This window comes from Larimichthys crocea, chromosome XII (assembly GCF_000972845.2).
Source record: "Larimichthys crocea isolate SSNF chromosome XII, L_crocea_2.0, whole genome shotgun sequence".
NCBI classification, from domain to species: domain Eukaryota; kingdom Metazoa; phylum Chordata; class Actinopteri; family Sciaenidae; genus Larimichthys; species Larimichthys crocea.
The window spans coordinates 15,086,393-15,322,027 of NC_040022.1; the positions used below are offsets into that span (position 1 = coordinate 15,086,393).

Consider the following 235,635-nt stretch of genomic DNA (forward strand, 5'->3'; position numbering starts at 1 on the left):
CAAGTGTGGATGAGTCACTCTGGACTTGGAGGGAACAGTGAAGAAAAGACCTCACATATCCACAGACTGAAATAGACTAAATGCTCTGCGTCTGCCTCTCTCATTGCACACTGAGTGGGAGGACACAGCAGACACACAGAGGTGCTCTCAGCTTCTACACATTCATCCAACATCTTCTCTTAATTTTCAGCCTATACATTCACACATTGGAGCCTGTGAATGAGTGATGTGCGTGCATGCATTCCATGTCCACGATTGTTTCTGCCAGGCTTTGTGTTCCTTTCCTGGATAAGCAAAGCACAAGATGCACAAAGGCTGGATACAAAACTGAATTTTTCCTCGGATCTGTCTGCTGCGTCTTTTCTGTTCACAAGAGGACAGGCTGACCACGCTGACCAAGAGAGAAGAGGTTATCCATATGTAAAATATTCTGAATGTAGTCTTTATACTAATACATACATTTTGGGATTATAAGATTTTTTACCAGTATAAATGACCTCTACCTCAAATCATGCAGATCAATATGAAACGTTACTGATACTTTAAAATCACAGCTATAAATCTCAGTCCTAGAAAGCTTTTTGAAAGTATTTAAAATATATGTCATTAGATGAACTGGGAGCCAGAACTCCAGCTGAGGTTCTCTGAGACCTTCTGGGAGGGGGCTATGGGGGCTGTTGAGTCGACATCCAGCTGTGCTAGACTTTCATTAATACAATTTAAAGTTTTTCACAGGTTTCACTATTGCAAGGAAAAACTCTCAAAGCTCTATCCAGACAAATTCGATGAGAAATGTAGTAGATACTTGCAGACTCCATGCAACCTCAACCATATGTTTTGGGCATGCCCCAAATTATCTAACTTCTGGCAACTATTTTTTAAAACAATGTCAGAAATTCTAGGCATAAATCTAAGTCCGACCCCACATATCGCTATCTTCGGTAAGCCCCCAGACGACCTCCGTACCACAGCCACTCAAAATAATGTTATTGACTTTGCTTCCCTTATTGCTCGTAAGAGCATTCTTTTGCTGTGGAAGGCTCTTCAACCACTGTCAATCAAAGTCTGGTTACATGATATTTTAAGTCTTCTGAAACTGGAGAAGATCAAATTCTCACTCAGAGACTCATCAGATAGGTTTTACACTCACTGGAAACCACTGCTTAACTATTTAGATGGTCTGCCAGCTCGGGAAGTTTCTCTGTGACAATACAGTGTATGGCAATGTATGAACTCGATTTGACACCTGTTAAAATAAACTTGCAGACCTCTGAGGCCTCTTTGTGAAGAATTAAAAGTTGAGTAATCACATCTTGGGGCAAGGTCTTTTTGGGGCCAAGATTTTAAAGCAAGACTAGCAAGCAAGACTGTACATTACTCAAATTGATGTAATGTGTTCACTTCTTATTTTACTTTTGTGATAAAACCACAGAAATGTTGAATGTTGTGGGGTGGTCGGTAGCGTAGTGGGTTGTGCAGGCGCCCCGTGTATAGAGGCTACAGTTCTCGCTGCAGCCGGCCCCGGTTCAAATCCCGCATCGGATGACCCTTTGCTGCGTGTCATTCCTGTCTCTCTTCAGCTGTCCTATCAATGAAAGGTCCAAAAAATATACTTAAAAAAAAAAAAGAAATGTTATCTGTGACACATTAAAACTAGCTGTAACAGGAGCATAAATAAAGTCAATTTATTAAGTCATTTTATTAAAGAAACAGTAACATTTATCAAACGTTTGCAAACTTTTGCTACTTGTCACACTATTCCACATCAGCCTGTAAGATACCTGAACACAGCAAAAGACATTTATTACTGATAGCGTGTTGGCCAGGTGTTACTAGTTACCTGGCTCAGTTGCCAAGATTGTTAACAATAAACTTTCATTGTTTCCTGTAAATGAAATGTCACCGGGGCAGATTTTATTCTCAGCTGCAGCTTGAACACACAACAGAGGTATCAAGAAGATATTTCCGACGAGCAGACAGAAATATCCCTCTGGCTTTGTTCGGCTTGCCTCACAGACAGGGAGGCTTCTCTCACTGGAGCCACCAGGAGCTCAGACAAAAGCTGCCTTTGTCTTTTAATTTGTCAATCATCTAAGAATAAAGTTGGCATCACAGGTATGGCCAGCTGAGTTATTTCTGTGCCCCTCTCTGTTTGATATTGTTAGTATGTTAATTTCATTTGTATGCATCTCTGTTTGTCCTGTTGGCACATATGAACTTTGTTTGATATATCTATGGAAACTGTATCAGGGTATTACTCTAAATCACTCTGTTGTTCCTAGGCATGACAAGAACTCTTCAGCAAACCAATACGGATATCCTCTGTGGTCCCGCATGACCAGCATTGCATTGTACTTACATGGAGATGTTTTTAGGACAGATTCGTCTCCACAAGATGACTAAATATATTGAAAAGGATTTGCTAACAAAGAAAAGTGTCCCATCAGCCAGTGGGAGACAAGGTTGATCCAAACATGTATCTCAAGGCAGCCTGCAGTGAAATCCCTGTGCCCAGGCAGAGAGGGGGACCGAGGCTGGAGCGTTGCCCCAGTTCCATCCAGCAGAGGCTGGGGACAGGAATCAGAGTGTACCCCTCAAGCCCCACCAGCTGCCTTCCAGGAGGCTTTGAACCAAGCAGACCTCGAGGACAGCAGAGTTTGGAGGAGCTTCTACATGTACACAGCCATTTGTTTCAGGCGTCCGTCCAACATAGTTCCAGCATGGTCTACAGGTAGGATAGAGTTGTGCATGCACTTAAATACATTTAGTCCATTCATACCATGCAGCATTATTGCATGCACTGTACTTAATAGGAGATTTATAGCACACACATTTTAGATGTGGAATGAATGGCAACTTTTTTTTTTATATGCTCAGGGGTAAACATGAATTTAGTCTAAGCCAAATCAGGGTAACAGCAGCTTGTTTTTCAATAAATTTTGATTTGTGTAATTTATAGACCGCTGGAAGTAAGGATTAAAGTTTAACTCTGCTCAGCCTCCCTGTCCTGTTAAATACCTAATGCTTTCATCATCTCTTGATAAGGGAGAGTCCTAGAAGCACCAGCGTTAATTCCTCTCTGCAATTAGGCTTGACGTTTAAGGCACATGCCATCATAACACATACAGCTATGTCTTCAGTGGCTCTGGCAGGTTTCAGTTTGTGTCTGAGGATTTGAATAAGTAATGAAGCGTAGGGCTAACGTTTGATTGTCACAGCAAAGCAGAAAGAGAGTGGGCTGTCAGCAGTAATGATCTGTTGAATAGAGCCAAATCTTTTGGAATTTCTGTGTGTTGTTTTGGAAATGTTTGGACAATTGGTGTATTAAATCATTTGTCACAGTCCAATGACATTGTTCCTCTCTGGGTTAACAATATATTGCATATGATACCAAATCATAATGTGACATGAAGAATATTAACCAAATTTCTACATTTTTACCATTTCACTCCACATTTCAAGACACTTTAAGCCTCATTAAGCTAATGGTTATCCTTTGTATATACAGTCGTTCATCAGCATAGCAAATAAAACAGTTAAACTGTGATGCCCCAAATGTAATTTTATCAAAGCGTTTTACTGTGAACTGAATCTTTTCCCCAGCGTGTTTAAGATGAGCTGTTACCCTAGGCAAGTTCTGTTTTAGTAACGCAATACAGAAAGGTTAAAACACAAGTTAGTTTGAAAGCCATTTAACGTGTTTTTCTTTATTTGTTTGGATCCATATTAGCTGTGTCCTTAAGCACAGCTAGTCTTCCTGGGGTCTCAATCAATACTGAATCCATGAGTGCTTCACCGTTTGAAACAAGCAGCTCTGCATCCACTTCCTTCTGTCATTCAATATCCACACTACGAGACCATATGCCTGCTGGGCAGACACATAAGGTCAGTAGGCATCTGCAGGGTTTGTCACAATAAGGATGTCAGCTTTCATCAGGGTCACTATATTCAGTGGTTTTAAAAAAAATGAGATGAAGTCATGACAGAAGCTGGCCTGATAATGACGCTGATGGCGATTATAGGAAATGTCATCATGGCAGCAGAAAAAATGATCATGATGCAGTGATGACGTCATAATAAGTGGATGACAAAATTGATGGTTTTGGTGCTGATGATGAAGCACAGACTTGGTGTTGATGATGATGACCTTGCATTTTCATCTGAGTCCCTCTCATAATATCCCTCTCTTGCTGGCTCGGAGTAAAAATTTGTAGCACCTAATAAGTGTAACCATTTTGTCTACGCAGAGTCAGTAGCACAACCAATTCTTCTTCTGTGGTGTTGTACGCGCAGTGCATCACAATGATTTGTGCTCACAGGTCTAATCTGCAGCACAGGGGGAAAAAACACTGTGGACTGTGGAGTGAGGTAGGGTGTCATGTTGAACGATTATTTAGAAAGGAGAGATGGGAGAGGCGGGGGTTGAGAGCAAGGTGATAAGAGACAGACAGAAAATGTGAGCAAAAAGGGGAATGCAGAGCGAAATAGCACAGAGGATGAAATTAACAGGCAGCGAGTGGGGTGAGAGTGGGACTGCTGCAGCAGTGACGTCACAGACAGCTTGGAAAGGTTTTCCCCATCATTATCTCTCATTTTCTCAACAGGAGGCTAGTGCAGATAAGGAAAACTATCTATTAGACATTGAACATGAGGGTAAAATGTGCAACACAAAAATCTTTTATAGGTCTGTAATTATTTGACATGGAATCTCATGTTGCTGAGAGCTTTATTTAGATGGCAGTGGCTATTATGTTCTCTGTGTAAATAGATGCAGTATTTTGGAGGAACAAAAGGCAGTACTATCAAGCGACGCAACCACACCTGGGAAATCCAGGGTTAGGTTAGAGATGTCCTGAGTGTCGTGTCATGGTCGCTCATCCCTTTCAACATGTGCACACTCACCATATGGAGGTTTGCGTCTAAGTTTCATAACTCTATATTAGGGTCCTCACTGGAGCAATTAAAGCAGAGCGATTTGCCTCAAGGTAACAACGTTATCGCCCATTGGGGATTCCAGCCGAGAATGTAAGATCTAGTTGACGCTTTTGACTGACATACTTTTAAATGGGATCGACGGGGAGGAAGTTGTAGCCTTGGAGGTGGTGGTGACATTTAGAGGGATGTTTGCAACTTTTGTCCAACAGCGCAGTTACCTCTCTCCAGAGCATCAGAGAACAACATGATCAAGCCAAAACAGGCTTTGCCGGCAGGCAATAAGGCCATAGGATGAGTGATGCAGAAATAGCATCACAGTAGAGCTTAAATTAAAAGATTTTCTAAAAGGTTGTATGATTTTAAGGTGGACTTAAGCTGTTGTTCGATGAGGCAGTCCTGCAGGGGCTGTAAAAACAGTTGTATAGTTGTATGATGTCTTCTGTGGTTCTGGAGGGAAATTTCCAAAGTATGCAAAAATAACTCCAATGATGTCATTTGGGTTATTTTTGCATACTTTGGAAATTTCAGCTTAGACTTTGAGACCTCAAATCCCTACCAGAAATCCTTTATAACTCAGAGCAGGAGTTTACCAGGCAAGGAGGGCCAAATAAATGACTCTTCATAGTACGTTTTTGAATCTTGACTAATGCTTGGGACTACAAGTGAGAGTACCTCAGCCTATGTTGTGTTGATACATTAGATTTCATGACACTACGTGTATTTATTTTTATATATAGAAATCTGACCAACCATTCGGACCATTCTCACCCTGCAACTGCTCCTACTGACCCAGAAGCAAACCTTGGCATCAAAAAATGTGGAGGGCACCGCTGAACTGATCTTTACAAGTGCCTGCTGTTATCAAACACAATCACATGGATATAAATAAAACTGCATTGGCCTCGAGGTTTGGGGGTGTACAATGAACCATGAAATCCTGCATTGTCACATTACTGCTCAGTGGGGGAGGAAAGATAAGATGCTACGCTGCCTGAATGCTGGTTTATGGCTTTATTTCACTGTTCCGCTTACAGTAACATCTGCTGTGAGATGTCAGCAGCAGTCTCTGTTGGCTCCTCTTTGAGACCTTAACGAACTACAGCATGTTATTTCTCACAGTGCAGTGCAAAACATGAATCGCTGTTATTCTATTTATACACGGGTCAAGGATCGGAAGTTTGTGCTTATTACGTGATTGTAAAGGTTACTGCAGCGTAAAGAGGGCATGCACTGTAATGGAAGACAACAGAAAGAGGGTGCAGCAAATAAAGTGAAGAGTGCCTGTGGCATTCACATGTAGGTTACTGTTATCAAGCATCATATGTCACCATAACACCCTGCCTGAGGTGGATTTCTTTAAGTAAATGAACACACACATCCCTTGACTTCCATTCAGAATATACATCTATCTCTCTTCCTCTCTCTCTTTCTCTCTCTCTCTCTCTCTGAGTGTGTGTGGCGCCATAGTGGAAAACACTGCAGTTCTTTCAGCCAGTCAGTCAGTCAGAGCCAGTAGCCTATACACACTGTCTCTCTGCCTCATTCAGCGCCTGGCTCACTCTCTCTACGCTCAACACTCGCTTGCTTTTCGCCTCCTCACTGCATCTGTCCTCTTCTCCCTGAAGAGAGGTACCATGCATCCTCCCTTCTCCTCCTCTTCCTCCTCCTCCTCCTCCTCCTCCTCTCCGCTTGTCTGTTACCATTCCAGGGTCCCTTTATCAAACAGAGCATTCTTGCTGCAAAGCCGAGGACCATAAAAGCTGTTCTACCGTGCTTGAGGACTTTGGAGACGGGACAAGGCTGTTTGCCAGGTCTGAGGACAGCTGCTGAGGACACTGCTGATGCTTCTGTTGGGATGCGGATCTTCGCGGGACCTCTGCTTGCTGTGTAACACCACTTGATTCCTCCCAAAGTTGCAGGAGGACACACTTCAATCAAGAATTTGGTCCTGCTTCGTTCTTGTTTCTCAGAGAACGCTGACAACAGTGTGTGTAAGAACACTTCTTTCTGTGAAGATTTTGCTGTGAGTGTGTGTGATGTGAAGTGAGAGCAAATGCAGCTGTTCATGAGAAAAGATTTCTGATTGTAAAGTATTTGCTTTTCTGTGAAAGCGTGTCCCTATTTTCAAGATGTGTGATAGGAGTGAGAGGATTTCTGTGATTATGTGTGCGTATGTGTGTCCAGTGTCGAAAGCACAGTGTGGTGGTGCAGTGTTACTCTTCTCACTCCAGGTGTTTGACTAAAAGGCTTAGCCGTGGTTGGAGGGTGAGAAAGACTCCCCAGACACCCACGACACCTGGCTGCCCGACAAAACCTCCCAGACAAGCTAAAGAGAAACACATGAAAGAGGCATTAGAAATAGACTTTGTAATCAGAAAAGGACAGAAATAAGCAAGATACCAAATTTGAGTTGGGAATGTAAAAGTGCACAATACTTTATAAGTGGGGAAGATGAAACAGGACAGACACAGAAACAGAAAAACAAGATAGAAAAAGAAGACAGCAGGATTGCTCTTGCATATTGCTACGTCGAAACAGCTTAGAGATGTGCCCAGAAGACGTTAAACTTGAGAAAACTGGACGGAAAATGAAAATGCAAAGAGATTTCACTGTTTTTTTTTCTCCAGTCAGTCTTCTTTTTGGTTTAGCGGAACATTTGGCTTTTCTCTGCACACCTTTAACCCTCACCCCCTCTAACAACAACACTCCTGCTCTCAAGTGCTCTTCAGGTGGGCGACTCTTTCAGCGACTCATTCAGTACCTCTTTTCCTTCACCCTTCACCCTCCATCTTCATCCTTTCTTATACTTTCAGGTGGAGCCAGACTGGCACAGGATCAACATCTCAGCTCCTTACACACACTGACCAGGACTGCACCACTGTTATGTCTGATTTTGACATAACATCACATTGACATTCTACTCCTGAAGAAAACTGAACAATTTTATGCGCCGATCATTCCTGTCTGTGTTTTCCATATGAGATTCAGCAGCACCAGGCAGAACTGGCCTGGACCACTGACTTTCAACTCCACATAAGAACAACAAGGACAAAATTCAAAAGTTCCTCAGTGAGAAAAAAAACTGTTAAGCACTTTAAGGACACAAACAAAGCCTTGTTCGTCTTGGAGCAGCTCTAGACAACCATGCAGGTGTCCTTTGCATGTACGGACCACGGGCTGAAGGCCCCGCGTAACGGTGAGCACAGCAAGCAGAACGCCACCAGCCCCAACACAGCCAGCCAGGCCCGTGCCCGCTTCCGCACCGTGGCCCTGATAGCTCGCAGCCTGGGCTCCTTCACCCATCGCTACCACCACAACCTCAAGGAGTCCACTGCCAAGCTCACTGGCATGAAGTACCGGTACGTAGACTAATGGTGGAGACTGTGTGAGGAAGTAGAGTGAGGAAGTAAGGTGGACGTGTTCCTCTGCTCACTGTATGCTGTGAAAACCTGCCACAAGTCTGAATTTGAGTGAAAGAAAATGAATAAATGCATATGAATGACAAAGATAATATTGGAGAGAGATAAGAAGAGAGACAAATTAAAAGAGCCCAGATGGAAACAATGACAATATATGAGCAGTGGCAGGTGATGAGTGGGATTATGTGTTTGTGCAAAGATACAATGCAGACATTATTACAGATTTATTGGCAACTCTACGTCATTTTCCCACAATTAATTGTGGGAAAATGACGTAGAGTTGCCAATAAATCTTTGCCAATCTTTGCCAAATCTTTTGCCAATAATTGCTTGCAAGTGCAATTTGAAGACCAGTTTCCAAAAAAACAGTTTCATTTCACTTATCTATAATTATTTACTCACTGGAAATGCTCATTATTTTATCACAAAATGAAATGATAAGCAAATATTTAAAAAAAACACCAGTCTTTGTGACAGGTATTTCCAGGTAATACAATGAAGTATAATAACAATGCAAGTCACATCACATGGTTTGATGTAGAACCGTCAACACGTACAAAAAAAGCTCAATGAAGCGGACCTCTTAGGGAGGGGAGCACAGTGATGCTGCGGGTAAAATATGTATACCATTAAGTACGGTATGGAAAAATTTTACTTAACACTGATTTTTTTCAGGACACGATCAATCAGAAAAAAAAAAACAGGTTAAATGTAAGCAGAAAAATGTAAGTTGAAGTTAAATTGAAATAATATTACCAATGAAAAAAGGTAATGAAATATATAACTGAGATTATAGTGAAGTGCACTCCACATAACTAAATAAATGACACGATACATTTTGTGCATCTACAGCACAACACCTCACTCTATCAAAGCTGAGTTTGATCTTTAAGATCTCTTGTTCAGTACCACCAGCGTCAGTCTAAGACTCTGACCGAGCCGCATGCAGCTCTCAATAAGTGGCTGCGACCATACAGTACGTTCTGGAAAGTGTGACGAGCAGAGCTGTGCAGTAGAGCTCTCCATGTGTGTCTGTGTGGGAGTTGTAACAAGGCTGGGCCAAGTAAACAATGCTCTCTTATCTCAGTGAGTGGGCTCTTAACCCAGACCACAGGAGCAAAATAGTAGCTTTCACCTCACACTGTTAACTTACTGGAGAGGGTGACATCATCGCTTACAGTATCAGGATCAAGAGAGACACAGGGAGTGAGGCTGAGAGAAAGAGGGGATTGATGGGAAGGGATGGAGTTAGGAAGAAAAAAACGAAAGAAAGAACAAAAATAAAAAAGAATTAGAGATCGAGAGAGAGAGAAGAAATTGGGGCACGAAGGTCAGTTCACAAAAAAGAGGCAATTAGTAGAATCTCAGCAGATTGGATGAGGAGCAGCTAAATGTGATAAGTGTCTGCTTGTCACACAATCTCATCTTGTTTCCATAACAACATTGAAATGGCCAACTTCAATCTGTTCCCAGCGCCAAACAAGCGGGGTGACTCCATTGCGCTTACTGGTTCAGCATTTACAAAAGATTCTTTTTCTATTAACGGAGAAAATTTTGAAAAATCAATTGCATTTTTTCAGCCTCATAGTTCCACCTTTGTCTATTTACTTCTTTCAAATTTAGAGTCACAGTTTCCCTGTGTGTTTATGCTTCTGCTTTCCTTAGTGAGGAACTGATCCAGAAATGTTGCAGTACCGATGCAGGAGTGATGCATGGTGCATGGCTTCTTAAATATGTCTATTGTTTATTTTGGTTTGCAACACAAGGATTTGCTCATCCTTGTAGATCCCTCTAAAAACAGGTGGAGGATATTAGCTGTAAAGCTTCCTCCAAGCCGACAGCAAATCCCCTATTTTTACCACAGAGACGCAAATATTGGATGAAAAATCTCATCTGTGACATCCACTATCTGCTCCCTCCCTGTCTGATGCTCCTTGTTCCTCTTCAGTACTGAATTCCTCTCTCCCTCTTTTTCCAAACCTCCATGTGTGATTGGGTAAAGTAGATACTTGTGTTGCTCTGGGCGATATCTGACAGGGAATCACTTCCTCTTGAGGTGAAGCAAAGTCTGCGGCTACAACAAGAACACAGAAGTTTTCTGCGTGCGATAACAAATGAGAATGTCTTTTCACAAAGACGAAAGCGTGTGTGTGTGTGTGTTCGTGGGCGTATGCATTGGCCCAGTGCATGACATACATGAGTGCATGTATGTATGTTAAATGTGTGTGGTGTTTAAGTTCCACAGTGGGAACATCTGAAGGCGTAGCATGTTGAAGCAGAAGATGTAGTGTGCAGTGCGAGCAAGCGAGTGAGCGAGCATAAACTAATAATACCAAGATATGCAGCATTTTGGTTGTCATGGTGATCCAAATATAGTATAGCTCTACTTGTGGTGTCCCCTAGTTGCCACCTTCCAAGCCTGTTTGACCTATAATAATGATAATAATACACAAACCCACAAACTGCAGACACACACAGGCCAAAATATTTAATGTAACAAAACCTGTAGTTGTTGTTGGCTTCATAAGTTGTGCTGCCTATTTTTAGATCCTGGTAGGGAGCCTCTGTTCACCTGCACTGAAGTTCATAATGGTCATTAGGCAGCAGAAGGCTTTTTGACAGTCCAGGAGGTTTGGGGAAGATTGCGCATGGTTGGTTCGGAGCTCTGCTGTAGCTGGGCATGCAAAAAAAAAGAAAAAAAAAAATCCCTTCTGTTAGTTCCTTCAGATGCAGCTTATCAGTGGCCTGCAGAGCGAGAGAGACACTCTCTGCTGTGTATACATCTGTGTGTCGACAGCATGAGGAATGCATAATGCTGTCATATTAAGTGTTTTTCTGTGCTGAGCCAGAAAATGTGGTTAATCTCAAGGTAGTCCAGACATACACACAGTTGAGATGAATGAAAGTTTTGGAGGAAACTGTTGGGCTTTCCGTCCCATTTGCTGGGTTGAAGCAGCCCCCAGAGCAAATGTCATTCTTGCATTCATGGATGACTCCGCTGTGCCTCTGGCTTGATCCTTTTAATTAAAAATCTTTTTTTCTCTCTTTTGAGTCCCTCGATTTAATAACCCAATGGGTTATCAGTCCTTACAGCAAACATATAATGGTGTAAGTGAGTTTTGCTTAACACTTATCATTTCTCCTAATTCACCTAAATAATTAAAAGGATTTCTTCTGCTCAGATTCTCAGAAGTTTGAAAATTAAAAATGACTGATGACATACAGCATATGATTGTCAGCTCAGCTCGGTCATGGACAATTACAGCAGTTTGGTGGGGAATAACGCTGCAGATTATGCATGAATTATGCATGCATTGCATGACTAGAGCCCATCATGCTGCTTATGTTGTTGTTTGGTAGTGTGCATCCAGCACTCTGAGTTGCTGTTTTGTTTCTTCTTTCTTCATCACCCTTCAATAAGACAGATGTATGTTATGTTCCAACATCACTTACTGCACTGCTGTGTAGTTCTAATAATATGAGCCAGGGTGTAGGGGTAACTGCAGGGCAGAACATCAAATAATCAGATAATCATTACCTATGAAATCTGAGCCTTTAAGGAAGTGTACCAATATTTTCTTTTACTGTAATCAAACCATAGAATCATAGTTGTTATCTATGTGTAAGATGTCCTAAGCAACAATTTCAAAAATGTTCATTAGAATAATCTCTATAATGATTGACAGGGGGAAGTTCTTCAATGCAACACCTGAAAAGATACCGTGACATACTTTCCATCAGTACTGTATGAAGATTTTCCGGTTATCACGATATGATTGCTAAGCTCTCTTTGAAATCGTTCTGAATCAACCACTTCAGATCTGCCCACATGTTTTTCAATACAGGATCAACCCACAGGCCACTAGCTTCAATCATGTGTCCCTGCCTAAAATACTGTTATTGTGTGAGCTCTTTACCCATCAGTCACTTTGGGTTTTCTCACATAATGTTTAAATTACATTTTGGAGAAAGAAATGTCCAAACTTTTTGAATAGCCCTCCACGGTGAAGTAAAAATAATAGTGTGTAGATGCAAAAGACTGCCTGTGTGGGTCTGTGCTGCATAAAACATGAAAAAAAAGTAGAAACAATGTGGACTTGCACTGCCCTGCGGAAAAAACAAAGCAGAAAGTTGTGTCCAGACTCCACACGCACACACACACACACCTACGCACACACACACCCGATACAGACATGCACATTGTGCAGGGCCCTGTAGGGAGCCTGCTGTCATTTCCTATTTTCTATTCTTTGTCATATAGAATGCTGTATCTGTAGAGGCTGTTTGATCTGCTTAGACTTGGGGCTTGGACTTGCAACTCTGCAAGCCTCAGTCTTGTTGCCAGTGTCTCTTGGTTTCTGTCTCTCTTTCTTGCTTCATACCGCTCTCGCTCCCTCTCCTCTCCATCTTTTTCCCTTCTTCTGTCATTGGTGAAGATTCAGCTTCAGCTTCGTCACTGATCCTCCCACCCCCCCACCCCCCCAGCAACTCTGCCGGAGCTTGTCTTTCATTCTTAATCTTTTTTTCCCTCAAAGTGTTTGATTTAACTTCCCTACTTCCCACCTACACAGGCCTTGGCTTTGATATAGTTAGAAGATGACCCGCCTTTCTCCCCTGCATTGAATTATTTTGATACCAACAGTATGGTTGGCATCAGGAGAATGATGGGAACCGAGAGGTGGGTGTTATCTAATCCCTCCACCTATGAAGGTTGGCTTGTGTGGGTTTGCTTAGTCTACAATAATCCCCAGCGAGTGAGGAGTTTCATCTGTTTACTCGCAACCTTGACAAAAGTGTGAGCTGACAAATATTGATTTGAGAAATCCAATATCAGGAAACAAGTCATAGGAGATTCCCTGGTGTGACTGCAGACAATATAACCATGTAAGTGCTTTTGAGGGAAAAACAACAACATCCTCCCACAAGCAAAGGGTCATTCATCTTAAGATTTAAGCACAATAAATCAGCCAGATGTTTATTTTATATTTTTATTGCAAATGGGGATCCACTAATAATAGGACGGGATACATGCAGTAGCAGCTCGCAGGATGTTCATAAGTGGTGACAGGTTTGTGTGAGGGGGCGTCTTCAAATGACTCATTTGTCATTTTTCTTCAAGGCTTCTTTTGGGCACCATCCAAGCATGAGGGACGAGACACACTCACTGGCTTGCAAAATGTTTATATGCAAGTTTGTATAGGCAAGTTGTCTTCCTCCGTGTGTTTAGTTTACCATTTACAAGATAATATATAAGACGCTTGTGTCTCTGCATCCAAGCAGCCCCATTTTTCTACACACAAGCACCCATTTTCTCTTAATACAAAGTTATTAAAGGTATTTCCTTTGTTGTAAATGACATGCTGTAATTCCCTGAATCATTAGCTTCCTTTGCAATGTGCCTCTGCTGGCTCCCACTTCCGAGACCTGGACAGATCTATTATTGCACTATAGCAGGCTGTGTGGTTAATAATCAGGTATGGCCGATGCTGCTGCTTCCTGGCTCTCCAGAAAACACTGGGGACAGGAATACAGCAGCGGGGTGGCATCTGTGCCTGCGGAACTCAAGCTTTGTTTTCCTCCCATCATTAAGACAGACTGTATGCATTTAAAGCACTGCAAATTTAGTACTTGGAAAATCTCCAAAAAAAACCAAGTTAGCAGTTTTCGAGGGACAGCCAGCTTTATTTGGAAACGGAAGTGCCTGCAAGCTTGTTTATTGTGGAGATAATGTGCATGAATGAGCCACTCCAAACGTAGCAGTAGTATTGATGAAGACCCAAGCCAAGCGTATATATAATTTACAGCAAGAAAGGGCGCAATGAACATTAATCATCATCAATGCGGGTTGTCCTCAGTAACCCCCGACCGAACACACACGGATTCAGTCAGTATCGCACTTCTAACCTACAGTACAGCCCTTCCCCCACACTTTCATGGATCAGAGCTCCCACTCTATAATACATCAGAGAGACGGAGGATACAATATCAAACTCCTCCACCATATCAAAGACAAGAACGCATCCCACGATTTGTGACTGCAGAGAGATCTGTCTTCTGCTTTTCTCCTGTTGCTTTATTATCAATGCTTTAATTATGCAATACGTCAAAGAATCCATACATTTATCAAATCACTCAAAGTGTTTGTAGCTATGTAAACACTTCCATTTCTATGTTTTCCTCCTTTATCTTGCTGCCTGCGCCTAACTGACGCGATGACTGATGCGTCCCCATGTTGAACACCTAATTGATTTGGCTGAGGGCACAGTTATATAGCACGGGCTCAAATTAATCTGCCTTTGTCTTGACGGGGCACAGGCTATTAGTTGTCAGACGCGAGAAAACGACTGCTGGCATTTCTTTTACGGCCTCATTTGTTGTAATAAATACATGCCTGCATAGTAGACCATAATTTGAGGTTGTTTCTATGCCAAGAAACACATATTTGGATATGTCCTCTCAAGATTGAAAGGTGTTTGTGATAGTGGCTTTGTGTGTGCATGTGGCCTTGACGTTTCTGTCAAACAAATATGTCTCAATTTCACAGCGTTTGCTCCGAATCATTTCCTTCTATCAGATGACAGTGGCTGCCTTTGCAGGGGCTGTCAATCCCCTTGTGGCAGTTTTCTTTCTCTCGCTGCGGGAAGACACCTGTGGTGGCTGCATGGAGAACAATCTGCTCTTTGAGTTTCCCTCTCAGCTGGACTTAATGTGACACAGATTGTAAAAACGGAGGACTGAGACTCTGAGTTGAGGGTGGCAAGAACTCTGATGTCTTAGTTTATCTTCCATGGTGTTAATGAGAGTTGAACGTGTTGTATTACATTGCCACATCAGGCAGCTGGATCTAAATGAACTGTTATCGAGGCGCTATATATCAGGAGGTGCACCGCTGCTCAGTTAATAAGTAGAGGGATGAATTAAGGAAGCAGAGAAAGAAAGAGTGTATGCATCAGGAGCTTCAGAAATACTGATGTGATACATTCTCTGTGCTTGAGAGTGAGCATGGTTGTCTGCATCTTGTGGGGGAGACAATAACGGGAAAAAAGCCTGAGGACTGAAGTGCGTAAGAGTATAGGAAGAGGTAACTGAGTGAGGAATGACAGGGGACGAAGGGCAACACTTATTATAAGCAGATATCAAACTTCCCACTGCTGCAGGTTTTGAGTAGCATATTTTTCAGGGTCCATAGAGGCCCTTCGTCTTTTTCTCTTCTCAGAGAAGGCGGAATAAATCAAACCGTCCTTCCCACTGTAATCTCTCAATTCTGACTCATGATTGCAGGTGTGATAAAGGTGACCTTCATTTGCAGTGATCTCCCTCTCGATCAAACATGAGAAACTACCAGCTGCTGTTATTATTAAACCCTGCATACTGCAATTACAATAGATTTTTTTTTTGCCATATTTACAAGCTCCACAGTAACAAAACTGCTGCATGTTATTTCGTTTCATTCTCTTGAGTGTAAAAACAATATGATCTTTGAACACTTTTCTTTGCCAGAGTGGCACACAGGAGCCTCATATGTTCAATCATATTTGACTGATGACATCTTGAGCCTAAACAACACTGGTTTTGTTAATCATAATCTGTTTTTCTTCATAGGAACCTGGGGAAATCTGGGTTGCGTGTCTCCTGTCTCGGGCTCGGTGAGTACATTTAATTAGCAACAGAGGCAAATGCCTCATGATTTTATAAGCATCCGAGTACAAAGTCAACTCATCTGTGCAAGAGCCACAAAAAAAGCCAAGCAGAAGGGGATAACAATTATATTATATTATTACACCCTATTCTATACCTCATGCATCTTTCATACATATGGGGAGTCATGAGAGCTGTTTGCTGAGTGTTAATACTTTCCCTGTTAATATTTAATCAATAGCACTGGTTTCAGCAAACAAGTTGCTCAGTTATCACACATATCCAATGCACATCAGAGTGTGAACACGTTCATTCATCTTGATAGAGCTGATTCATTTATTAAATCTTGTGTGTGTGTGTGTGTGTGTGTGTGTGTGTGTGTGTGTGTGTGTGTGTGTGTGTGTGTGTGTGTGTGTGTGTGTGAGCCTAAATGCATGCTGGCCATATCTTTTTATGTGCATGTGTATATGTACTGTGCTGCAGCATGTGTGTGCCAAGACACTTGAAGGGGGTGTGTCTCTGAAGACAAAATAACTTGATAAAGCAAAAGAATGAGGTAGTGCTGCCCAGCAGATACTGAAGCATATCTAATAATGGAAAATCTGTGAATGATTTGTTAATCATCTTTGTAGTGATTTTGCCACAGCACATTCAGCAGCAGGGATGAATAACATCCTTCAACTTAAAGGAATTCTTTTTACGCATTGTATTTTGCAAGCTACAGCCGCGCAGTTGTGCCCTTGAGCAAACATTGATTCCTCGTGCTGGTTTTCAGTAAAGGAGAGAAAACAAGAAGAGGATTTCATTATGGGAATCAAGACAGGCTATTTTAGCATTTTAATCTGTGTGGGTTTGTGTGTTTTATCATCTTAACTGCATAATCCAATTTTAAAGTAATAGTTCAACATATTTTTCTTTCAGAATACTCTTATTTGCTTTCTTAAAACTTACAGTATAGCACTTAAGGATTAAGTAGTAAGTAATTTAGTCAAATCCTCCTACTAGCACATTTAAAGCTCACTAATTACCATATTATATCTTATTTGTTTAATTTGTTTAATGTTTTATGTGTCATTTCCTAGTTGGGTGCAGTAGTTACTTACTGGAAGGTAACTCCAGATATATCTTTCCACCTCTCTATATACAGACTACACAAACATAAGCACACTTTGTAACTGTAGTAGGTTTGTTTGCTACAGAAAGAGCTAGCTGTTTCCAGTTCTACATATTACCACTTGACACTGGTATCAATCTTTCCATGTAACTCTTGACAAGAAAGCGAAAGAGCACATTTCCCCAAATGTCAAACTATTCCCCACAAATTGTGTAGAAGATAATAATTCTGAAGTAAATCAATTTTAATTGACCATTGCCGGCTCAGAAAACTCACCAATGTATTCCCACTTCTGGTGCAGTTGGCTACAGATTTACCACCAGCTTCTGCATTATTTCTTATTAGCAGGAGACGACAACAAGCAGCATGTGACAGAATCAGGCAACAGAAGATTGGCAGAAAAATATGAAAGTTTAAACAAAAAAATCTACTCAGCCTGTACTGACACAAAGGCTTGCAACTGCTTCTTTCTATTTAAAGTTGAATAATTCAGTATATCATTGCAGACTGTGCATGTACGCGTATGCATATGTGTGTATTCACTTGTGTGTGGCAACTGTACCTTACATGACCTGAGATTAAATCTGACATCTGATACAGGTTTCTTTTAGCTTTTGACAGATGACAGGTGCTGTCTGTCTATCTGCACAAAGTCAATTGTGGCTAGAAGAAGAGAATGAGGAAAAGAAAGTTGATCCGCAGGGTGCATCTGATCTTAAAAAGAAATTAGACAAAGAAATTAGATAAAGAATAAAAACATGAACTTGAACCTAAGCTTCTGTAATCAGAGAGCTGCAGGGTGAAGCCACTCTCATGTGTTTAATACAGTGATTCCTGTCCTCCATAGAGAGTGTCAAGGAAATAAAATATCAATCAAAACTGGTGAATTTAACATTTGTTTCTATGTGGGTTTCTGTGTTTGATTTCCTCTACTGTATACTCACATTTTTAAGATTTGGCTGCAGATAATAATTTGAAAGATTTTTTTTTTTTACTTGACCACTGCCAGGTTCAAAAAATATCAGACTGAGCCAACACTGATCTGCTGCTACACTTCTGGTGCAATTGGCTACAGATTTAACATCAGCTTCTGCATTATTTCTTATTCGTGGGAGATGACAAAACGCAGCATGTGATTAAAACAGGCAACAGAAGATTGGCAGAAAAATATGAAAGTTCAAACAGCCTATGCTGTTTGAAGGAAGAACACAGGCCGGAACAGCTCCTAGCTACTGTATATACGCAAGAATATTATACATCAGTTCAGTATGTGAATATTCACTTATTCTATTGTCTTAGTGTATTTGACAGAAACAGAAACAAAACTGTAATGTGGCTCGTTTTCATCTGTTTAACATGTGCCAGAAGCACATAACATTTTAAAAATGAAACAAAACTCATACTTTAATGGCATGTTTATACAGTTTGGATGATTGATTATAGCATTCATTGTTTTGGGAGTCAAAATCAGATATTAATTCACCCTAACTTTTTGAATATGTATATAATATGTAATAATGTCAATCGAAACACTTACTTGGACTCAGACACAACTGGTAGCTTTTGCCCCAGTATCAATATATCACAGCTGTTTTAGGGTCATTACTAGATTTCTGTTGTCTTTTTATCCACTTTTTAATGTCTCTTATATTAAGTTTTGAAGCAGCTGTTTGGTACAAACATCATAGTTTACTATCATTAGCATATAAGATAGATTTTTAAATTGGGACTGTCTAAATAAAAAGTGTTCCCAGTATAGATCCCTGTGGGACACAAAAATCTTAACACTTTGTGTTCTGACATTTAAATATGAATCTATACATTTGAAAGATTCTAGCGGACCAAAAGGAAACAGTTTGTTATTAATTATAATTGTTACACAGCACAGAGACAGGACTAAATTGCTGCACTCAGGACACAGGTACAAGAAGTAAACAGTCTTTAATGGCAGGCAAAGGTTCGGTACACGAGAATCCAATCAGAAAATCAGGCAAACAATCCAAAAGGTCTGAGGCAAAGGCAGGGTCAAAAACAGGCAAGATCCAAAAACCAGTAACCATAAAGACACTAGGAAAAACGTTGGAGAGTAGGACACGACAGACACGAACAATCTGGTACAGGGGGAAGAGAACAAAGGGTTTAAATACACAGGGTGATGAGGAGATCAGACACAGGTTTGGGTAATTAGGGGTGGGACAATTTATTTCACATGACCTGAGAAATATTTTATCCTTTGTAACATGAATATTTATTGATAGCTTCAAAAGCTATTACTAATAAAGCTTCTTTTAGCACCTGCATTGACCGATGACACTGTACGACAAATGATTGTGATAAAGGCCTGTGCAGTATGCCGGCTGTGCTAACACAATTTTACTCACTGAACACACAAAGCTGCTATGTGTAGAATTTTAAAATGTCCATTGATGGTACTTGGGCTAGTTTCTCCATACAAAATAGTGCTGGATATAGCAGGTTTAAACACAAGAAACTGCAAAGCAGTGGATCTTTCCTCTTTCAACTTATCAACACTCAACCATGACATTTGGCTGTGATTGCTTAAGGAAGGGGCATTTGTCACATGTCTATGCCAAAATGTCAAAGTATCAATTAATGTTTGACTAAAATGTCTAGCGAGTGTGGGTTTATAAGCAAATGTTGAAACTTTGATTTTTGCGTTTTCTTCAACAGGCACATGGGTAACATTTGGAGGTCAGATCTCTGATGAGGTAAGATATTATGTTAAATCTATTATTCAGCTGTCACAGCTCACGAGTAGATATTGGCTTTGATTATTTTACCCAGTGAGCAGTTGTAAAAGTTTACAGCACCCAATCTGTAGCCCCCATGGGAGCAATTTATTGCAACTGGATATAAAATAGTCTGAGTGTGAGCAGACCACAGCAATCAGTTCAATATCAAAGTCCCTGTTGGCTCTACCAAGGCCAGGCGGTCAGGTCTTATTCCACCCTGTCACAAGTTATTAAGTGGAAGACCTTTTTGAGTGCCTTGATCCAACCTTGAAGGGTAATAACACCAGATCGGGTGCAGCTACATCACTGTCTAATGACAACTGGGACTAACGCACAAACAGAGACACAAACAACCTCACCAGTACAAAACAGGAGCCGAGAATAAAATCAAGCCACAATTGGCATTCCCATGTATGGCTCTAAATAAACTGCAGACACAGGAACTAGGTCAAAACAGTCTGGGAAATATATTGAGCAGTAAGCAAACTTATTTAACAAGCAGCCTGTACATATTTCCTGGTGGTGTGTATTTGAGCTGCAAACAGATTTATTCCCTTTGAGTTTCTAAGGGGAAATTCCCAGCCCATTCTTTCTGAAGTGTAATTTGAACAGTATTTATAGTAGTGTACTGTATTACACAGCACTGCAGCCGATGAGAGGAAACCTTTTTTTATGTCTGTGTCAGGTGGCAGAGCAGCTGATGACTATCGCCTATGAGAGCGGGGTCAACCTGTTCGACACGGCTGAAGTCTACTCCGGGGGGAAGTGAGTGGATGTCTCCCATTGTTATCTATCACACATCCAGAGAGCACTTTTCTACCCTTGTCAGCTGTTTTACATGTAGGACACAAGGTGTTAGCAAGATTTAGCCCCACACAGAAACTAGAAGAAAAAAAGAAAGCTGTGACTCCAAAGTGATTTACATAATCTTATTCATCACTGGAGGCTCCCTGTAATGTTCACAGCTCAATCGAACTTTATAGGCCTGGACATTGTCTCAGTGAATAATGCGGGAGACGCTGTAGCTGTATGGGGATGAATATTAATTTCAAGGTTGCTGGTGAAATTCAGGCATACAGTGCAAGAGGCCTTTCCTTTATCTTGTGCTCCTTTTGATGGTATTCATGCTGTAGATGTGTGGCAGATAACAGTCTTTCTTACACGCTCTTAGAGAAATGGCAGCCTGAGATATAATCTCATCATCTCCTTGTGTATTTTTTTCTTTTCAGAGCAGAGATAATCCTGGGAAACATCATCAAGAAAAAGTGCTGGAGGTAAATTACACCTTCTTGAGATTCTAAATGTGTTTCATGAATATAACACATACTCTACATGGCCATAAGTGTACAGGCAAACAAGATATGTACACATACAGTATGTTAGCATCATATTCCAAAGAGGCCTCCACTCTTCTGGGACTGCTGCAAGGTTTTACTTCTCTTCAGCTACGAGAGCATTACTAAGCTCAGGCACTAATGTTGGGCGATAAACGGCTGGCTCCCAGTTGGCGTTCCAATTAATCCAAAAGGTGTCAGACAAGGTTGAGGTCAGGACTCTCAGCAAGTCTGTTAAGTTCGCAGGAAAGGAAATTGGTACCACAAACGTGCAAGCACGTTGTGTTACTTACATTTCTTCTCCCAGGCATTGCACGTTAATTGAAGAGGTTGTGCAGTGGTGCAAGAAGGTTCCTGGTTCGAACCTTAGCTCAGCTTTCTTTGTGTGGTTTGCACGTTCTCCCTGTGTCTACGTTATTATTCATGCTTCCTCCCACTGTCCATAAGACATTAATTTGGTGACTCTAAATTTTCCTGTAGGTGTGAGTGTGAATGGTTGTTTTCCTCTATGTGCCCTGTGATAAGCTGAGTCCAGACTTGTCCACGGTGTACCCCGCCTCTCGTCCAAAGCCAGCTGGGATAGGCTCCAGCCCCACCGTGACCCTGATGAGGATAAGCGGTTACAGAAAATGGATGGATGGATGGAATTGAGGGGGCCATCTTGCCTATCTTAGCAAGCTTGGAAGTTTATAAATAAGAGCTAATTAACTGACATCTTCTTACCTATCCATAAAATCAATTAATTATCTTAAATTTTAAACTTGTAAAAACATAAACTTTAATTTTTTATATATGGCTGTGGTTGACACGTGTTGGTGAGTGTGAGCTTGTATCTGCACCAGTCAGTTTCATACATCTGCTGCATACTGCATGTACTGCCACACTGCAGTGATAAGACTCAGTTATGTTTTTCGCCCTTTTAAACAACTCATGCCAGCTCTCTGCCTGTCATTACCTCAACTCTGGATCTGTGTGAATTATTGATCATTCAAGCATGGATTTTATAGTGAGGGAGCTATCTTGTCAGAGTCCAGAGAGAAAAAAAAAAAGTCTCGCTATTATGTTTAAAAAAGCAGAACAGCCCATCTGTCACTTTACACCGCAGGACAGAAGGTCACTGGAGGGCATCATCATTATAAACAAAAGTATAATAGACACACTGCCCGCACACACATCTTTTTGAGAACAACTTTAAAGCACTTTTTTTAAAATGGCCCTTTGATGTGTCTGTCTGTCGTCCCTCAGGAGATCCAGCCTGGTGATCACCACAAAGCTCTACTGGGGTGGAAAGTAAGTCTGTGTGCTTGTTATTGTGTGTGTGTGTGTCCTTTCCCTCCTCAGATGTTTGGGCCATCTCACCAACAACAGGCTACACATTAAAACATTTGCTTCCAGCTACAAAGCGTGATATGGGATCAAACATTTTGGAAAACCTACAGGCGCACAGATATGGAGGACACACAAAAAAATGACAACACGGCCATGTTCTCATGCCCTGCTTGCTTCCCTTCATACTCTTCCTCAGCCTTCTCACCAAACTGCCAAGAGTCATAGCTTCTTTTTTCTGTCATGCTGAAGTATCCTGCTCTCAATCTGCATTAGTCACATTCCCTCTGTTTATCAAGTCTTCAGGCTTGTACTGAGGGAAGAAGCTTCATAAGTACATCCATCATCTTCTTCTGGTTCCCATTTTAAGCATCTGATGTAGATCAGTAGAGTAGGGCCCAGATGCGATTGTGTAAATTTAATTTAAGCTCATCCTCTCAGACTATCATCAAAGTACCAAATCAGTCTCCACGGCGGATGTATTTAGAGAACAACTACTTAACCCCCTGCTGAGCGAGCTGTAAGTGTGCCTGAGGTGCCTGTCAAGAATCATCATCCAAACATACACTAGATATTTGCACACTTTACTCTCCATTGCGCTTCCTTACCATTTTTGCGCTAAAAGGTAAGAATATGTGACGATATGGAGAAGGGACAGCATGTTTCTGTTTGTGTTCATTATCATAACCCTGAGCAGACTGGAACACCACAGGATGGAGGGAGGCAGAAAAATAATGTGTGAAATGAAGCAAGGACAAGACACATAGCAGACAGTGAACAATCACTGGAGCAGAAAGAAAACAAAGGAATGAAATGTAAAAGAATAATGCATGCACGGGAAAAATCTGAAAGTGACACAGGTGACGCTACTGACAAATCACTAAAGCACAGTAAGCACCATTTTTTTTTACTCTCACCACTCTTATATGTATAATTTGCAGATGAATCGGCAGCTGTTTTCAGCACCAGCTGCACACAGCATGCTCAGCACTACATGTCAGACAGACAATGTTACCAACAAACCGGTAGAGCAACAAAACCGTAAATGAGCCAGATATTTCCCTCAGGAGATGATGGAGACCAAAACAGATGTAAAAAAAAGAGTGAATAAAAGACAGGCAGCCCTTAAACACTCCAGATGAATGTTAATGTTGGTCTGTACTGACATGATGTGTAACTGCCTCCAAGTAGATAGACACCCAATGAATCTAGGTAAAAGCAAATGTAAAAATGCCACAGAGTCCTGCATTCAAAGCCATATAGTAAAAGCACAGAAGTATTAGCTACAAAATGTACACATGCACCAAAAGCAATGAATGGCTCCTTAAACTACAGATACATTCATCTAAAGAAGGTATTTTTATGTTGGAGATGGTCTAGGATGGCGTATCAAACTGTTACTATTCCAGAAATATTGACAGTTTTATGTAGTGAAGTGTTATGAAGTGTAGTGAAGTGGGAGCGATATGTTTTATTATCTTAATTAATAGCATGTATGCAATGTAATACTGATTTCTCTCTAAACAACAGTGAAGTTGAACTATTGAAAAATTGAAAAAGGGATTAATCAAGTCATAATCAAGTGCTTTATATATAAATTACAGCGCTGCATTTTGAAGCTCTGTATTCATTCAGTCCAGTTTCTGCCGAAATATATTTTCATCTGCAAATCACCAAAGCCGTGCTAACTGGGAAGTCACTGGCAAATCATTGCAGTGACAAGTCTTGCCCACTGCACAGACACGCTGCACAGTTTGTTCTATAGCTGCAGGCAGACTGCACAGCGTCGAGTGGGTGTATTTCTATTCAGTGATTTGTAGGTAGTTTGTTATGGACGCTCTTGTTAGGCATGTTTAATGATCTGCTTCGATGCATTACAGCTGTGTTGAATGCACATCAGTATGTGTGTTTATATGTGTGCTGACATCCATGATATGTCTCCCTCTTGTTGCAGAGCAGAGACGGAAAGAGGCCTCAACAGAAAACACATCATTGAAGGTAACAAGTCGATTTCCTCTCCTCTGCTTTGTCCTTCATGTCACCCCATCACTCGGAGCCCCGCTGCACTCCTGTAATCTCCCTCTTTTATCTCTTTCCTCCCACATCTTTCTTGCTTCATCTGTTTTCTCTCTGCTCTTTGATTTTTCTCACCATGTGCAGCCAGCTGGATTTGAAAGTTGTATTAGCCACTGGTACATCAAACCTTGACAGATGTCTTTTGTCTTTTCTGTTGTAATACATGTGTCTTTTCAGGAAACTGCACTTTCAAATATCCTTATACACTCTTTTCCTTTCTTCTTTTGGCTTTGTACAATCTTACAATGACGTACCTTTTCAGTGTCATTGGCTCAATCTATCCCGATTCCCAAACAACTCTGCATCCGGTCCGCAGCGCACTGCACCTCCAGCAGTGACTCAGCTCTCTCCCACGTTATTAACATTCACCGCAGCCTCTGTAACTTCACCCCCAAACAATAGAAGGGGAATACACTTAGAAAGGGCTGGAGGAAAAGGGCAAAGTGGGAGAGTGTGGAAGGAAATGAGGCACTGCCAATTATCTAAAGGCAGTTTGGCTGTCCAGATGATAGGTAGCATCCATGAGAGAAAGATGCAGTGTCCCTGTCTCAACTGGTGTGGCACATGTCACCACAATCTAATTAACTGGCTGAGTCAAACATCTGCTGACACCATCATGCTTAGTACTGGTTTACAGCCCATATCACGGACCCATCATTTGATTGGTTAAGTGACATTTACTGGGTATGATGGTGTCAAAACTTAATGATCAAAAGCACTGATGAATGTTGTGTTGACAGTCATTCTAGCAACCAGCATGTGTTTTAGCCTTTTCCCCACATCACAGAGAAATTCCTTCTTCACTTTCATCATTTCAAAGAGACTTTCGTGGAACACAATTAAAAATGCATTATTCATGGAAGACGCCATTGGAATAGCTTTGTTGTTCAACATCTTTTCTTAGTCCCAAAAATAGACTTTGCAGCCGCTAAACTCCGGCTTATCCATGAGACAGCGCAAACTGCTCATGATGACGGTGCAGGCTGCGATTAGGATCCATATAAGGGGTGTCTTTGGGATTGCGGGAGTATAGATGACAGAGGAAGGAATAAGTGGTTGGAACTATGGTGGGGAGAGCACAACGCTCAGCTGGGATTAGCGGCTGATGATGAAGCCTCTGGCACTAATCTGCCTTGCACCCTCACACATTCTCAAGAGCGCAAGAGTGTCTTTTGCCTTGTCTCTCAATTACTCTGCTGCCCTCCTTTGTGACTGTGTTCGTGTTTCATCTTTCATCTGGTCTTCTCCTTGTGTGAATGAGGGCTGATCTGCTCACAATACTTTTTTGTCATCTCGTATCCTTTCCTCAGTGTTCCGTATTTCGTCTTTGATTTGAGTTGGTTGGTACACAGCTGCTGAGCTTTTTCCACGTGGATCATCTTACAACAATAAAGTGGTGTCAACTAAGCTTGACAGTGATTAAAACTGGAAATCTGCCCTCTGTTTGATCCTTTGCTTTGTCTGGATAAAGAAAGGGATACAAAAAGTACAAAATGGCACTTTCCATTTCATACTTTGTGTTTAAAAGGTTCAACCACATTAAAAAAAACAAGACTATGTAACTTCTGCTAAGTGGGATAGTGTTAAATGCTAAACAAGAAGTTTAGCATCTACTCAAAATGCCAAGCTGTACAGTAACATGTGGTATAAGGGTGGCAAAGAAGCATAAAGTCATAACACTGACTCAAAACTGTTAGCTAACATAGACACGATAAGATACTGGTCATACCAGACCACAACAATAACTGTAACAGTAAAACCTGAATGTATTTAAGTGAGAAATGTTTTATTGTTTTAAAGTAACAATAAATTATCGATCCATCTTCTATAACCGCTTAATCCTATCAGAGTTGCGGGGGGCTGCATGAGAGGCAGGGCCTGGACAAGTCGCCATTTCATCACAGGCTAAGACATAGAAAGAAACAACCATTCTTGCCAACATTTACACCTACAGGCAATTTAGAGTCGCTAATTAACCTGTTAACCTTCATGTCTTTGGAATGTCTTACTACCCAGAGAGAATCACGGACACGGAGAGACAATGCGCCTCAGGCTCACGGTGCAAACCACTGCACTGTGCTGCCCACAATAAATTATAGATTACTTTCTTAAAGGATAGCTAGTCTTGCTTTAATTGAAACAGAGATAGACTAAGTTTTGTACAGAGGAGTCAATTATTTTAGTTGTTTGAATCTCAGCAGTTTTTAATTTATGGTAATAACATGTCATATCAGGAAACACACAGGTGTAAATATTTCACATAAAAACTGGATGAATTTAAATTGGGCATTCAGTTCCTGCTATTAAACTCGCTGCGTCGTGACTTATTGGGACATTTTAATGAAAAGCCTTAATTAATGTCATTATTTACACCTGTGCTACAACAAGTCAAAATGTCTGTCGTGAAAAAGGTACTGCTTTGTCTTAATGAACCATGTCTTCCAGCTTAGTAACTGCTTTCCCTTTGCTCATCATAAAGCCATTAAGAATTCTGTAATTAAACTTTACTACTTCAGAAACAAGCACTCAGTCAGTCAATTATTAAATTAAGTTATTAGAAAGAGCACATTAGTTTCCAGCTGACATTAGAGTAGTATCTGAGGGGACAGAGGCTGTATTTGCTTTGAAAACAATGTAGCATTTTGCTGTTTAAAAACTGGGACTTGTAGTTTCATAACCACAACCCATACACCAGGCTGAATATGACAACCAAGGTGCAAGCTGGATCAAAAGATGTGTCTCAGCTGGCAGGCCTTGAGTCACATGTGGTCAGCTGTCACTTTGCTACGTTTATGAATATTTTGACCCCTGGATCCAGTTCACCCTATTTTTCCTTTTCCTTATTCCATGGTTAAAGTATGAAAAGGAGAAGGAGTGCCTCTTCTTTCTACGTTAATGCTCTCTAATGCAGCAGGCAGTTGTTTTCAGTGGAAAATCTCCAGAAACATACATTACAGCATCTACCCAAATGAATTGCAGAGATGGTTACCAGCTGATTGGTGAACATACTGGAGCATTTAGCGGCTACATAGACAGATATTTTTCTCAGGAGTTGCCAGAGTCAAAGGTAGAGATTTAAAAAAAAATAGAACAGTGTTCATTTATATTTGCTGGATGTGTAAATAGGCAACAGTTTTCTAAAAAGTTCACCATGTTGTGTTGGGTTTTCTAGCTTGTATCTCTTCTCCCAACTGTCCAAAATTTGTGATTGCAGGCTTAAGCATGCTGCAGTTGATCTGATTTTAGTGTGAAGTCATTATTGTAGTTCACCTCCAGGACAGTGTTAAATAAATAGCAAGGAGGGAGTCACATGCACACAGTGATTATCACTCTTCCCTTGCAGATCCAGGCCAGCATGTACATGTCCAAAGGTATCAAGGGACAAGATTTTGTACTTGCTAGTATATCTGAATGATACTATAATAAGTCTCCTTGGTCCACTGGTATTAGTAGAGGTGTTTATGAGTTTACTCAGGGCTTATCTGACTATGTTGAGTTTTTATTCCAAGTGTGTTAAACCATCCTCTTGGAAATTTGAAATATTTATTTATTTACGCTATGGACGTCAACCACACTACTTAGTTACGTAATGTACATCTTTCTAAACCTCTTCTTCTCTTCTCATCTAAGGTTTGAAGGGCTCCCTCCAGAGGATGCAACTTGAGTATGTGGATGTGGTTTTTGCCAACCGGCCAGACAGCAACACTCCCATGGAGGGTGAGTGACCCTCGGGTAGGGGGGTGCTGGACGCCTGGGGCAAGGACAATGCATGTTGTTCTGTAACATGAGAAGGTGAGAAATACTGACAAGGCCGTTGCCCTCACCGGACCGACGACCTTTGCGTTGGACTAAAGGGGTTTGTCTTTGTGGCCGCGCGTGCGTGTGTGTCTCCCTAAGACACAAACACACACACAAACACACACACACACACACACACACATATTTCAAGTAATCTGACAATCTTGCCTCATCACTTGTCCTCTATTTTAGTCTACAAAATCTAACTCCCTTCTTTCACTCTGTCTCTGTGGGATCCACAGGGTCTCTGAGCTGCACCCGCTCCCAGCCCTCCCTGTTCTTCAGAAGCAGGATTATCTGCTCCCACCCCTCCCTCCCCCCCAGGGGGAAAGCTGGTGTATTTTTGGGCTGGTCTCACTAGATACAAACCTTACTGTGCGCTCTATTCCTTCAACACTCTAGTGTTGCCTTTCCCACACATCTACCTTATGTCACCATTTCTTTTTTTTTCTTTTGCATGCTTCCAGTTTCTTCCTGCTTCACTTCTCTCTTGTAATGGCCCCCACAGATACTTGGGCCCCTCTTCTATCCTATGAGCCGACATCCACAGATGTTACAGTGTTTGGCCAAAAGGTTGTAAGAAGTCTAACTGGGCACACTAAAATATTTTCCAGTCTGTCCCCTTTGCCCCCCTCCCCCATGCTTCCTTCCCTGTGAGCAAGCAGACTGTGGGGGACCAATCTGTCATACTTATCATTCCCGGGACATTGTTGTCACTAGTAGTACTGATGATTGACAAGCAGACCCTGGGGTCTGTCAAACCTTCTTGTAACCCATCTCTGCAAATAAAATCACTTCACTATTGACAACTCATGCAGAGAAATCTAATCTGATTGATAGAATGATTGATTGACAGTCTGACAGGATGATAAAAAATGAAAAAGAGAGAGTCGAACAGACAAATATAAAGATAGATAAATTGGATTGTGTTTTGCTTTCAACAGCTTTGAAACCAAGTCACACCCATTAATCAGTGTAGAACATTGTGCATGTTTCCTTCATCCTTCATTACAGTGAAGCAAAGCTACTGCCATAAATCAATGCATAGATTCAGGAAGGAAGGCGCTCATACGGAAGAAAAGTGAGACTTCTATATCTCTGTGGGGATTTACACATCCACATGTTCCTCATACTTAAAACAGGATTGACAGCATTGATGCAGTACCTTAGAAAAGAATGCTAACAGGTGCACAGGTGTGTTCGCATGCATTTGTGTTTAATTTGTGCTTGTATTTTTGTTACCATGACTTTAACTGCTTTAGACTTTGTGTGAGACAACATGTGATGTCATGGCTGCTGTTTTCCTTCTCCCATCCACTCATGCGTACAGGTTTTCCTCCGAGGTGTTAAAGTCCATAGACAGTTTCATCACAAATGTTGCCAGATAGCGTAGTTCGTAAAGTACTAACATTTTAGCAAATATGATGAGACGATGCCTCAAGGAGAAGCATCTGTGCTACTGCGAACTCATTGTTTTAACAGGCGTACCAAAGCCTGCAGAGTAAACTGCCCGATTCTTGGCACAGTCTTGCCATCCAGCATCATTTTTTTAAGTGACAAAGCAATATGCAGTAAATTGAATCCATTTAATCAAGTGAATATGGAAATCCCCCGGACAGAGTAAAAGTAAAGAATAGGACACAGAGGCCAAGGAAAAAGAGCAGACATGGAATCAATAAATAGATTTTATTACAATCCCTCCAGCCAGGAATTTTTCACTGGAGAGCAAATTAAATGGTACTGTGACAGCATACTGAACACATACCCAAATCCATCCTCTCAGGACATTTCTTCAAGTGTCAAGATATTACCTCTGTATTAAAATGCTCAGCAATATAAGAGAAGCATGCAGGATGATCACACCGACTCAGTATCTCTGTACTTTCTTTCTTTTGGCTGCACATTCGGAACCTTTCCCATAATCATACAAGGCCTTCATCAGCCATTGAAAATCTCCTGTGGTGTGACATATTGAGCACTGCCCTGAGCGTATGCGTGAGGAGAATAACATTAGTTTCAGAATTAGAGTACCACCTCTTTGTAAAGCAACTCTCACAAAGACAGCTAAACATCCACATATTGTAGACACCTGCCCAGACAAATATGGACATCAGTGTGTGCTGTATGCTTTCTTTCACACTCCTCGCTGTGCTCTGCAGAAGGCCACCATGGTACCTGCTGACTAGAGTTGACCAAATGTTCCTGACTCAGTGGCATGTTGCTGCTGTCTCAAGGACAGGCTGGTATTGGCTAGCAGCCAGGCAGTTTGCAAATATGCAAGACACCTTATGCATTCAAGACACAAAGAGGATACTACCCACATTTCAGGAATTTGCTTAACTCAAGTGATAAATTCCAAACAATACATATCAGTCAGAAAATATATTACTATAATATATTTATGTTTCAACATCTTCAGCAAAGCACAAGATTTTCATGTGTGTATGGAATAAATTGTGAATTAAAGGAATAGTTTGACATTTTGGAAAATAGGCACTGTCATTCTTGCTAATAGTTAAATAAGAATATTGACACACACATATAACATTAATTACTGAGCTTTAGAGGTGCTGGTATACAGATTTTTTACCTTTAGAAAGAGGCAGACTGTTGCTGTTTGCCAGCCTTTGTGCTAACTGCAGATAGCTGCTGGCTGTACTGTAACTACATGTTTAATGTACAGAGTGGTAGCAATCTTCTCATCTAAATTGTACACCAATTTCTGTGCGGATGTGCCCACACTTTCACCCACTTCATCCTCCTTGAAAAACTGCAGTGGGCTTTTATGTGAGTGGGGTGTTGATGGTGTGCGCTGGATATCTCACCTGAGCACTACCCTCAGTGTGGCCTCTGCCGTTGGAATTTATGACTCACTGCGGCCTCGCGGAAAGTAACTTTATGTAAAGAGGGGCATGTCGGTATGCATGGATGTTGCTGTGAATCAACTTGTCATCTCGCCTCGCCTGGCATTGATGTGGATTCACAAACTATTATGAATCGTGTGTTGCTCCAAGGCTCCTACTTGGTTCACAGTTTTCCCTTCTGTCCTTACATCCTTCCAAATCGCTCCGACCTTCCCTTTTGGAGCAGATGTACTGTTATTCCTCTACCCTCGCATCTGCTTCACCCACATGCACACTTGCTCTCTGTCTCTCACTGAGCTACATTTTGGTCCAGAGTAAGAACTATTGATGAAAAGGAATCACTCTTTTTTAATCACCCTCCACTGTGGTCTCATCTCTTCATCCTCATTATGAGTCTTCCCACTTTTATCTCCAGAATTTGCGTTGCACTAATGTAGCAGAAGTTTCATTAATATATTTTAAGTGCTAATACAGACAAAAGAAATCATATATGTTTTTATTACTTTTACTCTTCTGCAGTAATTAGCACTTACAGCAGACACACATATTGGAAATTGTCTTGATTTAAAAACTCCTTTGAGAAGTTTTATTAAATAATACAACTAAAATAAAAAAATATATATTTTACTTATTCACTATTCCACCCACCATTACTTCCTTGCTGCATCCTCTGGCACAAATACACAAACCACTAAGGGCCACTGTGGCTGACTTCAGCCCATACAGTTGAAATTTGCTGTGATTTGTTCAACCACACAAGAAACATTCTGCCAAGGTTAGCTAAGTCTTTCCATTTAACCCCCTGCAGCGTTTTGCCACATTAAATTGTATTACCCTAGCAGAGGATGTCTGCTTACACATGAGTTTAAAAGCAGGCGAGCCTTTCTCACAAGCAGGATGAATACATTTTAAGCTTTATCTTTGTTTTTACTGTCAGTAAGGGGCCTGTTTAACCAAAGGCTTTTTCAAATTTCTTCTAGTCGCCTTTAAACTTTGTTCAAGTCAAGAGAATTTTATTATTCTCTGATGAAAAATGACATCTGAATCTAGTTCTCTTGTAATGAAAATAACATAAACTATGTTGTAAATTAACCTTAATGTAATGTAAAAAAGGTCTTTGTGCAGGTTATATAAAAGTTGCAATTGTGGCGCCATCCACTGTTTGATTATTGACAATGTACGTGTCTGCTCTTTAATATTTTATGTTTATAGAGATAGTAAGAGCGATGACACATGTCATCAACCAGGGGATGTCCATGTACTGGGGGACGTCCCGATGGTCCGCAATGGAGATTATGGTGAGTGGTGATGGAAAAAGCTTTTGTGCATCTTATAACGAGCAACCAAAATAAACCTTCATATGACAAATAGTTCCTAACTAACTGAGCTTTATTTAGGACAGAGCAGTATATTGATATTAATTACTTTATGTCTCTCCCTGTAATCATATGGTGGGTTCTGTTTTTAATATAAGAAAACACATTTAGAAAGAAATTTGCTGTCTAATTCACCTCTACGAAGCGATTACAAAGTCATATCATCTTCCAGAATGATTTCAGAAAATGGCAAAAATGCACTGAAATGTGACAGTTCCTGTTTAGCTGATAGATATTAAAGCACATGTATAATGACATTTTCTGTTGACTTCAATGTCTATTTTGCTATCAGCACTCCATCAGTACTGTAGAAGGGGGAAATGAATGAATACTGTATGTTGAAACACTATCATATACAAAAGAAAATCTTTAAACAGAAAGGTCACTGTTTGCACATGTTTCTTCATATCATGAACCTTTCTCTCCTTTATTTTTATTCCCTCTTCACGTTCCATTAGGAAGCATACTCTGTGGCCAGACAGTTTAATTTAATTCCACCGGTGTGTGAGCAGGCAGAGTATCACTTCTTCCAGAGGGACAAAGTGGAAACTCAGCTGCCAGAGCTCTACCATAAAATAGGTGAGTTTACAGTAAGTTTCTCCTCAAGTTAAGCTTTTTAAAAATAGTTTAAGGGCTGTATCCTGTTTACTCATTGGTCTGTGATATCTCAGGGGTGGGAGTGGTGTCTTGGTCCCCGTTGGCCTGTGGAATCATCACTGGGAAGTACGAGAATGGCGTCCCAGAATCCTCCAGGGCCTCAATGAAGGTCTGTATGTCTATATGTTTCAGTCTTTTACTCTTATCCAGTGGCAGACACATGCAGTGTGCAGAAAGGTGTGATGCATTTTTGGGAATATGGTTTAGTCATGGTTAGGGAGGGTAATCATTCATCATGTTCCAATCCAAGAGGGCAACAGCACTTTCATTGCCCTCATGCATTTCAACCATGGGCAATGAAGAGGTGATGGCCTCTGAGTCCACAAGTGCTCATACTCAACAACAACAACAATTAACAAAATTAAAACATAATCTGGTTCAAGTTCTTTCCGCCTGATTTTGAGTAATAATTCTAATTCTTTCTGTCTTACTGCACACCCAGCCATACCAGTGGTTGAGGGAGAAAATAATGAGCGAGGATGGGAGGAAACAGCAAGCCAAGCTGAAGGAACTGGCTCATATCGCGGAAAAGCTCGGATGTACTTTGCCGCAGCTAGCCATAGGTAAGGGAAACACAAGACCCACAACTTCAAATCCTGTGAGAGCAACAATACACACAATGTATCTCTGCATACTGTCTGATTTCTTGATATCACAAATAAAAACTCCTCTTATCCCCAATCTTTAGCCTGGTGCCTGAGGAACGAGGGAGTGAGTTCAGTGCTGCTGGGCTCCTCCAATCCAAGCCAGCTAACAGAGAACCTGGGAGCCATTCAGGTACAAGGTCCATCTTCTAAGTCAGGCTTAGAAGATGGATAATGAATGAATAATTATTTCAGTATTTGGTCGATTGATTACATGCTCTTTCTTTCGTTTTGTGCATCACAGGTAATTCCAAAGATGACAGCAGGCATTGCCACAGAAGTGGATCATTTACTAGGAAACCGTCCTCACAGTAAAAAGGACTACCACCATTAGGATGGAGCCTGTTTTAGTGAACTATGCTTGAAAAGCTTATCAAAGCTCACTTCTCACAGCCATGGCACCATAAGTGCGTGCCCAACTTTGCTTGTGTGCGCGTATGACTGTATGTTTGACTGTGCTCTGCTTGGCTCCTCGTTTGTATGAAGATCAACCAGTACTCATTACTGTAAAGTGAGCTACTTGACAAAAACATGCATGTCACAGCTATAGCAGTCAGCCACTGGACAGAACAACAGTTAGAAGATGCAGGGAGATGATTCCTGGAGTGAAATTCTTCTCCGCTCCAACAAAACTGTGCAGAAACTGCCGAATCACAAATTTAAAGAAGCAAAAGATTTGATTATGGAGAAATAATTTACTGCACAATCAAGCTCAAGCTGATTGACACTAGCATGAGCCAGTTAGTGAACAATGTCCACAAAGTATCACATAAGCTCATGGAAGTGCAGTAAACATATGACAGATATATCTTACCTTAGATGTTTGTGATGTAAAAAAATCTATATATATATATGCCAACACTTCCCATTGCAGCTAGAGCTCATGTTGACCTGTCAACGTGATGAATCGTTTCAATACTGGATGAACTGAAATTCTGCTTGCTAATACCAAGAGAGCTAAGTGAAACTAAAATGCATTTCCCAACATCTGTACTGACTGTTATATATTTCCATTATTAAGCAGCTATGTCAGAATGAGCTTTTTATTTCTTTTTTCTTTTTCTTTTTCACTTATGCAAAAGTACAGCATAGTGTACTTTCCTACTACACCCCTCCAACCTCTTGGACTATGCCAGACTTTCTGTCAGTAACAATAATACGTCTGATTCATTTAATTTCAGTCTGTGTTGTGGCTAAAATGTTCGTCTAGTTGAAGTTGGGAAGATGATGATCCTCCTCGTGGAATTAAAAACAAAGCCATGTAGCTAATGAAGAGACTTACTAAATAAATAAATGAATAAATAAAACCATATGGATCCCTGCAGTCATTGCACCTGGACCACACTAACTCTTACCCAACTTCGCCCAGATGCCAGTTTTTACATAATTGGATGATCTCTGTTATGTTCTGTCTGTTCAAACATATATTCCAGTGTTGTTCTTTAGATTTGTACATACAAATAAAGAGCTTATAATTCTCATGTGATATGTTTTAAAGACCTACAGCAATTTTCTATATAACGTTATGGATGCCTAAAGTTTTACCTAAATGCCTAATATTTTGCCACTTATGAATTAAAATAACAAAGCTTGAGTAGACTTATTGTTTGCTGAGTTACATTGTAAACTGCAGTAAAAAAAAAAAAAAAAAAAGACAAAAAACCTGTGACTTGGAAAAACTCTGGGGTAGTTAATGCTGTTTGCTGTTAAGGTTCATCTGTGTCTTCCTGTTTTCTAATAAAATACTGTGTGAATTTGTAAAAGTATAAACGCCTCTGAGACATTTTCCTCTTGTAACGAGTTGTATTTTGCTTTGTGACAACGGTTTCCATGGAAGCAGCAAAGGCGGGCGTTTCCAGGGAATTGGCCAATGAGCTGCTCTTGTTTAGAAGCGTGACTTTTGATTGGCTTCGCGGGACTGTAGCTCGAAGCCCGCGGTTTACAAAAAGAAAACTCTCACTGCGCACACAGTGAAATAGCAGCATTAAAACCTTATTTTTCTCCCTACCTAAGATGCTAGAATCGTGCCAGTGGTGTCGGCGAAACTGTCAACATTAACTCGGAATAAAGTCGTCCAATATTGCTGAGGCAAACCTACTATTTCAGAAGCGAAACGGCACGGGAGCGTTTTGTTGTTTGTAGCATCGACGTTAGCAAATGGCTAGTTAGCAACGGAGGTAACGTTACCTTGTCAACTGGCGTCAACTGAAACTGTTGTTGCCCGTCCAGCTAGGAAACAAAAGCCGAGCACGTCCTTTCTACGACTTGAGGTGAGTGCTGTGTCAAGACCTGATATTAATAAATGTTATCGATCAAATATTCGCATCTTAGCTTAAACTGCAGCTGGCTAACTTACCAGGATAAACTATTGTTTGGGTTCAATCCCAGCTGGATCACCAACAACAATGTCCACCAAGGCTCGTTTCGGCGTGAGCCAAAGCAGCAGGAGTAAAGGAGACACTATTTGTGTGGTGCCCGACCTGTCCTCCGATCTCCTGGAGGATGACTTCGACCTGAATAAGTCCTATCCGTGTACTCAGAGACCGCTGTACAAGAAGAGCATCTTTGCACTGCAGCGTCGTTATTATCCAGGTTCCCTGACAGGTGAGGGTAACAGGTTTGCTTGTAATTTTGACTCGAGATTAGATGATTCAACACAATTCATCCGTGAGCAAAGTTTAGATTTACATTTGTTTTTGTGGTCAAGAGTAACTATTTAAAGATGTGTTCTTAATATAAACATAATTGTTAGTTGCAGCCCTGATTTATGGAGGATTGTGGATGATTCTTTTAAAAATACCTGTCCTCAATTGTTGCATACAGGTGGACATTGGGATGTTTGCAGTTCTGTCGCAGCAAGAAACTGCCAGATCTCTAGCTTGCATCCTGCCTCCCAAGTTTCTGCTGGGTCCTTGCCGCACCTGCCCACCTTGTCAGAGACGGAGGAAAGCCTGTTCAGTCAGGTGATCTCTGGAGATTTCGGCCTGTCGGGATCTCCGTCTGCCCTCAACCCAAACAAAGTCATTTTTACCGTCGACCATAAAACCAGAGAGGTATTGTATGTACACTTAATGCGAGCGCTGGAGGCTGAGCGGGATTGGTGAAACAGTACTGTGACTACAGCACACCCCGTTTATGTGTTTTCATTTTTCAGATTTTGTCAGCAAACAAACAGGCATGTAAACTGTTTGAGTGCACCGCCAATGAGCTGATTGGAAAAAAGCTGACCTGTATCTTGAAGAAAACCAGTCAGGTCCTGGAAAAAGCACTGGAAGAAGATTTTCTACTTGTGGATGGAACTGTAGCAGTCGTCTCTGGGAAAGTGGTATGAAACATGCTGAATTAAATACTTCAAAATGAGAAAAAAAACTAAGTATTGAATTCTTAAATTTTCCTCAAAACGTGATTAAACCAAACTTGTGTTCACTCAAATGTCTTTTGCTTAGTTTTGTTTGTTTAACATGCTGCTTTTTCTGTAGGTGGATGTTGTGACATTATCTGGAGAGGTGCCAGTGTCAGTGTGTACATACAGACAGTCACAAAATGAAGAACACTGGCTTGTCATGATGGAAAATGTGGAAAGGGTATCAGCCTTCCTGTCCTTTTCACAAGATGTAAGTGCATCATTGTTTGCATTATTAGGAGCCCTTAATGTGATATTTCTTTCTTTCTTTTTTCTTGTCAAATGTTTAATGAGACTTTCCTGTTTTTAAAAAAATGTTGTCACGACTCAGAGTTGTTATTATTCTAATAATGCTGCTGGGTAAGCTGTTACCATTTTCTAATCCATTAAAATCATTTTTAAATTCCACTTTTTATGTCATTTGTAGGGTGTCGTCCTAACCTGTGACTTGGCATTTGCCCGTCTCCATGGATACCACCACCCTGACGAGTTAAAAGGAGTGTCTGTTAAGGAGCTAATCCCTTCTTTACAAATCCCTCTCCGCAGTAATGCATTGCCAAAAGTAAGCATTCTTTACAACCAAAACTGTCTCACTCTGCTTAGGAAAGAATCCTTTTCTTAAGCTTTGCTTTCAGGTTTACGTTCACCGCTCTGCTTCTTAGACAGTTCAGAAACACAGAAAATAAATTATATCCCACAACATTCTAAGCTCAGGAATTTCTGTAAAGCTATCATCTTTGATTTTGCTTTTCCTTCGTTCTTTCAGATGCTGAGGGTTCAGAGAGTATGTGGTAAAAGTAGAAGTGGTGCATCAGTCCCGCTGTGTATCAAACTTCAGGGAGCAGTGGTATGTGGCAGGCCCCAACACCAAAACAATGGGACCGGTTGCACCTGCCCAACAGAGAGTCTTGAAAGATCAGAAGCACAGGACAAGCAGCCATGCTCTCCTCCCACCTTCTCTGTGTGCAAATCTGTTGGCTCAAACTCTGAACATTGTGAGCAACCTCATGGAAAAAAGCCATCCTCTGGTAAAGTCTTAATTTGTTTTTTTTAAAAGACAAGTCAGGGACATAATGCTTAGTCAGAGAGGTTAAAACACAGAATACACAGAAGCTAAGCAAAGATAATGTAAACCCCTGATGGAAAAGTAATGGAATCTTGAAGAAACTGGCAAGCACTGATTACAAAAAAGTTGTTTTTTTAATTTAAATTACAGTTATCAAAGTTATAAAAGGTATTTAATGTTAACAGAAGTGGCCCCAAATCACGCCAACATGTGCCCAAAACAAAAGATCTGTCAACAAAGGACAAGAAGTCAAAATGAAACCAACAAACAGGAATATAAAAGACAAAAACAGGATTGTCACTGTCCAACAAAAAAACATGTATCTTTAAATTTGGTCCCTTTTTTTCAGATAAACTGAATAATTAACATGTTCCTTAATGGGTTGACAAAAATTCTTGTTAATCCAAATGAACAATTTAAAAGCTGCATTGTTACAACGCATGACAGTTTGGAGATGCGTGGTGCTTGTGGCCCATTCTTCATTCTTCTTTTGATCACCATCAATTTCCACAAAGTAGTTATAGTCAATAAAAAAAAAAGTCACACCGGATCAATCAGAAACCACAATATAAGTCTAACTAATCATACATGATACTTGCAATGGTCGTTTAGCAACTTTTAGTTAATGTCCTTTTTTCATGAAGTGTTTTCATGTCTACCACATCTGCAGTGTGTGTTAGTTAAATCCTCAAAACAATCTGATATTTGCTTGTTTAATAAATCCAATATTCAAAATAGTCACTATAGATTAAAACTATATACTAAGTGCACCCTAAAACAATGTTATTTATCATATTATAATCTAGTAGACTTGCTGTAGCTATTTGCACATCTTCAACTTGTGTCTCAACTCTTACAGAAGTCAAAGTGGACAGCATTGTCCTCTCCCCCACCCCTGAACTGGAATACTCTGGAACAGTTTGGGTGTTTGCTCCCCTCAGTGGTCTCCTCCTGCTCCACCCTGATGGCTCAATCTACAGCATCCACAACCACCTGGCCCTCAGCCTGTTTGGCTACAACAAGGACGAGCTGCTGAGAAAGGTTAGCCAACATGACCAGCTAAACAAGGCTGTTTGGATTGATGACCTTGCCAACTCTCACTTCTGTCACTGCCGCTTTGTCATCAACAGAGTGTCACTTTTCTGATGCCCGGTTTCTATGGATGGATGTCTGACTCAGACAGAAAAAACGTCTCTTTCTCTGATTCTCAAGCAGAGGCTAGTAAAAGTGCAGCCTCATCCGAAATGTCAAGAAAATCTGGTGAGCGTTTGTGTGTTTGTGATGATGAGGGCAAGATGGTAGCTTTTCCGCAGCCCACTTGCTGTGATTAATCTGAAGCCAGTGGTTTTCAAACTGTGATGTGAGCGAGTTGAAAGGCAGGTACCGAGGGAGAGGAGAAAATACTGTGTGAGGTTAAAGAGACAGCTGCATACCAGTGTTCTAAAAGCAACAGGAAGTTTCGAGGTCATAATCCACATATTTTTAGTTTCAGTGTGACTTACAGAAAATAGATGCTCCTTATAACTTGCCTGACAATCATCATGTTTTCAGTCTTTCTTCTGAATCAAAGCTATCCAGGGATAGTTGTCTGTATCTATTAAATTGTACATTGCAAGCACTGAGCTGCTAATTTGTCATAATTGTAATGGTGCTTATTTGTCTAAATGTAAATAAATACAAGCTAAAAAAAATGACAGGGATCAAGTTGTAGCCCTGCTAGAAGCTAACTCACTGGCAACTTCATGTAAACAGGATGTATCAACATACATCCTGTTTACAACCCCTGAAAGTATAGTAGACAAATTTAAGCATGGCACTTACACCAAATACCTGGGGCGGTGTTTAGCTCAGTTGGTAGAGCAGCTGCCCCGTGTGCAAAGGCTCAGTCCTTGCTGTGGAAGCCCAGGGTTCAAATCTGACCTGTGGCTCTTTCCCGCATGTCTCTCCCCACATTCCTGTCACTCTTCAGCTGTCTCTATCAGAACTAAAAAAAGGCCAAAGAAATAATCTTTAAAATACCACTAAGCATTTTGTTTGTTTTTTGCCATCATGTGCACCTTGCAACGTTCTATCACGCCAGTGCTGCTACTCCGTTCTTGTACTCTGAATTCATTCCTGTTGTGTACATCCTCTGTGATGTAATCATTTTCATTATCCTAGATCCTTCATCACTGGTGGCTGGTGACATGGCCACGGTGCATCACGCCGCCCTTGGAAGAACCTCCACAGGTAGAGGCAGGATCTTCACTGGAACCAGCACCAGGCTGGAGAAACAGGGCAGCGCTCTGTCTACCCTTTCTCCTCCTGCCGTTACCTCCACGCGTGTGGTTATGTAAGTAGCTATTCCTAACTCTTGTTGTCATAAAGCACCAGAATGTTTTATACTCAATAACACAATTCCATCTTAATTTAAAGGATTATAAACATCTTAAATATGACTGCGTTATGTTTACATAGAAATTTAGACCCCATCAGACATAAAATTAAAAAAGTTGATCTGTGTTTTGTATTTTTACAAATAAAGAACAGACAAAAGCCTCTTGCAGGTGCCTAAAGGCAGCATGTATATTTAATGTGTCTGACTAAATCTGAAAACACAACTTTACCTGAGGTGTATCTAACCAGCGAATTCTGGTTCAGTGTTTCTTAACGTTAACAGATCAAATAATGCTGACTGTGATTCTGGAGGATGAAGATTTCAATATTTTATGCCTCTCTCTTTTGCCATCTGTTGGACAAATTATGTCACAACATGCTTTGTCAGAAAATAGATATAGATTAACAAGATTTGTGTTCCCACCTAAAAATACTTGATGGTCATGGACCAAATCTGTAGAGAAGTATTTAGATGGTATTGTTGTAGAGTTATACTTTCCTCATTTCAGTCATTTAGTGCAATACCAAGAGAAATTAATATTCCCATCATATAATACTCTAGTGTTTGTGCATTTTTCTGAGTGATGCTACTACTATTACAAGTATATACATTTATTGTTGGTTATTATTATTTATTTATAATAAGATTGACTACACTATAAAGTTTTTTATGGGCCTATTACAGCTAAACGTATAAGAGCTACGGCTCCAGACAAGAACATCATAAATTTTAGTTCTATGGGAAACACTGTCAGCTATAAAAATGCACTCCTGCAACTTCATATCACCTTTTACACTTATGCTTGTACAATGTCATACACATTCATATTCATACACTGAGGTTGCCATACAGGATGTCAACTGATTGATGGTAAAGCACTCTTATCTAAATGATAAGCAGTTCATCAGTGCACATTCGAGGGACTCGCTCAGATTCAGGTACCAACACACAACACACCTTCTAGTTAGAGGTTTAGTCGTTCATGTGTGTGTACTGTATGTCTATAATCAGAATTGTGCATTTGTGTGTAATTTAGTGATTTATGCAGTGTGCTAATGAGATACTCAACAAGTGGAGCTTTAAAGAAGAAGTGATAAGCTCCAACTCACACCACCCTGTTAACGTAGAATCTGTAAAATGCTTGAGCAGTTTCTTAAGATGTATATACATTATTTTTTTATTGTCAGTATTAATCACTTACATATTTTTCACCAAATAAATAATACCAGATTTTTATAGATTTCCACCCCCCCCCCCCCACCCCCCCACGAATTTTTGCCTTGTAAATTATGATCATTACATTCTTGGCATTACAATACTTGGATTAAAATGCATCCATTCTTTCCTCAGGGGCGATGACACTACAGAGCTGATGACAGAGGCAGCCCGGGTTGCTCTCTCCCACAGCCAGCTAGACAGTGCAGATACCACTCAGGCACTCCTCAGGACATTTGCTTGGGTGGAACCTCCAGATGAAGACACCTTCTGCCTGGTTTCCACTGGCTCACCCCACCATAACCAAGAGCAGCAGCTCACCAGTAGGGTTCATGAAAATGATCAACCTGCCATAAAGATTGTCCCAAGTATGATGCATCAGAGCTTATGAAGTTTGGGGTTTTTGTTTAAAAGAAAATATTTGCAGTTCTTCAGTATTTTTTTTTTTTTTTTGTCTTTTTAGAAACTCACGCTCAGAATGGAAATGCTGTTGACATGGTGGGTGGAACCTCCCCAGATGTAGGCAAAGACCGCCGCTCATGTGCCTCTGTCCTCCAAGATTCCAGCTTTGAAGTCATTTCACTGGAGAGCAGGTAAGCATAGCAGTTGCAATTCAATTAATTCACAGCAGCACCAAAATATACACTTGGATTTAACCTTATTTTCATGCAATCCCCAAATCTGATATCTGTTAATCTCATAATTGAAGACATTAAAATTGTTTCATTATCTATTTTATTTCTTCACTTCAAATAGTTTAGGCTGACTGCCTGTGGGGTGACGTTTCATTGAAATTAACTTTTCACTTGCATCATTTACAGGAAAATAATTGTGTCATGCAGCCTTAATTTTCAATGACATGCCAGGTTGAGATTGGACAGAGAAATGTTCATGTTTCTCCACCTCTTTTTTGTTAAAAAGATACCGTTTGGATGTGTTTTTTCTGAAAAGATTTGCCAGATTTGTTGTTTTGTGTCACTGGTTTAATGAAACTCAATTTCCCAGGTCTTCCTCTGGCTTCTGTGAAAAGTTTGCTGGCCATGGTGCTTCTGATCCAGGCCAGATGGAGGACTCTCGCTCAGCACACATAGTGGACTCAGCCAGCTGTTTCCTGGACCTTAACAGCAATGGTGATTTGGTGACCCGGGCCCTGGCTGACCTAGATCTGAGCGGCAGTATAGAGCTGCTCAGCGGCGGAGGGTACAACGATGATAACCAACACTCCATGACATCCTGCGATACAGCTGAGCTTCTCCGTACACCCTCCCCATGCGTGGTAGGGTCTGACCTGGAAGCAGAGCCTGTTGGTGCTGGGAATACTGGTGCAGAGGCGAGAGATGGCACAAGTGAAGAGCAAGAAGAAAAACAACAGGGTGAGCAGAATCAGTGGGCAGCTATCTCTTCAATTCATAAAGACAAGAGCCAAGAGTCCTGCGTGAACGGTGGGATTCAGTCAATGACGGACATTCCTGCCACATCCACTCCGAAAAAACAGAAGGTGAATGGACACATGCTGTCCTCAGGCGGTACAGAAATACTGGAGGGGCGATATGAAGGAAGTGGGTACCACAGAGATGGCACCAGAGTAGGTTGGTACCTCTACAACTATTAATGTAGAAAAAAGAAAATCAACAGGTGGTGTTACATAAAGCAAACAGACTTTAACCTGTACCTTATTTCCTCTCAAGACGTGCAGTGTGACGTGTGCAGAACTAACCTCCCTGATGGAAGCTCCATGTTCTGCGTGTGGATAAGTAGGCCTGGACAACACGGGACACTGATGCAAACAGATCGATCGCTGCACAACCAATCAGAAACTAGTCTAGGAGAGGTCAGTGGCAGTAAAGAGCCTCGTATGGCACGTAATAGTTCAATCTGAAAATATAAAAAGTGGTGTTCCGCTGTTCATCTCCTCATTCTTGAACCCTTTTACTCCTTTTCAGAGGATTGGTGAAGCCAGTCATGGGGAGGCATTACGCTCCACCATGGACCTGGAGCACTCTCGAGCCTGTGATGGGCAGTTTGAAGAGGAGTACCAGCCTCTTAAAGCTGTGGGTAAAGGAGCCTTTGGTTTTGTCTGGAAGGCAATAAGGCGCACTGACGGACAAGAAGTAAGAAAATCTTTTCATTTATGCAGAAAAGCTACACATGCACATGTGTGGTATGCAGCCATGAGATTTGCCGGGGCTGTATGATTGGTGTGACCTGTATTTCTTTTTTAATTTGCAGGTGGTAGTGAAGTTCATTAGCAAGGCCAGGATAGTGAGTGACTGTTGGATAGATGACCCTATGCTGGGACGAGTCAGCCAGGAGATTGCTATACTGACACGAGTACAGCACCACAACATTGTCAAGGTAACTGGGTTATTGTAACAAAAAAAAAACTTAATTTATTATGCTAAATTATTTTTTTACTCATCCTCTATATGTGTGTTTGCCACAAGGTGCTGGAGGTGTTTGAGAATGGGAGTTACTTCCAGATGGTGATGGAGAAACATGGAGATGGCTTGGACCTTTTTGAATTTATAGACATGCAGCCAAGGCTGGACGAGCCTTTGGCCAGCTACATCTTTAGACAGGTATATACATCGCCAAGAAAATACTTGTGACAGGAGAAAGGAGTGTGAAGTGTTCGTTTGTTAAACTGGAGCTGCTTTCTCTTCCCAGCTGGTGGCCGCTGTCTTCTATTTGAGGACGAAGAGCATCCTTCACAGGGACATAAAAGACGAGAACATCATCATTGACAAATGTTTCCACATTCGACTGATAGACTTTGGCTCTGCTGCCATGATGGCTCCCAACAAGCTCTTTTACAATTTCTGTGGCACACTGGAGTACTGCTCCCCGGAGGTGCTTCAGGGAAATCCGTACGTACATACTACCTGAGAATGACAGATGATATTTGTTCCTTTTCATATAACAACACATTTTAGAATGGTTACCCTTTATGCTTTAGGTCAAAGGATCCTTGTTTTCACACAGCTCGTTTAGAGCATTAGACCTGAAGTCTGAATCCATGCCATGTTTTCATTGTTGTCGTGTATATGCATATTTTATATAGTTTGTCTTCTTGTTGGGGTTCTGTTGTAGCTATGAAGGTCCAGAGCTGGAGATGTGGTCTCTTGGTGTGTTGCTCTACACTTTGCTATTCAGTGAGAACCCTTTCTGCGGTGTGGAGGAGATTCTCAACGCCAAACTAAAGCCCCCGTTCTCCCTCTCACCAGGTATGCTGTAAATATGTAGTATGGATTGAAACATGGAAATTCAGTTTCCAAAAAAACATTTTTATTTTTTTACAAGTCAGAGCTGAAAATGAAAATGTCTTAATGTGCACTCAGAGCTGCATGGTGTGCTGTGTGGACTGTTGCACCCTGATCCCGCTCAGAGAACGACTCTGGACCAGCTGCTGCTAGAGTCCTGGATCAGTCAGCCCATTTCCCTGGCAGAGTACAGCTGGACAGAGGTGGTCCCCGCAACTCAAAACTACTGTGAGTACTCTTTAACACTAGACTTCAGATATAAGGTGCCAACTGTAATTTAGTATAATTTTCTTCTTTTTATTTATTTATTTGCAATTACCTTGACATCCAAAAGATGGTGAGAAATTGTCCATAAATTTCCCACATCACATTAACCAGCTGCTAACCCGGCTAAAGTACTTTTACTAACTGGCCTTCAGAAGCCCACATGGTTAAACTTTAAAGTAGCAAGAAACAGCACCTGGCTATGTTAGTTTTGTTTCATTTTCAAAATACGCCTAATCATTATTGTGTATATTTTGTAAAGCCATCCTTTTCTTTGTGCAGAAGTTAACACAGATAATCTGTAATCTATAGAGCTCAGTTCCTTCTCTTCTCTTAACAGGTTCACCGCAGTACCAGGAGTCCAGTCCTAAAGTGTATCTCGGGCAGGGCTTGTTCCCAGATCAGTGTGATGACACGCTTCCTGATGATGATGAGGAAGAAGGAGATGAGGATGACAGGTTGTCAATGCAGGCCCTGGAAACAGAGCTTCAGAAGTATCTCCACGAAGATTAAAGACTGAATTTAAAGGGAGTGGAGCCCGACCATCCGTCCAACATTTAGTCTGCAGCAGTGCAAAGAAGAAAAAAAGGGAAGCTTGGTCGTCATCAAACACTACTTCGTTTAGAGACGAAAGACAAGGGTTGTGTGTACACAGTTTGCCACCAAGTGTAATGAATATATCATTGACAAGCTGTTTGTTGTTGGTCAAAATGTGCTTGTTGACATATTATGGGTTCCTGGGTGCAACACAGGAAAGCAAAGGCATCATCAAGTACCAACAGTTTTTGCTTTTATTTAATCTATCTTTTATTTATTCTTTGGATTTAGGGACAAATTTGAACATTACAAATCACAGTGATGTTTCATGATCCAGCTTTGCTGCAAAAAACACACGTGATCACTTCCTCAGAAATCACACAAAGAACTTTGATTGAAGTCGAAGGGAGTCGAATAAATGTCGTTTTTATGTTTGTGATTTTAATATGTAATGTTTTAATTAAAAAATGTAAGTGTATTTACAATATTTTATCTATTTATTTTCATACATTAATAAATATTTTACCACAAACACTTCCTTTTTTATGCAAACATTGTAAATTTGTTTGAATTGTATCTTCTTTATGTAGCCAGTGAACACAAATCATTAAATGGCAGCGCAATTCAATTTCTTTTGTCATTGCAGTTTCATCGAATCATCACAGTGGACTGAGATTCTAACTAAAAGCAAAACGTGGAGTTAAAATGCTTCTACAACCAATCATTAATATTCTACTATGTGAATTACAGATATAGTCACATATACTGTAGATGAGATTAATTTATATAAGGAGAATAAGATTTTAGGTTTAAAAGAAAGCAACAAGAAGCAAAAAAGACTCATTTTAGACAAATTATCAGGATTTGTCATAGTAATTTGCTCACAAATCCTAAAATGTGACTTCTTTCTTCTCTGGTAAAATTTTAAGTAATGATCAGTATCCGTCTAAAGAGAAAACATTTAAATCTCGGATTCATACTCTTGCTGTGCGCCCTCTCACTCAGCACATAGCGGAACCCTTGTCCTGGGTTGAAGTTAAAACACGGAGGTATATTCATGACGGAGAAGCATGGGTACCCGGGTTGCTGCACGTCAGGTGAATCAAAATGCTGTAAACATGCTGACTGTGACATTTCTTCAGATTAATATGAATGAATACTTTGTGAAACGTTTAATTTAACGAGCCGCGTACTTTAAACGTGTCGTAGAAACGACAAACTTCCGCTGTAACCTCCATGTTTGCTAACAGGCTAATGACAGCGTAACAACACGAATGAAAGCATGCACGTAATCGTTTCTTTCAGCTTCTCAGGTGGACCGTGAGAAAAGCCTCCTCCTCCTCCTCTGCGTTCAGATCCCTCTTCCAGCCTCGGTACATCAGGTGCAGCTTGTTGTGTTCCTCCACCAGCCAGAGCCCTCTGCAGTCAGCCCAACGCAGCCATGAACTCAGTCCTCCGCCTGGAGAGCCAGCCACAGAGCTGTCCCTCCACTCTTTGCTTGATATGGGATTCACAGACACCCAGGCACAGCAGATGTATGACACCCTGTCCAAAGTCACGCAAAGAAGTGCAGCCAAACATGCTCTGTCGACTCTCACAGCTCTGCTTGTCTTGGGCCTCAATCCTTCCACTGTGTTGAAACTGCTGGAGAAATGTCCTGAACTTTATACTGTCAAGGAATCGCAGCTTCAGCAGCGCATAGGCAACCTGCGGAAACTAGGTTTGGGCGAAGGTGAGATCATGATTGCTTCAGGTGGAAGTGTTAATGAGTTGCTCTGCATGATAATCAAACTAGCATTTTTTTTCCTTCAGGTAGTCTTCAGAGACTGGTGGCCTATTACCCTCCGCTCCTGACTGTGCCTGTGAAGACGGTAAAACATGTGGTGGTGTTCCTCAGAGAGAAGTGCCTGTTCACCATCCAGCAGGTCACAGACATCCTCAGAGATAGTCCGGCTATAGTAGTGGAAAACTTGGATCATCTGGAATACAAATTTCAGGTCAGCGTGTAACTGGGACACAGTCGGCACTAAATAAGTGTTTACAGACTTATTATAATTAACACCAAAAACTTGAAATACATACACTTGGGCCCTGGAAAAATTGTGATTCATTTATTCATTCATTAATTTACAGGCTTGATGATTAATCTACAAATCAAAACAAATGAGGAATTATTAGTTTCAGGCTAAATTGAAATGTATAGAAGCTGAATACAATTTAACAGGCAACTGTCTTTAAACTACACATGGTGAAGTGTTGTTCTCATGGTAGACTTCAGATTTATTGACTTCCTCAAAACTTGATCAAACATCATATCTAAGGCCGCCATAGTTGTAAAACACAACAGCCACGCAGACATAATCCTGTTCACATACACTGTCCCAGTCAAACTAGACACTGGTTGTATACAAGTATGTACTATTTACTAAGAAAGCAGCATACTTTATTGTTTTTGCTAACAGCAAATGACACAAGACTAGATGACTTCAGATATTTGTTTGTACAGGTGTTCCTGTAGCTCGTCCGTCACCATCCATAATTCGATTAATTAATCCAGCTGTGATTATCTCACCCCTTTCCTTGCACTATGGGACAGTAGTGTCCACCAACAGCACATTTAAAACCAAGCATTGTTTTGTATGCATACTAACTTTTTGGATTACAACTTTTTTGGATTACACTTTGTTGCTTTTCCAGTATCAACACACTACGTTCTCTGAACCTGCTCAGTTGTGTGGATTTGGACACAGTTGTAGAGCTCTCCCTGGTGGCTATAATTAAACTCCACATCTTTTAGGCAACTGGCTGTGATTGGATCACAGTGGTGTTTTTAAGTGGTGTAAGATTTGGCTGTGGAACATTTCAGGTTTTGTGCTACTTTTAACCTGAGCTGATTGTTTAGCCACTAATAATCCCATGTGTGCCATATAGCTAAAAATATTATGTGAGGTTATCAGCTATATGTTTTTTTGTCATTCCAAACTGATAAATGTTTGCTGTTTCTAACATTCAAACCTGTCTCTCCACAGTACGTCTACTTCCGAATGGGTGTCAAACAGGCGGAGATGGTGAAGTCCAGGTTGTTTCGTTTCACTCTGGACGAGGTGCGTCATCGACACTGTTTTCTAGAGCGCAGGGGCCTGTATCAAACCCCGGACAAGAAAGGACAGACGACCATCATCAACCCCAAACTGGATAGCGTCCTTAGCGTCGACCAGGACACCTTCCTCGCACATGTTGCCATGGCGTCATCGGAGGAGTATGATGTATTTAAGAGACTGATGGCAAGAGAATGGCAGGAAGAGGAGCTGCGGCGGGGCAGCATTGAAGCTGATGGTGACGATGATGTGGAGGAGGAGGATGAAGAAGATGAAGAGACTGGAGGAAAAAGTGGATACAGGAAGAGGAGAAAGAAGTGACATTGGAGAAGAGACTGAGAGCTCATTAAAAGAAGAATTTGCATGATGACACAAAATGACGTCTGATGATCAATAAAATGTTTCCTTTTAACATTGTTTGAACTCAGGTTTGTCATCATGGTTCTTTAGAAAACCCTTATCTAAAACACACATGGAAGCGTGATATTGCGGATATCATTACGTAGCTAGTTCTCTTTTTAATGTACCCATGATGACAGCAACAGATTAGACTGAGCGGATAAACGGTGGTTTGAAGTTTATCCAAGTGGCTGCATCAGGTCATCAGGCTGAAAGAATTAGTACCCTGTATGAATAAATACATTTGTTCTGATGTCAGAAAGTTTTTTTTTTTTAGCTGCTTGGTGCAGTGAGGTTAAGAAGAAATTCGATTTTTTTTCAGTTCTCCAAAGAACATCTAGTAGAAAACGCTGAAAAAGAAACAGTATGAGGAGGAGTGGAGAGGATAAAAGTACCGCCCTGTTACTATGTGACAGGCAAGTGGCCATGGCTTTCTCTATGCCTATATTACCTGAATAAGTCAACAAAGATCATCAGATAAGGCAGCCGGGTGTGACAAGTCGTACAAAACACCCATTGATTTTATAGAAGCGTCCGCCTTAATGGATGTGCAATACTGAGAGGTTTTTCTGTTCTGGACATCAGGTAAGAAAACGTACCTTTGGTCAATCAATATTTTGTCAATAGCGTGTCAGTATAAAGTTTGGACTGAAGCAAGCAATTTTCTGTTTTTGTCTGTCTGAGTATTTGTAAGCATTTAAAGGCGTGGCAACGTTTACATCAGTCCCTAAATAACAATACCAAAAAACTTAATTTTATATCATATTGATGCCCTATCTGAAAGGCTAATGTGTCTATATTAAAATTCAGAAGAATTCATAAAAGGATCAGTTTATGCCAACTGTAACTACAGTCAGTCAGTTGTGTTGTTATTCTTTGATTTGCATCTGTCTTGATTTGCCATAGAGGCAGAGTCCAGGCCTGGAAAACATCATATTTGAATTTTGAACCTATAACCTATACAATTTGCTGAGTCTGCCCAGCCATCAATATGATATATACATGAATAGCTACCAGAGATATTGTTTAAGAGTCACTATTTCTTTGACGTGCATTTATGTAGAGAGCAATGTTTGCTTCTAGAAAATTCTGTGTTTTTTTATACATAAAAATTTGCATGCATTTACATGCTTTCATTTTAAAGATGACATACTTATTTTTACTCTATAATCTATTTTCTTTCTCAGGCAGCTACTGGAGGAAGCTCACCATAGAATACACCTCAATCAGAGCATCCGTTACTCCGTTACAAAATGACGACATCAACAATGATTGCAAACTTCACTCAGGATTGGGTGGACATCCTGCAAAGGTGGCATCTAGAATTCTTTTTCATCCCCACCACAGTCATCACTCTGGCCACCCTGATAACCAACCCACTTCTCCTAGTGTGCATTTTTCTGTCCCGCGCCTTGCGTCAGGAGACGCGTTACCTCCTGGTGGCCAACACCCTGGTAGCAGACATACTCTTTCTCATCCTCAACCTGATCACAATGATCTGTAACACTATGAGAGCTCAATTACCCTGGATGGTTTGTGAGCTGGTCACAGCCGTTACTGTCACCACCTACTGCTGTGCCATCCTCACTGTCACCCTCATGGTGGCGGACACCTACGCTGCGGTTCGCTGGCCTCTCCATTACCATGAACGTCTTCCACCTGTCCGCACCCATCGCATTCTGCTTGGTGTGTGGGTGCTGGCGGCCATGTACCCTTTCACCCTGGTGATCATGATGGAGGTTCAGGGGAGAAGAGGTGCAGATGAGGTCACTGTATGTCTGGTCCTCATCTCCCTTGGCTTCTTTCGTTTCCAGGATCCGATGGGGATCAGTATCTACTTCTTTGTAGCTGCACTTATCTGTGCCACGCTCATTTTTTACTGCTATATTCGCCTCTACATGGTGACAAAGACCCAAGGAATCTGGCAGAGCCGCTTCTCCAGGGCTCGGGTCACACTGCTGGCTCATGGGGTCCTGCTTCTGCTGTACTTTCTTCCTGGCTTTGTCTTTGCCATAGAGCTCTTCCTGTTCCAAAGGACAGACATAACCCTAGATGTCCGTGTGTGGGTCAGCACAGTCAATATGTGTATTTTAATGTTGCTGCCCAGGGCCTTTGCTCCATACCTGTATGGGCTGAGGTACAGGGAGATCTCTGATACACTTATGCAGCTGCTGCACCGGCAGAAGAGACTGAGCCGGGTCACAGATTCATAAATTTGAATTGTCTATATGTCTATGTACATTTTTCTATAGTGGAATTACTTGTGATTTACACATTTGTCATGCTTTCTCAGTTGTCGTCAGAAACAAATAAAGATGCAGCTACAAGGGTACCCAGCTTAGATTAGATTTTCCCTAACCGACCGAAAATACTGGACTATTTTTCACATTTTCTGTATTGATTGAAAATATGTTTGTTTGTGTATGTTTTTGTATATTGTGTATATAAGCTGTTTCAAATTGCTGTCCACAACACCAATGATGTAATTATGGCAGAAAAGCACAAAATCTCTTTATTTTGTCTTGTTTTTTTAAGCCTACAGCAGTAAAATTTAAGAATAGTGACTCTAAAACACTGTGTGTAATTTGTCTGTAAATATAGAACATAAGCTCTAAAACTGAGGCATGCCCTGTGTGTTCTCAATAGTAGATACAGCCCTGAATGCTGCATGATTTGCATGATGTGCTGTTTGCTCTACCCCAGACACACACTCTTTGTCATTCTTGTCCTAAATGATACCTATGATGACTATCTTTGTGTATCTATCTATTTAAGGGTTTTATTACTCTTTTCCTGTTCGTGTCTCATTGTTGAGGCACCTTTAATACAATTTTTTGAAATTACAACCCAGTTATGTATTTTATAATATATATTTCAATAATCATTATGTAATGTAAAAGCCAGGTTAGAACCTGACACTCGGTTTTATGGCCATAGCTACAATGCACTTATGTCCATTTGCCCTCAAAAAGCTGTGCTTATCTAAAACTGGATGTCCAAGAAGAACATTAACACATGGCTTGGCAATTTAAGGCACTCAAGGAGAGAACATGGCATTTAGGAAGGTGTGGTGGATAGTGATGACTCATGACGAGACACCCTGTCTGCAGGGACTTTTTTCTGTGCCATCTCTAACAGGTACAACAACTCAACAGCAGAGGGATGTGTTTGCCTGTGCACTGGACTGTGTCACTGTTCTTCACTGCCACAAAGCAGATGTGTTTGTTTGGTATCAGTAAGGCCTTGCTCCCTTCGCACATGCTCTGAACGCCTGCTCCTCGTGCTCACTGCCGGCCTCTTGACACCTGCAGTTGGATCAGATGCCCACAAATCACTATTGTTTGCCATTTTTGTATCAGTTTCCACCACCCGAACGTGGTCTGCTTCATTTCTGCTCTAAATTGATTTATCTGTTTTTCATAAACAGGTTAGCTCTTGGCAGTGAGTCTTATTATGCTATATCTTTCCTGATGGTGCTCTCTGATTACATGGTATTGTTCTGGTGGACTCTTGCACCAGGTGCCTGAAGGTCGAAACTATGTTCCGCTCTCAGCTTCCCTACCTGTTCCACACCTGAGCCAGTTTAGAGTATTTACTGAAGTTGATTGTTGAAGTGCAGGTGTGTTGTCTAACTGTCACATCTAACTGCCAGTTAGTGTATTTTGTTGTTGGTGACTCATTATATCTGAGTCACTTCAAAGATAAAGACCTGTGACTGGTGATAAGTGTACACTATTGGTGTGTAAAAGGACAACAGCACTGTGTGTCTCTAATAAATATATTTCCTTCTACAGAGGTACAGCACGTTGTTCAAACCAGTGTAAACTGGATCAGCATGGTGGTCTCTTCCACATAACTCAGTTGGGAGCTCTCAGAAATATTTTTCAACAGAATAAGGAAGTTGTGACATCCTTTGTTCCAACTTAGCTCCTCCTCCCTCCTCACCTGAAAAAAAAAGCACAGGGCACGCTTAACTTCATCCTCATCTCACGTGTCCATAGTATCACATTACAGCTTTATTGTTTTGTTGGACACATTAATATGACTTGTATGTTTTTGTTTGGCCTTCAATGTCTATATATCAAGTATAAAAGTATACGTTAAGGTTAGGTCTATTTAATGACGTTTTACTATATTATTTACGGTAAATACTGCCCGAGTAACGCTATGAACGTGGTGTTATTTTGCGTGTATTGCTCAACCCGCTGTCACTTCTTGTTATGAACTTTTTCTCCAGTAAAAAAAAAAAAAAAGTTTGTTTGCAAACAAAGGCAGCCACGTGGAGAAAAAGAGACTCCTGGGAAGTGTAGTTTCTAATTGAGAAAAAAGTAAGCGTCGACTGTGGATTGAACTCCATTACCCACGATGCACCGGAATGAACCAGCTGTGGACGCAGTGGGTTGGATTATTTTATTTTTTTTTTCGTCTGACAAGTATATATGGAGTTCAGTGTTTACTGTTCGCTAGTTAGAGCTCTTTGTTTTCGTTATCACCTGAAAGTAAAAATGTTCCCGGCGGTATATCAGCTTACACTGTTTGCCATAAATACTCGAAGGCAGATATTGTAAAAGATACTGATAAACTCTTTAAAGGGTACAGATACAATTTTTCCTCCATACTTTTTTTTTTTGTTTTGTTTTTGTTTTTTTCGTCCACTTGCAACTGAGGAGGAAGCTTCTTCATCTGGACACTTCAGCACAAGGTAAACAACTTTTAACTAGCTGTAACAAAAGACTTTGTCAAGGTTTATGTGACTTTAGATTTGGGATTTGTCACATTTTATTGAAGACACTAACGGCTCGGATACTTTGTTTAAAAAAAAAAAAAAAAAAAAGTGTGTTGTCAAGGGCTAACGGTCGGCACGAGGCAAGTCTCCTTTGTCCGGTACACCGAAGCACGCGCATGTTGTTTACCGCCCGTTCAGCTACCTGGCTGTATTATAGCATATTAAAGAAGTATATTAAACATACATACATATATATTAAATACACTTCACTTGGTTGTGTTTCATCTGTATTTAAATAATTAGATACAAAATAATTTCAACACTTTTTAAAATAGCAAAAAAAAAAAAAAAAACAATAAACGATGAGTGTATTATTTTGTCATAAGCCTCTGTAAATTTAAAAGTCTTTATTACACCTGGACAACAGCAAACAATAAGACAATTTCATTTCATTTCAATAAAATCTTTTCTCTTTTTTCATTGTTTGTTATTTGTTGTGTGCTATGTCATTTTAATGTATTCCTCCTCAGTAGATATTAGTCACTGGGTCAATAAAAAGTGCGTCAGACACCTCTGGATAAACCTGTCCTCAAGTCTACATGTCTCCAAGGAGGTGCTGCTGCTTGCTTGTAAATAACGCACGTGAATAGGTTGAGTCTGCTGAGCCTGAGCCAAAGTCTAAAAATATCCTCAGATAATTGACCACATAGGAGCAAAGGCTTTAACTGGGGCAGCATGGCCATAGATAAGATAAGTCTAATGTTTTGAGCAAATATCTACAAGAACTTGAGATTTGGTGTTCAAATTCATGGAGCACCTTTGTTGTTTTTTTTTTGTTTTTGTTTTTCCAGAGACAAAAGTCTTGTGACTACATAACTAAAACAAGAAAATATGACTCAATCTATAGCACTGACTTTGCACTTACTGATTAAACCTTGCTTGTGTCCGATAGCATCCCTGCCCCCACTCTCTTTCAAAACAAACCTGACTGACATGTAGGTTTGCCTTCCAACCGTTGCTCAACCTCTCTCCCGCCTGTGCTTCTTTGTCATCTTCCATTTCTCGCAGTTCATTGTGCTGCAGGGCACAACTGTTTCGCAGCAGTGATAATGTATGAGCAGCTCAGATTTCATTCCTTGAAACCATGATGCAAGACATTTTAGCAGTAAGAAAAAAAAAAACATGTGACTCCCGCAAACAAAGCCCACGAGGAGGTGAATGAAGTTCCTCATGGAAAAATAAATTATTTTTGATTTTCTTGAACCCATGAAGTAATGCTTGAGAGAAATGTTTGCGGGAGTCACTTGTTTTATTCTCAACACATGGTTTGTGGCTTTGCTTTGTTTGTCTGTAGTGAATGTTTTTAATTTGCACTACAGTGGTCTAAATAGGTTGCTATTGAATTCATGACCTCATAACTACTCCCTTAACACATGTGACAGGATGCCATAATAAAGTCAAATTTAAAAGCGTCATACTTCCTGCTCTCCACCCTCAGGACATCTTTAAGTTGAAGGTGGTGCAAGATGGTGTTGATTCTGGGCAGAAGGATGAACAGGGAGGACTCTGGGATCAGAGACTCACCAGCTGTCAAACGCAAGGTGCTGTTAAAGAAACATACATTTTCTATGTTTTCCGTCTTGCAGCTTCTCTCTCACCTGACTAACGTCACAATTTTTCTTTTTTTTATACATGTTGTTGTCCCTATAAGGTGTTTGAGGTTGACTCCAAAACTTTAGCCAGTCAGGATGTCTTGGACTTCTCCTCTGGCTCATCCCACTCAGATGGCATCCTGCAGGTCTTCAATGAGTTTCGCGACTGCCGTCTCTTCACTGATGTTGTCATCAGCGTGCAGGGCCGCGAGTTCCCCTGTCATCGCGCTGTGCTCTCCGCCTGCTCTTCCTACTTCAGAGCCATGTTCTGCAACGATCACCGCGAGAGCCGCGAGATGCTGGTCGAGATCAATGGTATCCTGGCTGAAGCTATGGACTCCTTCCTCACCTATGTTTACACCGGCCGTGCCAAGATCACCACAGAGAACGTCCAGTTCCTCTTTGAGACCTCCAGCCTCTTCCAGATCACCACACTGCGTGATGCCTGTGCCAAGTTCCTGGAGGACCAGCTGGATCCGTGCAACTGCCTGGGCATCCAACGCTTCGCCGAAGCCCACTCCCTGAAGCAGTTAGCCAGCCGCTGTCGCAGTTACGCCCTTGCCAACTTCTCGGAGGTGGCTCAGCATGAGGAGTTCCTTGACCTACGCAAGGAAGAGCTGGAAGAGTACACTGGCAGTGATGAGCTGTCCATTGGTAAGGAGGAGGTGGTGTTTGAGGCGGTGATGAGATGGGTGTACAACAATGTGGAGAACAGAAAACCCATGCTGAAGGCCCTGCTTCAAAACGTGCGCCTGCCCCTTTTGCACCCCAACTACTTTGTCCAGACAGTGGAGGGAGACCAGCTCATCCAAAATGCTCCAGAGTGCTACCAACTTCTCCACGAGGCCAGACGCTACCACGTGCTCGGAAATGAAATGATGTCACCCAGAACTCGTCCACGCAGGTAAATAAAATGTTGACTACTAACTGAAATGTTTTCTACAAAAAAATGTACAACAGTCAGTTTATCTTGTCACATTTTTGGCTTCTGAATGTAGCATGACCTGTCAGATTAAGTGCTGATATTGTATGCTGTGCCGTAGTCACGTGAATAGTGAGTGATTGTTATCTGTGCTTTGTTGTGTGCCAGATCTTTTGTGATTAAAAGAAAACAAATTTAGCTTTTGATCTTTTTCTTTTGTGGCTTAAAACACATAAACCACTCCAAGGACAGAGGTCAGTGTAAGATAAGAAAACATGTCAGCAGTAAGTCCATCTTTTATCCCACATTGTATAGCCAGAGGTTACAACCTGCGCATGAACTTAGTGCTCTTGGCATTGCTGTTGTTGTCGCTGCGTGTGAATGTGTGTGTTGTGTGCGTGTGAGAGAGAGAGAAAGACAGGGAGTGTTATTGTGCCCAACAGACAAGTGTGTCATTGACTGTGCCGTGTTTTGTAACCTATTTTGAAATGGAAATGATAATGACGGAGGCAGGGCATGTCCGTACACAGTCTGGTTGGAACGATACGAGATGATGTGATGCAAGAAATGGCAATCATGAAATGCTACGTCTTGGTATCATACCAGCAGTTTATCTCACCTTACTGGTGTGTTTTGATGTAAAGTCAGGAGTGTCTTGCCCACCTGTTCACTTTTTACCTATTTACAAAATGGTGTCTTATTTCATGTGGGTTTTTTTTGTTTTGTTTGAAGACGAGGACAAAGGTTTGCACTGACTGAAACATTATAAATGAGACACAAACTTGACCATATGGTAGCCTGCTGTACAGCAAACAACAGTGCAGCTGCTCTTGTATGTTAGGCCTGTTGTAAGGGTTAAACTGCTTGTGAGCAGTTGTCAGTTATTAAGCCTGTGTGACGTGTGTTTTAGGTGTATTGTGTCAGTATCCAGGCAGATCTGTCCAGATCAGCAAGCCAATCAGGCAGTTAACGCCTGCACTGTCTGCTTCGTTTGCCCTGAGGGCCAAATCTGCTCCTGCTCGCAACAGATGCCTGCTTCTCCCCTTTGTGTGTCTTCAGCTCTGGGTTTCTTTTCTCTTTGGAAGCCTTTAGAATCTGACATTGCAGACATGACATTGCACGAACAGGCACGTGCATATAAAGCCGCTCCTGGGTTTGACTGTCTCTTAGATGTATAACTTGTGAAACCACTTACCTGCGTCTGATCCACATAAGCCGACAGAGAAATGTGGGGCAAATGTAAAGAAACATTTGTGCCACATTTGTACTTAGAGTGGTATCTAAAACACACTGGATTTTACCTCTAGTACTCTTTACATGGCATTAGTATTTTCCAAATTGTACAATACGAAAAGAAGCCGTTGTTAGTTAGCTCCCCCGTAGGAAATGCAGTCATAATCATGGCATGTTATGAACAGCCAACAATAAGAGAGCTTTGTAATCATGGAAAGTCAGATTAAGTCCAGCCCCAAGTGTGTTTTGTTTGACCCTAGATTGATGTCTTCATTGTAACCATAAGCCTGCCTTAAAGATATGTTAAAAAAAAAATCCACTCTGGTTGACAAATGTCTGCCGTCTGTAATTAGAAAAGTGTTGACATGGAGGTGTTTATGTGCTTAATTCATTTTGTACAGGGCTACAGATCTAGTATTTTAATGAGATACCATGTCTTTATTATAAACATGCTCTTGAGTTGTTATTCCCCCATCCATCTCTAAATTTGCCACGTCTTTCCCTCTGCCTTACCCTTCCTGCTTACTTCTATGCAGGTCAACTGGCTACTCTGAGGTGATCGTGGTTGTGGGGGGTTGCGAGAGAGTGGGGGGCTTCAACCTGCCTTACACCGAATGCTATGATCCAGTCACAGGAGAGTGGAAATCACTGGCCAAACTACCGGAGTTCACTAAGTCAGAGTATGCTGTCTGCGCCCTCCGCAATGACATTCTGGTGTCAGGTAAGATCTCGCTGCATTTGTGACAAACAATTTAAAAGAATTGTGCTATCAAGACTCGAAATGAACACCAACTAAAGTGCAATGAATCTTTTCTGTATTTAGACTCTGTATAATCTCGGTTGTGTCATATCCTAAAAGAAAAATTCACTCGTGTACACTTAACGGACACGGTCGGTGTCCGTCCATGCATGGCCATCTAATTCCCTAGTGGAGTGGCAGGAAAGGCCGTGGTGGATGTTTGCCCTGTGTTATTTTTACAGCCACAGCCTGCTTGAGTTGTAGGAAAATATGAGAGCAACATCTGGATGCACACTCCAGGCTCAGTGCTGAGAGAGGCCTTCATTGGCCAGCTCAGTCTCTCTCTTCCTGTTATCATCAGGGTCATCATTTTTCTATCGGTTCAGCGGTTTTCTAGGATCTCCATGATGTAACAATCTAACATCCCTTTTTGATTTCATGCTGCACCAATAGGTTGTGAAATACAAAATCTAAGATATTATACTTCTCAGTACTTCCTGGCAAGGCTGTTTCATTTTTGGAACTTGAGCATGAGCCAAGTGTGGCGTAAGCCTCCTTTGGTGAAAAAAAAAAAAAAAGATCTAGATTAAGCAAGACATTAATATTACATCATTCATCTTAACTGGTGAGGTCAAGGTAGTTTCTAAAGCCAAACACTGATATGAATTGAAAACATGGAGCTTGAGAGTTTTTCTTTTTTTTTTTAGCAGTTTCCTAGAATATGCATAGACAGAAGTTCCAATGTGGCTTCTAGGACTGCTCGTGTTCGAACACGCTTTATATGAGCTGCAAAACACCACTGGACAAAAACAGCCGTTGAAAGATCGAGAGAAGAGAGAAAAAATACCTAGATGAAGGGGGGGAAAAAAAAGAATGTTCTCCCCTTCGGCAAGGAGTGTGCAGTGTTTATGATTTTATATGCTCTCACTGTGCCTCACGTGTTTGCTATCAATCTACCCTCAAGCGCTGCCTGGAAAAGTCAACATAACAGCCCCCCCTTCTCCAACACACACACACTCCATCTCTCTGTCCCTCACACATACATACAAACTACTACTACATTACTGTATAGCATATTATTATCTTTATTAAATTATTTTGATACATTTAATCCACTTTTCTTGACTTTATTTATTTCGCACTCTTCTGATTACATTCCCACACATACCTGCATTCTGTCCGTGCGTCCCACTCCCTCACTGGGAACTGGCGCAAATACCTTGGAGGGCCTCCAGTCTCTAGCACAGCTGCAGTTAGCTGCGGTCTTAAATGGGACATGACTCAATTGAGTATACAAAAGCTCTTAGGTTTTGTACAGGGACATGGACTCAGGCCACTTTCTCACATCGGCCTCTTTGTCGGATCAAGGGTGAGCATGCTGACTCCACTGTAGAAAATTCAACTCATTTGGATAATACTGATGCAAAACCCATGTCACTGTGTCACACATGACAGAGGAGCATGTTCTAGTCACATTAGCAATTTATCTGTATGTAACCTGTCAGCAATGTGTTTCTGTCACACAAATCATTGTGGAATCTCTTAAAGTCAGCACCTCTTGTTCCTTAAGAACAGTGATTAGCAGCATTGGCAGTCCCCGTGTGAGCTGGTGGGACTCGAGCAACTTGAGTTTTTGGTGAGAAAAGACCTCTTTCTGAAGGTAGCAATTCTTTTTAATAGGTTCCTATGTTTACAAGGGTTTCTTTGAAGTGTTGCGGCTCCATCAACAGGTTTCATACAAGTCTTTCCAAACAGAAGCCTCAAGGGCAGCAGACTGTCTGGCTCTTCCATTATCCAGCAGATTATTGAGCAGACACAAGCTGCAACTAACTTCCTTCCTGTGTCTCCTTTCGTCTGTGCACTACGGTGAATTAAAAATGACTGAACACTAATTACCCCCTTAGTGAAAACCAGAAGAGGTAGACATCTGTAGCCACTGATTTATTTAATTAAATGATCTATCAAGGATGTGATTTGTATTTATTATTAGGATGAAACACAAGTCTAATCTATATAGCCACCTGTCTGTCAGTTGGCTTAGAATACAAAAAAAAAAACTTTTTGTTTTCATGTGAATACAAAAGAGGCTTAGACGTCTTTGTTTGTATTGGCAGGTATCTTTATGCCTTTATCATTGCTTCATATAACCACCCACATGTTTCAGTCTAAAGAAAACACCCAGCAGCAAATAGCAGACACTCTTCTCTAAAGGGAGAGGCATGATTTGAAGTGTTCTTATTTATTTCCATAATCTTTGTTTTATTAACTGATATCACCACCCTGTGTTCAATTTAAGTCCTGGTGTGAAATAACACAGATTGTCACAGACGTTTCCGTTTATATCGTTGAGTCTTGTTGGTATCTATGCTGCGCCCGTACTGCTACACCATGCTTCTTTTGAACTTACTGTTGGAGCAGATGATTGCTGCCAAATTTTATCACACAAAGATTCTGAATTGTTTTTTCATATAACTTTTAGATAATACCACATTTCTCCTCTTCAATTTAAACCTGACAATTGGTTTCTCCTGGTTTTGATTCATCTTTTATTCAACCCAAAAAGTTAACTTCTGCTACCCACTGTATTTTTTAAAAGATCAGAGAGGTTTTTCCCTCACTCTGTGGAGATAAAACAGACAGGTGTGTGTGTGTGTGTGTGTGTGTGTGTGTGTGTGTGTGTGTGTGTGTGTGTGTGTATGTGTGTGTTTGGTGGTGGAGGAGTGGTGGTGGGGGGGTGTTATTGAGAGAACGAGGGCATGTGTCAGGGCTTGTTAGATACTGTAGCCGGATCGTGTGACTGTTATTATTCTCTACTATTAAAATGTATGTTTGCCTAGAAACAACAGAGAACACACTCAGTCATACTGTATCTCTGTTAGCTGTGTGTGTTTTCTACAAGATACTATGTGTGTGTGTGCATATATTTAAATAGTGAAGTTGCCACAGATAAAACACTAATCAGGACATCCTGAAATACTTTGACACGAACACACAATCCAAAACCAGCCTAACAGACAGCTTATTTTATATTAGATCAACTGGACTAAAACATACACTTATCTAGTGCTAAATTTACTTTAAGCCTCTTCTGAACCCAAAATTGTCTTGAATATTAACTATTATGTGACACTGTTATTTTTAGGTGGTCGCATCAACAGCAGGGACGTGTGGATGTACAACTCCCAGCTCAACCTTTGGATCAGAGTGGCTTCTCTTAACAAAGGCCGCTGGAGACACAAGATGGGCGTCCTATTGGGCAAGGTAAGGATAGGGGCCTCAAGCCACATGTATGCACAACCTGATTTATTGTCCCATAGTTACATTTTTAAAGAAGTATATCTAGGGAGGCTACATGCGTGACTCTGTTGCTACACTGTAGCCTCCTAATACTAAAGTACAAATCCAGCATGTATAACTTCAATAACAGTTGGTGATGTATGTTTACAAAAAATTGAGTGAGGATGCTTCAGAGGTGTAGAAAGGCAATGTGGTGCTGATTGCAACCCCTTCACCTAACCCTCCTTCCATTAAAAAATTATACCTTTCGAAATATTATCTCTTTCCAATGTTACACAATACACACTGTGTTTCCTGCAGGCTTGAAACAATTTTAAACATAGGCTTTGCATACTTAGTGATGATTGACGTTAAGTATCTAGTCTTAGACATGTGTTACTCATCACTATGGAATTCCAGCCACATATTACTATAGCTTGCTATCTTCCATATGGATCCATGAAAGCACTTTATGACAAGGAGCGAAATTATGTCTATTTTCTTTTGTTTTGTTTGACTCATCTGGTTCTTTGCCTCAGGGTTTGTAAATGACTGATGCCAGCTCATGTCACACATCCTGGAAACACAGGAGCAGTGTTAACAGAGAGAGAAGTTTATCGTTATTTAAAAGCAGCATATAAACAAGTACCTCTGCTGCTGGAGCAGTGCAGCTGGTTCACCCATTCTATTTTATATCTCTATCACTTATTTCATATGCCATCGATCACTGCTTCTGCTCTTGAGCTGTTACTATTTACACACTCTACTACAAGGCTAGGTTGACTTTCTGGTTTGAGGACAGTGGAAGTTTAATGGACTTGTGCCAGCACCTCACTTCCAAGTTAAGCACTAGCTTAGTCAACTTGCCCATATCATGTTTCACGTGTCTCTGCTCAATCACATAAGCCTGAAGTGGCCTTACATGGCTGTGAGAACACCTGATGATAAGCCTGTAAACACACACTGATCTTTGCATATGTAGGCATTATTTAGCGCACTCGGCCTGTAAATATATACAGTACAAGGCTGTTCATGTTCCTATGGTATGCTGCATTCTACTTACAAGAAAGAAAACTATCATTAGATTTGAATGAATTTGTTTAACGGTCTTTGTCCCAGGTTAGGTTTTTAAAATGAAACAAATACCATATAAAATGTTCATAATCATAATCACATGTTGTTGTGTTTTGAATGTTCTTAAACCAGACAGTCAAGTCCATCTTCATTTCATAGCATCAACATTGTTTGTATATGTGGTTGTCTTTATGCAAAACAAATATTGACCCCCTGTAAGACAATGGCATGAGTACCTCATGAAAAGTCTCTGAACTATAATTATGTGTTAAGAAGAACGAAGCCATAGATTGTGGCGGTTGAAGCAGACAGAGCATAAACAGAGGTGACTCAGACTATCACACCACAACTCACAAATATGTTGTGTGTGCTTTGGCTATCATGTGTACAAATGAACACATAAAGAAAATAGACACAAGTGCAAGTATTCTTGGTACGCTTTGGGCTAAAACAGCACTTTGTTTACTTTTACAGAAAGGATGACTCATGAAGGGGGAGTTCTTGTCATCTCCAGCAATTTTTCAAACATAATTTTTTGGGGGGGAGTTCTTCTAGTGGACAATCTGTATTGAATTTTCTATGACTTCAAAACAACACCCAAAGTGCTTAGTTGCCTTGCCACAAACAACAAACACACATGCGTGCATTTAAACTACACAAGGGTCATCCACAACAGTGAGGTAATCAGCTGGATGGTCACACTGTGGCTATAAAAGTCAGTAATTAACTCTAAGCTGAGTCATGTCTCAAGGTATGGTGAAAACAAGACGTGCTGACACGGCTGCGATTTAACTTGACTCTAATACCTAGTTATGGAGCTTTAAAGGAAATTTAAACTGATCTGCAGCTGACTTAACACTCTCATGCAAAAATTATTTGATGCTAAAATTAGACGACATAGTAGAAGTATTATGTGGTGTATTTAAGTCCAAGGCATATAGCTTAAAGAGTTAAACTGGTCAGGCATCACACATAACAAATCTCAGGCAATGATTGGTATATAGTGCTTCATAGTATATAAGCTTAAACACACACTTTTTACCCTTTCTTGAAAAACACATTCCTTGGACATGTTTAAATCCCAGGAGAGACTCTGGTCTCCAGCCACTTCCTGTATCTGTGGCACACATGTGGATTTGTCTTCTTTTTTGTCCTCCCCATCTCATGATTCCTTCCTTCTTTTTATTTCACAGACTCGATTCAGCTTCATTCTTTCTGATGCTTTTTGTTAGTTCCTACCCACTAGACTACAGACTAATGATACTGACTAAGAGATTTTCTTTGGTAAATGGCCTTACATTGTATCTTTGGTGCATACTTGTTTGACAGTTCTCTGGCATTCTATATAACAAACAAACATCCAGGAACAACCTTTCCAGTGAATGTTTTTGTTACATCTTCATTCCAGATTCTAGAGTAATCTGAAACATACCATCAGTCACTTTAAGATTCAGTTCCCCCTCCTCCTCCTGTGTTGTTTCCTCCTTCAGTCTGTAATTTCCCCTTTTGATGTGCAGCAGTTTAGGTTTTTGGGAAACACGGCTGGGTGTAAACAAGCCTCCACAGTATAATGAGCACGTATGCATGTCCATGCTTTCATGCAACAATCTCAACACTGACTTCCTCCTCCTCGTTCTCCACCACCACCATGCTAACAATTTACATATTCAGTTGATAAATCAAATACTTCTTGATTTGCACACATACGAACATCCTCATTTGTATTACTATACAATGTGCACACCCTCCATTTACTATGTCCTTTCACTTACTTCCAAAGCTGGCTCTTACATGGATATGAGAACCCACATAAACGTCTCAGTGTCCTACAGTCTGTGATGTCCTGTTGAACTGGTCTTGTTGCCATACAGTACAAGCAAAAATAGGTCACCAGTTGTTTTCCTCTCCCTGTTATGGCTGCACTTGGTGACGGCTGTTCTCATCTATCATAATGTTTCACTCTCACTGTTTCTTCTCTGTAACACTCTCTCTCTCTCTCTCTCTCCATCTTTTTTCTTTGTTTCTGTGTTTCTCTGTCAGTCAATCTCTCGGTCAATTTTCCCCCTGCAGCCACTCACTCTCTGCATCTGGGTCGCTACCTCTGAGTTGTCTGCAGGCTAAGGAAACAGTTAATCATTCAGCCATTGTAAGTGTTTGAACCTGTTTATAAAATAAGACGTAGATGCTTGTTCAGTGGTTAGCAAGTGTGTCCACAGAGGGTCATGAATCATGTTTGGCTTAGCGTTTATGTGATGGCCACATACTTCATGTCGGTATAGAGTATGTGTTAACATCATCGAGCTGATGTGGAATGTGCTTATATTCATATACATACACTTTCATGGTGTATCGAAACCATGAGGGGTGTTTTATTGAGCGAGTGCCGAGTGGTGAGAGTGAAAAGAAAAGAATGATCCAGGGGCCCTAGCACCTCACCACCACCTTCTTCTTCAAACAAGCTGGCGAGATGTCCTCAGTGGAGCCTTAAAGGGTTGGTTCACCCAAATTATGAAGAATATATTAATTTCTGTTTCGGACAATAAATCTTGGCAAATATTACCTGTATGGCTTAAAATCATGTGAAACTAACCCTTCAAATCTCTCTGTATCGCACACTTGTCTTAATCTCCTTCATGGCCATGATTGTTTAGTTAATTACGAATGTGGCAGCTGCCCTCCGCCAAATAGTTGAGTCTAGTTTGATGTTGTTGTAATTAATGACATATGTAAACAGCAGTACTTCTTTGGAACAAGCATGTGATATTCTGAAGAAAATGACATAAAGAGTTGTGTTTGATCTCTATCAAGTTTTCATTTCAAAGGAAGTGATACTATCAATTTGCCCAGGCATTGAATGCAAATATTCCTGTGAACCATCCACTTATTCTTTTTGCTTCCTCATTTTTCCCTCCATTTTTTCTTTGTCTCTTTGTCTCTCTCTCCCTTCCTCTCTTTGCCCTCTGCACTTGTTTATGCTTGAGGTTTTGTGGAGAGGCAGGAACTGCCCGAAGGTTTTCTGTTGTATAAGACCTGCATGTTGATGAGCACATAACCAGTAACACTACTCATTGTGTATTCTTGACATATTATCTCCTTCCAAAGAAAACTCTTAAAACTCTTTTTCCTTGTTGGAGTGCGTTTTGTATGTCAACACTATTCTCCAGCTTGTAATGCCTTTTCCTTCCAGTTTGTTTAATGTTAGTGTTTCTGATTCAATTATCCTAAAAAACAAAATGTGGCTTCTGCTTAAAAATATTATTTTAAATGTTAACTCCAGCGGGAATTAAAACAGGTTATGATGACACCACATGACAAAACACTGATTCACAAACTGCTGTTGTTGTGGCTCAATATATTGGTATGTACTTACTGACGGTTGACAAAGGTCAAGGTTAGCACACGCACTCTAGGGAATCTAGGGTAGTGTTTACATATAAAAGAGCAGTAAGTACGTACGTCACCTTTTTTCCTGCACCTGATAGACCGGTTCTCTAAGTGCTGACGTTCATACCGATGAACAAGTAAGCTTGAATACAACTGTGTTTCTGTGCACATAGTGTGTGTAGGAACATATTTATTACTAATAATGTCCCTCTCCCTATAATTTAACTCTCAAATTTCATATCTTGTTTGTGTGTCTGCCCTCAGGTCTACGCTGTAGGTGGCTATGATGGGCAGAGCCGCTTGAGCAGCGTGGAGTGTTATGACTGCTTCTCCAACCGCTGGACAGAGGTGGCTCCCATGAAAGAGGCTGTTAGCTCTCCTGCCGTGGCCAGCTGTGCTGGCAAGCTCTTTGTCATAGGAGGAGGGCCAGACGACGACACTTGTTCAGACAAGGTGGGAAAGAGATGTGTGCACCCCCTAACTACATATTTAAGCACATAGTGATGACAGCTGTGGTGCTTTTTGTCTCAGATATTTCAAAGTGGGTTGTTTTCAGTGAGTTGTAACTTAACTTGTTGGTGTCAGGAGTGCTATATATTTAAATAAGGCTGTGTTATATAGGCTAAATAAGCTTATATAGATGTATTATACATTAATAGGGGCTACTTATGTACCTCTCGCCTGGCAACTAAAGAAAATTAAGCCTAGAGGACTGTTGTGGTCTCAGAGACCAAGAATTGGTAATCCTCTGTAACAAGGCCGGAGAAAATGATTACAATATATTAAACTTCCTGTCAAACATCACTGATTGTTAGTTGAGCTGATCCTAGATATCCTGGTCAGTCTGGTTGATCCTGATTACGCTAGGTTTATTCTATGGTAACAAGTTTCAAGTCAAGTTCGTCAATGAATCATTCATAGAAATGTAACAACTTAATGAGATGACACTCACATGCTTTGACATGAAGCTGATGGAAATAGAGAACGGTACATGAAGAAAGAAACGAGGTTAAGGCAGTTCAACTGGAGTTTTTTGTTTATGTCTGTGCAGGAAAACAAACATCAACAACACAGACAGATACAGGCATACTAAGAAGTAGACAACAATCTGATTTAATTTCTCCAGCTGTTTGTCTACGTGACCAAGAGGGATTAGAGTCTGAGATGGCTTCAGTTCCTTCGAACTGCTTATCTCTTGAGTTTCCTAACAATGTCATTCAAATCAGTACCAGCAGTCTTTGTCTATCGGAGTGAGATGTTGTGTTTTTCGCGTTAGCTGTCAGCAGAGACAGCACTGTTCGGAAGAAGGTCATTTTAAAGAGACGTGGGTGAGAGAATGCTTGGATTGTATGCAAAACCCACAAGTCAAACTTGAGTGTTGCCCTCAAACAGTCACAGAATGAGCTTCACATACATTTGAGTTTTTTCATTTTATTTCCCCACACATGGTATACATTGAAGAGAGTATGTCTTTATTTATTTCTCTTTTACTACAATAAAAAAAACAATAATTACACATAACTTTAATCACAGGTCCAGTGCTATGATCCAGAGACGGACACTTGGTTACTACGGGCCAACATCCCCATCGCCAAGCGCTGTATCACAGCAGTGTCCCTCAACAACCTGATCTATGTGTGCGGTGGACTGACCAAGTCCATATTCTGCTACGACCCCGCAGAGGACTACTGGATACATGTGGTTCACACCTTCAACAAACAGGTAATATAGTAAACACAGATGTAGGTGCTGTAGTTTGTCTGTTTGTCAGCTGCAAGAGGGGGTTGTATACTATGAAACTGCAATCTGTAATTTGCCACCCTGCAGGAGAGCTGTGGCATGTCGGTGTGCAACGGTAAGATCTTCATCCTTGGTGGCAGAGGGGAAAGTGGTGAAGCAACAGACACCATCCTGTGCTACGACCCGTCAACAGGCATCATCACAGGGGTGGCGGCCATGCCTCGGCCGATCTCCTACCATGGCTGTGTAACCATCCACCGCTACAATGACAAGTACCACAGGCTCTGACCATAACGATCACACAGACAACACACACACACACACACACACACACACACACACACACAAACTCTTCAAGTTGAACCTATGTACAGCACAAAGACAAGAGCACACTTCTTTGTAACAGGCACATTTAGTAGTTCAGTCCACAGTACCGTTGAGCTAATTTATTTTCCTGCAGCATCATGTAGCAGTACTGAATTTTGGCACTCTGAATCTTTTGCTGTTCTACACTATAGTTGTAGTCCTCCAATGGAAATGCTCAGTGGTTGATAATGCTGATGATTTGTCTGTAACCTGAGCTAAAGTGGAGTCAGATCAACGTGGCAGATGTTCCTTGAATCAGTAGTAACTGCACAAGGGTGGAAAGTAATGCATCATATCTGACAGAATTAAAGAAAACAGATGGTGAGCAGCCAGGTCAGATTGCACTCCATGCATATATAGTTATACATACAGTACAGTACTGGTAAAAAATATTAAAAAGTACTGTCCTCTGTTTGTTTTTCCTTGATACCACAAATGACCTAAAAAAGGGGTGAAACAGTCAGCCAGCTGTTTTCCCGCATTATCAACGGTCATAAATTCCAGTTGGTCTCATGCATTGACCCAGAGCATGCTTAGGAGAAGAGATAAAGAGTGCAGATGCTACAAAAATATTGAAAAATCGCCGGTGTTAGCTTTTCTCCCTTGTTTCCTTTTTCCTCGACATATCTTTGATTCACTTCCCGTGAATGTTTCCTTTTTTCCTGCTCCAGCTGTGTCATCACCTCACATTTTCTGATCTACAGTGATATCTCCCTTTTTAAGCTTTATTTTTGCTCCGTACTAAATATTATTATTACACTCATTACTGACATGTTTTATTTTTTTTTTAAGTTATACTTTGTCTTTTTTTATATAATTGAATGTTCATTGTATTATACATTGCCTTAGCGTGTCTGTTCCATATCAATGTTAGTTCATTGGTGTACTGGGCTTGTGGGTGGTTTTATAAATTTGAGAAGCCTTTGTAGATCAAACTTCGAAGACTGCTCTGAATAAGTGGTGTGCATGTTTTGGTATGTATGCATGTATGTGACTTTTATGACTCGGTCTGGTCTGCTTGTTGGAGCCAAGGAGGTTTTATCAAAGAGTGGCAGTGTAAGCATTGCATTACTGCTAGCTTCTGTCAATAGAACTTTTCACACTTGACGCACCTCTCACATGTGCACTCACACGTAAAAATGTAACTCGGGGTAACCGTAGATACCTCCAGGTGTGTTTGTGTGCATGTGTCTTTACTGGTCAGCTAAAGGTGTGTGGAGGTGTAGCACTCACACAGGGAGGGACTTCTAAATGACAAGGATGATGTGGCTCATGGTCAGTAAAGGTCACCTTTTACTACAATTGGTGTTGATAGACTAGAGATATTGCTGTGAATATAACTTTAATATGTTTTCTTTGTTTTACTTGTATTTAAATATATCTCTTTCTTGGTTATTATTGTTTTTTTTTCTGTAACTGAGAGCCCCAATTGTGCACTTTGACAGAATCCTGTTAAATGTAGAATAATATGACGATGATTTCCTTTTTTACTGTATCAGTAAATGTTCTTTGCTTTCATGTGACGTATGGGAGAGACAATAGAAGGGCCTGTCAGCTTCTCCTGTTGGCTGCTACCTGCTAATGATCTGATATTTTAACAAAAACAACTAACCCTCTGACAAGAGAACACGTAAGATCAGTGGAACGTGTTTTTCTGTCTCATTCACAACAACAGTTGAAAGAATTTCAGCTTAAACTATCCTCCAGGCATTTTCGTAGAAAGAGGAGGTTAGTGGCAGGTCTTCAGTAGTAGAACAGAAACGAGAAAGGAAAACATCCTCAGGCTGACCCAGAGTCCTTCGCAGAACTACATACTTGGGTAACTCTGGAGGCCAACAAGAGGACGCTGAGGGGCAAGAAAATGGTAAAGCAAAAAAGAGTGGGAGTTAGATAAATACTGAGAGAGAGAGCGAGAGAGAGTTTGAGTGTGTGTGCGTCTGTGATTTCACTGAGTGTTTACTCACAACATTATCTAATGTTGATTTATTGATTTTCTTATAGCTATATAGAGGATTTCATACTTTGCTTACTTTGATTGTTCTTGTTGATTTTGCTTTGTTTGTGTGTGTGTTGTGGTGAGTAGTGGGTTTGTTGCCAACATATATATATTTTTTTGTATTTTTCCCCAAAAAAGAAGAGCTGAGGGTTGAATATGAATACAGATGTAAGCCAAAGTGGATTTGTTTCAATCCCAAAGGAGATTTTTGTTGAAAACAAAATGGGTAAATTGTGCTTGCATGCATGATGGTGGGTTTTTAACCTGTTGCAGAACGCTGCCCTATGTGCCTTTTTAATTTAAAAAAAAAAAAAGAGTGACAAGTGGGGAATTAATTCACACCGTTTTGATATAAAATGTTCTTATCGTATGTCTGATGTGATATTTTAACAATTTCTCCTTAGATGCTCTTTGTTTGCGAGAAAGTTTTGGATTTTTGTAAACCGCAGTATGTTGAAATGTAATGGTTGACTTGTGTAAGAGAAACATCAATAAAGTTTTTCTTTCTTTACACTTCATACGTGTGTGTCCTGTCTCATCTGTAAAAACTGTTTAAGAATGAAATAATACAGAAAAATAACATTTAAATAACGAGTTAACACTGGATTGTGTCTCACCTAATAGCACATGAAAGTTACTTCCACAAGTTCTGTACCGTATCTTTCTCTCCATATGACAGCACTGTGTTTAACTGGATGGTTAATTCATGATGTGAAAATATGGTATGGATCATCTTCAGTGCAGCTTTTGATATAAAATATTCTTTTTCAACCAAGCTTTTGAGTTTCCACTCAATACGAAAGAAGTCCGAAGACTGTGATGAAAAGCAGCTGTTACACTGGACGTGATAGATGAGCTGGGTATTTTCATTTCAATTAGCATCGCCACATTGGTCTTCACACGAAATCACACGAATGAATATTCAGACCATAAAAATGTGCAAGACAGAGCAGAAGTGATTATATACATTATTGCACCCGCAGCTGTTGTCACCAGCAACACCACAAGTTTTAATGAAGACTCAGACAGATTTTTATCGCACAACCAACAGCAAGAAATAAAAACATGAGATCTTATTAAACGTCCTGGAATCTGATCCATATGCCAGCTCCTCTTCTTTTATTTCATCAAGGGATGAATCAATCATATGATGACGATTTAATGAGCCATTGTGTTGAACAAGAAAACACTATATAAAACCAGCCGCACTACTTCAAGCTAGGATTGAGCAACTCGTGCTGCAGTAAACACCCGTAAGGCTCTTTCTGTTGTGTCTTGTGTTTTATATACTCCATATTAGGTTTTGGTTCATCTTAACCACAAACATTCTTCTCATAGATTATTATGGGCGCATTGTATTTATATTCACATGAAACAATGCAGAAAGAATTCACATACACACACTCACAGACAAGAAAACACTATATATCACAGCTCATGTCAGTGCTTGCTTATAAGACATTTGGTACTGTCACCTCACACCCACACGATCGAGCATAAATCAATGACCCACTCTGGTACTGTGGTAGACGGAACTGTTCTGGCCTTAATAAAAAGGATAGATTTACCTAAATGGTGTCTTATGTTGTGATGTTCAACAGACAAGGAAATTATGTTCTGCCTGTTAAAGTATCTCTTGGCAATTGAGCCGCTTTTATACATGCAAGAGAGGCCTTTTATATTGTTTACTACTGAGTTGAAAAGGTCATAGAGTTAGGAGCTCTTGAGAGATTGATTCATTGCAGGGTAATAATCAGAATTATGCATAATTACAAAACCCTCTGAAACTGAAACACAATTGTGATGTACCAGGAAGCTTGATGATAATAAGGTGTGTGTGTAACTGATTCCTGATCATCACAAACTGGTTCCCTCTTCTTGTCATGTGTTGGCTCCCTGCTGCCAAGCTTAAACATGCAGTAACACATAATATAGCCATAGCTGCTATCCTGGCTTAAAAACAAGCATATGCACATTGTTGTCCTAAAAGAAATCACTGACAGATGGTTTGATTGATTGATTGTTTTATTTTGAATATGCAAAAAATAAAAAATATGGCAAAACATTTGAACATAGAAATACATATTTGAAAAGGAGTGAGAAGAAACTTATAAACTCCCACCCCTTCTCTTTTAATAATAAGTCACAATACCTGCAACTTGTTTAAATATTCCTGATACTTATAGATAAATAGAATACATCCCTGACTTTGTATTACAAAAAAACTAACAAAATAAATAAATAAAACCTGCATATACACTTAATACAATACATACACACAGACATGAAACCAGAAGTTCACATAGACTGTATAAAAAGACACATATTCCTTTTTTTCTCACTGTCTGACATGAAATCAGACAATCACTTTTCCTGTTCTAGGTCCGCTAGGATTACAAAAATTATTTCTATTTGCTATAAATGGCAGAATAATGAGAGATGAATTTTTTAGACATTTTTTTATTACTTTCTTCAAAGTCAGAAGTTTACATACACCAAGATTACTATGCCTTTAAACAGTTTGGGAAAGCCCAGCTGATGATGTCATGTCTTTAGAAGCTTCTGATAGGTTTATTGACAACATTTGAGTTAATTAGAGACACACCTGTGGATGTATTTTAAGGCACACCTGAAACACACTGCTTCTTTGTAACATCATGGGAAAGTCAAAAGAAATCAGCCAAGATATCAGGAAGAGACTTGTGGACTTGCACAAGTCTGGTTCATCCTTGGGTGCAATTTCCAGATGCCTGAAGGTGCCACGTTCATCTGTTCAAACAATTATACGCAAGTATAAACACCATGGGAATGTCCAGCCATCATACCGCTCAGGAAGGAGACGGGTTCTGTGTCCCAGAGATAAACGTGCTTTGGTCTGAAATGTGCATATCAACCCAAGAACAAAAGCAAAAGACCTTGTGAAGATGTTGGCTGAAGCTATTAAGAGTGTGACACTATCCACAGTAAATTGAGTACTGTACCGACATGGGCTGAAAGGCCACTCTGCCAGGAAGAAGCTATTAGTCCAAAAGAAACATAAAAAAGCCAGATTACAGTTTGCAAATGCACACAGGGACAAAGACCTTAATCTCTGGAGACATGTCCTGTGATCTGACGAAACTAAAATCGAACTGAAAAGAACAATATGTGGAAACATTGAAGCAACATCTCAAAGTTAAAGCTTGGGCACAAATGGGTGTTCCAAATGGACAATGTCCCGAAGCATACTGCTAAACTGGTTACAAAGTGGCTTAGGATAACAAAGTCAATGTTTTGCAGTGGCCATCACAAAGCCCTGATCTCAATCCTATTGAAAATGTATGGGCAGAGCTGAAAAGGCATGTGAGAGCAAGGCGGCCTACAAAGGCAGCTCAGTTACACCAGTTCTGTCAGGAGCAATGGGCCAAAATTCCTGCAAACTCTCTGGTACCAAATACTAATGAAATATATGTAAACTTCTGACTTAGAAGGAAGTATTTAAAAAAATCCTTCACTTATTCTGGCATTTAGCAAATAGAAATAATTTTGGTAATCTTAACGGACCTAAAACAGGAAAAGTGATTGTCTGATTTTATGTCAGACAGTGAGGGGGAAAAAAAGCATATGTGTCTTTTTATACAGTGTATGTTTCAACTGCACATACATGCACGAAGAGAAACAATAAAAAAAACCTCCCTCATCCCTGTACCTCTTAAAAATAGTGTCTTTGTACCTCATTTTAAACTGTTTCATGTTTGGACATTGCTTCAACTCCATGGTTAACCTGTTCCATAGTCTCACCCCACCAACTGAAACACAAGCTTTAAAGCTTTTAGCTTTAAACATTATTTGAGCAGTTTGATATTACACAATGTCTGTAAATTTTAGAAACTGTATAAATAAGGGGTTTGTGCGTTCCTGATAGCCTGATAGCCAATGTTGTGTATGATTCGTATTGCTTTTTTGAATGGTGGTTAGTGGCTGTAGAGATGTTTTATGGTCGTCACAATTCTGCCATACAGTGAATTTCCATTGAATCGGTCATTATTGAAGATGACGATGAAGATGAAGATATATATCCCTCAATGGGGAAATTCTTTTTTTTTTTTTCTATTTTTATTTACATGCATTTTAACTCGGACACACACACATGCAGTACAATGGCATAGACATGCAAATGTGGAGAGAGATGGTGGAGTGATGGGCAGCCAGCCAGACCAGCGCCCAGTGAGCAGTTGGGGGGATCGGTGCCTTGCTCAAGGGCACCTCGGCAGTGCCCAGTCCACCTTCCATATTCATGTGGGACTTGAACCGGCCACCCTCCGGTTTCCAAGCCAAGTCCCTATGGACTGAGCTACTGTCAGGGGAGAGCGCGAACGCAGTCCCCCACTACCAGAAATTATGCAGTCGAGATTCCCACATTTGGGGAATTCGCAGGGGTCAGCACAGCCGGAGTGCAAAGGCTGAGCCTCGCCCTGGGTGAACCACCTTCTTGATCATGGTATCTCCCCTGCCACACTAAAGGGCTAAATATTTGAAGAATTATATCATGGGAGCATGCATGTATGGACGAGGTGTTGTTATAATCACATCTTTCCACTGAACAAATACAAATAAAGATGAACATTGAGCAGTATCGTCTGTTCTGTAGAACAGCGGCGCCTGCTGGCTGTTTCTCTGAAGTGCAAGGCTAAACTCTGCACTGTTTAGCCTACTTGTCCACCTCGGGATTTAGCCATTTACTGAACACAAAGTGTGTAAAATTAATATAGCATAACGCAAGGGACATGCTCTCACTGAATTAAAAACACACGCCTCACAAAGAAACGTTGTTCCGCAGCACAGGCCACTCCAGTAAGTTTGCATTTCAGACAGGTTGAGTCGGGTTTGTCTACAAAATGAAGTGGCTAACGTTAGCAAACACGGATAGCCGTTGCTAAGCGCTACCGGCTGCACGAGCTACGGATTTCTCCCGACACGGAGCTCGTGGGACACGTAAAAAAAAAACGTTAAATGTTTTTTTGTTTAAGTGAGCGTCATTGCAGGCTGTGGTTTCCTCAAACAATGTGAGAAACAGTGACAGACGGTTCGCTGAGCCACATTAGCACAACTAGCCAGTGCTGCTAGCCGGCTAACTCGATGCTAATCACAAGTGGGAGCGTGGATGGCTAACGTGAGCTGTGTTTATTATTGTCCTCTATTCTTCTCTCCACAGGCAGCTATGTCAGGGGTTAAAAGGAAAATAGAAGGCAATGATCCCGACTATGAGGACATTTCTCTGGTCCAAAACAGTAAGAGAAACAAAGCAGCCGAACATAATGGTAAGTTCATAAATGCAGTACACCTGCTTTACATGTCGTGACAGTTCACAGCTAACTGTCTTTAATGTCTCTGTCCCCCTTTTATGATTTTTTTTTTCAGCCCGAGAAGCAGCAGTGCAGAAGATTGAGACCATCATCAGAGAGCAGTTTTCTTTGGAGATGAAGAACAAAGAGCATGAGATAGATGTGATAAGTCAGGTATCTGGATGACAGCTGTGCTGTGTGATACTGTATTTAACTTTCAGTAAAAAGTGAATAAATACAGAAAGTAACTGAGTAAAGTTTGTTGTATGTTTACAGTATAAAACAGAATATTTGAGTTGTTTTGTCATTTTGCAGCGGCTCAATGAAGCCCGGAGGATGATGGACAAGCTGAGGGCATGCATAGTGGCCAATTACTACGCTAATGCAGGAATGACGAGGCTCACAGAGGTAAATTCCAATATATTCAAACTCAGGTGGCTGTCAGTAACCACCACCGACACCACCACAGTATCCGCAGCAACCAGCATTTCTTCTGTGTCCCAGCACACCTCAAAGAGCGACCCCGCCGTGCTGAACCATCCGGCCATCCGGCGGTTCCTGGAGTCCCCATCGCGTTCCTCTTCCCCGCTCAACCAGGGCTCCGACACTCCTTCTCTGGCCCACTCTGAGTCTGAGTCCCTCTCACAGCAAGGAGAGGGCGCTGAGAGGGATGGTGAGGGAGCGTGGCGAGAGGACGGCGGCAGGCAGGAGCGCAGGCCTGGACGCAACACAGGCAAAGTGAGTTCAGCTGCCAAAGATGACAGGGGTTATGGATTATTTGACGAACACAAAGCAGGTACCCGCATTATTCTTGCATCTTATTTATCTGTCATCAAGCCTGTTATGTCTTCATTATTTGTCATAGGACACATTTGGTGTGCCATTGTCCATTGGAGCAGAGCAGAGGGTGACATACCACACTACTGGAAGTGAGGCCTCTAGACTCTATGCAAAGAAGACAATCGTAGTGGGGAATGTGTCCAAGTACGTAACCAAACTAAGAAAAAGTTTTACTCAGTCAGTCATATTTTTGAATTGGTGTGTTGTAGAGCAGGTCTTTTCCCATTTCTAGAGCTTAGGCGCCTCTCAGGGAAGCCATGAGACTTTTAAAATGCATCGATTTTCTTCTTTTTCTTCTCCTTTTTTATATTGAATATGTCTAGATTGCTGGTAGTCATTCCTTTTTATTTTTTAGTGCGTCACAAGTCTGAAACACAACCATGCAATCATAACATCAAAGTTTGTATTTTCATCAATCTCTCTGAAACATCCAAATTTCCCTTTGTTAAAACGATGTTGAACTGTTGAAATCAATGCGGTCTATGTAGTCATAGAAACTCATATCATTTGAAGTACTGAGTAGCCAGATGTTTTCCTCGGCTTTTCACAAAGGAATTTGGGAATAGGTGAGACCTACGAATAAGTTACAAGCCCTAGAGGTGGTGTTGTATACTTTTAAAACGTCACAGTCAAATGATTTGGCGTCAGAAATCAATCAAAATAAAACTCAAAAGTTGTTGTAATATATTTTGGCTGAGCGCTAAATCTGTTTGTTAATATATAATATACTTGAATGCAAAATGTCAGATAAACTGTGCACCAGAGGAGCTGTTTTCCACTGCCTCTTGAAAACAGGTATGTCGTAGTGTTTTCAAAGCGGAGATCATGGTTGAATTTGTCTTGTTTTTGCATGACTGCACTCTGAAGAGCTGAGCTGATAATTCGGTTCTGCTACAAGCCCAGTCTTGATGCAGTTTCATTTATTTCCCCCTGGGCATGAACTGTCGGATAACTGGCAGTTCCTGGAGATCGCTTGGTGCTTCGTAGTACGAGGTCCATGTTAACTTTTGGGGGCTTGATTGACAAAGCACATGTCTCATGTACATGAGGGCTAAATGGGACGGATCTCTCCTGTGCTACAGTGCATGAAAGGACCAGTGTGTAAAATTTGGCTTTATTCATTTACAGAATCTGGCAGATATTGAGTATAATATGCATACGTATGGTCTTATTAGTGTATAATCCCCTAAAAATATGTGATCATGCAGGGCTTTTTTTTTTTAATCTGTTTTTAAATGAAACTTCCGTTTGTCTTTCTCAAATCACCTGACCACTGTACATCATCTCTTACGTTTACTGGTGCTAATTCTTTATTCCCGTTGGTTTGTTTTTCCTCTTTTGTCTCTCACCCTCAGGTACATTCCCCCAGATAAGCGGGAAGAAAATGACCAGTCGACCCATAAATGGATGGTATACGTCAGAGGCTCCAGGAGGGAACCCAGCATCGACCACTTTGTAAAGAAAGTCTGGTTCTTCTTGCATCCCAGCTACAAACCCAACGACCTAGTCGAAATCAGGTTCGTGCCCGTCTGGTTTTCCAAGTGTGTGTGTTTGCGTGTGTAAATGTTCCTCAGTCACATTATCTGATACAGGCAGGGCTCTAAATTAACACTTGAGACAAACTTCTTCTATTAATATTTGCCCTCACAATGTTTACTTCTACCTTAATTATTGTTATTATTATTCCAGATCAATCAGTAGTTTGCCCCACCTCTTTCCATGCACCAGTTGCAAAGCTGAAGGCAGTAAGGAAACTGTTTTGGTGTTTTGACATGGCACCTGGATGTATGTAAGAGACTGTTTTTGTCATCAGCTGGTGTTTATTTCAGCACAATCTTTAGATGAGCCACTAAATGCAAAACTGCCTGCTGATATTCACATTCTGTGACAAAAACACAGCACTAAACAGAATAAAAACCCTTAAATATACAATGCCACCTTGTGGATATTTGACAGTGCAGCTCATCCAGTCTCGTCCCCCATCAATCATAGCTTCAAGTGAAAAAACAAACAAAAAAAAACTCTGAGTGATACATTATGCAAGCTAAAAATAGGCATATATATTATGCAGATTGTGAGGTGAGGTCTGTGACGCCATTTAGCTCATAATGAGTCAGACTAGAAGTCAACATGAACATGACTAATAGAGGCCACACCTAAAATCATACAAACGGAGCAGTAAAATGTGCGTGTTTGCCTTGGCCTGAAGCGTTGACTGAAGCGTTGACTTTGTAGACTGGTACGGTTCATTTAGGAATAACTTCAAGTTCAAGGTCTGTGGTTAAGTTGTCTGATTTTAAGATTTCATCCTCTAAAAGTGGCAAAGGGTTCAGCTTTATCCTTTTGAATAAATGATCTCTCATCAGTCAGCAACCTTGAGCTGTAGCGTCCCGGACATTTCAGCTGACAAGGCACTCGCATTGCTCGTACAGTAAGCTCCCCCTGACTGACTCAAGTCGTCATTACGAGTGAGCTCCACACAGGCTGCTGATTCTCAACACAGTCTGAATGTAGATGAAGGGATGAATGTAAAGTAAAGAGAAAAACAAAAGTTCCATCACTTTCTAACTTAAAAAGATATAATATACATTCACATACTCGTCAGTAAAGGTAGTCAGGTCAGTTTTTGTCAGGTGGGGATAAAACCTGAAGCTTCAAAGGAAAAGAAGGGCCCGTCAAGTCATTGATTTTAAGAGATTATTTACTCAGTCTGAGACAGGACTCTTCAACCCTACAAATGTTCAGAGGCTTAATACATTTTTTTTTTTTTTCAAAGTCATCCCGATGCATCCTCTCGAGGTCTTTTGCCTCCAGATTTGTATTTTGATGAGGTTACATAAGGTTTTCTTGATGTGCCTGTTCTCAGCGAGCCTCCCTTTCATTTAACACGTCGCGGTTGGGGCGAGTTTCCTGTGAGGATCCAGATCCACTTCAAAGACCCCCGCAACAAACGCATTGACATCATCCACCAACTAAAGGTCAGCCCAGATCGTCGACCACATCACCACTCAACTTGTTTTCCTCCTCAGACTGAGATGCAGTAGTTTTCCATGTGAAGTTTAAACTGATTCTTTTATAGACGTCCTTTGTTTTTATGATGGCTTCTATACTGCCTCTTGTAAATTGCCAATTAGATACTAATAAACATTTATTATCCTTTAAGTGTTTCATACTTTGACCTACTTAGCTTATGTATATCTCAAACTGGATCCTATTTTCCCAGGGTTTTCTGTCCAAATGATTCATAAGAGTAACATTATTTTGAAATTGGTCCAGTATTGAGCGAGAGCACTGCTGTTGTGAAACCGAACAAAAATATAGACAAGCTAACTGATCTAGATAGCGGCAGACAGACTCCTGTGTTTTTGCGACGTAAAATTACAGTTTTTTTTTACGTCTGGTAAACAGAGTGATATAATGGATGTTTATGTTTAAACAAAAACGACTGATCTGATGTCAAGAGGAATGTCTATCTCTGCTGCTGTCTGCTATTTCAGTGGCAAAAAGAAGCAGCTTTAGTACATCGACAGTACGCAATTACCCGAAAGGATTACACATTGTAGCCCATTTCGTGGCTGCCAGCTGCATCGCTCTCTCACGCAATACTGGACCAACTGATAAGCACACTTTGAACACTATATGAGTCAAAACTAGAACTTAATTTAAAAAAATGTAATCATTATTATGAACAAGCATCTACAGTTTATTTATAACTATAAATTGAGATCAAAATTCACTACCTCTACTCTCTTACCTGACCTTCATAAAAGTCTTTATTTTGACCTCTCTTTCCTTTTCCTACAGCTGGACAGGACGTACACTGGGCTGCAGACACTTGGGGCAGAAACTGTAAGTTATAAATGTTCACTTTGTTTCCTGCTCTAACCCTTTTTTCTCAGAACTTTACTCTGACAATGAGCTATATTTGTTCCAGGTGGTTGATGTGGAGCTCCATAGGAACTCTCTTGGGGAGGACTACATCCCCCAGCCTTTTCCCTCCAAGGTCACTCACAGAGCAGCAAGCCCCATGTTGGCCGCCTCCCTGCCTCAAAGTTATGGACGCTCCAGTTCCCCCATCTTACATGATCCCAGTGTAGACAAAGGTACACACACACAGACACACACACACATGTTTATTCTTTTGAATAATATCACTTCACACTGTAGATTTTTTTTCCCCACATTATCTCTTGAATCTTGTACTGGATGCGTATTTTTACATCTGTAACTCTCAACTGAAATACACTCGCCTCGTTTCCTTCTAGGTTTCGTCAAAGCAGAGATGGGTAGGTCTGCAGGTGGCCATAGCTCCGGCCTCACCACTGGTGAACGCACACCAACCCGACCGAAAGTCAGTGACAGGATCACTCTGGGTTCCCATGGCAACTCCGCCTTCCAGCCCATCACAGCAAGCTGTAAGATTGTCCCACAAGGAGGTCAGCCGCCCAGCCCCGCCGAGTCTCCTGGGAAGTCGTTCCAACCAATCACCATGAGCTGTAAAATAGTTTCAGGTAAATGTCTCCACCCAGTGGCCATTTCAGAGTTTCTGAAGAATTTCTGAAGGGTTTCTTCATCAATAATACAGTTTGTGACAAATTTGTCACTCAAATGTCAAATTTCCCTTTCATCTGATCATTTTGTTAAGCAGCCCGCTTTAAAACTCTTGATTTTATGTTGGTAAAATATGCAAACACCAAGAAGTACTAACAGCAGCTTTATTAAACTTTGGCAGAGTTCTAATATACACTATTGTTCTGTCCCAGGTATTTTGCACACTTTGTTCTTTGCCATCGGCACTTGGTGTAATTATTCAAAATGTAGCCATTGTTGGAAATGTGCTGTACTGCCCAGGAGGGAGCAAGACTCATGAGTTCAAGCACATATTTGCTGTTCAGTGCAAAAATCTTAAGAATAGTTTGTGCAGAAATTTTAAAGATGTCCACCTCATCTGAGTTCTCTACATCTGCATCCTGGATAACTTTCTTTGGGAAAAATGTCTACAATTTGTATTAATGTCTACTTGACAAGCAGTGATGTGAATTATATCCCTGATAGGCTCGTGACATAAAGGCCACCAACAGAGGAAATATAATTTTAAGTTCATATACCAGATAGCATTTTTCTCCTACTCAGATTTCAGAGCAGGCGTATGATTTCATGCGGTTGTACAAATTGTTTCACTCAATCCTTAACTGAGGTTCCATTAAAAGTCAGATTAAGCATGAAGTTTCCCAAAGAATTAACATATTTAAATAATAATTTTGAACTGCAGATGATGAAACAAGTGCAAGTCCAGCTGCCTGACACTCGCCATAGGTGCTACCATAGAGAGCAAAATTTTGTGTGACATCAGGACAGTTATTCATCTAATCGCCCGTGCACTTTCTCCACAACAGGGTCTCCCATCTCCACCCCGAGCCACTCCCCGCTGCCTCGCACGCCCACCACCTCCACCCCTGTCCACAGCAAGCAGAGCTCTTCGTCAGTGCTCAACAACCCTTATATCATTGTTGACAAGCCAAGCCAGGTGATCGGCATGGCTTCCTCATCTGCCGCCTCCACAGGTACACATCTCCTACTCTGTGTCAAAGTGCTGCTCGAAATCGGAAGTGGGCCGGCAACAAAATCGAGAAACAGCGTCTGAGCCGCCCACATAGGATATAAAAACGACTGTGAGGATTGTTCTCTATAGCGGAACAGACGATGAACAATCCCCTCTAGACTCTTTATTTTTCTCTATTTTGGTACTTTTTTCTTGTGCGTCCTCTTTTTTTTTTTTTTTTTTTTTTTTTTAAACCTCCTTGTACTTTCTCATCTAGCTCTTTGTACTCCCTCCCTTCTGTTTTTTTTCCCTCTGTGTCTCTCTGCCCCTGTCTTCTCCTTTGTCCTGGTTTTGCACTCATAAAGTATGACGTGTCGTGAGCCAGCAGGATCGTTGCTGGATGAGAGGTTGCCATGGTGACTGAGCTGCTGTGTTTCATTGCCACATTAGGAGGATGAGACTTCATGCTCAAGTTGTGTTTCTGTGTGTGTGTGTGTGTGTGTGTGTGTGTGTGTGTGTGTGTGTGTGTGTGTGTGTGTGTGTGTGTGGTTCCCCCTAAACAAGGTCTATGTGGAAAGTTGATAGTCCAGTGTCAGGCGAAGCAAGTGTGTACTTCATGTGTGCGTCACCCCATCATAGAGCACAGTCGCCTTTCATCATCAAGGCTGTTGTATTGACTTCCTCACATCAGCAGCGACTGTTCATATTCCTCTCAGGGGCTCTTTCCTCTAGAGTGTTCACTCTCACTCATCCACTCAGCCACTCCCACACTTCCTCCACAAATGTACAGCACAGCCAGATCTGGCAGCAGTGCTGGAGTGCTATTAAGTGATGTTTTATCAAGCTGGATGAGGTTGATGTGGGTGTTGTGTGATTCACCGCTCCCAGATGAAACAAATTTTAATGCAGTAGCTAAGGAACAAAACTTTAGCAGTGCTTGGCTCTGTGAATAAACGCAACAGCCAAAACTCTTCAGCTTCAGCACCCACGCCAGTTACCCTGGCATGAAACTGTCACCTTGCACCATAATGGCCTTGATGTTTGTGGAAAAGGATGGCAGGAACTGCAATGAGTCATCTTCTCCGTGATTTATTGTGGGCTTTTTTGTAAATTACTCCACAGGAAGCCCCTCTGCCAAACAGTCTGCTGCTCAAGGTGCCCGCTCACCAGCCCCTAAAGTTCACACTGGCACCTTCCTCTCCTCAGGGGTGAAGGTGAGTTGGAAGAGTCTTAACGGTGTCACCCTTTTTACCATGAAATCTTACGAGCAATCTCTTTCTACTGATCTGTTCCTACAATTGTAAAGTTAGTCTGTCCCTGTAGTATCTGTATCTTTAACAAAGCAGGGTGGTATTAATAGTAGGCCAGGGTGCTATCTTCAGCAGATGTGAGTGCCTTGGCAAGCTATTTAAATGGGACATCACTCTAAAGAGGGTAGGGGGTGCAGGGAGCTTTGCAGAGACAAAATTACATGGTTTCTTTTTCACTCAGTGTCAATAACCCACTGTAAAATCCTCCCACTCCCACGTGCTCATCATAGCACAATTCTCTATAAAGAATAAAATGTTAATTATCTTATAATTTCTTTTTCATGACAGTGGTACTCTCATTGGCTCATATATACAGTTGTAGGCTGCTGGCATCAGCTGTAGTACAAAAGGCCAGGGCGGATGGGGACAGATGGGGAATATAAAAACATCTCCTTGATGAATAAATGATGATGCTTATTTCTGAAAAATCTGTTTTTGAGCAGCAAATCTCTTTTCACTGCTGTGCTGCCTGTAGCCTGATGTAGGGGGTGAAAAAAAAGAGATGAACATGGTCAGAATGCATCACGTTAATGACTAAATTATGTCTTTTTTTTTTAATTAGAAAGTCAAATTTCCAGCAATAGTAACAGCTGCAATATTTACAACCTGTTGTGCTTTCGAGGCAGCATGGCCCTTCTGGTAAAGCCGTTCTCTCCATGTGCACTTGCTTCACGTGCAGGTTATTATCAAGCAGGAGCCTGGGGAAGTTTCAACACAGCAGCAGCAGCAGATGGTTTCCACAGTAACCAGCCAGCAGCAACCTGCCGCTACAGCAGCACACCAGTTTGTCGCAGTGAAGGGAGGTCACATGATCTCCATGTCGGCACAGAAACAGGCAGGAGGGGCCACAGGGGCCACAAGTGGCAAGGTCAGTCTCTCATGCATATGCCCACACACCGTTTGACAGAAAAACATCAGTAATTTTCATGTCGACAGTGATGATACTCTTATGTGCTGGCAAAAGTTAGTTTTCTCAAAATGACATTAACCGCCTGTCTCATTTCTAGATGTTGGGCATCCCTGTTAGCTCGACGCTCCAGTCTGCAGTCAAACAGGTGGCTATCAGCAGTGGACAGATTCTGGTTGCCAAGGGCAACCCCTCTGTCTCCAAGGTGATGGGCGGGAAGCAGGTTTTGGCTCAGGGAGTCGCTAAAGCCATTGTCAGCGGAGCCAGCGGCATCTCCGGTCAGCAGGCTACTGTCAAGGCAGCTGGCGGTTCAAGTGGCAAGAGTGGAGGTCAGAGTTCACACACATAATGCACGGGGTCATGTGACACCACAGCACAAGTCAGTGTACAGTTGCTATGATAAAACATTCAATGTGATATGCACGTTTAGGTTCTGCATTTAGGCACTATTGTTCAACTGAAAATTAGGAAAGTAAGCAACTTTCTTTGTTTGTCCTTTAGTGATGGCTACTCTTCAGCTGCCAGCCAACAACCTGGCCAATCTGGCTAATTTGCCTCCAGGCACTAAGCTCTACCTGACCACCAACAGTAAGAATCCTTCGGGGAAGGGCAAGCTGCTTCTCATCCCACAGGGAGCTATCCTCCGAGCCTCCAGTGCAAGTAAGACACGCTACATCCTTTTTAAATACAGGCATTGACAAAAGAACTTGTGGTTAATTTAATTTAATGTTAATTTAATTGTCATTTAGCCACGCTCCTCTCCATCATACTGAGTTTGACTCACATAGTTGAGACACTCCTGTCAAGCTAGAGTTTCTCTGATTGTTTACAGTATTTTTGGCAGCAAGATACATAACATGATCCAGCAGCAACCTCTTGGTGTTGAGTTTGGGTTTCCTGTACACTTCATCATGTAGCAGATACAGCTTAGACAGCAACGCTGAGGCTACAAGCAACCCGTAACAATGAAAGCTATTCAGTTAATTCAAGCTGCTGTTGTGAATATATAAATATCAAGTATCATATTAAATGTAATACAACCTCCACTCCTTCAGAGCGTTGCCAGGAAACAAAACATTGTCTACACTTTGGGCCTGTTATAATTATAATAACATTAGAATTTAAAGTTCAAGTACATCTTTTATTGCTTTGTATTGTGAGGTTTTATGAATGCGATTTGTTTCCTTGTGTACCTCTAACACGGACAGTGGAGATAGCTTTAGGAATCCTTTGGCACTAACCTAAACTAATACACGTGTGTGCATTTTCCTCCATGCCTCTGGCTATAGACAGCAGTATTAAAAAAAGTTGTTGCTCTAAGCTGATCATGAGGTTTGGGGGGGAAAAGTAAGGAAGCCACTTCTCAAAGTGATTTTTGGCTGCGACACTACCTTCTGGACAGTAAGTCAGTCCACGTCATCTATTTTTGTCTGCAGTTTATTTAATGTGCACTCAGAGCTAGAATCCCTCTCGCAGCACACTTCCTGTCGAATAAAGAGATTTAGCAGCATCCCGTACTTGATCTAAAAATACACATCCCATAGCAATAAACCAATATTATTCTGTATAGCTCTGCCTCGGAATCATGCGTCTAAGTGAAATATGCTTTTTTTTAAATGACTGAACTTAACATGTAGAAGATAAGCTATCATTCTGGATGATGAATAAAAGGATTGTTTGTCAGATTTAAGACTGATACGTGGCTGTCTGTAATTTAGGTCAGCAGTCCCAGAGCAGCTCGTCGGCAGGCGCTGGGGGCTCTCAGACCTCTTCCTCCTCGTCTTCCTCTTCCAGCAGTCTGCCTTCCAACCTCTCCTACACGTCCTATATCCTTAAACAGACACCACAGGTGGGTAGAAACGCAGATACGCTATAAACCACAGAGACATGCATACTGTACTGTCTCTTTGATGTCTTTTGTGTCGATGGCATGTTTAAAGAAGTCTGTAGGAAACTGAAGGTGTTTTAATATTTTCTGTTTAATACTCGTCACCACGGTTACCAAAAATAAAACAGATTTTAGCTTTTATTCACTCGTAGCATGGCAGGACACGCACAGTCTACAAATGCTTTTTTATTTTTGTTTGTTTTCCTTGAGAATCTCAGATTTTTTATATTCTCGCAGAGCGTTTGAGCCCGGTGTGCTTTTAATTAGACACATTCATTATAGCAGCATTGATCCTGCAGTCAGCTTTGGAGCAGTGCTGTCTGTGCATTTAATCAACAGCATAATGAAGTTGTCTGCAGAGGTTTCCACCTACATTTAAAGTAAGGACCCAGGCTGTGTTTCTTTATAATAATCAATCCTCAAGGTTGAGTGTGATTTTTACTAATGTGCGTAATGTGTAGTGTGTATATCTCTTTAAACTGGTGAAGAGCTAGTGAAGGAGGATAAATTAACTTCCAAGTAGGATAATTGAATTTTATGTAAGCTCTTAGGACATTTAAAAGATAAAACAGTTGATGTAATAGACACATTTTACATGCCCACAGCATAATATGGGTTTTGTGTTAAGCTCTGCTGTAAGTTGGCTTAAAAAGGGAACTGCACCCTGTTAGTAATTGTGTGTGTGGTTTACCTAAGTGATTAATTTCAACGTCAATGGAATTGCTGTGATCTAAATTCAAAAGGATTTGTCTGTGGAGCTCTCCCCTGTCCCTAACCCTGCTTGTCCATTTCACCCAGGGCACATTTCTGGTTGGCCAACCAGCACAGGGTTCAGGGAAGCAGGGAGGTTCTAGTTCGGCAGGACATGCAGCATCATCTCCAGCAGCTGTTACCCAGCAGGCCATTCGGGTGACAGCTGGACAGAAAGCGGCCATCCTGGCTCAGGTCAGTGCAGAGACTGAGGGCGGAGCTTTACTGCGTCCTCTACAGCTGCTGTCGTTACTACTGGTTTCACAGGCACCACCAGCTCAGTTTTGACACAGTTAAGAGCTGCATGTACTGTTTGATATTGCCTGCCTGTTTTCTTCTAATCTGTGTTGAGCGCTGTCTTAACTTTGACAGAATGTGACCTCGTTATGTTTCCAGTTTTATACCACAGCCCTATCTGATCTCCGAGTCTACAGGTTGAACTGAAAGGATGAACTATTTAAGGCTGTCTTGATGTTAAGTTTGTTGCTAGAATAGTGCCTTGGAGTGATCATAGCGAGCCTTATTAGATAGTATCTTCTTGATAACAAAATTTCACAACTAAAGCGTTTGTATTAAAAGCATAAGTCTTGTAAGTATGGTATTCAAGAAAAGAAAAAAATAACATTGAAGGAGGGCTGTGGGAAAAGCATCATGTTCTCTGTGCAAAGATGTTTTTGCACATTCACTGGCAGACCTGCCTGATCTCCCACTAACCAGTTTTCCAGCCTTAATGTAGCTGCCCTACCGCTTGATGGGTTCTGTAAGTACACCCCATGGTCATATTACAACTACTGATTATGCTTTTGGCAGAGATCAGAGTCAATAAATATAGCTAATTCACCTCATTTCTAAAATGATGCACTTACCTTCCCTCTGTCAGAAAAATTGAGTTCTCTTATCTCATTTATTTCTGGGAAAAGTCAGTTCCAGACAACATGAAGTGAATAGTTTATCTCATACTGTTAAATCTGTTTGACATTTACATAACAAGTTTGTACTCATTAATTTATGCTGTGGCTACAGATTTGCTGAAAATGATTGAACTCTTGAGTTTGTCTGGAAGGAAAATTCACTTTTGTACTTGTTTTTTGTACTCATTTTCATGCTTATTAATGTTCTTCCACCATATTAAAATATGTTCATAATGACTATTGATTGACAGGTGGTGGGCGGCTCCCAGGGCGCACAGGTGAAGCTGTCTGATGGCTCTGTTAAGACGGTAACGGCAGCGGCGGGAGGCCACTTGTCCAAGCCGGGGACGACCACATTGAGGATGACAGGCGGAGTTATCACTGCTGCTAGCTCCACCCCGAGCTCCGTCAGCGCTGCAGCAGCCAGCCAACAACAGGCTAGTTTCGCAGACCGCATATTTTTATTCATTGTTATATTTTATGTGGCAGCTGGTTTGAAATTACTTTTAAAAAGGAGCAAACGGCTAACTAGTTACAAAGTGCACTTGGTTATAAAAACTGTATTTTCATATTTTCCTAATTACAAATAATCAGTTTGAATGTATTTTTAATTAAGGATCATTTTTATTGTGGAATTAGATATTTAGATAGATAGAGTGATTCGCCACTGCAGCATAAGTACATGGAAAATAAGGATAAGGTTAGTGTTGTATTTATCAGTGAGAGCAGAGAGTTTAGATGGTGTGTGTGTGAAGAGCCCTAAGCAGTTCATCAGCAGTTGTCTAGGTTTGGGTGATTACAGCTTCAGATTCAGTGGCCAGGCCTCATTAACTTGAGAAATGGAAACACACAGAAATACTTCCTAGAGGCTCCAGCACGCAAAAAACAAATATGTATACAGCATGTAACAGAGGAAAACACTTACTGCTGTTGGAGATGTTGATGCAAACACAAAAGGGGAATACATCGCTGCTTTTCCGGTTTGGGAAAAACAGCCCTTTCAGCACTGTTAATTAAATTACGAGGAGAGATTGACTCTTTTGTCTTTGAGAATTCCATAAAACCAGTGACCTGATCGGCATGTCTCACTCTGGGAGTTGCACGGCACCGAAAAAAACAAACGTGACTAGAGCAGTTGACACAAACTCTGTCACGTCCTGCCACAGTGAATTTAATTTTCTCCTTTCTAAACACCCATGTTTATTTTTAGGGTGGATTTGTCACACAAATATGTCATATCATTAGCACATTCACTGTCATGTAACTGCAGAAGAGGTGAGATGTGTTTCTACACCTTCATGAAGTGTTTAAAAATAATGAAAGTTGTCACCTAAATAGATTTGTTTTTTTAGAAATTAATTTGAATTATTTCATGACTAACAGCTATATTTCTGTGCACTCCCCGCAGACTGGAGATGCTGGGAAGTCTGCCTCTCAGCACCACTCACTCCTGGTGGCAGCCAACCAAGCAGCAGTAATCAGTGCCGCTAAGAGCGCCAGTGCTGCAGCTGGAGGCAGTCTGTCAAAGGCGGCTGTGGCCACATTGGTCAAGGGTGCCGGCAGCTCTGCCACAATGACAAAGAGTGCTGCGGGTTCGACCGGAGCTGTCGTAACAGTCGCCAAAGGCATCACCAACATGCCCGTCGTCAGCATGTCCAAAGGTGCAGGGATGGGGACTTTGGTGGGTGTGCCCAAAAGCAGCGGCACGTCATTGGTCACCGCAGCTTCATTAGTCAGCGGAGTGGCAGCAGGTGGAGGAAAGACAGGTGCTACTCTCTCAGGTATGCAGTGAGAAACGTCACACAGCGTTTATCACCTGGTTTTACTGTGTGTAAAGTTAAAAACATTTTAACAAATCTAGTACATGTCATTCCACAAATTGGCGTTCATCTGGAATGTGTTGTGTTTTCTCTGCAGGTATGCTCAAGATCCACTCTGGAGGTTCGAGCTCCCAGCAGACAGTCCTAACTATCCCTGCCAACCAGCTCAAGCAGCTGGGGGTTGGCACTGGCTCTGGAGGTCTGCAGACCATACTCATGCCTGTTGGGAAAGGTAAGTATGCCCGAGACATCCCATAAACACATTGAAGTGTATTTTATAACACCACCCCCAACCCGTCCAACTGCACTCCATTCCTGTTTAGTCGACCTCAAAACACTTCTTAAAGCAGATAAAAGGCAGCGAGAGTGTTTGAATAAAACATGAAGCAGTATTGACTTTGATTGCTTTGTTGGTGTGCCACATCTTCAAGTTTCTGAAGGAGAAATGTTGAAAGAAAACATGTTGCTCTCTCATGATTGTAAGACTTGAGTTGCAGCTTTATTAATTTTGTCTTTATGAAGTTTATTTAGCTAAAATATGGGACTGCATCGTGTGATTTATTTGAGACAGATGGTCAATGTGATATAGATGCTCCTCTCTGTGTAGTAAAACATCTTCCTCCCCACTCATTTTTCATCTTACTGTTAAGCCTGTTTATCTAATGGGCCATTGATCCATTGTGTTTGTGTGTGTGTAGTAGTGTCTAAGGGCCCAGCTTCCAGTATTCCTTCCTCCACCTCCTCCTCCACAGCAGTTGGAGCTGGAGCCTCCCCAAGTCCTGCCAACCAGGCATCCCCCTCCCTTGCCCTGCCTCTGGCACAAGGTGAGAGGGGTCCATCCACACTCCACCCACTCTTCTCTCAATCTTTCACTCTTTGATTCCCAAACTCCATTTTTTTTTCTCCATTCTATATATATTTTTTTCCCTATCATTTCCTTCCAAACAATCTTTAGTTTAACACGAACAATCGTTCACTCTCATGTGTGCTTTTCTGCTGCCACAGTGAAGACAGAGCCATGTGCTGGCACAGCTGTCACAGCTGGTCCATCGCCCCCAGTGACTGCCCCTGTTCCCACTTCGGTCCATGTTGCCTCTGCAGCCACCACTGTCAAGCAGGAGCAAGGGGCAGATAACTCTGCACACGACTTCATCAAGTAAGAACAAGTCACGATGTTACTTTAACATACAACACGGTGGTTGGTTTGTAGATCATTTGTTGTCCGTACAGAGGAATGGTGCACAGACACAGAGTTATTAGAGGGCAACAGTGTTGTTAAATATATTTTTTGCCACTTAGATGTTAACAGCTCCATTTATAACTTGCTGAATTCAGCTTCATTTATTAAAGCTATCACATATATATATTAATGAGGGGTCTTCCTTAAAAACACTTTGTCCTCCTGGCAGCCATTTCAGTGAATATTCTCTGTTAGTGCACCTGACAGCTGTGATTCCCTCCACAGCACCGAGCACATAGAGACCATGATGCAGCTGCTGACAGCTGTGGTGAAGAAGTTCCCTCTGATTGTGCCAGATAAGAGTGAGTGAGCTCCGTTGGTGCCTAAAAAAAAAAAAAAAAAAAAATCAACTCCATATATTAAAACCTACTGAAAGCTATTACACTGGGTTTTGTCAAACAATTGAATTCTCTGTTTGTTTGTTTAGCCGAGGACTCCCCTCCATTCTGTGCCTCTTCAACAGAGCAGTATTATTCCTGGAATATTGGCAAGCGCCGAGCAGCAGAGGTGACTCTTTGTTGTTTTATGTGTTTGTGTGTGTGCTTGATGTTGAAATAGTTTGTTTTCTATTTCTCTGAGTTATTCTAAAGCCTCAGGGGAGTCAAACTTCTGTGGAGATGCACTAGTTCATAAGTTGTAAGTCTTTGGAAATGATAACAGAAATGGTAAAAAGTATCTTACCACAGCTTAAAGAATTTAGTGGCACCTAAAGGTAAAGTTGCCCTCACCTCACCCTCTACTTCCTACCGTGAAAGAGGAACCACAGTGGGCGTATTAAACGCAAAACTCCCCATCTAGAATCAGTGTTTAGTTTGTCACTTCTAGGCTACTGTAGAAACACGGTGGCCAGTATGGCAGACTCTGTGGAAGAAGACCTGCAGCGTCTATAGATATTAAATGCTCATTCTAAGGTAACAAAAACATAACATGTCTTATTTTGAAGTGATTATAATGCTAATGTATATTAATGAAAACATAGTTTTGAATATGAAATTTCATCTCTGCCATATTCTGTAAATCGAGCCCCCTGAATCTCACACACTGGATCTTTAAGACTTTTTCCAGCATCAGTTGTGAGGATTTGTTCATTTTCTTTCTCTAACGTCATAGCATACGAATACATGAACTTATTTGGGTTTTAGGGTGTCGGGAACTAAATATTGGGCTTCAGGAGATTTTGATTATTTTACCCACTAGTTTCTGGCATGTTACAGACTGAAAAATAAACTGTGCTAATAGCCTTTAATGTGACTATTTGAATGCACTTACCGCCTTTGTTCCACATTATTGGCTGTCTCTTTGCTGAGCTTCAAAAGGAGAAAGCAGGGTCGCTTGTTTACCCAGTATTTAGCGTTCTGTTGAACGCATCTCACCGCTCTGCAATCAGAGCAATTTCCGTTAATAAAGGTTTTAATTTAACCTCATTAATAGCTCACACTGACAGCACCCACTTACTAACAGTTACTCTCCAGGTTCCAGGGTGAGGGCGTCTATAATGTCAGTGATAATTTGCATTGTTTGCAGTTTTGTTTGTGTAATCCGTCTTTGTGCTTGGACCCCTGACTCAGCAAGCTTTCTGCTTGCCTCATGTCTCCCTATCTCTTTGGTCAGATGTGTATCTCTGCCTGGTTGTCTCCTCTCATATATTCCTAATGAGTTCATTGATAGCTCATACAGACCAGCCCATGTCTTAGCTGTCTGTTCTCTTTTTCTACGACTATAAAAGGCTCTCAGATGAGCCCAGACGTGGATATTTATATATACAGGTCACTAATTTACTTAGAGGACAGGGGACTTAAAGCACATCAGTCGACAGCACGAGATAAGGGGAGGATAGGCTGCAAGTTAGCCTATACTGGAGAGATTGTAGGAGCCCAAATTTCTGCACATCAGGTCACAAAATGTTAATGTATGTCAAGCCTTTAGATTGATGCCAAATGTACAGTTTTACATAATAGATTTTGGCGCCTCTCTGTGCAGCTTCAACGAGCGGTAGCAGTAAAGCGAGTCGTCCAGGATGTGTTGGATCGCTCCCCCCGCCTGCAGGCCCTCACCCCCCCAAAGACCAGAGAGGTGGCACAGTGGTGCCGGCAGAGGGGCTACACACCACCCGACCTCGAGCCCCAACGCAAGAATGACGACGAGTCCATCGAGGACATCCTCACGCAGATCGACAACGAGCCCGGTGAGTTTGTGTGCATCTCTTCGACACAGAGAATATTTACTTCTGTTTTCAGCCGCTCAAAGTCAATCAATATTTTCCCTTCAGTGTTGCATGTGTGGGTGTCGTTCTCCTGCAGCTACCAGTTTGTCTAGTAATGTTTTTGCAGTCCAATAGTGTGTGAGGACGGCCAGTGTGTGCTGCCTTTTGTCCGGCCATGTTGATTTATTTGCAGTGAGTTCTCATTAATTCTGCCTTTTAAAGGGTGAGAGGCGAGGCTGCGTAGCTCAGTGAGTCAAACACTCGCCTGAGCTAGACAACGATAATCTGTGTTCGTGTTCTCATCACTCCCTCTTGCACAAATATCTTGATTAATAATTGTCAGATAGTTGAAATAATAAAACGAGCCAATAATTTACAAAAGCAAATCTGTGACATTTTCTCGCAGCGTCTTGATTTGTGGCTGAGTGCTGTGGCTTGTGAAACAGTGCGTTTTTAAATGTATGACGTGAATGTGTCCGCAGAGTGCCCGACGACTCTGAGTAGCTACGAGGAGCTGGTGCTGCGGCTGGAGCAGATGCAAGCTCTGCTGAAGACCGAGCCAGAGGAGGCAGACAATGAAATAGTCGACATCGTCACTGTGACTCCACCCTGCCAGAAACTAAAGGTCAAAGAGGAGGAGCAAGAGGCTGACGCGGAGCCCAAGTTCTTCCTGGGTCCCTGCATGTCCACCCAGTTTGTCAGCGAAACAGCTCAGCAGGTCAGGAGCTTCTCTTGGGGGGTTTGAGAGTGGAAATGAAGGGAGAGTTGATGAATTCAACCAATATCATCCTGTTATGGTGCTGCAACTGAATTTTGAACTGGAACAAGCTGCACCTCTTCCTTTTTCTTTTTTTTTTCATATGATGACCTCTCTGTCTCTCTCAGATCGGGGTAACCTTCCAGCCAGTCGAGGTGGAGAAGAACGTGTTCGCTCCGGTAGTGGAAGCAATGATTCTGAAGGTCGGTCACTCTACAGGCCAGAACAGTGGAAAAAAGAAAAGCTGGCCATTTACAGTAGCTCATCATTACCTCAGCATACCCTTCACTAGAATGATGAATATACAGTGTGTAAAAAAAAAAAAAAAAAAAGTACACCCGCACAGTATTGCGTGTTTCACCTTGTACTGTGCGAGAGGGTGAGTTACTTTGTGACTAATGGTGTGTGTGTGTGTCTATGTGTGTGTGCACTGCAGGCTACTGAACAGTTTGCCAGTGACATCCTGAGAGAAGCTCTGGCTGGGGCCTACGCCAAATCCCCTCAGAACAGGTCAGCCATTGTTTGTTTGTTTTTCTGCTTAGTGCTTAATTTTTCATCTGAAGGTTTGTCCAGTTTACTACTCGAATGATTCTTGTCAAATGAATGAATATACATTCCATAATGTTTCAGGACATTAAAAAGTTTCAATAATGTCAGACTAATATTTTACTTTGCTCTATTTGTTAGAATACAGTATGTACACCATGTGGGCGACGTGTTTCGCATATTTGCAGATGAGTTGTTGGCAACCCTGACTCATTTTTGTACACAGAGCTTCATGTATCTCGTTCTTCTCCATGGTTGTCTACAAACTTTTAAAACGCATCAGTGAGTTGTAGCATTTCACTGGGTGACATCATCATTATGTCGAACATGCACAAAACATCACGTGTATGAATCCTTAGATAAAATAGTCCCAAAAAGTTATTTTAGGAAATGTTTTAGCTATTTTTATTTTAAGATTTACATCTTCACAAGAAGCAAATGGTCTTGGAGTAACCTTGAAATATTTAGATAAGATTGCCATTTCACTTATGATTTCTATTTTTAGCAGTAGTTAAAAAAATGACTCCAAGTTAAAATCATCGAGAAGCATTTTCCATAGTTTTGCACTCTAATATAAATGTGCAAATACCGGTAACATCTGCCATCTTTAGGGCCAGCTTACCTAAGCATTAGTATGCAGAAACCAAGGAGGTGCACCTTTTTGTTTGTCAGTATATGCTTTGGTTGGACATCAGTACATTCTACTGTCTGTGCCTGCAGAGTATTTAGCTTAATGTGTGCCGTTTGCATTGTGAATTGAACCGACTGTGACTTGATTCAGCACAAGCAGTGATGCCCCAGACAGACATGAACATTCACTGTGTAACATATCGGGTTTGCAGGGCTCCACGAGAGATCACAGCCATGAACATCCACCAGGCAGTCAGTAGCATCCCCACCTGTGACTTCCTCACCAACACACACATGGGTTACCTGTCTAAGGACAACTGAGGCACGACGAGAATTGACATTGACTGGTAACTGACACACACAGAGATGTGAGGACCGCCTGAGCTGCTGGTTTATGACTGAGAAACTCTGTGAACTGACAGCTCGACTGTGTGAAGATCCACACCTGGACATAGTCCTGTTGCCTCAGGTTGCGGAGTAATAAGTAATGTACTGTATTCATTAACTTGATCATAGAAGGGCTCAGCTTGCTTCTCGCACAGCAGCGGAATAACAAATGTTTCTAATACTCTGGGTATATTGTAACATTTAAGTCCTAATGCATCGAGAGAAGTGGCATTGCGGGACTCCGCGTTATATGATTTTTGAGAGGCTGACGTGCTCTCGCTTACCTCATAACAAGATTATTTTAACGATAATGAAGTGTCTCCTGCCAGACAGTCAGCTAGTCATCAGGGAAACGGAGCCTGAGTGACTTGCAGGGCTAAATAATAACATCAGACAGATGTCGCCTGCTTCATTCTTCATCGTGCTGTCGCGTCACCTGGACTGGGAACAAGATTCAGTTTACCAGCAGAGGATAACGGCAAGTTGGAAACACTAATGAACATCTGAGTATTCCAATCCTCTATCCATCATGTTGATAGTAATGTCTCCCGGGTACTTTGAGCAAAGCAAACAGAGACATTCTTCCAAAAGTGCCATTGCCATGGCAACCAGTGATCCGTCATGACGAACATCTTCTGATGTATTTCAGTGTGACCTGGCAGAGGTAATTATGGCTCTTGCAATACGGCTGTTTTCTGAAGAGGTGACTGATCCACGCGTTTGATCCGTTACTGTCATAGATTCAAGAACATCCCTCTCGATATTTATCTTCTCTCCTTCACCAACCAGGTTTGATAGCCAGTTTGAAAGTGCTTTTAAGTGTTCTGTTTAACAACCGTGATGTATCAATCATGTGATGTACACAGTGTATATGACCAATATGAAATAGATGGTGTTTTCAAATCCTGTTTTATTTTTTTATCTAATAACAGTAATGCCCTAACTGTAGTGAGTGAGTGTGTGTGTGTATGTGTATGAAATGTGTGGATAGTGAATGTAGTCATCACGAAAGGTTATTGAATTTGACGGGAAGTGAGTGTTCGTGTGCGTTTCCTCGGCTGATGTCGCGTTGGTAATTCTGTCTCGTGTGGAGCTTTGCGTTATGTTACTGTGTGGACGAATGGATGACTGGACGTGTTTGGCCCGTTTGAGTGGTTGCGATGCCTGTTCAACCAAACTAGATTAGAAGGCACCCAAACGTTGTATTTTCATGTTTCAGTGCAAACCAAAAATATAATCAATATTCTTGTAATAAACAAAGAAAAAAACTCAACTGAATTGTGTCTCGTTTCATGTTTGGTTGTTTTTTGATAACCATAATCAAGATAGATTGTAGACTATAACCTGCAGTATCTCTAATTACCATTATCATTATTACTCTGGTCATGAAAACTGTTTACAGGGATGTTTGAGTCATTTGGAGCACTTCAATGTTGTTGCCACACTACCAAAGGTAAAACAACCCGCTTAACACATGAGCACTGAACATAAAGAGAAAACAAGCCAACCAAGAGAATAGTATCCAGTTATTCCCCTAATTACACTTTTCAGATTTTTAATTATCCGCCCTCACATTAGCTGACCGTTGGTATAAAAGCAGTTGATTGCTCCATTTATGCAAACCTATAAATGAATAATAACTGTGTGCTACCAAAGCTGACAAAAACAGCCAAATGACATCTGATAGAAAGTGCTAAGAACCTAATATTCTTTTATTATAATTTCACTTACATCATATATTTGCTCTTTTTCTTCAACAATAGATTTACAAAATAATAGACCAAACAGTACTTTCTCAAACTGGCAAACTAATTGAATACTGAGGAAATAAATAACATGTTTTCAAGCAGATTTCTAGCAACACCAAAAGGGGGAGGGGCAACATAGTACTCTTTAAGCATACACACCTAACGACCAATCGTGTCATTCATTGTTGGAGCAGACTCAACATTGTGTACGACAGAAGGACAAACCACGCGCACAAACACGCACAGAGCAGCCAGTTTCTTGTGCATCTATAACTGCAAAAACAAACAACAAAAAAAAAAAAGCTTATTTTAAAACTATTTTCTTACATGCATATTCGTTTCCATAGCAACAGGGGCAGGAAGGAGTGTAAAAGGGTGGTTGGGTATGGGAGTGGGGAGGCGTCTGTCTATCTATCTGTCTCCTCACGGGATACTGACACTGCAGCTCCACCGGGCTTCACAACAAATACATTCCCTTGCATAGATTCTTGTGTTGTGGAATGGACTGAAATCATTCCCCTGTTGATTCCTTAAAACTGAAACCGATCAAAGTGGAATGGTTGGAAATTGGCGCGGCTGTCAGATGTTGAAGACCCTCGATCCGCTTTGAAAGACAGCTGAAGGGTTCGGAGGGAACTTGGTCCTCACCAGATGTTCCTGAGACAAGGGAGAGAGAGAGAGAATAAGACAGGTTTAACAGGAGATTTTTAAGGTGATCACGCAGATAAAACCAGAGACGGCAGCAGCTGTGGGTCTCACACTTGGACCCGTGAAATGAAAGGAGACTGGTTGGGCTGAGCTGTCAAGAAGTATCAGGCCTGCTGTCAGCGCACTAACAGCCTGCGCTGTACTGCTGCCTCCTGCGTAGCTCTGCTCTGTTCTGCTGATGGCAGCTGTTCTCAAAGCCTGACCACAATCTATCTGGGCTGTGGCAAATAAATAAAAAGTCGCCCATATTCTATTCTGTCCAGCAATTATTGGATCTGTCAATGAAAATGGGGCCACACTATTGCAATTTACTTGCGTAGCTGTGGTGTGTGGCAGCTTTTTCATCAGAGAGCATAAGTCTTCGGAGAGATTGACGACCTGCTGTCCCAGCAGCACTTTGAATGTGGCTGCGCAGCGCTGTGGGTGGCGGGGAAGGCAGTACATGTTGTTCAGCAAGTCAGATTGGTGTCTGAGTGTATTCACCTCCTCCTCCTCCTCCCTCCCACACACACACACACACACACACACACACACACACACACACACACACACACACACACACTGGCTTTTATGCTCTGTGTAGCAGCCAGGTCTGCCTCTCTCCTAAATTAGATTGGTGCCAGAGAAGACTGCAACCCAGTGCAACATCGCACTTTAACAGATAATCCATCAAATGGTGCTCACTAACCCCTCCTCCACTCCTCTCTCATTCTCTATTACACACTGTATCTCATTTCTCTCTCTCTCTCTCCTCATCTTTCCCCCCCCATCATCTCTTTGCCTTCTCACTGCTCTTAATACAATCCTCTCCTCCCTGCCAGAGTCCTGCCAACTTGGCACAGGACTCTGCCTCTGTAGTCCTAGGCAGCGTGGGAAAAGGGAAGAGGTCCAAGGGAAAGAAAAGGTGAGAAGAAAAACTGGGAGAAAGCTCGGTTTAGGGGGTGTAGACGAAATGGGGAAGGAAAGAGACGAGTGGTTTTAAAAGAGTTCTTTGAGAAGAAGGGGGCACATTAATGGTTCTGTCGTTTATTCTATGTAATAAATTAATGCCAAATAACACAATAACTTTAAATCTTATGCTATTAAGTTGTTAGCTACATTAAATATGAATTATTCTAATTTAAAACAGTTGCTATTTGTAAATCCAAGTAACCCACAGCCATAGTTTATACAATGGTACTCAGGACATGTAAAAGCTTCCCCACTCCCTGCCAACATATATGTAGGAGCAAGACCACCGACTGAAAGAGACACAAAACAATTACAAATGGGCCCATTTTGTCTTTTGTAGTCATTTTCTCTCTCTTTGTGGTTGTTTTGTGTCTCTTTGTAGGTTTTTTTTGTGCCTCTTTGCGATTGTTAAGTATCTCTTCGCAATTGTTCGATTGATTTTCTAACAAAAAAATCTTAACAGTCCCTTCATACAAAGGATCTGGTTGAGGGACCGTGGGCCTGGAAGCAGTAGGCCTGCTCAATAATACATACGTTTGTAATCCATGTACTAAAGTGTGTATGCTTTGAGATGATTGACTTTGAATTCCTTGAATCCAGGACAATTTTATCCTATGGAAGACAATAAAGTAACCTGAACTGTGATTCTAATCAACCAACTATCACCGTCTGACTCCAGTAAAGGGGTCACCAGAGCACCTTCTCTGACCCCGCCTCTGGGTAAATGGAGAGAGACAAAGTAGGTGAAAGGAAAGCGGATTTTAGGTTGCATTGTTCCTGCAGACTTTCCATCTTCTTTCATGCAGTCTTGCATCTATGTCACTGGCATACGAAAACACAGCACTGTAATCCATTGTGTTCAGAAGTTAGGCAGGGTTGCCTGTGAGCTCTGAGAGCACAATCCTAGATCTCAGGGGAAGGAGCCGCTGCCTTTAAGCTGACTTTAAAACAACCAAGAATTTGTCATAACAAGACTTTCCTGCTGAGGTTTCCACTCTGCATGCTAAATGTATTCCCCATTCAGCGGTTTTGTCTTGCTCATCCCTGACCCACACTCCGGATTATACAGCCCCATCCTTGCAAATCTGTTTGCCTTGTGTTGCAGTTCCTACAGTATGCCTGATTCCTAGCACACACACACACACACACACACACACACACACACACACACATTGTGCTGAGAGATCAGGGCTGCACTCATTTTACAAGTGAGACAATCCAGGTTTCAGGTCTAACAGAGGTTCGTTCTACCATCTGACAGCTTGCTGGGATGTCTTAAATTAGGTTTGCGAGTTCAAGAAAGCGCGTCTCTCTCATTACGAAAAGCATCAGTTCAATTGCTCAATTGTCTGCTGTGTGTCATACAATTAGAGACATCTTTTATCTGCTGAGATGGATTTGATCTGCTATAGGTGGGGGAGCACACAATTTGACAGATTGATTTGAGCAATAATGAGAATTTCATGGCTGCCAAATTCCTTTATCACCAGGAGTAGATTGATTTTGATTTCAGCAGCTTATTTGGGACTTAACCATTAAATCTTTTTAATGAACAGATCTGCTCTGCTCCATGCTTTGTCTGCTGGTGATAACACAGTTTGGTGTAGTCATGAATTTTACAGTGAGATTGGCATCACAAACTGAGAATGCCCTCAAAGACAAATACCAGCAGAGTGCCACGGCCCAGTGTAATGCATACTGGAGTGGGATGTGTAATACTTGGTCAGACACCTCTGCAGGGGGCTGGTGAGTCAATAATGAGTTGGCAGTGAGTGGGCCAGCAGTGACCGAGGTGGATTATCTAAGATCAACTTGATTTAGTGCCAGACTGCTTTGGGTCGCACTGGCAGATTGTGGTATGACTGAAAAACTGCACCGTGTGTGTGTGTGTGTAATATCAACTGGAGTGTTCAGTCCCACAGCCGAACACACTGCCAGCTCCACATCCCTCCTTAATGTGCCGTGAACTCTCACTCCAACTGGGCCAGCGTTATTAATAGTCCACGTCCTGCCATTGACATCTTTCACTTCGACCTCCATCACCATCACACGGCACACTGAGGGACATAACGGCTTAATAGGGCAATCATTATTCAGAAAATTATGCAAATAACCAGAACACATGAATCACCTTTTGCTTAACCTCTAAAGTTGTGGGATTGAGGGCAAAAAAAAAAACGCAGGGCATGTAGAAATACTGAGCTCATAAGTGCAGGTCCATGCTCACCTTGTAAAATTTTACACCAAAAAATCAGACCAATTTTTAAAAATGTCTTTCTTCCCATTCATTTCAGTTATATCATCTGCAAACTGTATTTCCCAACAGGAACATCTACGTCCTCTGAAAACCAAAATTTTATCTCATCATGAGTTAAGAAAAACAGCCATATTTAAAGACGATGCATTTTTTAGAAGATAAAATGTTTGTTTTGGGGGTTTTTTATGTGTAAATTTAACCTAAGAAGTAGGAAAATTTCACATTTCCTTACAACAACGCTAAATTTGGAGATAAATGTTTTGATTCTGCATTGCCAGGATTAAACTCTGACGGTAGCTGCAACCCTACAACCACAGCTTTTCACACAAAAACATTTTCTAACCTTCTCACACATCTTTCATTGTGAGATTTATTAGAGCAACGGACAATCCCAGCCCAGCTCAGCGCCAGCTCTCTGCTGGCAGATGCTATCAAGAGGTGTGGGCAGGGGAAGAGGGATGGCACTAAACCTCTAGAGATTCCCAAAAAACTGTCTCGCATACTGTCACACAACAGCTGACCTGAGCAACAGCACAGCAGGGAGGGGCCGGAGGAAATATGTCCTTTCACCGAGTTTATCCCACGATAATCTGGAACAGCATGAGAAAATCCTCTCTGGGATGTTGCCCCTCAGGCAACAGGAAACCTTTTCAACCCACACCCCTTCCACAATATTCTGTAAGTATATTTTCTAGTTTTTTTTTCAGTAATACATACATACATACATATATATACACAGTATGTGTATAATAAAGGGCTTTTTTCTTCATTGCCTCAGGGCAACGTGGGCACTTTTCTGAGTAGTATTGTACCTAATGAAGGACTTGTAATGTGATGGGACAGTTTTGGTGCCCAATAAAACAATAAAATGACAAGAATGATGAAGTAATCAAGTTTTTTCAGGTCATCTTAGACTTTAATATATGTGTCTTCAACTTTGTTTTATTTTCTGCCCAAAATGGACCACAGTTTTACTTTTTTTTGTTCTCATCAAGCCTGCTCTATTCAGGTCAAAGTAATGAGTGTAGCACCAGCAGTGTTACCTAACACAGTACATGGCCTGTTTTAAACAGCTGGGTCACTTTGAGCTGCTTTGGGATAGAATGCTGTATCACTTTTCTGAGGCACTCCAACATCAACAGGCCACCAGGGAGATAAGTGAAGATGACTTTCATGCGCAGCCTGCTGCAATTTAAACCTGTAGCTCTTCCAATGAACTCTTTGAACCTACAGCACACTCACGTACGTTACTCCTCCAGGTGAATGCCTGACGCTGACAAACATCAGTACTGCCTGTGCTTACCTCTGCCTTGGTCGTTCCACTGGACTCGGTCTTCTCAGGCAGGATGCTCTGCTGGAGGATGGAGGGGCTTGGTGGGATGGGCTGGGGTACAGCAGCAGGTTGTATATTAGTGCTGGCAGACGGGATGACGTGCTCCCCCTGATGTAACCCTATGGACTTTTGGCCATCCGCACTGTAGGCTGCCTGGTAGCTGGTCTCACGTGGGACTTTGGTGGCCTCTGTCCCTGGGCTGGAGTACTGAGCTGGAGGATTTCTCCTCGCACTTTTGGCTGGTTTTGCCCCTGTCCACGGCCTGTACTCTTGCCTGGAGGAAGACAGATGCATCAGCGCACTGACCGGCCTCATGTGGATTTCACTCAGGACAGGCCAGGGGCAAGTTTCTAGGCTTGTTTTTGAAGTGATGCCTTGGATGTACTGTGGATGGTTTATGTTTATCACAATGTTGATGACTACTACTACCAGCAAAAACTAATTTAAAGGGATTCAGCCTTTGAAAACGCCTTCTGTGTTCTTGGGAGAGAGCTTCTAAAAATACCTGATGACGGCATTAGGGTTATCTTGGGACAACCTCAAACCTGGACGCAAAGTTTGGATATAAGGGAATACTGAGTTGTATTATTTGAGGTGTAGTTTCCAGTGTTTATGGAACTTGACTTGTAATCAAAAGTCCAGATATCTGAGCCTCTTCTGCATCAACCTGAACCATCCTTAACACCCAAATCACCAGAATACCACTTTATTTACTTTTACATTATGCTAATATCTCTACCTGGAGGTCTGGACTGCCCATAAGGTCAAAAAGTTCGATTTAATTGATCTTTTTCTCTATTTTTTGTGAAACTGGACTTCTTAAGGGCACTAAAATCTATTCACATCAATCAGTCTAAGAAAGGAACATCACTCTTTGGTTATAATTTATAGAAAACTGCATGATAGGAGATTTGTAAGTCAACATTTCTTCTCTTTGAAGGCTCACAAGGCAAACAGATTAAGAACCACATCCTCCCTGCACACATACCTAAAATAAAATATTCATATATTCTTCCTTATATGAGTATGATATGTGTAAGAGAATTATTAATGACCTCTATCTCCATGCAGGCTTTCTGGGTCTTATCTTATCTGGAAGCCAATGAACTATTAATAAAACACATCTAATTAAGCGTCAAAGCAGGAATCATCAGCACATCACCACTCCTCCTGACTGCTCCAGTGGTCAGATGGGGTGGACAGCGACAGGTGCTGAAACGTGTGTGACATGTCTCACCTGTAGGAGCTGGTCTTTCTCTCCTCCATCCCCTGCTGCTCCCCCCACCTTTGCCCCCTGCCCCGCTCCTCTCTCTCCCCCCGGCTCTCTCCGGGTTGTGCCTGGTTGTGGTAACTGTTCACCGGGCTGTCCAAAACACTGTCCGCCCTGCTTCCCCCGTTACTAATCCAAGGGAAATTCTCCTTCCTGGGAATGGGCCACGGTTTGAAATCCTGCTTGTACTGCGTAACGCTGGGGAAAGGCACTCCGGGCGGGTGGTAGTCCTCCCGGGGCTTATAACGGGGCTCCTTCCGTGCCCTGAAAGATCCTCGGGTCCCCGGGCCATCTGTGTGCGTCTGAGGGGAGCCGGCGATACGCGGGTCCGGGGTTGAGTAGTCATTCCCAGGTGCGCGCTCCGAGGCTGAGACCTGTTTGGTGACGGACCGCACCTCCTGCTCGGCGATGTCCGAGTAGTTCTGGATGGTGAGCGGGACGGAGAGGTCCGATTTGTCGAACTGGTTCCAAAAGCGAGCCAGGCAACACACTCTGCTGATGCACGGCCAAGCCATACCCCCCTCTTCCTCTGAAACTGTTTGACTTGTGGAGGAGAGAAGAAGACGGAGAATGAAGAGAAAGAGAAGAAAAACAAAACAAAGAAAAAGAACAGTAAAAGGATCAAAGGTTACATTCAGACAAAGTAGCGCCCTCCCTCCGCTTCTGTTTGTGGGGAACTGAGAAAACACAGTGTCCAAGAGTCCATGTCAGCAGCAGAGGAGCACCAGCAGAGATGAACCGGTCTGTCGGGGACCGTCATTGAATATTCCTCTCACGTGGTCTGTTATAGTGCCTCCACTATGCAGAGGAATCTGAGGCAAATGATTCTCCGCATCTCCTGAGCGTCCGCATTGATCTCATGCGATTGAAAAATCAAAGAAACGTTGCAAGTGCATGCGCAAGTACAAGCTTCACCCGGAGATCTTTTACGGCTCCTCCACTTGCCATCCCTGATACTGTTGTTCCTTAACTGTTGCCAGTATGCTGATGGTGATGGTTACATAATTATGATGCAGTGTATTCAGATGTTGCTTGGTAGAGAAGTATGTTCAACTTAGACTGTATTTTTTTTTTTTTTTTTACAACTTTTATTTATTTTTTGCCATGTGTTGCATCAACCTGAGGTCACCCTGGATGTAAGACACCTTGATATGGCACAGTAGAAAGAGTACAGGTGTAATAAATAATAAAGTGATGAGTGATGGCTACATCCCATTTAGCTTCTTCAGTTTCACCACGTGGGCTCTGTGGGTTTGCTGATTGTAGGGCCCATGTTCATGATCCCTCATGCAGGTTAGCCCATTGTGCAATATTTTGTAAAACACCAGTCACTTTAACCTGTCTCTAGTCACTTTACTCTTGTTTACACTTTGTTTAAATCAACACACTGTCATATATAGTCTGCCATGTCTATTTACAGTGACACTTCAGTACCTGTATTAGAACACACTATGTATTTTTATTCAGATTGTCTATATTGTTCTTTTTTATCTAAAATGTTATAGTGTAGTATTGTATGTTACTCTTAAGTTTATTTTTATTCTTACTTGTAGTATTGTTACACTGTTTTAGTGCTCTTAATGCTGAGCTGACCAGTTCCTTGTCCAACATATTTCATTGTATTGTTGACCCTGTGTAAACTTAAATATGACAAATAAACCCAAAACTTGAAACTTGGTGCTCAGTGTATTGTTACATTTCGAGACCCCATATGGGTTTTCTGAAGTTTAAAGACTTTTTAGACACAGAGTTTTTGCTTCTGTGCTTCTGTCCTCTCTAGAAAACAAGGCTCCATTTTTTGTTGTTAAAAACAGATTTAAATCATGTTTAGTGCTGAAACAGAAGTGTAACCCTCTTGTAACACAAGAAATGACTCGTAACTTTGACAGCACAGTGTTGACGGGTCATAGACAGATGGACTGTTTTGAAGGCCCGGACAAATGATCTATTTGGCTGTTGAGGTTTGAGCACTTATTCATTTCCTCCTGTGGCTCCAAGTGTCTGTTGATTCACACATACTTTGGCTTACCACAGTTAGTCCTTCTGGACACACCGTTATCAGCATCAACCAGACAAAGAAGTGGCCTAAAGAAAGAGAGAGAAAATTAAAATGAATGGACTCTGAAATTGAGCACAATGTATTTTACCACACTGACCAAATCATCCTCAATATGCATATCTTTTAAAAGCAAGTGGAGTCTTTACTTTCAAGTGGTATTACAAATGGATCAAGAGACTTTGAAGTGCTCTGGTTCTTGTGAGATAACCGATTATTTGTCCATAATGGTGGATTGGCAATAAAAGAGAGACTGCAGATGAGAAAAAGTTCTTACTGGCCATGTTTATGTAGAGAATTACAGTTGGTTGCAGTTCATCAAGTGTGAAATGACTTAATATGCATTAAGTTGACAGAATGGCACTTGATGCAGCGAAGGCAGGAGAACTTCCCTCTGTGAACTGTTCACTGAGAAGGAGGAGAGATTAGTCTTTCCCGGGGAGTCAGCAGAGCAGTGTCAGAGCCACTTAGGTTGGTTTAAGACAGAAAAAGCAACTCTCATCGATGAAGATGAACGGGCGCTTAAAGCACATAAATCATCTTAACTGTTCAGGATCTCTCTCTGTGCTTCTCCATACTTTCAGTGATAGATGGTGCAGGTTTTGTAGTGATTGTCAATGTGAGCCAGAAACATTTGCTGCGGACAACTTTTCAGGATGACCACTGTTATCAGTGATAGTGGCTAATAAACATTACCCAGGAAGTCAATTTTTTGGAAACTAGAAGTGTGATACTACCATCTGCAGGAGGAAACATGGCATTGCACTGTAAAGTGAATGTTGTTATTTGTACATGAAATATGTGTAGGCTATATTTCTTATGCATCATGTCCAAAAAGATAGATGTACAGTATATAAGATGTTTTACTAACAAAGTCCTGCATTCAACACTAGATAGAAGCACAGAAGTATTTACAGCAAAATGTACTTAAAGTCAAAAAAGTAAAAGTAATAATTATGCAGAGAAATAGGCCCTGTGTCGATTAGCTCAGTTGGTAGAGCATCCACCCTATTTACGAAGCCTTGCCACAGTGGCCCAGGGTTCAAATCCGACCTGCAGCTCTTCAGCTGACTCTATCAAAAATAAAGCTTGAAAAAAGAAATAGACACTGTGACTTAGGCATCAATGTGAAATATTTTACTGTCGCAGCTGGTCAAGTCATGGTCCATACATCTGAAAAGTTTAGAGAGGAAATACATCTTTGTTAAAACTGCTAACAACTTATAGACATCTAAAACGTGACGAAGGACCCGCTTCAGACATATCTTTTCTCTATGTGGCCACAAGCAGTGATGAATTGACTATAGATCTGCATTGAGAAGACAATATGTTGAATGCCCTTCAAAATAGTGAGTCAGTGTCACACAACGACCTGTGCCAGGCCCATTTATACTACAGTTTCCCATTAGCTAACAGCTGATTTATTTTAGACACCAGATTAATGGAAAGAACACTACAGAGAATTACACAGAGTCAGCTTCTATGAAATTAGTGTGCCAGTGTGTACTGGTGAAGACAGACACAGAACATGTTTGAACAAATAAAGTGAAACACTTTTATACAGAAAACAGCTGTGATCTCACATTATGTAAATGGATAGGGAACAATAGGTGAGGGAAGGTCAAGTAAGGGGTAGGTATCAATGTAAATGACATAGAAACCTGGAAGCTGAGCCAAACAAATAAAAGGGCAGAAGTCAGGAAGAACACACAGAGAGTTTCAAGGACTGTCTTGACTCCATAAAAGACTCAGCTATAATTATGTTTCCAATAACCACACAATGCTAATTTCTGTTTCCTTATCATGGAAAGACATACTCTTAATAATGCTAGAATAAGATTTTACCCTCCATCCCCAATAATATTCTACTGCCCCCATTATCAAATCAATAACCCCCAAACTCAATAATATCAGCATAAATAGCACCTCAAACAGAGAATGCATTTAGGTGAGAGGCTTTGGACATTGAGGTATAACATAAGGAGTGTGTTGTCCTATGTGTAGGCCTGTCAATTAACGTATTTGATTTGAATTATCTGAATTCTAAATATGCTGCTGTAAAAGTTTTGCACTGCTGCAGCAGTGGGAGGAGAGCAGAACTGGCTGTCCCACCTTTCAGGTAGATGAGAATGATATCACTAAGACTAAGACTCATCCGGAGGAAGCATTAAAGTTGAGCTGAGTGGCAAAAGAGAGATTTCACCTGCTCAGTCATTAATCCTAGATATGAAAAGTTTACGATCAGAATTTGTCTATAGAATAAACAGTCAAAGTGAAGAGGATCATGTGCCTGCTGATACTTTACATACTTACTGTACAGATTGTATGAAATCCATTAAGGACTGGCTCCCGGTGGACTACAAAAATGAAATAATTCAACTTTTCAAAATTGCAGGACCTGTGGTAAGTATTATACTCAACACAAACATGAAAATGTGTCCCTTAAAAAAACATACAATTGATTTGTTTTAGTTTTATTATTTTATTTATTTATTTATTTTTGTGAGTTAGTTTGGTTTACTTTCCACATTAGCAAAACAAACCACCTCTAAATTTTGGATGCATTCCTAGACTGCCCATGAGAATATTACACAGCATATAGTTTCTTTGTAGATCATGCTTAATGGCTCTCTATTCAGTCAAAGGAGACATGTTTGAACTCTGAACAAACATCCTGGTTTCATGAATTTGCTTGAACAATCATAACCTTATAAACAGATGAAGTATTTAGCAACAACAAATCTGCGATCTGTGAATTTGTTTTTTTCTTGTATTTCAGTTCATTTCACACCTGATGATCTTTCTCATCGGGTTTGTAAGTGTGATGTTCTGTGGTCATCTGGGGGAAACTGAGCTTGCGGGTGTTACATTGGCAATCTCGGTGAGAAAACACGACTTTTTTTGCCTTTTTCACTCACTCTTTTCCATTATAATATTAGATTATTATTCATGCAGTAACATGTAAGCTGCTTTTTATTGTTGTAGCTGGCTGCAGTAGATCTAATTTTACACAGTCTATACAGTTGAGTTATTTAATTCACTGTATAACAATGTATTGTACCTAATATTCTTGGGTTTTTAAAGTCCTTATTGGAAAAGTAACTACTAACTACAGGTACCTAAAAATGCAGTGGAGTAAAAACATATTATATATACGCAATTCTTAAGTACAGTACTTAAGTAAATCTACTTTCCACTACTGCTATACATACATATATACCTCATTAATCAGATTAATTAATTATTTTTTTATTTGTGTATATTTTGGATGCAGGTTATTAATGTGACTGGTATTTCAGTTGCTGCTGGTTTGGCATCAGCCTGTGATACACTCATATCCCAGGTACAATGGTCAGAGCTCATTTTTCGATCCAAAGCCCTACCCGTTATTGTTCTGTCTTTTTGTATATTGATACAAGATATTCTCTCTCACTTTGATAGTTCTTTTCTTACAGTATTCATGTGCCCATCTGTTTTCTTTTTTGTCTAGACTTATGGGAGTGGAAACCTAGATCGTGTGGGTGTCATTCTCCAAAGAGGTGTTTTGATTCTGCTCCTTGCTTGCTTCCCCTGCTGGGCTATCCTCATAAACACAGAGCCCATCCTACTCGCTGTCAAACAAAGCCCAGAGGTCGCACGGTCAGCGTTCATTCACCAACAAAAAACATGCATACACTACCTGTCCAACACCAGTGAATAACACGATGACAGGGCCAAATTAACATTCTAGGGAGCCGAAGATGTATCCTGTCCCCTGATTATTCCCAGCCAATAATGTACTACAATATATGCACATTCACAATAAAGAAGAAAAGAGAAATAATGATCCTTAATAATATCCTTAATGGAGCCGCTCATGGCTGGTGAACTAGCTAACTTCTTCTGTCTGCTGTTTATTATTTATGTTGGTTTTAGTGGCATGGCAACTCTGAAGTTAGTGGCAAATAGCAACATTCATTTTTCACGAGTTTCAGTGCAACAACTTGTCAAGTTTTTAAAGGGAGTACATAACAGAAATGTTTATCTGGGGTTACCTAACTCTAACTAGTATAAACTATTGGCCATACTGTAAATGTCTGAGTGTACTGAATCGATCAAGTTGTGGGATTTGTAAAAGGAGGAATGCACTATTTATTTATTCATTTTTTAAAGTTACATAGTCGAGCTTTAAGGCCATTGTCATTTTACTGCCACACAGTTAACCTGGTGCCTTCAGGCTCCCCATGGATCTGGGGCACTGGGGTAGTTGACTGATTTGCTCTAGTTGTTACATTACCATGCATTGTGCGTATTATTATTATTTTTTATAGAATAATTTGATCCAGTTTTACATATAATACACACTTCCGTATGTTTTCTGTACGCAGACTTTCCCAGCTGTATGTGAATATCTTCATGCCTGCTTTGCCAGTGAGTTCAGTCTCCACTAAGACACAATATCCCCGTCCCTTTTTAGTTTTATTTACTCATATCCACTGTCCTGTCTGTAGGCTGCTTTCATGTACCAGCTGCAGGGAAGGTATCTGCAGAACCAGGTACAGTGCACATCTACAGAAACACAATGACTGCTGAAGAACTGGTATTAAGGTAAACACTGAGTCGGTGTTGTGTTTGATCTGGCAGGGTATAATCTGGCCTCAGGTGATTACTGGAGTAATTGGAAATGTTCTTAATGTAGCTGTCAACTGCATCCTCCTCTATGTGCTGGATCTGGGTATTGTGTAAGTGTACACGCCAACATAAAAAAACACCAATCTAATACTGTTATATATACTACTTGTACTTTGTAATGAGTTACTGTGCAACAGACCAAGCAAACTAGTGTATATACAGTATATCAGCCTTTCATTAACGGTCTGTTCTTTATAACTGTTGTAAATGATTTTGACTACAGTGGATCTGCAGCAGCAAACACCATCTCACAGTTATCTTTGACTCTGATCTTGTACATTTATACCCGCTGGAGGGGTTTACACAAGGAGACATGGTCCGGTGAGTTTTCCCTTTTTGAGAAATGTTGACTGCTAATAGGATTTATTTCTAATCCTGATAGCAGAACATTTCAGCATATGACCTTTGGGAAATGGAAGCTCAATACAAAATTTGTTAACTTGTGACACTCTGGTCCTTAGGTTGGTCACTGGACTGTCTGCAGGAATGGGGCCTGTTCACCCAGGTGGCCATCCCCAGCATGCTCATGCTCTGTCTTGAGTGGTGGACTTTTGAAATTGGAGGATTCTTGGCTGGTGTGATCAGTAAGGTTGAGCTGGGAGCTCAGTCAGTTGTTTATCAGATGGTCACCATTGCGTTCACGGTAATTCTGGTACTGGTTGTTCTTGATGTAATTAGACCTGTAAATTGTTTCAGTAGTTTTATTCTGTGCTGATAAGTGTTCATGATATTTCAGATATTTCCCATTTTTTCTTTGATTTCTAAACCATGTTAGAAGATCTTGACCAGATGTTATAGACATTTATCCATGATGCTAAAAATGAGACTTTAATACAATAAATATACAATGTAAAAGACAATGGATCATTTGACAACAGTCCAATTGTGTATATAAACTTTTCAATATTATCATTAAGACTACATAATTCACCTTCACTACTTTTGAAGTTGGTTCAGAGGTGTGTATAAAGACTGTACACACTTAGAATGCACTCTTTGAAATGACACACAATATGTATATTTTTTATCTCTTTCTACATCCCACAGTTCCCAATGGGACTTGGGGCAGCTGCAAGTGTGCGGGTTGGGAATGCTCTTGGTGCTGGGAATGCTGAACAGGCCTTAACATCTGGAAAGATCTCCATCATCTGTGTTTGTAAGAAACGGGTTGGGCTTAAACAAAATATACGTGTATTAAAGGGACACTCCACTGATATTAAACATGAAGACCAGTTAACTCGTCTTGAGAACTATTACTGAGATGTAAAAATAGTTGCAACACGTCTTCTGTGGCTCTGCAGAGAGTCTGGAAAAGACGCTACTGAAATGCACCAAAGCTAGAATTTAGCCAATTTTTTGGACAAAAATGATGCAGTGAAGAAAATCATAAGTGTGAATGCCTAGAAGGAGGAGCCTTCAACCAGATGACCCAGAGGGTTTGGTTTGGTCCCACCCATTACCTGCACCAGCCACATCAGATACTGCAGCATATCAACTTACCCTGTAACCCATAATCACAGTGACATGGCATTTTCAAAGTTAAAAGTTCACCAGAATTATTCCAACAATAAATCGCTGAATCATGCCTCTTTTGGCACCTAAGCTAACTGTAGCTTCTCCTATGCACTTGCAAAGGGATGGGTAAGCAGAGGACTGTTAAGTTGGATGTACTGTGCATCCACCAGGTACCACTAAGTCTTACACACTGGACCTTTAATGTTTGTAAATCTTTGTTTTTTAAAAATACATTACCCAGATTTGCTCAGAGCTGACATTTGTGTTCTTTCAGTGGCAGTCTCATGCTGCGTTGGAATTTTTCTTGCATTAACTAAGGATGTGATTGGTTACATCTTTACAACAGAGAAGTAAGTATGGACTACTACAGTGTATTCTTGTGATCATAAAATTATTTTCCATCTATCTAATGTGGGGATTGAGTCTGTGTCAGATGATAGGGATGATAGTGTTGATTGTTGTTTTCAGTTATAAAAGTTGCCAAGAAAAAATAAAATAAAAGCCTTTGCCAGTTGCTGAAAAAGATCCTACTACTAGAACCATGGCCACATGAAGATAGTGCACTATTCTTAACATTACAAAAGCTCAAAAACTATTTGCACAAATTATGCATTTCTCCTCCTAATATCAATCTTTGTTTACATCTTTTAGAGAAATTGTTCAGCGGGTTGCTGATGCTATGATCATATATGCCTTCTTCTATCCTGCAGATGCCATGGCGGTAAGGGAGTAATGTAAAGAAATGATCATTATGTCAACACTAAGCACAGAACCTTAGAGTTGTATTTGTTTTGTGTAGGGTGTTACAGGGGGAATTATACGTGGAACGGGGAAACCAAGGATTGGGGCTATCTGTAACGTGGTGGGTTATTACTGCATTGGCATTCCTATTGGACTGTCCCTGATGTTTACTGCCAAAATGGGCATCGTTGGTGAGATTAAAGGAGATACTGACACTGATATGTGACTTTAAAGTCTTGTTTGAAGCATGTTTAAGTGATTTTTCTTCTCTGTTACAGGACTGTCGTTGGGGCTTCTTGTTTGTGTCACTCTGCAGTCTACATTCTTTAGCATTGTCTTGTGGAAACTAAATTGGAGAAACGCAGCTGAAGAAGTGAGTGACCACATGTTAAAACTGAATTAAAAATGCTGCATAAGAGGGAAGTTCAGGGTTTTATTACCATTTAACTGAGAGTGCAACCTAAAGAACAATTTGGAACTACTTGTGGAAGCTTACGTCACTTTAAAAATGCTCAGAATATTTTTTTAGACTAATATTTAGTTAAATAATCCATCACTGGGGTGACTGGAAGTGTTTTAAGTAGAACAGAACTGAATTTATCAGAGCGAAACCACCTATTTTACACATTAGGTTTCGTTTTCTTGTCATGAGGAGTTCTATTCAGCATGTAAAAAACAGTTGCATAATGTCTCCTGAGGCTCTGCAGGGAGCTTTTTTAAAGCCTGGCAAAATAACCTAATGTGTCTTTGGAGTTATCACAGCTCAGGCTTGGCCCTACCATAAAGCTTGCATAACAAAATGAATGTGTGAGGTTTGAAAAACATTACCATGATGCACTGTGGGAAATTTCGGGTTGAGAAATACTCTAGATGAAAAAGTAACTAAGTGAGTTATGTTTAAGTGGTTTGCAGTCAGTTAGTTAAGTAAGTAATTAAGTAAAAAATATTCTGTAGAGAAAATTAGGCCAAAACCAGCAGAACCACCTGTGTGAGTAACCTGTCTACACACTCCCTGGTCTTTTCTGCCCCCTACAGTCAAAAGTAGGAATTACACTGAACAACAATTTATGTAATAATTCATATGATCTTGTAATCTCATTTAAAAAAAGGTAACTGCAGTAATTTCAGTATAATAGTCCATGTTTGTGTGTATATGAACAATATGTATGTAATGTATTACAAACAGCTGTCATAACTGTGCATGAGCAGGCAATGGTGAGAGCAGGAGTCCTGACCACAGAAAACAAAGAAGTACTGGCAATGGAAACAAAGGGTAAATAAATGCTCACATCACGTTAACTTTTCATTGCATGTCCTCCAGAAACATGTCTGTGCACAGTATACACAACTAACCTGTCTCCACTCTCTGATTAGAACATGCCTGTTCAGAGTCCCAGATCAGCGTAATTTCATCTAGCATCCTGAACCATGAGGCGTGGACCACAGACCTGCAGGTGCTCTGTCCGGGCCGTGATCAGAAAGCTGATACAGCAGTACCACGGCCTCTGTTGGTCAGGCAGCTGGTCTTACGTCGTGGCCTGACTGTGCTGGTCATGGTGCTCATCCTGATAGTTGGAATACTAACCCGCAAAATGCTTCTCAGATGGCTGAAGTGACCAAGACTATACTGACTGCTGGCTGTCTCACAATTGTGTGGTTACATATGGTGCTTTTTCAGATTCAACAAAGCTTTTTTTGTTGTTGTTATTTTTTTGTTTCTTTATTTTCCTTAAAAAAGTCCAGAGTGTAACTTTTAGGGGGATCTTTTGTCAAATATAAAAATAAAAAACATCAATTGCTCTGGATATTCCCTCTTGTGTTTTTTTGTTGTTGTTTTTTTGCAAGTTTCATGGACACCACAGGTTCTCCTGCACACTTGGAAGAGAAGGTTGAGATGAGGGGTATTCACATGGTTGCAGTCTGCGGTCTAACCACTAAATCCTAAACGCTGGACCTTTAAAAGCCCCCTTAATATAAATTACTTGGATGAAAATAAAATAGTATTTTTTAAATGAATTACTGATTTAAAATTTAAAATAAATATGAATGTGTCTAATATGAAGTTTTTAAACTGACAGACAGTCCAAAACCAAAAGATGTACATACAAAGCAGAGGAAAACAGCAAATCCTACAACTAGAGAATCTGGTAACGTACAAATACTTAATTGTCTTTACCTGTAACTGCATTTTTTCTTAAGAAATGGTTGGTGCGAGCAAATGGTTGGCAGCCCTAACACAATTTCCCTTCAGGGATTAATAAAGTATATCTAATCTAAAGTATATCTAATCTAATCTAATTATCAGAATTATTGTCAATAAAAACATTTTTTATATCAATTAAGTACAGCATGGTAACCTAAACAAAAAAGTTCCCTTGTTCTCTGAAATGTAGTTTTAAGGTTCGAGTTTCAGGTTTATTTGTCACAGGTTAACACAGGGTCAATAAAATCTGTTGGACAAGAGGAACTGGTCAGCTCAGCATTCTTCATGACTAGGCTCTTGGCTCTTAGGACTCACTGAAGTTTCCTTTGTTGTAGGTGTGTTTGGAGCACTGTAGCTTTAAACGCTGTGAAACTACAACACGTGGATTTCTTCACTGTTACAAACCGGCGGATTTTTTTTTTTGTTTTTTTACCAGAGCCACTGTCGTTAACGAATAGCTGGTGAGTAGCTAATTAAAATATGACAAATTACAAGGTCTGTTCTGTCTAAGGTGTGTTATAGTATTTGATATTGAACGAGCTGCAACAGCTGGACAGCGTTTGCCTCTAAATACACTTATCCACGCATGCGCTGTGTACAAGGAGGGGCGTTCAATAACACCACGCAGCACTAAAAAATGATTTTTAATGTGTTTATTGTGTGTTTAATTCATAAAACGGATGTATAAATGGCTCACATGTGTGCTCGTTTTTACTACCATTACACTCACGTTACTGTTAGCACCGCGGCCGCTTAGAGGACTCGTGTCACCACTTAGCCACGTTAGCGGCTAACCAGTTGTTGTTTAACCGGTTGTTGGTTAACCAGTTGTTGGTTAACCAGTTATTAAATGTGAAGTGTAAAGCCATGCCGAAGAGAAGCTTGACGAGCAAAAGCCGCTCTCGGTCGGTTTTTGAATAATAAATACGGTTTAGTGCTACATTATCGAGTTACAACCAAGTGGTTACAACTTCCCACCGGTGTTACGTCGTGTTTGGTGACCCTTCAGTTTCTGTGACCTGCCGTAACTCGAGGCAGTGATTTCAACAGTTAAACATCTCAATGAAACATGCAGTAAACAATGTGTGTCAAACAAAACAACAACAAACAATGACAGAGCAGCAACAACAATTTTATTATTGAATCATTCAGTCAAAAATGTTTAGTCTATAAAATGTTAGCAGAGGTCATGTGTTGTTGTCCTATTTATTAATTTAGTTGTCTGGTTGCTTTCATGGAAATTATTATCTTGTATTTCTTATTTTTTTGCCCTCACTTTATCTTTCATTGTCTACCATGTTTGGCCTCAGTGCCTGTCTCTCTGCTGTTATTTTGTCTGAGTGTCATGTCTGTGCTTTGTCTTTTTACCGTCCTTGGTCAAAGCACTTTGTGAACTCTGTTTTTAAAGGTGCTATATCAGTAAATAAAATCCAAATCATCACATTAAAGGAGCTGGAATAAGGAAATATTTGGCACTTGGAATGAAAGCTTACTTGAAAGTATTAATTAATTACCACAATGTTCTCTGGTCAGTTGAGTAATTGATAATAATTGAAGCTTTACACAACACTATGATAGTGGTCGGATGTTAAGCCCTGAAATCATATATTGATTTTGAATTTGGAAAAGCATCCAGTCAAAACTGTTGACAAACAATCGGTCACTAGAAGTTTTATTTCTCTCTGATGAGCTTGTATGATGAACATTCTTGTGACCTCTGACTGTCTGAAATTAATAGACCATAATATAAATACTTTTTATGTTCGTTCCTGGATCAGAGCTAATACATTTAAAGCAACATTTGAAAGTGTTTTATTCCAAAACAGATAATATCATAATGTCACGTTTATATGTCACAGAGAATATGCACTACCTGCCGGATGACAACTCCAGGTACAAAGACGTTGACTACTGGGATGAAAGATACAAGACAGAGCAGTCGTACGACTGGCTGGGCAGCTTCTGCAAATTCCAGCACCTTCTGGAAAAACACGTCGGCAAAGACGACTCGATCCTGATACTTGGTTAGTACTTTTGTTGTTTTGATTTTATCTGTATTATAGTTGGAAGCCTATTTTGTCACCTTTTCACCGCACAATGCTATGTAAACAAAAAAAGAAACACAAAGTCTACCATTAAGCATCACTCTTTGTCACCATCTGGGGACGTCTTGGTAAATTAGGGATTGCCCAGATTGAGTCCAGGCAGTCAGTCTTCCCCGTCCTTCTGTCATCTCTCTACCTTCTGGTGTCAAGATGCCTGTCACCATTTGTCATTATGAGTGTCAGATACCATCATCATGGCTGTCAGTGTTGTCATTAGCATCATTTATACTGCTCATACATTTTCCTAGGCAGCCATTTGTTTGGAGTTAGTGTGGTGGAAGTGAAGTCTTTATATAAAGATATTAATGGATTTGACACCTGGATGTGCAGATGCTGCATCACAGGTTGTTACATTCACTCTGAAGTAGAGCCAGATCTTGAGTTTTAATACTTAATCAGTCCTTTGTTGGATATTTTTCCTGTTCAATGGAACAGGTTTTTGTACAAACCACATTTGAGGTTCAATAACTAACTCTTTATGTTTTAATCTGGATTTTGGCCTTGAAGAAAGATCTTGTTGGCTTTGTGTTGAATATGTCATACTGCTACTACTGTGCTGCTGCATTCTTACTTTGAAGGACATAGAAGAGTCGCATTCACAATATTCTTTTTTGTTAGAAACAACATTTCATTACTCAAGATAGTTGAATCACTGGGTCTCGGAGTGACATTTCTGCAAACATCCACAAGATGTCACTGTTCCCTTAAAATATATCCAGTTTTCTTGCACTCACTGCCTGCAGTAGCTGTTTTTAAATGGCCCTGCAGCTCTGTAAAGCCTGCTACAAAAGCATTTGAAGCAAGCACATTGTGTTTGTGGCTGCTGAACACAAAATAAGCCTGTATGTAAATTGGCACAAAATATGCAACAGATTGATTTGAAAGCCAAAAACGGATCACCGTATATACAAGTCCTTCAGTGGATCTCTTTTAGTTTAATATTTATTTAAAGCAAAGCCAATTGTCACTTGTCTACTGAAGCTGATAGAAAGTGTCCAGCTCTGGACCTGTGCCTTACAGTGGTTCTGAATTAGTTTGTTTCATCGATGTAATCGTGAATAAAACAACCATTTCCTTGTACACTTTGATGTAGTCATTTCTGACAGGATCACTGAAAAGGACCCATTTTGGGCAATTTTTGGTTGTAAAGAAGTTGTTTTTGGGTTGAGTTGTTTTGGTTCATTTGGATGAGTTCTAGGCAGACACCATTATGCTGGCATTATGCTGGCAGCATTAAAGTCTTTTGTTGTTAGACTGCTATACCTCCACAGAAGGATAGAGGGCTATGGTGGTCTATATGTTTCTGCTGCGAGCCTTGTTTATGCATGCTCAGTGGTGTTTGCGTGTGTGTTTGTGTGTGTCAGGGGGGTTTGTTAAAATTGTGTCAGGGAGTGACAGCAGCTTCTGCTGTGTGTGTGTGTGTAAGTGTGTTTGTGTGTGTGCGTGTGTGTGTGTATAAGTGTGCATCGTCAGAAGTTGTCTATTCTTTGCTCAACTAAAATCTCTCTGTTTGCAATTCCTACAAGAGTACAGTGCCAGTATACAGGCAACTTTTATTATCTTCTTTTTTTTTTTTAAATGTAGGCGATGATAGTCTGGTGCCCTGCTCATTAAAAAAAAAGTGCATTTGCAGCATATTTCGAGGTGAGAATATTGACAGACAGATAGTATGCAGCCTCACTTTTTCAGTGTGCGTCATAGACACACCTACAGCAGAGGCGTTAGTGAGGCTCTGGAGTCGATGTATAAAATATCTTCTCTTGCCTCTCTCCTGCGTTACACTGCAGCAGGCAACACCAGGGCTGACCACTTTCTGCACGCTGATTTAAACCCAAAGGAGAGCCATTCTATCGCTGAAGAGCTCTCACCTTGGAGGGCATCTCTTTCTTTTTCTACCTCTCTCTACGTCTCTCTCTTTCTCTCTCTCTCTCTCTCTCTCTCTCTCTCTCTACCTCTCTCCTCTTGCCAGATCGTGAAATTGCACGTTTCTGTCACTAGCACGTGTTGATGTCTTCTTCAACAACACACACGCAAAAACAGGAATCTATATAGAGAAGCTCTTCTGTAAAGATGTGTTAACCCTCACGTGTTGTGAAGAGGCCTTAAAAGCACTTAAAATATCACCACGCTTGGACAAATGCCTGCCATGGCCGTACACATCTCCCAGCTACCCTCACTTGTCAAGTCTGTAAAAACCAGGGAGACCATTGGCTCGTATAAAATGACACAATAAATTATCATCACGATAGGGGGGCCAGGGCATAACTTGGCAGAGAGGAGGGAAGACGTTAAAGAAAGACTCAGGGCGCCACGGGGCTGTTTGTGTGTATGTGATGGGTTGATAAAAGAAAGAGAGATGGAAGGAAGGCAAATAACTAATCAGGTTTGGGCCACTCAACTGTCTCAGACGGAGGTCATTTCCATTATGATAATCTGTACAGCACACAGAGAAAGATACAAAGGAGGGAGGGGTGCGTAGATGAGAGGAACCGGAACATTTTGCTGCATGCTGATGACAGTTTTAACGTCTTTGTCCTTCGTCATTTCGCTCATGCACTTTGTTTCAGTCTGTGTCCTCTGTTTATCTGTACGGTTACATTTTGCTGACTCTCTCTCCGCTTCTCTCCTCACCCCCACTTCTTTCCACCTGCTTTTCTAATATCTGGAGACGCTGCCTCCCCCATCACACTGTTGTTGTTGTTCCCCACTTTCTTGGTAACCCACTTCTGCCTTTCTTTATTATTCTTTCTTTGTCCTGAACGCCTACTCAGCGGTATCTGTCCTTGTGTCTAGACTATAACCACACACAAAGCTATTACTGTATGTCAACGGATTTGAAACTAGTAACGTAAGCAGGCATGACCAAACATTAGTGTGATCTCTTGATCAATACTGAATGGAGACATGAATTGTTTTTAATAACCAATTCACCAACTTTATACTGGCAGTAGGATCATAATAGCTCTACTTGGTGATTATCTATATTTTTCTAATTGTCAATAAATTCTGAAAAGACAAAATCCAAACTTTAATTGCTCCTACAAGTATTATTTGTGTATCTAAAACCTGATTATACCTCTGCACCACAGACCTCCGTTGTTGTCCAAAAACACATAATTGAGCCACACAGTTGCTCATGTTTCCTCATTATAATAAACTTGGGAATTGTAGTTTATTTTGAGCCAGTTTCACATACACCATCCCGCTGCTGTAAATATTTACTCGTGCATCAAAGCCCGAGCAGAAATGAGTCCCCAATTGATTGAAACTATTTACAACTATTTGTGTTACGGTTGCTAAACGTGGTGCCCAGCTGAGACAATTCAGCTTTTTAAAAAGCTAAAAATAAAATGAAAGCGTAAGAAGTATTCTTGTTAACATGAAGAGAATGTTTTATGAATCTTTTTTTCCAACTCGTGGTAAATGATATAGATATATAGATAAATAACAATTTGCCTCACATTCACTCTCAAACACTGACGGCGACAAAGCTGCAAAGAAAGGGTGCTGGCCACCTGGAGCAAATTTTGGGTTCAGTGTCTTGCTCAAGGACACCAGAGATCAAACCACAACTCCAGGAACTACACACTCCTCCTCCTGAGCCTCCTGGATTGATTTTGGAAAGTAGATACAGTATTGATCCTCAGGTCGAGGTGGTAAAATCATTCATAATAACATATCCTGGTTTAGAAGCTGCACACTGCCCACTCAGACACCCACTTCAACAACAGTGACATGAGGTTAGTGTTGGTTCTGTGTTAAAATGATTCACAAAGAAGCTAATTTAGAGTACATTTCTTGGAACAATAATAATAATAAGGAGAACAGCATGAAAAAACATGTGATGGTTTACAGTTATGAAGCAAAAATACACTTTCCAGTCTTTTACAGCGATTGTAAACTGCAGCCTTGGTAATAATGATGAGTATTATTTTTTGAAAAGCATTGTGTGGCCTCATAATGTGACATAACTATGCTCATTACTGCTCCAGCTGCATGGTAAACTGAAGGCCAGAGGTGGTGTGTGTCACAGCATTGCGTCAAACAGTCCCTGACCCCTCCACCTGACCTGTATGTGTGCTCGCAACATTACCAAGCATTAGCAATGATCAGCTCGCACACGGACCGCGTGAGTTCCCGCCCGCCACACAGCCACAGCTCCTTCTTTTATGGCTTGCTCTGGGCTGCTGCCAGTGATGTAATGACCCCACATCTCCCAGTGGTCAGCGCTCTTGCCTTGTTCCCCCGAGGTGAGTGGTGATGATGTAATGGCTCTGATCTCCAACAGTGAGTGTGGCTTGACGTGTGTGTGTGTGTGTGTGTGTGTGTGTGTGTGTGTGTGTGTGAGTAAAGATTGTATCCTGGGAGTAGCTATGTACCTTCCAGGTTTTCTACATGTTAACATCAGTACACCCGGTATAAATGGCATGACGCAAAATCTCCTCAGGGCTGCTAAAACATGTGTAGGTGTGTACTTGACACGCACTGCTCTGTACAGTTTGTGTATTTTCAGTGTTTTACATCTAACAACTGATGATTTATCTGTAGGTTTTGTTAAAGTTTGCTGATTTGCAAAGATGTATTTGCTGGTAGCAGCCGCTGAAATGTGACATTGCTGCTTTTTCCTGTGCTTCACAATGGGAAGGTAAATATCTTCGGGTCTGAAAACCTATTCTTGACCTATAAAAATAGTAGTTAAATGATTCCTGCTCACTAGCTTTTTCACGGAGCTTTCAGCTCCATCTCACGGTCTTCTTCAGTAGATGACGTATGAGCAAACTTAGTTAGTGCTGGTGAAGAGTTTGAGACAGTGTCTGCTTTTTTATGTTGTCAAAACCAGTGATTTGATGACGCCATTTGGGGTTTCTTGAGCATTTTCCACTATTTTCTGACATTTAATACAAGCAGTCAAGAGTTTAATCAGCAGATTAATTAAGTGAATTACATTTTTAGTGCCTCCTCACTGTGCATGAAATACACTTATAGGTATGATTTACTCACTCTAAATATCCTGCAGTGCTCCCTCTTTTTAGTTCGCCTACTGACGTCATTCTCCTGTCATTTTCTGGGTTCCTTCAGCTCCTCGGGGTGATGTAAGCAGTGTTTATTGGCAGAGGAATAGTAGGAGACCGTGACTGTGGCTGTTCACTCAGCTATTTCGTGACTATGTATAGCCCTGTGCCTCGACTACAGTGACATTATTGCAGTGGCCCTGAGAGCTCAGTACACTGCAACTTAAGAAGCAGACAATGCACAAGCAAATTAAGAAAAGATTATTAGCTTGAAAACGCATACACAGCACTTTCGGGGCCACCTTACATTATACCTTTTTTAATAAAAAACATTAGCACATGCTAGCGACAATGTAAGGTCTGTCGCCCTCTTTGCCTCCTGCTTGCCCCATCCTGCTTATTCACTCCTCACTCCAGTCTCCTTCTCTCAGCCTCCATCACCTCCTTCTATCACCTCCTGACGCCTCTTCCATTTCCTCCTCGCTGTCTGACATCTCTTGTTTATTGTCGACCAGATCGCCTCACTCATACCTCCCCGCCCCCTCTCCTTTGCCTATTTGGTATCAAAGATATTCACCTGTGTCCCCGAAACCTGTCAGCCTACATATAACTGGAGCAGAGGTGTTTACAGCATTGTCGAGAGCTGTGGGAGCCTTTCTCAGGAGACTCTTAACTAACTGTTGGTGGGCTATTATGTTGTGCTACGACTCATTCAGAAATTGGCATCCCACATTTCTTGGGTAGCTATCAGTCAGTATTGCTGTTTGATCTTTACTAAAGTCTGTAGTATTTTTATTCCAATATTCAGTGTGATTATTGTAGATGTATCTGTGCTGCTGACTAAAGTACTCCCACTTTTACGCTGGAAGATTCTGCCTACAGGTCAGACACCCAATACAGTGTCCTTATCACTGCGTGCACTGGGAAGAAGCTGTGCACATAAGAATGTACTGATAGTTTGTAAACCTATGCAGAACTTGTCGGGCTGGAGGAACATATAGGCTGAGCGGGAGGATTTCATTTCACTATTAACAGGGAGATCTTAGGTGACAGTCCTCTCACGTCCCCTTTTTTCCGCAGTGTTAGAAATTCACACGCACGCACACACTGGCACAAAATGCTGATGGGATGGAAAGTCACTGGCAACACAGAGAGTGGGGTCTTAGCAGCTGTCAGAAGATCCAGCTGACATCAGATATGCCGTTGCTCATGGGGAGTTCAAACCTCATTTCTACATTTTTTCCATGTAACCTTTCCCTCCCTTTTTCCCCTCATTGGTATCTATCACCCTTTTTATTTTATTTCCTTCACTCCTCTCCTCCATCATAACCATACTCCTCCATCCATTTCATCTTTTTCACATATCCTCCCCCCGACTATTTTCTCCTCCTGTCTCTTCCTTCCCTCATATCTCTCACTCTCTGCACAGACAAGCACATGCATGCACACACACCTCCTCCCCCTAACAACGGCAGCAGCAGCAGCAGCAAGGCTGTGAGGAACAGGCACCTTTCAGAGGAATAATGGAACCAAGAGAGGCAGGCCTCGGCCATTTCACGCTTGCCCTTCCTTTTATTGATTGCAGCCCTTCCTTCCTCTGGTGGCTGAAGGCGGAGCACGTCTGATCAGATAGGCTTGTATCAGCTCTGTCCTCCCCTGTCGCTGCCCTAGTTTATGCTGGCAGTTTCCTTCTAGCGTATTCAGAGCTGGAATTCAAGGAATATTTTGGTTCTATGTGTTTTAACAGTGGCTTTAAGTCATTCTGATTACAGGATATCTCAGCCAAGTTTTTATGTTAATAAGACTGATGTCATGGTCTTGCATTGATGTTGCATGTCTTATTTGGTAATAATGAGCAGCAACGAGGTAGTGAGATTGCGTTGGGTCGTTTTTGGTTTAAATAGTTAGTGAGGAACACGGTAATGCAGTGATGAATGGGAGCTGCTCAAGAAACAAAGGAAGTGGAGGTTGTTTACTCTGCAGTGTCCTCTGGCCTCAACTAGAGGGAAATTACACACACACACACATACTGTCCACAAAATTCAGTGTGCATGGACAGTACAAACTCTTCACCGCACTGTCTGACTTCACCTCGATGTGCTAAAACGTCTGCAGTGGATACCAAACTGCAGCAGATGAGGTGTGAATGGAGGGTGGGTTGAACGAATGAATGAATGAATGGCTGTAGGGATGAATGGGTGACAGAGGAGGTGGAGAAGAGTGTAGTTTTAGCCAGTTGTATTCTTACCCCCCATCCCCTATCCATGTTGCTGTCTCCCTCCCTCTCTCTCCTCCCTACCCTCCCCCTCTTTACAGCATCCGGATTGGCTGCTCAGTTTTCAGGGAGCCCTCACCATGCAGCAGTCAGTGAGTCAGTAGGGGCAACCCTTCCTCCATCCCGCCCTCTCCTCCCCCACCACCCACCCGCCACCCCCCTCTTTTTGCCGCTGTAAGGAGTGGTGGTGTTTATGAATGAGCCGCAGAGCCGCAGAATGTGAATGAGAAATAAGCGAGGGAGCCAGGAGATAAGGGGGCGCGGGCTGAATGGAATGCAGCAAAGCAGGGAAGAAAAATGGAGGAAGGAAGCTGAATGAAAATCACAAGGGTGGGATGGAGCGGAGGAGGCGAGGGGGTGTGGTGGTGGGCAATAGAAATGAGGAGAGATGTGAAATTTTATTGGAGAGATAGCCATGCTCCACTGTCACTTTATGTGTGTTTGTGTGTGTGTGTGTGTGTGTGTGTGTGTGTGTGTGTGTTTGAGGTAATGTCCACCCTAATAGGTATGCAGATCAGGGAGGATGCCTGAACCGGTGGCTGCTTTTGCCTATGAGCCAATGGGAATCTCCACTACCTAACTAACACTCGCACACTCGCACACCTACACACATATACACAGCTTTCTCTGCAAGCTGGTGCTCCGTGCTTTGAATAATAACGGGGTTACCCGGGCAACCAGGCTAGGATGATCGATGGGCCTGGCCCTGATAAACAGAGCACAGAGGGAGTGCGCTTGTGTGTGTCTGTGTGTCACCGGGTTTCTGATGTCGCAGTGGGAGTTCTTTGAAATTAGAAGATATCTTATTATCAAATCTCTTCTGACCTGTGATTATACGTGTGTGTGTGTGTGTGTGTGTGTGTGTGTGTGTGTGTATGTAGACTGCACACAATGATGCAGGGCTCACAGGATGTTTGTTAGAAGCAGTAGGTGTGTTTTCTGTTTGTATGCAGACGTTGAGGTTCAGTGAAATCACTCTGTTCTCAATGACACTGAACGCCCTTGGTAAGAGGGCTTGTGCGGGCGGACCATGGGGGTGACCACACACACACACAATTCTGATTCACTCACTTATGGTAATAATATGACCGCTTGAAGGAGAGAGGCTGTGTGGCCGTTACTCACCTCTTCACGGAGCGCAAATTATACAGCTAGCCAGTGGGTTCGACTGGCTACTTGATTTGATTAAATGCATGCAGCATACATAAGTGCTATTGTTGTGAGGGTCAGCTAGCATGTTAGAAAACATAAAATGGATTGGATGAATGTGGACGACAAAGATGTAATGTGAGGATGGTGAAGCTGCTCTGATCTCATTTTCAATCTGTATAAAAAGGTATTAGACAGATGATATATATTCACTACAGTACCACATCTGATGAGTAATTCTTAATTAGAGCTGTATTAAAGCTTGTTTAAATTACAAATGGCTATTATTTATAGTAACAATTTAGTTGATGGATAGTAATATAATGGAGATACTGATAATGGATCGATAGCTTGCAGTTGAGGCGGGTGGCTGTGGCTCAGAGGTACAGCAGGTCGTCCACTAATCAGCAGATCGGCAGTTCGATCCCCTCCAGTCTGCATGTCGAAGTGTCCTTGGGCAAGATACTGAACCCCAAATTGCTCCTGAAGGCTGTGCCATCGATGTATGAATGGTTAGCTTCCAAAACTGATGAGCAGTTGGCACCTTGCATGGCAGCCAGTGCCATCAGTGTATGACTGTAAAGCACTTTGAGTGGTCGGAAGACTAGAAAGGCGCTATATAAGTACAGTCCATTTACCATTTTAAGTAAAATGTCATTTTCAGCACCGACTCCATTTACTTCCATTGTATTGGGATAGTGGTAGAAATCTCAGAGATGGACGTCTCCATGGCTACGTATCATTTTGACTATTGTAAAGCCCCAGTACAGTGCACAGCTTCCTTCAGACCAGAGCCTTGCATTTCAAATGCGGCCCAGCTCAAGTGCCTGCAGATGTTGTGTTGCTGTGAGCTATTGGTGTGTGTGCCCACCTTCTCAAGTCTGCAATTAAACATAACTCGTTCATAAATCTGACACATTCAATTGGATTTGTACAGTATTTGAGAATAAATTATCTTGATCTAACAAACCTCTTGGAAATTTGTTGGTTTTATGTTGCAAGCACAATGTCATAACAAAACCGTGTGTGTGTTTGTAGAGCCTGGGGAATATATATCTCTGATTGGCATTCACACAGCCTCCTCTGTCTGCACTGCACACTTCTGCATCTCATTACCCTACCTCTCCTCTCTCTCACCTCCTCTTCTCTTCCTCCCTACCCTAGCAGAGAGGAGGAGGAGGAGGAGTAGGAGGAAGGAAGAGTAGCTGCTGAGAGGTGCATCTGCAGCCAAAGTCGCCTCTTAAGAGCTGAAGTGTCATCCTGGAGCTCGCTGTGCATTTCCCCTCACAAAGACATTATGTCGACCTCAAAGGAGGGTCATCTGAGTGCATTCAAAGTCGCACTGCTCTTTTGTCATGAATACCAAGAGACAAGCTCCCCTCGCTGTGACAGTCGCTGTATGTTGCAGCACAAAAAGTCACTTCTCTGTGACCTTGTACACATAGATCTATGAGTCCAACGACAGGCTCAGTCCTAAAAAATCAGCATGTTAGACATTAAAATGATAGCCAGGACTCTGCGTAAAGACTGATGAAGCCTTCAGAGACTTACCCGATTTTGCTGTGCTCAAAGAGAGCCTAACAATTGCCAAAATGAACAAAACAGATGTGCACAATACAGAGGCATTGAAGCATACGTCGCCCTGCTATTAAGCTAAGAGTGACATAAAATGCTTTTGTTATGATTTACAGAATCAAGATGATGCCTCAAGTATGAAACAAGTATAAATCATGAAGTAATATCATTGTTTGCAATTGTTTCCTCATATTTGCAATTGATAACTCAAGATAAGGCACAAAATATTGAGGATACACAGGCATATAACACAGCAAAGCTCACAGTCACAGCTGAATAACCGGTGTCCAACAACCCAGATAAGCGTGTACTCCAGGCAAGGTACTAAACAGCCACTGCAGTGTCAGCATCACTTATTATGCAGTTAGATAGATCGGAAGCTGGAAATCACACAAATGACATAATGACACACGCTTTTAATGATACTGTTTGCTAAAAGGTTGTCAAACTGTACAGATACAGCACGATCACCTCAAGGTTTGTGAAAGTAAAAGAATATAAGAGTGTCCTTTAGAGTCGCCCGTCCAAGAGAGAGTGACGTAGATTCTGATTCTCAATGTCGTCATCAACCTATCATCACATAGCTCTGAGCAGGGAAAGCCCTGTCAGCTAGGTAATGGCACTGTGTGTGCGTCATTGATGTCCGATTTATTCAGCCCTCTGCAGTGACGCACTGTTACTGTGGCAATGTGGAGTTATACAGTTCAGTCACGTTCAGATGGGTGTGGTGATGTGGTCGCACATTTTGGGGTCTGTGAGTGAATCCTTTCATGTGACAATCATCACCAGGCTCACTATTGCTTCTATCTCTGAATTAAACCAGTTCACTGGGATGTTCAGAGTCTACTGAGTGTACTGTGCGGACCACTGCCAGACACATAGATGGTGAATACTATATATAGTAGTTTGAACAACCAGCTGTGCTGTTATTTCATTTTACATCCATATTTACTACAGTATGGTGGTATGAGCTTAAAATATTTCTGCAGTTAGTACAAAATAATGCTGAGAGGAGCAGGAAATGACAATGTGCACCATAGGACATCAGTCATCCCACAGGGAGGAGGAAAATAGTTTTTCCAAAAACTTAAAGCTTCTATAATTACACTGTTTATACTGACAACAAATGACTGTGTATGTGAAAGCTGTTGCTTTTAGTAACAAACCCAGAGTTGCATTTCCCCGCTCTACAGAGCGTTTTAGCATCTTTCAGCTCATTGCCCCACAAATTTTCTGTTTTCTGCTCTCATCAACCTCCTTTCCAACCACAGCAGGGAACTGATTATGGCAGTCCCTGCAGCTAAAAAGCCTGATTGGTGGAGCCCAAAAACTGAATTTTAAAGAGGTGAGAGAATATTGGATTTATATTCATCAGGTGGCCAGAAACACAATTTGAAATGCATACTCCTGTTGTTCTGTATCTGCTGGATGTGTAAATAAGCAACTGTTCACCATATCAACTTAAAAAGGTATGCCAGTGTTGTCTTTTTTTTTTTTTTTTTTTTTTGCTGCGCTCCAGTGACCAAAATAATTGCTTAATGTATAATCAGCATTTCTCCTTTATTAATTGGAAGCAAACCGATGAATTGTGCAAGCACTCTACCCAAGCAGCAACCTCAGTCCACCAATGAGCCACATCTTTGCCAATTTTTAGTGTACCCAAGAGGAGGCAGAGGCAAGACTGCCAAGATGGCCAGAGCCACCACATTCTGATCTTCATAATGGCCTGTAATGTCACAGATACAACATCCATTATTTATACTGTCTATGGCAGGGCATCCCGCTTTTTACATGTTAAATATGCATTTTTTTCCGACCATGGTCTTCTGTTTGTTTTTACATTTTTCCTGCTGTAAGTTGCTCCTTGATATTCTCTGTGCAGGGACTCTGGTATTAACAGAATTTTGACATAACTTATCAGTAAATGCACAGATATTGTTAATAACATTATTGTCGCATTCCACTGTGTATACATGCTCACTGACGTGGCTTAAAAAGACACTAATACAGGATGAAGCCGTTATTAATGTTGTTGATTATACCTGTGTCTTTTTGGGTGTAGCATTTAAAATGTCTGTTGTGAGAGTACCCCATTTAATAAAGTCCAGACCCTCCTCATAAGACTGTATGCAGTATGGCACATAGTTTAGCTTCCAGGTCTAAACTACCACAATCATTGCAGCTGTATGAGGACATCACCTTGGCCTCTGTCTCTTTCCTTTTACCTCCTCAGGCTGTTATCTTTCACTAGAACCTTCCATTTCCGTGTCCTCCACATATGTCTCTAAATCCCCTCGTCATCCTCCTCTGTAAGACCATTACTGCAGCTAAGTCGTTAAATACATTTTTTTTTTGTGCATGTGTGTGTCCAATAGGATTTTTAGGAGCGCGCTGGCTTTGTGCAAGGCGGTCCCTTCTTACATAATACTGCTTGTAATGCTGCAGGCACAGACTAACAGACCTGCACCTCCACCTCGTGTCAGCCTACATGTCTTTCTGTCTCACCCAGCCTGTGTCAGTGGATCTGTCTGTTTGTTGCTCTCCCTCCTAGCTATAATGCTTAAATATCCACCAACACATCTACACTAACTACTAACATTTTTGTCTGTCTGTGTTTGTGCCTTATTAACTGACAGATTTACTCCCTGAGTCTCTGTTTGTCTGCAGCTAATTCTGTCTGTCTCAGCGCTCTTGTTTGTTGGCATAACTCAGTGTCAGTCTTTGCTTTATTTTCTGGTTGTCCGTACATCTCATCTCTCACTAATGATGCGGCATGCATAACAGAGTTGGTTCAGCTTAGTTGTGATATTCTTATGTAACTCTGCACTCTTGCCTTTGCACCCTCCCTTGTCTGAAAGATACTCATATCCAACACTGATTCTGGCTGAAAAAAGAGAGTTTTATTCTTTGTTTCACATAACATTTCAGTTATCTCTCACTTTCTTTATGGGAAACAGTTTTTAATAAACTAATCTCTGTCTATGAAGATATATATATATATATATATATATATATATAATATCTCATATATAATATATATATATATATATATATATATATATATATCTTCATATATTGTATTTTGTGGTGACTCTTCATGTAATTGTTTACTGAATAATTGTGGTGTCGCTGCGCTGTGTTGTAACAATTTCTCACTACCAGTAACAGGGTTTTCTTGATTGAGACTCTTTTTGTTCCATTTCTTTTTGTTCCTCTGAGGCTTTTTTCACCGTGTTACTCTTCTGTTTCTCTCTAACAAACCTTAGATTTCTTTTCATCTCTGCCACCTCTTCCTGTGCATAGTCCATCACATGATGTAGCGCAGTATTGTCGTTTGTTGATAAGAAGTTAGACCACTTGGAACGGATCTCGCTGCTTGAGATACTGCAGGATGAGATTGCATTAAGGTAGGAGTCCAAATTTCCATTTTGATACGAGTTATCTTGTAGCTCTAATATATAGATGCGGCAGAAACTTGTTTGACCCTTCATCCTAACACCACTATACTGATGTAGGGAGTCAGAGAAATGTGACACCTGCTGAATCAAACGCATCCAATCCTTGATCAAGTTCTTTATGTATGTCAAGGCTGTGTTGTGTGCAAAAGTATGAGTCTGCAAATGCCCGTTGGGTATTGCGTCAATGCTGACACATGCTGGGAAGAGTCTTAAGTCAACATGATGTAATGAATATATTCAATTTCACCATAGATTTTTGTTAGACATGACAATGGTCAAACAGACAGCACAGACCAAACATAGGCCAAGTGTTAAATCTAATAAAATAGGGGCTAATTGGAAGTAGCATTTAGTGTAAATGATGGAATTATAGCCAATAGATGAATTAATTTCCTTCAGAATGAGGCGGTTAATAATTTTACAGCAGTTATTATGTACTGATTGAGCTCTTATCAGTAGCAGAATGAAAGGCTCCATGTAAATGCCATGCTGGATAAGAATTCATGAACAAGTAGAAATGAAACTAATATAGATCCCACTGATGCTTTTCTCTCGAGGACAATTGCTTTTAGTCCCTCTTTGCTGCATTGTCTGTATGTATTACTGTGGGTACTGGTGCTTGGATGAACTGACCAGAAAGCAAATGAGGGTGCTCAGTGAGACAAGTTAAAGAGTACAGAGAGGTGTGTGTGTGTGTGTGTGTGCGTGAGTGTGTGAGCGTGAGAAAGAGATTGAATTGATTAATGGTGGAAACCACTCAGCGCGGACTCTGGCTCGCTGAAAGCCACCTGTCCCCTCAGTTTCATCACTGCACATCACTGACTCTCTGTGCTGCTGTGCTTGAACTGTGCCATTACCATACCAACAGAAAAACTTGTGATATCATCAGTTGCTATGTTTAATACAATATTGATGTTTGTTTTAAAATACCCAGCTTCTTAAATGTGATTATTTGCTGGTTTTCTTTGACTTCTATGACTGTAAGCTGAATATCTTTGGGGGTTTAAAGAAGCAGTCTGCAGGACTTAACACAAAAGGACAGATCTAGAGCCCGTGTTTGGGCTAATGTAGATGTAGAAACATTGTGGTGATTTCTGAGATCACAAAAACACAACAATTCTTATTTTTAGGTGATTATATACTATGAAAAATATGGCTGCATCTCATATTCTACAAATAGAGCCCCTCTTACACACTGGACACTGAAGACTGTTGGTTGGACAAAACAAGCTGTTTTAAATATGTCAGCTTAGGCTTTAGGAAATCATGATCAGTTAATCGAGGGTGAGGATAATCATAGGTTGCAGTTCTATGTAATGTAAAATAACGCATACGTTACATTTTTCATGGCTCGACGCCACAGTTGCATGTCAGAGAGAGACAGCATGTAAACAAAAGTTAACTGGAGTGAGGAATATTGGATTTTCTCTGTTAGAGTGGAACACAATAATCGAAGGGGTCAGGGAATGATGCCCATAGGCTCCACTGCTTGTCGTGATCAGATTGCATTGAATATCCACTTTTTGTGTGGCATTTAATGTGTGTTCATGCTGCATTTCAGCTGTCTAACAAAACTGCGAATAGAAGCAAGAAGGGGAATTTCAGCACATCATTACTGCTGGTCTGCCGTGCTCTCTGCTGACGGCCCTTTTTAAAGTTGCATGCTTCACTGTGGCTGAGTTTAAGCAGGATACTGCTAAAGGATAATGATGCAGCGATGAGTGCAAAAGGTATTTTGAGGAGGAGTCTCACGTTCGGATGGAGGATTATGTTGTCCAGTGGTGCTAGGATTAACTAGCGCCATTAGAGCATAACAAACAACTGTGTGCATGCATAGCCTATATTGGCCTGTACAGGGAATCAGAGAGCAGATGGTCTGCCATGCTCTGTTCACTTAACCTGCGAACAGGGGCTTTGCAATACCCCCTGCCATCCCTAACACACACACACACACTCACAAATGAAAGAAATGAAGAGGCAGTTTTGTTTAGTCAACTGAGACGGAGAGCAACAAACCCATGAGGTTTGAGTCCAGTCTTCTGTTTAATGCAACACACTTAATCAAGACAATCCCTCCCATCCCTACAGTATTAAAAATCATGTTGGAGTGTGTGAGAGCACCGAGACACAAACCCAAACCACCATCGCAGTCAGTTCCTCTGCCTGTTGCCATGGCTACCTACTCCCTAAGACAATATTTATTTAAAAACACATTGTAATGCATTAATTTTACTGTAATAAGAAGACGGTGTCCTTGTTTCTATGTGTGAGCTTAATGAGTGGGAGAGCCTCTGTGGATCACAGCCATGTCATATGCTGTTAGTGCACTGTACTGATACCACAGGGAGATGGAGGAATTTATAAAACATTGGCATTCAGTTGACCATTCGCTAAGCTCCGCCTGCCTTGGTTACTGTTGCTATGACGGTCAAGGTTTCCCTTTTGGGATGGCACACATATGCAGTGTACAATAGCCGCATTTCCATAAATATATTTTGATGCACATAACATCGTTTGAAAAGTTTGGATTGAATCGACAACATTTGAGAAAAACTTCCTCGAAAAAGTTGTCCAACGTGTCCTGGGTTAAAAGTCTGCATATCACCAGTTAATGAACCTTCGCAAATAAATAAAATTTATTATTCTTGCATTGCAGTGTGGAGCTCGTTAGTCCGAGTTCCATGTTTCATTTCTAACAACAAGATACGAGGCATTTAATATGAAGCCTAACTGATGTGTTTGGTGCTTTCTTCCCCAGCTTAAACTTCCCCAAATTCAATAAAGATCAGGTGCCTAGTTACGGTTGCTAAGCTTTGAGGGGTTTAAGGGGACAGTCGATTTACCTGTTATTGGGTTCATGAAAAAAAGGGTAAAAAGGAAGACAGGAATGAAGAAAGTAAGATTAGGAGAAAAGAATGAGTTGAGCTGCAGATTTTCACAAATCCCACTGTTGGGAGTCTTTCCAGACCTCGTGTTCGCATGCAGATTAAATCCCACACAGAATACACATGTCACCCATCATCACACATAAACCCAAACTGGGCTGAGAGTGCTGCGTGTCAGGACGCATGCTGTCGCACTCTGTTTGTCCATACTTGTGCCCCAGCCGATGAGGTTTTATTTCTTTTCAGTCCCTCAAACAAGACATAGCTCTTAGTTTAAAGAGGCCAAGTCCCATTTGCCTGCTGTGCATTATGCTTGAATGATAAATGCAGTTCCTGTCACAGTACGCTGCTTATGGAGCTGTGTGAAAGCTGATGAGTGCCTGCTCCATGACTGTTTGATGACGAGAGAGTCTGAGAGTCTCTTCAGGTTTTATACTGTACGGCTACATTATAAAACATTGACACATCCACTGTGTCAAAATATTTTCATCTTTATTCCCTAACCCTTCTCCAATTCTTCTCCCATCTAGTATTATTTCCTTTTGCATGCCTTCTTCTCCTGCTTACTCCCAGTTCTTTGACACGTCTCCTTCAACTCTGTCTCGTTCTCCTTTTTCACTTTCAGCTTCTGCCTCCTCTTTTTTTTCTTCTTTTTTTTAAGAGGCTTCTCACGACTCATGGCAACTGCTCTCATGCCTCACATCTCTGTCTCTTTCTTCCTCCTGTGCATGCTCTGTGTTCAGGTCTGTTTCTATGCCTGTCTACATGTATCTGTCTTTCTGTCTCTACCTTTTGCACACAGCCTTTTCTTGCTTTTCGTCCCTGGCAACCTCCCTCTCCTCTTGGAGTCTGTAGCTCAGGTTACATAATATACATTAGAGAGAGGTGTAGGGAGGAATGGTAGAAGTAAAAGAGGAGAGAGTGGAGGAGGGGAAGAAGATGCCCTGCTGCTCAACTGAAAAGTCTAATGTTCTCATCTGTCTGAGCAATTGATGCTTTTTAGTCTCAACTGATCTGTCGTCTGTAAATGCAGCTTTTCTGGATACGTGCCCTGCATTTACTTATGTTTGTTTCATTTTTTGGTTTTAAAATGAGTCTCATTACCCCCCCACATTTTTTTTTCTAACCATGCTGCTGCTATCAAGCTCATTTTCATCTTCAGGAGCTGACATCTGGTCTGCCTGTTCTCTCCTCCCTCTTCCACACCCCCTCCCTCATCCCCTCATCATCTCATCTCTATCATGATTACACTTTGCCTCGCTGACCTGCAGTGATATAACCACTTTTTGGCAGCAGAATTTACCCTCGCGAAGCATTATATTCACTCATCTCTCTGAGAATTCCCCCTTCACAGTCTCTGCCTCCCGCTCTTCCCATTCAGCCCATTTTAAGGTCTAAATCTTATTCCTAATGCATTTCCCAGCAATACCTAAATGGGGGTGAGTTGTGGAGTGAATGAGATTGATGGGGAGAGAGAATTTGGGAATGTTCCCCGATGATTTGGTGCTCCAGTTGAAGTACTTTAAAAAGAGAAAGGAGAAGTTCTGCAGGACATGGATGTTGCTCTTGTTAAGTAATGAGTAATTGGATGGTGGCTAATGGCACATAGCAGCCTCCAGCATCAGCCTATTGGGGCATCAAACATTGTCTTTTCCCCTGGCATCATCTTCTAAGTGATAATTAGGAGCGTTTTTGAGTCTGCTTGTTATATATTCCTAACCCACTTTGCAGCCCACATCTCAGATTTGCTTTCAAAGAAGTCGTGTCTTGTGACGACAGTTTGGCCCAGGTTAGAGAAGAAAACAATTACACACTTGACTGTTCTAGCTTAACCTTTTGTCATTTACATTAGCTAGACTGCTCATTACTCATGTGAAGCAGATATCACCATGTAACAAAATATTATTTGATTCTGTTTGTATCATCCAGTTTTGTGTAGATATTCCATTTTATTTGACAGTCAAAGTCAAGTCCAGAGTATAATAAGAGACAGTGAAGATCAGTGTAACGCTGATAGATTAAGGCCCGTCAGAGACAGTATATTCTGTGGCATATAACAAGATTCAAAGTTGTATTTTCCCACTAACTTTAAGATCTGGTCTCCAATGTCACCCCTTAATAAAACATGAATTATACATGATGTACAAAGTGTTATGAATACTTATCAGTGACACTATTTAGCCCAAAGGGAACAAAGGTGCACATGCTGCTCTCTTCACTTTGAAGCTAAAAGAAACATCTCGCACACTCTGAGTTTATAATCTTCTTGGCTTTTCATTGGCTTTTCCATCACATAAAGGAAGCTATCATTCCTTTGAGGACACACTCCCTGTTGTCATTGTAATTCTAACCCCCCAGCAGTCTAAACCTTAACCTGAGACAGACTCTGGGCAGGTGTGAGCGTTGTCATAGATCAGCCTCCCGGGCCAGGAAATGAGGTCCCATGTCATCAGAGGACTCTCTGTGCGTTAACCTCCTCACCAGGACACAGCGGCATGACGTCATTGTCTGAACACACATGCTGGCTCAGTTTACTATTCAGGTTTGAATCTGATTGTCATTGACTGAGACACCTCTTGGCCTTGGCGAATCATAGTCTTTGCACACATACTCCTGAACGACTGACTGCGGAGAGAACATTTTACGTCAAGGCCGTTCAGCTGTTCATTCACCAACAGCATTTTAATCTGCGTCCAGTTATTTTTGTGTGTGTGTGTGTGTGTGCTACGCTCTGTTTTGCAGATGGGACTGGTTATTATAAAGTAAAGCTGTTTAATCTACAGTCTCACGCTCCTCTGCGTGTGACAAATGTCAGAGACTTGCATTATTTTTGCCAGTAATGTGAGAAATCCTGCTGGAATACTTTTCTGAGCTAGTATGATTCATTATTGTAATTACGTAAAAAGTATTTTCTACATACTGATGTGCAAAATGTTCAACAATACCAGACAAAGGAAGAAACAAAGTATAATTACGGTTTACTTGTTGGCGTGTCAGTCAGTCTACTACTTTAGTACAGACTGAAATATCTCTCCAACTATTAGATCGATTGCCACATATTCATGGTCTCGAGAGGATGAGGCCTGTCGACTTTGGTGACCTTTGGATCTCTTTGTCCAATACTTTGTCCAACACTGTGCTTTTAACAGCCTCGGCTGTACTTTGTGTTTACACCTAATTAACAAATGTTAAAATGCTAACATGCTAACATGGCAAACATTATACCTGCCAAACATGTTGACGTGAGTTCAAAGTACCTGAAGTACAACCTTACAGAGACACTAACTCAGCTGTGGGCTGGCAATATAAGATTTAAGACTAGCTGCACGTCTAGACGGTGCTCTCATGAAATATCAAGTACGAGCGTCAGCAAGTGTCTGCTCCCCAGAAATGTGTGCACATTTCTTTATCCTCTTATTTTTTGTTCGTAAGGTAACAAAATAAAGAATAGTTATTTTCATTTGGAAAGCTAACTAGTGTCTTAGCTACTACATAATATCTATCACTCCAAAATACACACATAAGCTGTGTTGTGCGCATTTTTATCGACGGGATCTATATATATATATATATTAGCTATATCTATATATATATATATATATATATATTTAGCATTTTTTTTAATGCAGCTTGAACAGAATGAATCATATTGTTTGCATCTGGCCTGCTACCTCCCACATGTGTACAGAACTGCAGAACAGTTTGTACGTGTCTGTTGCTGCATCACTTCCGTTAAGCTAGATGTACTCGTGTGCTCCTACATGCATGATATGGAAGTGCTTTTTTGTATTTTAGTGGGTATTGTGTGTTTCTTTTCTTCAATACATATGCAATAAACGTAATAAATACATATTTCATAGCTGGGAAATGGTGCTGAAAAGTGAAAAGTGTAACCCCTCTTGTAACCTGCTGTCTCTAGTGTGTGTGTGTGTGTCTGTGTGATTGTGTGTGTCAGGCAGTGGGTTCAGAATTGGTGCCAGACTTAGCGCTTAGCCTGGCACTGCCTTATCAAACTGTGTGTGTGTGTGTGTGTGTGTGTGTGTGTGTGTGTGTTGAGACTTGGGACCTGTGCTGGCTCTCTCATCAAGTATGCAGTTGGAGTCGACGCTGCAGCAGAGACGCCTAATAGAGAAAGCAGCAACAGAGAGAAGAGAGAGTTGGAGAAAGACTCTAAATACGTCATACCACCCGCTCACTTCCAGCTTCCACTTCTCCCCTCTTTTATCATTGCACTTGCCAATTACTTCTTTTCACACTCATCTATCTCATCCCGCTCTTCTTCTGCATCTCTTTCCCTTTTCACTCTCTACCCCGCCCACTAAATTCCTCCACTCAAATCCCCATTCACACTCCCAGCCATTCAGCCATCCCTCGCTCTCCCATTTCCATGAAATTGTTTGTCATTCATACCTCCCTCTCAATCCCCTGCAGCCTGGAAAGCAGAGCTGTTGAGAGTCTCAGCAGCACCTCCTCACACTGCAGGTAGCCTCCGAGCTACTACAGTGACTTTCACAGCCCCTCTTTCAGCTCCTGCTCCCGTGACCATATAAGTACTTCCTCCTGGCTGAGTGATTGACATCACGGCGTTGTTCTGACTTGAGCAGGAAGCACCAGTGAAAGGTCAGCCTCCAAAAGATGGAGATTAGTGTTTAAAGGGAGCTTGTTGGGAGATACAGACTACATAACTTTACACACACAGTCTGACTTCTCCCTATGTTCTCCTTCTCACCTCCTCCACTTCTTGTTTCTTGGCTTTTCTCATGGATGAAGAACAACCAGTTCCTGCCAAACAGGAAGTGGTCATGATTCAGTGAGAACAGACCATCGTGTGTGTTTTGGTGTGTGTATCTCCTGTTGTACAGTCCAGGCCGGTCCGTTTCTCAGTTCACTGCAGCAGATGCTTGCAGCATGACCCTACTTTACCCACGCTCTAGACTGAAATGGCTTATGCAAACAACTGAAAGAAGCAAAGATAAATAACGCTTTCCTTACATATCAGACAAGCAGCTGTAGGACTGCATGAATCAAAGTGTGTGTGTGTGTGTGTGTGTGTGTGTGTCTGTCAGAGAGCGATGGAGAGTAGCGATGAGGCATTGGCACACTGCATGTAGCAGCAGACCAAAGGAGTGGATGGAGCATGCAGCATTAATCACCATCTTCATCCACCAGCCTGTCTCTGAGGCTGACTCACTCTTCATTAGCAACTTCACTGCTGTCAGCTGTTCACTGGTGGCCTGAAAGCAGACCAAACCAGACTATCATGTCAGTACAAACCACAGTAACTATTTTGGTGCATGGCCAGAAAGTCTTCATATTTTAAAGGGTTGAAGCAACTGAACTGTGTTTTTTTTTTTTAAATGTAGGGCAATCTGCACACAGCTACCATTGTATTCTGAAGTGCCATTCCCACCTGGTCTATACAGGCAATTATTATGATACACAAGTGTTTTTATGTTGTATCATAAATTGTCAGCACCTGCACCGTTTTTTAATACAGAGGCAGACAGCAGGTTTAGCCAGTTAGCTTGCTGGCACAGATGTTAAAAGTCTATCAATAAAAGGTCCTTCCTTTATGCACTCCCACTCCATATAAATGAGAAAGTGATGCTTAATAGAGGTGGCAGTTTAAATTTTAACATGAAATGTTTTCCACGGCTAAATGTTAATGCGCTCATTGAAGGAAACTGACTGGCCTACCTATCAAAGTTTGATATGTGGTATATAGCACACATGAGCGCAGCATGAGCCACATCTAAAAAGGACATTTGCTCTTTTCTGGGACTTATTTGAGTCATAAAATCCCAACTTTAGGCAAAGAGGGGTGAGCCTTGGTGGGCTTCTTTGATAACACCTGTAACCTGGCAATTTCTTCTCAGCTGTGGCTCCTTAAAGCTGCTTGCATGCCTGACCAAACTAATTAAACTCTTAGAATATACTGTCTTCTGATTCAGATTAGACCATGACACAATGACACTGCAGAGAGACATGCTATTTCCTCCTGCAGGGATCAATATGCTTGGTCAGCCATAAAGCTCACACACTGAGCCGGCTCTCATCTGTTAAAACCTGATCCATACTGCATAATCACACCAAGGTCAGGCAATAGAGCCATTTACATATAAACGCAGGCACCTTGAACTGACAGACTCGCCTGCCAACCAGGCAGAAAATTAACCAGTCAAGTTTGAGCCTCTGTGTGTGTGTGTGTATGTGTGTTAAAACTTGAGAATACCTGTGCTGTTTCGGCCATTTCATTTTGTCACAGACGTGGTCTTGGTAGGTGGCTAATTGAAAATGCCTATACTGCTGTTACCTTCTCTTCTCCCCTCTACGCAACAATGCGTGTGTGTGTGTTTATTTGTGTATTTGTGTTCTTGTTCACAGCATGTGTCAGACTATCCACCAACTCACTCACACTCACTGAAACACTGAGATTGAGAAGTTTTGGCCTCATTTAAATCTTGCCGCACATACACACTTGGAAGAAAAGGCTGAAACCTCAAAGTTTTTGAGGCAGTAAAACGTCCTTTTTACATCCGTCTTGTGCTAATTGTCACGAAATCTCTGCAGAATCTTTGTCAGCTTGTCTCTGTACCTTCCAACTTCTAATTTCACACACGTTATCTCCTTGACTTTGGCTAATCTGCACTCTTATAATGTCCTGTGCGTTACTGCTTAAACAGGCTGCTCTGAATCCTCATTGCATGCAAATACAAGCACCTGACAGTGACGGTGATGTGTCCGTGTGTCTCGTGTCTTAAAGCTTTGGACAGAATGTTAGTGAGGAGTGTTAAACAAACTAACTTCATCAACGTACAGTTTGTGACTCTTCCTCTGATTCCTGTTACCTTTTATTGTGCACACATTCACACGCTCACAGTTTCTTGCTGAATCATGACCTTCATCTCTGCTGCTACACCACGGACTGACTGACAGGTTAAAGCACTACCATTCAAAAAGGACAAACAGTACAGTCTGTGGTTACACAAAGACACACACACGCACACAGGCATGTACTTTCTTGCTAGAATAGCCTGATGGAAAAATAAATATTGGTACCTCGGCATCTGACTCAGCGTGGCTATAATGAATATCAAGGGGAATGAGAGGGGAAAGCTGTTGACAGACACAGCTGTTAACTCAACCGTGCAAGCAAACAGCCGTCGACAAGCTTCTCCGGTGCGCTCTTACTCATGTAGGTAGCATGACCTGACAAAGACTGTGACAATATTGATATTTTCACTGTCGAGATAAGGCAGCACACTTGAATTACTGTAACTATTCAAGAGAGCTGTTTGTTTTCGTGATGTCAGTCCCTCATGTGCCAAATGTATCACACAGTTGGGATACGTGCTGTAGCATATTGTGAGTGACTGTGATCGGAGCCTGCGATGTGACTGTCAATACGACAGGTGCGGTACAGCGACAGGTGTCACTTTGGTGTTCAGCCAAACTGTGTCAATAGACTATAATTAAGCTCTCAACAAACAGACTGGTGACATGGTGAAACAAAGGAAAACCCTGAATAAATAAATGGAGAAGGATATAAAATGAGTCCACCATACAGGGCATAGGTTGCAAAATGTGCCATTTATTTTAAGAATAGATAAGTGACTGGTATCTGGAGCACCTTTTAAGGCTTTCAGGGGCATGAATCTCCTGGTTGAATCATTAGTACAAACAATGAACAACTGTGCTAGAAAATCTACTTCATAAATAAAAAAAGTCTTTCTACTTAAAAACATGTAAAGAAAAACTATAACTCCCAAGCTGTGCATTGACGATGAATACCCAGTAAATTAGCGTATAATTATAAAGTAAAACTAAAGAATAAACTTCTTAGAAACACTGATTATGTAATCCGCAGCTTAAATGACTTCACTGACAGAATCTGGGTCCATTTTGAATTAATTTGGCATCTACGGCACCTTGTTTTGTTCCCTTCTGTAATTATTATTCTGTAAATATTGAATTCATTACATCTGTGTGCCGTTTGGTAACTTTGGTGCCAAACTGACAGATTTCACACAAACAAAGCTGAAATAATTAAAACTAATGCCCATAACATAAACCTTTTATAATAACATTATGTGAGAGAGCCCTGTGTTTGTTTGCCGAGGAACATTGAGAATATTAAAAGAAGACTTAGACAGCTCAGTCTAAAGGAAAAATCGTTAGTGTTAATGATGTGACTTATTCTGATTCATCCTGAGGGGACCATGAATGTTGTGGCAAATGAATGAGGAGTGACTGAAACGCTAAAGAGTTTACAAACATAAGTTGTGGTATTTGCTGTCATCAGATCATGCTCCGATATCTGTTGAACACCATCAAATGAGTCCGGGTATCGTCCCTCCAGTGGAGATCCAGACATTTCTAATCTGTCAGTCATCTGTATACAAAAGAAAAAAAAGTTGTGATGATGATACTCGTGCTGCATCGGGTGTTGATGGATCTAATGAGATTTTTGTGGAGCAACTTCCGTGGGAGGGGAAGAAAGAGATGGACACAATAGCTTCTAGACATGCCGCGTTGATAGTCAGTTGTCATTATACTTGTCTCCATTACTATTTTGAGGATGGTTTGTTGTTGTTCTGATGCTGTATTTGCGTACCTGTGTGTGTGTGTGTGTGTGTGTGTGTGTGTGTGTGTGTGTGCCCCCACTAGCTCTTCAGTTACACAGCAAGGGCAGATCAAATTGCATTATTTTGGCTCTCTACCACACTCTTTCGGTCTCTCTCTCTCTCTCTCTCTCTCTCTTAGTATTTGACTCCCACTCTTTGTCACCCCCTGTTGCCCTCATCTCGCCCACTTTGTCTGACAGCTGCCCACCCTTCATGTCAGCGCCTCATCCGTTGTTCTTGATCTCCAGACGTTTTTCACCAAAACACAGCATAGTGGCCATTGTTTGACCCAACTGAGGACAGAGAGGGCTTTAAATGCAATAGTTCTGCAGCTTCCACATATGAGTGGTTTTCATTTAGCAGAGAGCGAAGTGTAAAAGCACTCAGGCATCCAGTTTTCGCAAAATTATACAGTATGTGCAGCAAATTCTTGACTCGTGGTATTGTATGAATATTGGCAGGGACGGAAACAAGGCATAAATAGTAATATAAAGAAGGATGTGGGTGGCTTTCAATAACAGTTAGTTCTGGCTAAAAAGAGAGAGAAAAGATGGCTCTCTCATTGCCATTTGCAGAGCCTTCATTCTTGGTGCCTGTTGGTGTTTTGGACGTGAGAGAAGCTTTAGGCTCCATGCCACAGCAGAGAGGCAGATTCATATAATGGAGTCCTTCCAAAAGTCCTCCATCACTCATACACACACACACAGGCTCACACTCCATCAAACAGTCACACTGTCACGGGCACACGCTTAATTATTCAGTCACTAATTATCTCGTATACCCGGTTACGTAACTGAGGTTGCTTTTGTGAGTGGAGGAGGGAAGAAGAGACTTGTGAGGAGTAACTTGCCGGATGAGGCAAGTTTTTTTTGAGAGAATTTCATCTGGCCTCGCTGGTGATGCAACTTCTCTGAAGCATCTGAAACTGCTTGAAAAACATTGAAATAAAGAAATATCTATATCTGGTGTAGATGCAAAGATGAGGCTGTGTTCAGATCAACCAAAATACGCACGCACACTGAAAGACACAATGGATTCTGACTTAAAGACACTGGTTTGAGGAGAGATGGTAGTCATATCTCTTTTCCCTTCTCTCCTTCGCTTGTCCTCTCCGTCCTTTTCTCCCTCATCTCCCCCTTCATTCTTTCCCCTGCCATACTTTTTTAGTGATCCTTCTTCAACCTCTTTTGCTTAACCTCCTTCCTTCCATGACTTCTCTGTTCCTTTTATTTTCATTGCTCCACGTGTCCCCTCTCTCCTCTGGTGTCTTATCTTCCTCCCATTCACTCCACCTCTTGCCTCCCCTCCTTCCTTCCTTCCTTCCTTCCCAAATCTTCTCCACTCTCACTCCTCTGTCTCAGTGTGAGGCCCGAACAAGCTGCGAGGCTCTTTCAGTCAGCACGGCACCTGAAAGTTGTGCATTTTTATCCGGGAAGTCAGCTGAAATTTTCAAGACAGATTAATAAAGAGGTCAGTGCACTTAGAACAAACAAGCACGCCCACTTCTCGAGCTCTTTTTTCATTCTTCTGTCACTGTTTCTGTAAAGGAGTGCAACACCATGAATGCCTTCGAGGTGAGACTGTCAGAAATCTTCATAACTTTCTTTATGTACTTGTGTACCTAAGCCTGGTTGGTCGGATGATATGCCATTTGAGCGACTTTGCTTCAAGCACCACCCAACCATAAGAATCCATGTAGGCCGAGTAACTTAGTGAACATTTTTGTGCATCTGTGATTGTGTACAGATGTCAACAAATGCTTGTCACGTAAACGTTAATGCTCGACTAATCAGTTAACAGTGGACTCTTAACGTAGAGGCAAGATAACAAGAGATAACTGGTTAAAACTAGGCTCAGTGTGACGTGGTCTACTATCGTCGCTGTCATGGTGCACACTGACACGTGCAGGCCTCTCATGACCTCAGACGACCCAACTTGATCTCACATTGTGTACAAAGCTGCACCAGCTTCGCATCTGCTTACATGATAGAAAATGTATTTCAAGCAGTTTAATATTAGTAATCATATATTAGACTAAATGTTGAATGATTTTCTTTGTCTAAGACACTAAACTATAGACTCACACACAATCACACGCAAAGACAAACACTCCACTTGGTCACTTTTTAATATGTTGACATTTATAGTAGTTGTAGCTGAACTTTGTGAAGCATCACCGTGGCATCAGTTTACCCCAGGGCTAGCCCAGAGCCTGCAGGGTGCACTGGGGTGGTGGTGGTGGCCGGGGGCTCCATGTTGTTGCACAGGCCCCCCCTACCCTTAATGTGTTGAAACCGATCTGGGATCTGGATGAATACCCCGCATGTCTCTGACATCATGGAGTTTCCACTGCTGCGCCCGTCTCACCTCAGAGATAGCAGCTTTGATATTTCACACCATTGGCTCGCTCACAGGGGTTCCCCACCCACCACCCCTCCTGACCATAGATGGATGGTTTATGTGGAGAGGTCATCTGATAGCCCAAAGGTCAAATCTCCGACAGTTCATGTTGAGTAAGAGTCGAGGAGCTTGGCTGTAAAGGAATGAAAAAACTATAAAGGAACCTAAATCTTTATTCGGGGTCCAAATTAGGATGTAATCATGTAATTTTTGGACATTTTCGGACCTTCAAGAGGCAAAAACAAGTTTTGCAAACATTTTATGCAATCATTAAAATGCTGTTCTTAGTTTACATTGACCAATTGACGCTATCCTGTAACACTAGCCTATATGCTGGTGCTATAAACGAGGCGAGCCAATTGAAAGGGGTTCTTTGTGGAAAATCATCGAGATATCAGCAGCAGTTACACTTTTAAAACTCTGACTTGTCTCATAGCAGTTCTCCTATTTGCAACATCCTCCTTTCTGCTTGCGTCTTTTTGAAAATGACATAAGGTAGCTTGACCCTTCAGCTTGTGAGAGGACGGTGTCATTTCGGGAAGTACTTTATCTAGTTGTGTGGCCCTTTTTCCTGGTAAGCTGACCGTGTACGTGCAACAGAGGAATGCTGCGTTATTCCAGCGGATTACCTCAGAGGTTTCCTTTCCTGTGGGGTATCTCTGTAGCTGTGAGAGTCACATGTCAAGTTTTTTTTCTTGAATATCAAAAGGGTTTGTCAGGTCAGTCATGCAAACGGAGACCATTGTTGGGCCCAAGCATCTCTGAATCTGCAAGAAGGAACCACCTCCATGTTTGGCTAACATTCGTCTCTGTGCAAGCAGCTGGTTTACTTCTGCTTTTTTAAAAAAAAAAAAAACTTGTTTGTGCAGAATTTCCTGTATAAATGGACACAGAGAGGCAAACATGACATAAGAAAATGCTTCAACTAACAAACAGTTTACACATGTCACAAGCGGATGACAGATGCTCACCACAGTTTGTTTTTTGCTGATTTGTTATGAGTGGTATGATGCTTTTTACCAGGACTCAAATTTTCCATCACACACACACACACACACACACACACACACACATACACATTCACACAGCCAGCAGAACGAGGTGATATGACACCTCTAACTTTAGTCTCCCTCTCTGCCGCTCTAGATAATCCAGTTAGGATGCGCTCTCTGGCTATCAGGAGGTTTTTAGCTGTCACACTTCCAGCTGGAGGGAAAACAGAATCCAGGCTCCAGACTGGCCTGGACCGGTATCCTGAATAGACCTTTATCACATAAACACACATAACACATACACTCCAGGATCCCCCCCACACACACACATACACACATACTGATATAAATGCAACAGACCCTTACCAATCTCTACCTTGGCAGTGTGTGTGTGGGTAAGTTGGTGATTGTGTGTGTGTGTGTGTGTGTGTGTGTGTGTGTGTGTGTGTGTGTGTGTGTGTGTATAAAGGTCAGAGGTTGCGGGGGGCACCAGCTGATGTCATGGACCCAAAATGAGAGTAGTGTTCTTGGTGACAGCCTAGCAACTATAATTGTCGTGACAACCCCTAGGAATGAGCTGTCATGTGACACCCCTTCTTCAGAGCCGAGTGCATGGAAAAAGAAAACACACACACACGCACACACACACACACACGTAGCTGTGTCAGCGGGGGGAACCCTTTGGAAACAATGTCTGGCATGCTTGGGGATTCGAGAGGGGAGTGCAGGAGTGCCTTAACCCACTCTGCAGAGCACCAAATCTGGGCATAAAACGAGGCCACAGACCTTAATTTTTCACCATAAACTGGACGCACGTAAGGCGTTTGTCCTTGTTTACATAAAGGTTGATGCCACCATTTTTATGGTAAAAAATCATCATAAATCATATCTTGTTTGTCAGTTTGCAAAACAGGTTTTCCAAAGTTGTTGCCTGTTTTTGGCACAGGTAAAGCAAGATTAAACTTTTCTAAAATAACCTGTTGACTCTGTGTAATTCAAGCCTTACATATTCTCTCATATTCCAACCATCCATAAAGAAAGCGTTCAACTATTTGAGTGTGACAAGCAGCACTGACATATTTCCTCCCTTGTTTTGAAGCCAGCGTCACGGAGAGAGCCATCAGGGGACGGCACAGCTATAGCCTTCAGATGTCTGCAACACGCATGCACACACACACACGCGCACACACACAGAAACATTTGCGTGCATAAGCAGGTAACACTCAGTATTTGGTACAAGGTTCTCTTGCAACGTTCTTAATGGTTCCACTCGCCTGTTTTTTTTTTTTTTTTCACATTTGCCGCCCTACATTTGTTAATGCATGTCTACATGTACGAAAGAAGACCTACAACAGGTTTCTACACTTACTGCACACACACATACACCTAAATAGGTTACAAATGTGTTGTTTGATGTGTGAATCAGTCTTACACGCTCACACACACACACACACACACACACACTCATACAAACATGGAGCTTTTGGAGGCTGGTAATTAGTTGAAGCAGTAAGGTGATAACAAGCGCCAGCCACACGTTTGCAACAGAGGTGTCAATGCCAACGTGCTACCGGAAGTCACAGCCCCACCTATCACACTCCCTCCCGCCTTCCCAGGCGGATACCCTTAAACACAGATGTACAAACACAGACTTTTAATAAGTACAAGGTAACGCGACAATTTCCAAGGCTAACACACACAAACTTTATCTTTTACTGAGACAGAATATGTGCATCAATGTAGTGTATATCACTCCCCCCCATGTCCTCCTCCTACTGCTCCTTCCTCATTTTTTTCTTTTGCCTGTCCTCTCCACCCACTCCTCCTCCGCCATCTACACGATCTATGAGTCATCTGATCCAAAAGGTGAGATGCTGCATTGACTAGATTATTTTCATCTCGTCTTGCCAAATGAGAGGCTATCTTAACTTTTCTTTTGTCCTATTTTATTGCCCTCCCTGGCTTTTCATCCATTCCACCTGTCACCTGGTGATGAGCTACAAGCTGAAACCTTGTTGCTTTTTGATGAATCGTGTGCAGTCTGAGGTCATGCCAGAAAAGTCTTATCCACCTTGAACGCATGTTATATGAATCCAACATTGTCCTCTAGAGTGGGAGGTCTCTGTCTCTGCTTGCTCATCAATAACAGGAGAGGTGGTCGCAGTCATTGCAACCTTTGAACTCATTATTTAATCACTTGTTGAGCTAAAAACACTCTCCTCTCTCCATTTCCTCTCCTGTTTCTTCTGTCTCTCTTTCTTTCCTTCAGGTTGTGGAAACAGCAGTATGAGTAGCGACATGTACATTGCTGGCTACCACTCTATCACCAACATAGACTACTCCTCAGTGTGCATCAGTACAATGAGTGCCAGACACAGCGACTGCCCGGGTATGACTTGGCATGAGATGGATGTCCAGCAGCTTTCCTTTCCTGACGCAACCTTCGATGTCGTCCTAGAGAAGGCCACGTTGGATGCCATCATGGTGGAAGAAAAGACACCGTGGGAGGTGTCTCCTCAGACGGCCTGTTTCATTCACAAGGCACTCACAGAGGTACTGTTAAAAATCCTCATAAAGGTTGAATATATCTTGAATTGAGATATTGGCTTTTATTGGAAATTCTTGCCAAATTTGATTCAGTTTTCTACAAAAACAATTGGCGACAAATAATTTTTAGCATAACACGCACCTTAATGTTCTTTTTTGAGTCTGAAGATGCCAAGTCCAACCTTCTAATAGTTAAGTTAAATTATTAGGGTGAAGGTCAAGTCTTGAGCTGCGGCAGTTTTTAGTTCAGTGCTGATAACGACAGCTTATAGTTCAGGTGTGTCACAGAATTTTAGAATAGGTGTGTACAAAATGTGTGTATGAAAACTGTAGGCTGTTCAACAAGTGGCCTAATCAGGCACGCAGGGTTTCTCAGAGCAGCATTCACATGTGCATAATAGTCTTTATAGTATTAGTATTTAAACTGCTGTAGTAAAAGGACACAAACAAAAGGTTATTGGCATTCTGATTTGTTTGTTTTTTTCATTGTAATTATCTGCAGTTCTGTTTAAGATTAAACATTTATGGTGAAAAATCCTGATTTCCAGGTAAACAAAACAAACAAAATGATATTTTCCTGGAAGGTAACATTCAGCCACAATCTTCATCTACTGCATCAACCTGATGCCATTGTTTATCTGCTAACTGTATCATTTTAGGTATATCAGGCAAGTGGTTGTTAAATAACAGCAAAAAGCTCATTGATGAAAGCTGAAATTCTCTCTTTCCTTTCATAAATCAAAACCTCTAAATATTTTTCTTAAATCTCCTGTAGATATCAGTGTAAATCAAAAGCTTTTAAACTTTTCAGAGGAACGATAAATTACTAATGGGAAATATTACATCTGCATTCTGATAAAATCCTAGAACAAAGTTTTATAAATTTGTGTTATTCCTAAATGAATAAAGAAACAAAGTATATTGAACATAGAGCCCTGTGTTTCCACCAAGCCTGTAAAGAGCTGCTATGAACAATGCAGGAAAAGACTGTCCATTAGTTGAGCCTCATGGCTGGTCCCAGCTGTAGGCTAGCTTTATTCCTGACCTTAAACAGGCCTGAGAATATTTTAAGCAAGCCAATTATCTCTCAGTGATTTGAACCTGCAGTTAATTTGACCCAATTTTATTGAGGTTCCAGCATCTACTGTCGAGAATAGCTAAACAAACGTTGCCTCCAATGTGTTTCAGGCACTTGTAGAAATCTGTTACTTTGTCCTCCAGATATACAGTAGTTCTTCTAAACAGTATTTGGCACAATCTGTGTTTAAAAACAAAAAGTTTAGCTCCTTACAAGTGAGACTCACTTTCATAGCCTGATTCACTTCTATACTACAGCGGCTGTTTTCTTTTGGAGAACTACTTTCTGGCATGGTAGTGATAGACATAACAAAAAGATTGGTCCAATTTTACTCAGCCATCCTCTACCTGTCAGTATTGTACAAGCCACAAGAGTCTTTACAAGCTTACTGTATGATGATTTGAACGCTCCACCACAATAAAAGTTTATCCATAAATGATTTCTAAATGACAGCGGAAATTGGTAATGGTAGCACTTTACATTTCCACTCCATCTCTACAGCCCATCAGTTGACTTACGTCATGTTGAGTGCCCTTCAGCTGCTGGCTGCCGCACTAACCACCAGTGTGTCAGTGTGACAATGACAATGTTGTGGTCATTAGCCATGCTTGACCTTGACACACTAAGACAAGAGAACGCTGCTATCAACTGGAGTAGGTGACTCCCGAACTCTGAATGGGGAAGAATCACTCATGGTGTACTCCGTGCTGCATTTAGAGCACTGCTAAACAAGTTATAATTCTTCTCTATAATTACAGGTATAGTTTATTACAGGAAATGCAACAGTGGAAAAGGTTGGATAGGGTGAATCATTTTGATAAAAGCAGGAAGAGAGGACTAAGTGCAACTAATGTTAATGCAAATGTATAAAATGATACATAAATGAAAATATCATGCTGGCTTTCAGTTGAATATTCTACTAATGTAGTGAATTAGTGCTGATAATAATTGCAAACTGATTATAATAAAAAATTTCTTACAATTTTGGTTACATGAGCGAGCATGTGGTGGCCCAATTCACATCCTGCTGTTTGTTTCACTTCGATCGACAGTTAATGGTGGTGACACAGAAAGAAAGGAAGGAAAAAGACCAGAAGCACACAAACATGGATGTAAACAGTGCACAATCTGAAATATTTAAAGAACTGGAAATGTTTTATGAGACCGGAAATGCATTTGATGCACTTGTCATGAAGGATACCGTACAATGTGCGCTTACGTTACTAAAATGGAACATGCTTCTGTTTGGTGACCTTGTAAAATGCAACAGCGGCAAACAAAAAATGAGTGTGTTAGTGTTGGCGTAAACTGTGGAAGTTACAGTAGGATTAGACTTTATTTATTAAACTATTAGTTTATGTTCAGGAGCCAAGCTTTGTCCTTCCATCTTTGCAGTTGAACCACCATTACGATACTTATAGTTGTAAATTCTTACTATTCACTGAATGGGAGGTTAATGGTGCTCCTTAAAGTGACCAAACAGTTTGTAATCAAGGTTTGCATTCGTTTGAACTTTTACTTTTTGAAAGGTGACAGCCTTAATTGATAGATCTCTGTGCAGTCACCGGTAAAAATATGTATCTCTTCATTTGCATGATCCATTGCAAGCATTTCTTGTCTGGTTCATTCCAGTGAGCATTCAACCCTGAGAGAAGATAATGGCTGAAAAAATTTATCAGACTGAAGTATTTAAAGGATCTTTAGATCACCTCAAATCACCCAGAGACAAGTTTGACTCAGGAAGTAAACAAAGGCTTATAATGTGCTGTATATAGGACAAGCCTTCAAGGACAGCATCTGACGGCACTAACACACATGGACATGAACACGCACACACGCATTAAAAGGTCCTGGGTGTTTTCCTCAAGCAGAGGGAAGTATTAAAGAAGGATCAGTGCGTGTGTTTGGGGGACAGACGGGAGGATTTAATTTGAGTTAAACTCACGAAGCAGCCCTGAGTGCCATTACAGTAAGAAAGTCGAGATCTTCTCACTTGTCGTCACCTGCTTCCCTTCGCACCATCTCTTCTTCTCACTTCTGCCTCTCACTCCGTTTTTCCCCTCATTTCCACTTTTGTTTCTCTCACCTGCCTTTCTGCTGCACTCTGAGCATCTTCATGTGTGCAAATACTGGTGTGTGTGTGTGTGTGTGTGTGTGTGTGTGTGTGTGTGTGTGTGTGTGTGTGTGTGCGTTATCACAGAGAAGTCGATAGTCCTCTGCGCTGGTATATTTTTGCTCTCTCACTCAGGCTTGTATGGGTACAGCAGTCACGATTCCAGTTTGTTTGTGTTTTGCAGGAATGTGGGTGGTGGGTTCATAGCCTACTTTAATTTCTTACAAAAAGCATTCTCAGAAAACAGGAACAGGTGGAGAGGGAGACGAGAAAGGCAAGGAAAGGAAATAGAGAAACAGCTCTGAAGAAGCAGAGAAATGGCCCAGGTGGTGAAAAGGGAGGAGTTCCCTGAAGAATCTTTTGTTGAATATACACACAACTAAAGAGAGTTTGAAGGGAAAAGGAGAAAGGGGAGAGAGGGGAAAGGGAAAACCGCATGACAGCAAAGGGGGTAGAGTTAAAAAAGAAAAAAAAAAAACACAAGGAGCAGGAGACAGAAACCGAGACTGACAGAAAGCTAATGAGCAGTGCGCCAGTGTGAAACCGATGGGAAGAAGAAGGGAGCAAACGAGAGGGAGAAAGAGGGAGGGGAAGGAAAAGAGTGGAGCACACTTTAATCTGAACTCTTCTTTGAGGGTGTTTCCTAACAAAAGCAATCAAGTTGAGGTAAAAACAAAAAAACACAGAAATGTACTGCTAACAATCAACAATCGCTGCCATGATAACAAAGCATGCAAATACATATTTCAGTATGTTAACTTAGCAAAAACCTTCACAGAACAAACGGATCAAATGCACCAAAAAATCTGAACTACAAAAACATCCCCACACAGTCATCACTGATCTATATCGAAGATATATGTATACTGTATCATGGTACAATAGGTGTAACCATTTTTGTTGCTAACATGCACACACACACACACACACACACACACACACACTAAATCTCACAGTAGAGGCCGTGGTGCACTGAGGTGTGAAATTTATTTCACAGCCTGACATGCTCTGTGAATCACTCTTACTGTTGCTATGGAGACTCTTTCGTTGGATATCATCTCAGACTAACACTTTTAATTGCTAACCTTTAGTTCTGTTTAAAGAGGTAAAGACTAGTCCTTGGGCTTGTTCAAAGAGGTAAGAGCAAGTTTTTAAGTCATCCTAAAAAACTGTTTTTCCGGTCCTGTTTAAAGAAGTAAGCATAAATCTGTGGTTTAGGTGAACATTATGATGATGAGGACGCTTTTTTCATGCACGTAGAGATTTTTTTCTTTTTTCCGTCCTTCACTGGGCAGTCAAAGTGCAAAGTCAGCTGAAGAACAGCATCCCTGGAGTCACTTGGTGCTTTTTTATTTATTTATTTATTTTGCTCAAGGGCACTGAAGTGGACTTTTGTTGATAATGCAAGGTCTAAGATTTTCGACAAGTTTTCAAGTTTTGTAATTGCATAGAGTCAGTATATAGTGAGATAATCTGAATTAAATGAAAGTCATTACTGTGTCCAGCAGATAAGTGGAAAAGTTGACTTTTTTTTATATGTTTTGTCCAGCAAATCTCAGAAATGAAGACTTAACTAACAGCTTGTGTGTGCGTGCGCATGCGTGTGTATAGGTGTGTGTGTGTGTGGGACTGTAAGTTGATGTTTGTTCAGGGGGTCATCAAAAGTTTCATGATAAAGTGGCAAGAAATTTGACTGTTCATGGTGACCTGCTTGCAAATCATTTGTCGTGACAAATTCAGGGTTATAGTCAGGCTTTAAATCATGCAGTTTTCCCCTGGCTTAAAGGATGCAACGTTCAGCGTAACTGACCGTGATGTGTTGACATCCTGCTGTCAGAGCTCCCCTGAAACACACACAGTGTGTTGGAATTAAAAAATATTTCACATTGTAGACATTTTGACTTGTCATAGCAGCAAACAGCTGTAACTACTAACATTAATGATGGCCATGTTTGCTTTATTAGTTACACTTTTGTTTGACATATTTCATACTAGGTCTATTCACATCATTTCAAAATATGGCATCATTTTTGTGCAAGCCTAACTAGGACTGTACACCTAAACTGTGAGCTTTTAGGACAGTTTTTTACATCATGTTAAAATCCCTGAGAAGGCAAACTAGCATTTTAAGACTTCTTTAATTAATGTAATTAAAATTTGAATTTAAAATATAAATTTAAACATTTGAAACAGCAACAACAATAGATCTTTTTAATCTTTTCTTTTTGGTTGTATGAATTGTTAGAATAATTAATTGTTTAATAGTTTGATTTGAAGTTGCCGTCATTTCCCTGGCTGTGACTGGCTTCACAATCCGCTTTCTCCTCTATTCAATGAAGTGCAGGCTTTTACAGCTATATTTTGAAAACGTCAGGGCGGTGTAGATAGATGACTTTATTAGGCCCATGATGGTCTTACAACAGTGTCACTAGAGCATCATTTTTTACATCGTGTCATGCCCTTTCCTTCTGTTCTTTCCATCAAGACTGAGGGTGGTTTAAGGGTGAGAGATGGAATCCCCACCTCCACTTGGCTAATGTTTTGGAAAACATGTGACATGTGTACCCACCCACCCATCAGTGGTGAAGAGGCTCATGTCATGACATCGTCCAGAGACATTCATTGACATTGATTGGTTGTCCCTGGCTCCTGCTGTGGAGAGTTCTCCCGTGCTCCATTACCGGGAAGCTTGGATGCCTGCCGGGAAGACGGCCCCAGGGGAACATTCATCTTAGGACACACACACACCGCACTCGACAGTTATGCACATACACATTAGCTTTAGTCTTATTTCTGAGAGTTTGTGAAGTGTATTCTTGTAGTGCTCAAGTAACGCTGAACACTGAGTGTGCATATGTGTCTATGTTGGTATGTTTTCATCTGCGGCTACATGTCATTCCCCATCTCTCTCTCTCTCTCTCTCTCTCCCCACATTCCTGTCACTCTTCAGTTGTCTCTATACAATAAACTTGAAAAGGCCAAAAAAAGAAAAAATCTTTATAAAGGCATGATCATCTTGACAAAAGGTCAACTGTTCTTTTGCAATGTAAGCAGTGTCACTGAAATAGTCCATAGTAATATGAAGGGTGTTACATGTGAAAGGCAAATGCAGCCACAAAGATGCAATTTTGAAGTACAGGCCAAATGCCAAAATGAGCTGCTTTAATATCAAAATTGAATCCGTTTGAACACACCACAGCGTGTACCACCTCAGATATCGTGGTGAAGACAGGTAGTGTTTGAGCCACAAAGTTAGCAAATAGCCACAGGTGACAATGACACTGCCACGTCATATTCCCCAAAAATATTTTCAAGGACTTGGTTATAGTTAGGACCAATAAAAAAAAACAAAAAAACAGCTGGGATTGTCTCCAGCCCCCCACAACAGCAGTCACAGAAAATGGATGGATGGATATTTGTCCCATAGTCTCTAGTTGCTTATGAAGCCAAAGCATGATGAGTTAAAACTGCCATGCTGATAAATCACTTTGTGACTTGGTGCAGGAGTTTTCAGACTCTGTGTTTTGTCATTTGCTTCTTTGATTTGCAGAATAATTGTGATCTAAGTTTGTGGACTATGGTTCCTGTAATGCTTTGGGAGATGTAAAGTGTTGTCGTCGAGTCAGCCAGTCAACTGTGGGCTACAACTTGTAGTTGGCAGCATTAGAAGTATGCCAGACTTTTTGCAGTCCCTGTTTGCATTGATACTGAAGAAATGTAATGATTCACAGATAAGTTCTGGAGATGTAAGGCACATGTTTTTTTTTTTTTATGACTGCTAAGTTGATTTTGATTAACCCGTGGATGATTAACCCACGATAGACGCAGGATATTCTCAGAAAGTGTTAGTCACACTGAATCTGAAATATATGTGTCAAGTCTGTGTGTTCTGAGTGCAAAAAGATGTGGTTCCTCAGGGTTTTAAATGAACTTAATTACACCTTACCACTATGTTTGCCTCACATCACGGCTGTCCTACCACGTCCCCCTACACCTTACCAGCTCCTCTCATTTTGAAGACGTCTGTCTTAGTGGATAAAAATTCATTTGGACTCTGTGGGTCTATAAAAGTTTAGAAGGGAAGCAGCCAAAGTTATGGAGTCAGCAAGTCAGTAGATTTTAAAAATCTGATTCGTGTTGAAAGCAGCTACTTTACTTGTTCATCTAGTCCCTTTCTTCCCACATATTTTTAGCATTTAGATGCTGTTATATTTGTGTGTATATATCTTAAAATGCAGATTCTTAAGTGTGTTCTGCTGTGCATGTATGCTCTTGTGTATTTTATCGAGTGTGCCTGCAAAGCGCACTATATGTTATTCATTGTTCATTATTACCATGCTGTGTGTGTGTGTGTGTGTGTGTGTGTGTGTGTGTAAGAGAGGGGGCTGGCCCGATGAACCCTCTCTTCTCCGGCTCCAGTGGAAGGAAAGTAGAGCAGTGGAGCACACGTGAGGGAGAGGGAGCGTGGGTAATTGCAATTCTGGTTGCGCATGTGTAGAGATGTGAGGATGGGATCAAAGACGGAGTGCATTTGTGTATGCTTGCAGAGCATCTTTTCATTTATTTATTTATTTTGGAGGTTGTTTGTCTGTCCATGCACTTCTGTGTGGGTGTATAAAACAGTCAGTATAGTCACACATCTGCATCTACACAAGTCCTTACATGTTTGTTTTTTTTTGTTTTTTTTTTATGTATACTGTGTGTAAATGTGCGTGTGTGTCAGGGGATGCACCGCTGAGCCGAGGCCCTCCGGCTCTCGAGAGATTTCCACACTGGTCAGGCATGATTCTATGCACGTGCTCAGTCATACACCACGAAAACAACACACACATGTGTTGGATAATATATTTATTGTATTCCATGTTTAATATATATGTTGGTGTTCTTCCAGTGGTATCTGCCATTGGCTTTAGCTAGCCTGCTTCTTTTTTTGTGCTCAGCCTGTGTGAAATGATTTTTAAAAGGCATATATGAATAACACATTTTCTTTTTCTTCTTGTTAATGAGGGTAATGATTAAAGTGACAAACACAGATGCACTTGGCGTCTTAGGACCATTAAATCTATTTGTTGCAGGACATCACAGTCGATACTTCCTTCTCTTTATACACGTATTCCCTCTTCTGTCCCAGTTTCTACCCAAGTCCTCGCTGCACAGTTCACTTTATGCTCGCTATTTCTATCCGTGGATACTTTTTTTTTTAAATCCAGCGTTAAGGTTTGGCCCAGCTGTGAACAGGGAAGCCCCCCAGAGCCAGAAGCAATCCCTCTGTTCCCTTTTACACACATACTCTCACTGCAACTCACACACACACAAGCACAATCACCCACACAAAGACCGCTTCAAGTTTCCAACACTGTCAACACAGATATATCGGGTCCTGTAATGCACTGACACGGGTTGGCAGATGCAAGTTTAACACGAGTCATTACTAAATCTCATAAACGTGACTGTATGCTTAAATGAACGCTTGATGCATTTACACACACACGATAATGCTCGCTCAATCCTGTAGTTCTTGTCATGTCATCTGTGCACCTGATTGCAGTATTACAGTATTACTCTGGGAGATTTTGTGCAGCTAGATTTTTTTATCCCTCTTAACAACACATTAAATAAAATCTGTACCGAGGACAGAGATTATAATCCACGGGGACTACCCTTAGGTGTGTGTGTGTGTGTGTGTGTGTGTGTGTGTGTGTGTGTGTGTGTGTGTGTGTGTGTGTGTGAGAGAGAGAGAGAGAGAGAGAGAAAGAGAGAGGGAGAGACATTTAGAATATGATGACTGAGGGATAAAGTTTAAAGAGAAGAGTGAGGGGCTACGATAGCCAGTGTTTCAGAACTGAAGAACAACATGTCTGTGCAGGCTGGTCGAATGTCTTTTTAAATGAAACTAAAGCCAGTGATGTTCCCCGTCAGAATGCTCTCAGTGGTGCAGCTGGTGTACAAATTCCTCAGTATTTGATGGGATATCTGTAATTTCCTGAAGCATAAGGTGAAGCAGTCTGCCTTGCATTTCTAAACACAGGATGAGTATGGTCACCCAGGTCAGGCCCTCTGTGACTGGGAATGTGTTCATTCCTTCTCTGTTTCTTCCCAAAGTCGTCCACCATCATCTCTTTAGTCTTGCTTACATTCAGAAGGAGGTTGTTGTCTTGATATTAGCGGCTCTGTTTTCTTCCTTTCCTTCCTTCCATCACCACAGCTGTGCCATCAGCAACTCTGAGGATAGCGATGGAGTCAAAGGAGTACAGCAAGGGAACTCAAAAACGACGAACCAGGATGGAACTATGGCATTAAATTCTCAACTGTAGTCGATGAATTAATGTAAGCTATGGCATCTTCTGTTGATCGGTTGGTATGCTAAGCAACAGTAGTGGGTCCAGTGTGTTGGGTAGTGGGGCAGATGTATCTTTGTAGGAATCTTTGGTCAGCCCCTCAAAACACTGCTTGATTACAGAGGTGAGTGCTGCTGGGCAATAATTATCCAGGCATGCTAAACTTGTTTTCTTGGGCACAGGGGTGATGCTGGACTTTTTTTAATAAGTATGTGGGTATAACAGACTGAGCCAGGGATAGGTTTAATATCGTCGTGAACACCGGTGTTAGTTGGTCTGCACAAAGTTTGAGGACTCGCCCACGGATACCATCTGGTCCTGCTGCCTTCCTGGTGTTGAAAGCCCTCCTGACATCATGCTCGGAAAGAGTGAGAGATGTGGAAGTAAAGAAAACTTTGAATTTGTCTGACAGAAAGTCATAAAAGAACATACCTTTGTCGCTGCAAGGGGAGCAAGCCCAAATCAAGTAAACACGTGACATGTGAACACGCGCATTAACACACACGCACACACAAACTGTCCTGCCCAGCTCACTGTTGCCTTGGTGACTGTCATCGACTACAGAGCACTGTTCCTATGGAAACAACGGATGCCTAAAGGAGGAGGATCACTAATTGGAATAACAGAATATAGGAGAGAGGTATGAGGAAGACTAGAGACAAGGGACAGGGAGGGAGGATAATGAGGGAAAGTGTAGCTCGGCAGAAGTGTGTGTGTTCAGAAAACCTCAAAAGAAAAACGATTCCCAAGGTGTATCCTCGTGTTTTCTGTCCGTTTTTCTGCGCATTTGGTTGTTTATCCAGAAGACATGAGATGAACATAACTTGATAGGGAGTAAAACGGAGGGAAAATCCATATTTTAGAGAGGATGTGTGGAAAATCAATGTAGGCCACAGTAAAGTGGAGTGGAGTACACCCCTTGAAGAAGGTTAGTAGACTACACAAACGTCCCAGGAGTGTGTGTAAGTGCAAGGATGTTTTTATATTCCTGAGCCTATCACACCTCAGTCGTACCCCCACAGCCCTGTCAGATCACTTCAGGTACCTCTTCATCAACACCACGTTATGTTGTATAATTTTTTAAAAACTGGATGTTATTTGACACTGTTGATTAAAAGGATATATTTACAGCCTATTTTCTTGTCATACAAGACATCGTCACATTGAGACTGTCAAGTTCGTATCAAGTTTGTATTCCTCCTATCATTAGTTGGATGTTTATCCATAAGCTTTTTCAGTTACCATGCCCAAAATACATGGCAGTGATAAATCATTTCCTGGAATCTCCACTGGTTGTCGTTTTTACACTTTGAGAACGTGTTAATTAGTGAACCTTAGAGGTGTTGGTTTGTTTCCTTTGCAAAGACTACCTTTCCCAACTTTGTGCTAAGCTAAAATAACCAGCTGCTAGCTTTAGCCTTATTATTCACAAACAACGTGGTGTCAAGCTTCTCACCTAACTCTCAAGTGAGAGAATAGGCATATTTGCCCAAATCCCCAGACTTTTGCTTTAACACAATTAGATTCTTCTCAAAGTTATGAATTATTGTAATGCAATTACAGTAAATTGATACTAAGAGTTGCTCATGGTTTAGTTTTCATGGACTGCAGGAATGGAAAGAAATAAAATAGGGTGATAAGTTAAAAAGAATTGCATCTTTGTTACTTGTTCGGCCCTCCTACAGTAGTCTTTCATCATTATTCCTGCGTTATTAAAAACAGTGACACACATACTGTAAATCACAGCTGTCCACACTGTAACACTTAAAATGTTGTATTATCCATATCTAACCTTATCTTCCTCGACCTCCTTGCCTCCGTCCCCGTCTTTCCTCTTTTGTTCGTCGATCACAGGGTGTTACAAAGCAGGAGAATCGATACAGACACTTTTCTCTCATTAAGGCCAGTCAGGAGGGGACATAACAGGGTCAAACTCTCCTGTACATTATGTGTGTATTTGCATATCTGGGGAATCCGATATGCCTCAATGTGCATGTCAGAGAAATCATCTGTTTGTTTATTTGTCTTTGCATTGGCATGTGTTCATGTGTTTGCAGGAGCGAGCATTCAAGTGTGTGTGTGTGAGGTGTTTCTGGATAGATAGGACCTAGCCAACTGTGAAAACAACATTCTTCCACACAGCAAATCAATCAAGCCTGCAGTTGGGTCACTTTCTCTCCTCTGCTGCACTCTATGTTTTTCTCTCTCTCTCGCTCCTCTGCCTGAACCTTTCACTGTCCACTGAAAGCTGGCCCGGGTCGATTGCTGAGCCTTGTGATCCTCTATCTTCCCGCACTCTAGTCCCACAGCTGCCTCACAAGAAACAGATTTTTTTTCTGCTTGGCGGAGGTCCATGCAACATAATGCTGGTTCCATCTCAGGTGACCAAAATGACCCCCTCTCTTTCGAGCTAATGGAGCAGAGCAGACAGCTAAGGTAACAGCTATTTGACGTTTTAAGGGAGTGGTTGAAGCAGGAGGCGGGTGCTGATTTGGACTCTTGAGAATTGACCCTCTTGACAGAAATAGACCTGTTTCCTGCAGGTACAAACAGATCATGCAACTCTAAAGATGCTCTGCACTGTCCAGCAGACACTTGTCAGTTATATAAGAGTGTTGTTTTACTCAACATAAACATGGCTCAAAACATTTCCTGTCGGTTTTTGTGTGGTTGTGGAGTTAATTTGGATTCGGATTTTGCTCAAGGGTTCCTGGATCGCTTTTATCATCACATCATTTTGCACAGTGAAGTTTAAACACGTGAACAACAAGGTCACAATATACTGTATGTACCTTAAAGTGGCTAAAATCAATATTTCTATAATAACGTATCAAATGACAATGTCAGTGTGAAAGTGGTTGCCTCTAGTGATGAAGCTACAGAGATTTATACTCCCCTCAGCTTACAGAGCTTCATGGTGAGTTTCAACTAAAAAGAGAAACGAATATTGGACTTTCACCAGGTGCGCCATAACTTATGTAAGTAACAAAAATCAGTTATTATTGCAGGTTTCAAGTGTAACTAAATCCCAAAATTCTGCGAGCTCACCCTCTCCCAGCAAATTTAAAAAGCAGAGGATGATCAGTATAGGGGCCGTGGACTCATGGCTATGTTGTTTGTGATGCGAGAGGAATGCCGATCACAGTGATGGACTGACCACAACTCAGTGTAGCAGGAATACAGCCACCGGTAGTCAGAGCTAACAGCTATGTGCAGCTGCTGTAAGTCTCTCCATATCTTTGCTGGACATGCTGAAGCTTTGACATCCACTGGAAGCACTCTGACAGCGGTTTATAAAAGTTTCTGTGTGGTAAATGTGCTGTATTGTTAGCTAAGCTGGTAACTCAGAGAGTCTACCTGGGAGTGTGTACGGCTACATCGTGGGGCCAGAGACACGGTCTGCACATTTGGAAGATGCTGGTTTTAGATAAGAGGAGGGAGGTTCATGACAAAAGCTGCCATCACATGTCACCTTCCTCCAGACTCAGTCAAATGCAGTAATCCAGTTTCATCCAGTGGAAGAAGGTAGCTGTGTGTATTTACATATAAACTTTACAAATAAACTGTCAAGATTTGAACCTAACTCGATCAACAACATGACTAAATACCAGTATGAACCCGTTTAGTTCACATTTTGTTTGGACTAGAATTGGAATTTTTTCCTTTTAAATGTTTCTGATTGGATAGGGTACATAACAATAACTATTCTTTCTACGAATGAATCTACAGCTCAGCAGATTGACTCTGACTGCACACACTTCAGATCATGCAGTCAGCTGCAAAACATGAGGAACTCATCTGGTTGTGCATGTCTGCTTTGATACCTCTACAAGATTTTTGGCAGAAGTGATAATAAAAAAAGACAAGACCAAATGTCACATATGATCTTTTTTTTTTCACCTTTACACCATCTAGGCTAGACAACACACTGTATTTTTGTGTCACCTAAATGTGTTAACAGAACTCAGAGAGAGAGAGAGCGAGCATAAGCGTATTCAACTTCTTTCCTCATCTCTCTCAAGCACAGCTCATCTCCAGGTGACTCATTGAATATCTGCGTATTTTCATCTCATTTTAGGAAGCTAAATCTATCTTTTCATCTTCTCAACCCTTCTGTCACCTCCCCTTTATCTTTAATCTTACCTCCTCCCTTTTCTTCTTTTTCTCCCATCCCCCGCATTATTGTTGTATGGTCCTCGCAGCACGCTGCCAGATGTGCAGGGATCCCACTGATCCAACAGCTGGACACCACTGCTAAAGACACACATACACACATATACGCTTGGACATATATATTTACAACAACAAACACACACAGACAATGAATAAATATATTTCGGTGCACGCAACACAGATGTGCCCTCCAGTGTTTCAGCTCCAGATGTGTAAACAGAGTTCTTTGCTGCATGTCCTCAAATTTCTTTTGCACTGAAAAGAAGTCAGAGATCTGGGGAGCTCGTCTCTCCATTTTCTTTGAGTCAGGCACTGCAGCGTCGCACTAAACTGCTTCTTGACAACCTCCAGATAATTATACATTTATTTAACTGACACCTCACATGCTGGAAGAAGCGTGACAGTGACAGTGACTTGATGCATACACACACAGTAGCTGCCAGCGGCTGTCAGCAGGCTTTTGGCAGACACTGCACTTCACACACACACATATATTTTTGTATATGCGGAAAAAAAAGTCATTATAACTGTGTGCCAACATAGTGAGTCGATGAAGAAATACATAAGTCAAGTCCAATAAATGTCCTAATGTCTGCCATTGCTCAAAAATAGCCTTAATTTGAGCAAATCATAGAAAATAAAATGTGATGTAACTATTTGCCATTAGCTGTACCAGCGTATTAAGCGTTAAATTGAATGTTTTAAATGACTTTATTGTATTTCAAGGCCTCATTAACTCTAAAAGTTACTCCATGTTCTGATTGTCTTCTTTTACAGATGGCTGACTTACGTTTGTACCTCCATAAAATTACATTTATGGCTTGACTGCAAGTTCATGAAGAGAATATTTCCTTCAAAATAATTTGCCACTGTGGATGGTAGATGCAGATAAAATACATCCAACATTTTATCAACAGTTTTTTATTTGCAAAGAGCAGCATACAGTAGAAGACGTTCAGGTAAGGCTAACAGGCTTTTCATTTTTAGCAGCAATATATCGTATCAACAATATTTTAAGCTTATCAACTTATTTGTTCTAAATCAGGACCGTCAGTACTTGGACCAAGTAATAAACAAGGTCTGTAATGTTTAATAGGCTACTCAAGTTTTTTCAAAGGACTTATTTCAATGGCTTGCCATAAATACACATATTCGATAGAAGATGGATACCGTACTCTCGTCTGTGCGGTAAATCTGAAGCTACGGTCAGCAGCTTGCTGATTTAGCTTAGCACAAAGACTGGAAACGGTGGGGGAAACAGCTAGCCTGACTCTGTTTGAAGGTAACAAAATCGGCCTACATGTTACATAAGTGCCTGATTTTCTTTATCACGACCTGTTGCCTGGCAACCAGAGGAGACTGCAGGAAGTTACTGGTCCCAAACAAGAAATAGTCGAGTACATAACATCCTGTAAAATTTCCTAAAATGTCAAAGTTTTTCTTCCAAGCCTGATTTTCAGGTTGTATCTACAGGTTGTAAACAGTAGTTAGGCTACCAATGGAAAAACTGTGTTTTCTGCTTTCTTAGCCAGAGAGTGACAAATGCTGTGTGTAGAAAATAAATAAAAAGAGAAGAAGAAGACAATATTAGACAAATACTTGTGGATCTATGCTTAGACACATACAAGTACCTAAGACAACTAAACTTGTCCTCGTGCTATCGTTGCTTTAACATCAAATGTCATGTGTCGTTTGGAGGTTTTGTATGCTTCTTCTATATGTGCATAAAGTTAATAACTCACTTCCTGTTTGCACATCTTCACTATCAGCTTTGTTTATGCTCCACACACTTGTGTTTGTGCATCAGCCACAATGTCGAAAGTCTGACTGAACTCTCCGGTGCAGTTTGCCAGAGCAATTGAGTGACTAAGCTTCAGACTGCGTGAATAAGTGTGTGTGTGTGTGTGTGTGTGTGTGTGTGTGTGTGTGTGTGTGTGTGTGTGTGCGTGTGTGTGCGTGCATCCATCTGTGCTGTGGTGCTCCCTGCCAGTTGCTGCCCATATTGTCTGTCACTGACTGTAGTACACAACATGCTCCAAGGCTCTCTATGTGACAGCAATTGAATAGACTAACCCAGCAGGCTGCAGTCCAACTTCAGCCAGGGAAAGATTAGAGGACTAGATGGAGATGAGGAGAGGGGGGTGGTGGTGTGCGCAAGAAGACGTTACGGGAAATCAAATGTTGTCCAAAGGCTGCTCGGTCTGTAATTTCTGGGAAACAGCCTTTTATGCGGACATCTGCAAATGAGTGTGTTAGGCTTGAATTTACCTGCCGACAGTCAGCGTTGCCTCCTTGTTATTTTCTCAGTAACAAATAAATTAGGATGTTTGCCACTTTCCTCTCTTGCTCATGTTATTTGCGATTGAGCATGTGTGTTTAACTGACCATTGGCTGTCATCTTGAGATGATTTATATCACGTCCTGCAGTGAACTGACACTTCATCATGTATCAAAACGTGCATGCAAACCCATGTTTAAGTCTCACCTAAGACTGCCAACACTCTTCACAAACAAATGAGGAGAGGGCATTCGTTCCTCGAATGTCTCAAAGCTCAAACTGGTCCTCATAAATATAGGAAGAATAGAACACGTCGCAAGAACATGTAACTCCATGTGTGGCTGTTGTGCCAGCCATTAGCCATCACACTGGTTATGTAATGTTTGCTGTACACGGCCAATAGACGTGTGAGATGAATGTCAATGAAGCGGCTCTCTCCTTTCCCTCCTTTGTGGGATCGTGTTCATTTTTAAACACTTGAATCTCCCCGAAAATCCTGCACTTAATGCAGTAAAAAAAAAAAAAGAAGCTTGGAGTGAAATGTGCTTTGAAGTTGTGGTGACAAATGAGTTACAATACTGTACAATATAATATTTGGATAGTACTTCTCCCTCCACTTTACTTTCTATCCTCTTCTTCATGTTTTCTCTTTTCTCTCCTCTTTTTTTTTCTGTTTCTCTCCCTTCTATCCTCACCTCCCTCTGCCTCTCCAGCAACAAAATCTCCACCGCCCGGCTCCCGAGTCTGTTCTAGGGCCTGTTTCCATAGCAACAGGTTACCATGGAAACTAGGTGACAGTGCAGCGCATCCCATCCTGCTATCGCCAGGCGAGAGGTGTTTCGGGAAGGGAAAGTTTGTTTTTTTTTGTCCGTCGTCTCGTGTTTACCGAAATCCAGATGAAACTGTGGGTTTGATTTTAACCCTTTAAAGCGCAGTTAAAACCCACAGAGGAGCACGATATATTACGTAGACGTATTTTAGGCATTTCATACATCTATATCTTGTCAGCTTCTTTTTATTAAAAGGGCTTGGATGTTAAGATTTAAGTTTAGTTGAACCATTGAACATCGCAAGATTTTTGAATCCTTATTAATCTGAATTAGTGCTTTAAAGGTTCACAACCCTGTCTGCTTTGTTTCCTTGACCTTTGTCCCTTAACATCAAATCTCAGATTTATTTAATTTATATGCTGACCTACTTTCTGAATATAGATGTCCATGTTTAAGCTATGATAACACCTCCCCTCTGTTTTTTTTCTATCCTATGAAATGTTCAATTTCATGTCCCTCTGAGCCTCTGCATTGTATACAGAGAGATATCCAAGGGCTTGAAATAACTGTACCACTTGCCAAATGATGCAATTACACAGAACCAACAAAAAAAAAAATAGCACTCCGCTTTTATGTCGCTTCAAATTTAGAAGTAGAAGCGAAGAAAGAGATAACAGGAGAGCGTTCAGAAGACAAAGCTACTCACGTGTAAAGGAAGGGAGGGCAGAGGGGGATTTGTTGTGCTGCGTTACATGTTCAGTAACAGTTATTATGCTCTAGAGTGCCTCCTCTTGCTTTTGAGCTACTGTTTGTGGTGATTTTGCTCTGACCTGTACAGTATGGATATGAAAATGAGAAATGTTTTGGCGTCCCTGTCTGTCATGTGCTTTGTTTGTAAGCCAGATTGTTGCTCCAGTGCTTAATTATGAAAACCAACAGCCTGGGGGGGGGGGGACCACAGAATTTTCACAAAACAATCACAGCTTTTTGAATCCAGGCACTCAACCCATTCCTCGATCAGATGGAGAGAGAGATGGAGAGTCAGACAGAGAGACAGAAAAATGAGTGACAGACAGATAAGCAGAACACAAACAAACAGGAGGTGTGACAGAGTGACGGAGCGAGTGTGTTACGCCAGTTGCTGAGGTGGTACTACCAAGATTTTTATTTATTTTTGTTTATTTAAATGTACTACTATGATACAACACACCAATGTGCACAAATGAGTCAGCTGCGTATTTCTTCATTCAGACCACATCTCAACTGCACAAAGATCCTGCATAGCAGTGAAACTTATACAGCATGAAAAGTTTCCTCTGCTTTTTCCCGGTTAAAGCAGCTCTTCATGTTAGAGGATGGAGGATCTGAGGGGACCTAAGTGGGCGAGCTTCAGCCCACTCTCTGGCGCTCTAGCCGACCGGGTTTAGAGCACATGGTTAGATGCCACTGTAGTAGTCTACGAGCTGCATATTGTGCCTGCAGGATCGCAAGATCAACTGCTGCCACAAAAATAGCTCCCAAATAATAGCAACAGTTCACCAGTGCTTGGCACAAGTCAGGACGCTATTGAGTGTCTGCAGAATTGGATATGACATTTTAAGTTTGGACAAAGCAGTTTACAGCTCGTGAGCATTTGATTGTTTGTTGTGATTATTTATGGACCGGGCTAGAAACAGTAAATACTGAATGAGGTGGATTTTTATTTTTTGAGGCATTTTTAGGTGCTCAGCTTGTCGGCTGTGATTTTTTTTGTTTTGTTATTTCCCACCCCGACTCGTTTCAGGCTTTGATGTGCAGTGTTACGCTCTCCAGCTTTGATGCCGGTGGCAAGATGCAAAGGGATTTTTTCAGTCCCCTTTGGGATTAGCTCTGGGAAAAGCACTCTTGATGTTGTTTGTCATTACTGTCCATAGAAATCAGGCCAATATGCAACTGTGAAAATATGTAACCAACCGTACTGAAGGCATATTTGACAACGTGCTACTTACATCAGCTGATTTTAAATGCATTTTGACGGTTTCCTGAAGATACTGACTTTTGCATGTTTTAGCCTATTAACTATAATTTATGCATTCTTTATTTCATGGCTAGCCATTACCTAAACTGAACCATGGCTCATGTATTGTTTTTCCTACCCCTCCGGCATAGGGTGGTTTTTATTTACTTGAGTTAAGCTGTACTTAACTTACAGTACAGACTAAATACTCACTTAAGATAGATAATATATCACAGTGGACATTTAGTCTGCAATAACATCCCTCTGTGCAGCATAGCTTTACACATACTTCTGGATTTTAGCATACATGACATACAGGGCTGTCAATCATGATCTTATTGATCTCTCTAAGTAAAGAAGTATAGGGAAGTGAATGAAAAGTCTATAGTTGCTAGAGGCATATCACAGTGTGTTCTTGTTTTGCTCAAGAGAGAACACAGAGTTTGCAAAGTTACATAAGTTATCAAAATGTAGCTGGAATACTGATCTGTCTGCTGCAATAGCACCGCTGCAGAGAGTCAGAAATGCATTAAACAAGTGACTGTGATACAGAGTTAGAACCATGCTGTGTGAATTTGATATATTTATTTGGATAGTCCACCTACATGTTTAGCAGATTACATCTTTATATGACGGATGTTCATGAACATCCCCTAACCAAGATGTTTTTTGTGCTTAAACCTAACCAAACCTTAACCACAGTGGTGCAATATCAGAAAATGGTTTTATTGAAATAGTTGAATATAGTCTAATCTAAACTAATCAGCTGTTGATTTGGTACTACTCTGTAGACAGGCTCCAAATTGTAACTGTGAGTTTTAGCATAAACATCTATGTTTAGGCCTCAGCTGTATCTTCAGTGTCAAGTGGGAGTTCAGGGTTTCCCCACAACACTGCCGTATCCTAAAATTAACCTGAGTCAGAAACTGTAACTCTGTTCTATTTGATCTTTATTGAAAGATGAAATAACTGCAGCGTTAAAATCTAAAAGGAGCTATGGAAATGAAAGCTATAAATGAATGTAGGTCACATCTCAACAGTTTTCTTGTTTTTGATTTCTAAATACAAACCTACGTTGAAGGGTATAAGTATTGTGTCATTGTATAAATAATGGTATGAACTGACTCAGCTTTTCACGATTGATTGAAGAGTTTTTGACATGTGCATTTGTGTTGACTCTTAAAAGAAATTTCAGTATTTTTCCACTTGCATGTTGCTATCTTTGCATTTGCCCCCTCTATTATAGAGATTCAAGAAACAACCCTTGGCAAAACAACATATATTATGGAAAGCAGCATGAGCCTCCTTAACCTTTCCAAATTGATTTGAATTTTATGTAAATCACCTCAAATGCTTGTCTCTGGGCTCTTACAGAGTAAACATAGAAATTAGCCCCATGGATTAGCTATTGTAGCTAGGGATCTACTACCGGAGAAACCTGTAGGCTAACTAAATTAGCTACATATAGGATGTGGAGATTGCTAGAATGCATTTCCAACTATGCCATATCTGAATGCAGTGCCTTGTTATCAAATATCCAACCACTTAACTTTAATCAGCTAACAATTTTAGCCATTATTTGTTCTTTTTCATCACGTGCTGTCAGTCCTGATGCTGTAGTGCAAAAGTCAGGGAATTCCTCTGGCTGTTAAATTTGGATTAAAGCCTCATTGCCGGTGACTCAGTCCTACTCCAGTCACTTCAACATCAACTCCTACAGTGACTGCTACTCTACTCACTGTGGGAGTTCAGTCCAACCAGGTGGAAGGAGGAAAAACACCTCAGAGCTGCAACAGCCAACCATCAATCAGTGCAGGCATCCCACCCCACCCTGCTTAGTGCCTCACCAACTTCAGCAATCCATCTACTCCTCTTGGCGTGATATTAATAACAATCCCAGACATCTTTGATGACATCAACAAGGTGTGTTTGAACAGCAGCTGTCCAGAACACTGCACTGTTGGTTTGGGGCTGCCAAGAGAGCCATTAGTCTGAGGTGTCAGAATGGAGCCAACTCTCTTTTGGAGCTTCCAATGCTGTTTGCCTCAGGGCAGACTCTGTTCACACACTCATTCATTGGACAGATGCCAGTTACACTACATCTCACTACAACAGCTTTGTTGACAGAGAGTATCCTTTAATTGTTTTATTTATTATATGGTTTTGTTGGCATTGTGAGTGTTCCTTTGCTGCTACTTTCTAAGGCTTGTAAGTCAGTGTGAAATCAATTTGTGTGTGTGTGTGTGTGTGTGTGTGTGCGCTGTAGGAAAGATCTGAGTCACTGTTATATTTTAGATTCTTCAAAGTAGCCACCGTTTAACAGTTGGGCCTTGTCAAAAGTTAATTAGGGGAATTTCTTCCTTTCTCAATGTTTTTCAGACCATTAGTTGTTGGAGTAAGTGTGGAGTAAGTGGCTCTATTTGACTACTGTAGTAATCCATATTATGGCAAGAAGCACTTAAATAAGTAACAAAAAAAACAAACAAAAAAACAACAGACCTGAAGACCACTTTGGATGTCATCAAGTGCAGTCACAAAAACCATCAAACACCCTTATGAAACTGGCTCTCACGAGAGTTACCTCTGCAGCAGAGGATGTTCATTACCAGGCTCAGCAATCACCAATTAACAGCACCTTAGATTAATAGAGAGTACAAGTAGCAGGCACATCTTAGTATCAACTCAGAGGAGACTGTGTGAATCAGGCCGTCATGGTTGAATTGTTGCAAAGAAACTGCTACTGAGGGTCAAATTTGATATTTCTGGTACCAACCACCATGTTTTTGTGAGACACAGAGGTGAACAGATGGTATCTACATGTGTGGTTCCCACCGTGAAGCATGAGGAGGAGGTGTGATGGTGTGTGGGTGCTTTTCTGGTGACACACGGCAATTTATTCAAAATTCCAAGCATGGTAAGATTGTGTTTCCACATGACAATGACCCAAAACACACCTCCAGGCTATGTAAGGGTTATTTGGCCAAGAAGGAGAGTGACCGAGTGCTGCATCTGATGACCTGGCCTTCACAATCACCTGACCTAAACTGAACTGAGATGCTTTGGGATGAGTTAGAGCGAAGGAAAAGCAGCCAACAAGTGCTCAGTACTCCTTCAAGACTTTTGGAAAACCATTCCACGTGACTACCTAATTTCCTCACAGCTAATAATTACTGTGAGGAAAATAATAGTCAGATTAAAGTCACCCTAAAAACTCTCTGCTGGAAGATGTCACAAAACTCTGTGTACACAAAGATAATAATGGGGTAAGCTGTCCCATCCTAATATGTGGAACAGAACTAAATGGAGAGTGAGGGTGATGTCAATCAATCCCATTATGTATACACCCCCACAGTCCTGACAAGAGGTATAATTAGGCAACAAGTGAAAACACCTATGTGGGTGCAGTGTGTAGGGGCCTAAATCTTCAAATCAACACATTACTTTAGAAGCACAGTAGAGTAATGTTTTTTTACAACTCCCGTTCTGTTTGTATTACAAGGAACCTGACGCATTTCTGGCAATAGTTTTACGGTATTCTACACAAGCTAGGAAATACTGATGTAAACATTGAAGGCTTGTTTTTCCTTACATATTCAATAAACTGTTATATGAGTGTTGAAAATAAGCACAAAATGTCAAAGTATTCTTTTAAACTATTCTGAGAATCAGCTGAAAGGAATAAAATGCATTCAGTACATTTCTTGAGCCTCGGGGAGATAAATGGAACACTGAATATAAACATTTCTCACACTCTAGCTTTACAAAGAGACAGTATACCCAAGACATATTTTCACACAAATTACATTAAAACACAGAAACACACACATATGAAAGTAAACCAACATGGACACTTTCATGTCTGTGGGAACATTGGCTCTTACACCCGCTCTATTAAATATGTCTTTTTCTTCTTTTTTACCTTGTAGTCCACTCTTTTAACCACCATTTTTTGCCTCTGTGCTTTAATTTGGATCCAGTTCCTCCTCTCCCTCCCTCACATATAGTACAGTCACACTACACTGGGCTCGAACCCATCACTTGTTCCCCTGAGTGTGCAGCTCTGACTGCCTGACTGTGAAGGCTTCAACACTTGCCTGGTGTTCTTACCATATAATGAGACAGTACAAGCACAGTTAAAGAACAGTTTTATAATCTAGTATTTAATGAGTCTTGGATTGGTTTTGTGCGAAGGTCGGGGACATATTTTCTCATGTCTCTGAACTTCAACGGTTGAATGCACACTTCTTGTTAAAGACCAAGCCTGTGACTGTGGTTGTCTTTCCTCATTTAATACAAACTATGTATATTTCACATTACGGTTACTGTAGTGAGTTCATTTTCTGCTTCTTCCCTCTTTAGTGCTTTCCATTCATTTGCATGCAGCATTAAAATCAGTTTGCACTCCTGAAACTAGCTTGAGTTGTGAAATCCGTCAGAGTGAACGTCCTATAGACACCAGTGAAACATAGCAGGCAAATAGTCCTTGCACGTGTGATTGACACCTGTCATGTAGTGTAAAATCTACAGCAGGTCATCAAGCACTGCTGTACTCGAGTCCAGAAGGGACTCCATGATTACCAGTAAAAAGCCTAGCAGTCTTTAGCCTTTGACACTAATTGCTCCTTCTGTTGTTCTTACGCCAACATCCACAGCTGCTGGCCTTGACAAACACTGTTAAAAATATATGGGACTTTCCTCAAGGCTTAAGCTCCAAAAAAAATATCCTGATGGCATAACTGGCCTCAATAACAAATATGTATATGAAAAAAAACTCCTTGGTTCTGATTCTTTTACATTTATACACAGTATATGTAGTTTTGATCCTTATTTATGTTTTATTGTTTCAAATAATGTAATGGTTTATAGTCGGGCACACTGCCATCCAAACAGCTGAATGGAGGAACTGTTGACAGCCACATTCCTGTAAACAGGACCGCTGTGGCAGCAGCAAAAATGTAAATACAGTAGTTGTGAGAATATGGAGGAGGTTTAGTGACAAGAGTTGGCATCGAAATCTGCTTTAGGAAAAATCAACTAGCAGTAGCTAGTAGTATCAGTAGCACAAATAGATGAGCAGACTTGCTTTCTTGCACCCAAACTTCAAGAATAAATTAGCTGAAGTTGTTTGGGTTTTTATTTTTTATTTTTTTATATCTTTTTTTTTCAGGTTGTTATGGAAACTGGCCTGCCCACGTCTGCAACAGTCCTGTACTGTACAGAAGTTGTTGTTTTTTTCTACCTTTAATTCGCTCTACAGTCACTAGTCATTAGTGTTACTGTTATTCAGCACAACTTGAATCCAGCAAACAAACTGGCAGTAGAAAACTTCCCCTCTACAGCGTTTGTTTTTTTGAGAATCCATGTTGTGCTCTGTGGAGCTAAAAAGGAAACTATGTGTAATCCAGTAAAGGACAGAGTAAATGCACCAGTGTTCTGTAGCCAATCATGACAAATTGACCTGTTACTGTTATTCCTCTGACAAGCACGAGCATTAAATGAATTGGTTTCCCTCAGCTGATTTTTTGCTCCTCCTCCTCAGAGGGAAACCAATTGCTGTACTGTATTGTACCTCTCCATAATGGCAGGACACTACTTTTTTTTTTTTTTTTGATTAGCCAAGCCAGCAAGGGAAAGCAAAGCTTCACCTTTGTTGTAGGATGAGTCACTCAGAGGTCTCTGGTGGGTTGAGACCTGTGGATGAAGAGTCTTTCTGGGCTTCTTGGCCTGAGTGCTTGGCCAGCAACAAAGGTTGATGTATTTTTTTTCCTACCAAGTAAAAGATAGAACAATAGAGATGTAAAACTGGAACACACGCTCTTCAGGATTCTTTGTCATCATATTGCCTGTTTTCACCACAAGAACCTCCCTAGAGGCCCAGCCCAGCCCTACTTCTTGATGCCAAAAAGTCCCATCTCTGTGAATAGTACTTTCTTCTTTGTTCCCGTCATGTAGAATTCAATTAGACTAAACTCTGTGACTTTAGTGGCCTTGACCTATACTAGACCCTTCCACCAAGTTGTATGAAAAACGGGCCAGTATATTTTCTTTAAATCTGCTAAAAAACAAACAAACCAAATGGAGGGTAATGGCTGCAGAGGATTTGCTGAGAAGATGAAGGCAAATAGTTTTCAAGTTGGTGAATGCTGTTAGCCAAATATCCATGCTTGCCTTTGCAGTCCATACAAACCTGGCTACACTATGTTCCTGTTCTGCCTGCTTTTGCCTCAGCAAAGCAGCAAATTTTGACAAACTGATCATCTTTCTTCTGTTCAAGCTAACATCACAAGGTAGTTGTGTTTTATAGAACAGCAAACAGACTGACGCTGTGTTTAACAAATGCCACCCACTGGAGTGCAAGGCACTCCTGTTGGGCTTATACACTTTTACTGATCAAATATGTCTTTTTCCCAGACTTCGGGTGATCAATACTACGATCTTTGTCAATATACATTACAACCTATTTCTTGTAATGTATATTGACAAGTCATGTAGTTTAATAATACAGAGAGCTTCCTCAAAGCTCCCTTGGAAGCATAGAGGTGGTTGAGGTAACACTCCAGTTTTAGTGGCTTTCCTGTGCCACTGGCCTAGTGAAAAGACTGGACTGTGTTAGTGTGCTGCTGGAACCTCCACTGGGCTCTCCTGTCCCCCTTCCCTGTCCTGTGGGAGACTCCTTCAGCAGCCAGACACACTGGCCCATTTTACTTCCTTCTCTGCTTCCCCTCACCGTGTCTCCCTCCTTCTCCAGCTGCTGCCAAACTCTTTAATCTCTGGGCTCGCCATTAAAAAGGAGAAAAAGACACTTTGAATGTGAAGACTTTATTGACATAGTTGTTTCTGTTTTGGCTCTTGATCCAACTCTCTGGATTGACTTCTTCATTTCTGTCCAAGCTGTTAAATATCCAGTGGCTGTTTTATGGCTAAAAACTAATTGTATAAAGTAGTAAAGCATTAGTTGCTGTCTAAGTGTTGCTAAATACAGAATGGCAACAATAAACTAATTACCGGCCGCTGCTGACGCAAGTCTACCCACAAGAACTTAATGGATAATTACATATAAGTGCAAGCAAGGGCTTGATAAGTGTAATAAGTGTCCTGGGCTTTAAAAGGTAGCAACAGATTTACAGACTGAGAAAACAGAGGCACAGAGGGGAGTGAGCCAGAAAGAGGGGAACACCCTCTCCCCTTCTACTCTTCTTGTTCCCAAGCCAAAGTGTCACTGTACCAGCCACTCACGTTTCGCTCTACTTTCTCCGCGGCTCATATTCCTCTCGAGTTTTAGCCATTTTTGAACTGCTCTGAAAGGCAGATGAGTTTATTAATTGCACATTCGCTGACTCTGTGCATTCCCACCCAGCGCAAAGTTTTTTCCACAAAATCTGCATAATTTTTTTCATCCTTCTGCACCAAGAATAGCAAACATTGCTTGATTAATTTAGCATGTTTGACTACAGTGAAATGCTGCTTTTGTATCTGTGACTGCAAAAAAAGTGTAGTCATTGTGGATGAGGCACGTGTTTTTTACAAAATTAAACACAAGCAAATGCTCAGACAAACACAAACACTTGCGCTTGAGAGTACAGGCATAAAAGGCAGTATACAAGTATGCTGGGAGCATGACAGTGGGCGCGTGTGGGTGTCTAAAGTGTGCCTCTGTCTTTCTCCGCCAGTATGAAAAGTAGTTCAGTAATTAAAGCAAACCTCTCTCTGGTCCCCAATGGAAAGGGAAGGCAGAAAGGGTGAGGAGGCAGTGAGAGGGAGTGGGAGAGATAAAGAAGAAAGGAGAGATAAAAGCCAGAGACGGCTATTTTTGATGAAAAGGGAAGAAAGGGAGGTTTTAATTTTAGCTCGGCATGCCGGATAGCCAGTGGGGGAGAATGTGGCAGCTGAATGCGAAGATGCTGATCAGTTAGACAGGGGTCCAACACACTGGCACAGGCCACACAACGCACACACTCACACTAACATTACATCTCACAGCATGGGCACGCTGTTGAAAATTTCCCTGAGGACAAGAGTTCCCCTCGTTCTTCATGTTGGAGAAGCGTTTTGTAAACACATGAGCAGTGACCCAGTTCAAAAAATACTTGTCTATATTGAACTTCTTCATGCACCTCAAGTCAACCCATTAATAAGGCAGCTGAGAAAGACTTTTCTGACACGCAGTCTTGCTTGTTGGCAGACTGAAAACGCCTGATTCCCAGCGAAATGTTCATTTCTGCAGTAAATATTCAGTGTAGTTTTGTGTTGTTCGAGATGTTCATATCATTGCTGCTCGTTATCCGAACATTCTGGCATTCTCATCACCCAACGAAGGTGCAAGTTTCGCTGTTCTGCTGCCTGGTGTTTTTGTTTTGAGGTGTCCCGCTCTGACCTACATACATTTTCATGACCAGAGCTAAACTTTTGTCTCCATGACAACATAAGAAGTTAGGGAGGGTCCTATATGAAAAGCAGGATGTTGTTGTCTTCCTACGTTTAGCCCAAACCTCCACAGGCCCACACAACCTGCGCAAAGATTTATATCACAACAGGTATTAAGCCCTCGAAAAACACAATTTTTGAGTATGTTCACTCAAGCTGCTTTTTTTTTTCTTGTCATAGCAAGGCAAGGGTGGTGGATAGATGTTGAAGGAGAGAAAGGGAAAGAAGGTCTCTGATGTATAATTAATCTGTGCAGTGGGTAGGCGGAGGACATGGGGTGTGAGCGAGGAGAGGAGAGGAGAGGAGAGGAGAGGAGAGGAGAGGAGAGGAGAGGAGGAAAGGTGGGTGGGCAGAATGATGGAGGCAGGGAGTTGGAGGATGGGGAGAGGGAATCCAACACTCACGTTTTCCCTGTTATCCATCACTGTGCCAAGTACTTAAAGTCTTCTAGCGGGAATATAGGTCTGTATAAATTATTAGAGCTATGCATGTTTGCTGTGTTGATTTGTTCTCGTGCATATGGAGCAACCAAACTGTGATTATCTTTATATAATACATTTTGGAAAGTATTCTGTTGTTTTTTTTTTTTTGTCAGTTTCAAATGAAAACATGTTCCCAAGGAAGACACCTTGCCTGGGCAGCAGCAGCAGCAGCCCACTCGGTCAGGCAAATTTATACTTGCACAAAATCTGCAGGGCAGATGGCGCCTTATAGCATTCGCACATTTGGCTCTTGAAGACAGGAGCTTGGAGAAAGAAGAAGAGAAAGGGAGGACAAAAACAGGGATGGAGGGATGAAGGAAACCAAGCAGGCTGTTGCACCCCTGGAGGGAAGAGCAGAAGAGCAGATCTGCTTTGTTAGGAAACCGGCGTTGAGACCTCATTCTCTCACCCCCTCTACCTCCCCTCCCATCTTTATTCTCTAACCACCCCTCCTTTTCTCCATGTTCCTCTCACCCACTCCCTCTTTGTTTCTTTTTTTCATCAAGACGTTTACACGTTTTTGCCATCCACATGCTAGGCTGCAGGCTACGGGTGAGGTGAAATGGAAAGGAAGAGAGGCAGTTGATTTGAAACGCACATTCCTTCGGGGAGGGGCCTGCAGACCTATACAGAGAAGATAGAGAATATAAAATATGATCTGAAATATGACCTAGATAAAAAGCGCACCATGTCCATGCATTTCTCTTTGCCCCAGTTCAAGTACGTGTTCATTCCTGCATGTTTAGTGTGTGTATGTGTATGTGTATGTGTGTGTGCTCTGTGTCTGTGTTTGTGTACGTTATCTCTAAAAGAGACAGGAGGCTGTGGTTCGTATAAGTCTGCCGACCGGAGATAACACTCTGTTGTTGTCTATACCTACTGATCAGCTCTGTCTCACCCACAGGGAGGTGGGTGTACACACACACACATGTACATGGTGGATCTACTGCTGTTCTCACTAATCAGCCCTCACACTAAAGCCTCCATCATCGGTTCCAAACAAACAATCAGTGTCTTCTGGGAGGCGTAGCAGACGACAGATCGGACCTTGACCAGTCATAGCTTGAACAGTGATGATCAAGAAAGAGGCTTTATTAACACCAATATCATAATTTTTCTTTGATTCACTTTGCATTGCTCACAGTTGTGCATGTAAAACTTTTGTCCAATGGCTCTATGTCACAGAATGTAGAAGTTTATATTTGACAAGTTGAGTGTAATTTGGACTGCATGAATCTGCTACACCTTTTTTTTTTTTGTAGATTAAAGGTTAAAGGTTAAAAAAGGAATGGACTGATAATAGATTAAGAAATATGAGAAAGCTGAGAATCACCACAACTTCTTTTATCTTACTTGACCAGAAAAATCCTAATAACTAATAAGTCCACCTTCTAGCTTTTAACCTCATCTGATGGTCTTCAACAGTAAATACAGTTCAAGCTCATCTTTGAAGCTCAACTATTTATTTATGCTTTTCACTTTTAAGCGTCTGTGCCATAAAAAAATGTGTGTTTTTGTAGTTTATAAAACTCAATTCAGGTTGAAGTACAAGGTATTTTTGTGCATCACGTAATGGTCAGAGAATGGTAGAAAGAGATACAAATAATATGACAAATAGTTTTTTATGACAGCACTCTTGTTTATTCTTTTACAGCACAGTTGTTGTTTTTTTATTTACAGATGTAGCCAAGAGCCACGAACATACCATTTCAGTCTCAGATGAACTCCCAATTATGTAACCACAGAAAAAGATATGACCACCTGCCACTCTGTCTCATCTGACCAACGTAGACAATCCGTTATCTCGTGTACAGTATCTTGAGGCAAACTAGAGCTCAGAGAGGAGAGAATAGAGATAACAGAGGATGAGTATTCTTGGAGGCCTGTGAGGACAAGAAGACAAAGCAGTGAATAGGAGAAACTGAGGACACATACCTGGAGAAAGAGAGGCTACAGAGGAGATGAAATGTCATTTTCTTTGGATCGACAGCTTATCTTCTCTTTGACTAATGCGAAAAGGTCAGGCGGTGACTCAGACTGACATATACAAAGTTAATATTTCAAATTTATTTCAAACTAGAGATCTCCACTAGGCAACAGATGGTTAAGCACCTATTGTCTGTTAAGTTAAAATGCATAGAATACTGTAATTTTATTGGATCTTATTATTATTATCATTATTATTATTATTGTTATTATTATTATTATCATTATTATCATTATTATTATTATATAGGAAACAATGAATGGAGCGATTAGTGCAAACTTATCAATTTAAACATTATTCATCTAGAACATTTTCTTATTTATTGATTGATTAAATCTGCCCCCAGTAACTGGATTTAGGTCCAAGTAACCAAAATCATTTCTCACTTTTATAACAAACCAACATTTTGTACTGAAGTCTGCGTATCTCTCACATTGTATTGTTCAGTAGCAGATCTTGATCTTACCAATATGGCAACCACACAGACGCATAGAGGTGACATACAACAGTGGCACAGCTCCCAAGCAAACTAATTCCTAACAGGGTAATCGCAAAAAGGCTAGACAACATGATGACAGTACACTAAAAAGATGAAAAACATGAAGAAATATTTAGAAGACGAGGTGTTTGTTAAGCTGCAATTAAGCTCTAAAATGCTACAGCTTGTTGTAATATTGCATCATCAGTTTGGTTTGTCAATAAATCAAATTTAACACGACTAAGAGACTACAGTCATCGGTAAGCTGTATTTTGTACATTGGTGTTTTGAACTAAATACTAACAGCAGCACCACTATTGTTTAGTGTGTTAGCACGCAATTTTTAACGGTGGATTGTGGTGTCTCCGCTAGTAACTAATTACTGGACAACCCATGCTACCTCCTGAGCCACGGCTGCAGTCACTACTACAAGAGCTGGGGATCGAACCACCATCAACCATTTGATTGCTAATATTGGGGATTGAACTCTACCTCTTGAACTACAGTGACTACTACTACTGCAGGAGTCAGGGATGGAACCACTAACCATCTGATTACTGGACAACCCGCTCTACCTCCTGAGGGATCCCCAGAATCATTAGGATACATCGTCTGTCCATCATTGATCATTCCCATAAATATTCTGCTATCTAAGTAAATTTTGTGAGGATGTTCAATGCAGATAAGCTCTATAACTATAACTGGGACGCCATGTGAAAAAGGAAAACAACCCCATAGGCCAGTGGGATTCAAGTTTAGTTCCCAGTTAAATGCCAGCGGGGTTACCTGGAATTCCTCACAGGGATCTTGACTGCGGATCTCGTATTACCTCTTTGTTGCAGGCAGCTCAAGACAGGTCAGGTCACTTAGACACAAGCTTCCGCCACCACACTGAATAATTCAGGAGAGGCTATGATGGTGTGTGTGTGTGTGTGTGCACGTGCGTGTGTGTGTGTAAGAGAGAGAGAGAAAGAACCAACCATGAGTGTGGATGTTGAAGAATCGAGTGTGAGTGTGCGAAGATGGGCGCTAACAGAGTGGTTTCCTCTGTCCTCTTGGAGAAGCCCTGTGGCCCACTTAGGATCAGCTTACAGATGTCTGACTGAGAGTGGATGGAGGGGAAACTGACTCAGTGTTTTGGAGATGCTGTTTCTCTACTCCAGTGTTTGGGTGTAACAGCCAGTGAGCCTTCATCCACCTGTTGAGACTCTACATGAGACACTTTATGCTTTTTTTTTTTTTTTTTTAGATACGTTTCCACCTCACCGATTATCTTTTCTGTAAATAAAATGCTTGTTTGTCTGCAGCATTCAGAGCAGATGAACATCCCATCCAAACAGACCTGCCACTGTTGATCCTTATATATCATAATAATACCACCACTCTGATGTGTGGGTGGATGATCTATTCAACATAGTGCTAGAGCTGTGGTCGTAGTGTGTATGCTATAATACATACAGAACGTGTATGACTCATTGCACTCAGTGCATCCTCCTCCTCCTCATAAGGATTTCCTGTGGATGCATACATGCTTGCCCGTGCTGAGTGTAAGAATCTAGGTCAGGAAAGTATCTACAAAAAAGTGGTGATGTGTGACTATTGTTTAAAATGGCCTAGAACAAATAACAAAATTTGCAGGCTGCCCTCCAAAGTGCTAACCTGTCAAGCGGTCATGGTTATAGCTGAGCTCTCTGCTATAGTTCAGTGTCGTCTTGGGTTGCAATGACGTCAGTCCTCCAATCACCTGTGACATAAGGCTCTGGAGTTACACTGCCCAGGTACAGAGGGTGCACCCATACATCTCAATGTCATGAATAATGAAGAGGTGAAGTCAGGATGATGCACTTTGCTAACTCCCACTCTGGTTTACTCACTCACCAAAGCCTCCGGAGGGCTCCACCTGTACTGTACCTGTACTTTATCAGCCTCCTGAGTAAACTGTCATAATGTACAGTACATTTAAGGGGAAAGATGTGCTCTTTTTCATTCTTACTTCGAAATTTGATAGATTAACACATACCTGATGACCAAGAAAACAAGATTTAACAGCCATCTCTGCAGTTCTGCTGAATGAGTTAGCTCAGCACAGCTCCGAATGACAGACAGATAGAGTTAGTGATTAGTGGTTAGTATCCAGTCCCCACATTTTTGGTTTAGACGAAACCAGATGGAGAGTAAATCAGTGTAAGCCACTGATAATGTGGTGGCTGTATCCCTGTCAGTTTGTTTTTAGGCTACCTAACCGCCCAAAAATTGATCATTGTAGCCTTACTCAGAGTCAGATAAGAGCATCAGTGTCAGGACAGGTCCAACACTTGTTTAGGCTGATTTAGTACAAACATTTGTGGTATGGTAACTATTAGCCTAACACTGTCAAAAACAAAACAATACGCTTACAACAACTCCAAATCTGTCTTATCTATGATGTATCTTACATTGTAGAAACCTTGGACAGTTTGTTGATTCTGTATGTACAGAGTAAATTATTTGGTTGAGGAACAGTTAAGATCATGGACCACAGTGAAAACAAACAAGCTATCCACTCCATTTTTGTATTACAGTTATGGCTTCAACTCTAAATTCTTTAGGTACTTCCTAATCTAGATCACACAACCATTTTCTCTCCCATCTCTGTGCATTATATTACTCATTTTCTCTCATATCTTACGACTCATCCACCCTTCCTCTCGCTTTTCCTCCGTGTCACATTGGAGAGTGAATAATTCATGTTCGGGCTGCTTGCTGGTGGAGATGAATCATGTGAGAAGAGCAGGGTACACGTGCTCGTCTCGGAGCAACTCTTCTCTCCAAAGACCCCAGGACAGTCGAGGGTGGGGGGTGCACTGTGCTCCTCCACGGCTTGTTGTACAGACCGCTACTACTCCATCCTGGCGGCATGACATTACCATCCCAGGCTTTCAAGACAGTCACACGTGAGCTCTGGCTTCAAAGCCCAGGCATGGAGGCATCCACAGAGACGATGCTTGTCACTAAACATCCATGTACTGTATCTACAGTGCATGGCATGAATCATGAAATAGCTCATTATACTTACTTATATAACTTATATAACATTTCAAATCAAACAAAAGTCCTAATTCAAGGCTCATTTCCAGAGCTTTCAGCAGTATCTCATAGATCTTTATCAGCTTGATGTAGCTTTTTATAACCTAAATCAGTTTCACCTCTAAAGTTTTAAATGGTTGTTAATGTTCCACAATCGTACAAGAATTAGTAATAGTGGGACAAAGTAATTGTTTTTTAAGTCTCATGCTGTGGCTGTGATATTAAGTCCCAACTCCAGACCAGTCTCAAGTCAGCTTTAATTTTCTGAACCTAAATAGTAGCAATGTTAGGCTACCTTTACTGCTAGCCACCAAGAACAGATAGCTAATCCGTAAAGCAATTAGAAATTGCTGATTGTTGATTTTAAAATACAACATTTAGGCTACCAAATCTTGCATGCAAAGTGTTTAAAGTCACCAGATTTGACTCCGCAGTCTACAGCTCTGAGAAGTAGTTGCCACCTTTTTTAGTAAGTTTATGCAAACTGCAATCATTCTGCAATCATTCTCCAACAGTGTATTAGGACAATATGTTGACCTGGTTTACATGTAAGTTATACAAAAAGTTTGTTGCTTGCTGCTCAGTGTTCTGCATCTTCTGTCCCTTCACTCCCACACACACATTTCTGTCTCTGGAGAAACTCTCTGACTGCCTGAGTTTGGGTAAATGTGTCTCTGCCTGCTTGTGCTTGTGTTGGTTTTCATATTCTGTTTGCGTGTACTTTTGTTTGCCTGAGTCGTCTGAATCTTACTGTGTCGTGATGCACACGTGTATCTAACATGAAAGATCAACGCACTGGAGTGTTGATGGACCCAGCGCAAAAATTATTCATACGGAGGGGCCTTCACAGTTTTCGTGCTGTCACATTTTGTTATCTTACCGCATCGCTGAGCAGCCAGCACGGTGCCTAGCGTTTACTCTGGCTTACACCGATGCCATGCATGCGTCTGATTGGAGAGATGCCAGTTTGAGAGAATTTGATATTTGATTAACGTGCAGAATGTATCTAACAAACAAGAATGCATCACAGAGACATGGATTTAGATTAATTTAGAAGTTTGCATCTTCTACAATACTTCCTTTCATTAAAGAAAACCTTTATAACGTACTTAACCAAAGTCATTGTAACATCAGCAACAGATGGGGCAAAAAAAATAACAGAACGCTCAGTTTATTTTACACGTAGAGGTTTTAAACAAACCCCCGGTTTAGTCTTAGTCTAAATAAATTGAACTAAGATGGAGCTTTGCTTACAGCCTGTATGATTATTTCACTCCTTGTGCTTGTCGGACCCATTTAAGTAATATCAGCAAAATTAAACCAAAGTTGTAAGCTGTTGTTAGCTGTGTTCCCAGAAATGTTTACATTAAATATGAACATTAAAAATGGCTAATGGTAATTTATCAATTGAGTATTTTATGTTGCATTGTCAGCTTTTCATGTTTCATGTTATAAATGATCTTGGTGACAATAGAGGGCACTATGATGGCAGCTGTAGAGGTTGCTAGTATTGATAATGTGAGTTATAATGGTGCGGGTCTTGGTGGTAATGTCTTCTAATACTCTTTCTTTCCTCTTTCTTCTCCCAGATTAGTCGTTGCTTGAAGCCTGGAGGGCGATTTGTCTCCATCACCTTCGCCAACCCTTTCTTCAGGAAGCGCTTATACGCACGCGCAGAGTATAACTGGTCGATTAAGAAGTACACTTATGGAGAAGGCTTTCAGTATTATGTGTATGTGATGACCAAAGGGGAGGAGCTCAGCCCGGAGGATGCAGCTCTGGAGAAAAAGCTACTAGAGGATACCAAATCCCCACCTACCGTGGTCACCACAACACAAAATGAGCCAGAAGAGGAGTTCCTGTCTAATATTGACTTGTAAAACAACCGGACTATCTAAAGGAGTCTTAGGAATACATTATCCCTGAGATACTTCTGGACTCACTTTTAGCCTTCCTCTGTTACCATTTTATTTATTTTTACAAGACAGTTTTTATATGGTTTTGTGAGAAATAACTACAATGTGTTTTTAATTGTGTATTTTTAATCTGGGTATTGATGTCCATATACTGTCATCTATGAGGAATGATTAGTGATAGATGGTTCTGTGTACCAAACCATCTGACATAGGACAAAGTGGTTGTGCCAAATAAAAGAAATAAAACATAACAACTTTGAAAACTACCTGTATTACATTGTCAGCACCAGCCAACAAAACTGTATCAAGTATCAAAACATAAATAAAACAAAAGGTGTGGATGGAATAAACAGTTGCTGGTGTCTCTGCTCCTTTTATTGGTCATTTTAAAAACCAAACAGCAAATCAGAAGTCATCTTTGGTTTGATCACTGACAGTGAGCGAAAAATATTTTCATGGGGCTGGCTTGCATCTTTTGGAGATCCCGTTTTAATAGTGTTTGTTGGTACTGTTTTTGTTTACTGTACGCACTCAAATACTCTGTTATAGCTAGCTAAATATTTGATGATCAATCAAAGGAGGGGAGACATCAGCCACATCACTGCCTCCAAACCAGCGAGGGTCGAGCACATAAGGAGTCCCATTTTCATGGAGCCGCATTTGTGCATACGGAGCAGAAATTCTCCCTTGCGGGAAGGTTTTCTGCTCACCGTACTTTCCGCGCTGCATACCTTTTTTAATATTATTGTACAACAGATTCAGAAAAGGTATAGCCTCAAATTACAAAATACAGAGCGGCATCACTCTTACGATATCGGCAAGTCTCGGTTGTTTATGGGTTGACCCTGGCACCCAACACCACAGAAACAGTTGCTCTGATCGGCTGCTTGGAGCAGCACTGGCTGCAATGGCTTAATATTTTCAAAGATACTGAAAGGAATGGTTTGTCAGTAAAACGCTACAATAAAATCTCCGTGAACATTTCCATCAATAGTTTTTTATATGTTTTTATACGATTATATTGTTTATAAAATCACTTTAATTGTGATTGCTGGAGTGATTTATAGAGATGTTAACGATAACTCATCATGTTTCTTCTTCTGTCTGTGCCATCATTTTCTGAAGCGGCTATCATCAGCATGAGCTTATAATAGAAACTTTTATCTTTTATAAAGCAATTTTACATCCCAGTGTCCTTAACTGTTCTCTCTGCACATATATCGGAAAGATTCAACTGCAGTGCAGTACAAGCCTGGCAGTGTTGCACAATTTGCAAGGCAAACTGGCATGTCTAGTACAGCAGTAAGAGCAGCACCGGCATGCATGTAAAGTCAGTGTTAAAGTCTATTAATATGTCAGTCAGAGTCTCCACCTCTGTTGGGGTTGTCTGCATCTGTCCCACGTGTCCTTTAGAATCCAGACAAAAGCTACTAATAGAGATTCACAGCGTTTGACACACCTGTCAAACATACTGGCGCTGCGGGTGGGCACATACGCATGTACATACAAGTAATAGCTCACCCTGCATGTTATTTGTTGAGGAAACATGAGATGAGTCTCTGGTCCTGTGCTCTCTCTCTCTCTCTCTCTGCTGCTTAAATATAGACCAGAAAGGGAGAGAGTGCCAGGCGTGCAGACAGGCAGGAAGGCTGGTGACTGGAGGGGGGGGACCACATTGATAAAGTAGAAATCATTTATTTTTAATTCTCTGCTGAGATCTAATTACCGCCTATTTTTAAGACTTGGTGGAGGAAAAAAAAAAGGTGTGTGATTTTTCAGATGGCTCCTCTTTCATTTCATGATTTTCTGCTTGTGTAACATGGTAGTTTGTTTAGTAACTTTTCTGGAGCTTTCGATTGTTAGTTACTGTTTCGACTTAAGCATCAGCATCAGCAGCTACCATGTGAAATTCAAGGAGTCCTGAACTCTGAAATACTGAACATTGTTATAACTGCAGTCCTGTGCAAACCTCTCCAGCATATGGGGAAATAAAAAAAGATTGACATTACTGCTGTGCTTACTTACACTTATCAGGGCTGCGATTGCACAATCATAGCAACGGTTTTAGTGTACAGTTAAGCTGCGTTCACATGATTTGCTCTTATTTCACCATGACGTAAGGCACAATGCTTGCAGAGACAAAGCTCAATGTGGTCACCAGAAACAAATCTTTTCTGTGTGACAATATGATGGGATCACTGTTGCTGAGGTAACATTTGTGGTCCTGACTATGCATCCATTATCACTGTGTATACCTGGCATAGCTGCATACATAAACCTAGCGTTGGATTTAGTTTAGTTTAGTTGCCCCATCTGACCGCCGACATTTCGCCATGGATTACCTTTCCTGGTGAGATCATGATGTGTTTTTAATGCTATCTGCCTTCCTTGCCTATATGTGTTGTTGTTATGCTACGTCAGATACATCTGTCATTGGTTGTTCTTTGAAAGATCAGCAGCAATAGAGGTCAGAGTTAAAATATGAACCTGCACAGCACTTGGTGGCGATTTCATGCACACCATCGAGGGTAGCTCTTCGACTAGTTGGGCGTCATTGCTCTCCCCATAGACAAACAATGCATGTAGCAGCCCTTAGCTTAAAGTAGAGACTGAATGTTCATTCTTGAGCTTGAAAACAGCAGATGACTAAACAGTATCGCTACAAGGTTTTCATTATTAGCTGTTTAGAAGCTGTTCCGGATCTTTGGGTTCCATGATAACTCCACCTGCTGAGGAAGTATCATGTGATGTGATTGAAAGCTCCAGAACAACAACTAAATGCACCTTGTGGTGAGATTGTTTCACCACAGGCTACTTTTTCTAAACTAACTTAACTAAAGAACAGTGTGACATTACCAAACTCTTCTTTGACTGTTACTGTGTTGTATATTCTTCGTACACACACACACACACTGAAATGTCGACACTATCAGACAGCGATGGTCTTAGTCTCACCCACTCTGTATCTCACCCCCAGACTTTTGCATCGTCTCTGGGTAAACCTCATTGGCTATTATCTGGTTTCCATAGTGATGATTGGGTGCAATGCCCAGACTACCTTAACAGGAGGCTTTAAAAAAATAGCCTGGCACCGATCTGGCCTGGCAGGGTGCATGACAGGAGGGTGCTTATGTAAGTGGCAGTGGGTTTGATATTGACAATAGAGGCTTAAGGGGTGCCACTGCAGCACTGGGACATAAAAGCATTTGATGGATTCAACACTCGATGGATGGATGGATGGATGGATGGAGGTTGGGTAACCCTAACCCTCATCATGGAGTGTTTTCTTGCTCTATACATCATGCTATTTTCCCACTTCTTTCCTCACCTGGACTAGTTTTACTTCCATTTCTGCTCTGTCAATATATGAATATATTAAAATGAATGTCCTTTAGTCATAAAGACTGACATGCAATGGCAGAGACCCCGACAGGGAGATTTAACTTGACTGGACTTAAGTTATATAACTACACATCAGGCACAGGCCTCATGCAGGAGAGGTTTAGTCATCATTTTCTCTCGTCTTATATGCGGCTCTTTGTTTCTTTCGCTGATTACCTGAGTCATCCAGGTGTCTGAGGCCATGATTTAATATAGAGTGCTGTGTATTCATGTGTGTGTGAGATATCGGGGCCAGAATTTTCTCTCATGCTGCTAATTGTCCTCCATGGTCTGTTGCCCAAGGACAGCAGCAACACTAATCTACTGCATGCTCAATGCCTTTCTCTCTGTGTTTCTGTCTCTCTTTTACTCTCTCACTCAGTCACTCCTCTCACCACCACCACCACCCTGCCCTCTCTGTTTGCATCGATTGGCCCAGAGTGCTTTGGTGGGTGTTTATGTGAGTCAAAAGGTCGACTGCATGCTTTAACCAAACATCTCTAGGTTTCATCTGCCACATTGTATGTTTTGTGTTGTGTTCATGTTCAAGAGCACAAGTGTGTTTGTACCGCATTGAACTGCCTATTTACTGCAGCTGCACTCAAAGTGAAATTCTGGTTTACAACCAAGGTCCTATTTTTGTTGTGTTGTTCTATCCATAATATAATAATTTAATAACAGAATTTAATTTAACATTAATATAAAAAAAGCCCAAGGCCACAAGCCCAATGGAGCAAGGGACAAAAACAGCCAGGTGATCATACAGGTTTTAAAGAAACAACCAGGTTGTCAAACTTATGAAACAAAGGCCAACAGTAAAATTAATACCTCTACATTTCTTGTGTAATGAAGTTTTATCACCATTTTATGTTTAGATCAATAGTTCCCAACCTCATAAATCTGAGGTGATTAACAGGATAGTAGATAGAAGATGAAAGACATTTTTCTTCAACAGATAATGGTGTTTACTTACTTTTACTTTTTTATTAGACTCTAATATTTTACTTCAGGTGTGTCAGGAGTCACACAACGGCAGGCAAGAACCCAATAGCACGACACAGAAAACAGTTCAGGTAAGGAAACAGAGTTTAATCACCAGCAGAAGTCAAACCAGGTAGTAACCCGCAGGCAAAAGGAAAGGGCCAAAAAGGCAGGTCAAAACACAAACAGGCAAGATCAGGATGATAGTTTGTGGATAGCTAGGGAAACACACTACAATCTGCCAAAGAACTGAGGGAAATGAACCGGTTTATATGCTGAGGGGTTGATTAGCTGATGAGGAGCAGGTGAGTGTGGGGGTGGGGTAGGCCAGGTGAATGAAGTCAGCAAGTAATGCAGAGCAGGAGGGAGTGGCAGAATCTGAAACGACATGAGTGTTAGTGTGGCAAAACAGGAGACAGACAAATGAACAACTAAAGCCTAGCTGAAGTTGTGACAAGGTGACTGTTTATTGCCTCATCAGACTTTGTAGAAGTGTTGCTGCACATCTATACAAGCTACTTTTCTTTTTTTTAAAGATTATTTTTTGGCCTTTTATGATAGTACAGCTGAAGATAGACAGGAAGCAGAGAGAGTGGGAATGACACGCAGTAAATGGCCGTCTGATGCGGGATTCGAACCGGAGCCAGCTGCAGCAAGGACTGACGCCTCTACACACGGGGCGGCCGCTTAACCCACTATGCTACCGACCACCGCTACAAACTACTTTTCAAGTATAACTTAATAACTATCATGACAGATAGTAATTATGGCCAAAGCCAAACTAGAATTTCCTTTAACCTACACCTCATGTATCCAGTTGCTTTGGACCAGTGAAGATAGGATGGGGGAATCACCCGTTGTCCTTGTCAGTGGAAATCCATTCTGCATTAGATGTAGTGAGGACTAAGAGAAAGCACCGCCGTTACTTTCAATAGCTCTGTATATCTGTTCATTTCCCTCGGGGCAGCATAATGGCATAATATACTGTATGGAGGCTTATGTAACTGGAGGAGGAATAATAATGGACGTCCACTCAGGATGGGGCAAAAGTAGAATCAGATCAAAGCTCTCTGTCCTCACTGCACACGCTCAGCTTGAACCTATGCTCTTAGCTGTGCTGGGGAGATAACCTCAGAGGAAACGGTACAATGGAACTTTATTTACGGTGTTTTGTGATTTGTCATGCTTTTTTTTTGTTTTCATCCAGTCTTTACATGGTGACTGACCATTAGCGAGGCATCTACAGCATGTCATCTGTGTTGACCTCAGTATGGCCTGCACTCCCGTCCCATCTGCAAGGTGAGGACACAAGAGCCACAAAGACCAAAGGGTTACATCGGCTCCAGCTCCAGCAGCTGACCTCTGACCCTGAAATTTGCGAAATGATGACTGAATTTACATCAGAGGGCAGTAGCTCATTAGTTGTTGCATGAGATATTCCAGACATAGAGTCTGAGTCCAGACATAGACACAGATTTTCACTTTTTTTACATAAACTTATTTATAAACTTAATTTATACTCTTGGCTTTGCAAGCGAGCGGTCTGAGGAAAATCATGATGCACGCTGAACGAAGCTTACTATTTCCTCCAGAAAGGCAATGAACTCATGTGATGCTATGCTTAATTTCAGTCAATGCTAGCCCAGTGTGAGTGTGATTCACGCCAGTCCAATATCCTGCCAGTCACGCTGGTGAGTTAGAGGGCGAGGGATTCAAAGAGCTAACGTTAGTCTGGTATCTAGCCAGCCAAAGCTCCTGTGACTAACTAGAAGATTAAGGATGACTTAAAAGTCAAGCTACACAGGAAAAACAAGCAATCTCTGAACACTGACTGCTGGCTGCACAACATGAAGACGAGAACAACATGTCCTGCAAAAAAAAAAATCACTTCAGTCACTTCATCACAGCTGACCGGGAGATACTGTCCTGCCAATCTTCTCTTCAACAGTTTCCATCAGTTGGTAACAGTGTGCTCCTTGTTCAGAGCTCCTTTGAATTTCACATAATTTTTCTTTTTTTTGTTTTTTTAATTAATAAAAATTAACAAGTTAGTCACTGGTTATTGGGTGTTGGTCTGTCAAAAGCAAAATTTACTGCAACCAACATTCCTAGTGCAGACATAACAGGTGCTACTTGTTAATTAGTTACAAACATTTTAGGGGCAGCAAAAAGCAAATGTTTTATACAGGTGGTTAGAAAAGGTTTTTGGAAAGGTCGCTGAGATAATCTGAAGCTTAGTTTGATGACTTGAATGTAATGGTAATACATGAGAGGCACAAACTGCATTAGCTCGCAAATAAGCATGTTTCCTACTAACTATTGCTTTAAATTTGGTTATCAAAGAAAGTGTTATAACCACTGTTTCTAAATGAGCTCAAACATATCTACTGTTATTTCATTGTAATAAAGCAATGTGTCACCTAATGCAGTGGTCTTTATTGTGTCTTTATGTTTTTATTTGAGGGCTCTTCAAACAATACATGTTCATAAATTCATTGCAGACTTTTATCTCTTTTGGGAAAATAGTGATAATTCAGAAAAAATAGATCCAGTGATATTCTGTTGACATATTTTGATTTAGGAATATTCTGTAGTATTTTTCACCCTGAAAATAAACAATAACAAATTACCTCCCAAACAGATCATGGAAGGAGCATAATACTACTAGTAGTAGGACTTCATTACTGGATTAGGGTTAGGGTTAGGGCCTTGCAGGGTTGCACATTACTGTGAAAAGTGTAATTGTCCATGGCCTCAGACAGACACACACACACACACACACACAAGATCCACAACAACAACAACAACATGATCGATAGCACTATGTGTTCATTCTGTGCAGTGCTGATGTTATCGGGAGCAGTCAATAATCTCACTGATGGGAATGTGGTCGGCTACACTGGTGACGCCTTGTTGGTGTTCTGTTATTAGAGTGGAGTGCAATTCAGAGTGAGGATCAGTGTTCATGTATTGTTGACATGAAGCTTTTTATAGATGTGTCCTGATGTTTGTTTTTTTCCAAAAGGTAAAAAAAACACTGAGGATCTGTCATACCTGCAGCGTGATTTCTGAGAAAAGTCTAACGCGTGATTACACGGAAATACATTTTTATTGTGTTCTTATCAATGATGTGCAGGTTTGTGTACCTCAGGTGGAAGACTGGTGATATCGACTGACACAATTTCCTGACTGACAATGTTGGCGAACAGTGTAGTACAGTATTTTACACCTGACAGCTTCACCTGATCTGTTGATGTAATAATCACAGGAAGTGTATTTGTACCTCAGGAGCACGATAACGTGATTTGATTTAAATGATGTATCCACATATTTGTGTTCAGGCGAAAAATAAGCACACAAATAGGATTAGAAACGGTTGTGATGCTGATCTTTACTGCATTTACTGTCACAGGGGCCTGTTGCTTTAGGTCTGTTAGTTTTCCAACAACCTGACTCAGTGTTTGTGTGTGGAAACTAGCTAGCAACAAGCTTACATAATGGATAAATGGTTGAGATGTCCAGTTTCTTACTCAAAACATGGTTGTTTCCACTGGAGTAAAGAAAAAAAGTACTCCAAGCGTCAACACAGATTCTAGGACAATGATATCTTCTAAGGATTTACACAGGTTTCCCACACATCCCCTAAAGCCCATAGTTCTCTCTTCTGTGTTGAACAATTCAATGAAGACCATACATGAGCCCGTCTGATGGGGCTGTGTGGGTAGGCTGGACAAAAATGGACGTAATAAACCACAGCACATGTTGATTTTTGAGCTCTTTGTGCACAGTGTCGAAAGCGAGTGTTTGCAGGTCTGCTACAGACTTTTGTGTGAGAGCTACTGTATGAGGACACTGTACAATGTAGACGTTGATAGATGATCATGTGGCCAGCCATGGCTCCCCCGGGGTCTATGGTTTAATGGATTCACTAGTGTAGGCCAGCACAGAGCTGTTTAACAGCTTAACAGATGGATCACTGTTCCTTCCCTGCACTTTAATTAAGGATCAGTATTTACTGTCACTGAGGTTATAGCTACTGATTCCAGAGGCTACAAAGAAATGCTGAAGCTACGTTATATGTTAAGTTTATTTTTTAATTGTCACTGACATGATGTGCTCTGTATTGTTTTTTTATTCTTGAAGAAGCTGAAGCCACTCTGATGTGTCATTTGAATTCATCTTGGGACAAAAGCCATACAAGAGAATCACATTAACATTTTCTTTCACCATTTATTAATTCACCAAATACAGTGAAAATGGCATCATAATATACAATGACTCATTCTTAGAATGTCATGACATTTTTGTTGCTTTTTTGCTTCATAAAACGATGTTTCATTATTGAAAATATTAAGGTTTCATGCACAACAAACCATATCCAGTTTCTTTAAAATAATGGTACAAAATAAACAAAATTAAAAAACAAAAACTGTAATGTCCAAAATCGGTCAAATAACAACGTGTTATTTGAGGATACTCGTAAACAGTGCAATATACTCTAAAACTGCCATTTTCTAACAAATTCATCAACGAAGCTCAAGTCACAGTATACGATTTCTTAATAATAGTTTAACATTGATGTGTGCAAAAACCCCAGACACATTCAGTTAGTCTTTAAAAAACGTCTGATCTGTGATATAGAACAAGACCAATCCACCAAAAATCTTAGATTCGCCTCGACTGAATGAAGCCTAGTCTCATTCTGTATATCCTCTCTGAAGTAGAAATATTTTTGTTGATGAACTGTAAGACGATAGACTAGCATATCATTTAAATAACAAATATTTAGATATAAAAATACAAATATGACTTTTGTTAAAAAGAAGCGTGCCAGGGTAAGAGTAGTGGCACCTGTGTTGGCACCGGAGTGAAAGTTCATGCAAATAGATGGAGAAAAAAAGACTTAAAGATTTTATTTTTTTTTAATAGAAGACTAAACACATATAATTGCTCAATTAAAATAACCAAATACTTTTTTTTCCCATCAATTTCATGACTATTAATTTAAACATTTACTATAATCTCCACATCTCTGCTGGCCTCTGTAGATATCTGAGCATTTGAAAATGCAAAAACAATAAAGAGAGGAAAGAAAAAAGAAAAGAAGAAGAAGAAGAAGAAGAAGATATGTGCCAGAGTGAAATCAGCTACATGAAGGTGCCAACCTGCACCCTGAAACCACTGATGGGTGATGCAAGAAGACGAAGTAGAAGTAGAAGAAGAAGAAGAAGAAGAAGAAGAATGTGGCCTGTGGTTCAGTTTTAAACTGTGGCCTAATGCTCTTTAAGGGCCATAAACAAATGGGGTTCTACTACAGAAAATATTTAACATTGCACCATCCTCGGATATATGTTTTTACATACAATGGGTCTCCTCTATTTAGTAGACCCGAGAGTTTGGTTGGTCTGTTTTTAAAAAAGCGATAGCAGCAACAGGAATGCATTGGACCAGTGCTGAAAGGACAGCTCCCTTGAATGCACCGTCGCTGACTGAATCAACAAAGCAAAGCCGAGAAAGAGCAGGGAGGAAGAAGATAGAGGTGTTTTGGGGGATGGGGGGGTGTCTGAGAGCTTAGCCTACCTACTGTACAACTTATTGAAATAGGGCTGGGATTTAGCTTCAGCCTCCAGTTGCAGTGTTTTGTTGCTTACAGCGCTTTTGGAAAGGAAAAAGAGATGGTCGTGAAGTAATGACAAGTTCATCCATCATTAAAGTCAGCAGAGGTTGAGATACAGAGCAGTGTCCGCCATCTCAACATCTTGCTGCGCAGCAGTAGTTAAAATCGGGATTCGTTGTGAGAAATTGCCAGCAAATCCCATGATAAATCTTGGTCTTTTCCAGAGTCTATCTCTCTCTCTCTTTCCTCTCTTTCTTCATCTCTTTCTTCCTTATTTCTCTTCCTTTTAGCCTTTTCCATTTTCCCCCTTCCTCCTCTTTTTTTTTGCCTTTCTCTCCCCCTTCTCCTCTGTCATCCCATCCTTGCTTCGTGCCGTCGTTTTTCTCCTGCAATCCTCGAACATGCACAGCCGACAAGTGCTTCAAATCGGGTGATCAAAATTAAAAAAGTCTGCAAGGCATCGTTCACGTTTTTACACGCCAGGTGAAGACTTGTCTGTCATCCCCTTGAGGACCTCGTCTATTCGGTCGTCCTCGATGACCACTGTGGGAGAGAAGAAAAAAAAAGGGAGAAAAGAGGATGTTTACTGAGACCATGACAGCAGAGATACATATAATAACCCAGTCAACAGTGAGGTCATTGTGTTTTATTGTAGGTCCCTAATTCTTTACATGATGGAGACTTTATTTATGGCCTATAGTGGAGGAGGATATGGCGCACTAAAATAGCCAAACCAAGTGAGAGAAAATGTGACTGCAGGTGAATAAATTAATAAATAAATAAATTAAAGCACAAATCAGCGACCTCGAGTACGCGCACTTGCTGAAAACAACTCGATTCCCGATAATGGCGACGAGCCAAGCTTTTTTTTTTTATCCTTCCAGTTTAACCCTATTGTTTGGTGGCTTCACCTTGGGGTGTGTCCTTAACATGAAGATCATTTCTCCTATATATATGTATAAAATATGTAAGTATTCATCCTGTGGTGCATTTTCAAACCTCATCTTTGTGTGGAATATTCTACATAAATTTATTTTTAAAAAGATGATTTTAATTGGAATAAACTCCCTAAAAGTCCATAAATGCATCACAGGATTGTACTATTTATCTGCTTTTTTTTTTCATTTTCCATCACATAAATAATTCTGATCATATCAGTTATTGTGACAAATAAATGTAAATGCTTTATTTTATTATCATTTACCTCGCTTGGCTCTGCCGATCTGTCCCAGCTTTGGGGGTCTTTTCGCCTGCGACGCGGCGAAAAAGGCGCTTGTGTCCTGTAGTCCGCAGCTAAAGGACATCTGACTGACCTCGCTGTCCGCCCCGTAGCCGCTCATTTTCCCCTCGTTGTATGGCAGCACCTCGGACATTGTGGCACGACAGAGGATGATCACCAGCGTAGATCTTTTTTTAAAAGTGTAGAAAAGTCTTCCTCAGTGGCTATATGTTCAATACAGCCGTAGATCCTTTGTTTGTTTTTGTGCACGCTGCAGCTGTTCCTCCTGCTTTGGGATCCTTTTTTTTTCTGAGTGTAACTCAAAGTGGATCCAGGGGCCAGTGTCTGAGGTCCGGGTTTTGTTGTGGTCTCTCTGTGGTCTCTGGATGTGTTTGCAGCTGCAATGAGAGACTGTGTGTGTGCGTGAAGGAGAGAGAGAGAGAGAGAGAGTTGTGTTCGCCTGTGTTGCTGGCTGATGTCTGGTGAGGGAAGTGGGAGATCCCGGGATCATAAAGGAAACCCAGGCAGAACGGTGAAGTCATCCATCCGGGTTTGAAGCGCGCGCGTGTGCGTACACGTGTGTGTGTGTGTGTGTGTGTGTGTGTGTGTGTGTGCGCGTGTGTGCGTGTGTGTGTGTGTGTGTGTGTGTGTGTGTGTGTGTGTGTGTGTGTGTGGTGGGCTCCGAGTGGTAGAGGAGCAAGAGTGACATCAACAGGCGAGTGAAGAAAATGCACAAGTGAAAGACTCGTACTGGAGCACTTTGAGACTTTTCTTCGGGATATCTGAGGAAAATTCACTATTATATAGAAACTTACTGTGTGTCTGATAAAGAGTACCTTAGTATTACTAATGGAGCACATATTAGTCCTTTTATAGTGCATAATTTCCTTCCATAATAGATCTAACTAGAAAATTTCGAAAGAAATTTTGAGTGTGCCTGACTCTGGCCCTGTGGCCCCCATACATTATTACTGACACTGCTCAGTAAATTCAGTACTAGAAAATTCCCGCAGAAATTTTGAGAGTGACGAGTGGGCTGTTTCTGGGAGTCTGTATTCAAAAAGCACAGGTCAAATAGTCATTTTTAAAACGTTTAGCTGACGCTAGCAATTAGCATTAGCATGTTAACATTAGCATGTTAGCAATTAGCATGTTAACAATTAGCATGTATTTAAAGTTCAAATTAAGTGGCAATAATAATGCTAAAATGGCCGCCACTCGGCTTCTGCCTGCTGGCTCTTATTTTGAAAATAGCCCCTCCCCCCTCTCCTTCCTGTCTGTCTGTGTGTCCCTCTAAACCCCTGAGCAGACACAAAAGCTTCAAATGAAGTCCCTCAAAGAGGTGGCCGAACATTCCTTCCTTCCTTTCGTCGTTTTTTTCCCTTCCTTCCTTCCTTCCTTCCTTCCTTCCCTCCTTCCTTCCTTCCCTCCTTCCTTTTGTCGTTTTTTCCTTCCTTCCTTCCTTCCTTCCTTCCTTCCTTCCTTTCGTCGTTTTTTCCTTTCTTCCCTCCTTCCTTCCGTCATTTTTTTCCTTCCTTCCTTCCTTCCTTCCTTCCTTCCTTTCGTCGTTTTTTTCCTTCCTTCCTTCCTTCCTTTCATCGTTGTTTGCCTTCCTTCCTTCCTTCCTTCCTTCCTTCCTTCCTTCCTTCCTTCCTTCCGTCGTTTTTTTCCTTCCTTCTTTACTTCCTTCCTTCCTGTCGTCGTTTTTTTCTTCCTTCCTTTCATCGTTTTTTCCTTCCTTCCTTCCCTCCTTCCTTTCGTTGTTTTTCTTCCTTTCGTCGTTTTTTTCCTTCCTTCCTTCCTTCCTTCCTTACTTCCTTCCCTCTTTCCTTCCGTCGTTTTTTTCCTTCCTTCCTTTCAGGCACACTTAATAAGTTGAAGAAGAATAAGTGCGGTGGATAACATATAGTGTGCGCTTTCAGGCACACTCAATAATCTATAATCTAATCTAATAATAGATGGATCATTAGGATTTCGTGAAGATTACTTTTTGTTAGAGCATCACAAGACACTTAGGTATTTATTTGCATAGTAGTCAGTAGTGAAAAGTACTCTGCAGGTAGCAAGTGCATTCATTCAGTACTTGACTTGAATATATCTATTTTAAATATTTGAGTTATTACTTCACGACATTTATCTGACAGCTGTAGTAACTATTGCACACGTGGCTTCTGAAGCATTACGCAGTGTTAGAGATTAAAATGTATATATTATATTGCTTTTTCTTTTAGAGACAACCAGTTGTGGCATGAAGCTTGAAAGGTATGTGTTAATAGGCAGAAGGTTGATCTATGGGCAATGTACAGCCCACGATTTTTGGAGTTTGACCCCATAAGGACCAAAACTCAAGATATTTCAGCTTCTGTTTTTTAAAATGATTTGTGTGCCCCAATTTTATGAAAGTGAAATACTAAATCACTGAAGCGTGTCTTTAAAGTGTCACATTAGCAAAAGAAAGAACCTCAGATGCATAAATGTATAAAAAACAAAGTAACTTGAAAAAAACTTGACTCCCAAAACTTGAACACTAAAACATGAAAGATAATGAGTTTATGTTATATACATGAAGCATGAAAAGTAAAACGATTTTTTTTAGGACATTATATACCTCATAGGCTTTCTAAAAGAAAGACAAACAACTGAAAAATTTACCAGAAACATACAAACAGTGGTTTGTCTTTTTGTGCCAGCAGAAAATGTCTCATTTCAGCACCATGGACAGAGCCCATATAATTTATACATTAGCTGCATTTGAAATGATGTCATCCCTCCAAGATTTCTGTTTGCAGCCTGTGTTAACAACTTCCTGTCCTCACAGCATATGGTATCTAATAAAGAGCTAAAATAATAAACTGGATCAAACCTTGTTTTAACAATTTGGGCCAGCTGACCTGCCTATTAAGACGTAATAACCTTTCTATTGACGCAGCTTTGTTCTGTTCTAGCAGCCAACCTGCATAGCTGAGTGGTGAAAGTGACCAGCTGACAGTCTTGAGATCAGTGCTGTTGGAAAAGCTCTTGGATTTCCTGCAGGGATAATACGCGGGACAGCTGCAGAGTCAAAGTGAAGCCAGCTCTTGCCTGCTGGCTGGCTTCCCACAGAAATATGGCCCATATAACACCCCGAAACACCAATCCTATCCTAATTTACTAAGCAGCCAACATCTTTGGAGGCAGGATCAGTTGAAAAAGTCTGCATGCACGGCGAAACATTGTCACAGAGGCTTAAATTAGGATATTAGATGATGGTTTACAGTTCATCATAAACAACTACAACTAATTATCTTCACCCAAAAATGTTTTTTCTCTAACATGGATCCACAGTCAATGTCTAAGACTATATAATTCGTCAGATATCATAAACCTGCCACTTTGTCTGAACACAATTCTCCAGGGATGACTCACAAAGCTCCTCCTGCCCAATAAACTGCAGACTCCAGCTGTCAACAAGTGGAGCAGTTGATTCATGAAGGGATTTCACATGACGTCACCAGTCAGCGACGTAGTTGGAGGCTGTGGGGCTGCCTGACATTAAAGTTAAGTTTAATTGTTGCATATAATCATACAAATACAATCATAATATTGTAATATATGGAAATATATTATCATGAGCTCCCATTATTAGTTTAATTATAAATTAAATAAATTAAACTAATAATGGGAGCTCATGGAAATATATATATTATAAATGAAATAAATAGTCATAAAGACCAGTAATGTGCTCTATCAGGATGCTATTAAGGTGCAGGAATAGAACTTTCCACTCAGTCTCAGCTGTCTTTCTTCACAGTGGACCTGTCAATTACTACTTCCCAAAGTTCGCTATCATCTTCTCAGTCTTGCTAACATTGAGTAGGAGGTTGTTGTCTTGGTGATTAGGCCCACCACAGCTGTGTCATCAGCAAACTTGACAATGGCGTTGGAGTCCAAAGTGGCTACACAGTTGTGTGTACAGGGAGTTTAGCAGGGAGCCCCGGGGTGCTCCGATGTTGGAAGAGGTGTGTCTCACCATCACCATCTATGCTCTGGGGAAGTCAAGGATCAAGAACAGAGTCAAGGATGGCTTTGTGACCAGCCTGGTCTCGAATGCTGAAACTGATTGTTGTCCAGGTGGTATAGGGTGGTATCAGGTGCTGCTTCATGTTTACTATTATAGAAAAGAAACTCATGCTTTATACCAACTGGACGCTTCTTTTTCTTACCTCTAACACCTAATAATGCACCGCCTCGCACATGATGTTGAACCCAGCATGCTTAAGTGCAGTGACTCGTCATTTGGTCTGTCTCTGTTTATTTCAATTGATCTCTCTCCGGTGCACATGCTGTGATTTCGCCTCCTCTGAGCCCTTCTCTCTCCTTCTCCATCTCTGCCTCTTTAGCGGGCAGCAGTTCTTAATGATCAGGCTCGCTCAATCAGTCATTCATCACTGACAAGGGCACCCACCCTTAAGAAATGTGTGTGTGTGCATGTGTGTGCTCTCGAAGCACTGCCTCCAATTACAAATGAATCACCTTGCTGAGTCACTCACCCCCTCCCCACTCCCCCACCCCCCATCAGACCAAGCACCGCTGGACTTAGACACACACACACACACACACACACACACACACACACACACACACACACACACACACATACTGACTCTGTTCTTCCTAATAACAAGCCTAGAACTAAGAGCCAGGATCAATTCAGCTATTTGTGTGTGTTTGTGTGCGTATAGGTGTGTGTGTGTTCAGGAAAGCTAAAAAATATAAGTGAGAGGACAGAGACACACACGCGCACACACACACACACACCCCATCTGCAGTGATGGACCAAATAAAAGTACTGTGTATGTCTGCTCTCCTTGTCATGAAGATTAATGTTGTTTGTCTTCCTGCATAAACATCCTCCAATAGATTAAGGGAACGTTGGCAGATCTCCTGCCATTGGATCAGTGAGCACACAGCTGAGATAGAAAAGCTCACAGCTGTAGTGAGCAGCACGCTGAAACTACACCGAGGCAACTGTACTCTCCGCCTCTCGCACCTCATTCACAGGGGAGGCCAAAGTTGTGATCAGAGGTGAATGTGCTCAATACCATGTTGAAGTCTGGAAGATTCAAAAGAAAATCTTGTCGCCAAGATAAATATAATGTTGTGTTTTACTGTGTGTATCTGGTTGGCGCACTCATAACGTTTTGGCCACATGACAGAAAGGGAGGGACCACACTGAGACTGACACTGTGAAAAAGGCTTCAGCTTCTGTAGTGGAGGAAGCTGTAGGAGGTTACAGTGGTGGTTGCAATTTGACGAAGAAGACACTGTAACCAGCCATATTTGGGCTGAGACAACACTACTTTGCCAAAATTAGCATGCTATGCCATGAAGTACATAATGTATACAGTGTACTAATAAAAGTATCTGAATTAAGACACAAGAGTGGCCTTTACTTAAGTGCTGTATTTCAGTTGAGGTATAGTTGTATTTTTTAAAAACTCAACTCCACTATGAGGGAACTTAAAGTACTTATTGAGTGTGCTTGAAAGCGCACACTATATGTTATCCACCACGCTTATTCTTCTTCAACTTATTATTCTTTTTTGGCTCGCATCTCCTCCCAGAGTTTTTTGTCGCACACACACAAAACGGGTATCAAAACGTGCGGCTCGGCTGGGATCGGTGTGCTATGACTTTTCTAAGAGTTTCAGCAAACAGTTTTGCCCCAAAACGGCAAAAATTAAAAAAAAAATTAATGGGTGTGTATTGCAAGAATGTTCGAGAGCTAGAGTGTGTGATGTCATTGCTAGAGTGGATTGGGAGCCATGAATTGAGCCAGCCCTCTCTCGTTTTTTGAGTTATTGTTATTTTGTATTGTGTATTGGAGGTGTTCTTATTACTATTTTCATGATGGCAGGAGTAGGGCATTAATGTGTATTGAAGGAGTGAGGGGTAGATTTATGGATGAGGGTAAAGGGTGGCAGGTGTATACACTTTTTGGAAGCAATGAGTAGTGGACATATCAATACAGTAACGTGGAATATTAATGGCTGCAGTACACCAGTTAAACGTAAAAAAAAAAAAAACTCACTTATCTTAAATCTAGGGGCACAGATATTGCGTATATTCAGGAAACGCACTTCAGAGACCAAGATGGAGCTGTAAAAATGAATCGGGATTGGGTTGGTCATGTTTTTCATAATTCAGTATCGAACAAAAGCTGTGGGGTTGTTATCCTTGTCAACAAAAAGTTGAATTTTGTTGTATCTAATCAATTTAAAGACTCTCATGGACGGATTCTAGTTAATACTATACTATGCTAATATGACTACTATATTTGTCATAGTTAAGACTTTTTCTAACAAACCGAAAACACCAGTTTATCAGTTCAGTTTACAAAAGTTTTAAAGTTTAAAGTAACCCATGTTTTTGAAGCAGTTGAAATTAGCTTCAACACATTGTGGTTGTCTGTGGTTCAACCAAATATTTTTTTCTTCTATTTTGTTTTAAGGTTGCAGCAATCAATATTTTAACAATGTATCAAATTATTTGTGCAGTGTGAAAGATGTCGCTAGTACTGACAAACCCACAGTCTCTCTGTCTTCATCTCCATGAAATGTTTTTTTTTTTTTTTTTACATCTTTCAGCTCTTTGCTTTTGTTTACAGCCCATAACTTTACTGTTCTGGTTCCCTCGCACCGCTCTCATCAGCATTATTTCCAGCAGCAGACAGCTGTTTTCACTACCTGCCCATCACCAAACAGCAGACTGGTGCATTTAGAAGTTAAAGAGACAGATTTTTTTTTAGGAGATGGTGGAGACCAAACAATGAAAAAGCACAGTGAATACTGGACCAGAAACAGACAATGGTCCAGTTGGATCTGTAAATTGGCAGCTGATACTTAACAGATTCACTTAACAGCTTTATAGAGTGATAATAGTCATTGTTGTGTTTCCAGCTTACTACAATGCCCCAACTGGCCAAAACATCAAACAATGCAGGCTTAAATACTTTCTAGAGGGCTGTAGAGGTAAAATTATTGAGGAATTATCATAAGATGAGCAGCAGAGAAACACACAAATCTCACTGACACTGAAACGTTGTCATTGCTGTGGGAGACACTGGAATGATTGGATAGTTTGATACCACAAGGAGTAAGTGATGAAATATGTTAATGTTTCAGGGTTGTTGTTGTTGTTGTTTAAATTTCATGACTATTTGTGTTTTGGTTTTTAATGAGTATGAATGTAGACTTGTGAAAAAGAAAGGAAGCATCCAGAAATACACCTATCTGATACGATTTGGATGACTTCTCCTTCCTCTTTTTTGTATTTTTGTATTCAGAGCGTTGTGTTGGGTGAATGCGCTCTGTAAAAACAGTGCTCAAACTGAAGGCCCAAACAGAAAATCTTTATATCTGACCAATGTGCAGTTCTCTAAAACCATCCCTCAGGGAGGGATCGCTTGGTTTGTTGATGAGAGGAGAAGCGCTGCAGTCACACTACTGTTACAAAGTAGGTCACTTATCCCATGTTTCACTGCATGCCCAAAGCAGATGGATGACAGCGGTAATTGGCACCAGGGACTATAGCACGCTGTGATGGCTCTCTCTCCTGAGATAACGCATCTCTACCTTTCCTCCTGCTGACTGCTAATGCCAAAGTTAAAAAAGACCCCTCCACCCCACAGCTCCCTGTCAGGAACACAAGCACATAAGGTCACGGTGTGTCAGGATTTCAAAGATTTATTCAAACTTTTTCTGCAGATCTGGAGCTATGCCATTTTTATTTTATACCCTGTCGTTTGTGAAATACAGCATTTGGCTCCATCTGCTAAAGTTTGGCTGGACTATGAGACAATTTGGATGCAAGACTGTGGCAGTTTTCCTAAACAAATAAATGATTTCACACCAAAATAGGATAACACCACGTAATCTTTGAAGACTATGTGTCTACAACCATGCTAACAGCTCTGTGATGCAGCAAGCATATCAATGCTTTGAGCATTAGTATGTTAACATGTCACAATAATATTGCTCACACTGCTCATATTTAGCAGGTCGCTACTGTTCACCATCTTAGTTTACTGTGTTGACATTTGTTAGTTACCGCAACATTCATTTCCTCACAAATACCTTTCTACTGACAGCGGACAATTTATATTATAACTAAGTATAAGTAACTGTTCTACGTAGTAGCATAAGTGCAATACATATATTGAATAATGAATGTTAAAAGCAGATTGAAACAGCATAACTGAGGTTGTAAACAGATCAGGACTTGGCACTATAGTCTGTTGAGCTAAATGCTAATATTAGCATGCAAACATATTCACATAGATATTGTTACCATGCCGACGACAGACACACACAACTGATGTGAATGGGGATGTTATTTTGCTGGTATTTGGTTATCAACATAAAAATGTTGGACTATAATGATGCTAGATAAAAAGTCAGGGCATCATCAAACTTTTTACAGTTCATCCTGATGAGAACATTAATATGTGTACCAAATTCATGGCAATCCATCCAATAGTTGCTGAGACATTTCACCCAAAACCACAAAGATGAGCATCATAATGGATGACCAAAATCATTAGTCTTCAATGTCTGTGAGATATGGATATCTGAACAATGTTTCGTGACAATTCATGGGACAGTTTTTGAGACATTTCACTAAAAACAATGTGAACTTTAGTATGGTTTGAGAGGAAAAGTCAGTGGACCGCTCAAGTCAGTAAAATACATCCTCTGGGGAGCTTGCACGGTGTATATAACATGCATTTGGACAAAATGCTGTAGTAGACTGAAACTCCCATCCCTAAAAATTACAGACTTACACAAAGGCCACGATGATTACTAGCCAAGTTAATGCCGCCATTAAATCCCTGTATCTAAAACCAGTACCCCTAATGAAAAGGGTTTCACCTAACTTAACCACCAGGGTCTGCACCCTCATTATCACAAATCAGAGTCTACACCTACGAAGCACAGCCAATTAGAGAATAATCATTTCATTTAAACTGTTTGTCTGCTATCAGGAGGGATTAAACAGGACATGACAGTGAACATTAATTGCATGTGACTTGGAAACCATCCCTTGATATCAGTCTTCCCTCGCAGTCAGCCAGTACAGTTCACTATCTCATGTGAAGAAAGATGGACACCTAGTGGTTGAATCTTTTATCATAATTCAGGTGGTGAAATAAACTAATTGTCTCTTTATAGACTGATTTTATCCTCATTTTCATAGCATTAACTTTCCCCAAATGCCCATATGAGATTATTCATATAATTATTTTGCTGCATTGTTTTTTCATTCTCAGAATTATTCAATTAAACTGGAATGCACAAACCAAATGCCACTGTTTTTTTTCCCCATGCCCTCAGAGGTCTGCGAGCACTACAGTAATAGTCTGTTTTCTGAAAGCCACAGCTGCTGTTCTGCTGAGAGAGCTCTTGAAGAACTGTCAAAGTGAACCCTTCTGACCGCTGAGGAAGATTTATGGAATCCTGTGTCTCCCACCTGCTCCCTTTTCACCCCCACTCAGGCCCAGTGACCCACTCTTCTTCACCTTGCACCCCACCCCCCCCCCCCCCCCCCCCCCCCCTTCGCAAACCCCCGCCCTCGTCCCCTCTCACACACATACACACACACATATGTCTGTTCCTTTTCTGTGCTACTGCTGGGTAAAAAAACTGAAGGTGGCTTTTCATCTATCTCTGCATCTTCTCGCTGCTTGTTAGAGATGACAGAAATAGTATGCTTGATGACTCACTACACACAAGTCTTTTCAGACACCAGGTGCTGTCAACAAGCATTTGTGCCTATGGAAAAAAAAAACACATCATAAATTGATATAATCTTGAGAGTCCTGTAAAACAGGTGTATCTATTCAGACATGAACTACTTTCCTAATGTTTAAGAGGAGCAGCAGCCATTTGACGTAACAGCTGTTGTTCAGATGTCTGTGGATCATTCAGAAACACAGACAGGCCAAACACCAACTCTTAGTCATAATGAGCATAATGCAGTATTACTTGTCAGCCTCGATCTGTATGCTCAAATTTAAAGCTCCATTTCTAGAACAAATTTGAAAAGTGGCAAAGCGATTATGTGCCATGTTTCCCCGATGGAAATGGGAAACACAGGACACAAACAGTTCAAAGAGTGATGCTTTATTGAATTTCTTTCAACAAACCAACATTTTACACACACTCGCACCAGTCTCTAGTGCATCACGTATGTATGTTTGTTTCATTAACTTCCAGTGAATTAAATATGTAACTGGAAGTGTTAGAAACAAAAGACTGACTTAAGACCAGACTTAAGTTATTCAGCTACATACAGTACAATCACTCTTAGCAGCAGCTATATAAATTACTTGATTAAGGCACAGAACAAACATGTAGGAAAATAAACATCTGTCACGTACTGTAAATCTACAGTTTTTTCCTCACGTACATTTACAGACAAAATGAACTCTCTGAAACTCTGCATTTGCACAAAATCCTTATAATTCACATTTTACTTATTCTTTACAGTAACAAGATTATTAAAGTTACTGTTGTGCAGCAGTTTACTGACTTACTTTATGTGATGATTAAAAAAGACATAACACTGCACTGCAGCCATTACATACATTAATAAATTAAACAAAAGGTGACAACACAGTAAAGGCTGGAGAGTTATTTCCATTGTGGTACTTTTGACTTTTTAGCTGAAAATCCAATACAGTCTGTATGGTGGTGAAGTTCCACTGAGGTCATATGGTCGCACAGGTGTCTTAGACGTGGTATAGAGGCACCACCCTGCTGATGTTTTGTCTACATATAGGGCATCGGCGGTGTGGAAGAGCCTGGTAGCAGCTGTGGCAGCAGCACACATGTCCACAGTCCAACAGAATACAATTACGTGGCTGACTGAGGCAAATCACACATGCGTTCTCTATGTGTTCCCTGTCTTGAGAGGCCTCGGGGCCCGTCAACAGAGCACGTGCTCTTGTGGCTTCAGCCTGGAGTCTCTCAAATTCCCTCCTCTCATGGTCCTGCTCCCACTGAACTTTTAGTCGGTAGTAGTACCGTCGACCAACCCAGAGTAAGACCGCTGCTCCCACCAAAGCAAAGGTGATAGTCAGTGCCTTCCAACCTGTAGCCATGCTCTCTTGCTCTCCTCGCAGGGTGTCAAAGTCTGCAATGCTCAAGAAGTACTGTGTGCCATTAGGAGGGGGTCGAAGACACAGCATACCATCTGTGTCCAGCATCACCTCTCCTATGCCTGTGAGAGCTGTGCCCACCTGCAGAAAGAGAAGAATATTTGTGAAACGTATCAGTTTTTGTTCATATTTGCCCTCATAGATAGCTCAAATATGTATGGTTTGTCAATTATAGTGTTACTGACTTTGAGCATTTCCTCGGTCTCGAGTTGCCCTTTAAGCTTCTCCCCACTCAGGTATTGTCCTACGATGTCACCAAAGCCATAGTTGACCTGGTGGAACTTTTCGTGGGTGATCTCCGTGTGCACTCCGGAGGCCTGGATAGGGCACAGGACTCTGACCATGGTCTCATCCGATCCAACTAACACAAAGGGCACTTCATTCACTCTTTGGTGCAAGACTCGTTCACTGTCCATCCTGCAACAGATAATAATAATAATGATAATATTTACTAAAGCTGAAATAAAACTGTGGTTTGCTGTTGAAAGCACGTAGACAGGTGTTAAGATCTGGCAGCAGTACTTCCTCTGTCCAACGTGAAATACTCGAATAACAAGAAGAGATCAGGCCAAACTGCAACACTCACACAAAAACACACAAACGCATCATGTGTACCTGATGTTAGAGAGGCAGGAATCAGATTGTTTTCATTTATCATGTGGGACATCCTGACAGTTAAATGGTTTTATGAGTAACTTCACTTCACTCAGCAGTGACATAGTATGATACAATAATGCCTCTCTACAAAGCTGTGTTCAAGAGACTTACACCTTTCTATCTACAGAAGCCAGTGCAGCTATGTTTTTCCTCCTTAGTAAATGTAGAGTTAATGTTATTGGAAACCTTGATTGCATGTCTTATCTCTCTCTTTCCTTGTTTCCTGCCTGCTCTGAATTGCCTCATCAATTGAAGACAAAAATGCCCCAAAAAATAATCATGTATGGTATCACAATGCTGCACCGTATTATTGTTTTGATAGAGTTCTCACCAAGTGCGTGAAAGGCCATTCCACACCAGTCTGTGCTCCCTTAAGAGGAATTTCTGCAACACTCCGACAATTTCTTTTTGAAATTGACTTGTCAAAGGCTCGCCCACTGGTCGCACAGCCCCTACAGTGTACACACACACACACACACACACACACACACACACACACACACACACACACACACACATAATAATAATAATAATGAATAAGTGGTATGGATGGTATGGGTATTTTTCAGTAGAATATGCTATTGGTCTGTATCAGGAAGACTAAAAACCTGATTACCTTCAATGACAGCATACTGTAGACATGCTCCTGGAGTAACTTTCAAAATGTCTTTGAGTTTGCCATCTATGGTGAAGTGTGGAGCATCCTGACAACATGAGACAACGACTGTTTGTATGTGCAGTATACATAAGTGTAGGAGACGGACTTCAGTTTTTACAAAAAATACCTGAGCACACCAAAACTGTAACCCACTACACAGGTCAAACCTTGCAATAGCTTGCAAGATAAAATATGTTTTTTGTCACACAAGGTTTTCTATATTCGACTTCTATTCAGTCCAGTAAAACAAACGATTTGCTTCTACTGTGTGCGTAGTTCAGAGACATTAGTAGAGTCTCACTAAATGAGCTGAAGAGACAGTGAAAGCTGAAGATTATTTACATGGTTTCACAACTAAGCTCCATCTTTTCTTGTACAGCATGAAACAGAAAATTATCATTTAAAAAAAAATTGTAAATGATGTAAAGGTATGTTCACACAGGATCCACCACTAACATCAAGCTTATCTAGCGTTGTCCGGCTCTTCTTATAGAGATAGTAGCAGATGCCTGAGATGGCAAGGCTGGCCCCAAGACACACTGCCTCTGTAACCTTCACAGGAAATCCATCCATTCCCTCTGGCTCTCCTGTCGCTGCCCTGGGAGCAGACCTGCACAAACATATGACATCAAAAAAAAAAAAAAAAAAAAAAAAAAAAAAAAAAAAAAAAAAAAAAAAAAAAAAAGAAACAAAAAAAACACACAGATAAAAAAAGGTCAATTAATCAAATTAGCTTTTTTTTTTTTTACCAGAAATCCACAGGTACAAGAGTCATCCAGACTTTACTGTGACATATGTTTACATCATGTGGCATTAAGTAGCCTATCATATTTAATGACCTAAGGTAAGTAATTGAATAACACAGTAACGTATCATGACACATTCTCCTGAAATATATTTCTCCCCTGACATCAATTTTGTTTGCAATTGAGAGTGGTATGATGAAAAAAACATGCCGTTGCTGTATGTGTTTGAACAAGATGTAAACAATCTGAGTAATGTTACAAAGAAATTGGAAAATAAATAAAAGGAAAGTGATGCACATTTTTTGGAACTTGAGTCTATGACTTTGTCATCCGGCTGTAGATTTAGTCATGTAGACGTTACATAAACATAAAACTGAGAAATATGAGACACAAAGGAGAGAGAGGCAGGAAACACCTGAACTTTAAGCTTGTTATAACTCAGCATTTGAACTCCTGGCGAAGCATAAAGTCATAGCTTGTGAAGTGAGTAAGATTAAAAAAACAAAACAGGTAACAATACGCTGAAAGTTTATGTTCTACGCCACTCGTCACATAAAGTATAATAGTAAACAAAATAAAGGCTAGCTAATTAAAGCTAGCTGCTAGGTTGCTAGGGCAACAGTAGTGACCTCTAAACGTTTTTTCGAAAGCTCACGTTAGCTAACCATACGAGCAGTAATAATTAATGTGTACAAATACATGTATCTTAATTGTAAAGTACAAATAATAACAAATATGTTTATCTTACCTGTCAGAAAAACAAATCTCTCAAGTTGACTCGCTGGAGAGCGGTAGCCATGTCACATGACGTAGGTGAATTTAAAACGTTGCGTCACGTGACGAGGTCTGCGCATGTGCGTTGAGGCCTCCTTCCACGTCGCTAGCTGCTGGCTACACCGCCGAGATGGCAGGAGGTGTGCGGAGAAAGTCTCCCGGCACCCCGTCCCCACTGTGGGGGAAACTTCACTCACTGTGGCAGGACAAACATTTGGTCCTGTTCAAGACGGAGTACACGTTACTGGTCGTTTCGATCTTGTGGTTCTTGGAGATCGGGATCAATGTGTGGGTCATACATAAAGTAGCGTGTAAGTAGCCGCGCGGCTAGTTAGCATGCTATCGTGTTTTGTCATTCGTCTGAACGTGTCTGCGCGCTAAATGGCTAGCGTTAGCAAACCTGTTAACTGAACTGCCACCTGTCAGAGGGAATTTACAGCCCCTGCATGACCACATATAGCGATAATCGTCTGTTCTATTCTAGTGTGAAATGACATTCATTATTTTCAGCGACTGCAAGCCCCAAAACCTGATACAGCTGAAGATATTATTGTTTATTGACAATACAATAAGATTCTTGAGGCGTTAGCAGCTGATTTAAAGCATTAGTTTGTATGTTGTGATACTTTATGTCTTCAACAAGTGCAGGGCTACAGCAATCAGTAATAATTTCATCATCAATTAATCTTTCTGTTTTTTTTTTTTATTATTGCTATTATTGTTTATTCTATAAAATGCAAAAATCAAAAATGTTCCAAATTCCAGGTGAGGTCATCAGTTTTCTCAGTTTGCCTTATCTAAATTTGCCAGTCTAAATCCTGAAGCTGTTAGTAAGTTGGAACCAGTGAATGTTTGACATTGTTTGCTTGATAACCGACTAAAATCATTAATTAGTTATCAAAATAGTTGGGGATTAGTGTTTAGAGGATTAGTCAACCGATTAGTTGACTAATCCTCTAAACACTAGTGTGTTTTAAGAGATAGATAGATAGATAGATAGATAGATAGATAGATAGATAGATTTGGTGGTTACAGCTTCACAATGAACATGACTTTTGATCAAATAAAGGGATTCAAATTATGACCAGTACAAAAATGTATTATGTTGATAATTGAAATAACTGACAATGACATTACTTCTAAGGTCACCTCCCCAGATGATCACTCATTTCTGTTCTTTATTGCAGATACTGAGATAGACTGGAAAGCCTACATGGATGAAGTAGAGGGAGTCATCAATGGTACCTATGACTACACCCAGCTTAAAGGAGACACCGGCCCCTTGGTGTGAGTTTCCAAGTGTATTTGTTTTTTTTAGTGATGTATGTCTCTCCATCTTGTATTTGGATGTAGTTTTCAGTGCCGGATCAATGAGCACCTTGTCATTGCAGGTACCCGGCTGGTTTTGTCTACGTCTTCACAGCTCTCTACTACATCACCAGCCATGGGGTGAATATCCGTCTGGGACAGTATCTCTTTGCTGTTTTCTACCTCATCACACTGCTGCTCGTCTTCAGGATATACCACCGCACTAAGAAGGTCAGTGTAACAACTGCCTCAGTTATCCAGTGTGCAGAATAGACTACTAAAGTTTTGTTTTAATGCCCATGAAACTATTGAGTTTGTATAATTTCCCCTTATTTTCACAATTACATTTCTTTACTTCTTTGACTTTTTTTTTCCAGGTTCCTCCCTATGTGTTCTTCTTTGTGTGCTGTGCTTCTTATCGGATCCACTCCATCTTTGTGCTGCGTCTCTTTAATGATCCAGTGGCCATGATGCTGCTGTTTGCAGCCGTCAACCTCTTCATGGATGGATACTGGACACTGGGCTGCGGCCTTTACAGGCAAGTGTGGACTCCTTAGCGGCTTTTCATGTAATGTCTTTCTGTGGGGACAAAGGTTAATACATAATGTATCGGGTGTCGCATGTTTTCAGGTGAATCTTTATGCCATATAACAGTTGTTTTTATTACCACGTGTGACGATGAAATTACAACTCAATCATTCTCTCTTTCCGACAGTTTAGCAGTGTCTGTGAAAATGAACGTGCTGCTCTTTGCTCCCGGGCTACTTTTCCTTCTCGTGTCTGAGTTTGGTCTAATCAGGACAATCCCAAAACTTTCTCTATGTGCGGTTATACAGGTAAAATATTACCTAAAACATAAAAGCAGGCACATTTCTGTGCTGAAATATGTTTCAATGCTCAGTATTGCCAAGCATCATCTCTGAATCAGTCTGTCTTGACGTCACAGGTTGCGCTCGGTCTGCCTTTCCTCCTGGAGAATCCGATTGGTTATCTGAGCCGGGCGTTCGATCTTGGTCGTCAGTTTATGTTCAAGTGGACAGTCAACTGGCGCTTCCTGCCAGAATGGCTCTTCTTGAATCGGTACTTCCACTTACTCCTGCTGACTGCCCACCTGCTCACCCTGCTGCTCTTTGCTCTCCGCCGTTGGAAGAGGTGAGACTGACTTTGGCTGTGCCAAGGTTACTGTTGGCATTATAGTTGGAGATGAGCTGGAATAAATCAGGGGGTTGTTAAAATTGTGCCAGTTTCTATTCCACAGCACCACAGGCGTTGGCTCAGTCTGTAGCTGATCTCATGGACCTCGATGCAGGGTTTTCAGATATTTAGCTGAAGCATGAGGATTATATGAATAATTTATTCAGAAGCCAGAGCAATCTCTCTGCCACGTCATAAATAGCATGGCTGCAGACAATGTAGCAAACTAAATATAAATGCAAACAGCATACAATGATTGTAACATATCTATAATCTGCCTATTTATACTGCTGAAACCCTTAAGGCATATAAAATGTAGATGTTAAGATGTAAATTCATCTTAAAATTCAGATTTAGGTATTGATTATCAAATAAGGTTGTCAATAATGCTGATTTTATAAATTGCTGTAACTATTTTAGGGAATTCTGTGAAGGCAGTGATTAATCGAAAATAAAATACAGGGATGCTACACAGATTTTATCATATATATATTTATATGTCATGTAGATGTGCACTAACAATGTTCCGTCTTTCCAGGCCAGGAGAAAGCATCTTCGAACTCCTCAAAGAGCCAAGCAAGAGAAAAATCCCTGCACCGAAAAACACTGTTGATCATATCCTTTAAATCTTAAATCTTCATCTGTCGAATGTTGTTCTTTAAAGGTCCAGTGTATCAGATTTAGGGGGCTATATTTACAGAATATGGTGGAAGTGTAATATAATATGCATACCTGTGTTTTTTTGTCACTTTAGAAATGAGCAATGAATATCTACTGGAATAGCATGGTCCTCATTGACAATCCAACTTGTTGAACTACTGTGTTTCTACGGTAGCCCAGAAGGGACAAACTAAACCCTGGCGCTGATAGATACAAATACACGCAGCTGTCATAGTTTATCCTTCACACCAGGAAGGAGAGGGTAAGGTGATTGTGTTGCAATCAGATGTCAATGAATCCTACACCAATCCTTTAAAGGTTAGTTAGAATTGTCAGCAACACCCATTTCACTGCCTGGTGTCACATATACATTTGCTATAAATGTCTACATGACTGTGGTCAGAGTGTAAATGAATGATGTTCCTGTTTTTGTTTGTGTGTGTGTCAAACCTTAACAGACAATCACAGATTGTGCTGATTCTGTTCACCTCTAACTTTATTGGCATGTGCTTCAGCCGTTCGTTGCACTACCAGTTTTACGTCTGGTACTTCCACACGCTGCCTTACCTGCTCTGGAGTGGAGGAGTCAAGAAGCTGGCCCACCTGCTCAGGTAACAGGGAGTCTAAATACTAAACCACAAGTTCCATTCGCTTCACTCAATCACACATTAATGATATATTGACTTCTCCTTGCGTTCAGGGTACTGATCCTGGGTCTGATCGAGCTTTCGTGGAACACCTACCCCTCTACTAACGGCAGCTCAGCTGCACTCCATGTCTGTCACCTCATCATCCTCCTCTGTCTGTGGTTAGCTCCGGCCCTGCCTTCAGCCCCAGCCGAAACGCAAGAAGATAAACCCGCCAAGGACAAACGCCAGTGAGCCACAGCCTGATCGGACCGGGCATCGTCTAATCAGCTGCCGAACAGCCTCCATGTTCCTCCTCTCTTTGATCCTTGTGACGCTGGTGCACAGGGAGGTCCCGGGGTAGACTGTTTTATAAGTGAATACAAGGAGCCATTTGATGCTTCTCATCTCACCTCACTGCAAAAAACGAAGGAAGCTTAATGTGTGGGGTGCAGTCTGCAGACGAGTGCCTACATGATGAAACGGCTTGCAGTTGAAGAGATGAAAAGAGAAAGGAAATATGGATTCTCAGGTTTCATTTTCAGATACATAAACAGACCGACAGGTGGGGCACAGCGCTAGGAGGAAATTGTGAATGTTATGCTGTTTTGAAAGAATTTGTTACATAGGCTATATTTCTATATATGTTAAAACTGCACTCTGCTCATATTTCAACTGGCTTAATCATTCATATATGATCCTGTACTTTGTATTAAGAAGGCAGTATATTGAAGAATATCATAAATGTGACACAGGATTTGAACTTTGCACCCAAAGCTTTAAATTAATTGCATTAATGGCATTTCCACTTACACAAATGTGTGAAACTAAGCTGCAGATAATCAGGTCTGACTTGTGTAATCTGTTCATCCTCAGATGTCAGTGGTTTCCTGCACTCATGAGCACATAGGTCGATTTCATGTGAAAAATGTGCAGTAGACTGAGGCAGCACAAGTGTGCCATTTTATATTAAACAGAGATGCCACTTAACCTTGTGTTCCTTGTGTCTTGCGTTAATGTTTTTGTTATACATTACAACAAATGACTAAATTTCAGTTTTTTTTATTTTCCCAACAATAATTTTGTTATTTAAAGTAATGTCTCATTAATTTATCAAATAATCTTCCTGATAATCAAAGTCATTCCCATTTAACATTGACTGGCTGTGGTTATACATATGGCAAAGTAATGCATTATACTGCATGTAGACATACTACATATAGACTACAAAAAGCCCATTCAGATGGTCAAGGCATTCTTGTGATTGCATAAAGCGTATTTATAATAAAAGGCCTCTTGGTCTATATCATGTAAAGGGTACTCTTGTCACATAAATATAAAGTCTTACATCAGTAAAATATTTCATGTGCAACTTAACTTACTAATATTAGAATGAACTTGGCACAGGGTTATGGTGTTAGTCGATCCTGCCGATAAAATGCAGAACGTACTTCTCCATGTAAAGAGTCACTATCATTGGTGACAAGTGAGTAAGATAATCAGTAAATCTGGCTCAGTTTCCTCAGAGATCATTGTCTCACATATTATTGGGGTTATAACACAGCATGTTTAGCTTGATGTTCTCATCCCAGTGGCGTAGCAGCAGGAACAGCTGTCTGGCAGCCCCCTTCAGCCCTGCCATGTCCACTCCCTCGGGCAGCTCCTGACAACGCAGCCAGAAGTCTGCTTTTGCTGCCACCAGCTCCCACTCCATGAAGTAGCCAGCACAGCGGTGCTCAAGCCAGGCTAGAGCCACAGCTGTGGCCCAGCTCGAGCCCTCCAGGTCCTCTTGAGCCAACTGGCTGCCCCCCTGGAGGTCAGCTGGCTCTCCTGAACAGCCTTCACATACATCTGTCTCTGAACCGCGACCACTATCTGCCTGGCCGTGGCTCTGGCTAGGAGAGGGGCCAACAGATAGCTCCAGGGAGCCTTCTTCAGAGCTGGGGAGGTCAGGGGGTGAGGTGACAGGGTCTCGGTCAGACAGGTGTCTTCTGCGAAGCCTTGCTTCTAACATCAGGGGAGTGTCGTCTGGAGTGTGGTGGAAAGGAGGTGCTGTCGGTTTAATGAGGGAGCAGGAAGAAGGGGAGAAGGTAACGTGGTGACTAGTGGGCGCACCAGGAGGCTTGGAAGATGTGGATAAGGATGGAGCACTAGGAGATGTGCAGCGGAAAGGCGGGCTGAGGCTACGGCGGTGGAGGCTGTAGGGTGAAGCCCTCTTCAGGCGATCCAGGGGGATCTGGACACAGTCAGAGTAGATCTCTGTCAGAAGAAAAGCTCCCGATGCCAGCTGCAGACGCACCTGAGTAGACACCATATAGACACAAATTAATACATTTGTTTGCACACTTGTGTGTTGTAATATATGTATATAGCTCACCAGGGGCACATAGTCTGGAGCTTCAGTTTCAGGTTGTTTCTCTGTCTCTGCAGACAGACAGTGGGACTTGAGAGGAACCTGCTTTCCTGATGAAATAGAGGACCTGAGTCTGCCCAGTGGAAATCTGGAAAAGAGGTGGCATTGTTTTAGCACTTTAATATCTAATATATACATATGCATAATATACACCCCTCACAGAAAGGGGCATACTATCTGAAGTGACTTCAGTACAAATATCGCTACAAATGAGGTGTGAGGAGGATGAGAGTTTGAGAGCACCTTGAAAGAAAATTACAAAAAAAATACATTTAAATTATAATGCCACCTTCACACCTTCACAATTTAGTTACCTGGCACCAAAGAAGCTCTCCATTGACTTGCTCTCGATGGATCGCTGTGAACGAGTGCACGAGGCGCCTGTTATTGCTGGGGCCGTAGCACTGCCCCCTAAACCTGAGACAGCAGCATAGAGTAAAACATTAAACAACATTGTTTTAACGGCACTGAGTGTGTTTAAAGACTCAATTCACCCATCATTTACATGAAATGTTTTTTTAGAAGAACTACTTTCTTTGTAACAAATAGTTTCTTGAAAATGTTTTACAGTGTTTTGTTTTTTTTGTGTTATCCAATGTTTCTGGAAAAGAATTTAGCTCTGGACATTTTGTCAGTGCTGTGTGCACTTACATTGTGTTGGGGTATAGGGGTACAAAGACTGATATCTCAAAACCTGGGTAAATAAAACCAAAATGCATGCCATGCAGATAGTTTTGGTTTTATTATTTATTTTATTTTTCATGTAATTTGGGTGTATTGATCCTTTAATGTCTACCTCAGGGGATCCTGATACGTATAGTCAAGCCAGGGGAAAGCAGCTCTCACCTCAGACTGAACTGGCTTTCTTGTCAGACACCTCTAACCTTGGGACTACACTGACACTACAATGTTTCCACTGATCGAGACGACAGCAATACTTACTAGAATCCCAGGATGTAAGGCTACATGGTGAAGCAGGTGTGTCATCTCTGTCTGAGAGATACAAAGATTGTTGATGACCTAAAGTCTTGACAACTGGAATGGGCGGTGATATCATTCAGTCTGTTCTACCTGTAGAGTTAAAGGTGTCCTCGACCTCTTCACTGTCTCTGCTGGTGCGCCGTCTGCCCAAACCGACAGAATAGGCCCTCTGCCTGCGACTACCTGACTGGGAACTCCTTCTGTTCCCCAAATGCATCCCTACACACAGAAAGAGAGCACAAACAGACAGACTAAAACGTGATATTCAGATGGTCCACATAACTGACAACATCTAGATTAGACACTAATTACAGTTATTTACTTGACAGTAAGTCACACCTGTGTTTTGGATGTCGATGCTGTCTGGCAAGCCTTTGTTGGGGTTGCTATCAGTGGCAGTGAAGGCTGTGTACATGCAGACGATGTTACAGTGCTTACTGGTCTGGATAGCCTTCATGCGGTAGCGCTTAGCTGAACCTACAAAACAGTAATGGTTAGACAGTATGTTTACACTATTACAGTGACAAATATTTAAAGTTCAGCCTCACCGTGTCCAATGTCGCTCTCCTTCTCTGCCATTTTCTCAAAGTCCCTTATAACTGAACGAGCAGTCAGTTGGTGAATGATCTCCTCCCATGGTTCTCCTCCTCTTCCTTCTTCTCCTCCTCCACATCCCTCAACCCCTGGTGTCTCCTGGCCCTCAGGAGTCCAGAGGTGCCCCAGGTCTACAGTGACCTCCCAGGACACGGGTCTGCCGCACAGCATGCCATGAATGAGCGAGCGGCATTGACCTGGTGGTGGATCCTCGGGTGGAACAGCAGTAAAGAGATACTCTGGGTCTGTGAAGCTGTCCCAGTCCAGAGGAGAGGCAGGGAACAGGAGTCCATCTGAGGGTCAGAGTAAGAAGACAAATTTTAAAGGAAACAGGAAGAATAATCCTGCCAGCTGAAGGTTATCATAGGCAACTGGACTAGCTTAGTTACTTGAAGATGTTTTTCCTCTTATCCAAGAGGCTTCTTTAGTTCTAATTATGTCAAGGTGTCAATGACCCCACAGAGGTACAGTAAATACCTGGTACAAGTAAATACGTGTCTATGATAACCTTCAATGGATACTAAGACCTGGATAACTGAGAATTTTCACAGACAAAGACAATCCTACTTTTCTTAATACTATAGCTTACTGGAGTCAGTGAGGCTCCTGCGGGACAGTGTCCCTCTTGATGGGGGCTTTGTCTCCCCATCGCTTTCGTCCAGTCTCCCTCCCAGAGTTTGGTCGAAGGAGACTCTCTCTAGAGCTCTCCTCAGACGATGCATCTCCAGCTCGCCCTGAGGAGATGAGAAACTCCGCGCTGCCATGGTTGAACGGGCCAGTGCTTTATGTCTCCTTCGACACTCCTCACCTCCATCCAGATGGCCACTCTGGTTGTAAAAGAGGGGCTATGTATGATATTTTGTATATTCCAGGAGCAATCAACTTCTGGCTCAAGTACTACATTGGTTATGGAATATTTCAACAGCCCTCAATAATGACTGTCAACTAAGAGCAACAAAGCTAGAGGTTGCCCCCCTCTCTCAAAACACAGCATGCCTTGTGGCTTTATTGTTTTCTGGTTTACTGTGTTGGTGGATAAATTGGTATCTTTCAAAAGCTACAATAGATTTCTCTCACTATTATTGTTGCAATTTGTCATAAAGCAGTGGGTAGAGAAAGTAAAAAATTCTCTTTGATTCACTGACAGATGAAAACGTTTTTTTGCTGTCAAACTATTTTGTTGTGGTGGTGGAGGTGTCTTTTTATGTCTTTTTCTTGCCTAAGTTTTGGCAGAAAAAAACACAAAACTGCTTTATGGGGGAATCTGTTACAATCAGTCTCACCTTTTCTGCCCTGTTATCAGAGGTTTCCACTGAGAGGTTTTGTTGCCACGCAGAGTCTGCCCACCGAGACAGGGATGATCTCTGTTCCGGAGGGGGCATCTTTTCAAGGCCTTGGGGTAGAGACCCTGTATCCAGCACTGGATCAGACGTGTGAGGGTCAGGCAGAAAGACCCTGTCTGTAGTGTCAGAGTTGGACGAGGCGTGTATGTGTGAGTGGGACTGTGTCTGTAGACTCCGCTCACTACTGAGGGAGCAGCGAGTGAGGACATACTGCTCCTGGATGTAAGAGCTCTCTTGGATCCTCCTCCTCACGTCACTGGACCAGTCTAGTTCCACACCTAGAGCGGGTAAATAGTAAGCGTGACGTGTCTAGCCTTGGATTTTGCATACTAGGTATTCACTACAAGATTCATTGATAAGCAACAGACCTGGGCTGGTGCCAGGGTCTGTGTCTCTGGCACAGGAGAACTCAGAGGAGATTTCTCTGGAAATCTCCCTCAGTGCCTCTTCCAAGTCATTGCCATCTGCACACGTCACCACAGGCATTAACTCAGAGGCAGGAGGTGAAAGCTCATCATTTGATTGGCCAAAAACTGAACCAGTGGACCCACGATGTACACCTTTATAGCCACGCCTTTGAGACTATAAAACAAGACAGTTATTAAGATATATTAATATATTATTATATATTTTATATTGAGAAATGTTTTTCCATGCAGACACACACAGGTGCGATGTATACCTCTGTCTTTTTTGCTTTGAAATTTGTCATATCGTACAGGGTGCAATATCCAATTAGACGATTCCCAGGGTAGAGTGGAGGGATTTCATTGGGTGAAAGAAAAGCCTCCATGTTCTCTGGCAGGTACCAATCAATCCGTACATCAGTCAGCACAGGTTCAAAGGCCTTTTTCAGAGACTTGATTAACTGTGGAGAAAGATTGGACACAATATCCATAATTTTTTTACAGACTTTACAATAAAACTTTTAGAACTGACAAGTCACCAGTGGTCAAAGAAGTATTCAGATTTTTACAGACAATGTTAATGTGAAAATACTCCATTACAAATAAAAGTCATGCAATCAAAATCTTACTTTTTTAAATTACAGAAGTATATTCACTGATTTGTACTGCAGAGAAATGGCCCCAGTGACTCATATATTATTTTATATCACACTATCACTTAATACTGATTCATCAATGTGAACTAAAAGTAGTCTTTTACCGGTGTAGCTGGTCACAGTACAGCTAGGTTTAACTACTTTCCACACAGTAGTTTGGTCCTTTAGTGCCAACAACAACAATAAATCTAAAACCGAAACAATGGGGCCCAACTGCACGTTTTTGTAAGTGGTCACAAGTCAAGATGGGGATATACTTGGGATATACTGGTCTCATCTTTAACAATGTGTTGTATTTTAGCAGATGTTCTTAAATCTGTCAAATTATTTAGTAAAGATCACAATGTTTCCTTGTGAAATGTAGTAATAAATAGTCAAAATTGTACCTGTTTTTTATGCGATACAACTACCAAAATTTGATTGTACTTGTTCTGCAATTCATATTTATTCCAATAGGTGTCAGTGTTGCACTGCTGCTGACCTTAGGCTGGAGTCTCTCCTCATCATCCAAGAACTCTGTAGTCCCTCCTGTCAGTTTGGCAACGCCCTGCAGGAGTCTCCTGCAGGCTCGGGGACCAAGGCCCAGGCCAAAGCATCTGCAGAGGTGATGCAGGATATACATAAAAAAAACTAAATTATGATGCCATAATTATTATGTTTTTTCAGCTATTATGGAGTGATTCACTTTGATTCACTGCCTGCACTTGGTTTTACCATCTGAACAAATCAAGTACCAGCCTCTTGCATCGACTCAGACTTACGTAAGTATCTATTTATGAAACCATAATGGCATACAGAGGCTTCCATGTGTCTTGAGAAAAGAGGACATTTGGAGTCATCAAACAGACAGAACTGTTATTTGGGCACTCAGAGGGATCACAAGCCATTTGGCTAATTGAGAGTTTGAAAAGAGCAAGGGGGACAGAATAATTGAAAAGACTCAGATCTTGAGTGTCGAATGTCTCTCAAGAAAAAAATCTATTCTGCCTTAATAAGAAGACATAAAACCAAAATACAAAGACAGCAAACATGCACATAGTGTGCGAAGGGACAGCCAAAATACAGTGGAGAAAGTCACTCCAACAGGAGAATACTAATGAGAGATAAATGGAGTTATTGTGCATTGCTGAAGGGCCTGGGGAAAACCAGAGGGGCGTGACTCTTACTGCAGAGAGCACTTAACGGGATTACTGGGCGGGGCTGAAGGATACCTCAGCCCTTTCTTTCACAGTGCCTTGGTCTCACTTCCTCTTCTTGCATGCCCTCTCTTCCTATCTGCTTCTCTCTTGCTCTCTTTCCTCCCCCACATCTCTCTCGTATGCCATATTTATCACCTTCTTCTTCCTGCACTCACTGCACTCTATTCCTCTCTGCTTCCTTGTCACCCACATTGATTTAATGTCCTATCACACACAGCCACAGAATAAATCTTTTTTAACTAGTTTTTTAAATTAATGTTAATTTTGTACGTGTTTGCCTTATATCAGATAGCCACCTGTACAATGGGTTTAATATCTAATTGGCAGTTTAGTTTTAACTTTGTTTTTAGTACCTGCCAGCGCATGTATTCCTGCGGACCAGCTCCAGCACTTTAGCTACATTGGTGATGGATCCATCTGTGATGATGAAGACTTGGCGAGGATATGAGCGCTGCATGGGCTGCTGGTACACCCAAGACAGCGCCCCGAGCAGGTTGGTGCCTCGCATGTCTGCTCTCATCCTCTGGACGTACTCATACGCCTGCATCAGAGTGACCTGTGTGCGTACGCAGAGAGACAGAGCAGGAAAGATGCTATCAGATCTACAGTAAAATAAAAACAGCAACACCTGTCCAACTGCGTGACGTCGACTGTGCAAACATACACCTATGTTGTCAAGATAAATTCACTGTTTGATATCAGATGCCCCAATTACCCTGTGAGGGTAGCAGAGAATTGAATCAGTACGTCTCTAATAAAGAGAGAGCAAACATACACACATTAGCACCTGCTTTAAAACCACCTCAAATCACACCGTGGACAAACATGCCTGACAGGAGAGGAGATGGAAGGACATCTCCTGCCTTCGTGAAAATGCATGAAAGGTCACCATATGGTCGAGAGTATGTGCAAAGACTGTTTGTCCATGTAGCCCCTGGTCTGGATAAAACCTGATACTCTGCTACTAAGGCAACCCAAGGAGCTGACCTATTGTTTGATTAGAGAGTTGACAAAATAGAACAGATAGTCCTCCATGGTTGAAAAACATCAGCTTTTAGGAAACATGATCCAAACCCTCTCTGTGTGTGTTGTCACTGAAAAGAATTCATATGTTATTAAGAATAACATTTGTTTAAAAGAAAATCTTAAAAACAGGGCTGGTTCAGATCATTATCTAAATCTAAGCAAGGTGATTGTGTAAAGCTAACATCAGTGCCGAGCTTGCTGGCGGTGAACAGAGGCTTAATGGTAGTGCCGAAGCCCACAATGTTGAGCATGGTGCCAGAAGGGAGACTCTTCAATGCCACCACCATGGCTTCCTGTGGAAACAAGACAGGATGAGGTCAGATTAAAGCACGTACAGCTTACAACTAAAAACTAAAATCATTGGTATGTTTTTAATCCCGCCTGCAGCTCACCTTTACACGGTGGATGTTGGTCCCACTCATGCTGCCACTGCGATCCACGAGGAACAGCAGTTCTCTGGTGGCTTTGTGCAGCTCTAGAGGTTCACACAGTAAGTCAGGACAGAAGTTGAGCATCAAGACGGGGCTGCTCAGAATGTCCTTGTGGTATCGCTTCCTCACAAACTCCAGCTGCAAGTGGAACATCGGCATGTCAGCGCGTGTGATATCAAAGGTAGATAAAGAGATGTAGTAAAGCAGTGTGTGAGTAACTACCTTCCTCTCAGGTTCTGAATCTTTGCGAGTACAGCGAATGAAATCACGTCGGGAACAGATCTGCTGTTCGTACTGACTGAATGAGAGCCTTCCTCTCTCTAATATGACCAGTGGGCTGTGAGGTTCTGTGGAAGAGGTTTGTTAACTGTCATACACAGATATCATAATGAAAAACACAACAACAAAGAGGGCAAACAAATTAAGTACAGTTTGAAATTGCTCACCACTGAGGTGCAGAATGATCTCTATGTGTCTGTCATATGGATGCTCCTGTGCCAAGGTAATGTAGGTAGCAGAGGCACTTTGGGCACTGGGGTCTGCATCTGCCCTCAGAGCGTGAGTGGGGCTCTCCAAGCCTACAAATCAGTTAAAGGAAAATTAAAGAGAGAAAAATAAATGTTTTTATAGGTTTTGGTGTTTTGATAAGTAATAATGCCTTTTTTAATTTAAAATATATAAATGCCAGTCATGCATATTCAAAGTAATTTGTTCTTTTTCCATTTCTACAGAGCACACCAGTAGACCGGAAGATTAAGTCCTCCATTTATCCCCTTCGGATACTGTGTTGTGGCTGTAGCACTCTTCTATAATCTCATTGATTTTATGTGTAATGACATTGCCCACTCTTCCAACATTTCACAATAGCTGCGTCAAGATTCACAGAATCAAAGATATTTGAGGAGTACCGGCCAGTAGGCAAGCCCCTCTGACCAGCAGCTGGAAGTTGAGTTCATAAGGTGCCAGGTTGGCAGCTGGACTGGTGAAAATGGCGTGGGCACATTGCTGCTCAGAGTCTAGAGCCCGATCTTGTTTCCCAGAGGTGGCACCGAAACAGCTGGTTGGTCTGAGGAGGAGAACAATACACAACAGTCAGGCTTTATTGCATATATTTAACTGAAATGTGCAGTGCTGGCTAAAACAGTGTTGTAGTTGAGACATAAATACCCATTCTCTTCAGATTTCCCTCCGTTTTCACTCTTGCTTGAAGGCATCTGTCCAGTGACGATTGGGGTAAGTAATGTGGGGTAGACGATGCGAATTGCTCCATTTTCTAATGTGGGGAGCTCCAGTGTGGTGCTTATGACAACGGACACGATATCCATGGGACCAATGACGCCTGTGCCCACGATGAAGGTGGTTCTTTCAAGGTCTTCGTCCAGGATGAGATGTCCTAAAGAAGAAATAGAGTAGTTACTCACATCATGAAACAATTCAAATAGACATAAGGATATCTCCAAATAATATATTTAGTGAAAACATATCAAAATGGTGAAATAGCTGCTTCCTGTTTTTGAACACTTGTTAAATAAATAAATCCCACAAGAGATGAATGATATGAAATTAAAAAGAAAAAATGAAAAAGTTAAAGTTCAAATAAAGTTAAAGGACAACCACCTCTCCAAAAACAAACAAACAAACAAACAAACAGAAAAACAGAAAAAAATCCCATTACATCCCTCCTTTTCTGATCCCCTAATAACTTTCATATGGTCCCAAATATAAAATTATTTATGCCTTGAAATCAAAATAACCTAAAGCTGCAAACGGGCTACTTGAATATGTGCAGTTTTGGCTGTATTAGAGATATTACTCCATGTACATGATGCCATCGTTTCCAATAAAATACTCCTAACTTCAAGTTGATATATGTTTGTACTAAGGGAACGCCATTTCACCATTAGGCAGGCAGCCAAATCTATTTGCCTCCCTTGTCCTTTCTATCCTCAGTGAGGCTAAAACAGGACAAAGAAGCAACTTACTGTAGCTATATTTGTATTCATGCAGAGAGCAGATCATTATAGCAGCAGACAGCAGTCTACAACAGTCCAATGTAGTGGAAATGATTTGCGATTTTACTACATCATAGTACAAATCACAATTTTTACAGGAAGTCTCAGCAGGTTGAATTTCCTGAGCTGAAAGCTAAGCGTATCTTCTGTTATAAGCATTTGAAATTAGGGTATACAGACAACCGTACATTCATTCTTATTCAGATATTCTTCATCAGGTCTGGGTTTATAAACTAGAGTGTCTGCAGGACAGAGAAGCGATGACTGGTGGCTGCTGGCAGTGTCCATAAATGAATTAGATTGATTCTGCTCATTAACTGTTAGGGAAAGAAGTAGCCTTAAAAACATGGGTAATATGAGTTCTCATGGATGCATATCTATTTTCTTACATGTCAAGGTTTATGAAATCATATCATATAATTATATAGGCACCACAATATAACATTTTTTTGTTCACAGCATTCATCTTCCTTCCTCACCGTTAGTGCATTGTATGTCGAGGCTGGAGCTTCCACAGCAGCCCCACTCCCGACCATTCCCACAGTGGCCTTCAAGACCAGATCCAGGGCAGCAATCCAAACAGCAATCCTTCAGCTTCCCTCGGCTCTGGATCTGGACACCCACCAACCGACCCGCAATCACAGCCTCAAAACCAACCACAACCTCCTTTTCCCCCAGAGGGTACACAAACACACCTGAGATGATGGAAATGTTTGACACACAAACACAAAAACAACTTCAGGCTTTGGAAACAATCAAACTACATCACATGTAGCATGTTTAAACATACAATAGATATTATGTAAGAGAATGATGAAGATCAATTCCCAGATTTCTGAATGATTTCATTGCAGCTGCTTTGGACAAATGTATTTACTGTGATGTAACACGCTGACATAGCAGCTTTCAAAAGAACATTTCAAATGCTGTTTTGCTTCATTTTGTTATTCACCATATTAACTGTGTTAACCAACTTTTAACAAGTTATTATTAGTTTTACAACTTTATCCAAAATTAGACTATTATTGGATTATTACAAATTTACCCTTGTTCTTGTATTTTAATATGCCATAGTTCTGACTGTACTGAAAAAACTGCAGCCTTTAGGTGTCTAAGAAAGTCTCTCACCAGTTCCATATATCATGTTTATGATAATAATTGTATGCTTGAGAGTTTCTAGTCTGGCTTTAGATTCTCCATAGTTACTTTATGAGACTGTCGGCAAGGTCATAAAACTAAAAAATAAGCTAAGCTAAACTAAAGTTAATAGATATGACTGATTTTAGTCATGTCAGATTTAAACGTAGGAGACAGCCCTTCCTGAAGTTCAAATGATCTGTGGTCTTCCTCATGAGTCAGTCCTACATTTTGTCAAATCATTTGTCCTCGGGGCATTTCTATGCCAACAGCACGCAGGTGTAAGTCCCAGTAAAACCACTTATGTTTAGTCCACTCTAAATCCAGGACGTGATGTCTTATAAAATTTTATGATGATACATCTAAGCTTAATATATTTCCACCAAACTTTCACAAGCTCTTTTGCTAACAAACGAGGCGACATATCAGATTATGGTTGTAAACATTGTTTGCTGGCTGTTATATAATATTGGGTTGTTATTGGACGCACTTTTGAGGATTAAGTAAAGTAGGCTATCTAGTTATTTGAATTCCAACTCAAAACAATCTCATTCATTTATCTTTTATATGAATCAAAATACAGTTTTATTTCCAAGAGTGAATCATCACACTACTCACCTTCTACAGACTCTGTGTCAGCATTAGCATAGGTAAGGTGTGCGGTGATGCCCAGGGAGCAGCCATTGGCACAGGACTTGATGCTGGAGGCCTTGAGTAGCAATGGTTCCCATGTAGAGCAGTTTCTCAGTCCCACCATCTTTCCAGGTCAGCACCAAGCCTCTTATCTGCTGGTTGTATAAGAACACAGGTACAGAGACCAGTGAAGCACACAGGAAGAGGAATATGTGAGTGTGCATTTAAATTCTCTCATTTTCCATTTTCCGTTCACAGCATAATCACAATAATCTTTGTAAATTAGACCAGATTTTTCTAGTGTCATTCAAAAGCATCAGCAATGTCTATTATATGTATAATTTATATGTACGAATGCCTGCCGCATGTTTATTTGTACGTGTCAGCTCTTGGACATGTAAGTAAGCTATCTCCTCTCTGCAGGCTCTTAGCAACCAACTGTGGTAGTTTGAGTGTAAGAGGCTTGGTCAATCATTAACGCTGCAGGTCAACACTTACTACACTATGCATCATGCTTAACATATACAATCACTGGTCAACCTGTATGCAAATCCATGTAGACTTATGACAAGTGTCTTAGACTACGCTAAACTGAAACTTAGTAACAAACCACTAACTATTCCCTTCAGTTTCTGTTTATGAAACTCAAGCAACAACTCTTCATGACTACTTAATAACTTTAAGTGCAGCAGGTGCAGAGACCAGTGTGCAGATCACAGCTTAGAGACTGGCAGACTGCACAAAACCATGTGTGTGTGTGTGCATGTGTGCATGTGTGTGTATGTGTGTGTACACACACATGCGGGCATTTGTGTGTGTGCATGTGTGTGCATGTGTGTGTGTGTTTGCTGTGGTCCAGGTAATGTTTTTTTCACATCTACCTTTCTAACAAGATCAACAGCCTCCATCTGGCTACCGTGCTCTCAGCTCATAACAGGCAAATAAATGCCTGGTTTGCTAAAGTAGGACAAAGTGAGGCTGTCAGAATACAAACAAAAGGAAAAGTACAGGATAGCACCTCTATGTATACTGCGAAGACTCAGAACTGTGGCAAAGCTGATGAATAAGCCTGGCAGAGTAACTGTTCAGTGTTATCACTGAGAGATAAGGACTTCTTTGCACATTATGATGTTGAATTTGTGTGTGTGTGTGTGTGTGTGTGTGTGGTTTTAATTACACTATATCAATATATGGTGCAGGATGAATGATGTAAACACTACACATGCACATACTAGCCTTGTAAAGTTCTGTCTAAAACTCAAATGCAGATATTTGCAGGAAGACATGTTGGCACACAAGTTGCTATGACAGCTGTTATTTAAAAAAAAAAATCCACATCTTACAGAGAGAAACTGTATTTCCTCTGTGAGGTTTAATTATGCTGTCTGGGTGTTTGCAGTAGCATAGCTGGCAAAGAGTTAGCTCTGATCAGCACTGCAGTCCTTTTATGTCAGTTACAATCTTCAGTTAACAAGTAACATAATCATGCAGGAACACTTACTGTACTGTTCTGTGCACTGTCAGGTAATTTGCCTTGCCTGCCTTGTGTCCACTCTCAGCATCACTCCACCATCACATCTGCTCGCAGGTTTCCCAGTGAGGAGTTTTCCTGGTAACAGATACTGCTCCCCTCGCTCTCTCTCTCTCTCTCTCGCACTCTCTCTGTCTGTCTCCCTCTCTCTGGCTTTCTCTCACTCCCCACAAATCCACCGGTCCTATAAGGAAAGAATCATTTCACAGAGTAGAGCCATTTATTCAGAGACATGATATTAGAAATATATTCCAAAACTGTATCTGAGTTGAATATTGTCTATATATATATTAACAGATTAGTCCTTGTATAGCATATAAGACATCAAACCCAAAATCTTGAGTAACTACATAACATTTATTTCCAGTATCGGGCAATCATGTCCCTTTCGGAAGACCTGGAAATGTCACTAATGTGATCAATCATCAACATGCAGCTCTGCACTAACCCACATTTCCTGTAAAGTGAAATGTCATCTGCTTACCTGCTCTGACCTGAACCACAGAGCTAATCACAAACTATGATCCTGAACCTGCTTGTGTTCGGACAACAAGCTAACACACAACGGTAAGTGAGGCAAGAGCCTGCTTCTCATCCAGACAATTGGCTGTGATGGTAGCAGCACCATAATTCATGGCTAATGGCTCGGGCCAGAGAGAGGAGGGAGGGTGATGTGTTCTGCCTCTTCCAACAGGTCAGTGAGAGCAGCAGGCGTGGGTAGGTGAGACCAAAGAAGCAGCAGCTTTTTGTCTTCTATTCTTCATTTTAATGGCTCCAATGTGCCAGACATGGAAAAAGAAACCAAAACAGTAAAGCTACATTTGAAAAAAAAAAAAAAAAAAGAGAACATACGGAGTGCCAAACAAGTAAGAATAAGACATATGAGCATGAAAAGCTGTGTGTTGATTTAATCTGTTTCTTCATATTATCAATATATAATGAATTACTATTTTAAACAAAGCTGTTGGTTAACACCAAAACCAAAGCAGAAATTGTTTTTCTTATTTTATTTTCTTATGTTATATGCCATTTATTCTATAGTCTTATTACAGACCAGTGTTTGGAATATAACAAAACAAAATAACAACAAAAAAGTTCATTAATGATCATGACTTAAATTTTCTGACTTAAAGACTAGTGAAGTCTTGTGATTACTGAGAGGAGACATGACTTTCATTGTTTCAATGTTTTTTTCAATAAATGTTCGAGCATCAACCTTCGTGGCTGTGAAGTGAAGCTGATGCGAAAGTGCCAGAAACTGCAGTTGACGTTCATCAGTTCAGTTCCATGTTTGTTTGCACAGACAAAGAGGTAACAGGGCTATTTTAGTGCAACAGATAATTAGTTTAATGAGTAGCATAAAAATCATATTGCTTCCCATATGGCACATAAAAGGGATCTGTAAGAACAGAGGACACAAGATTGTTTGTTTTATTGATTTACTGATTTTTTTCCGTTTATTATTTTGTAGTGCTTGCAGGCGTGTGTGAGCAGAGAGAGGGGCAACTGAGGTCAGAATAGTGTAATAACAACAGTAATATCCTAATATTTTTGATACCTTTTTAATATTTCAGGTGGGAAGCAGTCAACTGTTTGTTTTGATGTTCAAGTCCTGCTTCAGCCTTTTATATAGTATAGTAGTATACTGAAAACCATATTCTTCATACACATCCAACTTCCAACAAATCAAAATACCATACTTTGATTTGGGGTATGATTATAATTATGAGTTTATCAATAAAATCCTCATTCTTTTTCTGTGAGTGTGTATGAGAGAGAGCGAGTGAGGTATCAGTATTTCCAATTTGTGTCCCATACTGCCTCCGTGTGGCCTTTTTCATTTTTTAGGTAAAGGTAAATTAAGGTAAATGATGACAATTGTGTACAGAAAGACCCTTTTCCCAGCAGCCATTTTGACATTAAATAGTAGGTATACACAGGTGTTACCAGTGATAGTAATTAAGGTCACGTTCCATTCAGTTCAAGCAGAGTCAGCGTGCTGCTGTTGTGCAGCTGCTGGCTCACTTTAAAGGCTCTGCTGCAATAAATGGAATGGAACCTTAATTACTATCATTGGAAACACCTGAGCTGACCCTACTATTTCATGTCAAAGTGGCTGCTGTCAAAAAGGTCTATTTATATAGAAGTCCTCAAAAGGTTTATACAGCATTTATATTATTATAACATTCTTCACCATCTAAATAATGCCTCTGATGAAATAAAAATGTTAAACTGCACAAATATGCAAATATGCTCTAGTGGCTAATTTATGAATAGTCTAGTTAAAAGAGCACCTGACAGATTTATGTGTGTAGGCTACTCCTGTCATCAGGCCACCTGAGATTTTAGTTTTATAGCTGCTGAAAAGTCATATTTTGTTTTTAAAAGACGTGAGTAATTAACAATTATTATAAATGGAATGTTTTACATAAATTATTTGATGTTGCTGAAGTTTTTTGCAACAATGTGCTTGCAGATAACATTTACACAGTAATTTACCACAATGTTATCTGTGTGGACAGGTGAGATTATTTGAGTTAAAGTTAGTTATTAGTATCTGGATTAGTTGAGCTAGTTAAAGTTATGTATTTGTATGTTATTGTTATCTAGTTTTCTTCTGAAGTTCATTTTCCACTGTTGCTCTGGTTATACATGCTACTGTATATAACTTTGATTAACTTTTCTGTTGGCGGGTATCTCACCACGTCTAGCCTTATCTAGTACAACCAGTGACAGTATAGAGACGGAGTCAGTGGTGTATGCATGTCATCGCCCACAGGTTTGAAGCCCACAAACTCTGGCTCTGGTTGATAGTCCACAGGTAGCAACATTCAGCAACAATCCAACAACTTACTCACTATTGACTAGAACTTACAAAAAGTAAACACAGAAGTTCATTGTTACCAATTTTATAGTCAAATTAATTACCTGGGGGGGGGGGAAACATGTTAAAAGCTACTTAGCATTAATATCTTGAACCAAACATATTTACAACAAGCTAATAAAGGCTTCAGCAATGTAGCAGAGGCATGTTGAGAGCTTTAGCTTATCATGCTGCTGTCAAACCCCATCACAGTTTTTACTTAATGCATTCAATAGCTAATGATGCAAGCTCAGGTCGTGCAGAACATTTCAGACTGCACTGTTTCAACATTGTGACACTAGATGTCAGCCTTTTCAAGTCAGCTGGAGCATGTTAGTAGTGGACTGAAATCACAAGTATAATGTATCCATTATTTTTCTGTTTATTTAGCTGTCTGGTGGTCTGTTATTTGCATCTTTCAAAGCCTTTTTTGACAACACATAATTAGTTTTCTGAGCTGACTAATTAACATGAATGATGTTGTTAGCACATAAGTTTAGTTCACAGTTACTTACTAAGCTGGCTTACTCCATTCTCAGGTGCTGCTCAGTGTTTGGAAGCTGAGCGGCTTGTTAAGTGGATTGGTTTGTGTTCATGGATGCTGGATGTGAAAACAACACCTGAACATACTGTTGTAGGATCACACAATGGTGAGCGCTTCTTAATTGTCTGCACAAAATATTTAAGAAACACTATTTGTTTTTCTTTTTTTGCTGTACTTGAAGCATTAACAGGAGACACCAATTTTAGTTGCTGATGCATGAGTGTTCTACAGGATGATTCAACATTATATATAACTGTGAACTGCACCCTGCTATAAAGTACATTTGTTTTTGAGAAGCGAATGATAAGCTCACTCTTTTTCTGTTCATTGTGGCTCGAGGTGGAGAATGTAACACTGTGTCTTAACCACCAGCAGGTAAACAGAGTGAACATGTGTGAAGAGACCAGCTCAAATGTGCTACAACACACTGAGAGACGCATTAGAGTCTGAAGGTAAGGTACATCCACTCGCACATGTAGAGTAGTACCAATACATAGCCTGAAAGAGCAAAGGGACAGAATGAGATGTGGCCAGATTGGGGGATAAACTGCACATTTTTATTCCTCAAACTTAGCTCAGAGTCCAAACATACAAAATTCCAGTATCACTAACCTTCAAAGCATCATTCTGGATAGAGACAGAGGAGCTTTCTTTTTTGGTGATAAATAAAGATTCACAAACATAACTTCAACTCTGTTGCAAATATGAGATCAATTATAAAATATAACTTTGATTTCTTTATGCTACTCGTGATTGAATTTTGCAAATTGCTTTTTATTCAATAAGAACAGAGCATTGTGTGACAAGACAAAGGGCCTGTGTAGATGAATTATTATTGTTATCATAATTATTACAAACTTAGTCAACCAAATCATCATTACCACTCCATTTAGGTAAAGTGGATATTTCATTACTGAACAGTTGGTGGTTAATGTGCATTTAATGGCAGTTAATGTGATTGTTGAGGTCATAATAGATCTAATTAACAACATGTCTAACAATGACCCAATACAGGCCTGTGCAGACGAGCTGCTTGTGCTTGACTATTGTCAGGGGCTTCAAGTGTCTGTCTGTGTTGAAATGTTGGGAACCTCTTCTCTCTTGCGTACCCCACTGACCTAGATTTCAATTGTTTTCTGCCTGAAACAATGGGAGAAATGGTTTCATAACCGAACACAATACCTGGGTGTTATTCAACACGATTGTTGTTACGGTTCTCATTGCGGTGATTTTGTGCTGAGCATTGGGTGTTTTCTTTATGTAACCTGCTCAAACAGCCAGCCAATGACGAGCCCATACACTGCACAATAAATCTCTTCAAGATGGTCCAACAGATGATTGTGTGTTCACATGAATTTCTGCAGCACAGTTTATCCAGTCACTGCTCTTTCAAACACAAGCACCAGCTTCTTATATGAATTTATTAATCTTTCTCACATCAAATCTTATTCTCCCAAGACATACCTAAGTGTTATAACATGAGAGACAGCTGTCACCTGATTCTGAAAAAAAAAAAAAAGACCTTGGTTATGAGCTTATTTGTCTCTGCTTCCTCCTATTTACTAGGAAGGTTGCTAACTTAATCTGAAATTGAGGATTGTTAAACAACATAATTGTAATTTTCTTATTTTAGGGCTCATCCTAAAAAAATGTTACACTGTTACACCTCTGTGTGTTACAGGTAGAATTGGGGGAAACCTCTTATATATACTGTCCACCTATCAAAGAATTAAAAGTGGCATTAGAACAGCATAAAACAGAAGCAAAGACACAAAAATAACATGAGAAAACAAACAAATACACAATAAAAATGAAAATAAAATGAGATAGAAAAATTCTAGAGAAAGACGGTTGCAATGCAGTAATGAGAGGCCTCAAATCCATTCAAGGAAATAAAAACGCTGCGTGGAATTAATAGCTTAAGTTGCACATTTAAGATTGTCAGAAAGTTGATTTTCATCTATGATCTGCACAGTAACTAGAAGCAAATTTGCCCTAATTACTTCTGACTCAGGACAATACTGAGGATCTAAGAGACCGACTGGGTTTATATTTATGAAGCAGATCATCCTAAGGTTGTTAAGAGATTTAAACAACTTTTACAGATACATCATGTCCCTGAATTAATACTGCAAAAAATTATATAAAATAGGCCATTTCCAACAATTCACTAATGCATCACAAGTTTGCATTATTTACAATAGTTTCAGTTTTTATGGCTTAAGATGTCACCAAAAATGCTCAAATAAAAGGTGTGCACAACCTTTTGGCCAGCAGTGTTACTGTTGGAAAAGAGTAGATAGGTAGAACATCACAGCTTTTTTTTTTTAGATAGAAACAGGCAGGCGGAGGAGAAAAGAGAGGCAGAGTGCTCCATGCTTGGTGGATAGATGAAGCCATAGTGAGCAGAAGGCAAATTAATCAAAGGACATCAAAGGAAAATGGATTGAGGGAGAGAAGGAATGAAAGAGTGCCGCCCGTTTGTCCCAAGCCGTTCCCGCTCCGCTCCGCCTGAGCTTGCTCTCAGATCTCAGGGCCATTGTGCCGCACGGGTGCATGGAGGGGGCTGGGGCACAATGCACACACAACAAAACATACACACACACTGACAACAAATATCTGAAAGAAAGGGTTGAAGAAAAATATAATTTTTTCATCATGTGTAATTCTGTCTGACCTGTTTTTGTTTCTCATCTGTGCACATTTGCAGTTGCGTGCAGTTTTTTTGTTTGTTTTTTGAGTTGGCTGCACAAACTGACTGAAACATAAACACACAACACAAAAACGCTCTCCAACACGTACTGTATGTTGTTGTCAGTGTGAACTCTGCTGTCATTGCTGGCTTGTGGCAGCAGGGATCGGCTCTCTTTGATATTGCCCTGCTGGATTTAGCCGCCACTCTTTTTATTGTTTGGCCAGTTAGTTGGCTCAAAGTTGACTCCAATTTGTGCTTCTCCTTTGGGTTACTGGTCGGGACAGACTTCTTTCTGTGTCCACGCAGACTGTGACCATCCCTGTGTCTGTTGCCTGTGAATGTACAAAACATCTTGTGTACATCACTTTATACCTGGATCACTTTTTGCCGATATTTTTACTATCCAATGTGGTTGTATACTGTAAAATTATTATGCACAGTAGAATCACATCTGGCTTTTGTGTCTTGCAAGAGAAAATGTGTCCTTGAATATGTGCATATATGAGTTATGGTGAGTAAACAAACGTGGTCTGACACATTATATACTGTCAGGTCTTGCACACAGAGCTGCGTAATCAATTTATGTTAAGTACTCATCTTTTCTACTTTAAAATCATGGTAGACAGGCAGATGATCTCTTTTCTCCAGCACACACAGAAGCCACTGTTTTGGCTCAATACACATTGATTGTAAAAAAACTAAAAATCTGAGGTTCTTTACAGCAGAATGACACTTTGGATGAACATTCATGATTTAGTGTGATGAAAGTTTTAAAATGCAAAGTCCTCCTAAATCTCAATTTGTCCTCATACATAAAATCAACTTAGTGAACTTAATGAGATCCTAGCTTTTAGTTACATTCAGCTTTAGTAAAACAGGGAATGGTTGTAATGCTTCACGTTTACTATAATGTTTTTCACATGGGTAGATCTCACATGATGTATGTATGGTGTAAGGTGAAATACTACTCTAACTACACACATTAATCTTTTTTAGATGTAAGGATTTAGACATCTATCAGCACTTGTGTTGTGTGGCATTTTCACTTTTTTCTATAAAGACAATATGAATGTGTATTATTTAATCAGAAGGATAAACAATTTGTCTCAGGTAATATGTCAGTTTAACTTTTGTTTCAGCGGGTGCAGTGACAAATTCGGATTTGTTTGATGAATGATTTCTGACGTACTTTTAAAAATACACCATGTTCATTTCTTACCGTATCTTTATGTAACAAAAGCAGAGTTCAGCAGAGAAAGACAAAAGTGATGTGAACTGACAATATTTTAATGGGGGGGATAAAAGACTGTAAGTGATCAATGGAGGCGGCGGCCAAGTGATGCCCAGGGGACGGCTTTGATGTGGGCATCCTCAGAGGGACGCCGGGGACAATGCCCTCTTTGAGGGGCATGCAGAATGGCAGACACTCACACTCTCTCTCTCACACACTCTGTCACTCAACCTCCCTCCATCTCCTGCTCGCTCCACTCACGCTGCGACTCGATTCAGACACTCGTTGACGTCCCTCTCTCGTTCTACATTCCTCTACACCAGTGTCACATCAGCCCATATCCTTATCTGCATAACTTTCTCCCTCTTCCTCTCACATTAATTAATTCAAACAACACCCCCTTCCCTGCCGCCCAGCCAATCACTCCTCTGTCCCGTTATCCCCCCTCCCTATCTGTATCTCTCTCTCTCTCCCTCTGTCTCCTTTCATAGAACCAAACCTCTTTGTAATGTCCAGCCTTGGCAAGTTGCGCCCGATTTGCTGTCACAGTCTTAATGAATTCATCTGTTTGTGTATTGGCCATGGGAGCATTTCTCCCTCCTCCCTCCCTCACACTCTCTCTTTCCTACCCCCCACCCTCCCTCTTACTGGTGTTCCGCTGGGGGCTCTATATATACCAGGGACCACTCCAGGCACCTATTGTTCCTCTAAGTAAACTTACAGACAGATGCCCTGCACCACAGTGTGGGAGAGAGTCCAAAGAGTCAGGAGGAAGGAGACAGTTAGCGATTGCAGAGAGCAACCAGACAATAAAGATCTGGAAACACTGCAGGCAAGCCTCATCTCCAGCACCTTTGCATCCTCTTCACTCATTTTGTGTGTCTGCTGCCCGTCTGCTTGTTGTCACTTCGGAGTGGAGGTCTGATGTTCTGACACCATGCTGCTGCTGATATCACTGCTGCTTATGGGACTCGACTGCTTGCCGGGAGCCCCAACGGGTCGAGAGGTCTACAGGATGCCCCAGAGTACGCTTAAAGGTAATTTTTCTAAATTAACACAATTTTTGTGTGTATGTGTGTTTAAATTATGGGTATATGTGTTAAGAGTAGTGAGAACAGTACCTGTCAGTAACTATATACAGCACGTCAAGGTTTATTAGATTTTTTTATATATCTTAGATATATATTTATATATATGTTTTAATTTAATGCATCGTAGTGACAACCCTGCAAACAAACACTGGTGATTCTGCAATGCCCCAAAAGCATTAATATCTCTCTAGGAGCTAAGAGGACAAAACATAACATACTATTACTTTAAACTTGAGAGTGTCATACACCGATACTGACACATGTATAAATATTGGAATTTTTGTTTTTGCTATGAGTTTACTTTGTTGTTTAAGTTGGATGATTACCGATCTCCTCCCATACATGCAGAATATGTTTTGGTGTTTTACTAATGAGCAGCAGGTGTCTAACCTCAAAAGAAGTAATACAACACATTTTTTCACACTGTGCAGTTCAGCACTCGTCTTCTAAGCAGAACAAGAATAGAAATATTACCACTTGTGTTTTTTTTCTTTTTTCGCCTACATTGCACTTTCTCTGGCAGGCTTGTCACAGAGCTAC

At 41.1% G+C, this 235,635-nt stretch overlaps 13 protein-coding genes and 1 non-coding gene across 19 annotated transcripts; 9 read left to right on the top strand and 5 right to left on the bottom strand.

The window, feature by feature from the left end:
* Nucleotides 1–2,457: 2,457 nt before the first annotated feature.
* On the top strand, nt 2,458–35,587 carry kcnab1b (potassium voltage-gated channel subfamily A regulatory beta subunit 1b). Of its 3 annotated transcripts, XM_019262281.2 has the most exons (16): nt 6,193–6,926; nt 7,563–7,664; nt 7,749–8,294; nt 15,957–16,000; nt 19,798–19,835; nt 20,545–20,624; nt 21,089–21,133; nt 22,439–22,483; nt 24,474–24,517; nt 28,226–28,312; nt 32,470–32,555; nt 33,092–33,212; nt 33,305–33,399; nt 33,733–33,853; nt 33,979–34,067; nt 34,179–35,587. In XM_019262281.2, the coding sequence occupies exons 3-16, from the start codon at nt 8,080–8,082 to the stop codon at nt 34,266–34,268; spliced, it is 1,200 nt and encodes a 399-aa protein (XP_019117826.1). In that variant the 5' UTR covers nt 6,193–6,926; nt 7,563–7,664; nt 7,749–8,079; the 3' UTR covers nt 34,269–35,587. The 3 variants fall into 3 exon arrangements, with proteins under 3 accessions (XP_019117825.1, XP_019117826.1, XP_010729450.1); XM_010731148.3 differs by lacking the exon at nt 7,563–7,664; XM_019262280.1 differs by lacking the exons at nt 6,193–6,926; nt 7,563–7,664; nt 7,749–8,294 and adding an exon at nt 2,458–2,731.
* Nucleotides 35,588–35,819: 232 nt separating this feature from the next.
* On the top strand, nt 35,820–46,686 carry pask (PAS domain containing serine/threonine kinase). The gene is made up of 21 exons (XM_010731178.3): nt 35,820–36,204; nt 36,323–36,538; nt 36,758–36,987; nt 37,089–37,259; nt 37,414–37,548; nt 37,765–37,899; nt 38,104–38,365; nt 39,263–39,444; nt 39,534–39,663; nt 40,564–40,735; nt 42,131–42,363; nt 42,459–42,588; nt 43,001–43,584; nt 43,684–43,826; nt 43,939–44,106; nt 44,225–44,350; nt 44,440–44,574; nt 44,663–44,862; nt 45,086–45,219; nt 45,334–45,483; nt 45,860–46,686. The coding sequence occupies exons 2-21, from the start codon at nt 36,340–36,342 to the stop codon at nt 46,030–46,032; spliced, it is 3,792 nt and encodes a 1,263-aa protein (XP_010729480.2). The 5' UTR covers nt 35,820–36,204; nt 36,323–36,339; the 3' UTR covers nt 46,033–46,686.
* Nucleotides 46,687–47,082: 396 nt separating this feature from the next.
* On the top strand, nt 47,083–49,571 carry mterf4 (mitochondrial transcription termination factor 4). Its single transcript, XM_010731146.3, has 4 exons — nt 47,083–47,153; nt 47,362–47,788; nt 47,869–48,053; nt 49,086–49,571. The coding sequence occupies exons 1-4, from the start codon at nt 47,127–47,129 to the stop codon at nt 49,473–49,475; spliced, it is 1,029 nt and encodes a 342-aa protein (XP_010729448.2). The 5' UTR covers nt 47,083–47,126; the 3' UTR covers nt 49,476–49,571.
* Nucleotides 49,572–49,885: 314 nt separating this feature from the next.
* Nucleotides 49,886–51,902, top strand: LOC104919219 (probable G-protein coupled receptor 148). Its single transcript, XM_010731177.3, has 2 exons — nt 49,886–50,138; nt 50,741–51,902. The coding sequence occupies exon 2, from the start codon at nt 50,807–50,809 to the stop codon at nt 51,764–51,766; it is 960 nt and encodes a 319-aa protein (XP_010729479.3). The 5' UTR covers nt 49,886–50,138; nt 50,741–50,806; the 3' UTR covers nt 51,767–51,902.
* Nucleotides 51,903–53,972: 2,070 nt separating this feature from the next.
* On the top strand, nt 53,973–70,978 carry klhl24a (kelch-like family member 24a). The gene is made up of 8 exons (XM_010731145.3): nt 53,973–54,255; nt 55,778–55,880; nt 55,991–56,835; nt 58,623–58,807; nt 61,968–62,086; nt 66,824–67,012; nt 68,093–68,281; nt 68,387–70,978. The coding sequence occupies exons 2-8, from the start codon at nt 55,806–55,808 to the stop codon at nt 68,585–68,587; spliced, it is 1,803 nt and encodes a 600-aa protein (XP_010729447.2). The 5' UTR covers nt 53,973–54,255; nt 55,778–55,805; the 3' UTR covers nt 68,588–70,978.
* A 2,318-nt stretch (nt 70,979–73,296) lies between these two features.
* On the top strand, nt 73,297–96,994 carry yeats2 (YEATS domain containing 2). Of its 3 annotated transcripts, none has more exons than XM_027285427.1 (30): nt 73,297–73,417; nt 75,856–75,961; nt 76,062–76,159; nt 76,301–76,393; nt 76,490–76,723; nt 76,851–76,969; nt 78,181–78,342; nt 79,692–79,803; nt 80,630–80,674; nt 80,760–80,928; nt 81,091–81,336; nt 82,222–82,389; nt 83,490–83,581; nt 84,357–84,545; nt 84,685–84,913; nt 85,086–85,244; nt 86,303–86,433; nt 87,271–87,417; nt 88,385–88,570; nt 89,542–89,914; nt 90,051–90,185; nt 90,652–90,777; nt 90,959–91,109; nt 91,419–91,495; nt 91,621–91,700; nt 93,174–93,378; nt 93,879–94,114; nt 94,282–94,356; nt 94,590–94,663; nt 95,542–96,994. In XM_027285427.1, the coding sequence occupies exons 1-30, from the start codon at nt 73,319–73,321 to the stop codon at nt 95,648–95,650; spliced, it is 4,425 nt and encodes a 1,474-aa protein (XP_027141228.1). In that variant the 5' UTR covers nt 73,297–73,318; the 3' UTR covers nt 95,651–96,994. The 3 variants fall into 3 exon arrangements, with proteins under 3 accessions (XP_027141228.1, XP_019117829.1, XP_027141229.1); XM_019262284.2 differs by lacking the exon at nt 73,297–73,417 and adding an exon at nt 75,281–75,494; XM_027285428.1 differs by lacking the exon at nt 73,297–73,417 and adding an exon at nt 75,557–75,706.
* LOC113747181 (U1 spliceosomal RNA) lies at nt 75,002–75,162 on the bottom strand. The gene has a single exon (XR_003463423.1). It is a non-coding gene; the product is annotated as a U1 spliceosomal RNA (small nuclear RNA).
* Nucleotides 96,995–97,402: 408 nt separating the features above from the next.
* Nucleotides 97,403–105,542, bottom strand: map6d1 (MAP6 domain containing 1). Its single transcript, XM_010750902.3, has 3 exons — nt 103,951–105,542; nt 102,684–102,987; nt 97,403–98,121 (listed from the first exon to the last, which is right to left on the bottom strand). Exons 1-3 carry the CDS (start codon nt 104,496–104,498, stop codon nt 98,044–98,046), a joined length of 930 nt encoding a protein of 309 aa, XP_010749204.2. The 5' UTR covers nt 104,499–105,542; the 3' UTR covers nt 97,403–98,043.
* A 2,435-nt stretch (nt 105,543–107,977) lies between these two features.
* LOC104935103 (multidrug and toxin extrusion protein 1) lies at nt 107,978–114,718 on the top strand. Its single transcript, XM_019262107.2, has 17 exons — nt 107,978–107,987; nt 108,360–108,442; nt 108,819–108,920; nt 109,314–109,382; nt 109,530–109,678; nt 110,407–110,449; nt 110,530–110,574; nt 110,663–110,760; nt 110,934–111,031; nt 111,172–111,353; nt 111,758–111,866; nt 112,500–112,575; nt 112,877–112,946; nt 113,025–113,157; nt 113,245–113,339; nt 114,176–114,239; nt 114,341–114,718. The coding sequence occupies exons 1-17, from the start codon at nt 107,978–107,980 to the stop codon at nt 114,580–114,582; spliced, it is 1,668 nt and encodes a 555-aa protein (XP_019117652.1). The 3' UTR covers nt 114,583–114,718.
* Nucleotides 114,719–115,452: 734 nt separating this feature from the next.
* Nucleotides 115,453–183,636, top strand: ece2a (endothelin converting enzyme 2a). Its single transcript, XM_010750887.3, has 4 exons — nt 115,453–115,630; nt 117,029–117,193; nt 147,914–148,197; nt 182,964–183,636. The coding sequence occupies exons 2-4, from the start codon at nt 117,034–117,036 to the stop codon at nt 183,252–183,254; spliced, it is 735 nt and encodes a 244-aa protein (XP_010749189.2). The 5' UTR covers nt 115,453–115,630; nt 117,029–117,033; the 3' UTR covers nt 183,255–183,636.
* An 8,226-nt stretch (nt 183,637–191,862) lies between these two features.
* Nucleotides 191,863–195,041, bottom strand: camk2n2a (calcium/calmodulin-dependent protein kinase II inhibitor 2a). The gene is made up of 2 exons (XM_010750888.3): nt 194,474–195,041; nt 191,863–193,812 (listed from the first exon to the last, which is right to left on the bottom strand). The coding sequence occupies exons 1-2, from the start codon at nt 194,640–194,642 to the stop codon at nt 193,742–193,744; spliced, it is 240 nt and encodes a 79-aa protein (XP_010749190.1). The 5' UTR covers nt 194,643–195,041; the 3' UTR covers nt 191,863–193,741.
* Nucleotides 195,042–204,632: 9,591 nt separating this feature from the next.
* On the bottom strand, nt 204,633–208,605 carry mul2 (mitochondrial E3 ubiquitin protein ligase 2). Of its 2 annotated transcripts, none has more exons than XM_027285482.1 (6): nt 208,495–208,605; nt 207,553–207,610; nt 206,959–207,046; nt 206,674–206,794; nt 205,871–206,102; nt 204,633–205,766 (listed from the first exon to the last, which is right to left on the bottom strand). In XM_027285482.1, the coding sequence occupies exons 2-6, from the start codon at nt 207,571–207,573 to the stop codon at nt 205,257–205,259; spliced, it is 972 nt and encodes a 323-aa protein (XP_027141283.1). In that variant the 5' UTR covers nt 207,574–207,610; nt 208,495–208,605; the 3' UTR covers nt 204,633–205,256. The 2 variants fall into 2 exon arrangements, with proteins under 2 accessions (XP_027141283.1, XP_027141282.1); XM_027285481.1 differs by having other exon boundaries at nt 207,457–207,610.
* Nucleotides 208,534–213,298, top strand: alg3 (ALG3 alpha-1,3- mannosyltransferase). Its single transcript, XM_010750890.3, has 9 exons — nt 208,534–208,831; nt 209,708–209,807; nt 209,912–210,059; nt 210,206–210,366; nt 210,544–210,664; nt 210,775–210,980; nt 211,561–211,637; nt 212,149–212,293; nt 212,383–213,298. The coding sequence occupies exons 1-9, from the start codon at nt 208,651–208,653 to the stop codon at nt 212,561–212,563; spliced, it is 1,320 nt and encodes a 439-aa protein (XP_010749192.2). The 5' UTR covers nt 208,534–208,650; the 3' UTR covers nt 212,564–213,298.
* A 78-nt stretch (nt 213,299–213,376) lies between these two features.
* vwa5b2 (von Willebrand factor A domain containing 5B2) lies at nt 213,377–227,353 on the bottom strand. Its single transcript, XM_027284994.1, has 23 exons — nt 227,156–227,353; nt 226,642–226,855; nt 225,126–225,292; nt 223,850–224,065; nt 222,526–222,751; nt 222,267–222,424; nt 221,805–221,936; nt 221,581–221,705; nt 221,320–221,496; nt 221,110–221,220; nt 220,255–220,457; nt 219,184–219,298; nt 218,322–218,507; nt 218,008–218,221; nt 217,580–217,917; nt 216,886–217,123; nt 216,251–216,589; nt 216,042–216,179; nt 215,793–215,921; nt 215,664–215,714; nt 215,036–215,138; nt 214,686–214,809; nt 213,377–214,607 (listed from the first exon to the last, which is right to left on the bottom strand). Exons 3-23 carry the CDS (start codon nt 225,262–225,264, stop codon nt 213,846–213,848), a joined length of 4,224 nt encoding a protein of 1,407 aa, XP_027140795.1. The 5' UTR covers nt 225,265–225,292; nt 226,642–226,855; nt 227,156–227,353; the 3' UTR covers nt 213,377–213,845.
* Between the last annotated feature and the right edge of the window lie 8,282 nt (nt 227,354–235,635).

Coding starts and splice junctions, on each gene's coding strand:
- kcnab1b (XM_019262280.1), top strand. CDS start 2,475: ATGTATCTCAAGGCAGCCTGCAGTGAAATCCCTGTGCCCAGGCAGAGA. Junction 21,134..22,438: donor ATCAAGAAAAAGTGCTGGAG/GTAAATTACACC, acceptor GTCGTCCCTCAG/GAGATCCAGCCTGGTGATCA. Junction 32,556..33,091: donor GGTCCGCAATGGAGATTATG/GTGAGTGGTGAT, acceptor ACGTTCCATTAG/GAAGCATACTCTGTGGCCAG.
- pask (XM_010731178.3), top strand. CDS start 36,340: ATGTCCACCAAGGCTCGTTTCGGCGTGAGCCAAAGCAGCAGGAGTAAA. Junction 38,366..39,262: donor TGGAAAAAAGCCATCCTCTG/GTAAAGTCTTAA, acceptor CAACTCTTACAG/AAGTCAAAGTGGACAGCATT. Junction 44,107..44,224: donor GGCGCACTGACGGACAAGAA/GTAAGAAAATCT, acceptor TTTAATTTGCAG/GTGGTAGTGAAGTTCATTAG.
- mterf4 (XM_010731146.3), top strand. CDS start 47,127: ATGGGTACCCGGGTTGCTGCACGTCAG. Junction 47,154..47,361: donor CCCGGGTTGCTGCACGTCAG/GTGAATCAAAAT, acceptor CGTTTCTTTCAG/CTTCTCAGGTGGACCGTGAG. Junction 48,054..49,085: donor ATCTGGAATACAAATTTCAG/GTCAGCGTGTAA, acceptor GTCTCTCCACAG/TACGTCTACTTCCGAATGGG.
- LOC104919219 (XM_010731177.3), top strand. CDS start 50,807: ATGACGACATCAACAATGATTGCAAACTTCACTCAGGATTGGGTGGAC.
- klhl24a (XM_010731145.3), top strand. CDS start 55,806: ATGGTGTTGATTCTGGGCAGAAGGATGAACAGGGAGGACTCTGGGATC. Junction 56,836..58,622: donor CCCAGAACTCGTCCACGCAG/GTAAATAAAATG, acceptor ACTTCTATGCAG/GTCAACTGGCTACTCTGAGG. Junction 68,282..68,386: donor TTCACACCTTCAACAAACAG/GTAATATAGTAA, acceptor GCCACCCTGCAG/GAGAGCTGTGGCATGTCGGT.
- yeats2 (XM_027285427.1), top strand. CDS start 73,319: ATGGGAAAGTCAAAAGAAATCAGCCAAGATATCAGGAAGAGACTTGTG. Junction 76,394..76,489: donor GAATGACGAGGCTCACAGAG/GTAAATTCCAAT, acceptor TCTGTGTCCCAG/CACACCTCAAAGAGCGACCC. Junction 79,804..80,629: donor ACATCATCCACCAACTAAAG/GTCAGCCCAGAT, acceptor CTTTTCCTACAG/CTGGACAGGACGTACACTGG.
- map6d1 (XM_010750902.3), bottom strand. CDS start 104,498: ATGGCTTGGCCGTGCATCAGCAGAGTGTGTTGCCTGGCTCGCTTTTGG. Junction 102,988..103,950: donor AGAAAGACCAGCTCCTACAG/GTGAGACATGTC, acceptor GTCTTCCTCCAG/GCAAGAGTACAGGCCGTGGA. Junction 98,122..102,683: donor GTGGAACGACCAAGGCAGAG/GTAAGCACAGGC, acceptor CCCTTGTCTCAG/GAACATCTGGTGAGGACCAA.
- LOC104935103 (XM_019262107.2), top strand. Junction 113,340..114,175: donor GGAGAAACGCAGCTGAAGAA/GTGAGTGACCAC, acceptor GTGCATGAGCAG/GCAATGGTGAGAGCAGGAGT. Junction 114,240..114,340: donor ACTGGCAATGGAAACAAAGG/GTAAATAAATGC, acceptor CTCTCTGATTAG/AACATGCCTGTTCAGAGTCC.
- ece2a (XM_010750887.3), top strand. CDS start 117,034: ATGCACTACCTGCCGGATGACAACTCCAGGTACAAAGACGTTGACTAC. Junction 117,194..147,913: donor CGACTCGATCCTGATACTTG/GTTAGTACTTTT, acceptor TCTTTCCTTCAG/GTTGTGGAAACAGCAGTATG. Junction 148,198..182,963: donor TTCACAAGGCACTCACAGAG/GTACTGTTAAAA, acceptor TTCTTCTCCCAG/ATTAGTCGTTGCTTGAAGCC.
- camk2n2a (XM_010750888.3), bottom strand. CDS start 194,642: ATGTCCGAGGTGCTGCCATACAACGAGGGGAAAATGAGCGGCTACGGG. Junction 193,813..194,473: donor GATCGGCAGAGCCAAGCGAG/GTAAATGATAAT, acceptor TCTCTCCCACAG/TGGTCATCGAGGACGACCGA.
- mul2 (XM_027285481.1), bottom strand. CDS start 207,573: ATGGATGGATTTCCTGTGAAGGTTACAGAGGCAGTGTGTCTTGGGGCC. Junction 207,047..207,456: donor CAACGCTAGATAAGCTTGAT/GTTAGTGGTGGA, acceptor TCATGTTGTCAG/GATGCTCCACACTTCACCAT. Junction 205,767..205,870: donor AGACCGAGGAAATGCTCAAA/GTCAGTAACACT, acceptor CTCTTTCTGCAG/GTGGGCACAGCTCTCACAGG.
- alg3 (XM_010750890.3), top strand. CDS start 208,651: ATGGCAGGAGGTGTGCGGAGAAAGTCTCCCGGCACCCCGTCCCCACTG. Junction 209,808..209,911: donor GGAGACACCGGCCCCTTGGT/GTGAGTTTCCAA, acceptor TTGTCATTGCAG/GTACCCGGCTGGTTTTGTCT. Junction 211,638..212,148: donor ACCGAAAAACACTGTTGATC/ATATCCTTTAAA, acceptor ACAGACAATCAC/AGATTGTGCTGATTCTGTTC.
- vwa5b2 (XM_027284994.1), bottom strand. CDS start 225,264: ATGGTGGGACTGAGAAACTGCTCTACATGGGAACCATTGCTACTCAAG. Junction 215,922..216,041: donor CATCGACATCCAAAACACAG/GTGTGACTTACT, acceptor TTCTGTGTGTAG/GGATGCATTTGGGGAACAGA. Junction 215,715..215,792: donor GGACACCTTTAACTCTACAG/GTAGAACAGACT, acceptor TGTATCTCTCAG/ACAGAGATGACACACCTGCT.